Here is a 285,571-nt window from a genome sequence, read left to right as displayed (position 1 = left end):
CTTGAGAAGAATCAAAATCTTATCTGTCCTCCTCTGCCTGAATCTTCAGTCATCTACAGGGTCAGGACCCATCCCCCTCCCACAGCTTACAGTCCCCTGAGTCCTAAGCCTGCATCATCCCCCACTGTGCCTCGTCTGGATCTCCACGTGCCCTTTCATGGAGCATCCAGTGCTGCCTCTTGCTTCCATGCCTTTGCTGGCATTGTGCCCTCCTTCAGGTCTTCCCTTCCTGGCTCATCCACACCGCTGAAGGCTCAGCTTTTCACACCGTCCTGCACTCCAGCACTAGCTGCGCTGGGACCTCCCTGGGCTACCTCCTCGCCACTCCGTGTTGACTTCATCAGCACCTCTACGTGATAACTTTTTTCAACTGCTAATCTTGCTTTTAACGTACAGGATCATTTCCAGCTTGTCAGGTCTGGTTATTCCTTAGTCACAACTGAACATGAATCGACTGGGCAGCTTTTCCTGACAGTCAGGGCAAGAGCAGGAGTCAGAGGAGCTGCTCTTCCTTTGGGTGAGCTTTCATGGGAATGAGTTGCTGTGTCCAGAGGATACGTACATGCCAGTAGAAAGGGGTTCGGGGCCCTCACCCCTTACAAATCCCAGCGCTTCATTCTCACCCGGGGCATTCCCATCTGGATCCTCCAGCTCTATTGGGATTCAGGGACTTCTTTGAGTTTTCTTGCTCCCACAGTGAGAACTGTGGGGAACTGAATCTTCATGTCTGGTTGAGGGTTCTCACTCCACTGGACAGGGGTCTGTCCTAGGTCAGCTCATGGCCCAGCCCAGCTGGCCTCTCAGACAACACAGTGTGGGCCAGCTCGTGCCGTTTTAGGGAGCTCAGTCTTAGGAAGCAAGAGCCCATCAGGGCCACAAAGAAATGCTTTTCCACTGCCTAGTGGGACCACGTGGCCACCAGCATCTCCAGCACCTTGGGGTTCAGGATCAACTCCAACTTTGTGCAAATGACCTTGGATGAACTGGTGATCTCTGATCCTGCGCTGTCCTGGACAGACAGACATGACCACATGGAGAACAGGCGCCTGACCAGCTGCTCACTCAGTATCACTGGCCCTTCTGCTTTGGTTACTGTGGTTCCGCTCAGGGACGGGGCTCCTGATATTCTGGGTGAAATGCAGTCCCCATAACTTTTACTTATTGAGACTCATACTTCGGCCCCCTGATGTGAAGAGCTGACTCATTGGAAAAGACCCTGATGCTGGGAAAAACTGAAGGCAAGAGGAGAAGGGGGTGACAGAGGATGAGGTGGTTGGGTGGCATCATCAACTCAATGCGCATGAGTCTGAGGAAACTCGGGGAGATAGTGATGGACAGGGAAGCCTGGGGTGCTGCAGTTCCTGGAGCCGCAATGGCTGAACAACAGCAAATGTGACAGGCGCTGTACTAAGAGCTTTACAAGTATTAAATGATTGAATCACCATAATAATCATACCAGGTGGGAAATTATTCTCCCCATGTTATAGATTTAAGAATTTGAGGCCAAGAGAGGATAAGTGATTTGCATGTAGCCACACAGCCAGTAAGTGGCGGGCCCCAGCAGGCTGACTCCAGAGCTGTACTCTGAGCTGTCTGGTTCAGATGCTTCGACCAATTGCCTGACGCCTATCTGTCAACTTGCCTGTCTCACTTAAAACTGAATCTCATTGCCCCTCATCTGCAATGCTAGCATGCAGTAGGTGTTCAACCAAGCCTTCCTGAGCAGGAGCCAATTGGTAACCTTCCTACTTTGGATAGGAGAGCCGGAGGGGAAGAAATGCTTTTCATTTTATGGCGTTTGGCAACCATCTATCTTCCATGATCACATTCATTTTTACAACACTGCTGGGTGTGGATTATTAGCCTCACCTGCCAAATGAGGAACGCTTGAGGCTCAGAGAGGCTACAGACTTTGTCTAAATCACGCAGCAAGGAGTTGGCAGGGCTGGACATAAACCCCAGTCTCCTGACCGAAAGCCTTTGCCCTCGTTCCATACCACACGTCAGAAATGGGGCCAGGGAAGACGTGGCTGAACCCAAACCCCATCCAAGGGGCATGGAGGCCCTGCTGAGTCAGGGGTCATTAATCACTCCCTCCCCTAGCATGGGGGGTGGTGGGGGGGGGGAAGGCTTTAGGGACAGAGGTCTGCTTCCGGTCCTCTCAGCCCTCAGGGTCTGCCGCTCTTTAGGGCAGGAAACTCTTCCTTGTCACAAAGCTCTAGCTTCCCCCTCTCCCTCCACCCCAGGCCACTCCCCTCCCTTGTCCCCCTCGAGGGTCCTGGTAAAAGCATCCGCTTGTCAGTGTAAATCTGCAGGGTTCAGACCAGCAGCTGGAGATGGATGGGCAGGAAGCAGTAACAATGGATGAAAGACCCTCTGTGCCCAGGTGGGTGGGGGAGGGAGAAGCAGGAAACAGAAGCCTCCCTCCTAGGAGGCCAGGAGCTGGCTGGCCGGAGGGCGGGAGGCCTGGGATGCCAGAACCTGCGGGGTTTATTTGGATTCCCCAAGGAGGCAAGCTGGGAGCCCTTCCCAAACATAGGCCCAGCTCATCTCCGTGGGGGTGCCAGGTCCCCGATGTGTGTGACAAGAATGTGGCTCTCAAGCATCACTGCTGGTCCCCTGGGCCTAGCACAGGGCCAGCCAGACTGTAGGGGCTTGTCAGTGGAATGAATTAATCTGGCACTACTATTAATAATAACTGAAGAGTTATACTTTTACCTTTCTTTTCTTTAAGAAAATGAAAAGGATATCCAATTATCGCTTTTCCCTCTTTGGAGATTTGGCACAAACTCTTCCTTCTGCCTGGTATGCTCTTCCCTCTGCTTTTTGCAAGGTCAGCGCCTTCTCCAAAAAGCTCTTCAATGAAGCCTCAGGACCAGTTTTGACCCCCCCCTCCCCGCAGCTAAGGTAACCCCCTTTAGCCCAGCACCCTGATAATTTCCTTCAGGGCACTTATTGTAATTAGAAATCTTCCCACTTAATACGTAGCCTTATTTTTTAATCCCCTGTCTCTCTCACCAGAACACAAGCTCCCAAAGGGCTTTTTATTCATGATTGTATCCCCAGGGCTGGGTACTTAGAAGATGCTCCATAAACAGTTGGTAAATAGATAAAGAGATGAACAACTGAATCCCTGCAATCATGTCATTCACACCCCATACTCTACAATCTGCTTCCTTGAAGAGAACAAAAGAGTCTTGCTCTTGCATAGAGGATTGTAAAGCCCCAAGCCACAGCGAGTGGCTAGTTCCCAGGTCCATCAGTTTAAGATCACTGGGCTTTGCTTCCCCCACAGCAGTTGTATCCGAGTGTGCACAGGGGTGGGGGAGAAAGGCTCTACATGGGGAATGCCCACTGTCGGCTGCTGTGGATACTGGGGTGGACAGGGCTGGTTCCAGCCAACCCACCCATTTCAAAGATGGGAACATCAAGGCCTGGAAATGCCAAGGGCACACATGCACACATCAATCCAGAACTTTGTGAGCAGAGAAAGCAATAGAGTTGTAGGTATGTTGAGTTCTGAGATGTGTTCATTCATTGAACAGATATTTATTGAGCTCCTTGAGTTCTTTGGACTGCAAGGAGATCCAACCAGTCCATTCTGAAGGAGATCAACCCTGGGATTTCTTTGGAAGGAGTGATGCTAAAGCTGAAACTCCAGTACTTTGGCCACCTCATGCGAAGAGTTGACTCATTGGAAAAGACTCTGATGCTGGGAGGGATTGTGGGCAGGAGGAGAAGGGGATGACAGAGGATGAGATGGCTGGATGGCATCACGGACTCAATGGACATGAGTTTGAGTGAACTCCAGGAGCTGGTGATGGACAGGGAGGCCTGGCGTGCTGCGATTCATGGGGTTGCAAAGAGTCGGACATGACTGAGCGACTGAACTGAACTGAACTGATTATGTATCTGACACCGTGCTAGGAACTGAGGAGTGGGCAACGACTAAAGACTGTAGGACTCGATTAAGTTAAAAGGCCCAGCCCACTCAACATGGAGCTACCTCAATGACCCCAAAGCAAGTCCTACTAGGCCAAGTGCAAGAGCTAGATGTAAAGGACTTCCCTGGAGGCCCAGTGGTTAAGACTCCGTGCTTCCAATGCCAGGAGAATGTGTTCAATCCCTGCTCAGGGAACTAAGATCCCACATGCCATGTGGTGCAGACAAAAAAATATAAAAATTAAATAAAATAAGGGAGAGAGAAAGAGCTGGGTGGGGGACAGGGAAGAACTCTAGAGTCTCAGGAGGCAGAGAGAAGGAGGGTTGATCTGGGGCTGAACAGGGAGAATCTGAAACAAAGGAAATGCTGACCGACTAAGGAGCCAGCTTGGCCAGGAGCTGACCCTCTCCGGCGTCTGCTGTCGCCAGCTGGGTTGGGATGATGCCCAGAAATGCAGTGCCTTCACATGAAGCAGTTTGTGCTCTCAACCGTGTGGGACCCAATCAGGAGGGAAGGCCAGTCGTTCACTCCGGAGACTCCTATCTTAACATAAGATTCACCAGACCCTGTCCTCAGCCTGGGAGTTACTGAGCTGAAGGAGACATAGGCCCATCCCTAGTGATAGGCCCTTCCAATCCCAAGGTCCTGGCCACCTCAAGGCAGCACAGGTCAGCACGTGTGTCCTCCCGACTTCCTCTTCTGCCTACGCCAGCAAAATTGGGGATGATTAAGAACTTTGGGGCTTCCCTGTGGCTCAGATGGTAAAGTGTCTGCCTACAATGTGGGAGACCCGGGTTCGATCCCTGGGTTGGGAAGATCCTCTGGAGAAAGAAATGGCAACCCACTCCAGTACTCTTGCCTGGAAAATCCCATGGACGGAGGAGCCTGGTAGGCTACAATCCATGGGGTCGCAAAGAGTCGGACACGACTGAGAGACTAAACTTTCAAACTTTCAAGAACTTTGGGAGACCTGGCAGACCTGGGACTAGACTCAGCTCCGCTTCTAGAACAAGCGACTTAAGGTCGCTGGACCTCAGTTTCCTCATCTGTAAAATGGGGATAACAGTACCAGCCTGTGCGGCACTGTAAAATTTTGATGAAATCAACTACAAAGCTCTTGGTTTACAAGTGCTTAAGAAATGGTAAGCCAAAAGCAGGCTCCTCTTTTCAGTAGAAATTCTGTGCACTCAGATAGCCTGTGGCCTGTCGTCGCAGTTAGCACTTTTCACCACCTAACAAGCTCTAGGCATGCACTGGGTCAGTCGGTTGTGCAACAAACATGTATGGAGGGCTGGCTCTGTGCCTGGCCCAGCACCTGGCCCCGAGGGAGCAAATGTGACTGAGAGTGAGCACCAGCCCTGACCCAGGAGCTGCCAGCTATCCAGGGAAGAGGATCACATACAGTAATCCACTCGTAACACAATATGGCCCTTGTTGTTATAGATTCCATCCAAGGCTCAGTAGACAATTTTCTCAGGCGGCCTCCTTTACACCTGACAGTGGTCCTTTACAAGGCACATGATGTTATGCCCATTTCACTGATGAGCAAACTGAGGCTTGGAGAGGCTGTTTCACCTGCTCAGGGTCACATAAACTTGGACTGTCAGTCTATCTGCAGAATTCTTGTTCTGTTTCCTCGCAAGCATCGGGCACACAGCAAATCCTGTGTCTGCAAAGTCCCATACAAATGCTGGCCCAGTCAGTCAGTGAACACGCACTGCGTCCTTGCCAGCTGCCGAGCCCTGTCCTAGGTACGCTGGGAGTTGAGAGGAACAGGACTGGGTCCCTGCCTCCACCTCCAGCAAGCAAAGAGGCTAATGTGGGGCGTGCTGGGGCTCTGGCCCCTTGTCTTCCTGGTGACACTGCTAGGGGGCTCTTTGGCACAGGTTCTGCTTCCCCCCCCAATTAATGTGCTCATAGCACTGCTGCGAAAGGCTGAGGGAGGGAGGCTGTGACAGCGTCAGGCCCCCAGGGCCACCATGTCCGCTCAGCCCGGCTCTGACTCACCACCCACACCTGCCACTGGCTTCAGGCAGCCGTGTGGCTGGAAATAGACCCGGGGAGAAGAGCAGGAGCTGGGGGGGAGGGGGGAGGGGGACGGGGGAGGGGGAGGGGGAAGGGAGGGGGAAGGGGAAGGGAGTGGGGAGGGGGAAGGGAGGGGGTGATGAGGCCAGGAGGGAAGGGAGCTGGGAGGTAGCACCTGCAGATGAGGCTGTCATTTCCACTCTCCCCGCCAGGAAGCAGAGAAATGTCATCGGATAGAGCCCACCCAAAAGAGCCAGACTTAAGTATGTTCCTGGGGGGTTGAAGACTCCCAGCCTACCTGGGAGGCTGCCCTGGGAACAGTGAGGATTCCACAATGTTCGGTGGTTATGGGCACTTGCTGTGTGCCAGGCATTGCCCTAAGTAACTCTTTGCATGTCTTAGTGATCTCTGAACTCTCACGGCTCCCCAGGAGGTTGTACTGTGATTAAGCCCATATTGCAGATGAGGAACTCGAGAATCAAGAAGAAAAGTAACTTGCCTAAAAACCACACAGCCCCTGGACTTGGCCACATGGACCCTCCTTAAGCTCCCCCCCATCAATCCCAGCTCAGATGGCTATTCTCGGTCACACGTGCCAGCTCTTTGGCCATCTGTCCTGCCTGTATCTCCTCCCTTCTTTGCCAAGGTAAGGTCTCCCTTCTTACTGCTCTGGTAGGCAGAAATTAAACCACTTTCCTGGTGGTCCAGTGGCTAAGACTTTGCGCTTCCCCTGCAGGGGGCACAGGTCCAATCCCTGGTCCAGGAAGTTTGGCATGCCTTGCAGTGCAAGCAAAACACAAAACCACCCCACAATCCTCCTGTCTTGCCTCCCTGTCTCAGTTCTGCTCAGCTTCCAGCGGGAGCTGATCACCTTGCCCTCCCAACCCCTCGGTCCCCTCCCCCATCCGGTCTAAAACCCGCCTTGGCTCCCGTGACCCTCCAGATAGAGTGTTTCAAGGACTTCTGGAAGCCGAGCCCTGCCCACGTCTCCAGCTTTATAGCTCATTGATCTTTGCTTGGGCAAGTCAGGGCACCTCGCGGGGCTCTCTCCTGGCAGGCTGATAACAGCTCTGTGCGGTGAGGAGTGAAGGAGATGATGCATAAAGAGTGCCTAGGAGGGCACTTGGTGCACGGTTGGTATTTAGTAAACTTCCCTGTCCCAGCACCAGCTCTTAGTCAGAGTCACTGGTGAGTGAAACCGTCTCCGCTTTCAGCCAGCCTGGGGTCAAGGGCTTTGTGGTGGGCCAGCCAAGGGCTATTAGCACCACTGGAGTCCACCAGTTTAAGAAATTCTGAAAGGCTTCAGGGCAGCAGTAGTTGGAATAAGGGTAGGGGCGGGAAGGTAAAGGAGCTGTTGATGAGAATGTAAAATGGTCCAACCACTGTGGAAAACAGTGTAGTGATTCGTCAAAAGATTAAAAATGGATTTGCCGTATGATCCAGCAATTCTGCTTCTGGCTATATACCCAAAAGAATTGGAAGCAGGATCTCCAAGAAATATTTGTGTACCCATGTTCATAGGAGCATTATTCATAATAACTAAACATGGAAGCAACTCAACTGTCCAGCTATGGGTGAATAGACAAACAAAATATGGTCTAAAGGAATACTATTTAGTCTCCAATAGAAAGGCATTTCCGACACAATGCTACAGCATGGAGGAACCCTGAGGGCATACGTGAAATAAACCAGTCACAGAAAGACAAATAACCATATGACCCACTTACACAAGGAACTTAGAGGAGCCAACCAAATTCATAGACTCGGAAAGTAGAATGGTGGTTGCCCAGGGCCTGGGATGAGGGGGAGTCATTGTTCAATGGGTCCAGAGTTTCAGTATTACAAGATGAAAAGAGTTCTGGAGACAGAAGGTGGTGAGCATAGCACACTGTGAATCTAGTTAATGCCATACTTAAAAATGGTTAAGATGGTAAATTGTGTGTTTTACTACGATAAAAAAAATTGCGGGGGGAAAGGGCAAAGGAAGCCAACTTTCATAATAGGATCTTTTTTATCTTCAGCACAACCTGGAAGTTAGATATGCACGCCCCAAGTTGCTGCAGTCGTGTCTGACTCTTTGCGACCCCATGGACTGGAACCCACAAGGCTCCTCTGTCCATGGGATTCTCTAGGCAAGAATACTGGAGTGGGTTGCCATGCCCTCCTCCAGGGGATCTTCCCGACCGGAGTCTCTGTGTCCCCTGCATTGGCAGGTGGGTTCTTCACCGCTAGCGCCACCTGGGAAGCCCAGATGTTAGATATCCCCACGCTATAGGAAGGAAAAGGGAGGTAAGGAAGGGGAAGGTTCACCAGGTGTCAGGGAGAGAGCTGGATCTTCAGGCCCTGACGCCCACACTCTTGCTTGTCTGCCCCCAGTGCCTGGGGGATGGACAGCACGGCAGGCCGTAGGAGATGAGGTCCTGGGGTGGGAGCTGGGGGGTGGGGAATAAAGCGCTTGGTGGAGGCCTAAGGCAGGACTGGTTCCAGCTCTCCCGGCCAGTGTGCTTGCAGTGAGTGGAGGTGAATAGCTGGGGTGAGATCATCTGTGACCAGCAGAGACACCTGGACTTGAGCCTTCTCCCTTCGCCCCATTTCCCAGATGAGAAAACTGAGGAGCTGTGCCTCGCCCAGGCCTCTGTGATGCAGTGGGCAGGTGGCCTGCGGGAGGGGAGGCGGAGGGAAGGAAGGAGATGCAGGTTAAGCAGCAGCTGCCTCCTCTGCCCGCTTGCCCGCCTGCCGCTGGCTCCTCCCAGGACAACGCCCCCACCCCGGGGTTTGGCCTGGTCCCCTGACTTACAGGTGGGAGTGACTCAGGCCCCGGGGCCCCGCTCTGGTGGCCCTGGCCCCTGGGCCACAGCGGAGCTCTGGGCCTCTCAGCTGTGATGTCAGGGCCCTTCCTTCCTCCCACATCTGCTTGAAAAGGTCACCTATTTTAAACTCTTTCTCACCCCACCCTGTCCCTCCCCGCGCCCCCCCACCAAACCCCCCAAAGAGGATGAATTTTTCTAACCTGTGTCAACAGTTCAGTTCAGTATCCTAACAGCTCTCTCTTCTGGTGCCCACCTTCAGGGCCTCCACCAGAAAACCCCAGCCCCGGCAGACTCCCCCAAGTTGCAGGAAGCCACCGTAGCTGCTTTTCACTTGATAAAGTATTCCCGAGCAGGCTTCTCTGGTGGCTTAGGAGTTGAGAATCCACCTGCCAATGCAGGAGACACGGGTTTGATCCCTGGTCCAGGAAGATCTCTCATGCAGCGAGGCAGCTGAGCCTCTCTGTCACCACTACTGAGCCCGTGCTCTTGAGCCTGGCAGCCTCAGCTACTGAAGCCTGCGTGTCGCAGAGCCCGTGCTCCGCAACAGAAGCCACTGCAGTGAGAAGTCAGTCCACCGCAACTAGAGAGTAGCCCCCTCCTGCTGAAACTGGAGAAAGCCGGTGCAGCCATGAAGAACCAGCACAGCCAAAAATAAATAAATAAAATTATTTTTAAAAAATCCCCGAGCCTCTGCTGCACGCCAAGCTCTGTCCTCGGGCCCCAAGAATAGATCCCTGCCTTCCTGGAGCTTACATTTTAATGGAGGCAGACAGACAACAAATGGATGAGTCAACAAATTTAGTAACAGGATAATTTCTAATGGTGACCGGTGCTCTAAAGAAAATAAAACAGGCTGAGAAGTTAGTGTCTTGAGCAGCTACTTCATACGGAGTAATCAAGGAAAGCTTCTCTGAGGAGGTGACAGATTTGGGAAAGAGCATGCCAACGAGAGAGAACAGCAAGTGCAAAGGCCTTCAGGGGGGACATGGAAAGGTATGTTAAAGCGGGGGTTCTCTACGTGGGTCCCCAACCAGCAGCATCATTGGGGAACCAGTTAGAAGTGTAGGTTCTCAGGACCCACCCCAGACCTACCAAAAAACCTATAAGGGCAGGCTGAGTTTTTAGCAAAGTCCTCCAGGTGATTTTTTTTTTTAAGAGAAAGTAAGTAAGTAAGTAAAGTCACTCAGTCGTGTCCGACTCTTTGTGACCCCGTGGACTGCAGCCCACCAGGCTCCTCAGTCCATGGGATTCTCCAGGCAAGAACACTGGAGTGGGTTGCCATTTCCTTCTCCAGGGGATCTTCCCGACCCAGGGATCGAACCTGGGTCTCCCGCATTGGAGGCAGACGCTTTAACCTCTGAGCTATGTATTTTTATTTAATTTTATTGTGTTTTTTTTTTGGCCACCCCGGCAGCACATGAGATCTCAGTTTCCCAAACCAAGGATTGAACCTGTGCCCTTCGCAGTAGAAGGGCTGAGTCTTAACCAGTGAACTGCCAGGGAGAACCCCCTCCAGGTGATTTCGATGCACCTTAAAGTTTGAAGTTCATCGCACTGATGCTCAGGAAGTAAGCCGTGTGGCTGAAGTGTGGTGATGGGGAGAGGGGTGCCCCTGATCCTCAGTTTAACCCAGCCCATCCATTCACTGCCCTGATTCCTCCTGGCCTCACCATCCTGGCCCACCAAGGCAAAGCTGAAAGTCCTTCCAAGGCTCTCTGTTACCCTCTGGATTAAATGGAAACCTCTCAGCCGGGCTTAGGAGGTTGCTTACTATCTGCCCTCAACCACCTCTCCAACCTCATCCATCAACCTTCTCCCTCTCAAATCTTAATGCTCTTAAATATAGATGTGCCTCCACTCCTCCAAACATACTGTTCCCTTTGTCTGGAATCCTGTTTCTCTACTTCTTCATCTGGCTAACTTTCATCCCTCCTTCAAGCCCCAACTCAGGATTCACCTCCTTCAGGAAGCCCTCCCTGATTGTCTAGTCAATGTTCGGAAACCCACCTCTCTGCTTCCACACCAACCAGCCCCCATGCTTCCCCATCATTGTGTTTATCACATAGGTTTGACATTATCTAGGGGAAGAAAGGTTGGTTTTTATTTTTATTTCCAGTTTTATTGAGATATAGTAGGCATATAACATTTTATTTGTTTCAGGTGTACAACCTAATGATTCGTATATGTATATACTGTGGAATGATTACCACAGTAAGTTCTTTTTTCCCTTTGGCCACGCTGAGAGGTATATGGGATCTTAGTTCCCCAACCAGGGATCCAACCCAAGCCCCTTGCATTGGAAGCTTGGAGTCTTAACCCCTGGACACCAGGGAAATACCCCTACAGTAAGTTTAGTCAACATGCATCACCTCATGTAGTTACAATTTTCTTTTTTTGTGTGTGATGGGAACTTTTAAGAACTGCTTACTCTCCAAACAACTTTCAAATATACAGTACAGTAAATTTCAGCCACCAATTGCACATAACATCCCAAGAATTTCTTGAAGTTTGTACCTTTTGACGCTCTTTATCCAATTTCCCCCATCTTCGCGCTGTTTTTTAAATGAATATTTTTCTATTTAATTACACAGATAATGTGCATCCCTGGTGGCTTAGACAGTAAAGAATCTGCCTCCAGTGCAGGAAACCTGTGTTCTGTCTCTGGGTGGGGAAGATCCCCTGGAGAGGGAATGGCTACCAGTTCTGGTATTCTTGCTTGGAGAATTCCATGGACAGAGGAGCCTGGTGGGCTACAGTCCATGGGGTCGCAAGGACGTGACTGAGCGACTAACACTCCCACTTTCGCACAGGTAACACGTGAACATGTACTTACTATGAAATTTTCAAACGTATAGATACAGTAAAAGACCTCCCATGGCTGCCCATTTGCTGTCTGCTCATTCAGACATTTTTGGGTGCATTACGAGCGTGCACATAGGTGTACAGAAGTTTCAGTTTCATTTGACTTTTTTTTTCGTTCATAAAGTGAAAGTGTTAGTCCCTCAGTTGTGTCTGAGTCATTTCGACCCCATGGACTGTGGCCCACCAGGCTCCTCTGTCCATGGGATTCTCTGAGCAAGAATACCGGAGTGGGTTGCCATTCCCTTCACCGGGGGATCTTCCCAACCCAGGGATCGAACCTGGGTCTCCTGCATTGCAGGCAGTTATAAACGGAATCATATGAGTACGAATTGTCCCATAACTTGTCTTCCTTACTTAACAATGTCTTGGAGGCCATCCATGTTAGAGCACAGAGACCTACCCTTACTGTTTTTAACTGCCGTATAATAACCCCAAATACTACCATACTGTGTATTTCAGCCATTCCCTAAACGTATTAATCATGTTTTAAATTTTCTGTATTTTGTGATGCTTTCACATCCTAGGGCCTTAATAGGTAGTAAACACAGTGAACAACTTGCCTAAGAACATACCTGTCACACAAAACCAACCCCTATTTAAAACCCATATCCCCAACCACCTCCTCTATCCAAGTCTCACACACCAAGTCAATATTTTCCCTGCCCTAACTCACCCCAGGGCCAGGTACTGGATACCCAGGAAACCACCCGTATAGCCTGCTGACAGTCAAACTAGCAACCCTAAGCTTGTTCGAACTTGCCCACCCTCCCTCGACCCATTCCTTCCAAGGCAAACCACAGCAAAGGCTCTGGGCCATGACCTCCCTTGCTTCTTCTGCCTTCTGCCTGACCCCGGTGCTTCCTCTTGTGCCTTTGTGTGGTGTAATTTGTCCCTTCCTCTTTGGAACTGTAAGTCGCAAAACTTCTTTCAGTGGCATTGGCTTCACTGTGTTGCCACACAGTCCCTTCTGTAAATTAACCCGATACAATCAACACACAGAATGATGGACATCTAGAGGTTTTCAATTTTCCACTGCTACAGAAAAAAACTGCAGTGATCATCTTGTATCTGTGTGTATTTCTCTAGGTGGTGGACCTGCCAGAGCTAATTACCTAATCACTCTATGGGTGATGCCCCCCAATCCGAGTCCCTGCCTGCTCCCCTGGCCTTGCAGGTCTCAGCTGCTGAATCACAGAATGAATGAGATGCCCTGGAATGGTTTGGTGAGTACCAAAGAAGCTCTGTGGCGTAAAACATATTTCTATCTGCTCTGTCCCCTGAATTCCCTCCCATGTGAGCCTACGAATTACCTGGTCAAGGGAAATTTCCCTGGAAAGAACACGGCTAGAGAGTCAGTGAGAACTCTGTCAGAATCATGCTACAAGGAAAGGACACAGGGAGCTTCCTGTTAGTGAACACTTGGAGATTTGTGGGGAGTGGCCCTCGGACAGGGCAGAGAAGCTCCATGCCCCTTCCCACATACCTTGCCCTACCCATGTCTTCCATCTGTTCCTGAGTTAGATCCTTTTATAATAAACTGGTAGTCTATGGATAATGTTGACCTTGTGCCCTTGAAAGCAATGGACTTCCTGGAGCTTCTCTGCTGGGTCTTCCTTCTTCAGCCTACCCTGGGCTATTGCATTCAAACATGCCGGGCTTCCAAGCTCTGATGACGCTAGTCCAGGCTGAGACTATGCTTTGCTTCCCTTTGTCTTTTAAGAGATTGAAATATCCTCCTATCTCCCATAAAACTAAAAAAAAAAAAAAAAGTGAAAGTGTTAGTCACTCAGTCACGTCCAACTCTTTTGACCCCCCCATGGACTAGCCCACTAGGCTCCTCTGTCCGTGGGATTTGCCAGGCAAGAGTACTGGAGTGGGTAGCCATTCCCTTCCCCAGGGGGTCTTCCCAACCCAGGGATCGAACTCCGGTCTCCTGCATGGCAGGCAGATTCTTTACCGTCTGAAGCACCAGGGAAGCCTAAAGACTTCATTAAAGCATCTTTTCAAGAAAGAAAGAAGAGAAGAAAGGAAGGAAGGAAGGAAGAAACTGGTTTTGCAGTCAGAAGACCTGGACAAGTCACTTCACCTCCTGAGTCTTGGTTTCTTCACCTCCCAGAGTAACTGTCAGGATACATGTAATACATACAATAACATAATGGCGAGTGTAAAGCCCTTGACTTATACACGTGCTACAAACAAAGCATGCTGTGTCTTCTCCATTGGCCCCCCTCCCCCACCCAGGTTGGCTTTCCCTTTCCCACCTGGAGAAGAATCTGGGCTCCTCTGCTCTCTGGCTTCCGCTTGGAATTGGCCAACTGAAGCAGGAGATTGCTGTCTAAAGGAAGAGAGGTCAGGTATTTTTGTCCTGCCTCCCTTTTCCCTGTTGGGATCCTCTGACTGTGTTGAGTTCATCTCCCTAAGGCCACAACTCCTTTCCTGCAGCCACAGTTTCCCCACTCATTCCCTTTACACTTTCAGGGCTGCTGGGGGTCCCTGAGCACCCCTCTATTCCCTAACCATGCCCACGCCTTCAGAGATTCAGTCAGTTCAGTTCAGTCACTCAGTTTTGTCTGACTCTTTGTGACCCCATGGACTGCAGCACACCAGGCCTCCCTGTCCATCACCAACTCCCAGAGTTTACTCAAAGTCATGTCCATTGAGTTGGTGATGCCATCCAACCATCTCATCCTCTGTCTCCCCCTTCTCCTCCTGCCTTCAATCTTTCCCAGCATCGGGGTCTTTTCAAATGAGTCAGTTCTTTGCATCAGGTGGCCAAAGTATTGTAGTTTCAACTTCAGCATCAGTCCTTCCAATTAATATTCAGGACTGATTTCCTTTAGGATGGACTGGTTGGATCTCCTTAAGTCCCTTTATTAAACTCTCTCCAGGAGCCTCTTCCAGTGGGCCATCTGCTTCCTGCTGGAACCTTGACAGATGTAAGGAGCCATTTTCCTTTTATATATATATTTATGTATGTATTTTATTTATTTATTTATTAGGCTGCACCAGGTCTTGGTTGCGTCACTCGGGATCTTTGATCTTCATTGTGGGCACACAAGATCTTAGTTGCAGCATGCGAATGCTTATTTGTGGCTTGTGGGATCTAGTTCCCTGACCAGGAATTGAGCCTTGGCCTCTTGGATTGGGAGCAATTAGCCTCTGGACCATGAGGGAAGTCCTTTTCCCTGTCTTTATCAAGATGTTCTCCCTGTCTTTATCAAGATGTTCTCCCTGCCTGGCCCACACTCCACTGCAGAAAGAAGGTCCCTGTATCCCAAAGGATAGCCCCTTCTTGGGGAAGTCTTCAGAGGTGTGGAGTCAGACCCCAGCTGGGAGAAGAGTCTCTGCAGAGCCGCCTGCCTAGCTGAGCCCCACAGATGGCGGCCCTAAATGAGGCCTTGGTGTCCCAATCCTCCTCTTGAATGTTTCAAGATCAAGGTCTTATCTATCCAAGCCCCTTCTACCAGCCCCAGGATCCAGGCTCTGGGACCCTGACTCACACTAGTAAATCCATCCAGGACCATCCAAAATACCCTGAATCAGCATCTTCACTGATCCTGAGAGAGATACAGGCTGAATAGCATGAATCTTGAGGTCAGCTGGCCAGAAAGTTCTCTTTGAGGAATCAGTAGTCATAATAACAGTGAGCAGGTACTCAGCACCTACTATGTGTCCAGGAAGCTTAGTTTCATTTGTTCATTCAGCAGATATTTATTAAGGCTCTCCTATATGCAGGATACCGTTGTAATCCATAGGGATACAGCCATCAATACAACGGATAAGAACACTGCACCTTTGGAGCCCTAGGAGACGGGCATCTGGGATCTTAGTCCTTCAGGAAAGGTATTGTGCCAAAGGCACTCAGCTGGTAAATGAGAGCTGAGATTTGAACCCAGGCTTCCCAGCAGGAACTATCCTCTTAGAAAACTACAGAAGGATTGAGGGCAGCTTGGGAAGAGCCAAACCCAACTCTCCCAAGACACGAGACCTGGGAGGAGGATGTCTTGCGCCTGGGGGAGGGGCTGCGAGACTCCCATCTGTATTCCAGATGCCTGCTGTGACTAAAATATAGGATCAGGGGCCCAGGGTGACACAGCCTGGGAAGGATGCTCTGTGAAATGATGCTCCTAGTTATTACTTCTTTGTAATTTCCTTCCTGACGTAAAATTTGTGAGTCACGGTCTCAGAACTTGTCTAGGTTTCACAATCCACACAGATGATTGCAGACACTATCGAGTCCCCTGCCAGCACTTTTTGCCCCTCCTCCCGCTGTGGGGAAACTTAGGGATTTATTTTGGAAGGTTGGTGGGAGCAAAGCAGGGAAAGGTAAGCATAGGACCTCACGGGTCACTCAAGGGGCAGCCGTGCCACAGGTCTGGTCGGAGTTCCCTCTCCTTAAACACAGACAGACATCCATTTCATTTGAGCACCTACCCTGGGGCAGACAGTGGGTTAGGCAAAGTTGAGCAATGGTTGAAACCAGACCCTGGATTGACTGGATACAAGTTCCAGCTCTACCACTTTCTGGCTGTGTGACTTTAAGCAAGTCAAATTACCTCCATGAGCCTCAGTTTCATTATGGGTAAAATGGTGGAAACAAAACTGCCCCCCCACCCCCCCGGCCCTGACAGGATTGCTGTGAGAATGAAGCAACATATCTAAATAGAGGACACAGCACTTTGTGAGTGTGCAAAAAGTGTCAACAGTTACCACCGTCATCAAACACGTGACATGTTTGCATCATATTTGCATATTTGTAATAATGATACAATTGTGATACAGATGGATACTCGTGGTAGTCAGTTTCATCCCTCACCTGTCCTCTTTGACACTGACACAGCACCCTCCCTTAGCATGAATTCACTAGGTCCTCTCCCTGTCAAGGTCTCAGTTCAAATAGCTACTCTTTAGAGGACTCTCTCCAACTGTCCAATCTAATCAGAGATTCACCCTGTCTCTACCCTGTCACCCCTTCTGTGTTCATTATAGAACTTAACATTCTCTGACCTGTTTCTATTGACATTTATTTATTTGTTTGTTTATGTTCAGCCTCTCTCATAAAAATGTAAGTTTCCATGATAGTGGGAGCCTGACATCCTGGTGCTACCTAGATTCCCAAAGCCAAGTACAATGCCTGGCACATGCTGTTGCTGCTGCTGCTGCTAAGTCGCTTCAGTCGTGTCCGACTCTGTGCAACCCCATAGACGGCAGCCCACCAGGCTCCTCTGTCCCTGGGATTCTCCAGGCAAGAACACTGGAGTGGATTGCCACTTCCTTCTCCAATGCATGAAAGTGAAAAGTGATAGTGAAGTAGCTCAGTCGTGTCCGACTCTTAGTGACCTCATGGACTGCAGCCCACCAGGCTCCTCCGTCCATGGGATTTTCCAGGCAAGAGTACTGGAGTGGGGTGCCATTGCCTGCTGGGCACTTAAAAAACATTTGTTCAGGGGCTTTCCTGGCTGTCCAGGGGTTAGGACTCGGTGCTTTTACTGCCATGAAAGAAAAGAAAGTGAAAGTGAAGTCGCCCAGTTGTGTCCAACTCTTTACTCAGTCAATGGAATTTTCCAGGCAAGAGTACTAGAGCGGGTTGCTATTTCCTTCTCCAGGGGATCTTCCCTACCCAAGGATCGAACCCAGGCCTCCTGCATTGCAGGCACACGCTTTACCATCTGACCCACCAGGGAACCCCATGACCCAGGTTCAATCTCTCGTCAGGGAACTAAGATTCCACAGACCATGGGAAAAAAAAAATTGTTCAAAGAACAGCTAATAAATCTGAGCTCCCCTCCACCCCTCTTTAAGCACCATGTCTCTCCTTTGTACGGAGGAAGGTAATGGAGGCTCAGGGAGGCAAGATGATTGCTCATTTAGCCTCAGCCTTGCCTGTCTTAGTCACTGAGTGGCCCCACTTTGCATCTGAGCTGTGTCCCAGAGAGTGACGGGACGAGCTGGTGACTGTCAGATGTGGCAACCAGAGCTGTCTGCCCTCCACCCCACGCCTGGTAGCACCAGGCTTGTGGCAGGAGGCCTGGTTCCCAGTTCCATCACTGACCCGTTGGGTGACCGTGGGTGGGCTGCTCTTCCTCCCTTGGCCTCAACCTCCCTTCTAGAGAATGAAAGCAGTAGAAGAGATCAGAGGGTTTTTCAAAAACTGAGCTATAACTCACATACCACAGAAGATCAAAGGCTTCTCAACTTTCTTTTCTCAAGAATCTTTTTTACCAAATTTAAATTTTACATAAAGTCCCAATATGTAAACCAGACAAAAGTGGGGCTGTTTGGAGGAGTGGCGGGGCAGCCTGAGAAGCTGGCCTGCTTCGTGTACCCCTTCTTTCCACCAAGCTCCGCCGCCCCACCCTCAGTGGTCCCTGAGGCCCTTCTGCAGAATCCCAGGGCTTGGAGGAACCCAGTTTGAAAACCGCTGGACAAGACTCACTCTGCAGGGTCCCTCCCAAGATGCAGGAGCCCTGGGGAGGAGGAGGAGCCCGCACTCTCCCAGCTTGCAGATGGGAGTTGTTTCTTGAACTGCCGTCCAGCTGCCTCCCCCGGGTCATGAGAAAGAAGCCAAGGGCAGGCTCGGGGCGCAGGAAGTGGAGCTGGCCAGCTGGGAGGCAGTGACAGGCGTGGGTACCAGGGCCTCCTGGATGGGCTGGTGACATCACAACCCCAGGAAGCAGCTGCCCGAGAGGCCCACGCTGTCCCTCAGCCCTCCTCTGGGAAAACCAGCCACCAGCTGTTGCAGTCCTCTTCTCACTCTCTTGCTGTTCTGGATTGTCCCCTCCTGAACCATCATCTTCAACGCAGCAGACACTTCCTCTTGCTGATGACCTACTGGGTTCCAGAACCGCACTTTGGAACCCTTCACAGAACAGCTGGTAATCCCATGCATCCCCTTATATCATTTGAGCTTCCCTGGTGGCTCAGGTGGTTAAGAATTCGCCTGCAATACAGGAGACCTGGGTTCGATCCTTGGGTCGGGAAGATCCCCTGGAGAAGGAAATGGCAACCCACTCCAACATCCTTGCCTGGTAAATTCCATGCACAGAGGAGCCTGGTCCATCGAGTCACAAAGAGTCAGACACAACTGAGTCATCACATCGACATCACGAAGTCGGTACCCTTCCCACTAAGTACTAAGCCCACTTTATAGATGGTGCAACTGAGGCTCAAATGGGCAAAATAGATAGCACAAGCCTACCCAGCTGGTAAACGCCAGAGCCAGGATTTGAACTGGGTTCTGCTTTGCTCCACCTGTGCTCTTCTCAATATCACATGTCATTATCATGTAGGTTCAGAGCCAAATAGTGCCAGGTGCAGAATGCTTCCGACATGGCAAGGTGAAATTATAAACTTCAAACCCAGTTTCTTTTACTAATGGTTGAGTGAAGTCAAAGTATTAGTCACTCAGTCGTGTCTGACTCTTTGTGACTCCCACGGACTGCAGCCCACCAGGCTGCTCTGTCCATGGAATTCTCCAGGTAAGAATACTGGAGTGGGTTGCCACGCCCTCCTTCAGGGGATCTTCCCAACCCAGGGATCAAACCTGCGTCTCCTGCAATGTAATACCCACTGCAGTGTTCTGGCCTGGAGAATTCCATGGACTCTATAGACCATGGGGTCGCAAAGAGTCGGGCATGACAGAGCGCCTTTCCCTTTCGCTCTCAATGCAAAGAGGAGATTATTTTGACATCCTTACCTTAATTACATCTGTAAACACTCCATTTCCGAATAAGTAACATTCACAGGCACAAGGGGTTAGAATTTGGACGTGTCTTTTTTATTTTTAATTATTTTTAAAAGCATCTGTTTATTTGGCCATGCTGGGTGTCAGTCGTGGCATTCTTCAGCCTCTGTCGCAACCCTGCAGGATCCTTAGTTATGGCTTGAAGGATCGAGTTCCTTAACCCTGGCCCCCTGCATTGTGTACATGGAGTCTTAGCCACTGGACCACCGGGGAAGTCCCTGGACATATCCTATTAAAGAGTATAATTCAACTCACCCTGTTGCCACCCCAGGTCAGTAAATCTTCACGGAGCACAAAGCATGTGCCAGCCAGGGCACCAGCAGGCATATTACATTAATTCTGCCACAGTCTAGTGGGAGGGGCAGACAGCCATAGATAACAGCAGAATGGTTTTTAAACTAAGTGTAGAAATAAAGCAGATGGACTCACAAAAGAGAACAAATAGTAGTGTCTGGGGTGGAATAAAGCAGGAAGCATGCCATGTGTCCTATTAGTCAGTAGCTATTGTTAAGCACTCACTATATGTGTAAGATATTTTAGGGGAAAAATATGTATGAAAAAGAAAACCAATGTGGAGTAGGAAAATGAGCCTGAAGTTTAGCTTTGGAGGCAGAAAGACCTCAAAGACAGGCTTTAACCCATCTGTGCCTCAATTTCCTCATTTCTAAAATGGGAATACACATAGCATTTGCCTCAAAGAGTTATTATTAGGTTTAAGTTAAGTACTCAGTCCACAAATATTTAACATTTTCTCCGTGAAAGTGAAAGTGTTAGTCTCTCAGTTGTGTCCGACTCTTTGCAATCCCATGGATTGTAACCTGCCAGGCTCCTCTGTCCATGGGATTCTCCAGGCAAGAAGACTGGAGTGGGTTGCCATTTCCTCCTCCAGGAGCTCTTCCCAACCCAGGGATCGAACCCATGTCTCCAGCATTGTGGGCAGATTCTTTACCAACTGAGCCACCAGGGAAGCCAGGCACAGAATGTGCAGGAAGGGGCTAGCCGGGCACCAAGAAAGCATTTAATAAATGTTAGTTCTTGTCCTCTTTCCCCTGATTCACAAGTTAGGGGAAGGTTCAGGACAGAAATACAAGAGAGGCCAAAGCAGGATAGGTTAAAAGCCAAGCAAAGAGCCAGAGATCTGTGTTTAGGAGTTGTGACACCATGGCCAGGTAGGTTCCTGGGCAAAGTGGGCTTTTGAATCAGACCCCAGAGATAAGAGGAGGAGGGAAGACACCACGAAGCAATGGTGTGTGAACAGATGATTGGGGTGAAGAAACTTACCGGGAGGAAAAGTAGGTCTGGCTCAGATCATGACCTTTTCTGCAGGATTTTAGGGAGCAGCTGAAGCATCATGAAGGGCAGAACTTTACTAAATTTAAAACACAGGAAAAATCAAGGTGAGCAGGTACTTAACCATATCACAAGCATTTGCATTTCTTTCAATTTTGCTCCAACTTTGGTATCAGTTTTTATGCAGGCCATTTCCTATAGGAAATAGTTCCCTGTGTTTCTACTACATTTGTCTCATCAGCTTTTCCTATTCACAAAGCTCCTTGAAGGCTGGGGCTGGTTCTTAGCTCCAATCCACTTCAGGGCTTGACATATAGTAAGTGCTCCATAAGAATTTCATTGAATGAATAAATGACTTTTATATTTCTGTTTTACATAAGAACATGGCATTTTGATTGGTGCACTATAATTGATGCTTTCTGGACAAGTATAATATTGATATCACAATACTATCAATATTATAGATATTGATACAAAGCCAGGTAGGATGATTTAGCTGGGGACAGCTTTTGGAATGATCAGCCTAGAATGCAATAGGACAGAGCCACAGAGAGACCCTGCTAAACTACTAAACTCCCAGGTTGTGCTGTAAACCCATTAGGCCGTGTTGCTTTAAACTCGGAGTCAGCCAACCAAAGGTGGATGCAAAAGACTTTAAACAAGCCTGCAGCTTGAGACCTGAAATAGAACAGAAAGGGAATTCACAGGACTCAACCTAGTCTTCTGGAGGGAACCTTGAGACCTGAGGATGCAGGCTGGGCTAACTCAATGTTGAGATAAGAAATGTCAGCTTCTTTAAGGTTTATTCTGTTTTTGGAGCCACCAGATCCAGTGGGTGGATCATGCCTTGAAATGGAAGCATCTCGAAAGGCCTGTGAATCACTTCTTAGCGCCAGCCTGAGAGGTTTCATATCCTGTTCTCGGAGTCACCTTGAGGGTGTGTGTGCGTGTGTGCGTGCATATGTGTCTGTGCATCTGTGTATTGTTTTCAAGGGGGTTTGTCAGGATTTGGTTTTGAAACTTTTACTTTCTTTTAATAGCTTCTTTTTTTTTTTTAAGCTGGAAGAATTTTTCAAATGGCTTTTGCAAGAAAGTTCAAACCCTGGAATGACTAAGTCTCTGGAAGAATTTGGACTTTGTAAGGGGAATTTGTTTGTATTTGGTATGAATCACCCAGTCACTGATTTCTGCAGCTAGAAGATCTTTTGGAAGGCTTTTAGGTCAACCCCCTCATTGTACACATGGGGAAACTGAGGCTGGGGGAGGGAAAAGGGTTCAGCTAAGGCCACACTCAGTGTCAGAGGAAGTGATGAGACCAGAACACAGGTCTGATTCCTGGAGTCAGCTTCAGCTTTGCAAGAAGCTCTCGAACACCAGTCTATACTTAAGTAGGCACATTTTCAACATAAGTAAAGGAACAGAAAGATAAAGAAGGTTCTGAGGAAGCAGAATTCACCCAGTAGAGGCATAGAAGGATGGGGAAAGGAATGTATAGAGGTATCTTGCAGGCATTACTGCATCTAACCCTTCCCAGATCCTATGAGAGCAATAGTTCTCAACCAGGGTTGACTGTGCCCCAAGGGGATATTTGGCAAGGTCGGGAGACTTTGTCATTAGGAAGGGAGATTGCTACTGGCATCTGATGGATAGAGGCCAGGGAAACAGCTTAACATCCTATGATAGACAAGACAAAGAATTGTCTGGATCAGTAGCATCAGAGCTGAGAAACTCTGTTGTTCGGAGGGCAATCTTCTAAACACACCCCAATTTAACAGTAAGATAGCCGAGGCTCAGAAGGCACAGTTGCTTACTTACTGTGGTCCTGGGCAAACTACTTAACCTCTCTGTGCCTCTGTTTCCTCATTTATGAAATAGAGATAACAGTACTTCTGCCAATGGTTGTTATAATGATTAAATACATTTTTATTAAGTGCTTAGAACAGTGCCTGGCTGTTAATACTTAATATACCAAGTATTATATGAGTATATGCTAAAAATAATAAAAAGTAAACTTCCCAGAATACACAGGCAAGTAGAGGAATTGTTCACTTCAGTTCAGTCGATCAGTCGTGTCCAATTCTTTGCAACCCCATGGACTGCAGCACACCAGGCCTCCCTGTCCATGACCAATTCCCAGAGCTTGCCCAAACTCATGTCCATCGAGTTGGTGATGCCATCCAACCATCTCATCCTCTGTCTCCCACTTCTCTTCCTGCCTTCGATCTTTCCCAGCATCAAGGTCTTTTCCAGTGAGTCAGCTCTTTGCATTAGGTGGCCAAAGTACTGGAGCTTCAGCTTCAGCACCAGTCCTTCCAATGAGGAATTGTGATGAAAGCCTAAAGACATTTAAGAGTACAGAGACTAGAAGGTGGGAACCCTTCTGAGGGTGTAGGGCCCTGAGAGCAAATAGGGCACACGGTCATCCATGTGGCACCCTACATCTCCCTGGCCGTGAGGTTTTCTTTCTCAGACGCTGCTACCTGAAATGCAACTTCACCTTTTTATGTTGAAGTGATATGCGCTGTTAAACATGAATGTCTTTGGCAAGTCTGACGCAGTAAGCCACTAGCAGTCATCAGTAATCGCTCAGGATAAATTAGTTTAGCTCCCTCCCAGCAAGGCAGCCTACCGCCTGCTCTCAGGACTCCTTAACCATCAGTCATCCTCACCTCAAGCAAGCCTCCAGCCTGGACCAACATGGTGTCCTGGCCCACCTTGCACCCCACTTCAGGGCCCACTCCTGCTCCTCCCACCTGCAGCTGTGATGGTCCTTTTACCCAGCCAGGGACCTAGTCCTTGTTTTTCTGCTTTGACCCCCCTAATCCTATCTTTGGTCAGGAATCAGATCCCTCCACTAGCTGCTGGCACCTGCTGACTCTTGGAGTGGTTTCCATGTTCTTCCTCCAAGGCCTAGGTACTCAGCCCCCTGTCAGTGAGCACTGGGCTCTGGGAAGCAAACCAGGCAGAGGAGCGTTAGCAGAGCAGATGGAGGAAAAGTCAAGGCAAGAATCAACATCTCTCATCGGCCTGGGCCCACCCTATAAGCTTTTTCCTTCGGACAATAGGTGCCATTTCTTGAGCATCTTTTTTTTTTAAGTGAAAGTCACTCAGTCGTGTCCGACTCTTTGCGACTCCACAGACAATACAGTCCATGGAATTCTCCAGCCCAGAATACTGGAGTGGGGAGCCTTTCCCTTTTCCAGGGGATCTTCCTGACCCAGGAATCAAACCCAGGTCTCCTGCGTTGTGGGCTGATTCTTAACCAGCTGAGCCACCAGAGAAGCCCAAGAACACTGGAGTGGGCCGCCTACCCCTTCTCTTATTTTTCAGGCTGTGCTGGATCTTAGCTGCAGCACACAGGCTTCTCTAGTTGCAACACGTGGGCTCTAGAGCATGCTGGCTCAGTAGTTGCAGTGAGCAGACTTAGACTTACTTGCCCCACAGCTTGTGGGATCATAGTTCCCCCACCAGGGATTGAATCCAAGTTCCCTGCATTGGATTCTTTGTTACTGGGGCCGCCAAGGAAGCCCCCATTTCTTGAGCATCTTAAGCTAGGTGTCTCCCACCTGCAATAGCCCTCACCAGCAGCGCCTCACTCTCCACCATCCCAAGACCTTAGAGACCCCATATAAACTGCAGTAGCTTTCTGTCATGGCTACACCAAATTACTGCAAACTTAGTGCCTTCAAATGACATGAAGGTGGTATCTTACAATTCTGTATAGTAGAAGCTCGACAAGGATCTCATTGGGATAAAATCAAGGTTTCTTTCTCAAGGCTCTAGAGGAGACTCCATTTCTTTGCTTTTCTGGCTTTCTGGCCCCTTCCTCCATTTTCAAAGTAAGCCATATGGCACCTCTCTGACCCTGCTTCCATCGCCACATCTCTGACTCGCCTCTTCTGTTGCCCTCTTCCACTTTTAAGGACCCTTGTGATTAGGTGGTTGTTGTGTTAGTCATTCAGTCATGTCCCACTCTTTGTGACCCTATGAACTGTAGCCTGCCAGGCTCCTCTGTCCATGGGATTCTCCAGGCAAGAATACTGGAATGGGTTGCCACTCCCTTCTCAAGAGGATCTTCCTGATTCAGGGACCAACCCTGGATCTCCTGCATTGCAGGTGGATTCTTTACTGCCTAAGCCACCAGGGAAGCCTCTGTAATTACACTGGACCCGACAGAAAATCCAGGACAACCTCCCGATTTTAAGATCAGTTGATTAACAACCTTAACTCCATCTGCAACCTTGATTCCCATTTGCCATGTAATGTAACATGTTCACATAACATATTCACATTCCAGGGATTAAGAGATGGATACCTTCTTCTTTTTTTTAATTCAAGTATAGTTGAGTTACAATGTTGTGTTAATTTCTGTTGTACAGCAAAGTGATTCAGTTATACATATCTATTCTTAATATGCTTTTCCACTATGGTTTATCATAGGGTACTGAATATAGACCTTGTTGTTTATCCGTTCCTCATATAAAAGCTTACATCTGCTAACCCCAACCTCCCACTCCATCCCTTCTCCCTTCCCCCTCCCCACTGGCAACCACAGGTTGGGTCTCTATGTCAGAGAATCTATTTCTGCTTTGTAGATAGGTTCATTCATGTTATATTTTAGATTTCACATATAAGTGATATCATATAGTATTTGTCTTTCTCTTTCTAACTTCACTTAGTGTGATCATCTCTAGCGGCATCCAGGTTGCTGCAGATGGCATTATTTCATTCTTTTTTATGGCTGAGTAATATTCTGTTGTGTACAGATACCGCATCTTCTTGATCCAGTCATCTGTCAGCGGACATTTAGGTTATTTCCATGTCTTGGCTAGCGTGAATAGTGTTGCTATGAACATAGCGGGGCATGTATCTTTTTGGATTAGAGTTTTGTCTGGATATATGCCCAGGAGTGGGGTTGCTAGATCATATGGTAACTCTATTTTTAGATTTTTAAGGAACCTCTGTACTGTTTTCCACAGTGACTGCACCAACTTACATTCCCACCAACAGTGTAGGAGGTTTCTAGGATGTGGATACCTTCAAAGTGACCACTAATCTGTCTACCCCATTAGCTGACAGGGAGTGGTGGGGACCGTGACAATCCAGAGAGAACAGATTCTAAATGAGAACATATTCTCAGTGTCCCCTTCTAAAGGGGGCATCTGCTACTCAGCCCCAGCTTTCTTCGGGTGAAATTTTCCAATTCTGAAATCACTGAACAGGCCAGGAAAAAAAAAAAAAATTCTCATGGGGTAGGTCTGGCCTGAGGCCAACCAGGTGTGACCTCCGAATTCATCTCCACCCCATCAGTGGTGAGATGGTGAGATGATGAGATGTCCTCTGGCATTTACAGGCTTTCCAGGCTCTGGGGGAGGAGGAACCAGCTGGGCCTGGACGTGGGGGGGAGCGTGGTCAGGAGCAGCACAGGTACTGCAGGGGGTGCCTCGGGGGAACGTTGAGAGGGAGGAGGGACCAGCCATCTCCCTGAGGGACGGGCCGTCACCTGCAGGAGCAGCGGTACCTCAGAGGGCACAGGAAGTCAGGCGGAGGCCGACCTGAAGAAAGCACCCAGGCTGAGGCAGGCTTCATGCCTCACGGCTTCAGAACAAATCAAGCAGACCCTTTCTAATTTCAAAACGTATCAGGTCTTCTCTTCCCCCTGAAAGCGCTAGCAACACTGGCTGACTGTGTGGAGACTGGCAGGCAGGAGGCTGGCAGGGGTTGGGGTAAGCAGGAGGCTTGTCACTCTCTGCCTTTTCATGCCTTCTGAATCTCGAACCAGGTGGAAGTGCTATCTGTTTAAAACATTACACTGAAATCCCTTTATTCATTTAAAAATATTTTTAAAACACAATAGTTTACGTTCAAGGTAAAAAACAAAACAAAACATGAGTGCAATGTGTGACCTCGTGGCAGGAAGGTTTAGAAACGGGGAAATGTGAATAAATATTAACCAAGTGGGCCAGTTACTTTGGATCCATCATCTTTGCTGCTTTTCCTTATCCTCACACACCAGGAATTTGATAAAACAAACCGGTGTCTTCAGTTCCACTCTATTCCCAGCTGAATGGCAAAAAGCTAAGACTTGAGAGTCAGTCAGCTTGGTGACCTTAAGCCAATGCGCTTAACCTCTTTGAGCCTCAGTTTTCCGGTCTGTAAAATAGAGGTAATAATGATACTAATCTTATGGACTGTTATGAAGATTAATGAGTTAAGGCAATTGGAACAACACAAAATCAGTGTCCAAAAATGAAGACTCTTATTATTATTTTTACCCTTCTCTTCTAAACTTGTTTCTTTTGAGTGGGAGAATTATTAAAACCATAACAACTTACGGCTCCCCTAGCGGTTCAAACAGTAGAGAATCTGCCTGCAATACAGGAGATCTGGGTTCAATCCACGGGTCAGAAAGATACCCCTGGATAAGGAAATGGAAACCCACTTCAGTATTCTTGCCTGGGAAATCCCATGGGCAGAGGAGCCTGGCGGGCTACGGCCAATGGGTTCACAAAGAGTCGGACATGACTGAGCGACTAACACAATAACAAGACATGCCATGAAGGTGATCAAAATGAAGTGAATTTAAGCTCTGGCCCCCCAAATCCTTACAACCATGCTCTGAAGGGAATATCCATGTCTTCATTTTATAGATAAGGAAACTGAGTCCTGGAGAAGGCAAGCAAGTTCCTCAAGGACACTGAGTTTGGACACAGAGAAGACAGAGGCTTGAACCAGGATTTCAAGATTCCAGATTCCATGACTTTCAATTAAAGTCTGTCTTCTGGTGTGATTATATAGCGTGATCATAAAATAACAGGACTGAGTGGGGCAGTTGGATTTCAGTTTGCTTGGTTTGGGGACAGCCCCTCCCCTGTCATAGTCCCAGATCCCGTAGACTCTAAGGTGGGGGTCAGGTCAGGTCTCCGGCTCACATTCTGGTCTCAGTTTTGGAGCCAAGTTCCTCTCTCCCCAGGGAGGGACACAGGATTGGGGAGGGGGTGTCAGTGCATGGGGGGGGGTTGCCATGGGTGACCCTGGCCCAGCTGCTGCCTGAGCTTTCTCACGAGGAGGTTCTCCCAGCGTCCCAGATCCACCCCAGGGCCTCTGCCTCCTCCCCCGACCCTCATCATCTAGCGAGCAGTTCTTGCAGCTTGCAAATGTGTCTGGCACCAAACTTGGGAGTTAGATGCTCCAGAAAGATGAAGGGCACTGCCCAAGCAAACCTCAGGAAGCGAGAGAGCCTAGTGATCAAGAGCACAGCCTTATAGGTTTCAAACCCGGCTTCTCTACTTCCTAGCTGAGTGGCAGTGGGCTTCACCTTTCTGAGGCTTCCACACCTGTGAAATGGGAAGGCCAGTGTATCTATCTCAGATCTTAAGATTCTTTTCTTTTTTTAAAAGTGCTTTATTAAGGTATAATTTACATGCCATAAAATTCACCTGTTTTAAGTACACAACTACGTGATTTTTACCCTATTTAAAGAATTGTATGAGCATCACCACAGCCATTTTAAAATATTTTTATTGGGGTTTCTCTGGTAGCTCTTACAGTAAAGAATCTGCCCACAGTGCAGAAGACCCAGGTTTGATCCCTGGGTTGGGAAGATCCCCTGGAGAAGGGAATGGCTACCCACTCCATGGACCAAGGAGCCTGGTGGGCTACAGTCCAAGGGGTCGCAAAGAGTCAGACGTGATCAGTCTCTCCAAAAAAAACTCTCTTGTGCTCATTAGCAGTAACTTCCCTTCTTCTTCTTCTTCTTAGCCTTAGGCAACCACTAATCTATATTTTATCTCTATAAATTTACCTTTCCTGGAAATTGAACATAAATGGAATTATACAATATGTTGTCCTTTGTGCTTCGTTCCGTCCACTTAGGCTAATATTTTCGAGGTCCATCTATAGATTGTATACATCAGTAGCTGCTCCTTTTTTTTTTTTTTTAGGTTACACTCCACATTTTGTGGGAATCTTAGTTCCTTGACCAGGGATTGAACCCAGGCCCAAGGCAATAAAAGCACCAAGTTCTAACCACTGGAACACCAGGGAATTCCCATGTTTGTTCCTTCTTATTGCTGGAGTAATATTCAATCATATATGACTGTACTACATTCTGTTTATGCGTTCATCATTTGATAGACTTTGGGGTTGTTTCCAGTGTGGGGTTATAGTGAGCAAGGCTGCTATGACTGTTCCCTGTACAAGGTTTTGAACAGACATATGCTTTCATTTCTCTTGGGTGAATACCTAGAAGAATGGCTAAAGTCATATGGTCAATTTATATTTAACTTTATAAGAAACTGCTAGTTTTTCAACGTCTTACATGCCCAGCAATAACGTATGAGGATTTGCTGAGAGAATTAAATGAGATAATTAACATAAAATACTTAGCACTGTGCCTGATCATAGTGAATCTTCTATAAATGGTAGCTAGTATTAGTAGAGGTCTTAACAGAATCTTAATAGAATAGTGCTAGAATCCAAGGTACTCCTGCCTCCTTTCCTGGAAAGAAAGTGAATCTCCAAAAGGCAGTCCCTCGACAGTATTAAAGCCCACGCCCCCTTTATCCTCCTAGCCTTGGCATTCAAGGCTCTCCACACACCCCGTCGCTCCATCTGCCAATCCAGTCTTGGCCAGCATTCACCCTGCCCTCTAGCTTCTGCCCAGCCAAGCTGATCAACACCTCTGCTCCCACCACTCTCTGCCGTCTCCCTCTTGCTTTCTCTTCAAGTATTAAAATCCTACTTGGCCTTCAAGACTCAGGTCTAGCTCAGGTGTCCTTTCCTCTCCAAGGTCTGTCTTGACCTTTTTTTTGGGGGGGGGTCATGCTGTGCAGCATGTGGGATCATAGTTCCCTGACCAGAGGGTGAACCCATGCTTCTTGCATTGGAAGCTTGACGTCTTCATCACTGGACCGCCAGGGAAGTTGCCTATACTGACTTTCTAACTAACTAGACTAGCGCTGTCTGAGTGCTGTTGAGCACCTGAAATGTGGCTAGTCTGAACTGAAATGTGCTGAATTATAACATATACATCAGATTTTGATGATTTAGCATGAAAAAGTAATATAACACCAAAGAATTGATGCTTTTGAACTGCGGTGTTGGAGAAGACTCTTGAGAGTCCCTTGGACTGCAAGGAGATCCAACCAGTCCATTCTGAAGGAGATCAGCCCTGGGTGTTCTTTGGAAGGAATGATGCTAAAGCTGAAGCTCCAGTACCTTGGCCACCTCATGCGAAGAGTTGACTCATTGAAAAAGACTCTGATGCTGGGAGGGATTGGGGGCAGGAGGAGAAGGGGACGACAGAGGATGAGATGGCTGGATGGCATCACGGACTCGATGGACATGAGTGTGAGTGATCTCCGGGAGATGGTGATGGACAGGGAGGCCTGGCGTGCTGTGATTCATGGGGTCGCAAAGAGTCGGACACGACTGAGCTACTGAACTGAACTGAACTTGGTATTAACTACAGGTTTAAATAGTATTGGGGCTATATTGGGTTAGGTAAAAATACATTATTGAAATTAATTTATTAAAAAGTTTAAAAATGAGCCTGCTAGAAAACCTTAAATTGCACATATGGCTCACATCTGTGCCTAAATGCTAGTTCTACTGGACAGCATTGGTAAAGAGCATCAGCAGCTTAACAGCTGCTGTTTATTGAGCACCTATTTTCTTACATTGTTGTATCTGTTATCTGATGTAATGCTCAGTGCAACCCTCTGGGGAGCTGTTACCAATATCTCCTTTTTACAGATAAGGAAACAGAGGGAGGGTGTGATCTCCCCAAGGTCACACAGCTGGACACTAGCAGGATTCAAACCCAAGTTGTCTGCCGCCAAAGCCCATAGTCTTCCATTTTGCTGCACATACCACTGAAGCATCAAGGGGGGTCTCCTGGGGTGCCTTTGGCTGGAATCGGAACAGCTCTTCATGGTAATGAATCATGCTAATCAGAAGCTCTGACTGAATGCTTGTCTTTCATAAACAGGAAAGGAGAAAGCAGATTAATTAATAGAAGCAGTGCATTTGGAATAAGTCAGATCGTGGCACCTCTGGGTGTAATAAGACTGAGAACCACGGATCTAAATATGTATCTCGTTTGACAGGTGGGGACACTGATGCCCAAAAGGGAGGTTTGTCCAGGGTTGTCAGCCAGTGGCAGAGCCACATGTGAAAGCAGGGTTTCTGGGCCCTCAGGCCGAGTTCCCCTGCATGGACCTCACCGTCTGTACATGGAAGGCCCCTGCCCCCAGCCACCTGGAAGCCTTTTGTCTTGAGCCAGCCCCCTTCCTCTTCCTAGCCTATGCTGAGGACTAGACAGAAGAACGGGGTGGGGGGAGTCAGGAGGCCCAACCCATTCCCCCCAGGGTCCCAAGGCCACCGTCCGGTCCTGGGCCAGGAATTCCTTTCAGGGACTGAATTAAACTGAGCCCGAAAATAATTCCGCACCCTTGAACGCCTCCAGGAGCTCCTTATTACTACTCTGCCCGGATCTAGCGGGCCAGGCCTCCCCAAGTCTCCTCTCGGCCATCTTCTAGGCTCCCCCAGACTTCCCCTGCCAGCTCCCGTCTCCACTCATACGTGTGTTAGGGAGAGGGGGTGTTTAAATGTGTAAAGACTGCCCACATCCCTGTGCCCTCTTCCCAGCCTCTCCAAACAGGCAGGAGAAAGGGCGAGAGAGACGTCCTAAACCCGGCATCATCATCGCTACGAGCCAACCCAGGAGGGCCCGAGCCAGAGGCACAGAGAAGAAACCCAGACGCAGACACAAAGGGGAACCAAGAGTGTGCCCCAGACAAGAACAAGGATGGACGCGTAGATCAAGATCAAGGCGCGGAGCGAGAGACGAAGAGAAGAGACGAAAGAGAGAGAAAGGAGGTGGAGATGGAAAGGGGATTCAGAACAAGGAAAACGAGAGGAAGGCAGAGCAGGAAGAAGAGAGAGAAACGAGAACGTGCGGGAGAGACCGCAAGAGCAAGAGAGGCGCTCTTGCGAGGAGGCGAGGGCGAGGAGGAAGGGGGCACCCCGAGGGCGCGAGGGGCGATGCGGGCGATCGGGGGGCGCTCGGGCCGCGGGGGTCGCGGCGGGCCTTCCTCTCGGCGCCTCTCCCCGCCGCGGCGGTCGGAGCAGCCGCATTCCTCCGGGTTTCCCACACACTCGCCATCAAAGAGTCCCCAAAGCCCCGACTTTTCCCGCGCCCCTCCCCCGCCAGGGCCGGAGAAGCTATTTTTCACCCCCTCCTGGTCTTTAATCTGTTGTGGGGGAAAGAAAGCGGCTTTTGTTGGGCGAGGGGCTGCGCGAGGGGGCGGGGCGGGGGAGCCGGCGATTGTGTGTCCCCGCAGCTGCGCGCCCCGGGCCGCCCGGGTGGGGCCGCCGGGGCGCGGGCGGGGAAGGCCCCCCCGAGGTCGGGCCGGGCCCGGGTGGGGCGCAGGGGCGCGGGTGCGGATGGCCGGGGCAGGTCGACCCGGCCCGGGATGGGGCCCGCGGGGGCGCGGGGTGCGGGCGGGAGGGTCGCAGGGGCCGAGGGAGTGGAGGAAAAGGGCCACCCGGGCGCGCAAGCCCATTGTTCTCTTGGCCCTGTTCTGCAGCTGGCCCCGAGATTGGGGGAAGATGGGCACACGCGGAAAGGGCACTTGGGGAGAAGGCTGCACACCCGCAGGAGGTCGTATACTCAGGCAGGGGGCCACGAGAACTCTGGAGACGCACCGCACTTTTAAGTAACACTCAGGGAGACACGTGCACACACACACACACACACACACTGTCTCACCAGGGACACAGACACACAAACTCTCAAGAAGGGTCCCACAGCCAGAGAGGGGCCAACACACACTCTGTGAGGAACACACTTATTCAAAAGAAGAACCCACTTACACACATCCACAGACACCCACACACTACCTGACACCTCAAAGGTCTGTTCAGCAACGTGAGTTTCCAATATGAATTTCCTTTTCCTTCCGGTTGGATTCCTGGGTGGGGAAGATCCCCCGGAGAAGGGATAGGCTACCCACTCCAGTGTTCTTGGGCTTCCCTGGTGGCTCAGCTGGTAAAGAATCTGCTTGCAATGCAGAAGACCTGGGTTCGATCCCTGGGTTGGGAAGATCCCCTGGAGAAGGGAAAGGCTACCCCCTCCAGTATTCTAGCCTGGAGAAGTCCATGGACTGTATCCTCCATGGGGTCACAAGGAGTCGGACACGACTGAGAGATTTTCACATCACTTCACTTCTCCTTCCAACCCCCATTCTTCCTTAAGACTGGCCCGCATTCTCCAGTATTAGCTTCCAGACCCTGCCTGCAGTTGGCAGCCTGGCTCATGCTTCAGAGCACAAGCTCTGGACTCAAGCAGCTGTGCTCTGCCTCCTAACAGCTGTGTGACCTTGGGTGAGTCGCCTCACCTCTCTGAGCTTCAATGGATATGTGGGTTGTACGAGACAATATATGAAAGATGCCTGACTCATCGTTGGCACTTGGTAAAATGAACCCCTTATAAGCCTGCTGATGCTGGGGCCACAGTAATGAAGACACTCAGGGGCAGCAGTGGCCGGCTTGTCTTCGGCCTTCCCACACCCCCTCACTTCTACTGCAATGCCCAGCTGGGCGTGGAATTGACCCCAGCAGGGTCAGCCCTGTCCCCAGGCTGGATCCGCCCCATCCCAACCTCAATACCTACCCTTTGAACCGCTGCTGGGACCTGGGCCAACACAAGACAATATCGGGGCAGGGTGAACATTGCTTTTCCATGATCCCTTTTTTTTTTTTTTTAACCTTCATCTCTTCTTGCCTTGGTTCCATCATCTTTCTAAAGCCCTTCCTGAACCCCAGTAGTGAGAGCCCTAATCCAAATGTCAGTATCTGTCTGTGGTAAAGAACATCCCCTAAGGGGTCTCCCACGAGTGATCACTGGGGTGGAGCTTAATTCAGTACATCCTTACTCATTGCCCATTCTCTGCCAGGCACTGTGAGGGATACTGAGACCAGGGAGACAATATGACATAATTACAAAGCAGGTGAGCTATAAACCCCACAGGATGGTTGGAAGAGTTCAGTGAAACTATAAAGGAAAGTGCTTTGGAAAGAGCAAAACCTCTGCAATAATTCCTTTTCCTTTTGCTACTTGTTAAACCAGATTCCCACATAACCTACTGATGTTCTCCAAAGACTAGAAGCTCCAAACCTTTCTTTCTTTTTTTCTCCAAACTTCTCTTAACAGGGGAAATGAGGTTATCCCTATCTGTCCTCATTAGCCTAGAAGTGCTGGAGTGAGGGAATTAGTCCTTGTGTGTCTGGACACTGTGTGCAGTTTGAATGTCTGTCTCCATCCTTTTATTCATCAATGTTTGAGCCACCAGACCTGAGAGTTCAGATTTTGATTGTTGGAATTTTTTTTCTTCTAGCTCTGTGGACAAGTCTCTTTGACCTTCAGTGCCTTTGTCATAATACCTACCCTCAAAAGAGAAGATTATACAAGACAGAATTTATAAAGCACTAGCACAAGATAGGCTCTCAGAAAATAAATTCCCTTCGTACTTCCCTGCGGTTGTCCACCCACCCACACACCTCCCAGATGCCAAGCCAGCCTCTGGACATGCCACGGTCACTGCCTACCTGCTTACATAAGGGCTCAGTTAACTTCAGGGTGGTATGACTGGACCACGCTAGGCTGGCTTTGGGTTGAAAGGAGAGAGGGAGGAAACTCAACTCCAAAGCTGACTCCTAAATACAGGAGTAGTCAGTTTGCCTTTGTTTAAGAATAAACATCCCTGAAAGCATGGACAGGAAGGTTTTTTTGGGGGGGGAAAAATCTACAGATTTCCAAGAAATTTCCAAAGCTCTCTGAGTCTCTCTCTACTTAGAAAACATTTTCTAATACCTTAGTGTCTGTCTTCCAACCTAATGATTGTCCCCCTTGCTTTTCTCTATCAGGTAGAATAAAACTGTCTCAGGAGCAGACTACTTTCCTAGGAGGTCCCTTGAAAGGGCAGAAGGAAAAACATAAACACAGAAGGATAAAAGCTTTAAAACAGGTACTTGGGTACAAAATTTGGATCTATAGCTTATTAGCCATGTAACCCTAGGCAAGTATATTAACTTCCCTGAGCCTTGGTCTGCTGGAACACAGAATGAATCAATGAGATAATGCATAAGGCAAGCAGCACTTGGCAAATAGTTAAGATTCAGTGAAGGATGACAACGATGATGATGATAATGATGAGACCGAGTACTTCTGAACTGTAGAGGAGCCCATCTTGGAGGCCCCTGATGTCCACATTCCTATAAGGACTCATGCCTAGATCCAGACGCTCCCCATAGTCCTCTTCTCAGCATTGCCCATGTTCCTAAGAACAGTCTCAGCAGGAGCCATTAAGCTCCTTGAAACCACCTATCTCACTCACCAGGGGCTATATCACATCACAGCACATGAAAATAACTAATTGATTCCTGTGGCACTTTCTATCCCTTGTCCCCTTGACCCTCCCAGCTGTTAAGTGGGTGGGTATTTCTCCCCATTTTTCAGAGGAGACAACTGAGGCAGAGGCAGGCTAGGTAGTCCATCCAAGGGTTTGAGCTTGGTTTTGAACCTGCATTCCCTGTGATCTTGTTTCACAAGAGTCTCAAGCTGTAGTTTGAGGTCTAGACTTGCTAGGGGGAGAGGGAGGGGTATGTTCTAAGTGTGTGGCTAGGAAATCCTCCTCACACTCTTACAGGTACTTTGTGAGCAGACAGGTGTGCATGTGTTAGTCACTTGGTTGTGTCCATTTCTCTGTGACTCCATAGACTGTAGCCTATCAGGCTCCTCTGTCCATGGAATTCTCCAGGCAAGAATACTGGAGTGGGTTGCCATTCCCTTCTCCAGGGGATCTTGGAGACCCAGGGACTGAATCACGGACTCCCGAACTGCAGGCAGATTCTTTACTGTCTGAGCCATCAGGGAAGTCAAACAGGTACATATTAGGAAATGCAGATCTGAGGATTACTGAGACCCCTAATGTATCCCTAATACAGCAGACTACCCTAATTCGAAAGAGATTTAGAGGGCAGAGTGGACAGGGAGCCACATGAAGGGTAGGTTTGGGTCCTGACTACAGGTCAGCAACTGATATCTGGAGTAACTTTGGGCAAGATTCAGAGGTTACCTTGATCCCCACTTTCGACATTAAAAGCAAAAAATAGAAAGGTAGATAGAAGCTCAGTTTAGGCAAAAAGACATCTGCAATTCTCATCATCATTACTTTGGCTTTGAAATCGACAGCTCAGAGACCCCCCACCACTTTTTAAAATTTTAAAGACAAAACAGTATAACTTAACAGTTCTGCCAACTCTTAAAAAAAAAAAATCAGAGAGCATAACACTGACTTTTTCTTTTTTTTTTTTTTTAATTTTGGCAAAGGAAGATTCAGTTCCTGGAAATGCTTGCAAAATGATTCCTGACACTGGGGGGAGATAGTTAAAAAAAGAAGACGAAAACTTATTAAACACATGCAGTAAAGGACGAAGGTGGGAAGAAAGCGAATCAACGAAAGAAAGAAAAGAAAGAACTAAAAGAGACAGAAGGAGGGGTGAAAGCCATTAAAGGGCCCCAATTCAAGGAACGTTATCAAATTCTCAGCATCTGCAATTCACAAGCCGCTTGTGAGTCGCGACGGCGCAGACTCCGCCCCTTTCTCGGGTGTCGGACGCTCATTGGTGGGGGCGGCAGTCGCCGGCCGGTGACTGCCCGAGGAAAGGTTGCCTGGGACACGCATCCCTGTGTGAACGCATGACGTCCCACCCTGGCGCCAGGCTGTCTGGGGCTGAGTCTTAGATCAACACAGCTGTGGGACCGGGACCCACAGCTGGGCAAAGGAGCGGATTCCTCAACAAAAAATAGGATTGTGAGAAAAGTTCTGAAACAAAAACAGCGCAGACAAAAGCCTTAATGACATCCTTTCATAAAAATAAAAAATGCAAGAGGGGGGAAAAAGCTGGTAAAAGGAGCAGAACTGGGAACAGAAAGTTCAGAGGCATTTGGAATAAGAGACTGAGGCCCCACCACCGCTAAACAAGTTGCAGAAGGCCTGAGCTAGCCCTTCAGTCCGCTGTTGGGAAAAAGAAGTCTTTTGGGTTCAAACTTTATCCAGTGTTCTCAACCGTAACCCATTTCTTTCAGAATTAGCATCTTACATTGGAGAGTACCCTTAGAGGTCATTTGCTGCCCCCTCCCACAATTTTACAAAAAAATGAAGCCCAGGAAGGAAGGAAATTTTTCCAAGGCCACATTGCAAGTTATTGACATGACCAGGAAAGAATTCTGCTTGCTAATCCCACTGCATCTCTTTCCTGCCTGTGTCGCCCAGCTTCTGGGCATTTTAGCCTGAAAGCATCTTTAGAGATAACGCGAAAGTGCTTTGCAAACTGCTGTACAAGCCTGAGACATCAGTGATAGTGGTAGTGATGGAGGAGTGAAAAAGAGAGGGGGTAATCTCTGTGGCTGCTGCTGAGTCGCTTCAGTCGTGTCTGACTCTGCGACCCCATAGACGGCAGCCCACCAGGCTCCCCTGTCCCTGAGATACTCCAGGCAAGAGTACTGGAGTGGGCTGCCATTGCCTTCTCCCGAATCTATGCGGACCTGTGGACTAAGCACGGACCACTCAACCAGACACATGCACTCAGCAGTCACTTGCCCTCACATCCACTCAACCAGTCCTCAGGCACCAAGGAGACTAATGTTTGTGATGCAGACAGTATGTTAAGCGCCTTGCAGAGAAGAGACATTTAATAATTATATGTGAAAGGAAGGAGGTAGATCTAATTAGCTCCATTTTATAAGTTGGAAAGTTGAGGCAGAGAGACGCGACTTACCCAAAACTCACAGGTTTACTAAAAAAGAATGGAAATTTGAACATAAATCTGCCTAGCCCCAAAGGCCATGATTTTTTCCAGAACCTGGGCTTGACTATTTTGCACAAACCATGGAGGTCTATGTGACAGAAAAGGAAAAGGTTTTCTTTTTGGTCATGCAGGGGTTCTCATAGTCACCATATTCCCTTCCTGAGACCAAATAGCTGACAAGTTCTCCAGTTGACTTCTGTAGCATACATAGACTGATTTGTCCATTCATGGGATATTTTCACCTTCTTATGCTAAAGAGACAACATCCATATTTCAGGAAGAAATCTTTTGAAGACCTTTTACCTGGGACACAGATTCCTGTGGTATGACAGCTAAAAAAAAAAAAAGCTTCAGGGATGGCTCTGCCATTACTTGTGGTGTGACCTTGGAAACATCTTATAACTCCTTTCTGGACCCTTTACCATCCCACACCTGCCTGTCCAAATTTCATAAAGCATCAGACTTCTAGAATTGGAATGGATTTTAAATAATCACTTGGCACCATTTCCCCATTTTAGTCACAAGGAACCAAGTCCAGGGTACCTGAGCTTGTCCACGATCACAGGACAGATTATTGGCAAGGCTGGAAAGTTGAATCCAGGACTCCTAACTCCCAGTCTAGTGTCCTGTTTTACTATGACTCTTTTGAGATTGTCCTAGCTCTGAGCTCCCATTGTCCCATTAATCAGTGCCACATAGTATAGAACTCTTAATTGTTTCCGGTGTTAATCTTGTCTCCCCCCATCCTGGGATCCTTGAGAGCAGAAGTCAGTTTTAAGGAAAGCAACTCCATAAATATTCATCAAGTGATCGATTAGAGAAGCAACCATTGAAGGATCCCACCTGGTCACTCCCCAGACGGAAACCAGCATTCAGAGGCTGCACTTTCCCCCAAACCCTTGGAAATGACAAGACAAGCAAATAATGCAATGTCCCATTGCAATACGGGGCTTACTCGCCGGTCCCTTTCTTGGGGGCTCTCAGATAGAGCTGGAGCCATTTCAGCAAGGCTAAGAATAATCAAGTCCAGGTGGCCTGCCCTTCCACAGCAGAAAGAGACAATAGAGTGATGAAATTACCAAACTATTGTTTTCTGCATAGAGGTGTGTGGAGAATGTGAGGTTGGAGGGAGGGAGAAGGGAGAGTTAAAAAAAAGATTAACTGACCCAAAGGGAGCTCCTAAAAAGGTTATCTAGAAATCAGCCCATCTGTATCCCATATTCAAAACCCTGTCCAAAATTCTAATCAAACTCACTTCCAAAACATAACTGGGCATATATTTGGCTCCTTATGGAATGCATGGGGCCAGAGGGTGGGAGCTTTTTCCCTTCCCCAAGCAAAAAGCACAATTCAAGCTTTTTTTTTCTTTCTTTCTCCTTGTTGCTCAGTGTTCTTTGCTCAAACCCCCTTGCCCTCCTCCTTCTGCAATCTCAGCGCCTAGCCCAAATCTGTTTTCTTCATTGTAACCTCAGCTTCACCGCAATTAATTTTTTCCCCCTCTGGTCACAAGATAATTCCTGACGCCAGTGAGTCTGGAGGTCAGACGAACAGCAAATTGGGGAACAAGGCGGCACTAATTCCTTACAAGTTTCCCTTGAAAAATCTTTTGCTTAAAAAAAAAAAGCTTTGCTGTTCAGGGATTTATGACCTTGGAGGACTACGGGTTCGAACCAGTATTGGGCTGTAGGTGGACTGGCAAGCGGGCAGGGGAGCTCAAAGATATAGGGCGCTGCCAGGAAAAGGCAAATTCTTAAAAGTTAATGGTTTTAAGTGATTTTTAAAAATCCTTGCTGGCAGAGGCCCGCCTCTCCCCAGTATCAGCGCTTCCTCATTCTTTGAATCCGCGGCTCCGCGGTATTCGGCGTCACACCGGCCAGAGGAAGCCTGTTTGCAATTTACCCGGGTTGTGAACGCCCAGGGTCGATGGAGGCGGGGCCAACGTGGGCTGTTTTGCATAAAGGGGCGTGCCCTCCAGGCCAACTCTATAAATGCAGACTTCGGCGAGCGTGCGCGCGTTGCAGGCTGCTCTAGAGGGTCTCTGGCTTTCTTCTTCCTTCCAGCACTTCCCAACCTCATTGCTCAGTATGAAGGCGCTCAGCCCGGTTCGCGGCTGCTACGAGGCGGTGTGCTGCCTGTCGGAACGCAGCCTGGCCATCGCGCGCGGCCGTGGCAAGAGCCCGGCCGCCGAGGAGCCGCTGAGCCTGCTTGACGACATGAACCACTGCTACTCGCGGCTGAGGGAACTGGTACCCGGAGTCCCGCGAGGCACTCAGCTTAGCCAGGTGGAAATCCTGCAGCGCGTCATCGACTACATCCTCGACCTGCAGGTGGTCCTGGCCGAGCCGGCCCCTGGGCCCCCAGACGGCCCTCATCTTCCCATCCAGGTGCGCGCGGGCGTGCTCGGGAGCCGGGGCGGGGCTGAGCTCCAGGGCTGGGATGCTACGGGGACCCCTGGACCTTCCAAACTCCGTGCGTAAACCCTTCCCCCGTTTTCCTTCTCTCAGACAGCCGAGCTCGCTCCGGAACTTGTCATCTCCAAGGACCAAAGGAGCTTCTGCCACTGACCTGGCCCGTCCTGGCGCCTCCAGGTGAGTATCCAAGCCTTCTCCCGGGGGCGGGGAAGGGGGACGGCTGGTGCTTAAACGGCAGATCTTGGAGTTGGTAGGCCTTTTAAAGGATTACCGTGGCCCCCTCGGTTTAGGGAAATTCAGGCCAGAGAGGCGCAAGTGACTTGCCCGTGGTCACAGCAAATGAATGACGGAACCAATTCCGATCCAGAGTTCGTTTCAACCTTAAGTGCACGTTGTTACCGTCTTCCCCCATTGGCCAAAGGTGCGAAACTATAGACGCAGGTCCGACTAAATAAAATAGTCAGTTTGTGGCTTGGAGTCGTAAAAGGAGCCGCGTTTTCCTCAGCCCCCCTCCCAACTAGTGTCACTTCCAAGAGGGAGGGGTGGTGCAAGCTCCGCCTGTGGTCCTTCGGCGCCAACTGGGTGGGGGCAGTGTGGGGCGAGGAGTTATCAGCTGGAGGTAGAGACCAAGTTTCCTCCCTGGCGCCGGCCAGTCTGCGGACGGCCCCGGCTTCGGCGCGCTCGGCGGAAACTGACGGCTCCCTCGTCTTCTTTCCTCCCCCGCCCAGAACGCAGGTGCTGGCGCCCGTCCGGGACCCTGGGACCCTCTTCGGCCGGAAGCCCGAGGGCATGGATGGGCCTCAACCTTGCCCTGCCCAGTTGACTTCCCCAAACCCCTGCCTCGAGGCTGGACCTGCGCCCAGGAGCGAAGGACTGTGAACATGGGTGGCCTAAAGAGCCAGCGCTAGCTCTGGGCACCAGCTGGGCAACCTCCCCTAGCCCTCACGCCACTTCCAAGTTTTAAAGACTGTCTTTCAGTGTGTGGAGGTGTACGGGGTTGGGGGTGGGGGCTGGCTGTTCTCCAAATTCTGCCTTGGCCAAGGCAGCGGTAGAGCTGGTCTTCTGGTCTCCTTGGAGAAAGACTCTGTTGCCCTGATTATGAACTCTATAATAGAGTATTTAGCTTTTGTACCTTTTGCAGGAAGGTGACTTTCTGTAACCATGCGATGTATATTAAACTTTTTATAAAAGTTAACATTTTGCATAATAAACGGTTTTTAAACACTTGTGTTTATAATTTGATTCCTTAAGTGCTAGCACTGTTTCTCACAAAGCTGGATTTAGGGAGAATAAATTCATGTCTTTCTTGGAGCTTAGGAAAAGTAAACTTGCTTGTTCCCTTAAAAGGGAGACGGGAGAATGCCTAGCTGAGACTGGGGAAGAGGGGGAAGTAGAAGAGGCTCATGGTGGAGCCCCACATGCATTGGGTGCAGAGAAGAGCCTTGTGCTGTCTCACTTTACAAGTGAGGGAGGACTGGATAGAGAAAGTGACTGGAGCAAGCTCACCCAGCAAGTTGGGGGCCTAGGATAGAAATCTGCTCTCCTGAGTCCCAGTTCTTAGGTAGTTTGAGAGCTATGTTGCTAACTAGCAGATGGCTGTCCTCTTTAATTCCATTAATGATGTTTCTCTAGCAGGGGATGTGAAACAGGACCCTCACCTGTTAGGCAGGGATGTTGCTGATAGACCCATTTCAGAGATGAATAAATGGATCACTGGGGTTGGTTTATTTCCTGCCTCAAGTTCTCTGGTTTATTTCCTCTTGGGCTTCCAAAGTTGGGGAAAATAGGACAAATCCCTCAAATCTGATCAACCACTCTAATCAGAAGGACTTTGGTGCTGGTTGGGAAATAGGGGAACGGATTATTCTACCACCAGTTAGTTGAAGACTGAGCCTAGATTGGGAGTTTGAGGAAGAGGGCACCACACCCCTCATTTCTGGTATATCCTTCCAATAACATCTCCAATGGAAGTCTCCTCTGTAAGTATCTTTAACCCTATTTCAGAAATGGAGAAATTGAGGCTCAGTGGATAATGAGTTGGAGCCAGGTTCACACAGTCCCTCTAGAGGCAGAAATGGGATTTTAAACTTAACTACAGTGACCGTGGACAGGGAAGCCTGGTGTTATAGTCCACGGGGTCACAAACAGTCAGACACAACTTGGTGACTGAACAACAGTCACCGTGACTAGTGGAAAGGAGCAGGATCTGAGCCTGGCTACTCCATGGGGCCAGGCTGAGAGTCAGGCAGAGGGCAAGACTCCCAAACCATGCCATCTTCCTCTGCTTCCCCTCCACCTCGATCTGGCAGTTCCCCAGGCAGGTTCCACCAGGCGCCTGGTCTTACTAGATTCCTGTTTATGATATGATCTCATTCATGTGTCGGCACCTGGCATTAGGTACTTCAGTATTTCATAACAAACAGGTCACATCATCACTCACCTTTCATGCCTTAACCCTGGTGAATTTGCCAGGGTGAACAGGGGCATGTAATGGGGACGCAAACTTTGTCTTTGTGAACCACCCTGATGGACCAGTGTTCTTAACCTGTTTCCTGTCTCTTCCAATGATCTGGTGGAAGGTATGAATACTCTTCAGAAAATCCACACGCACACACAATTTTACCAAAGCAATAGGGCTTCCCAGATGGCTCAGAGGTAAAGAATCTGCCTGCCAATACAGGAGACACAGATTCAATCCCTGTGTCAGGAAGATTCCCTCGAGAAAGAAATGGCAATCCACTCCAATATTCTTGCTTGGGGAATTCCATGGACAGAAGAGTCTGGCCGCCTACAGTCCATGGGGTCACAAAGAGATGGACACGACTGAGCGACTGAGGATGCATGCATGGCCAAGCAAACTTCCAATGCCCAGGGGGAGAATCCTCAGTCCCCATGGAAGGAAATTTTGCTTCAAACCCAGTAAGTACAAGACCCTGGCTGGGTCTACATTAGGTGTCCTGTGCTGGCTCTGAAGTAAGTCAGCCACACAAAGGTGCAAACAGCATACTAGCTGTTTGACTGCAAGCTAGGGGCTGCTGCTACTGAGCCTCAGTGTCCACACCTGTGTGAGACTGCTGATCTTGATACAGTTCTGAGGCACCTGGCCCCACATTAAACCATTAATTGCAGCAAAGCCAGGCACTGAACTCAATGCCCTGTGCCCTTTCTACCACAGCATGCCGCTTCCTGCTCGGAAGTTGCAGGACTGAAAGGCTAGGAAGTGCTGGATGGTTTATCTGCCATGTGACCTTGAGCCAGCCACCTCACCTCTCCAAGCCTCTCTCCTCCCTTGTGCAGCAGCTGGTGCTTCTGGCATTGCTGCCTCCCAGGACAGAAGATAATGGTGGGAAAGTTCTTTGAAATGCATCACACACCTACGAGGTATTATTAAGCTAATTCCAAGGAAATTGCCTGTAAGGTCCTCGGAGACTGAGCTGTTCAGGTGGCGGGGACAAAAGCTGAAACCAGCACACCAATTCATTAGTCATTAGAGAGTGAAAGCAATTTGGCCCTAGGTCAGAAAACTCTGAGAGAGGAGAGTCGTCTTGTGTCACAAACACCTATCAAATGCCTGCCAGGCGCCAGGCTCCATTTTATCTTAACATTTTTCTAATCCTCACCACCACCCAGCAACGCATCATTATTCCCATTTTACAGAAGACACAAATTCAGAGAGGCTGAATAACTTGACCCAGGTCACATAGCAAGGAAGAGCCACATAGCAAGGAAGGGCCACAGCAAAGCAGCATCCAGCACCACCCAGCTCCAAAGTCCACGTTCAATTTTTTCCCTCTCCATTCCCTTCCCCTGGCACATATTTGGTCCCCAGTAGGTGCTTGCTAAATGAAAGACCTAGGCCCACCCCAGGTCTCCCTCTCATTTGTGAAAAGAGGATGATGGTGCCTCCTTTGCAGGTCTGTGCTTCGGATTAAAGACGCATAAAGCATCTACCAGCCTCCCTGAAAATATAAGATTCACCATTAACTGAGTCTTAACAGTTCACTATTGCATCAGCTCTGAAAAACGGACTTTGGGAAGGGATTTTTACTTTGTTTTGTTTTTTTTTTTTTTAAAAAAAAAACAAGTTCAGAATAGACGAAGTAACTTGCCCGGGGCCACACAGCTCCTAAGTGACAAAGCAAGGATTCAAATTCATGCGTGTGACAAACCAGAGACGGTGCCCTGTCCGAGAAGGCCAGTGACAGCTCTCCTTAGCTGTGGATGTGCCGGACAACCGTCGGTGGCTGTCTTTCGACCTCATCATCTCTCACGGCTGGCTGGCACTCGTCTCCACTCCCGGGACTATATCCTAAATCCTCCCGTCGCTCTTGCAGAACTGCCTCTGGCGCTCCGCTTCCCGCCAAGGCTTCTGGAGGCCGGGGCAGGGGCGGGGCCTCGGCCCACGTGGCCCGGAGCCCGGCTGGGCGGGGCCAATATAACCCCGCCCCTGCCCCGCCCCCGGCCCGGCGACCCGCGCTCCCCACCCCGCGGGCCCTGGGGGCCGGTCGCAGGTGTTCACTGGCGCCCGGATGTCTGAGCTCTGGCTCCGCTCTGGCTCCGGCTCCCTCCGCAGCCTGCGGGCGGGGCTCCCAGCCCATCCGGAGCCTCGCGGCGCCCCTGCCGCTCTGCCAGCAGCGCGGCCTCCCGGTTCCCAGCCTCCTGGCTTTGAGGGGCGGGGGGCCCGGGCCACCCCCCCACCTCGGGGCCACCCCCACCCAGCCGAGCTGCTGACCCTACTGCTCTCTCGCTGCCCCCAGCTGCGCTCGGACCGCGGCGGCCTCGACGCGCCCCCACCCCGCTTCCTGCCTCGGCAGTTTTGCCCGGGCCGGGCGGCTGCCCCGGATCGCACCCCGTTCCTTCCTTCCTTCATTCTTTTCAGGCAACTTGCATTCCTCGAGCGCCTGCGCCGTGCCCCGCACGAGGCCTCTCCGACCTTGCGAGTGCAGGCTCCCGGCCCACCGGGGTCCTCCGGGAAGATTCCGCCCTCCGCCCGATCTGCCTCCCTACTCCGCCCGACTCTTCTCTCTCTGATGTCCGGCTTCACTCCGAGTTTAGCAGTTAACTGTTCTCTGGTTATTTCTCCTGTTAAGGGTCAGTCTGTGGCAGCGTCAGGGGATCACTTTGTGACCGAAATCAAGGGTCAGTCTGAAAGTGGAGTGAGGGGTCAGAGTGTGGCCAGAATTGGGGTTTTAGCCAGTCCGTGGCAAGGTTTGGAGATAGTGTGGGTGGAAGTTGCCAGTGGTCAGTCTACGGCCTGGCTTAATAGACAGTATAGTAGCATCAGTGGCCAAAGTCAGTGAGTCAATCTTGGGTAGGGTCAGTGAACAGTGTGGATCAGGGTACTAGGTCACCCAGAGACTAGAATTTGGTGGTTGCCTTTGACAAACCAGATAAGCGCAGTGGGGCAGGGTGGCGCTGTAGCTCTCTGGACTCAGATTCCTATCCCTCCACAGCTGGGGGCTGGTCATAGCCTCCCCCTGGCATTACTCAGACTGTGGAGCTGGCCTTCCATCTGGGACACTCCCTGCCCTCCACACCTCTCTGCTCCTACCTTGTGCCAGATGCTGGAGGCAAAAAACCCTGGCTGGGGCAGACCCCTGGTCAGACTGGCCATGGCACGGAGGCCTTAGGCTTCTGAGGGACCCCCCACACTTGTCACCCATGGGGAACAGGTACCTTGATATTCCCTGTACCTTCTGCCTTTTTTTCACAAACCTAAAAGCTGTTGGGGATGGAAGGGTTCTTAGAGGTCACACGTGTGGCCCAAGAAGGGAAGACGCTTGCTCAGGGACACCCAGCAAGTTCGTGGTCAAGACAGGGCTCAAGGGAACTGCCTAGTGGTTCTGTGGTTAGGACTCAGCACTTTCACTGCCCTGGCCTGGGTTCAATCCCTAGTGGGGGAACTAAGATCCCATGGCCAAAAAAAAGACAGAAACCCATGCCTTTTACTTTTCTAGCTAGGGCACTTTTTGTGATCCTCTGCCTACCCTGAGCAAGGATTGTTATTCCCACTTTAGAGATGGGGCAGCTGAGGCCCTGAGAGGCTTCTGGACTCACCCGGCTCTCACAGAGGGACTGCCAGGGGCGAGTGGACTGCACCCACCTGAGGATCTGGACCTGTGAAGTGGGGAGCCAGTGATTCCCTGAAGCATTGCGCCCTTGTCATTGCCACCCAGCCCCGTCCCTGGCGCCCTCATTAGGAGTGAATGAAACAAGGGTGGCCGGATGAAGCTGGGGAGAGGAGAGAACACTTTTTAAAAACTGCTGGGGAAAAGCTTAGCTGGGTTCTTATGGAAACATATGGAACTCATTACCCTAAGTCGAAGTGGTCGCTGGCCAGCTGGCAGTTGGTCGGTTTGGGGCTAAAAGTGTGTGTTGTGTGGTAGTGAAGGGTTCCTAAGGCAGACTCACCAGAATAACCTGCCCACTCACTGATCCAGGTTCTTCCTGAACCAGGTATTGTTTCCATTTTTAACATTAAAAAAAAAAAAAAAGTGATTTCTAGATACTGGGTACTAGGCCACTCTAGGTTTTGTGGGTAGAATCAGAGATTTAGGGACCATCAAGACAGCCCCCCCAGAACCACCACACACGTCTTTTCACCACCAGGGCCCCTGCAGTGGGTCCAGGTGTATGAAGGGATGGTCTCAGCTTCCATCCAGGATTCATGGGAGGGGGCGGGGCCTTGAGGAGCCTAAATGTTGGTCCCACTTCCCGTCAATCACATTTCCCTGGGCAGGTTGGACTCCATATTCAAAGACAGCAGCAAGAAAATGTTCAAAGAGGCCATTTCCTGGTACACAGGATTTTAGTCTGTGTGGTTGTAGGATCCTAGGAGGCTGCCTCCATTTCACCCCTGTGAGGCTCAGAGATATTAAGGGACCTGCCAAAGATCACCTTGAAGTAAGCATCAGAGCCCAAGTCTCCAACACAGCTTCCACATCCTGTCTTGTTGCCCCCCAGGCTCCTCTGGTCTATAGAATATCCCAAGCAAGAATACTGGAGTGGGTTACCGTTTCCTTCTCCAGGGGATCTTCCCGACCAAGGGATCGAACCCATGTCTCCTGCTTTGCCAGGTGGATTCTTTACCATTTAGCCAATGCAGCTCTTCTAAAACTTCCTGCTAACCAGTGGTCATACAGAATTGGCCTCACTCAACCCCCACAGCCCTCCTATACTTGCTGTGAGTTTGGGAATCAGATGCTGGTGGAAACCCTAGCTTTGTCATGTATCAGCTATGCCATCAGAAAAGTGAAAAGTGAAAGTTGCTCAGCTGTGTCCTACTCTTTGCAACCCCATGGACTATACAGAACATGGAATTCTCCAAGCCAGAATACTGGAGTAGGTAGCTGTTCCCTTCTCCAGGGGGGGTCTTCCCAACCTCGGGATCGAACCCAGGTCTCCCGCATTGCAGGCGGATTCTTTACCAGCTGAGCCACAAGGAGAGCCCAGAATACTGGAGTGGGTAGCCTATCTCTTCTCCAGCCATTAGAGGTAGGTTATTTACCCTCTCAGAGCCTCACGTGTTTGCTGTGACGATTAAAGCAGATGACATGTAAGGCGCCTGGCACTTGGTGGGCCCGGGGTGACCCCAGCCACAGAGCTTGTTGGGCATGATTGTCAGACTGCTCACATAATTCCTCCCTCATCTTTCCAGGTGGCAGTGTTGTTGGCATAACCCATCCACGGCATCTCAGTACTGCCTGTCCAGCAGGCGTGCTCTTCAGAGGCCTTTCACACACACACGCAGGAGTATGTGATCAACAGGACGCTTGGTGCCTTGAGGAATAGTGCAAGGACTTAAAACAGCAGGGCTGCAATTCAGCCTCGCCACTCCCAGGCTGTGCCATCATGGACAAGCTCCTTAACCTCTCTGAACCTCAGAAAACCAGCCTGGAGCCACCGCAGAGTCCTGCTGAGGATTTAGTGAGGACCTAAAGATAGAGCAATGGCATCCCACTCCAGCACCCTTGCCTGGAAAATCCCATGGATGGGGGAGCCTGATAGGCTGCAGTCCATGGGGTCGCTAAGAGTCGGACACGACTGAGCGACTTCACTTTCGCTTTTCACTTTCATGCACTGGAGAAGGCAATGGCAACCCACTCCAGTGTTCTTGCCTGGAGAATCCCAGGGACGGGGGAGCCTGGTGGGCTGCCGTCTATGGGGTCGCACAGAGTTGGACACGACTGAAGCGACTTAGCAGCAGCAAAGATAGAGCACCGAGAGGCCCGCTCCCACATGGAGGCACTCAGGAAGTTACAGTTGGAGTTAGAAATAATCCTATTTCACAGATGGAGAGGCTGAGTCCCAGAGGGCATAAGTGATGCACCCAGTGTCATGTGAAAAGACTCCCTCACAGACCCAGGGATTAAAAACCAGATCTTCATGCTCTCACCCTTTGCCCAGCTGCTGCTGCTGCTGCTAAGTCGCTTCAGTCGTGTCTGACTCTGTGCAGCCCCATGGACTGCAGCCTACCAGGCTCCTCCATCATGGGATTTTCCATTCAAGAATACAGGAGTGGGTTGTCATTGCCTTCTCCCTTTGCCCAGCTACTACTCTCTCATTACGGGGATTTGTAATCATTTCATGACAAAGGTGTTTTCAACTGTGGAAAGTCAGAACTTTGAACCCAGGCTCTGCCTGATACAGAACCAGCTCACTGGTGAGCGCATCCCTCTGTAGAAGAGAACAGGGGTCGGGGTTGGGGTAGGATGGACGTGACTCAGAGGCCAGAGAACCTGGAGGCCAAACATAGTGAAATCAGGAGAGCAGGAGCTTTGTGATCAGACAGGCCTGTCTCTGCCACTTCTTAGCTGTGTGATCAGCTAAAGGACACCACCTCTCTCAGCCTCAGTTTTTCTTCTAAAGCTCCCAGTAGTACCTCTTTCGTAGAGCTGTTTCAGGAACTAAGTAAGACAACAGAGTACCCGGCACAGATGAACTGCTTGAAGTTGGCAGTCCCTATCATTTTATCAGGATGAAGTGGAGCGGGAGCTACCTGCGTCTTTGTCATCACCTTCATTGTGAATCTTTCTGTAAACTTCCAATTGAACAAACAGTATTTGGCTTCTCATATGCTGTGTGTGTCCACCGTCCCCCAGTTACGGTGTGATCTTGGACAAACAACTTAAGTTCTTGCATCTTCAGTGTCTGCACCTATAAAATGGGGATAATGAAAGTCCCTACTACAGACAGTTGGGAAATTTTTTTTTTAACTTTTCTTTTTTGGACACACCATGAAGCCTGTGGAATCTTAGTTCCCCAGCCTGGGGTCGAACCCAGGCCCCCAGCAGTGAAATCACTGAGTCCTAATCCCTGAACTGCCAGGGAATTCCCAGGTGGGAGGATTAAATCAGTTGCCACATCGTCCACTCGGTCTAATGCTTGGCGCATAATAGGAGCCCCCAAATGCTACCTGCCATTCATTATCTCAGCACACTCTGTGGAGCTTGTGTTCTCATACATTCTATAGCCATCTGTTTTTATGCAAAATCTTAATATCTCAATTTTTAAACGATTGGCATTTCAAGAAGATGTACAGATTTTTATCATATGGTTTTGTGAGATCTAGTGCCTAACAAACTTCACACATAGCCACACTTGTGCGTGTGCACACACGTGTGCATGAACACACACACACTCATGATGAGCTGAAGCAAGCCCTCTTGCATTGAAGAGCGGCCCGCATGCTCCCTCCTACTCGCTGTCCTCTGTGAAGGGAGATTGGTGGCTCTGTGACCTCTCAGCAGGAGAATTCCTTTGCAAAACTAACCTGGCCCTGGAGAAGGGCATGGCAACCCACTCCAGTATTCTTGCTTGGAGAATCCCATGGACAGAGGAACCTGGTGAGCTGCAGTGCCCGGGGTCACAGAGTTGGACATGACGGAAGTGGCTTAGCACGCCTGCATGATAAACCATAGTAGAAAACAATATAAAAAAGAACGCATATATATGTATAACTGAACCACTTTGCTGTAGAGCAGTAAGGAACGAAACATCGTAAGTCAACTACAAGTCAACAAAAATTAAAAACAATAAAAAGCCAAGAAGTCAGGTGGGGCCAGACCACCTAGGATATGACAGCCTTAGCTGGCAGCAGATCAATTCAGTGCTGTCTTTCTGGGGAGCACCAGGCTTTTTCCACCCTAAGCCCAAGTCTTGACTCTTCCTGTCAGTCAGGACAAAAGCTGCTATAAGGCTCAGGAAGCTCAGCTCGGGGCTCTGTGATGACCTAGGTGGGCGGGATGGAGGTGGGGTGGGAGGGAAGCTTAAGAAGGAGGGGATATATGTATGCACATGACTGATTCACTTTGTTGTACAGCAGGAATTAACACAACATTGTAAAGCTTATATTCCAATAAATAAATAAAAGTAATTAACACAAAAATAAAAAAAACTGACCTGGGAGGAAGCCCTGGCTCCAGCTCTTAACCTGAGTATCAGAGCCCAGGTCTCAGTCCTGGTTCTCTCCCCTCCTTGCTGTGCAACCCTGGGCACCTCACTCCACCTCTCTGAGCTTTGACTTCCCATCTGTGAAAGGGGGCGGACCTTTCAAGGTTGTGAGGATTAGAGAAGTGAACAAAAAGTGCCTGGCACATTGTCATTGCTCCCTATATGAGAGCTCTTCAAAGCATGTTGTTTTTTTAACTCAGTAAGAGCTATCTTTTTATATTCTTTAATAAAACAGGGTTATGATCTGGGTGCCTTATGTAATTAATACCCTTTATTGATTTTTAAATACATCTGTTAATCCAATAAAGGTGGTTTTCCTCCTAAAATTATTTTCTTTCCTAATTTATTCATATTTTACAATGTCTGGGCAAGTCATTGGACCTCACTGAGCCTCAGTTTCCGTATTTCTAACATGGGAGAAATGCCTTCCTCATGAGGCTGTTTGGAGAATTCAGTTGAGATGGCGTATGTAAAAGTGCTTTGTACACTGTCAAGTCCAATAACTGTAAGAGATTATTTTTTGCACCCTCCTTCCCTTTCAGTAGGCTGAATTCCTCAAAGACAGGAGGGAGTTTTATTTACCTTTGTATCTCCTGTGTTGAATGTGTAGTAATAAATTTAATAGTAGCATTTATGGTGATAAGAACTTTCATTTCCTGGACACTTGTATTGTGCAAGACTCTGGACTGAGTGCATCTTAATGGAAGGATGAGTGATAGACGCTTAAAAGTTTTGATTCCCTCTGCTGGGAATTGTTTTAGTTTTCTCTTGAGCAAGTTCTGCCTTCCATCCTGCAGACAAATTATTTTTATTCTTGGGCCTCATATGTTGTTTGGCCAATCTAGTCGAACAGCACTGTTTAGTTTCCTTATCTATAAAATGGGGCTAACGATCAACTTAACCTCATATAAAAGTGTCCCATAAATGACAGTAACTTTCCCTTACCCCTTCCTTTCCTCCCCCCTAGACACACCCTTTCCTTGGAGAGGAAGGTGATGACAGAACAAGATGATGAAACTGGGGGGCAGAGAGCTGAGTCCCTTCATTTCTCTGTGCTTTTTTGTTTTGTTTTGTTTTGTTTTGCCCATGCCCCTTGGCTTGTGGAGGGGGGGTCCTTAATTTTCTCACCAGGGATTGAACCCTCACCCTTGGCAGTGAATGTACAGAGTCTTAACCACTGGGCCACTAGGGAATTCCCTCTCTGTGCTTTTGTTTCTTTTTTTGATCAGGGTGGCAGGTCTTCTTGGAATAATTGCCTGATTCTGAGACCCTCCATGTCCAGCCTCCTAAATAACCTCCCCTTTCTGCCATAGCACCAAAGATTTAACTCATCTGGATGTCACGTGCCGGCTGTGATCATGTGTTGTATATTCCAAGTGCCTTTAAGTCCTGGAAGGCAGAGTGGTGTGTTAGGGTTTGACTTCTATTTTTCTAAGCATTTTCTTATCATCTCATCTCATCCTTTATAAACCTTTCAAAGTCCCCAAGCCACACATGGGGCAGCTGAGGCCCTGAGAGGGGAAGGGCCTTGGCTAAGGCCACAGACTGAGTGACAGCCAGTCCTGCGAGCTGAGGCATGCTCCGAGTCCCTCGGAGCTTAGGGACTCCCTGAGCCCCTTGATACCAGGCTTTGTGCTTGACGCTGCCTCACAGAAATATTATGAAGTCGCTGCTCCCCGCCACTTTCCCGATGAGCAAACTGAGACCCAGGCAGGTAAAAAGTTATTTCTCGAGTTGGAATCATGATGTAATCAGGGCCAATTCTAAACTGTGTGCTTTTTGCCCAGTACCCCGAGACCTCTGCAGCTGTTGTTTCAGGGCCCCGAAGATGGCTGCTCCCAAGGCTCTAGCAGTGTGTTGGACCCTAAAGCAGGGAGTGATTGCCAAGGCTGACCCCTATGCCCTGCTCTCTCAGCCCCAGCAGCCCCGGGGTCAAGGGATTCACAGAGCAGGGCCCAGGAGGACCCTCCTGCAGCAGTGATCTGCATGGAGTGTCCACACGCACCGCCCCCCCCCCGCCCCGCCCCAATCCCTAAAGCCCATTGTCTCCCCAGGAGACAATACAGATAAAGGACCCAGCCTAGTGGGCTGCCTGCATCAATCTGTAACCATGGAAACCTGTAGGGAGACAATTCCAAAGCCCCTCCTGTCGCCCTCCACCCTGCAGCTGTGGCTCCAGGAGCCCAGCCTCCAGCAGAACAGGCATTGCTAGTAATCGCTGCCCCCCACCACGGCCACCCCCAAATGGGACACAGCTAGGCTCCCCCCAGCATACATCCTCCCAGAACTGGTGTTGGCAAAGGGTCTTTGGATATGTTTAAGGTCTATACCTCATTTAATCTGCAGGAAAGTTAGTTCCATCAGGTTCTGCATCGGCAAGATGTCACTGATCGCAGGGTCGGGGCCCAGGGCAAAGGTCTCTATAGAATTCTTAACCATCCAGCAGTCAACCAGGACCCAGGAAGGTATTAGGTCTTCAGCGCATGACTTCCCCCTGGTGGCCAATTGCTGCAATTGTCAGTTTCGACTTGAGTAGCCAAACTTGTTACCTCTTTTTCCTTGGTATCTAGTGTGTTCCAGATGCCCACGTACATTTGATCTAATTCTCACAACCACTCTGTGATGTGGGTGTTCTTACCCTCCTTACACATGCTGAAGCCAAGGCTTTCAGATGGCATGCAGAAGGAAGCAAAGATAGCAGAGGGGTTGAGAGGGTGAATCCAGACCGCCCTGGCTCAAAACCAGGCATCACCAGCCTGATGATCTTGAGAAAAGTACCCGAGCTCTGAGTCCGATTCATATTTGTAAAGCAGGAGTGATAACAATACATACTTCATAGCGATGTTACTAGGATTATATAAAACAAGATTTATAAGCCTTCAGAACAGTGATTGGCGCATAATAAGTAAAACCCTGTGCCTTGACACGTCTTAAGCTGTGTGCCTTCAGGAGTATCGTTGAGCTTCTGGCCTCAGTTCTTTCACCTGGGCGTGTATGTGAGCTCAGTCACTGCAGTCCTGTCCGACTCTTTGTGACCCCAAAAGTCTCCTTTGCCCATGGGATTCTCCAGGCAAGAATAACGGAGTGGATTGCTATGCCTCCTCCAGGGGATCTTCCCAATCCAAGGATTGGCCCGCACCTCCTGCGCCTCCTCCATTAGCAGGCAGATTCTTTTACCCACTGAGCCACCCGGGAAGCCCCTCTTTCACCTGTACAGTGGGGCTAATCGTGGCTTCCTCTGAGGACTATCGTGGTAACTAAAGTGGATTTGAGGTATGAATGTACTTGCTTTGCTACTATTAGCATCATTTTTTTTTTTAATCTGCCTTTTTGGGGAGGGCTGATCATGGGGGCAGAGGCATGGGCGGAGAGATGCTACTCTGTCAACAAGCCAGGAGGAGATACTTGAGAATTCTGGTCCCTGCAGTCTCTCTGGTTTGCAGAGTCACAGGGCCTCTGACAGTGGCCAAGGACCTTTCTGGGAAGAGACTGGGAGTGGCCTCTCAACTATTCCAAGAATCTTCCACTGAGTTCATTTCAATCAGCGGTTCTCGGGCTTCTACTCTGCAAGGAACACTGGGCTGAATATGGGGGTGCGACAATAAAGAAGACAAGGAGTGACTTAAATCTGGGGGGAGGGACAGAACAGAATTACAGTGTGAGATGATGACAGGCTGAGATCCCCTACAGGAAGTGTGGAGCAGGGGTCAGAGTCAGCATCTGAGAAACGGGTGCTCTAAGCTATCACCGCTCACACTCACAGTGCGGCCAATACCACTCAGACTCCATAGACTGAATGCCTTGTTTATTTCAAAATAGTTCTGAGTCTTATTTTTTATGTTAGTAGTTGATCTGGATTTTTGATATTGCTGTCCCAGGTTTCAATTCTATTCAGCTGAAGGGTTAAAACACACTCAATTTTTTTAAAATTAGTTTTATACTGGAGGATAGTTGATTAACAATGTTGTGTTAGTTTCGGATGTATAACAAAGTGATTCACGTATACATACACGTGTAGCCATTCTTTTTCAAATTATTTTCCCATTTAGGTTATTACAGAATATTGAGGAGTGATCCTTGTGCTATACAGTAGGTCCTTGTGGGTTATTTATTTTTATCTTTTTTTAAATTTTATTTTTTGGCTTCCCTGCAGAGCATGTGGGATCTTGGTTCCCAGGCCAGGGATCAAACCCATGCTCTCTGCAGTGGAATCACAGAGCCTCTGGACTGCCAGAGATCTAGGCAAGTCCCTGGCTATCTGTTTTAAGTGTTATATACCAGTGTGGACATGTCAGTCCCAAGCTCCCAATCTCTCCCTCCCCCAGTTAGCCCGCTTCCCCGACTATAACCATACATCCATTCTCGAAGTCGATGAGTCTGTGTCTGTTTTGTAAATAGTTCATCTGTATCTATTTTTTTTTAGATTCTGCATAAGTGAAGTCATATTTGTCTTTCTCTGTCTGACTTACTTCACTTAGTAGGATAATCTCAAAAAGTCCAGCCAGGTTGCTGCAAGTGGCATTATTTCATTCTTTTTAAAGACTGAGGAATATTCCATCGTTTACAGGCACCACATCCCCTTTAACCACCCATCTGTAGATGGAAAATACACCCATTTTATTGAGTGTAGTTTGAGATCACCTGTGCATGGGGGGTATATACAGCATTCTCTATGGCTTGTGTATCTGAGAAACTTGTGTCTGAGAGCAGACCTTTTTTTTTTTTCCTGGAGTGAGAGGTGGGGAGAAGCCCAAGCAGAGAGAATAATGTGGGCTAACAGGGAGAGCAGGGAGGTCAGAGGGAGTGTCAAGAGAAGAGTGTTTTATCAAAGCCTAAGGTTGTTGTATGAAGGAGGCTGAAGATCTGAGGGACTTGCAGGGGGTGGGCTGGCCAGGCCATGCCGGGGAGCTATTTGCAAGATCATAAGCTAGAGAGTGACAAGACCAGGTGTGTGTTTTAAAGAGTTCCTTTGGGAAAAGGAGGGAATAAACTGAGAATCACAAGACTCGTAGGTTGTGTTTCCCCAAATTCCTCTGGGCACCTCTGCTGGGACCTGAATCCGATTGCCCTCCTCCAATGAGACCGAACATCTGTGAAAAACATCTTCAGGGCCTGGAAACATCTGGAAAGAATTTGGCCAGTCTGGTAGCCCTGGGCTTCCCAGTGGGCCGCATCTTTCGCATTCTTTTTCTCCTCCCCAAGTCTGTAGGGGGTTGGTTCATTGATTAATAGGTATTATATAGCTTTGCAGGCTTCTGGTAGGTACAAGAGTTCACCTCTAGGTGGCAGCCTTACCCCTTTAACCCCACCAGCTTCCACCTGGAAAGGCCAGAGAGAAGGGACATGATCTAATTTGAAGGTGGGCAACCACCCTCTCAGGTGCCCATCATTACTTCCATTTTTTAGTTGAGAAAACTAACGGCTCTGAGAGGTGAAGGCACCAGTCCAAAGTCACCAGATAGGTGGGCATAGCGGAACTCAGTTTCTCTGAGCCTCAGTTTCCTCATCTGTAAGATGAAACCAATCCACCCCCGGCAACACTGATCGACTTTCTGTCCCTGTGAAAAAGGTGAAAGTGTTAGTCGCTCAGTTATGTCTGACTGTTTGCGACCTCCTGGACTGTCCGTGGAATTCTGCAGGCAAGAATACTGGAAAGGGTTGCTGTTCCCTTCTCTAGGGGATCTTCCCAACCCAGGGATCAAACCTGGGTCTCCTGCATAGCAGGCAGATTCTTTTTACCGTCCGAGCCACCTGGGAAGCCCTACCCATGTGTGGGGGTCACGAACAGCATCCTCTTATGGCCTGTCTCCACTGGAGAAGCGTGGCACTAACATCCTTATGTCGGAATGGTTTCTGTCCCTATAGATTTGCCTATTCTAGACATTTTACCTAAATATAATAATGTAGTATGGAACCTTTTGTGTCTGGTTTCTTTCACTTAGCATAATGTTTTCAAGACTCATGCAGGTGGTAGCAGATATCAGTAGTTCATTTCTTTTTGGCTGAATGATATTCCTTTGGATGGATATACATTTGTGTATCCATTCATCAGCTGATGGACATCTGGGTTGTCTCCATGTTTTGCTCATTGTAAACACTGATGCTGTGAACACCCAGGTATATGTTTTCGTATGAACATGGGTGTATATCTAGGAGTGGAACCCTTGGGTCATATCATAACTCTATCCTGAATATACATTGGAAGGACTGATGCTGAAGCTGAAGCTCCAACACTTTGGCTACCTGATGGGAAGAGCCAACTCATTGGAAAAGACCCTGATGCTGAGAAAGATTGAAGACGAAAGCAAGGGGTGGTAGAGGACGAGATGGTTGGATGGCATCACTGACTCAATGGATATGAATGTGAGAAAACTCCGGGAGATATCGAAGGACCGGGAAGCCTGGCGTGCTGCAGTCCATGGGATCACAGAGTCAGACCCAGCTTAGCAAGTGAACAGCAATAATGGTAGCTGTGTATAACTTTTGGAGGAACTGCCAAACTGTTTTCCAACATGGCTACACCAATTTACATTCCCACCAGCAATATATGAGGGTTTTAATTTCTTCATATCCTGGCCAAAACTTGTTACTAACATTCTTCTTGATTGTAACCATTCTAGAGGGTATGAGTCTTGTGATTTGGATTTTAACTTACTTAATGATTAATGATACTGGGCACCATTTCATATGCTTACTGGCCTCTATGTCTTTTCTGGAGAACTGTTCATTCAAATCTTTTATCTTCTCAATTCACTTTGGTAATATTATGCCCAACACACACAACACATTCATGTACCAACCTGGATTTTCTTCAGCTATCATAGTAACTAGATGAGGAATCCATGATTTGTCCCATTTCTCAGGTGAAGAAACTGAGGCCCAGAGTAGTGGCATGATATGCCCAAGAGGCCACAGCTTACAGAATGTCAGGGCCCAGAGTTTTATTTACTTGACAAATACTCATATAGCATTTACTATGTGCCAGTCCAGAGAACCCCTGAACCTCACATTTCAACAATTTCCCAGTGAAACTATCGTTATCAATAGAACTTCTCTGCTTCCCTGAAGCAGCAACTTATTGCTTTTCTTTAAAAAAAATGACTCATTTTTTAGTTGTTAAGTCACGTCCAACTCTTTTGCAACCCCATGGACTGTAGCTCACCAGACTCCTCCTTCCTTGGAATTTCTCAGGCAAGAATGCTGGAGTGGTTGCCATTTCTTTCTCCAGGGGATTTTCTCCACCCAGGGGATCGAACCCATGTCTCCTTGGCAGGCAGATTCTTTACCTCGGAATCACCAGGAGTGCCCCCCCCCAACTCCTTTTTTAAAATAACGTTTTTTCTCCAGTTACCAAAGTGTGAAAGTGTGAGTTGCTCAGTCGTGTCCAACTCTTTGTAACCCCAGGTACTATACAGTCCATGGCATTCTCCAGGCCAGAATACTGTAGTGGGTAGCTGTTCCCTTCTCCAGGGGATCTTCCCAACCCAGGGATCACACAGGGGTCTCCTGCATCGCAGGCGGATTCTTTATTGGCTGAGGAATACGCACTTATTTTAGAATAGTTGAAAAAGACTGCACAGAAAAGTACAAATACGGCAGAGCAGAGGTCCCCCTCCCTTTGCACAGCTCCAACGTGCCTTCTGTCTGATTCTGGATTTTTGTGAACAGATAACACACTGGCTTATAGCTCAACATTCAGAAAACTAAGATCATGGCATCCGGTCCCATCACTTCACGGCAGATAGATGGGGAAACAGTGGACACAGTAGCTGTCTTTATTTTTCTGGGCTCCAAAATCACTGCAGATGATGACTGCAGCCATGAAATTAAAAGACGCTTGCTCCTCGGAAGGAAACTTATGACCTACCTGGACAGCATATTAAAAAAGCAGAGACATTACTTTGCCAACAAAGGTCTATCTAGTCAAGACTATGGTTTTTCTAGTGGTCATGTATGGATGTGACTGTTGGACTATAAAGAAGGCTGAGAGCCAAAGAATTGATGCTTTTGAACTGTAGTGTTGGAGAAGACTCTTGAGAGTCTCTTGGACTGCAAGGAGATCCAACCAGTCCATCCTAAAGGAGATCAGTCCTTGTTGTTCATTGGAGGGACTGATGTTGAAGCTGAAACTCCAATACTTTGGCTACCTGATGAGAAGAGCTGACTCATTTGAAAAGACCCTGATGCTGGGAAAGATTGAGGGCAGGAGGAGAAGGGGACGACAGAGGATGAGATGGTTGGATGGCATCACCGACTCGATGGACATGGGTTTGGGTGGACTCTGGGAGTTGGTAATGGACAGGGAGGCCTGGTGTGCTGCGGTTCATGGGGTCACAAAGAGTTGGACACGACTGAGCGACTGAACTGAACTGAACTGAACACACTGGGAGCCCCAGAACGGGAGGTCTGTGCCTTTGGGAAGTTTCTACCAAGCATATTATATTTTGATAAGTAGGGCTTTGCGAAGAGGGAATCAGAGGCATTTTTCATAAGAAAATTCACCAGGGATGAGGTACAATAGCTAAAATGAAAATTTGCTTGGTTTTGGGGACTTTTCCAGGGCTTTTGGTTCTTGCTAGAACAGGGCTGCCTCCCTTACCAGCTGTGTAGCCTCTCTTAACATACCCTGTGACTCAGCTTCCTCATGTGGAAAATGGGGCTAAACATCCATAATTATAAAGCAATTGATAGTTGTGGGCACACTCTTCCCACCCACAGCAATGTGTGCAGCAGTGGAACCTTGGGTTCAGTGGCAGAACATACCCTGCTTCAATGGGGTTGGTTCTAGCATTGAGTTCTTCATTCAAAATAATAGCTCAGTGTCTTGGGAGACAGAGATCTGAGTTCAGATCCTGGTTTCCCCTTTAGCCACTGAGCTTCCTTTGTGGCTCAGATAGTAAAGAATCTGCCTGCAATGCCGGAGACCTGGGTTCAATCCCTCTGTTAGGAAGATCCTCTGGAGAAGGGAATGGCAACCTACTCCAGTATTCTTGCCTAGAGAATTCCCTGCCCAGAGGAGCCTGGTGGGCTATAGTCCATGGGATCACAGAGTTGGACATGACTGAGCAACTAACCGGAGAAGGCAATGGCACCCCACTCCAGTCCTCTTGCCTGGAAAATCCCATGGACGGAGGAGTCTGGTAGGCTGCAGTCCACGGGGTCGCAAAGAGTTGGACATGACTGAGCGACTTCACTTTCACCTTTCATTTTCATGCATTGGAGAAGGAAATGGCAACCCACTCCAGTGTTCTTGCCTGGAGAATCCCAGGAACGGGGGAGCCTCGTGGGCTGCCGTCTATGGGGTCGCACAGAGTCGGATACGACTGAAGCGACTTAGCAGCAGCAGAGCAACTAACGCTTTCACTCTCCTCTTTAACCAGCCCTAGCTCAAATTCCTCACAGATCTGAGCCTCTGTCAGTCCCTGGGTCAGGAAGATCCCCTGGAGGAGGGCATGGCAACCCACTCTAGTATTCTTGCCTGGAGAATCCATGGACAAAAGAGCCTGGCAGAGTACAGTCCATAGGATTGCAGAGTCAGACGTGACCAAAGCGACTTAGTAGGCATGCACACATGCCCTCATTGTACAATGTTATAGGGTAGTTGGGAAGTTTCAATATAATAATGCACGTAGGACTTCCCTGGTGGTTCAGTGGCTAAGAATCCACCTGCGAATGCAGGAGACACACACGAAGATCCCACAGGCTGCAGGGCAACTACGCCCGTGTACCGCAACTACTGAGCCCGCCCTCTAGAGGCCAGGAGCTGCAACTACTGAAGCCTGAGTGTCGAGCCGGTGCTCCTCTACAAGAGAAACCACTATGAGAAGACCAACCATCGCACCTAAAATACCCCCTGCTCCTGGCAACTAGAGAAAGCCCGCACATAGCAGTGAAGACCCAGCACAGTTCAGTTCAGTTCAGTCGCTCAGTCGTGTCCGACTCTTTGTGACCCCATGGACTGCAGCACGCCAAGCCTCCTTGTCTATCACCAACTCCCAACACAGGCAAAACTAAATAAATATTAAAAAATAAGAATGCATATAAAGCGCCTGGTTGGTGCTTTACACTGACGAAGTGTTCAGGAGACGTGAACTCTTAACACCGTCATCACTTACTGCTGGCCTACTATGTGCCCAGCACGCTCAGGGAGAGGGCATGATGATGAAGACACAGCATGGGTCGGTGGAAGTTTTATTCTGACTCTGTTCCTGCCACTCCACCGTTTGAACTGGCCTTGAAGGATGGGTCAGATCTGTCACGTGGGGCTGGCAGGCAGGAGGGGCCTTGTGGATACCGAGGCATGGAAGTCAAGGCTGGGAGACAGGAGCGTATAGGGCGTGAATGGAAAACTGCAAGTATTTTAGTTTAGTTCCTTGTGAAGGTCTCTCTGGTTCACTCACACAAAGCTCAGTGAAAATATATTAAATACCTGCTGTGCACCCCTTATATCCAACACCTCATTGAATCTTGAATGGAAAGGTCACTTTTGCCATACCCATTTCAAGGATGGATAAATTGAGGCTCAGAGAGATCCAGCAGCCTGACTAAGAGCCCTACACTAGGAGTAGAAGGGGCAGGAATTCAAGTTCAGGGCGACAGACTGCAGATTGGCATCCCACACCTCTGGCAGGAATTAGTTCCCAGGCAGTGAAACTCTAAAGGCAGCCCCAGCTGCCCGAAACTCAGCCGCAGAGAGCTGGCTCCTGGCCCCCTTGTTGGCTCCCTTCTTTCATCTCAGCCCCACCCTACCACCCCCATTTCCCTTCCTGGCCCTGGGGCCCTGTTCCTTCCCCAAACCTGCTCTTCCACAATTCCTTCCAGGTTCTCTCATCTGTAAAATGGGGATAATAACAGTGCCTGTCTCAGAGGGGTGTCACGAGGATCAGAAGAGAAGCCCAAGTGCTTGGAGCCCAGCACACAGTAGGTTCCATAAATATTAGCAATCATCAACACCATCATTAGCCAATAATATCCCTGGAGTCTAGTGACAGCGGCCAACTGGAAGCATTATCAGTATTTGATGGTTGAGGAAACTGTCGTGGAGAGGTGGAGCCGAAGCCTCTCTGAGGGTTCTCAGCTGGGAGGTTGGAGAGTGGGGCTTGAATCTGGGCTTGCCGAGCCTCTGATTTCACATCTCATTAACTTCTGCCAGTCTTTGCTGGGAAGATGAGTGAATCATTTAATCAATATTTATTATCCATCTTCTGCATGCCAAGCCAGGCTCTAGATGCTGAGGGACATTCAGAGAGGGATACCACCTGGTCCCTTGAGGATGCTTAGAACCTAACAGATAAACAAAGCATGGAAACAAAGCCTTGTTTGTGGAGGCAGAACACACAAAGGGTCCAGAAAAGGGTGAGAAGCACTCTGACTAGGAGAGGGGAGGCAGGCAGGGAAGACTTCTTGGAGGAGGTGATATTTAAACTAGGGCATGAAACTTTTCCCCATGTGGTTGCTGGGGAAAGAAGTCACTAAGGGCACCATCAGCTGTGTGGATAGGGCAGCAGCACCTGGAGGCCAGTTACCAGACTCTTCAAGATGAAACAGAGCCTATGAGTTGAAGGTGAGTGAAGGTTGTCATGATAAATGTTTTCCAAAAACTTGTGGTAGAGGATGGCTGTGAAAAAATCACAAAGAACATAGATGCATGTATTAATAATAAGCATATAAGTACTTGCAGATGAATGTTCAAGCCCTTAGCTTTGGTGTTTAAAAAATTCTTCATTGCCTGAAAGGTGTGTCATACAATATATGAGGAGGAAAAAAAAAAAGAATTGGTCAAGAGGACATGAATTGAAGCAAATGATGAAAATTAATATTTTAGTGAACACTGATCACCTCACAATACGTTATATAGAAAAATACACGTTCAAATGGTTTTAATCCCTGGGCAGTAAAGTCTATTTTCATTCGAATAACATAACACAATAATAATACAACTTTTAAAGATAAACTGAGCCATGAAAGACCAGTGAAATGTGCAGACTGGAGTGAAGGGATCTGTGCGCTGGAGATAAGGTCAGAGATGTAACCACAGCTGCCATTTCTTGGGGTTCCTTATAAACCATGCTCTGTGCTGAGAGCTTTACATGCATTATTTCATGAGATTTCCCCACAGTCTTACGAAGTGAGTGTTAAGAGACAAGAAAACCCAAGTTCAGAGAGTTTACAAAACTTGCCTGGGCTCACACAGCTAGTAAAGTTTGAAAGCAGGGCTATCTGCTTCAAACTCTGGGTTCTTCATTCCCATGCATTATTACCATCTCTTCTTCGAGACCTGAGGATCAAGTATGAAGATCTGGGAACTGACTCTGAAGAAGTGCTTTAAATGCCAGGTTCAGACTTGCATAAAAATCACACAGAAGCAGGCAGGAATCAGCAGACCTGGAATCTAGCAGCACCTTTTAGTGGCTCTGCCACTCACTAGCCAAGGTTACTTCTCTGAGCCTTGGCCTCTCTAGACTGGAGAGATGAAGAATGTAAATGGATTATTGGCCATGAAGGAAGGAAGACCTGTGACGAAAGGGTTGTTGAGGAGAAACCTGGAGATGTTCAAATATTTACTGAGTGCTGGGCTCTGGGAATACAACTGTGGACAAGTCAGAGCTCTGCACTCTGGACTTCCACCCAAGCCTGCAAGGGCCTGGGCTCAGCTTGGGAGAGTGTGGGAGGATCCTTTCATTGGAACAAACAAGGGCTCAGGAGCTGGCCTGTCCCAGACTGAACTGTCAGATCACAAATCAGCCAGTCTCTCTGTGTGACCTTGAGCAAGTGACCTAGCCTCTCAGACGGTCCATCTTTGCCAGGAAGATCATCACTCCTCTTTTGGCAATTATTGGATTCAGTTAAATAAAATAAGACAAAGCAATCATCTAGCAGGGTGCTAGGCATGCTGTGGCCGGGCATAGATGTTCAGTTCAGTTCAGTCGCTCAGTCGTGTCCGACTCTTTGCGACTCCATGGACTGCAGCACACCAGGCCTCCCTGTCCATCACCAACTCCTGGAGCCTACTCAAACTCATGCCCATTGAGTCGGTGATGCCATCCATCTCATCCGATAGATGTTAGGATCCCCCTATGAAGAGGTATAAACCTTAGTCTCCGTCCCTCGCCCTTCCCCCACCGCCACCCCGCCCCGTGCCAAGAAAGAGTGGACTTTTCTGGCTTTCATTTCAGCGGGGAAAAGGATATAAATACCTCTACATTAGCGTTAGCTGAGCTATAATGCAAACTAACAAAAGGCCTGCAGCTCGAGCAATGTACCACTGGGTTTGGGTTCAGGCCAAAGACTCCACGCCAAAAGATCCCCTCCACCCCCTGGGTATTCGGACCCAGTCCTCAGGGCGTGGTTGCCTCTGCTGTCTGGGAACCACCCTCCGGGTCTGTTTCTCGGGCTGCCAGAGCGGGAGGGCACCGGACGACAGCAGGTACGGCGGCCCCTTTAAGCATCAAGCTAGTGTTGCAATCACCACCTCGAGGGACTGGTCCTTCCGGGGGGTGGAGCCTGTGCCTGTAGCAGCGACCAATTGGAGCCCGGCATTTTCCGCGGGAGATCCGAATTTCGCGGCACGCAGTTTCGCGCTAAAAAAAAAAAAGGGGAAAAAAAAAAAAGCAGCGGAGAAAGACTCAGGGACTTCAGATCGAGGCGAGAGGGAGTCGGTGCGATCGGTCCCCCTCCCCCATCTGAGTGCATCGCTGTTTCTGCCGAGCCCGTGGGCATCCCAGAGACCCCCTCCCCGGAGCGCGCCGGACCCCAGGGGCTGAAGCCTTCGGGGGCGCGGGGCCCTCGCAGGTCGCTGGCGCCCCAGGGGCGTGGCAGCCCCTGGCCCTGCCGCAGCCGCCGCCGCCGGCGGCGCCGGGCGATCTCCAAGCGGCGATCTCCAAGCGCTGCCCGGCTCGGCTGCGGGCCAGGAGAGGAGGGTCCGGCCCTGCCTGGCCCGCGCGCCATGCCGCGGGCGGTGTGAGCCGCCGCGGGCTCCGAAGCCCGCAGGTGCCGGCGGGCGCGCCAGGCCTGGCTGGGAAGGGGGGCGCTGCGCTCGCCATGCTGCGGGGGCCTCGGGCCCTGGCTCCGGCAGCCGGGCCACCCCCAAAGGGGCTGCCCGCGATGAGCCCCACGGAGCTGTGGTCGCCGGGCCTCAGCAGCCCCCAGCTCTGCCCGACCACCACCACCTACTACACCCAGATGTACCCGCAGACTGTGCCTCCCGCTGCGGCGCCCGGCACCTGCCTCGACGCCACCCCCCACGGACCGGAGGGTCAAGCTGTGCGATGCGTGCCGGCTGGCCGGCTGCCGGTAATGCTGGGGACCCCCACCCACCCACACCCAACGCTTCCCTCTCTGCTTTTACGGGTGTGGGGAAGGCGGGAGGGGCGCCTGGGACCTAGGCTAAGTGAGGCAGATCGAGTCTGGGGAGGCAGAAGGGTTGCTTTCAGCTTCCAGAACAACTCATTGCCCCAATATCTAAGGAGAAGAGCCTTTCCTTTTCAGACTTGGGATGAAATGAGCTCATCCACTGGAGTGGATTAGAAAGAATACTGGATCAGGAGTGTGGAGACCCAATCCACGACCCCCGGGGCACCTGTGACCTTGGGGAAATCTATGGAATCAGTTTCATTCATTCGTTCATTCATTGTTTGGTTCAGAAACCAGTACTTGGTATCTGCTATTGTCCAAGCACGGAGCTGAGCCTGGGGATACCGTGGGGGCTTTAAAACAGGAGGAGGTCTCAGATCCAGCTGGGCTGAGACTCAATTTACCATCCAGCCAACTCTTTCCCAATTATCTGCACTAGGTGCCACCCCCACCCCCACCCCCACCCCCAGGCCCAGTCTTCTGTCCCAGCCAGCCAGTAGCAGGTGCAAGGTTGGGGCAGCCCTCTGAGGTTCCTTTGCAGATGGAGTGTTCCTTTCTCAAACCCCCAGGCCTGTTGCCAGGGAGGGCCCAAAGTGTGGTGGCACCAGGCACAGGGTGTGTTTTGTGGGAGTGGAATTCCTGGAGCCCAAGCAAAATGAAACAACTGTAGGGTGGGGATGGAGTGAGAAGAGCCCTGGGGAGTGGGGGTGGTAGTTGGGGAGCCTGGTTTCTCATCCTGATTGCCACTAATTCACCGTGTGTCCTCGAACAAGTCTTAGCCCGAGTCTAGGCTTCATTTTCCTTGTCTTGAAAATCTGTGTGTGTGTGTGGCAGGGGGGTAGCTGTGGGAACTAATTCACCTCAGTTCTCTCCTAGCTCAAGGTCCAGGGTTTTGGAAGCAGGATCCGGGAGGGAAGATGGTGGTGTTGTAGGTTGCTTTCTTGTGAGAGGTAAATCAAGTTCAAGTACAGAAACTGATAACCCCCTCTGCCCCAGTGCCTCTGATCTAGAGGCACTGATCAGACCTGTGTCAGTCAGCAGGCTTAGGCTCCCAGGCTGCAGGCAGAGCCCCCACTTCCTGCTTCTGGAATCCTGCTTTGCTCATGATCAAGGCTTTCAACTTTCAGAGCCCCTTCTTGTACATTCTTTCCAATTAGGAGGAAGGAGGCAGGAGTGCTTTTCCTATTTTTACAGGTCAAGCACCCAAAGATAACCAGGAGTTTTGCATCTATCTCTTGATCAGTATTTTACAATCTAAAACAGTTTTGTACCCTAGCAGCTCCATGTTGCAGGGGGAAACTGAGGCTTGGAAAGGGAATGTAATCTGTCTGAAGTTATATAGGGAGATACAGTCTCTTCTCTGCTTGACTTTCTCCAGTACCACCTGATTTAGGAGCTGGGTGCCCCCAGGGAGGGGGCTCAGTGGTGGGCCCAGTCTCTCCTCTGGCCAGCTGCTTTCAGGCGACCCAGCAGAGTTTTAGTAACAGCTGTGGTTTTGAACCGCTTGCCTCCCAGAGGAGCCGAGTGCATCTGTCTGTACCTCCCTCCCGGAGGGGCTCAGTGAGCACAGCAAGAATGGCTCTTTTACTGAATGCCTCTCATGTGCCAGGCACTGCTTGGCACTCTTCACATTCGTTATCTTGGTCAAGATGCCTGGGATGAGGCATCTCACAGATGAGGAAACTAAGCTGAGTTGTGAAGTCACTTGTCCAGGTCCTAAGCCAAGACGTGGGAGCATCTCTTTGCCTCAGGTCACCCTAAAGGCCTCCGAGCCCCCTCTCCGTTCATTCCCCGGCTGCCCGGTGTCCCAAAGCCTTGTGGGCAGGCGGTGGACCCCTGTTACTCATTTTCACAGGGTGTGACCAGGAGCAGCTCCAACCCCAACCCTGGGTGTGGCCACTTGCTATGTGGCCAGGCTGCAAAGTGCAGGGTGAGGCAGGATTTGTTGGGGAGCTGCTGTTTAAAGGGACCTTAGGCACTGCTCAGGGATGGCAAAACAAGATCAGTGGCAGACAGAAGGCGGGCACCTGGGTCTCCTCGCTCCCTGGCTAGAGCTCTTTCCACCACCTGTGGGGTGATCTGGCTCCAGCCAGACCCATGGCCTCACTTGGGGTCACGCTGCCAGAGCCTGGGGAAAGGGTGGGATCCTGCAGACTTCTCCTTTGCTTTTCATTTGTCTGTATTTTCCAAATTTCCTCTGAGAATCAGGAAGGAAAATGAGCATTTTAATGAGCACCCCTACAAGGTGGGTCAGATGAGGAAATGTAGGCATAGGGAGGCTGGGGGGGATCTGGAAGCGAAGTTCTCAGCTTCTTAACACCAGCTCCTATCCGCACCGTCTGACTTAGGACTTGGGACTCAGGAGAGATGAGGCTCCACGCCCCGTGTGATTTTGGGCAAGTCACCTCCCCTCCTCTGAGCCTGGGTTACCTCACCTGCTGGGGGTGATGTCTGGCATCACTGGCCCTCTCACCTCTAGGGCTGCCTGAGCAAGGAACTTCATTCTTCTCCTGTGGGGTTGCCAGTGTGGACTGGAATCTTAACCAGGCCTTTAGGTTAAGTCAGAGGGGCAGCCTAAGAGGGTCAGGTTGGAGCCCAGCTGGCCTTTGCTCTGAGGCACATCCGCGATGCTTTTGAGCTCGCCTCTGAGCCCTCCCCTCGCTGTTGCCCCTGGTTAGCGATCACAGCTCCACGGCTTGTGCAAGCCCTTTGCTGCCCTCTCACGGGATCCTCGATGACAGGGGATGAGCAGCCATCCCCATTCTGCCGGTGGAGCTCAGGAGGTCTGCCCGGATGGGGACCCAGGTGGCTCTGGCTCCAAGGCCTGCACTCAGCCTCTCCTCGGTCCTCATCCTCCTGGGCTTGTCCTCTGCCACTTCTGTTCTCCGGGCTCAGGCGCATCCGTGCTGACTTTTCTATGGGCAGTGCTCAAAGGTGTCAGCGAGACAGACTCACAGTTTGCTGCTTAGGGACCCTGAGAGTGCAGGATAAGGGTGAAGGGGAGGAAGAAAAGGGAAGGGACCGGTGTGTGTGTGCGTGAAATAGTGATGGGGGCAGGTGAACACAACCAGGTGAAGGGGGGAAGAAAAGGGAGGGGACCGGTGTGTGTGTGTGAAGTAGTGATGGGGGCAGATGAACACAGCCAGGTCTTGACTTGAATTTCAGCAGGTTCTTGGGCAATGTGTTTGGTTTGGAACTGAGCAGTCTGGTCTATGGCTTTGGAGTCAGACAGACCTGGGCTCAAACTCTGGCTGTCCTCTCTGTGTGGCCTTGGGCACATGGCTTATCCTCTCTGAGTCTCCACTTCTCCTTCTGGAAGAGAGATTGCCATAATGAGTTAGGGCTGGTGAGCATGCGCTAGGCCCCGCTCGGGTACTCCGTTCAAGGCCCTCCCCTCCTTGCTCTGCAGGTCGTGTGGTTCTTCCTGGTGTGTTCTGTGAACTCAGCAGAGGCTGGTTTTCTTTGGGTGGGGGAGGCGAGTGGGGGTGGGGAGACTCTGGGCGCCATCTCTGTCTCAGGTAGAACTCAGCGTGACTCCCCTTCTTCTCCTTGCCCTGGACTCACCAGGTCTCACTTTCTTCAGCTGTAAAATGGGGATTTGCGATATGGAAAGATTCAGCGAGATGATGAATGTTGGGACTTGGTCTAAGGCAGGTAGAAGGTCTCAGTGAATGATTAGGACTTTTTCTATAGACAAGATGGGACTAGAGCAGGTTACCGTCCCTAGAATCTAGCATCTCCCCAGCTGGGAGGTTAGAAAAGGAATATTTCAGAGAGACTTCAACAAGAGATTCAAATAAGCAGAGAGGTGTGGTGTTTGGATCATGTCCAGGTCTGGATGGGGGTGGAGGAGAGGAGAATCATATCCAGGCTCCTCAAACCAAGGAATGGGGCTCCTCAGATCAGTCCAGGAAGATTTCCTGGAGGAGGCATGAGAAGGAGGAAGGGAGCTGACAGCAGCAAGAGCCATCATCACCCCCAACACCTGTCAGCCCAGCTGTGCTCAGCAGCGGTTAGAAGTCTCAGCCCTGTTGAGCATGACCTCACCACCAAAGGTTAAAATAGGCCTCTCTGTCTTAGCTAGGGTAGGGGTGTCTAGGTGACTGGGGGAAAGGGAGAGGAAGGAAATGGGTTCAGCGACCCCCAGAATAGTTTGTCAAAGAAGAAGCTGAGATTAGCCTGAACCCCTACTGAGTGCTGAGCGCTTTACAAAGTTTATCTGTGTCCTTGAAGCTCTAGGACAGCCCCCGGTGGTAGGTCTCGTCTACCTCATTTTAGGAGGAGGAAACAGGGGCTCCTAAATGTGGAATGTTTCCCAAGTCACACAGCGAGCCTGTGAAGGAGTGGGGAGACCCAAGCCCATATCTCTGACCTGTGCCCCAGTGCCCCAACCCTGCCTCTGCCCAGCCCTCGCGAAGAGAGAGGCCCCTTCCGGGCCAGCACTGCTTCTGGGCGTAATTGAGGCCGGGCGGCAGTGGGGTGGAGAGGAGCAGATGGGTCTGTGGTTTGATTTCCCCAGCAGGTGTTTCCCAAGCTTGGCGGGAACAGGGAGGGGGGAGCAGGGGGGACCTCAGCTGCTTGTCCTTAAGACACAGGGGAAGGATTCATTGTCTGCCCCGCTCAGCAAAGAAAGAATGGCAAATAGAGTCTATTCAGGAGGCTCCCGGGGCCCTTGAGCTGGAGCCCAAACATGGGGGTGGGGGGATGTTTGCACTTCTTCCCCATGTGGGCACCTCCCTGGGGTGTGGCACTGAGCCAGGAAGTCCCCTGAGCCTGGGCGGATGCCCAGCCCCACCCTGATAAAGGGCCAGCTGTGAGGCTGTGATGGGCACTCGGTCTGGCTGGGCCAGCTGCTTCTGCAAGGGGGGAGGGGGGCTCTCCCCAGCCTGATGTGGGGTAGGCCCCACCCATTCCTTCCTCCCTGTATCATACCGGGAGTGGGTGGAGAGACGGATGCAGAAGTGACCTTGGGGCTTCTTATTAAGGAACCCTGCATTAAAACCCACACTGGCTTTGGTAGCCTTGAGGGCCTGGGCCTCAGAAGATGGGAGTGTGGTAGGCCCCTCAGCAATAGGACTTCCTTCCCCTGAAAGCTTCCTTTTCAAGTCACTGATATTTCCTTACCAGGTACAGTGATTTTTTTCCCCCCAGGATTGGTGGTAAACTGAGGCGGAGGCCTTAGGCTTCTGGCGGCCTTAGGGCTTTGGCCCCAGGTTGGGGAAAGGCTAAAGCAGGAATGCTTCTCAAACTCTGCCTCTCTCTCCTCTCTCTCCCCAAGGCCAAAAGGAAGCTGGACCTGGAGGGGATCGGGAGGCCCACGGTCCCTGAATTCCGGACTCCCAAGGGGAAGTGCATTAGAGTGGATGGCCTCCCCAGCCCCAAAAGTAAGATACCCACGCCGATGGGGTATTATCTAAGGGCAGGCTCGGAGACAAGGTGGAGAGGGGAGGGCCAGAGGGCAGCAGCCCAGGCCAAGTTACTAGGAGTGATATTTGTAGCGCACTTTCTGGTTTACAAAGCAGTGTCCTGTACCTTCTTACTGGATCCTGCCAGGCAGGTTGATTATCCCCCTTTTACTGATGAGGCAGCTGGAGACCCAGAGCTTCAGGGACTTAACCCAGGGTCAAACTGCTAGTCAGTAGAGTCAGGGCCAGAAGCCAGTTTCTGCCTCTTGATATTTTCAGTCAGTATTCTGGCTTGAGGGGTTTCCAGGGGTGTCTCAGCAGGAAAGAATCCACCTGGGACACAGAAGACGTGGGTTCAGTCCCTGGGTCAGGAAGAGCTCCTGGAGGAGGGCATGGGAACCTACTCCAGTATTCTTGCCTGGAGAATCCCATGGACTGAGGAGCCTGGCGGCTACAGTCCTCAGGGTTGCAAAGAGTCAGACACGACTGAGTGACTGAGCACCATCCTGGTTTGAGAGGGAGTTTAAGCAATTGTATTAACGCTAATTTGGGGGAACTGAGACCTAATAAAAAAAGGTATGTGACTGGGTTGGAAGATGGAGGGTCTGGAACTTCCAGGTCTGGGCAGGGCACATGAGTGGTCACTCCTTAGCCATATCATCTGTCAAACAAGGTGCAGCTAGATCAGGAATAGCAAGAAAGTTTCCTCTCAGTTGACTAGTAGAGGCTTCCCAGAGCTCTTCATTGAAGGATCCCAATCAATTAGTAATGTCTGTCTTGGATGCAAAAATTGACAAAGCTGTCTGTGTGCCAAATACTTGCTATCTATATATTCAGTTCAGTTCAGTCGCTCAGTCGTGTCCGACTCTTTGTGACCTCATGAATCATAGCACACCAGGCCTCCCTGTCCATCACCAACTCCCAGAGTTCACTCAGACTCATGTCCATCGAGTCAGTGATGCCATCCAGCCATCTCATCCTCTATTGTCCCCTTCTCCTCCTGCCCCCAGTCCCTCCCAGCATCAGGGTCTTTTCCAATGAGTCAACTCTTTGCATGAGGTGGCCAAAGTACTGGAGCTTCAGCTTCAGCATCAGTCCTTCCAATGAACACCCAGGGCTGATCTCCTTTAGGATGGACTGGTTGGATCTATATATTAAGGGGTTCTAAAGTCCCCTTCTAGAGGAATCTGAGACTCTCTAAAACTCACTTCCCAGAACTAGTTTAGCCACTAACTTGCTATATGACTTGCAAGTCACTAGATTGCAAAAGTCTTCTTGTGGTTTAAGATGCTGCAGCTGAGGTATGGTCTTGTGACATCGACCTCATTAAGAAAGGGACCTTTTTCGTGAACCAGCTGCATGTGACGTAACAAGACTGATTCCTCTCAGATAATCACTGGATGACACATAGAAAGAAAAGGCAAGTCTACACTTATGCAGTGTTGGATGTCAATTATATCTCAGTAAAATAAAGAAAAAAGCAAGTCTATAAACATGTCCTTGTTATTTCCTTCCTACCCTAATTCCAAATTTCTGACATAACTGGTAGGATTGGGTAGTGGTTAGGAAAGGAGACTTCTGGAGCCAGGCTGCCTGGATTTAAGTGCCAACTCGGCCACTTGCTAGTTGAGGGAGTTGAGCAAATTACTTAGTCTGTCTGTGCCTCAGTGTTCTCATCTGTGAAATGGGGATGCTTCCATACCAAACCTATAGGGTGTGGTAAGGATTAAATATGTTGTATATGGGAAGTGCCTAGAACAGTGACCTACACGCAGTAAGCATTTGTTGTTGGTGTTGGTGGTGGTATGGCTGCTCTGAGCTTTGGTGGAGAGGTGTGAACCAAGAGTTAGAATAATTGGTTTCCAGCCCTGATAACGCCTCCATGATTGTGAAACCTGAAGCAAGTTACTTTGCCTCTCCAGTTTATCAGATTCCCTATTTGAACAGTGGTGGTGAATGGCCACCCTCCCACCCTCCCAGTACTCTGTAAACTGGGAAGTGGGTGCTCATGTGAAGGGTGGGACTTAGTGGCTTCAGGTCAATGGAGGAAGGTCCCCAGGGCCCCTCTCTGAGCAGTGACTGAGCCCCTTTCCTCCTCAGCCCCCAAGTCCCCTGGGGAAAAGACTCGCTACGACACATCGCTGGGGCTGCTCACCAAGAAATTCATTTACCTCCTGAGTGAGTCTGAGGATGGGGTTCTGGACCTGAACTGGGCTGCTGAGGTGCTGGACGTGCAGAAGCGACGCATCTACGACATCACCAACGTGCTGGAGGGCATCCAGCTCATCCGCAAGAAGGCCAAGAACAACATCCAGTGGGTGTGAGTGCCTGGGCCTGGGGCAGGCGGCACCAGTGGGTGCAGGTGCAGTGGGCGGGGCCAGGGGCAATAGCCGCAGGTTGCAATGTGGGAGGCGGGCCTGAGAGCAGCATCCAATGGGCACACGCGCTGGCTGGGGAATTCCAGGGCAACATCCAATGAGCTTACATGCTGGGGGTGGAGCCAGTGTATTTAAGAAGGGGATGGAAGAGCAGGTGTATATGCTAGAATAAAATGAGGAGAGCATGCGGGGGCAGAGAGTGATATCCAGGGCGTGTAGAGGCTAAGCGCACCCTAGATCTTTTTGAGCCAGGGGTCCCAATACTTCTAATTTAGGACAGTCCTGTGGGATACTGAGCAGTAGTAACCTAGACTCCTTTCAGCTGAGATAAGGACTCCATCCCTCACTTCTACAAGGTCTTATAGAACAGATCTGTAACCCCTGGCATGAGCTCTTAAGAGAACGCAGGCAGAGGAGTCAGGAGTGAGGTCACTGCAGCTCCCTGCCATTTGGAGCAGCCTGCGGCATGGGGTGGGTAACATTGAAAGCCTCCGCCCCTCAAAAGTGGAGTCAGGCCCTGACTTGTTTCTTTTCCCTAGCCCAATCCCCAAAACTCAAGTTTCAATCCCTGGCAGTTCCCTGGGAGCTAGGCAGGACCACTAATCTTTACAAGCCAGGGGGCACCTTCATAGACCCTGTGAATGGCCCCTTCCTGGAGTTTCGCCTGCACCGCCTGTGCGGCTTTGCACAGCAGCCCTGGGACGGGGGTCCCTGGGTGGAGACTGAGACTGACACTGTTGGGTGGGGTGGCTGTTCTGTCCCCAGAGGCAGGGGACTGTTGGAAGACCCCACACGGCCTGGGAAGCAGCAGCAGCTGGGGCAGGAGCTGAAGGAGCTGATGAGCATGGAGCAGGCCCTGGACCAGCTCATCCACAGCTGCTCTCTGAGCTTCAAGCACCTGACGGAGGACAAGGCCAACAAGAGATATCCTCCTTGGTTGGGAAGAAGGGGTCTGGGGGCAGGGGGCCTGTGGCATGCTCATAACCACCCAGAGCTGATGCAGAACCTCTCTGCAGGAGCTGATGTATCCCAGGGGTCTGGCGTATCACTGAAGAAAGACTTCTTGGTGGTTTTTCCTCTTGGGTCTATTAAAGTTACTTTCTTAAGATTAAAAAAAAAAAGACAAGTACATTTCCGTAAATCTGGAAAATTGAGAAAACATAATATATGGAGAAAAATAAATACAGTGTGTGCCTACTGTACACAGTATTTTAATATATCCTACTTTTCTCCACTTGGCTTCCCTGGTGGCTCAGACGGTAAAGCGTCGGTCTGCAGTGCAGCAGACCCAGGTTCGATCCCTGGGTCAGGAAGATTCCCGGGAGAAGGAAATGGCAACCCACTCCAGTACTCTTGCCTAGAAAACCCCATGGACGAAGGATCTAAGTAGGCTACAGCCCACGGGGTCACAAAGAGTTGGACATGACTAAGCGACTTCACTTTCACTTTTTTTTCTCCACGTAGTATATTACCATAGGTGGTTTTTATGTTGTTATTCGTCCTTTCTAATTATTTTGGTTGATTCACTTGAAATTGGTATTGGACCATTTTTTTAAGCTATAAAAAACAGCAGTTTCATATGGTTTAACCTTGCATTTTAAATGGCTTGAGAATGTCCTACTCAGCCCACTGTGGTTTGTTGACAAAGCCTAGAACGGCATTGAGATCAGTTCTAGATCTCTGCATCTGTAAAGAAACATTGTTATGAATATCTTTATAGATAGAACCTTTTCCTGAGTTTTCTTTTTAAACTTATTTCCTTGGGTTAGATTCCTAGGATTGAATCAATGAGGTCAAAGAGCATAAATTTTGCAATGGCTTTACATACACTTTCCCCAAATGGTTTGCCCATCTAATTGGCATTTGGATCTGACTTTATATTTTTGGAAGGATGGGAGGCATTATGAGAAATATAAAGAAATAAGACAGAGCTTATAATCTACCTTAACAGTTGAAGCCTTTATGTAAAAAGCTGATATAAGGCATCATTTATTTTTTTTGGTCATGCCACGTGACAAGTGGGCAAGTTCCCTGACCAGGGATTGAACCCACACCCTCTGCATTTGAAGTGCAGTCTTAACCAATGGACTGCCAGGGAAACCCCTAAGGCAGATTTTTTAAAAATGATTTATACCCCTATATCTCAAGGGATTCAATGTAGCTTATGATATTAAAATAACAGGTTATAGTTTGGAGATGGTTAGAGGTTTTGAGAGGTGGGTTTAGATCCCTTCTGGGCAAGCTGGGAATTTGAATTTCGAGCCAACAGTCACTTCTCTTGACTCCCCTGTCCCTACACTGGCCTACGTGACGTACCAGGACATCCGTGCTGTGGGCAACTTTAAGGAGCAGACGGTGATTGCGGTCAAGGCCCCTCCGCAGACGAGACTGGAGGTGCCTGACAGGAGTGAGGTGAGAGGGGAAGCGTTGGGTGGAGGGCAGGGCCAGGGACATTCCAGGCAGCCCTGCGGGTTCTGTCCCCAGAACTGCCCAGGCCCAAGCTTCCCAGGGCCGTGCTGGTGGCCCTGGGAAGACTGATGGTCTCCGAGCTGGGGCAGAAGAGGCAGAAGCTGGCAAGGGCATCAGGTACCGGCCTGAGAAATCTCTCTGTTCCCGGTTTCTCTCCGCCTCCCACCAGCCCTGCCCACACACAGCGCTGTCGGTACTCACAATAGTCCTTCCATGTTAACCGTGCTCTCCTAGGTTAAAGGCCAGCATTCTTTACACACCTTATGGGACCGTCTGAGCTCTGACCCCTCCAGCCTCCTCTCTGTGCTGCTCCTGACCTGTCTTTACTTCGGCCACACTGACCTGCCTGCGGTTCCTACACCACGCTAAGCTCAACCCCAGTACGAGGCCTTCTGGCATGCTGTTCCCTCTCTTGGCCTCATTATTTCTATTTGGGTTTTAGCTGCAGCACACGGGTTCTCTAGTTGTGGCGCCGACCCCAGAGCGTGTGGGCTTGGTAGTTGCAGCTAGTGAGCTCTAGGGCACGTGGGCTTAGTTGCCCTGCAGCATGTGGACTCTTAGTTCCCCAACCAGGTTCCTTGAACCCTCGTTCCCTGCACTGGAAAGCAGATTCTTAACCACTGGACCACCAGGGAAGTCCCTCTCTGCCTGCTTTACTGCTGTTCATCCTGCAGGTCGAAACATGAACGTCACCTCCTCAGGAAGCCTTCCTTGATTACTCCCCAGCTTCATAACCACCTGCCCTTCTCCATCACATTTAACCTCCGTTGGCCAGGATGTATCGGTGATTACATAATTATGTGCTGCTTCCTCTATTAGAGGGTAACCTCCACAAAACCATGTTCCACCCGTGTTGTACTCCCAACCCAGAGTCTAATAAGTGCTCAGGACATAATCTGTTTAGCAGAAAAGCATTCAGATAAATAAGGGCCCTGCCCTCACTTTGAAAAATCTCAGGACTTAGTGGGGAAAAGAGCCAGCCAAGCAAGCAGTGATGCTGTCATTTGCTTTGAGGGCCTGGAGGAAGGAGAGTTGGAAGAAGGGCCCGCAGGTGATGACAGGAAAATTGAGTCCTAAAGAATGAATAGGGTCTTTGCCAGGAGAAGTGGGGGCAGGCAGAGGGGCTGCCTGGGCGCAGGCGTGGACACCTGGATGCTGTCAGGAGCAGCAGTTGTGTTAGCAGCTGTGGCTTACGTTGGTTGAGGCAGCCAGGAAGCAAGGGCGGGAAGGCCTAGTATCAGTCTCTCGGTTACAAATAACAGAAAACCTCGTCCAACCTGCTTCAGTGAGGGGCACCCCGGGGGACCCAAGTGACGGGTCCAGGGGAAGATTTGGGGATTGCAGGCAAGGCTAGATTCAGGTGCTCAAACTGGGACTTCAAGTTGGCCTCACGCACTCCGTCTCTCACTCTGCCATACTCCGGGCCAGCTCTCCACTTGCAGTGGCAAAGACAGCTTTTATGATACCAGCTCAGGCCTGAGAGTAGGGAAGGAGTGGTTTCTCTAAGGAAAATCAAAGCTTTCTCCCTAAAAGAAGGAGTCAGGGAGGTCTTGGGCCCAGACAGTTGTCTGCCACAGGCCACATGGGGCAGGCCCAGCACCCAGCTCAGGGGCTGCGAGCTCGCATGGACATTGAGAGCCTCATGTGTCCGTCCACACATGCGGAGCCATGAGTAAGTGCCCTGGTGCTCAGACCCATGACCTGGGTTCTCTCCCTTCTGCAGGAAAACCTGCAGATACATCTGAAGAGCACACAGGGGCCCATCGAGGTTTACCTGTGCCCAGAAGAGGTGCAGGAGCCCCACAGTCCTGCCAGGGAGCCCCTTCCCTCCACTTCCGCCCTCAGCCCCAGCCCTGACTCCACCCAGCCCAGCAGCAACAGCGACCCTGGGATCACGGAACCCATGGCATCCTCAGGTGAGACAAGGGGCGGGAGATGGGGAGGGCACCGGCCTTCGAGTCTTCCTTTTCCGTAGCAGCAATTGTGGGATACCTACCTTCTACCCACCATCAGGGGAGAGAATCCTTCTCCCCCACGTGTGTGCATTGCACGTTATACTTTATAAAGCACACGCATGTTCCTTGTCTCAATGGGAAGACTGACGTGGCTCTGGGCAGAGGAGGGCCTGTGTTCGAATCCTAGCTCTTCCACTTACCAGCCGTATGATCTTGGACAGGTCACTTAACCTTTCTTTGTCTTAATCTCCTCATCTGTAACTTGGGCATAGTAATTAATAGGATCTACTTCACAGGTTGTGAAAATTGAATGAGTTAATAAATATAAGTAAGGTGGGGACTTTCCTGGTGGTCCAATGGTTAAGACATCAAGCTTCCAATTCAGGGGACACAGGTTTGAATCTTGGTTGGGGGACTCGAGATCCTGCATACTGCAAGGTGCAGCCAAAAAATATGTATATAGGTAAAGCATTTAGAACAATGCCTGGTGATAACTGGCAATATTGTTATTAATAGCAATAATAATTACCTGTTATTATCATTATGGTGGTCTCTGCCATTAGTCCTGCTACTTCAGTAACAACCAATAGAAATGCTCCTTGACACTCAATCAGCCCTTAGTGAATGGAAACTGTAGGTTTTCCAAGGAAGGCTCAACAATGGACTCAGTTGCTGTGGTGCACAGGATTAGTTGCTCTGTGGCAGGTAGGATCTTCCCAGACCAGGGACTGAACTCTCCTGCATTGGCAGGTGGATTCTTAGCCACTGGACCGGCAGGGAAGTTCTTAACACTTTCTTAGGAGATAATAACGAAGGTTTTTTGAACCACAACCATGTATCAAGGACATCCATTATCACAAAACTCCTCACATCAGTTCTTGAGGTGGTTTTTATTGTTCCCAGATTAGAGATAAATAAACTGAAACAGAGCTGATGTGACCTGCCCAAGGCCTCCCAGCTGGAAGGCAGTGGAGCTGTATCTTGAACCTTGGCCTCCACACTCATAGCCCAGGAATCTCTCCACCAGGCACAGAACAAATCAAGGACAGTGGCTGGGAGGTGGGTGGTACAGCTAAAAGCTGTCTACGCCTGGCCGGAGGTAGAATGAGGCTGTTGCCAAGAAGTAAGGAAGTGGGAGAGTCCCTGAGGGCTTCCTGGGGAGACTGGGAGTCGGGTAGGAGTAGAAATGGGAGCCTCTGCAAGGCTCGTGTTTTCTTAGCAGCAGAATTCCCCTAAATAGAACCCTGGTGTTTAAACAAATGCAAAGCTAGAACTGGTCTGGTGGAAAAGGCTTTTTTGTGTGTGTGCGGCCGTGTGGCTTGTGAGATCTTAGTTCCCCAACCAGGGATTGAACCCAGGCCATGACAGTGAAAGTACTGAGTCCTCACCTCTTAACTGCCAGGGAATCCCCTGGAAGAGGCTTTTTTGTGTGTGTGGCAGATGGGAGCAGGTATCTACAGAACGCAGATTGGATTCCATTTCTTTAACTCAAGCGTTAACAAAACTATTGCCTGCAAAGCAAATCTGACCTGTTTTTATATGACCCATAAGCTGAGAATGGTTTTCATAGTTTTACAGAGTTGAGGGTTCAGGGTAGGGCAAGTGATGTGTGTGTGGCAGAGTCCATACACGTCCTGCAAAGCCTAAAATACTATCTGGCCCCTTTACAGAAGTTTGTTGACCCCTGTTTTAACTCAGCACTTCATCTTATACACAAATAAACTGAAGCCCAGAGAGGGCAAGTGACCTTCCTGCAGTCACACAGCAAGATAGCAGCAGGGCCTAGACAAGAGCCCAGACTTCCAGTTCTTCTCTAGTGATCTCTGCTGTGTCCTGGCCTGGTCCGGGGACCAAGGCTCTCCCTGCGTCAGCCATCTGTCCCTCTGGGCACCTCCCAGTGCCTATCTGCCAGTCCAGACCGGGGCCCCGCCCTGTTCCCTCCTCCTCCGCTGCTCTTTCACCCCCCTGTCAACATGTGCGTGGCTCTCCAGAGTTAGAACCTTCAGTTTTCATCTGAGACCTTGGGCAGAGGTGGTGGACCTGAATGCAGAAACCAGGGTGAGGTTTTCACCTCACTTGTACAAGTCAAGAGCCTGAGGCCCCAAAGGACGAGAGGTTTACAGGAGAGCCGGTGGAGGGGCCAGCTCTGTACCAGGGCCTGTGCCCTTGCTGCCCCCCTCCACCCTTGTCACATGGCCTCTTAGTGATGTCCCTGCTGAGAAGAGAAGTCTTCCAGAAGGTATATACACACACACGCACATGCTCCATGTTCTGGCTTGAAGCAGGGTCATCCTGTGGTCCAAGGGCCAGGTCCAAAGAGGAAGTCACTGCAGTCTTGGGACCCAGGTTCCCATCCTGGGAAGGGATGGTTTCCCAGTTCTGGAACCACCAGGGAAATCACTAACACTTTGGGAACTTTTTTCCTTCATCTGTAACGGGAGGGTTAGAACCTGGGTCATTGAACATCCCTCCAGGCTGTGACATTCTGACTTAAACCTACATGTGGCTGAGGGTGCCCGAGCTGAAGTTGGGAGGCTTGGGTTTCAGTCTGCGCTTCCCCTTCTATGATGGGGTGACTGTGGGAGAGCTGTTTTAACTCCTCCGAGCCTCTGTTTCCACGTTTCTAAAACAGAGACACTAAATCTCCCTCGTGATGTTTGGGTGCGTTTCAGGCAAGGATACAGCGTGAATGTGACTTTTTAAAAATTTATGTGAACTAAACACCTACTGTGTATGGGTTTGGAGATATTTAAGTGGATACGAGCCATTCAGGGTGCAGTGGAGGCGCAGATGTTATAAGGAGCAGTTCTCTTCCGGATGTAATAAACAGCGAGAGAGAAAGAGGGAGCGAGAGAGAGGAAACGGATGGGTGGGTGGGTCGGTGGGTGGATGGATGAGAGGAGTCTGACCTGGGGTTGAACCTCTCACATGTGACAGCTCGGTTACTGCTTCCACAGCTCAGGGAGGTGGCTCCTTATTTTTCTGGGTGGGAAAACCGAGGTGCCGAGTCCTGTAGCCGGTGAGAGGGGCTAGAGTCTGAGCCTCCAGTCTTTTCCTCTTAACACCTGCAGGCCTCTGCAGTGTGCTAAACAAACTCTTTTTTTTCATGCAAATACTACATTTGATTGGCTTCTTTGAGCTTCAGTTTCCTCATCTATAAATAGACATCATAACAGTACCTCCCTTGGGGCTGCTTGAGTGTCTGAGGAGGTGAACAGGCCTCTCCTTGAGAGGAGAGCTGGGTCTGGCGAGCCCTCGGTGGTGGTTCTTTAGTCATGTGCAACTCTTTGGGACCCCGTGGACTGTAGCCCGCCAGGCTCCTCTGTCCATGGAATTCTCTAGGCAAGAATACGGGAGTGGACTGCCGTTTCCTCCCCCTGGGGATCTTCCTGACCCGGGGATTCAACCTGCATCTCCTTCATTGACAGGTGGATTCTTTACCACTGAGCCACTGGGAAGCAAGCCCTCGGTAATCGGGATCTATTTTTATTTTTCAGAAGGGCAGCCTGCAGACCAGCTCTTTTTAGCCTCACTTAGCATTTAAGCCTCTCAACAACCAGAGGCAGGTATTGTCATTCCCGTTTTAGGGATGAGGAAACTGAGGCCTGTGAGTGCTGTCATTTGCCCACACAATTACACAGCTAGCTTGAGGTTTGTGTGTGTGTGCTGTTCGTTTTTTGTAATTCTAGGGATTTTTCATGAATTTTATTTTATTTTCCTTCCACCCATTTAAAAAAGTATTTATTTGGCTGCATCAGGCCTTAGTTTAGACATGCAGGATCTTCGTTGCATCATATGAGAGATCTTTCATTGCAGCACGCAGGCTCAGTAGTTGCTATGTGCGGGCTTAATTGCCCCACGGCATGTGGGATCTTTGTTCCCCAACCAGGGATCAAACCTGCATCCCCTGCCTTGCAAGGCAGATTCTTAACCTCTGGGCCACCCAGGAAGTCACCTAGCTCAGAGGTTGATCAGGCAGTCTGGCACACCAGCATGGTTGTATTTTCAAAACAATGCTTGGTTGGTAAGGACCGATTCGGGTGGTGAGATTCTGGGTGTCAGGGTATATTTGGCAGGGGATTTCCACTGCCCTGCTCCACATGCCTGTGTAGGGAATCACCTCCTTACATCTAAGTGGAAATGAGCTGGGTATGCTGAAGAGGAGGTGATGGCCGGTGTGTCTGGAGAGGTGGGCGTGAGCTGTGGGAGGTAGTGCGGAGAGAGAACAGAAAGGGAGGCAGGGACGAGATTGTACAGAGCCTATTCAGTTCTGGTGGGAACTTGGATTTTATTCTGTCTTTAAAAAAAAAAAAAAACTTTTTGGTGGTACCACACAGCGTATGGGATTTTAGTTCCCTGACCAGGGACTGAATCCAGACTCCTTGCTCTGGAAGCGTGGATTCTTAACCACTGGACCACGAGGGAAGTCCCTCTAAGCCATTTTTAAGTCAGAGCATAGACTGAGGGCCAAGAGTAGAAGCAAGAAGACGGGTGAGGCGGCTCTGGCAGGGGCCTGAGTGAGAGACAAGGGGGTGAGCCCCAGACCGCAGCAGCAGGGCTGAAGAGCCAGTGGGCAGCTTGGAGGGCTGACTTGGTTGTGGAGATGACCAGACTTGCTGCTGGGTTAGATTCGGGGGAAATGGCAGGATTTCAGATGATTCTTGGGCCTCTTGGCCTAAGCCCAACTAAGTAGCTGAAAGTAAAAGTCACTCAGTCATGTCTGACCCTTTGCGACCCCATGGACTATACAGTCCACGGAATTCTCCAGGCCAGAATACCAGAATGGGTAGCCTTTTCCCTTCTCCAGGGGATCTTCCCAACCAAGGGATCAAACCCATGTCTCCCGCATTGCAGGTGGATTCCTTACCAACTGAGCTATCAGGGAAGCCCAACTAAGTGGGTGTGGGTTCACTGAATATGATGGGGGAAGACGGAGATTTGGGGAGTTGGACTATAAGGAAAGCTGAGAGCCAAAGAATTTATGCCTTTGAACTGTGGTGTTGAAGACTCATGAGAGTCCCTTGACTACAAGGAGATCCAACCAATCTATCTTAAAGTAAATCAGTCCTGAATATTCATTGGAATGACTGAAAATGAAGGTGAAACTCCAATACATTGGCCACCTGATGTGAAGAACTGACTCACTGGAAAAGACCCTGATGCTGGGAAAGATTGAAAGCTGGAGGAGAAGGGGACGACAGAGGATGAGATGGTTGGATGGCATCACCAACTCAAAGGACATGAGTTTCAATAAACTCCGGGAGTTGGTGATGGACAGGGAGGCCTGGCGTGCTGCAGTCCACGGGGTCGCAAAGAGTCAGACATGACTAAGCAACTGAACTGAACTAAACCGGGAGTGTGGTTTTGACATGCTGAGCTCTGATGTCATGTAAACACCAAGTAGAGATGAAGCAGGAACCCAGAGCCTGGAAGTGGCGGCCAGGCTGGAGGCATCCACTTGGGAGCAGCAGGTCTGGAGACAAGTATAAAGCCATGGGCTGGCTGAGATTTACCTGGGTTTGAGTGAAACCAAAGGAGAGAAGAATCGGAGGATGGAGCCTGTGGGCTTCAGGGTTTAGAAGTTGGGAAGAGGAAAGGAGATCAAGGAGAAGAAGCCAAAGCAGTAGAAAGAAAAGCAGGAGAATCTAGTACCTCTGAAGCCAAGGGAAGAACATGTTTCCAGAAGGTTGTGAATGACTGCGTGCGATTCTGCTGGAAGGTCAAACAGGATGAGGTCAGAGAACCAACCACTGGATTTAGCAACACAGAGGGCCCTGGCTCAGTGGCGTGGTGGGGACAGACCCCAGGTTGGAGTGGGCTGAAGCATGAACAGTGGTGGGGAAGTAGGGAGTGAACACGGGAAACTCTTTTTTTTTGGCCGCACCAGGTATGAGTTACGGCATGCGAGATCTTTAGTTGCAACATGTAAACTCTTGGTTGCGGCATGTAAGATCTAGTTCCCTGACCGGGGATTGAACCCCAGCATCCCGCATCGGGAGCACAATGTCTTAGCCACTGGACCACCAGGAAAGTCCCATGGGTAACTCTTGGGAAACTTCACTGCGAAAGGGAGCAGTATAATGGGCTGGTAATTGGAGAGAGTCATGAGGTCAGAGGAGGAATGCTCTTTAAAGATAAGAGTTATTAAAGGATGTCTGTGCGTCGACAGGAAAGACCTAGGAGAGTGAGAGGGGTGGATGCAGAAAGAAAGAGAACAGTGGATGACTTCAGGGGAGCGGGCCTTGATGGTGACAGTGGGGAGGGTTGGAGCAGAAGCTGGGGGTGTGTGCAGAGACAGGAGAGGGGAGGGGAGAGAGTGCGGGTGAAGGGGGTTGCTGCTGGAACTGGGGTGGGAAAGGGAGGTGTCCTGTGCCTTCGGGCGAGGGCCAGGATAGAAGAGACGTGCAGGGTGCATAGCCGCCCAGGGAACTGGAGGCAGTTCTTGTTCCCAGAGGTCTGACCGGCGGCTCTGGGGGGACCGGGCGTAACCCTGTCTGTCTGTCTGTCTGCAGAGCCAGCACTGATGTCCCCGCAGGTCCTGCCACCGCCCCCGCCGCCCCTTGTCCCCCTGGAGGCCACGGAGAACATGCTGGAGCTGCCGCACCCACTGCTGCAGCAGACTGAGGACCAGTTCCTGTCCCCGACGCTGCCCGGCAGCTCCCCTCTGATCAGCTTCTCCCCGCCCTTAGACCAGGATGACTACCTGTGGGGCCTGGACGGCGGGGAGGGCATCAGCGACCTCTTCGACACCTACGATCTCGGGGACCTGCTGATTAACTGAATTGGTGCTGCCTGCACCCTCCACCCCACCCGGGGCAGCCCGGCCCGTTTCTACCTCCTCACAGGATGTGAGACAAGAGGTGTTGCCCTCAGGATGGAAGGGTTCCCTCCTCCCCTTTCCTTTCCTACCCACCTGCCAGTCGATGCTGTCCTGGGGGAGGTGAGGGATACCGGGTAGGAGCCCAGCAGGGGTGGGGCCCTGTCCTTCCTCGTGGAAGCCGGGCCTGGGAAGGCCTAGTGAGCCTCCTGATCTCTGACCTCTCGCCTGAAGGGCTCTAGAGGAGGGGACTGGGTCTAAGGAGAGGCCTGGCGACTGCCTTTTTGAGGGGCCACTAGAACCCTCAGTTTATCGAGAAGCACTTAATGCCTTTGTATTTATTGCAGGTTGAGTTTTGTTTGTCTGTCCTCCCTGAGTTTTAGCAGGGAGGTGTTTCTAGTTTCTAGTAAGACTGCTCCTCAGACAGGCCCAGCGCCGTCTGCTGTCCAAGGGCAGGCTGGGGCTTCCAGGGGCCCAGGCCAAATCCCCAGCTGCCCCCAACACGGCGGGCTGGGCCCGAGGGCCCGTCCAGTCTTCTGGAACGCCAATTGCACTTCGGCCTCCTCATTCCAGCGAGAGGGAGCCGCTGGATTCCTGTTCTGTGTCCCAGAGCTGGGGTTCCCAGGGGCTTAAGCCCAGAAGAGCTCCTGGGGAAACAGGGGCAGGAACGTGGAAGCGAGGGATGTTGCTATAGGCTCCTTTGCTCTGTGGTTGCCTCTCTCTGGGACAGGGGGCTGTTTAACACTGAAGACCTGGGAGGCAGAGGCAGCCTCACTGTAGACAAGGGTGAGATTAAAGGAAGAAACTGCCAGAAAGTACCTCTTGCTGTAGCTGCTGGTATGGCAGCTGCTGGTATGGGCCTCCCCATCCCAGGAAGCTTTTTTTTTTTTTTTTTTTTTGGCGCATTTGTGGAAGGGGGTGATTCTTTAAGGACCTCCCCTTGCCCCCAGCTCTCACACAGACCCACCTAGGGACAGAAGTGACCATGGCTTGGTGGCACGTTGGCTCCTTTTGTCACAGGATGTTGAAAAGGTGACAGGGAAGGGTCTTCATTGCAGACCAGACACTGGCAGCTAACCAATGGGGAGATGTGCTCAGGTTACCTCTTCAGGCTTGGGGTCCTATTAATAAGCTGGTCTTTTGACCTCTTCCCCATCCCCCAGAGGCTGGACCATCCCACGTTGTCCATATAGCCCAGCTGGGTAGCAAGGAATCAGCTCTCCTCCCCACCCAACTCGGGGTGGGGGTGCTCTGGGCCGAAGCCAGGCTGTGCCTTCTGGAGAGAGGCAGCCCGGGGTGGTGGTGGTCTGAGACCCACCACCCACCCTTGGGCAGCTAGGTTTCCTCAGGGACTCAGCAGGGCAGCACTTTTTTGTTTTTTAAGTTTGTAGCATTAAGTTGGTTTCAAATATGAAGTCGGCTCCGTGGGGTTGCTCCTGAGCTGACCTACTGGCATCTGAAGTTTGGGAGGTGGGCTTCTTTGGGGGTGGGGTCCGATGTGAGCTAATGCCCAGCTGGGGACAGTCAGGCCTTGTCATCGGCTCAGCTTCCTGGTCCTCAAATCAGTACCCTCTCAGGAATGGTCCCAGCTGCCCCAGTCTATAACAGGACTTATTGTTTGCCTTTTACAGAGGTGCATTTCGTCTCCTCTCTCCTGATACTCACAAGGGTCTCCGCAAAAGGCAGTTTGGAAGCCCATCATGCCCAGGGCCAAGAGACTGCCCCTGGGCCCTTGGGTGGAGGGAAGGACCTGGTTTGGAGCGCGTGGGGCTGGAGACGTCATGGCTCTTGTGAGGTGGTTTAGCCATGTGCCATCTCTGAGGATGGAGACCTTTGCCTTCCACGCCTGGGGCGCTGGCTGGAGCTTTCTCCTAGAATTAAATCAGAAAAAAGGAGAGGCTGGCAGGACCCACCGGGAATGAATCTTACGGCAAAGTCCAGCCAGAATTGAAGCTCATTCCCCAAAAGCCTAGCCACAGGGCCAGACAGAGGGGCTGCCCCTGGGCCCATGGCCTGTATCTAGAGCAGCTGCCTCTGCCCCCTCCCATCCCAACCCCTCCACACCCGGCCTGGCTCAGGGCCTGGACCACCCGGGCCAAGCCTCGGGTTCCATGCAGGAAACAAGTTCGTGCCTCTTTCTTGCCAGTGACGCCTGAAACCTCCCAAGTTCCATCAAGTGCATTAAAAAGCATTTTGAGTGGAATTCCCTTTAGGGGCCCAATAAACTTTAAAACCAGGGTAGAAGAAAAGCCAGTTTCTTTCTGAGGTACTTTATTTCTGCCAGGAAATCTCCCAGTCCCTCTGGCAGCCTCCCCCCGCCATGCCCCCGTCACTTGTGCCCCCAGGGGCATCTAAGGCGCAGGGGCTGCTGGGAACCCAGTAGCATTAAGTTGTCTGATAGAGTTTGGAGATTTGAGGACATTTCTTAAAACCAGCATAGCCTCCCTTCTCCACAGCCACACTGTGGTCTGAGCAATGCGGCCACAGGGAAGAAGAGGAAGGTACAGCGCATTAAAACTGGCTGTTGTGTGGGTTTGACTTCATTTCTCCTTTCCAGGTGTTCAGTCTCAGTTCTGTGCTGTGTTTAGTTTTTAGTGAAAGAGTTTGGGTGTTCCTGTGTCTGAGCATGGTGTGGCTTAAAGCATTTGAAATGAAAGCCTTTTGGGGTTGTTTGCAAGCAGATTTCTGGTTCTCGTCACTGTGTCCTGAAGTCCCCGCCTCATCCTTGGGGCCCTCGATGAGCAGAAACCCGGCCAGCCTGCTGGCTCCTGGGTGGAGCCTTGGACACCAGTGTCTAGAGGGAACCTGGTCCCTGTGCTGGGATTCCATGCGGGTCACTTACCTCCAGCCTGGTTTCTGGTCCTGCCTTGACGAGCACCATGTAAAACCTCCTCATATTGTGATGGTTGGGCATTAAATGACAAACCTTGGCCCCTTGTCTCTTGTGCTTTCTGCAGGTCGTTACCAAGGGTGGGTCTGGTTGGGAGTGGGGACTTTCTGACCAACTGGCTGATCCAGCCCCGCAAAACAGCCTCCCTTTTCTCCACTGGCTTAGTACCATGCCTGAAATGTCCCCACTAAGACACTAAAGTTTGCAGCACCCAGATCTAAAATGTGAACCCCTGCCCTATGTTGCCTCCACCACCTCTCACCTGAGCTATTTCAGCAGCTTCCTTAATCCTCTCACTGCTACCCGTTCTCCATCCCATCCTCTGTATCAGTGGTTCTCAAAGTGTGGCCCCCAAACCAGCATTCCCTGGGAACTTGTAAGAAATGTATATTCTCAGGCCCCACCTTAGACCTTCTGAATAAGAAGAAACGCAAGAGAGTGGGACTTTGAGTCTGTCTTAATGAGCCCTCTAGGTGATTCTAATGCAGGCAAAGTTTGACAAACTATGCCCCTCCACTAATCCAGAGAAGTCCTAGTTTTTTTTATTTTTATCCAATTTTTGGCTGCCCCATGCAGCATGCTGCTGCTGCTACTGCTGAATCGTTCAGTCGTGTCCAACTCTGCGACCCCAGAGACGGCAGCCCACCAGGCTTCCCTGTCCCTGGGATTCTCCAGGCAAGAACACGAGTGGGTTGCCATTTCCTTCTCCAATGCATGAAAGTGAAAAGTGAAAGTGAAGTTGCTCGTGTCTGACTCTTCGCAACCCCATGGACTGCAGCCTACCAGGCTCCTCCATCCATGGGATTTTCCAGGCAAGAGTACTGGAGTGGGGTGCCATTGCCTTCTCCGGCCCCAGGCAGCATATGGGATCTTAATTCCCCGATCAGAGACTGAACTCTTGCCCGCTTCATTGAAAGGCAGAGTGTTAACCACTGGACCACCAGGGGAAACCCCAGAGAGATCTGCCTAAAACACAGCTCTCGTCATGTCACTCCCTGCTTAATGGGTGGCTCCTCTGCCCTCAGGATAAAATGCCCCTTTACTTGGTGTGAACGTCCATTTCCAAACTTCCAACTGGCTTACTCTACCTTTCCAGCCTTAGTGCCCACTCCTCCCCACAACCTGTAGCCACACTGGACTTTTTTGTCAATCCCTGTAAACAGCAAGTTATCCCCCTTCTGTGCATTTCGCTTGGGCAGGCTCTAATTCAAGGCCCAGTTCAGTTTTTTGTAGAGGTTTTCCTTGACACTGGTACATAGTCACTAATACTTTGTACAATTGATATGGTCTTTTATGAGTTATTGAAGACCTATTAGGCACTGGGGAGCTAGAAATGAATGAGGATAGTCCCCATCTTCAGGATGCTCACAAGACTGCTGCTGCTGCTGCTAAGTCACTTCAGTCGTGTCCGACTCTGTGCGACCCCATAGATGGCAGCCCACCAGGCTCCCCTGTCCCTGAGATTCTCCAGGCAAGAACACTGGACTGGGTTGCCATTTCCTTCTCCAATGCATGAAAGTGAAAGTGAAGTCGCTCAGTTGTGTCTGACTCTTAGCGACCCCATGGACTGTAGCCCACCAAGCTCCTCCATCCATGGGGTTTTCCAGGCAAGAGGACTGGAGTGCGTTGCCATTGCCTCCAAGCCCATAGCAATGGAGTATTATTTAGCAAATAAAAAGACAGAAATTACTGGTTTATACTGCAGCATAGGTGAGCCTTGAAAGCCTGCTAAATGAAAGAAGCCAGACATAAATGGTGACAGGATGCTATTTCATTTATATGGAATGTCTGGAATAGGCCTATCTAGGGACTGGAAGCAGATTAGTAGCTTCTTAAGGCTTTGAAGGAAGGGAGGAGTGACTACTAATGGGAACAGGGCTTTATTGAGAGGGGGCCATGGAAATATTCTAAAATTGGTGTGGTAATGGTTGTACAGCTCCATGAATATCCTAAAGCCCATTGAATTGTATGCTTCAAGTAGTTGAATTGTGTGGTATATGAATTATATCTCAACAAAGCTGTTGCTTTACAAATGGAAATAGGGTGGATGCAGATTTATGGTAATAGTTACAGTTACTTGATACAATTTCTAGAAATCAAGGCACTGTACACCTGAAATAGGTGAAATTTAGATTATGTAAAAGATGCTTCAATAAAGTTGTAAATTTTAAAAAGTTCCCAGGTAATGCAGCCAATGAGAGGCAAAGCTGAAAATGTATATTAAAGGAACACATTTCTAGAAAATAATCTATTTACCCAAGTTGGCTCAAGAAGAAATACAAATCGTTAACTAGCTTGAATTGGCATTCAGGAGTTTCTGACTCCAAATGATGCCAGAGCCAGAAGGAGTTTACAAGTTTTATTAAATCTTAATCTTGAACTTACATATTTTTCAGAGAATGAGAGACAAAATCATCCAATGTGTTTTATGAGGCTAGGATAACCTTGATCCCTAAACCATACAAGGACAATGCAAGAAAAGAAAATTCCAGAAGAATTCTCTCAAATGTAGAGACACAAATCCTAAATGTATATTGCTGCTGCTGCTGCTAAGTCGCTTCAGTCGTGTCCGACTCTGTGCGACCCTATGGACAGCAGCCCACCAGGCTCCTCCGTCCACAGGACTCTCCAGGCAAGAATACTGAAGTGGGTTGCCATTTCCTTTTCCACCTAAACATGCAGTAGCCAATTAAATATACCCTTGCAAAATAAAAATAAATCACAGCCAGCTTGGATTGATCCAGGCATACAAACACGTTATCAGCACATTTGCTACAAAACTCCAAGCTTTTCTTTTGTGCACAATGTGAGCTAGAAATGCAACTTTTGAGGAAGTTTTCCTATGAATCTGTTCCTCATTTATTTATTCAGCAGATATATTTAGGTGCCTGTGAATTGTTGGGTGCCGTTCGCACACCACACATGATACAAACTCCTGTCATCAAAATTGGAAAGAAAGCAATTTATGCAACCCCCACATTAACAAATTAAAGGAAAACCCACGTGATCATCTCCATAGATACAGGAAAAGTGCAGGAAAAAATCAACTCTCATTTATGATTGTTAGAAACCTGATAGGTAAATCAGAATATACAGGAATTACTATTCTACAGCAAATATGTGTGCATGCCTGCTAAGTCGCTTTAGTCGTGTCCAACTCTTTGCAACCTTATGGACTGTACCCCCCTAGGCTCCTCTGTCCAAGAGATTGTCCAGGCAAGAATACTGGAGTGGGTTGCCATGCCCTCCTCTAGGGGATCTTCCGGACCCAGGGAGGGAACCATGTCTCTTTCGTCTCCTGCATTAGCAAGCAGGTTCTTTACCACTAGCGCCACCTGAAGCTCACAGCATATATCATAAAACAATGAAACCTCAGAAACAAGACAAAGACACCTGCTATTACTCCTACAACTCAACATCATCCTGGCAATCCTGAACAAAGCAATAGGGCAAGAAGGAGAAAAAAAGAAAAACAATTTGATGGCTCAAAAATCCATGCAAGTAACTCTGCTCTCCAGGGGGTTGTTTACTTTTCAGACATTTATTGACCATCCACCTTGTGCCAGGATGGGGTCATAACTACTGCTCCTTCCTTGTTATGAGTGTTGACCTGTTTTAAGAGCAGGCTTCCTCATTCCATGGATGGACAAGGCCTCGCAGATGTGTCTGCGGCAGAACTCTTAAGCTTCCTGAAGTTCTAGCTTAGAGCAGGGGTAGAAGTCCAGACGTCTCCAGGGAATTTCTGATGACAATACTATTCGATTATGTATATTCACATATTTCATTTGCCTCTTGATCCTTCCATCCATCCCGGGAGAGAGGACAGATAAAACTGAAATTTAGAAGGTTTAAAATAATTAAAACACAGAAGAAGAACTGGAAAGGATTTTCACTGATGTATTTTACAAACATTTTTGAGCACCTACTATGTGCCTGCATCTGCTAGGTGCTAGGGAAAACATGGCCCCTGCTGCTTTCACAGAGCTTGCAGCCTATTCTAATTCAAACAGCCAGTTTTATAGGTTGGTACATCCACTTAATGGGTTTCCCAGGTGGCGCTAGTGGTAAAGAACCTGCCTGCCAATGCAAGAGATGTAAGTGACTGGGTTCGAATCCTTGGTTGGGCAGATCCTCTGGATGAGGGCACGGCAACCCACTCTAGTATTCTTTCCTGGAGAATCCCATATCAGAGGAGCCTGGCTGGCTACAGCCTCTGGAGTCGCAAGAGTCAGATACGACTTAGAGACTATACCACCACCACATCCACTTTAATAAATAGTCCTGAGCCTCTGTGCTCTAGGCCAGTAGGTTACAAACTGTACGTGGAATAAAATCACCTGGAGGACTGACTAAAGCACAAATTACTGGGCCCCATCTCCAGAGTTTCTGATTCAGTAGGTCAGAGGCAAGGCCTAAAAATGGGCATTTCTGACAAGCGCTAAGGTTATGCCAAGGCTGCTGGTTGGGGGGAACCTACTTTGAAAACCACTGTACTGGCAACATGCCCACACTGGGATTCAAGTGTTACACAACGTAAAAAAGAAAGAAAATTTTCCTACTCCCGAGGAGCTTATAGCTCCGTCGGCTTGTTTGTTTAATCCTAATTTATCCTTCCCCACCTCCCTTTCCCCTTTGGTAACTGTAAGTTTGTTTTCTATATCTGTGACTTTATTTCTGTTTTGTGTATAGATTAATTTGTACTATCTTTTAGATTTCATGTATAAGTTACATCATATAATATTTGTCTTTCGCTGTCTGACCTCACCAAGTGTAATATTCTCTGGGTTCATCCACGTTGCTGCAGTGGCGCTAGGGCTGAGTAATATTCCACTGTGTGCATATACCACATCTTCTTAAATCAATCATCTGTTGTTGGGCACTTGGGTTGTTTCCATGTCTTTTTTGTTTGTTTGTTTGTTTCCATGTCTTAACTATTGTATGCTGCTGCTGCTGCTGCTAAGTCGCTTCAGTCGTGTCTGACTCTGTGCGACCCCATAGACGGCAGCCCACCAGGCTCCCCTGTCCCTGGGATTCTCCAGGCAAGAACACTGGACTGGGTTGCCATTTCCTTCTCCAATGCATGAAAGTGAAAAGTCAAAGTTTAGTCGCTCAGTCGTGTCTGACTCTTCGCGACCCCATGGACTGCAGCCTACCAGGCTCCTCCGTCCATGGGGTTTTCCAGGCAAGAGTACTGGAGTAGGGTGCCATTGCCTTCTCCATAACTATTGTATAGAGTGCTGCTAATAAACATTGGGGTGAATGTATCTCTTTGAATCAGGGTTTTCATCTTTTCCAGATATATACTCAGGAGTAGGGTTACTGGATCATATAGTAGCTCTAATTTTAGTTTTTTAAAGAACCTCCCCACTGTTCTCCATATCGGCTGCACCATTACATTCTCACCAACAGTGTAGGAGGGTTCTTTTTCCTCCACACTCTCTCCAGCATTTTCTATTTGCAGGCTTTTTGATGATGGCCATTCTGACCAGGATGAGGTGGTTTTGATTTGCATTTTTCTGATAACTAGTGATACTGAGCATCTTTGCACGTGCCTGTCGGCCATCTCTATGTCTCCTTTGGAGAAATGTCTCTTTCGGGCTTCTGCTCATTTTGTAAAGTTGGGTTGTTTGCTTTCTTGATACTGAGTTGCATGAACTGTGGATGTATTTTTTGATATTAACCCTTTGTTGATCATATCTTTTGCAAATATTTTTAAGATATTTATTCATTTATTTGGGGCCGTGCTGGATCTTTGTTGCTGTGCCTGTGCCTAGAAAGAGAATTCTGTTCCAGTGGCTTCTCTTGTTGCGGAGCGCGGGTTCTACCACGCCTAGACTTCAGCAGTTGTAGCACGCGGTCTCAGGAGTTGCAGCTCACAGGCTCCAGAGCTCAGGCTTGGTTGTGGTGCATGGGCTTAGCTGTCCCATCTTCCACAACCAGGTATCAAACTGGTGTCCCCTGCATTGCAAAGTGGATGCTTAACCACTGGATCACCAGAGAAGCCCTCCTTTGCAAATATTTTCTCCCATTTCATAGGTTGTCTTTTTGATAGTTTCCTTTCCTTGCAAAAGTTTTTAAGTTTACTTAGGTCCCATTTGGGAGAAGGCAGTGGCACCCCCACTCCAGTACTCTTGCCTGGAAAATCCCATGGACGGAGGAGCCTGGTGGGCTGCAGTCCATGGGGTCACTGAGGGTCAGACACGACTGAGCGACTTCACTTTCACTTTTCACTTTCATGCGTTGGAGAAGGAAATGGCAACCCACTCCAGTGTTCTTGCCTGGACAATCCCAGGGACAGGGGAGCCTGGTGGGCTGCCATCTATGGGGTCGCACAGAGTCGGACACGACTGAAGCAACTTAGCAGCGGTAGCAGTAGCAGCAGGTCCCATCTGGGGCTTCCCCGGGTAGCTCAACTGGTAAGAATCCGCCTGCAATGCAGGAGATGCGGGTTCGATTGCTAGGTCAGGAAGATGCTCTGGAGAAGGAAATGTCAACCCACCCACTCCAGTATTCTTACCTGGAAAATTCCATGGAAGCGGAGTCTGGTGGAGTATGGTACATCCTTAGAGCTGGCCATAATAGCACGCTGTTTTGATTACACACTGTTTTGATGTAGCTTTGTAGTATAGTTTGAAGTCTGGAAAGATTATGCCTCCAGCTTTGTTCTCTTTCCTCAGATTGTTTTGACAATTCTGGGTCTTTTGTGGTTCCATATAAATTTTAGGAAAATTTTTCTGTGAAAAATGTCATGAATATATTGATAGAGATTGCGTTAAATCTGTAGATTGCTCTGAATAATCTGACCATTTTATCAATATTAATTCTTCTAACCCAAGAGCATAAGATATCTTTCCATTTCTTTGAATCATTTTCCTTTATCATGTTTTATAATTTTCACAACTCCAAGGGTTTTAATAGGCACTCACTCACTTGGTCATTCATTTGGTCATCAAACCAGGGCTTTGCATTCTTAATGCTGTGTAGTTTTCAGGACAACCCTATGTGCTGAGTACTGTTATTAGTCCCACTTTTACATGTGAGGAAAGTGAAACTCAGAAAGGTTAGATAGTGTGCACACAGTTACACAGTAGGTGACAGAGCCCAGGCTGCAAACCTCCAAGCCTCCTTACTGTTAACATCTAGTCAAACTGCACATAGGTAATTTAATGATGCGTTTAAATGCTACCATCAAGGAGACTACAGTGTTTGGGGAGCCTAGATGAATCCCTTCTGTGGAGGAAAGAACGCAGAGAGGTGGGGATGAGCCTGAAGAGGACGTTTGCCAAAGCACAGCCAGCAGAAGGAACCACTTCAGAAAAGGCCGGTGGTTCCATGGTTAGGGTAGAAAGAGTAGAAGGTCCCAGCAAATGCCTGTTCACTGGTCTCAGGCTCATGCCAGTCCTCGAGTGACCGCAGGGGAGAGCGACCAGCAGGGTGCCCGTTTGTCGGCCAGTGGCTGTGTTGACCAATCAAGGCCACATATTCTTCTGGTGCACGTGTGTGCAGGGGTGTGTGTTTCTTCAAAGGGCTCACAGATCACCAGGCAGGCTGTTTTCCCATCATGGGGACCACCGCCCTCTGGTGGCCAGTCTGCCAAAAGCCGAAATTGGGGAAAGAACTCTCCCTAATGAGACCATTCAGGACAGGTTTAATCTCCCCAAAGTGAAGTCGCTCAGTCGTGTCCAACTCTTTGCGACCCCATGGACACTAGGCTCCTCCGTCCATGGGATTTTCTAGGCAAGAGTACTGGAGTGGGTTGCCGTTTCCTTCTCCAGGGAACTTCCCGACCCAGGGATTGAACCCAGGTCTCCCACATTGTAGACAGATGCTTTCCATCTGAGCCACCACTAGATCTTAGCCAGAAGGCCGAACCCTTATAGAATAGGTATTATTATGCCTAATGAGGCTCAGAGAGGCGAAGTGACTTGTTTGAGGTCACACAGCTCGACATGGTAGACAGGGTGGGGACTAGAGCGAGGTAGGAGAGACAAAGGATGGGACTGGAATCCAGCCAACCAAACTCCAAAGCTTACGGTCGTAGCCACCATGTGCCCAGCCTCCTGACTGGCATGCGGGGGTTCCATTCTCACCTCGGACATTTCCTTTGTGCATACAATGCCAGATGATGAGCAAACAAAGACACAACCTTTCTCCCATGAAGAGTAAGGCTTGTATCTGACAAATGTAAATTGGGAGAAGATGCCTTGCTCCAGGAGAAGCATGAGGGGCATAATGTGTGTGTGTGTGTGTGTGTGTGTGTGTGTGTGTGTGTGTGTGTGTGTTTGGCATCCTAAGGGACTAGGTCCTCAGGGAAGCCTGAAGGCAGTGTCCTAGTCACAAGGAGTCTTCTTCACGGAGTACATGCCCTGAGCCAAGTCAGAGGGCACCCACAGGCCCCTTGAAGGTGCTCAGGAAGTGTTTGTTGGATAACAACCATGAACTTAGAACACAGTTGACCTGCAGTCCACTGTGACACTACACAGGATTGTTATTGTCCTGTGTGGTCATCAGGCATGGAAAGAAAACCCTCACCAGCATGAAAATGCTCACCAGCGTGAAGGTACTTAGCATTCCTTTGACCCAGACATATGCAACTTGGCTATCTTAGCTCTTCTCATTTTGCTGGCGTTTTTCATTAGGGTCCAAGTCAGTAGTTTTCCCTAAAACCAATTCACAAATTTTTATTGAACTCCCACTAGGAACTCAAAACACACGGAAAAGGGAAATTACAGAGGTAGCATTCTAAGCCATCTATTCAGTACCATTAAGGTGCATCGCATTGTCCTAAGCCTGTGACTCCTTACATCGATCCAATGGAGGGGGACGAGAATTCTTTTAGAGATGAGAAAGGAGCTCAGAGAGGGCAAGGGATGTATCCAAAGTCATGCGGTGAGAGGAAGAGTTGAGAGCCGAGCCCAAGTCTAGGTTTGTGCTATCACCTCAGCTTCTGAGCCTAGGATACTTGAAGTGTACTCCCCATACCAGCAGCGTCAGGGTCACCTGGACACCTGTTAGAAATGCAGACTACCAGGTCCCACTGCAGATCTACTGAATCCAAAATTCTGGGTATTGGACCCCGCAGCCTGTATTGATATTCTAACAAGCCCCCCACCCAGCTGATTCTGATGTACACTCAAATGTGAAATCCCCAGACTTTGGCTACAGCAGTCTGTGTGCTTCAGCTGCCCACAGTAAGATGGGGCAAACCCAAACCTGGACATATACAAAAACTCCAGTCCAGACATTCTGTAATTGTGTTCGAGGAGGAAGAGTCATTCTGAGGGTTCTGAAGAAGTTTCATGGAAAAGATGACATTTGAACTTGGCGATGAGAAATGGAAGGACTTTAATGATCATACATGGAAGAAAAGGCCTCTCAGGTGGAGCATAGGTAAGGAGAAAGGGAGAGAGCCTCTTCATAAATGGGATGGAGGCCAGCTGATGAAAGGCCCTGCCCGGCTGAGAGGCCTGGCCCCTTTCCTGCAGGCAGAGGGAGCCATGTAGGTTTCTGAGTGCAGCTGTACTCATGGCTCAAAGTCCCAGTATGTCACTGCCCAACAACATTCTCTTTCTTAACTCTGGTAGGCACAGTAATGGGCTTCCAAAGATGTCCATGTCTTATTCCTCAGAGCCTATGAATATGTTACGTTACATAGCAAGTGGAAATTAAACTTGCAGATGGAATTAAGGTTGCTAATCAGCTGACCTTGGGATGGAGAGAGCATCCTGGATTATCTAGGTGGCCCCAATGGAATCACAAACATCCTTACAAGTGAAAGAGGAAGAAGAGTCAGTGCCAGAATCAATGAGAGATTTCAAGGTGCTAAGGTGCTGGCTCTGATGACAGAGGAAGGGGCCAAGGCCTCTGAAAACTGGGAAGGAAGTGGGATTCTCTCCTAGAGCCTCCGAAAGGAACACAGTCCAGTCAACATCTTGATTTTAGCCCAGTAAGACACATTTCAAACTTCCGACATCTAGAGCTAAGAGACAGACCTCCAAAAAACTGCAAGGAGTTTTCTGTTCTTCAACCAAAGGTGAATAACAAGATCGATCACCATTTCCTGAGTGTTTACAGTGTTGTGTACTTTTTGAGGGCTTCTCAGGTAGCACTACTGGTAAAGAACCCACCTGCCAATGCAGGAGATGCAAGAGACATGGGTTCAATCCCTGGGTCGGGAAGATCCCCTGGAATAGGAAATGGCAACCAGCTTCAGGATTCTTGCCTGGAAAGTTCTGTAGACAGAGGAGCCTGGCAGGCTACAGTCCATGGTGTTGCACAGAGTTGGACACAGCTGAGCACAGACACACACCCTTGAGAGCATTCTATGACTTATTGTATGTAATAGGCTTAGAAAAGTACCTACACTGAGTAAATTGGATAGCTGACACTATTTTCATTTTTATTTCATATCCTTAAATATTGGAGAAGGAAATGGCAACCCACTCCAGTATTCTTGCCTGGAGAATCCCATGCATGGAGGAGCCTGGTGGGCTGCAGTCCATGGGGGTCACATGACTAAAACAATACCCAAAGCCAAAACAATTGTGGATGTGACTGGTGATAGAAGCAAGGTCTGATGCTGTAAAGAGCAATATTGCATAGGAACCTGGAATGTCAGGTCCATGAATCAAGGCAAATTGGAAGTGGTCAAACAGGAGGTGGCAAGAGTGAATGTCGACATTCTAGGAATCAGCAAATTAAAATGGACTGGAATGGGTGAATTTAACTCACCCATTTAATTAATTTAATTTAATTTAATTTCCACTTGCTATGTAACGTAACATATTCATAGGCTCTGAGGAATAAGACATGGACATCTTTGGAAGCCCATTACTGTGCCTACCAGAGTTAAGAAAGAGAATGTTGTTGGGCAGTGACATACTGGGACTTTGAGCCATGAGTACAGCTGCACTCAGAAACCTACATGGCTCCCTCTGCCTGCAGGAAAGGGGCCAGGCCTCTCAGCCGGGCAGGGCCTTTCATCAGCTGGCCTCCATCCCATTTATGAAGAGGCCCTCTCCCGTCTCCTTACCTGTGCTCCACCTGAGAGGCCTTTTCTTCCGTGTATGATCATTAAAGTCCTTCCATTTCTCATCACCAAGTTCAAATGTCATCTTTTCCATTATATCTACTACTGTGGGCAGGAATCCCTTAGAAGAAATGGAGTAGCCATTATGGTCAACAAAACAGTCCGAAATGCAGTACTTGGATGCAATCTCAAAAACGACAGAATGATCTCTGTTCCAAGAGTTCATTTGTTTCCAAGGCAAACCATTCACTATCACAGTAATCCAAGCCTATGCCCCAACCAGTAACGCTGAAGAAGCTGAACAGTTCTATGAAGACCTACAAGACCTTTTAGAACAAGCACCCAAAAGAGATGTCCTTTTCATTATAAGGGACTGGAATGCAAAAGTAGGAAGTCAAGAAACACCTGGAGTAACAGGCAAATTTGGCCTTGGAATGAAGCAGGGCAAAGACTAATAGAGTTTTGCCAAGAGAACGCACTGGTCGTAGCAAACACCCTCTTCCAACAACACAAGAGAACACTCTACACATGGACATCACCAGATGGTCAACACCAAAATCAGGCTGATTCTATTCTTTGTAGCCAAAGATGGAGAAGCCCTATACAGTCAGCAAAAACAAGACCGGGAGCTGACTGTGGCTCAGATCATGAACTTATTGCCAAATTCAGACTTAAATTGAAGACAGTGGGGAAAACCACTAGACCATTCAGGTATGACCTAAATCAAATCCCTTATGATTATACAGTAGAAGTGAGAAATGGATTTAAAGGACTAGATCTGATAGATAGAGTGCCTGATGAACGGTGGACGGAGGTTCATGACATTGTACAGGAGACAGGGATCAAGACCATCCCCATGGAAAAGAAATGCAAACAAGCAAAATGGCTGTTTGAGGAGGCCTTACAAATAGCTGTGAAAAGAAGAGAAGTGAAAAGCAAAGGAGAAAAAGAAAAATATACCCATTTGAATGCAGAGTTCCAAAGAATAGCAAGGAGAGATAAGAAAGCCTTCCTCAGTGATCAGTGCAAAGAAATAGAGGAAAACAACAGAATGGGAAAGACTAGAGATCTCTTCAAGAAAATTAGAGATACCAAGGGAACATTTCATGCAAAGATGGGCTCGATAAAGGACAGAGATGGTATGGACCTAACAGTAGCAGAAGATATTAAGAAGACGTGGCAAGAATACACAGAAGAACTGTACAAAAAAGATCTTCACGACCCAGATAATCACGATGGTGTGATCACTCACCTAGAGCCAGACATCCTGGAATGTGAAGTCAAGTGGGCCTTAGAAAGCATCACTATGAACAAAGCTAGTGGAGGTGATGGAATTACAGTGGAGCTATTTCAAATCCTGAAAGATGATGCTGTGCAAGTGCTGCACTCAATATGCCAGCAAATTTGGAAAACTCAGCAGTGGCCACAGGACTGGAAAAGGTCCGTTTTCATTCCAATCCCAAAGATAGGCAATGACAAATAATGCTCAAACTACTGCACAATTGCACTCATCTCACATGCTAGTAAAGTAATGCTCAAAATTCTCCAAGCCAGGCTTCAGCAGTACATGAACTGTGAAATTTCAGATGTTCAAGCTGGTTTTAGAAAAGGCAGAGGAACCAGAGATCAAATTGCCAACATCTGCTGGATCATGGAAAAAGCAAGAGAGTTCCAGAAAAACATCAATTTCTGCTTTATTGACTATTCCAAAGCCTTTGACTGTGTGGATCACAATAAACTGTGGAAAATTCTGAAAGAGATGGGAATACCAGACCACCTGACCTACCTCTAGAGAAACCTGTATGCAGGTCAGGAAGCAACAGTTAGAACTGGACATGGAACAACAGACTGGTTCCAAATAGGAAAAGGAGTACGTCAAGACTGTATATTGTCACCGTGCTTATTTAACGTCTATGCAGAGTACATCATGAGAAACGCTGGGCTGGATGAAGCACAAGCTGGAATCAAGATTGCCAGGGGAAATATCAGTAACCTCAGATATGCAGATGACACCACCCTTATGGCAGAAAGTGAAGAGGAACTAAAAAGCCTTGTGATGAAAGTGAAAGAGGAGAGCGAAAATGTTGGCTTAAAGCTCAACATTCAGAAAACTAAGATCATGGCATCTGGTCCCATCACTTCATGGGAAATAGATGAGAAACAGTGGAAACAGTGTCAGACTTTATTTTTTTGGGCTCCAAAATCACTGCAGATGGTGATTGCAGCCATGAAATTAAAAGACGCTTACTCCTTGAAAGGAAAGTTATGACCAACTTAGATAGCATATTCAAAAGCAGAGACATTACTTTGCCAACAAAGATCTGTCTAGTCAACACTATGGTTTTTCCAGTGGTCATGTATGGATGTGAGAGTTGGACTGTGAAGAAAGCTGAGTGCCGAAGAATTGATGCTTTTGAACTGTGGTGTTGGAGAAGACTCTTGAGAGTCCCTTGGACTGCAACGAGATCCAACCAGTCCATTCTGAAGGAGATCAGCCCTGGGTGTTCTTTGGAAGGAATGATGCTAAAGCTGAAACTCCAGTACTTTGGCCACCTCATGCGAAGAGTTGACTCATTGGAAAAGACTGATGCTGGGAGGGATTGAGGGCAGGAGGAGAAGGCGACGACCCAGGATGAGATGGCTGGATGGCATCACCGACTCAATGGACATGAGTTTGAGTGAACTCTGGGAGTTGGTGATGGACAGGGAGGCCTGGCGTGCTGTGATTCATGGGGTGGCAAAGAGTGGGACACAACTCAGCGACTGAAGCTGAACTGAACTGATGTCCAGTGGAAAAGCATTCTAGGCAGGAAGAGCAGCCAGTGCAAAGGTCTGGAGGTAGGACTGTGCCTAGTGCATTGAAGGAACAAGGAAGTCCCTAGAGAAAACCATAATTTAAAAAGAGACACGCAGCCCAGTGTTCACTGCTGCACTATTTACAGTAACCAGGACATGGAAGCAACGTAAATGGCCATCAACAGAGGAATGGATAAAGAAGATGTAGCCCATATACACAGGGGAATGTCACTCAGCCATAGAAAGGAATGAAGCTGTGCCATCTGCAGAGACATGGATGGCCCTGAGACTGTCTACTTACTACTGTCTGTTCACTACAGAGTGAAGTAAGTCAGAAAAAGAAGAATAAATATCATATATTAACGCAAACATGTGGAATCTAGAAAAATGGTATAGATTAACCTATTTGCAAAGCGGAAACAGACACAAATGTAGAGGCACGTATGGACACCAGGGGGATGAAAAGGGTGTGGGATGAATTGGGAGACTGGGATTGTCATATACACACTGCTGCTGCTGCTGCTAAGTCACTTCAGTCATGTCCGACTCTGTGCGACCTCATAGACGGCAGCCCACCAGGCTCCCCTGTCCCTGGAATTCTCCAGGCAAGAACACTGGACTGGGTTGCCATTTCCTTCTCCAATGCATGAAAGTGAAAAGTGAAAGTGAAGTCGCTCAGTTGTGTCCGACTCCTAGCGACCCCATGGACTGCAGCTCACCAGGCTCCTCCCCTCATGGGATTTTCCAGGCAAGAGGACTGGAGTGGGGTGTCATTGCCTTCTCCACATACACACTACTAGGTATAAAATAGGTAACTAATGAGAACCTACTGTAAAGCACAGGAAACTCCGCTCATTGCTCTGTGGTGACCAAATGGGAAGGAAATCCCCCCAAAAAAGAGTGTCTGTATACATATTGCTGATCCACTTTGCAGTATGGTAGAAACTTCCACAACATTGTAAAGGAACTATACTCCAATCAAAGTTTAAAATAAGGAACAAGGCAGTCAATGTGGCTGGAGCAGAGGTGGGAACATGGGGAAGAGTGGATGAGCTCAGAGAGAGAGATTATACAGAATTGCAAGCCATGCAAGGACTTGGCGTCTAGTCTGGGTGAAATGAGACGCCATTAGAGGGTTTTGAGGTGTGAAACTACATAATCTGACACGATGTTTTAAAGGCTCACTTGCTGCTCCGTTGAGAACAACCTGTAGAGGAGCCAGGGTGGAAGCAGAGAGACCAATCCAAAGCCTCCCAAAGGAATGTGGGCAAGAGATGATGGTGGCTGGGATCAGGCTGGTAGCAGTGAAGAGGTGAGGGGTGGTGGAGGAAGAGCCAATGGGTCTTCTGATGTGGGGGGAAAGGTTTGGGAAGGGAAATCCGGAGTTCACCTTCGGACACATTAAGCTCAAGATGCCCTAATAGATTTTCAGGTGGGAGTGTCAAGGAGGTGGTTGGAGACAGGTGCCTGGAGTTCAGGGGAGAGGCCCAGGCTGGAGTTGTAAGCTTGAGGGTCATTGGAGAACAGTTTCAGGGGTTAGTGAGAACAAAAACCTGGTCAGAGGGAGCAGAATAGTAGCGCTCAGGAGTGGCCTCCTTCCTGAAGTCCTCCTGTGCCCAGTGAGCTGGCTTCTCACCCTCCCCACTGCTCAGTCCCAGCAACATGCTGGAGTCTCCTCTTGACAGATGGCAACTTGCCCATGACCCAAAACCAAGCAGAGCAATCCAATGAGGCTGATGCTCAATTACTCCTGATTCTATACTACTGGTGGTATAGATAAAGAGAAGCTATCTTAAGAAGTTCTGTTTAAAAAGTTGTGAATCTAAAAGAGAGTTTTGCATTAGGTATATCAAATGCTGGAATTCTTACATTTTTCTCCTCTATATAAATTCAATTTAAATATAATCTTGGGCATGATATGATTGTTGTTTTTCAGTCGCTCAGTCGTGTCTGACTCTTGTGACCCCGTGGACTGCAGCATGCCAGACTTCCCTGGCCTTCACTATCTCCCAGAGTTTTCACAGATTCATGCCCATTGAGTCGATGATGCCATCCAACCATTTCACCCTCTGCTGCCCCCTGCTCCTCTTGCCCTCAGTCTTTCCCAATGTCAGAGTCTTTTCCAGTGAGTTGGCTCTTTGAAACGGGTGGCCGAAGTATTGACTGACAGCTTTCGCATCAGTCCTTCCAATGAATATTCAGGGTTGATTTCCTTTAGGATTGACTAGTTTGATCTCCTTGCTGTCCAAGGGACTCTCAAGAGTCTCTTCCAACACCACAGTTCGAAAGCATTATATGATAGCAAACATCTAAAGATTACCCCAAACCTAGAAACTTAGGGAAAATTCCAATGTAACTGAATTGCTCACATAATATTTAAATAAAAACAAAGCATTATTTTATTGAAAAGAAAAATATCAGAAGAAAGGAATTGGATACTTAACTGTGAATATAGTGGTGAGTTTTCAGTGACTTCAGTTGCAAAGAGGAGCAGAGAAACGGGGCAGCGGCTAGAGGAGAAGTTAGAATCCAAGAGGAGTTGCTTTCTTATGGGAGGTATTGCAGCCCGTGTCCACGCTGATGGGAACGGACTTTTCTGTACTTTCTTCCCTGTCTTTGCTCATTCTGTCCCAACTCCTTCAAATCCTTCAGGGCTCAGATCAGGTCCCCTTCTTCTCTGAAGCCTCCCCAGCTTCCCTGAGCCAGACATCAAAGGACTCTTTGCCCTTCCCCATTCCTAATTCCCATAACATCTATTCAAGGGCATTTTTAAGTACAAGTTCTCTGAGAATCGCTCCCTATCTTGCCCATCTTTGTATCCAGAGCCTTCTCACTCCTCATTTTTCACTCAAGAGTACACCTAGAACTGCTTGATAAATGTTTATTGAGTGAACAAGTGAATTCCAGGGAGCTGAATTTACACAGGTTGGTCCAGGGACCTAGAAACAGTGATTTTATAAGTAGTGTATCTCAAACTCTTCTCTTGAAATAGACTTAGTAAAGTGAATGTTTATGTAGGGCGGTCTGGAGAAACAACTAGAAGCAACTGGAAATTTCCAGCAACTGGAAATGTTTCCTCTAAAACTTCCTGAAACGTTCCCTGGCGGTCCAGTTGTTAGGGCTCAGTGCTTGCACTGCTGGGGCCCACATTCAATCCCTGGTCAGGGAACTAAGATCCCACATGCAGTGCAGTGTGGCCTCAACAAAATAAAATTTTTAACCTACCCTGATATTGCTCTGGGTTTATCTTATTTCCAAATAATACTGTAATTTATTTATTATTTATTATTCATTTTCTCCCAAAAGTCTTGAAATAGAACTTGTACTTCAGAAAGTGACCCACCCTCAGAGTATGTGTCTCTTGGTTTGAGTATCTAGTAGGGGATTTGACACTGAAGAGGTTGCTTTACAAAATAGTGAGGAATTTGTTAGCTTGCAAGGTATTATTGGAGAAGGCGTTGGCAACCCACTCCAGTACTCTTGCCTGGAAAATCCCATGGATGGAGGAGCCTGGTGGGCTGCAGTCCATGGGGTCGTGAAGAGTCGGACATGACTGAAGCGACTTAGCAGTTTCAGCGGCAAGGTATTATGATCGTATTCTGCCTCTGTGGGATGTCACGTTTTAATTATAGGAGAGAATATATGGAACATGTATATCTACTTAATTTATAAGAGGCAATATTTTCTAGTTAGGTAGCATAGTTTGGTGATTAATAATAAAACTAAAGCAAAAGCTCTGGAGTCATGCAGACCTGGGTTGTAGTCTTGGTTACATTATTCATTCATTCTGAGAGTGAAGTTGCTCAGTGGTGATCACCTTTTTGCAATCCCATGGGCTGTAGCCTACCAGGCTCCTCCATCTATGGAATTTTCCAGGCAAGAGTACTGGAGTGGGTAGCTATTCCCTTCTCCAGGGGATCTTCCCAACCCAGGGATCGAACCCAGGTCTCCCACATTGCAAGCAGACACTTTACCCTCTGAGCCACCAGGGAAGCCAAAATAAGTGGGTCATTCATTCTGACTTTACACAAATTAACAACCCCTCTAAGCTTTGGTTTTTTCCATCTCTAACACAGAGACAGGAAGAATAATGTTCCCCACCTCCTTGGGTTGTTGTAGGTATTGAGTGAGGTATTGCTTGTATAGCCCTTGGCTCTGTCACTAGTACATAGTAGAAAGAAAGCAGAAAGTGAAGTCGCTCAGTCATCTCTGACTCTTTGCGGCCCCATGGACTGTAGCTTGCCAGGCTCCTCCATCCATGGGATCTTCCAGTGGGTTGCCATTTCCTTCTCCAGGGAATCTTCCTGACCCAGGGATGCAGCCTGGGTCTCCCAAACTGCTGGCAGACTCTTTACCATCTGAGCCACCAGGGAAACCAGAGCACATAGTAAGTGCTCAATAAATAAGTGGGCCGGAAACCCAGACCAGCAAATAGATGATTACAGCGGGTTGCCATTTCCTTCTCCAGGGGATCTTCCTGACTCAGGAATCAAACCTGGGTCTCCTACATTACAGGCAGATTCTTTACTGACTGAGCTACGAGGGAAGCCCCAGTACATAGTAAGTGTTCAATAAATAAATGGGCCAGAGACCCAGACCAGCAAACAGGTGACTACAGCCTTCAGTGAGAAGTGCTGGGGCAAAGGGTACTGAGTCCAGTGGGAGTCCCAGGAAAAACATTAAGAAAGGCTTCCTGGAGGAACTGACATCTTATCTGAGCAGCTGAAAGGAGGCTGGGATATGTTATGGGACGAATAATGAGATAGCTGTGTTTCCCTGGTGGCTCAGATGGTCAACTGTCTGCCGGCAGTGTGGGAGACCCTGGTTCAATCCCTGGGTCAGGAAGATACCCTGGAGAAGGAAATGGCAACTCAGTATTCTTGCCTGGAAAATCCCATGGATGCAGAAGCCTGGCAGGCTACAGTCCATGGGGTCGCAAAGAGTCAGACACGACTGAGAGACTTCAATTTCTACTGTCTTTTCTTTTCCGTTCATGGCAGGTGAGGAGAGATGAGAGGTAAGGCTGTAAATGGCAGGAGCAAGAGATCATATAGGACCAGATAGCCATGAAGAAGTTTGCCTTTCACTCAGAGAGCAATGGGGGTCATTGGAGAATTCTAAGGAGGGGAGCAGCCGACCAGATATGCAAGACTAGGGGGAGAGAGACTGGTGAGGAGATGAGAGGTGGTGCGATCTGAACTAGTGTTGGCCAGGAAATGGAGAAGGTGACCATGTTTGTGAGACATTTAGGAAGTAGTGATAATGACTGAGTGAAGGCTGGTGGAAGGAGATGGGGAGTATGATTTCCAGGGGGCACAGTGGTGCCTTCCACCAAGACAGAGAGAGAAGGAGTGAGGTACAAGATGGCCAGTTCAGTTTTGGACACGCAGACTGTGAGGTAGTCACATAAAACCATCCCGTAAATGGTTATATACATAGATCTGAAGCCAGAGAAGGTTCCAGGCTGGAGAAAGAGTCTTGCAAGATAGGCTCAGTAACAGCCCTCAAAGATACCCAGGTCCTAATACTTAGAACCTGTCATTTTCTATGGCAAAAGGAATTTTGCAGATGTGATTAATTTAAGGATCTTGAGGAGGGGAGGTTATCCCAGATCCTCTGGATGGGCCAAAAATGTAACCATAAACATGCTTATAAGATGGAGATCAAGGGAAATTTGACCACAGAAAAGAAGGTAATATGACACAGAAGCAAGATGGCCTTTAAGATGCGAACTTTGCCCCAGGCCAAAGAATGCAAGGAATGTAGTTCTAGAAGCAGGAGCAGGTGAGGAAACAAATTCTTCTCTAGAGCCTTTGGAGGGAGTGTGGCCCCCGCTGATACCTCGATTTCCGTCCAGTAAACTTCAGACTTCTGACCTTTAGGACTATAAGAGAATAAACAGATGTTGTTTTAAGCCACCAAATTTGGGGTAATTTGTTACAGAGGAAATGACCAGAGAAGACATCAACATAAATGGTGTAAGGAGAGCTGTTGGGGTTGCATGAAGGTTTCCAGGAAGCCTGGGTGGAGTGAGAAGAGCAAGGGGTCCAGCCTTTAAGATACACCCAGAGGAATTTCCCTGGTGGCTCAGTGGATGGGGATCTGCCTGCCAATGCAGGGGACATAGGTTTGATCCCTGATCCGAAAGGATTCCAGGCAGCATGGAGCAACAAAGTTCATGCATCACAGCTACTGAGCCCATGTGCTGCAACTACTGGCTAGCTAGATAATCTCCATAAGGTAGTGGGGTGAAATACCATGAGATCATTTCAAAAGGGGGGAGATTCAAGCTTACAGAAGCAAGCAATTCACTCAGCTGTGTACAGCTTGGTCCACAGCAGTGCCAGGATGGGAACTGAGATCTGACTCCAAAGCCAATGTTCTTCAGCGCAGTGCTTCCTGATATTTTCTAGAGGACCTCATGCTCCAGAACTAAACCTAAGTGGATTTTTATCCTGAACACCATCCCTCATCTACCCAAATACACACGTCCTTTCCCAAGAGGCAGAGTTTAGTGGGTGCGAAGGAGTGGTAGTCTTGAGCCTGGTCGGGATGGTGAGTCGGTGAAAGGCAGGAGACTGAGCCCAGAAAGAATGAAGGTGTGGTTGAGAGGGCTGGGTAAGGGGTAGTGGGGAACCAGTTCCTGGGCGCCTGTTGGGTACACGCACGTGTGAGGCTCCCTCCTGCCCAAATCACAACCAAGTGGCATTAGACTTCCCATTCTGCAGAGAACGAAACTGAGGTTCCAAGAAGGGACGTACTTTCCCTTAAATCACAGCTAGCTAGGTCACCAAGACACACAGACCCCGGAGGCACGGTCCACGGTTAGGACCGAGCCAGGGGCGGGTGTGGGCGGTCCTGGCCGAGCAGAGGCACAGAAACTGGTGTGCGGGGCAAGGGAGGGGTGGGGCGATCCGGGGCGCAGGCAGGGCACCGAGAGCCCTCCGATCGCGGGCTCGAGAGAGCGATGACGGACCGGGTGGGGATAATGCTGAAGGGTGAGATCGTGAGGGCTGCGAACCAACAGACAGGAGAGAAGACGCAGGGTGCATTCAGGAGGGGTGCGGAGATGGGGTCCCGGGCTTTGGGAGGGAGGGTAAGTTCAGAGGCCCCGGAGCCCGACAAAGGGGCGGAGCCCTGGACGCGCCGAGAGCGAGGCCGGGCGGAGGAGCTTTAAGGGAGGCCGAAGGACCCGGCAGAGACGCACGGAGAGGGGACTCGGAGCCCTCTGAGGGGCTGAGGGCGGTGACGCGAGCCGGGGGCGGGGCCGATGGGCCTGGGGCGGGGCTCTTAGGAGCCGGGAGGCCAGGGGGCGGGGCCGATGGGCCGGGGGCGGGGCAGTGAGCCAGGGGCGGGGTTCTCAGGAGCCGGGAGGCCAGGGGGCGGGGTCGATGGACCGGCGACCGGGTACTGAGCCAGGGGCGGGGCTCTTAGGAGCCGGGAGGCCAGGGGCGGGGCCGATGGGCCGGGGGCGGGGCAGCAAGCCAGGGGCGGGGTTCTCAGGGGCCGGGAGGCCAGGGGCGGTCGGTCCCGGCTAAGGTGCAGAGAGAGGCTGGAAGGCTGTGGGCCGGGCTGAGAAGCGGGCGGGGTGGGAAAGGTCGGGGCTCCCGGGACGCTTAGGGGAACGCGGCAGTGCCAGGCGAAGGGGGCGGGGCGGCACGGAGGGGGCGGGGCGCGCCGAGTCCTGGACTGCGCTCGCGGCTGGCGGAGAGGCCGGCCCCGCTCAGTGCAGCAAGCGCCCCCCGGGCCCCATTCCGGCAGCCCCGGCGCCCACACCTCGCGCCCGCCATGCCCGAGCAGCTCAGCGTCGCCGAGTTCCTGGCCGTCACGGCAGAGGACCTCAGCTCCCCGGCCGGGGCTGCTGCCTTCGCCGCCAAGATGCCCCGGTGCCGTGGGGCAGCCCTGGCGCGGGAGGAGGTGAGAGGAGGGCCGCGGTGGGAGGGGTCTGGGGTCCCGGCAGGGCCTTTCCTTGACCTTCACAGGCGTGACCCGAGCAGTGACGGTCCTTACCTCGCCCCAGAAACCTGCCCCTTCTCTAAATCTTTGAGAACCGAGCGCATCTCTAACATCTGGGTCCTCCCCGTCGAGTGCCTGGGGCGGAGGGCGAGGAACCATCTGGGGGGCCTCGCAGTCACCTCGATGACAGACTTCCCAGGTCGAGGGACATACCCACAATGTTCTTGATGACCTGCAGCCGGGTCGCTTGTGGGTTTGCTCAGCGCCTCACAGCATCTGTTTGGGTTTTCATCTTTGGAGCCCCACAAGTTCGTCCCCTAAGTCACTCCCTTTCTGGGAAGACTACCTTCCCGCCACAGTCCTGAACGAAACTTCTCCTGGGAATAGGGAGGCCCCCTCTCCCCCAGACTGCTGGTTCTGAGATTTGGCTGGTGTTGTGGAATGAATGCGGAGGAGAAGGCGCCAGGAGCCGGGGTTCACCTTGGCCAGGCTGTTCAGGAGTTTACAGTCTCCTCTCCCCTCCCCTCTCCTCTTTGTCTTTTCCAGCACTGCCGTCCCAGGCCTTTCCTTTGGCCTTTGCAGGCTGCCCCACCCCATTCCCCTGCTCAGAGGAGTTCTTTCCTTCTCTCCAGACCCACCGCACTTTCCTGGGCCTCCTCTGCCGGAATATTCTAGGGCAGACACCCTGAGGCTTTGGGCCAAAGGAGAATAATGTGTTTTTGCAGCTCCCTTTCAGAAGATGCCCTGAATTTAGGTGGCGTTTTGGACCTCAAGTGGCTCTCACCTTCCATCCTTCACCCTGAGAATATTGAGCACCTACTGTGTAGCAGATAGAAAGATTAGTAGTTCCTCATACTCTGGGCCAATGTCTTGGGGAATCCCTCCTCCTTCTCCTCTCCCCTGCTGTCTGAACCCCCATCCTAGAGTAGTGATGATAGAGGACTGTGGAAAGATCATCCTCTTTGGGGAAGGCAGTGGACCTGTGTTCAAATTCTGGGTCCGCAGTTTGCCAGCTGTGTGAGCTTGGGCATGTGACCTGATCTGTTTGTGTCTCCACTTTTGGCATCTGTAAAATGGGGATAATAATGTTTGCCTCATGGGACTATGGTATTAAATGAGGCCACGTAGGTAACGCATGCATTTTGATTAATGGAATGATTATAGGGTTAATTGACAGACCTCTTTAGACAGGGCTGGGTCTCTTTTTGTCCTCATGTCTTTCACAGTTCAGTCAGTTCAGTCTCTCACTCATGTCTGACTCTTCACGACCCCTTGGACTGCAGCACACCAGGCTTCCCTGTCTATCACCAACTACCAGAGCTTACTCAAACTCATGTCCATTGAGTTGGTGATGCCATCCAACCATCTCATCCTCTGTTGTCCCCAGCCTAGCCTAATGCCTTGCATATAGTGGGGGAGGGGCAGTACTTGTTTGAAGCAGCGATGACCTTTGGCTTCTTTCCTTGAGCAGAACCAGTAGCTTGGAACCTACCGCCTGTGAATGTAGGATGTATTTTACTGGAGGCTTACAGGGAAACTGCCCAGAACCTCCTCTTGAGGAGAGAGAGCCTCCAGAGGATTGTCTTCATTTTGTGACCTGGAAGAGGTCAGTGGGATCAGCATCCTTAGGGCTCTCACAGTTCATACTCCTGTTGGGGTTGTTCATTAATATGTTAAATCAGAGCAGGATCTGGAGAAAGGGCTGTACTATGAACCTTTCTCCAGGGACAGAAATGCCCATTTATGCCCATGCATCTGGTCTTGCCCGGCTCCGTGTGGGTAAGCACTGTGTGCGCCTGGGGGAGGGAGTCCTCAGAATGGATCTGGAGGCCGCTGCAGGCTCCTGTCAGGACTCTGCCTTGGCTCCAGTGTAGGCCTGACAAAATCCAAATCTTTGCCTTTGAGACTTTAGTTTGGTGCATGCATGTGTTCATTTTTGCACCAGAAAGGTTTCTGACACCCAAATTCAGCTTTTCTCTTCAGCATGTCAGTGCCTCAAAAGTTAGACTCTGACCTTTGGGCTTTGCTGAGGTTTCCTGTTTGGCTTTGCGTTTGTGTTTATATTTACATGCAGTTTGATGCTGGCATTCCCCCAGTCTCAGTTCTGGGCATGACTGACCTCCATTCTTGAAGCTCCATTTGGCTGAATCAAAATTTGACTGATTCTCAAAGCAAGTCCTCCATCTGGTTTCCTGGGAGTAACTAAGGGCTCTGCCCTGGGACTTGCAGTCTTTTTTTTGCTGTCCTGCTAAGGAGGGTCCTGGGTAGGTTACAGGAAACTAGAATATCAATGCTGAGAAGCGCTTGAAGGTCAAGATCACCTAGGAACTCCCATTTAAGATGGGGAGGGGACACATGTATACCTATGGCTGATTCTTGTCAGTGTTTGACAGAAAACAACAAAATTCTGTAAAACAATTATCCTTCAATTAAAAAATAAATAAATTAAGATTAAAAAAATAAATCTGAAAAAAAAAAAAAGATTGGGAAACTGATATCCAGAGAGTATTATAGACTTGTCTAAGCACCCACAGCTGGGGAATGGAAAAATCAGCGTTTCCACCCAAATGTTCTAACCCTTGGTCCTATTCGCTTTCCTTCTAAAGTCCCTATGTAATTTCTCTGAACCTCAGTTATTTACCTTTAAGATAGGTCTAATAATCCTTCCTTGCTTACCTCTCTGGGTTGGTAAAGGTTTTTGTTTTTAATTTAAAACTGTTCAAATATAAGGGAGTATTAAAACAGATAATCATTCTATCAACCACCTTCTTCCTGTCCTGGGCCACTGTTACATTGATATTCACAGTAATACAGGTGAAAATGGACCCAGGGAGATTAAGGTAGTTGCCTTGTGTCACACTGTGGATCTGTCTGACTTTAAGGCTGCTCTGTGTCAGTTCTCTATGCTATTTCTCTGCTAGACACCAAGAACATAAACATGCTGCTCAGGTTTGCTGTCTGGTAAGTGGAGCCCCAGGAGTCTATCCAGAGTACACAGAGAAAGATATGGTTAGTGCCATATGAGACCAGTGGAGCAAGGCAGGGAGCGAGACTGATGTAGTCAGGGACAGCTTCCTGGAGGAGCTGACACTTCCCAGATGAGTTTTGAAGGATGGAAGAACTCCACTAAGTGGAGAGGACAAGTGAATGAATATGGAAACAGATGGGAAGAAAGCATATTCAGGAACCAAGTAAGCCACTATGACTTGTAGTGAGCCACTAAGTCTCACTATGACAATGCTGAGACTTTACGCTATGTCATGTATCTTAAACTACCAATGAACGTACAGTGGGTCTTGGATGAATTAGTCTACCACAAATAGGCTTGTGTTTTGTATATGTTTTTGGAAATTTAATGAAGTTTTCATTGAACAAAAGACATACTGATTTTTACTTAAAAAATTTAAAGGCAACAGAAAAGCTGCAGTCACCTCTGACCATGTCTCATGATTCCTGTCCTCCCCCCAGAGGTAACTGCTATGTAAATGTGCATGCTTCCCAGTATCTGTCCTCAGAGAAAATATGTTCTCAGTAAGGGGTGGTGGTGAAGAGGGATGTTTACCTAAATCAGTATCGTGTCTTATAATGCATAATTTTAAGTTTCCTTGGAGTCAAATTAATCTTTTCCTTTGTAACTTAAGCGTTTTTGAATCTAATTTTAGAAAGGATTTCATTCTTAATTCTCAGTATTCTTGTGAATTCTATGTTCTGCTTTGTCATGTGTCAATACTCGTTTTACCCAAATAATAACATTTTTGTTTTTAAAAAAATGGTAGAAATTATGTAATCTTAGAGATTTTTTTTGTTTGCAAGAAACAGAAAGCCTCTCAAGTCTATGTTGAAGGGAAACTTGTTTTAAGGAATTAGAGATGCCTTGTGGTACTGGGGAGCAGTAGACCTCACCCAGGCCTCATCAAGGCCCCACTTGAGGCTGCAAAGTCGTCAGGAGCAAAAGCAGCTGCTTCATCCTTCCCACTGCCTCCGGCCTCTGTTTCTTTCTGCACCCCTGAGCAGTGCTTTTGCTCACTCATCATCACCCAGGCCCCCAAGGGCATCACACAGTCTTCCGGGAGGCCGGGCATCGTTAGCCCCCACCTTCACGTGAACTCACTGGTCCAGCTTCTAAAGGCAACCAAGCCAGTCTTGTGTCCCACTTCCAAGTTCCTGGTAGGTTGGTGGCCCAGCCCACCAGCCTTCTGGACTGGTTCCAGAATCTGGGTCTCCGCCCCTGGTTTCATCAGCAGAGTCATGAAGGGATAGACCCAGGCAGGGAAACACAGCCACGGAGACCTACACTGTGGGAGGAGACATTTCTCAGAGAAGAGGAGCAGGACCTGGAAAGTCCCCACCCTCACCCCTACTTGTCCATGGCAATCTGTTTGGCACAGTGTAGGCTCCAGGGAGAGGCGCTGTGTTCATCCTGTTTTCTGCCTCTGGTTATCCAGGTGAAGAGGAACCCCAGTTTGGAAAACTCAGCCGTAGCGCAATTAAAAAGATGGCGAGCTGAGGTGTGCAGCATGACTTGGAGGGTCTTGAGTGTCATTTAGGCATTTGGGCTTTTTGCTGGACAGCAGAGACAAGTCGACCAGTCATGTTGTCTAAGGATTGGATGAGGTTGTCGCTGCTGAGGGACAGTGGCCAACATCGTGCAGGGAAACTGCTCCATGCCAGGCCTTACATTAGGCCCTGGGTAGACACATTACTCATTAAGAGAGACACAGTCTCTGCTCTACTGAGCTTATAGTCTCCTGGGGAAGACAGACAGTAAGTAGGTCAGTAATTGCACCTGTCATAAATGTCATGGAGGCTCCTCCTCCCTGCCTGGGCCTGCCCTGAGGCTTGGTTCTGGGTCCTCATCTCTGCAGGCAGTCTCATCCATACACATGGGTTCAGTGTTCTGGCTTCAGCTGGCTCACATATGTGTACCTTTAGCCCAGACCCCGGAGAAGGCCATGGCACCCCACTCCAGTACTCTTGCCTGGAAAATTCCATGGACAGAGGAGCCTGGTAGGCTGCAGTCCATGGGGTCGCTACTAGTCAGACACGACTGAGCGACTTCACTTTGACTTTTCACTTTCATGCATTGGAGAAGGAAATGGCAACCCACTCCAGTGTTCTTGCCTGGAGAATCCCAGGGACGGGGGAGCCTGGTGGGCTGCCGTCTATGGGGTCGCACAGAGTTGGACACGACTGAAGCGACTTAGCAGCAGCCTCAGCAGCCCAGACCCTCATGTCCAGCTGCTCACATGGCTGTTTCACTTTCACTTGGTCAGTGTGTCCAAAGCCACGTCACAACTTCTGCCCCAGGCTAGCCCTTCCAGTTTTCCCTTTTCAGAGAACGGTCCTTCCCTCTCTTCAGTTACACAAGCCAGAAGCTCCATGTCCTTCACCACTAAAGGTAATTAGTGTTCACTTCTAAGCATCTCTGTCTGCTTCTCTACATCGCGACCCTGGTCCCCGTCACTGTCACCTCTCCCCTGGAATGCTGCACTGGCCTCCTAACTTGTCTTTCCACTTTCGCTCTGGCTCTGTTCTCCCTAACAGCCCTGTGTCGCTGTCTTTGGCAGCATACATCCTAGATACATTTTACATTTACTTGCGTAATTACTTTATTAAAATCTGATTTTTCACTAGATTTCGACTTCCATGAAACAAGAACCTCTCTCACCACTGGATCCCTAGTGTTGACCATAGCACCATAGTAGGAGCTCAGAAAATATCAGTGGAATAACAATGAAAAGAAGAAACCTGAAAAGGAGCATTAATAGAGAATAATGGGGTGAGGGTGCTCTAGTTGGCGGGAACACCTTAGGGAACATCTGAGTCAGTAAAGAACCTAAAGTGTTTATGATACTGAAAGAAGGCCAGAGGAACAGAAGCATAGCCTGGCAAATGGAAGAGCCCCCCGAGATGAGTTTGGGAAGCAAGGGCCAGATGATCTTCAAGTCTGTAGGCCCTGGGGGCAAGTCTGGATTTTATTTATTTTGCAGGCAAGCAACATGACCCAATTTATATTTTTTATTTATTTCTTTTTAATATTTGCTTCCTTTGATATTTATTTATTTATCTGGCTGCCCTGGGTCTTAGTTGCAGCATGCGAACTCTTAGTTGCTCCATGTGGGATCTAGTTCCCCGACCAGGGATTGAACCAGGGCCCTCCTGCATTGGGAGCAAGGAGTCTTAGCCACTGAACCAGCAGGGAAGTCCCCCTCAACTTATATTTTAGAAAGATCGTTATCAGCTGCTGCATGGAGACGAGATGGGAGGAGTCGGGAGAAGACCCAGGGAGGCTGTTGGCAGTTGTTCATGGAAGAGACGATGGTGGTTGTGGGGAGAAGTGGTTGGGGCTGTGGTTGGTGGAGAAGTGGGCAGATTCTAGAAGGATTTTATATGTAGTGACAGCAGGATTTGTTGATGGAGTGCATGTGGAGAGTGGTCAAGAATGGTTCCCAAATTCCTAACAGAAGAATGCCATTGCCCCTTCCTAGGAAGAGAAATCTGAGACAGGAACAGGTTTGGAGGGTAGTCAAGAATTCTGTTTTTACATCTTATAGGTTTTTGAAGCATTCAAGTAGAGAAGTCAAGAAGACATTTAGATATATTCATTTGAAGGTCAAAGGACTAGGCAGGAGATACACATCTGAGAAGTAGCTCAGATGGTAAAGCATCTGCCTGCAATGCAGGAGACCTGGGTTCGATCCCTGAGTGGGGAAGATCCCCTGGAGAAGGAAATGGCAACCCACTCCAATATCCTTGCCTGAAAAATTCCATGGACAAAGGAGTCTGGTGGGCTATCGTCCATGGGATCGCAAAGAATTGGACACGACTGAGTGACTAGCATACACACACAGCATTGAGATAATGGGTTTCAGACTTGGATCTGTGTAAGCATCACCTGGCATCATTCCCAGAGTCCTATTGAATAGCTGTTTCTTACTTAGCCTTCTTATTACAAGTAACAGAAACCAACCTGAGCTGATTTAAACAGAAAAGTTCACTGAAAGGGAATATTCAGTAGTTCACAGGATTTCTGGGAAGCTGGAGAACTGGGGCAAGGCAGCAGACGGGATCTCAGCCAAGCCACTCTCCTGAGCCAGTTTGGCGAGGACACTGCTGACATGCATTAAATGCCGCAGCTTGTACCGCCGCTGTCCCCTGGGGACTGGGTACCTTCACCGCTGGTGTTGTTATTCAGTCGCTCAGTCGTGTCAGACTCTGCGACGCTATAGACTGCAGTATGTGATGCTTCCCTGTCCTTCACTATCTCCTGGAGTTTGCTCAAACTCATGGCCGTTGAGTCAGTGATGCCATCCAGCCATCTCGTCCTCTGTCGCCCCCTTCTCCTCCTGCCCTCAATCTTTCCCAGCATCAGGGTCTTTTCCAATGAGTTGGCTCTTTGCATCAGTTGGCCAAAGTATTGGAGCTTCAGCATCAGTCCTTCCAATGATATTCAGGGTTGACTTCCTTTCGGACTGACTGGCTTGATCTCCTTGCTGTCCAATTTTGCCATTAGTATCAGAATGATCTTCCACTCTCTCTGCTCCTGATTCAAAGTCTGCGTTGAGTGCCTCTGATTGGCCAAGCCTAGCTCCTGCATTCCTGTTCCCTAGCTTCAAGGGAGTCTGGAAATCATTAATTTGGTCTCGGCAGCTTTTGTAGAAGGCAAGCTCTGCTGAGGCTTGCGTAGCAAGTAATTTCCCAGGTGTAGGAAAGAGGTTTAGATACCAGTCTGGCAGAAATGAGAAATGTCCTTGGCTGGTTCACCAGCCTGCAGGAGAATGCCTGGGAATCTGCATCTTAATCATCAGCCCAAGGAGATGCTCATGTAGGTGGTCTATGAACTACACAATGCATTTATTGCATTTAATGCATTTATTGCATTTAGTGCTTAAAGAAGTGGGAGTAGATAAGATCACCCAGGGAGAGGAATGAAGACAGTCTGGGCTCGACAGGTTAGGATGGGAAGAGTAGTTAATAAGGGAGATAGAGGAGCTGCCAGGGAGGACGGAAGGAAATCAAGAGAGTACAGTGCCTCAGAAGCCAGGGGAGGAATGTTTCGCTGAAGGAGCAATGCTCAGCTCTGTCAGATGTCCAGAGGTCAAATAAGAAAATGACAGAGCCATGACTCCTAACGTTGGCAACTTGGAGGTCATTGGTGACCGTAAGTGCTATTTTAAGGTCACCTTAAGTGACCTTAGTGCTGTTTTCCCCTCCACACCGGCTTGGACTAATTTGAGGGGGAGACAGATGAGAAATTTTCCTGAGAAGGGAAGTAGAGACATGGGATGCTAACCAGGGACCTGGGCCAAGAGGGTTTTCCAAGCCAGATTTAGAACCCGGCTCTGTCTGAGCCCAGCCTCTTCCCACTCCAGGCTGCCTCTGCACGAGGACACAGGGTCCTCCTGGAGTGTGAGCCTCAAGCCCAGTCTTGCAAAGTCTCCTTGTCTCCCCAAATTTCAGTCTTTGGGCCCAACTTCCTTGCTTGGTATTCAGCTGTTTCTGGCCACCAAGGTGACACAGGCAGTTCTGGGGACAGAAACTGGAGTTTTAGGTCAGAATAGAAGGGAAATGCTTTCTGCAAAGTCAATTTGGTAGTATAGTCCTCAGATATCTTTGCCAGAAGAGTCCTTTGATAGGCTCAGAGTATATGCAGCAGTGAAGCCCACAGGGGCACAGTGAGTTCCCCAGACTCTGGGGCAGGGCTTTGGGCCCCCTTTGTCCTGGGAACTTTGGGAGTGGGCCTCACTGTGAAGGTACAGGAGGCTAAGCTGGGAACAGCTGCTAAAGGTTTTCTTTTTTAAAAATTATTTTATTTTTTTTGGCTGCACTGCATGGCATGTGAGATCTTAATTCACCAAGCAGGGATCAAACCAGCACCCCTTGGTTTGGAAGCACAGTGTGTTAACCCCTGGACTGCCAGAGAAGTCCCTGCTAAAGGTTTTCTAACTGGGCTTGGTTTTGACTTTGAGCTTTCAAGAACTTCAGATGTTGTTGGCTCCACCCAGACCTACAAATCAGAATCTCCCAGTGGTGAGACTTGGGCAAGGGAACAGTCAGAAGTTCCCCAGGCAACTCTGATGAGCAGTCAGAGTGAAAACTATTATGGTGAGCTGTGCGTGCTCACTTAAGGTTTGTTACTTGTTAAACACTATTTATTGAACATCTGCTGTGTTAAAATGGTAGTCTCTGAAGGCATAGACGTGACAAGGTACCCACCTGGGAGGGAGAAGAACTCATGCCCATGGAAAGATGACTGACAGCCCACAGCATAAAGCGGTGTGGCTGAGATCGAAGGAGAGAGTCCTGTAACTGAAGTCAAGCAGACTTGGGTTTGAATTCTTATGGGTTATGTGACCTCAGGCACATGACTGGAATGGTCTGAACCTCAGTTTCCCCATCTGCAAATCAGGATGATGATAACTGTCTTGTGGGGTTTTTTTGAGGGGATTACATATAAAGCCTCTAGCACCTACCTGGCACATAACAGATACTTAATTTTTAAAAATTCTCTTTTACTGAAAACACAAGTATCCCTGCTAATAGAATAGTTAAGTAGATTAGTAACCACAGAGAAAAGGGGAAGGTCATTGCAATAGGGATGAGGTAATTACTGTGAGTAACACTAAAATTGTGTAGTTCTGGCACTGGAGCAAAATGAGAAATCTTGTGTACCTTGCAAGTGTCCGGGAATGAGTAGCTGAGCCTGATTCTGGACGAGACGGGGTGTCCCCTCAGCTCTGCCCTTTGCTCTCTCCCATCCATTTCTTTCCACATCAAGCATTTGTTGAGAGCCGTCTCCATTCTCAGTCCTGGCTGCACATCACAATCCCCTGGGTTGCTTTTAGATAGATAGTTTTTTTTTTAATAGAGATAAAGTTCCTATGATACAAAATACACCATTTTAATCATTCTAAAATGTACTGTTCAGCAGTCTTTATTCACAGGGTTGTGCAATAATTGCCACTGTCGAATTCTAGAACATTTCCATCAGGCCAAAAAAGAAATACTGTGCTCGCTAGAAGTCACTCCCCACTATGACTCTCTCCAGCCTCTGGCAACTGTCAGTCTCCATGGATCTACCTATTCCAAACATTTCACTTCAGTGGAATCCTACAGTATATGGACTTTTGTATCTGGCTTCTTTCAGTTAGCTTAATGTTTCAGGGTTCTTCCATACCCTCCTGGCAACGTTATAAGCATTTCTCATGTACATATTAACTCTTGTAATCCCCATCAGAGGCACAGAGAGATGAAATAGCCCAGGAAGCAGAATTGCCAAAGCACGTATACAGGATGTGCATGCAATATTTGCAGCTTACTTACACTAAGAATTATTCACTGATTATATGAAATTCTAATGTAACTGCGTGTCCTGTATTTATTTTTGATACATTGGGCAACTCTGCTAGCAGTAAGTGGCCAAGCCAGTTATTTGGACATGAGCACATGGGAGTGCCTCACCTCTCACTCCCCCGGGGACTCTGACTTAACAGGATGTTAAATATGAAGTGAGGCTCCTGCTGCCTTATTTTTTTAAGCACTCCAGGTCTTTCCCCTGATCAACTGGGGTTGTGTCTCAGGCCCTGGGCATGCGGAGATGTCTGCTATCTTCTTCCAGGCTGTCATACAGCCCTCCCTGTGTGCCTGACACTGGGCTAGGTGCTTAAATGCCTGTTGGCATTCAGTCTTATGGGATAAGTGCTATTTTTATGCCTTTGAACAGATAAGGACATGGAGGCTCAGAGAAACTGAGTCACTTGCCCCAGGTCACACAGCTAAGAGAATTAGAACTAGAATTTGGCCCTCAGAACAGTGTGATGTCCTGAGTTCTTAACCCCTGTTGCCTTTTCTGTGTTTCCATAGGGCCCTGCTACTATTCATTTACTCATTCATTCATTCCACGAAGGTTTACTGCTGCTCACGTGCCAGGCCCTGTGCTGGGTGCTGTGGATATGAAAGCAAATGAGCCCACCCTTGCCCTCCTCTTGTAATTAATTGATTTTTAAAAAATTCTGGCAGCCCTGGGTCTTCATCGCAGCGCTGCAGGCTTCTCATCAGAGAGCAGTCTCTAGAGCGCCCGTTCGGGAGTTGCAGCAAATACGCACTCTAGTTGTGGCATCCTTGGTAGCTCCAGGCATGTGGGATCTTAGTTCCCCGACACCAGGATCAAACCCCGGTGCTCCCCCCACCCCAACCACCCCCACCCCCTGCTGGCAAATTCTTATCCTTGCCCTTTTAGTGTTTTCAGTGCCTGTAGAGAGTCAGAAGTGGTAAATAAGGGCCAAGATTGCTCTGATAGAAGCCTGTGGTGGGCCTGGGGTGGCATAAAGTCAGTTCTGTTTTGGTGGGGGGCAATGACCTGTAAGCTGAATGGGAAAGGATGGAGTGTTTGCTAGGCAGCATGGCGAAAGGTCTAGCAGCTGGAAACAGCCAGACACACTGAGGAGACTGCAGAGCTGGGGAGGACCGGGGTTCAAGGGGTTCGTGGTGACCGTCAGGTGGGGGCAGGGAAGGATTCACCCAGGCCCACCCAGAGACCCCAGAGGACGGGAGGCATGGGGCCCTGCTGCCCTATCCCGGGGACAGGCTGCATTCTCCTCAGGGTTGGGTGGAATTCAGGGCTCGGAGCCAGAGGTCAGATGGGAATCTACAGCAATCCTCGGGCAGAGTTCTTGCTGTCTTAGCTCATCTCTGCCGAGCAGTCTCCCGAGGAAAATTCCAGCCAGGAAACTTGGGGTTTGTGGAGGCCTCGGTGCACACAAAGGGTGCGGCTCCCTTCCTGCAACCCCTCTTCCCCCCCAACCCCAACCCCGCTTCCCATCCCACCACCCTGCAAGGGGCAGCTCATGAGGCTGAGTTGGCAGGGCTGGCTGGGTGCCCGGGATGGGGAGACGGCTTCAGGAGCCCGACCGTGGGGGCACACGGCCAGCCACAGTCTCCAGCAGCGCAGGAAGGAAAACAGCGAGAGACTGAGGGACCCTGAAATAATAAATGTCGGAGCTGGCAGGAGCCTTCCATGTCACCGCCCAGCCCCTCGTTCCAGACAAGGAGTCAGCCTAGGGAGGGAAGGAGACTGACTGCTCGAGGTCACAGCGGAGGCCAGGGCAGACCTGGGACTGGCAGTGGAGCCCCTCCTCCGGACCATCCCAGCCTGGATGCTCAGGTGCTGGGGATGGGGGCTTATCCAGATGAAAACCATTTGGAGACATTTGCTCCTGCTGGTGGGGCTTCCCAGGTGGCGCTAGTGGTAAAAAAAAAAAAAAAAAACTCATCTGCCAATGAAGGAGATGTAAGAGACACAGGTTCGATCCCTGGGCTGGGAAGATCCCCTGGAGGAGGGCATGGCAACCCACTCCAGTATTCTTGCCTGGAGAATCCCGTGGACAGAGGAGCCTGGCGAGATACAGTCCATGAGGTTGCAAGGAGTCAGACAAGACCAAAGCCGACTTAGCACGCATGCACGCTCGTGCTGGTGGCCAAGCTTGGGGAAGCCTTACTGAAGATGCTTAACTCAGCTCTGAGTCCTGGAGCTTTGACCAGGAAGGGTCATGTCTGCAGGTGGGGAAACTGAGGCACAGATGGAGAAAGGAATTTGTTCAGAGGGATACAGAGGGGCTGATGACAGAATTGAGCCTAAAATTCAGTGCCCCCACTCCTTTCCCTAAAAATGTTTCTGCATTGCTTCCAAAGATGCCTGACATCCACCGTTAGAAAAACCATGACCTAATTTATTAATAATCTTCACAGCCATCCTTACAGAGCTGAGTGGGACTCAGAGAGGGGTACAAGTGAGAGAAGGCTCTGGAGCAGAGGGCGCTACTTACAGGACTCTGAGCCAATTGCCTCACTTCCCCCAGCCTCGGTTTCCTCATCTGTAAAATGGGGAGGATATTAACTACCTCACAGGAATAAACAAGGAAACAGAAATAAACCAGCATTCCGTAAGTGGGGGTGGTGGCTGGATTCATGTAAGTAGATCCTCCTGGGAGCTTGGAACCCAAGTGTTTCCTGTTGGTGATCTGCTTTGGGCCAGGCTGGGCTGTGCTGTCCCATCACCTAGTCAAGCCTGAGGTTCAAGGTTGCACCCCTTTTCTCCCACTTGGGCCTGGGTGTGCAGATGCGTCCCTGAGTCAATCTTTCTACCACAATAATTTTTTTTTTTTTTGGCTGAGTCGTGTGGCTTGCAAGATCTTAGTTCCCTGACCAGGGGTTGAACCCATGCCCTCTGCAATGGTAGCATGGAGTCCTAACCACTGAACCACAAGGAAGTCCCATCTACCATGAGAATTTATCGGGTCACTCTTCTCTTGTTCAGAACTCTGCAGGACCTCCCCATCACTTGTGGGCTAAAACCTAGAGGTTTGGGTTAAATGCATGGATTCTGAAGCCCGATAGCCTGGGCCTGAGTCCAGTCACACCACTTACCCGCTATGCGAGCTGGACAAATGCCATAGCTTCCTCGGGCCTCAGGTTCCTCATCTGTAAAACTTTCTGGGGATGTTGACAGGATTGCTTGAAATAATGCAGAATCTGTCACGTTCTTAGAAGAAGCCTGGCACGTGGCTGTAATGTAAAACCATCCCCTGGCTTCTTACTAGGAACATGGGCTCCCAGTGGGTCATGCAGGGTCCCACTTAGCCTGAAGCCTCACTACTTGCCACTTCCCCACCCAGCCTGGTAAGTGCCTGCCACATAAGTTCCAGGCCGTTCCCCAAATGTGCTGACGCCTCAACCCAGGGACTTTGCCAAGGCGCCTCTCCCCTCCTTTTTTTTTTTTTAATGAATTAATTGGGCTGTGCCGGTTCTTCCATGAGGCGCAGGGGACCTTCGATCTTCATTGCAGCATGTGGGATCTTTAGTTGTAGCCTGTGGGATCTAGTTCCCTGACCAGGGATCAAACCCAGGCCCCCTGCACTCGGAGCACAGAGTCTTAGCCACTGGACCACCAGGAAGTACCCTCTCCCCTCTTAGAGTTGTCTTCCCGTCCTGCTTTTCTCCACCAATGTCTCCTCATCTTTTCAAGGCTCTGGTGAAGCACTGCTTCATCCCAGGGTAGAGTGGGCGCTCCTGTGCCCTCCTCCGCCCAACAGGCATCTCTTCTGCTCCAGCCTCATCCAGGCCGCCTCAGCCCTTGGCTGGGCACATCGTTGTCTACGTTTGGCCTGACCTCCTCTCCCCAGCACTTGCACAGTCAGGCAGAGCACAGCTGGACACTCAGTATGTGTGGACAAGCCCCTACTGTGTACTGGCAACTCTGTTGGAGACCTTACCCCAGCCCTTGCCTCGGCCCCACTGGGGAGAGAGGGGCAGCCTTCAGATTTGGGGTCCCAGAGTAGATGCTGTTCGGGGAGTAGAACTGAGCTGGGATTGCCTGGAGGTGGGATGCTAGCAAATACTTCCCAGTCCCACCCTTGCCCCTCCTTGCTGGCTTGCCCCTCCTTGCTGGCCACCCATGAAGGGCCCTGTGGGGCTCCCTGCCTTTCTCTGGATCTGCTGGTTGGGCAGGTGGGTGAGCAAAAGCAAACTTAGAGCATGATCCGAACAGGACAGCTCACATTTGCAAGGGCTGCAAACTTAGCCAGTCCTTATGATCCAAATCCCAATGGAAAGTGGCTGAAGCAGGAGTGACTATCATTCCCATAAAAAAAAATTATTAATTTACTTAATTGACTGCGTCAGGTCACGCAGGATCTTTCATTGCTTGGACTCTAGTTACGGCACACAGGCTCCAGTTTGGGTCCCAGGTCGGTCTCTGCCACTTTCTGGCTGTGTGAGCTCAAGCAACTTTCTTCACCTCTCTGAGCCTCACTGACATCAGCCAGATGGGAATAAAAGCAATACCTGCCTTATCGGGATGTTGTGAGTCTTAAAGGCTGGATGTCAAATTGCTTTGCAAACTGTAAAGCCCTGTGCAAGTTTTGGATTTATTTCCTTAGTTTGTCTGCATTTCCAGTGAGAGCTGGGGCCAGAAACTCACCTGAGCTTTTGTTTTGCAGCCTGTAAAATGAGGAGATAATGTTAGATTATCTCCCATATTCTGTGATTTAGTCTCTCAAGGGACGACATCATGGTCCAAGGCAAAGGTAGAAAATGGTTTTCATCTCCTGTGCCAATTATAGTTTGACAGGTAGAGGCTACCTGAAGAACTGCCTTAACAGAATGATGAAACAAAGCCAGTCAGTGGGGAAGATACTGTGGTGGATTAATCATGGCCCCAGCAGTCATGAAATCCCACAGAAGACATGCCTATGCCCTGTATTATAATAGTCCAAAGGAATGAATGTCCAATGGTGAAATTTAATCTGCAGCTCCCAAGGCCTTAGCTTTACCAGCTCTGCCCCCTGGATTGGGTCGCCATGGTTACCTCAGCTGGTTCTGAGAAACCACAGGCCCAAAGAATGGCTCCTATTGATGAATCCTGACCCAGGAAGGGGACATGCAGAAGGCCCTTCCAAGCAGGGAAGCTGGGCACAGCCCTAGTGCTGCTGCAGTGAGGGAGAGCACGGGGTGTGTGTGTGTGTGTGTGTGTGTGTGTGTGTGTGTGTGTGGTGTGTGTGTGTGTGTGTGGTGGGTGTGGGGGGGGGGGGGGGGGGGGGGGGGGGGGGGGGGGGGGGGGGGGGGGGGGGGGGGGGGGGGGGGGGGGGGTGTGGTGTGTGGTGTGTGGTGGGGGTGGTGTGTGGGGGGGGGTGTGGTGTGGTGTGTGTGGGGTGGGGTGGGGGGCAACATGGAGCTGTATCACCAACTGGAATTCAGACTTTGTCCAAGCCCAGCCAGGCAAGGCTGCCTGAAGGACTCCAGTTGATTTTCTAAGTTCAGACATGTCCCCAGAACTCTGAGTTTCGCCTCCCTTTGCCCAGTGCCTGCCCAGACTCTTGCGTGAACTCTTAGCTTTGAGAGAAATCTAAATGGCCATCCCTGTTGATTCAAAATCTGAACCACACTCTACCCCCCGAAGTCCCTGAATACTTCAAGCTCACGCCTTCCAGGGCAGCTTATTCTTCCTTAGGAACTTCTTCCTCTGTTTGAGCTGATGCCTGTTTCTGTCTCTCTAACTTCTACCTGTCAGTCCAGGGAATCCTGTTCAGGGCCAACTTCAACCAATCTGTTTTCTGTCTAGTAGGACAGCCCTCAGAGAAGGCAATGGCACCCCACTCCAGTACTCTTGCCTGGAAAATCCCATGGACAGAGGAGTCTGGTAGGCTGCAGTCCATGGGGTCTCGAAGAGTCGGACACGACTGAGCAACTTCGCTTTCACTTTTCACTTTCATGCATTGGAGAAGGAAACGGCAACCCACTCCAGTGTTCTTGCCTGGAGAATCCCAGGGACGGGGGTGCCTGGTGGGCCGTCGTCTATGGGGTCGCACAGAGTCGGACACGACTGACGGGACTTAGCAGCAGCAGCAGCAGCACGACAGCCCTGGGTATTTGCAGTGGGGGCCCAGCCACTACTGTCAACTTCCTTTTCTTTGGACAGGTCTCCCTCTGTCGCTCCCTCCTCCCTTCCTGTGTTGAGGGGATGTTGAGGGGATGTGATAAAGATGCTTGAGCTGAGATTCAGGCTCAAAGGCAGATCCAGCCCCAGAATCAAAGGAGCCGTGTCTCAGTGGGGCTGCTTGCTCGTAATGAAAGAACATTGGCGCCTGACTTGGCCAGACCTGGGTTTAAATTATGACTCTGCTGCTCTGCAGTGTTATGTGACCTGGACAAACCTGGACATGCTCCTTCCCCTGGCATTTTCATCTACAAAATGCAGATGGTGATGCCTACCTCAGAGGGTGGCTGGAGGAGTGACAAGTAAGAGCCGGGCCCAGAACGCTTCCTCAGGCACTCAGGATGTGTAACACCTTGGACTCTCTGGCTGCCCAGTGGCAGAGATTGCACTGTGGTCCCTCGGCATCGTGGTTCCCACATCTTGCTGAGCAGACTCATGGGTTGGGGGAGGTATCTTCAATTAGCTCAAGGAAAGTTGAGAAATCCTCAATCAAATTCAGTTTCATTTTGAAATGGATAATATTATTATCAATCAAATAATAGTATTCTAAGCATTTTACCTATGTGGGTTCATTTCATTTCCCCAATAACCCTATGTAGTAAAAACTATTATCATCCTTATTTCATAAATAGGGAAATTGAGGCACAGAGAGGTCACATAGCAAATATCTAAATGGAGCTAGAATTCAAGACCGGGTAGTTTGGGGCCAGCCTCATAATTTTAGCCATGATGATTTACTGCATCTCTGAAGGGTAGAATTAAACCAGTGATCCCCAAACTTTAGCATGTGTCTGAATCACCTGGAGGGCTTGTTGAAACACACATTGCTGGACTCCACCTCCAGAGTTTCTGATTCAGCTGAAGAATTTGCATTTCTAACAAGTTCTCAGCTGATGTGATGCTGCTGACCCCACTTGGAGAATCACTGACTTGGGGATTAAATAGACCCCCTTGAGTCCAGAGGCTAATTTTTGTCTTTTCCTAACCTATCCAGTCACAGGAATGAGGAAGGAGGGCTGATCTCATACAGAGGCAGAAAACAAACCACAGTAAAAATCATGCTCATATTTTCCAAATGCCTCAAGCCTTGGCACATGCTGTTGTGTCTGCAGTCTCATCTGAGCCTCACAGTGACTCTGTGAGCTAAGTGGAGAGTGGATTTTTTTCCCCATGTGATATTATCTTTCTCCTATTTTAAAGAAAGGGGGATGTGGCTGGGCTAGTGTCAGCCAGGGAGATAGTCTCCAGGAGACTGGGGCTAGGATCTCAGCTTGTGACTCATACCATGGTAGCCTCGTTACCGGAGTTCCAGAAACCTCTGTGCCTTTCTCCAAATCCCATCCCATTCCCAGGCTATGAGCAGAATTTCCTCCTTAAAAATGGGCTTCCCAGCTGGTAAAGAATCCACCTGCCAATGTAGCAGATGCAAGAGACGTGGGTTCGATCCCTGGGTCGGAAAGATCCCCTGGAATAAGAAATGGCAACCTACGCCAGTATTCTTGCCTGGGAAATCCCATGGGCAGAGGAGGCTGGTGGGCTACACTCCAAGGGGTCACAAAGAGACATAACTGATCATACACACGCATGACAGAGGTCACCCCTTCCTTTCTTTTTTTTCTTTAATTAATTCTTTTTTTCTGTATTTCTTAGAGCAGTTTTAGCCTCACAGCAGAACTGAGTGGAAAGTATAGAGAGTTCCCATATACCCCTGGCCCTACACATGCACGGCCTCCCCCGCTACCATCACCATCCCACGCTAGCACGGAACATTGGTTATCGTCGGTGGCCCTGCACTTACATACCATTATTACCCAAAGTCCACAGTTTGCATTAAGGTTCTCTCTTGGTGGGGAACATTCTGTGAGTTTTGACAGCTGTGTAGTGAGATGTGCCCACTAGCGTAGCATCATGCAGGATAGTTTCACTGCGTAAAACTCCTTTGTGCTCTACCCACTCTCTCTCCCTCCCTCCAACCCCTGGCAACCACTGACTTTTTACAGTTTCCATAGTTTTGCGTTTTCCAGAAAGTTATATACTTGGAATCATATAGTATAGAGCCTTTTTAGATGGGGTTCTTTCCTTTTAAGTTTCCTTCATGTCTTTTGTGGCTTGACAGCTAATTTTTTTTTAATGTTTTCTTGACTTCTTATTGTCCTATTTTCAATTTCCTTGACTCATGTGAAAATGTTAGTATTTCTATTTTTTCTTTAAAAAAAATTATTTTAATTGGAGGATAATTACTTTACAATATTGTGATGGTTTTTGCCATGCACCAACATGAAAAAATATGGAACACCTCACAAATTTGCATGTCATCCTTGCGCAGGGGCCTAATCTTCTCTGTATCGTTCCAATTTTAGTGCATATGCTGCCGAAGTGAGCACGATAGCTCGTTTCTTTTCAGCGCTAAATAATAGACCACTGTCTTCCAAGTTTTGACAGTGATGAATAAAGTTGCTATAAACATCCATGTGCAAGTCTTTAAGTGGAAATAAGTTTCGACTCATTTGAGTAAATACCAAGGAGAGCAGTTGCTGGATTATATGGTAAATGTCTGTCTGGTTTTGTAGGAAACTGTGAAACTGTCTTCCAAAGTGGCTGTGCCGTTTTGCATGCCTACAAGCAATGTGTGAGAGTTCCTGTGGCTCCACTTCCTCACCAGCATTTGGTGGTGTCAGTGTTGGGTTCTGGTCATTCTAATAGGTGTGTGGTTCCTCCCTTGCTTTTAAAAAATACTTGCTGAAAACTAACATGAAATATCTGTTACATACCATTGGTCAGAACTCTGTCATGTGACCACATTTAGTGGCAAGGTAACCTGGGAAGTGTAGTCTTTATTGTGACTGGCCAAGTGGCCATTTGAAAAATCAGGGTTCTAATTACTAAAGGAAGAAAAGAGAATGGGTTGAGAGCCAACCAGTAGCATCTGGTCTACTGCAGGGAAGACAGACCCTCTTAAACTAGTTTGAGCTGTCAAGGGAATTTGTTGGGTAGATTTGGGGGTATTTCATGGAGGCTCAAGGACAGGAAGTACGGAAGGGCCTCTGAGAGTGAACGACCTGGAAAGTTGTCGGAAACCAGGGCAGCTCTTTTCTTGTGCCTCTCTATGGCAGGGTGGGTCTTGTTTCCTTCTTTCTACGCATCTACTTTGTTCTTTTCCCTTTGCCCATGGTAGGGAAGGTGTCCCAGCTTAACACTTCCAGTCAATTAGCTAGCTTTCCAGAAAGTGAAAAAGTGAAAGTGAAGTTGCTCAGTCGTGTCCAATTCTTTGTGACCCCATGGACTGTAGCCTACCGGGCTCCTCCGTCTGTGGGATTTTCCAGGCAAGAATACTGGAGTGGGGTGCCATTTCCTTCTCCAGGAGATCTTCCTGACCCAGGGATTGAACCCGGGTCTCCTGCATTGTAGGCAGATGCTTTACCATCTGAGCCACCAGGGAAGTTCAAGCTTTCCAGAGCTGATTCCAAATTTCTTGGAAAGAGAATCTGATTGGCCTGGCTTGGGCCAGGTGTCCACCTTGGTCCCGTCGGCTATGACAAGAACAAACAAGGCAGCAAGGGCCCACCTGTAGAGAGCTTGTCAGAGAATATGTGTCAGGGGATAGGAAGACTCCCCAGAGTAGCTACAGCATGGACGTAGACCGCTCAGGTCTGTGTCCCAGGGCTTTGCAAACCATCACTCATTTAGATAAACAGTTACTGAGCACCTTCTGTGTGCTTGGCACACGATCTGCCTTCTAGGGAGTTTTCTAAATCTCTTTGGAATCTGTGTATATCTTTGCTGTTGTTCAGTCAGTAAGTGGCATCTGACTCTTTGCCACCCTATGGACTGTTAGCATGCCATGCTTCCCTGTCCTTCACTGTCTCCCAGAGTTTGCTGAAATTCATGTCCATTGAGTTGATGATGCTATCTAACCATCTCATCCTCTGCCTCCCCCTTCTCCTTTTGCCTTTAGTCTTTCCCAGCATCAGGGTCTTTTCCAGTGAGTCAGGTCTTTGCATCAGGTGCCCTAAGTATTGGAGCTTCAGCTTCAGCATCAGTCCTTCCAATAAGTATTCAGGGTCAATTTCCTTTAGGATTGACTGGTTTGCTCTCCTTGCTGTCCAAGAGACTCTCAAGAGTCTTCTCCAGCACTACAGTTTGAAAACATCAATTTATTGGTGCTCAGCCTTCTCTAGGGGCTTCCCTATGGCTCAAATAGTAAAGAGTCTGCCTGCAATGCAGGAGACCCAGGTTCGATCCCTGGGTCGGGAAGATCCCCTGGAGAAAGGAATAGCAACCCATTCCGGTATTCCTATCTGGAGATTCCGTTGGACAAAGGAGCCTGGTGGGCTTACAGTCCTTGGGGTTGCAGAGAGTTGGACATGACTGAGCAACTGATTCACTATTTTCAGCATTCTTTATGGTCCAGCTGTCACACCCATACATGACTACTGGAAAAACCACAGCTTTGACTGTCGGCAAAGTGATGTCTGTGTTTTTTAACATGCTGTCTAGGTTTGTCATAGCTTTCCTTCCAAGGAACAAGCGTCTTTTAATTTCATGGCTGCAGTCACCATCCTCAGTGATTTTGGAGCCCAGGAAAAGAAAATCTGTCACTGTTTTCACTTTTTCCCCTTCTATTTGCCATATCTTTAACCTGCACTGTCTTTTGGAGTGAAGTCCCAGTTCCTTACATTAGTCAACTCTTATCTTTCCCTTTTCGGGGAATCAAGGACTTTGGCTAACACGTGTTTCCCAGCCTACGTCTTCAGGAACTACAGACCTGTCTGCGTTCTCTCCTCTTGTCTTTGTCTCTCAACTAGAAGTGTTTTAGTTCTTTAGCTGAATCAGTTATGGCCTCCTCTCCAGTCTCCCTTATTCCTCAGCTTTCTTTCTTTCTTCAGCCCTAGGTGGGCCTCTATTGGTCCCAGACATGAAAGTTATCTCAAGGCCATACTTGGGAAAGAGACTATTAGGTTTATATTACCTGGAGGAAAAGTACCTAGAATTTGATGGGTACTTTCTAGCATCAGAGCAACTGCTGACTGTTCATTGAGGACACACTCTGTGCTTCGCACCAAAGTGAAAGTCACTCAGTTGTGTCTGACTCTTTGTGACTCCATGGACTGAATAGTCCATGGAATTCTCCAGGCCAGAATACTGAAGTGGGTAGGCTTTCTCTTCTCCAAGGGATCTCCCCAACCTAGGGATCGAACCCAGGTCTCCCGCATTGCAGGTGGATTCTTTACTAGCTGAGCCACAAGGGAAGCCCAAGAATACTGGAGTGGATAGCCTATCCTTTCTCCAGGGGATCTTCCCAACCAGGGTCTCCTACATTGCAGGCAGATTCTTAACCAACTAAACTATCAGGGAAACCCAAACTAAACCCTTTATGTGCATCATCTCATACGTACAATCCTCATAATGGTCCTGAGAGGTAGGCATTTCCTGCATTTTACAGACAGCTGATCAGAGAGCTTGGAAAGAATAGGAGCTTGCCCAAAGTCACACAGCATCTGTGCAGTGGAACTGCACTTCAAGACCAGACCCCTCTCCCTCCAGAGGCTTCCCACATCCCCAAGGCTTCCAGAACACTCCATTGCCTCCAAGATCTGTCCCCTGCATGTCCTATGAATTTCGTTTAAAATCTTTGCAGATACCATTCCAAATATGTTTGCTAACCCTTGTCACATTGAAGTAACTCTTTGGAGATCACATTTTGATTCCATTATAGTCATTGGGAGAAACGTATGGGGCCTGGGATCAAGATGGGACCGTCATGTGTGGATGGAGCACTGTCCCAGGGCACCCCCAGAAAGCCCAGCTCAGCCGTTGCCCCACTCTGGGCAAGACTCCCTCCCTCTCTTGGCCTTGTTTTCCTCACCTATGGATCTGTGGGCCCTTTGCAGCCCTAATTTTGTCATTTCCCACTTGACTCTGCATTTCATGAGGATTTCATGAGACTGGCAGTTTCTCTACCCCACTAAAACAGGAGTGTGTCTGGGAGGTTTCCATCTGGGTTGAACCCCCAGGAAAATGTGACTCCTGTTTTCTTCCCATCACATCTTCTGGCTTCTCTACAGTCTGATGGTTTGTTCTGCAACCCCTGGACTTTGGGGTTGGGTTGCCTGCCATCATCCCACCAGTTCTGTCCATAGGGGGCTCAGTGTCCCCTCAACCCTCCTCATATCCTCCCCCTCCACTGGTATCCTGGCCTCTTCCTCCTCATCCTCACATGACTGCTTATTGAGCCTAGGGTATGGGGAACAAGTGTTCCCCAGCTGAATCTTTCAAGAATATAGAGATGTCGGGACTTCCCTTGGTAATTGAGTGGTTCAGAATCTGCCTTCCAATGCTGGGGATGTGGGTTCAGTCCCAGGTCGGGGAACTAAGATCCCACATGCCGTGGGACAACTAAATCCATGTACCACCAACTAGAGAAGCCAGCTCACCACAACTAGAGAGAAGCTGGCACACTGCAATGAAAGATCCCATGTGATACAACAAAATTACCCACATGGCACCACTAAGACTTAACCCAGCCAAATAAAATAATAAATAAGACTATAGAGATGTCCACATTCTTTCCTCTGGTATTTTGCTAAGTCTTATGTATATATTCATCAAACCATTCATTCTCTCAGCAACTCTGTAGTGTCATCCTCATTTTGCAGACCAGGCATCCGAGGCTCAGAGAATAGTGTGTCTAGGTTGACACACTAGTTAGTGTCAGAGTTGACATTCAAACCCAGCCTGGCATACCCCACGACGCCACGTGCCTTGGGATCACTGCCTTTACTTGTCCCGCAAGTCTTCCTGGAGGGGTGTGACTGGCCAGTGGCTTCCTGTGTGGTCTGGGTGAGGGAGGGTGGTCTGCTTATGTTTGGTGAGGGTGCAGGGGGCCCCTAGGGAGGAAATTCTGTGTGTGTTTGGAGGGCGGGATCACAGAATTGGGCAGCCCTCCCAGTCGAGTGTCCCTGAACCTCTGTCCACATTTGCTTCCAGATGCTGGAAGGAGACCAGGCCATCTTGCAGAGAATCAAGAAGGCCGTGCGTGCGATCCAAAGCTCCGGCCTGGGTGAGTGAGCCTACCAGTAGCAGCCTGGCCAAGGCAGCCCCATCCCCGGCCCCAGCCCGGACCTAACTCTGCGCCTCCACAGGCCACGTCGAGAACGAGGAGCAGTACCGAGAGGCCGTGGAGTCCTTGGGCAACAGCCACCTGTCCCAGAACAGTCATGAGCTGTCCACCGGCTTCCTGAACTTGGCCGTGTTCACCCGCGAGGTAGCCGCACTCTTCAAGAACCTGGTGAGGCCCTGCACCTCCCCGTCGGCCTCAGCCCAGGCTCAGGGCAAATCTAATCTGTGGCTTAAAACTCTGACTGGGAAAGGGCTGGTGTCCATCCTTCTTTCAGCTTGCCCTTGACCTCTAGTCCCCCTTGACCTCTGACCCATGACCTGAGGTCCCTTTCCACTTCTGACCTCCCGTTTGCTTTCTTCATCCTCTCTGACTTCTTGTTGATATCTCCCCTCCCCTTTCTCCCTCCCTGCCTTCCTCCTCCTCCTCTGTGGTGAGCATGTAGGAGCAGAGAGGTCTCACAGTGGGGAAGAGCCCACGTGAGGGAGGGCTCCCTGGAGGAGGCTTGAGAGAGGGGAAGGCCAGCTCTGCTTCCTGTCTTTGCACCACTGCCTCTCCTTCACCTGCTTTGTACTCTGCTTTCCCCAGCACACCTACTTTGCCCTCAAAGCCTAGAACGCGCCTCCTCTCAGTAAACCTCTCACTCCTGCATGTGGTCCAGTGGCCTCTGGTTTCTTCCTGAGATGGCTTTGTTCCCTCAGTCCACACCTCGAGGCCACCCCAAGACCCCAGCTCTCCCCGGGCATAAGTACGGCTCTCAGTACTTCACGTGTGTCCTCATCCACCCTGGCGCACAGCTCTGTGGGCTTGGTTTTACCATTGCCCCCTCTGCACAGGCTGGGAGACTAGGATGTGAGGTTAAGTACCTCACCTGAGGTCACGCAGGTGGATTTGAACCTAGCATCCAGTGTAATTACCCTGCTGGTACTGCCTACCAGGAAAGCCCCTCTCCCCGCCCCAGGCTCCATAGCTTTAGGAGCTCCAGCTTTAGGCTGGCTTTCATGGCTGAAGTCCCACCAGGGCCCTCCCTGGCAGGCAAGGACCACATCATCTCTGTAAGGCAAGTTGCTTAGTGATCAGGCTTAGACTCGGGCCATGAGTCCCTGCTTTGCTGCTCACAAGATGCATGACTCTGGGCAAGTCACTCAGTCTGCTTGAGCCTCATCTGCAACAGGGGAATGAAAGGGACCTCCATGGTGGTCCAGTGGATAAGACTCCGTGCTCCCATTGCAGAGAGCCAACTTTTTATCCCTGGTCAGGAAGCTAGATCCCACATGCTGCAACCAAGACCCAGCAAGCCAAATAATAAATAAATATTTTTTAAAATTAAAATAAAATGGGGATAACAATGGCCCCCACATCACAGAGCAGTGATGAGGATTTCTCAAGTGCCTGCTCCAGGGAAAGCACTCAGTAAACGTTAGCTAATGCCATCTGTCATCATTTTATCTCTGGGTAGCACTGCCTTGCACCCTGTCCTGCAAGCAGAGGCCTTTAACAGTGGATTCAACTGAATCAGTGAACAGGGGCTCCTTTGTCTTTACTCCTCTTCCCCTTATTTTGGTCAGACTAATGTTTGTTGAGGGTCTACTTGGTGGTGGGCGCTGTTCACAGGGAAGAGTCAAGCTCTGTCTTGGAGAGCCATATAGTTCAAGAGATGGCAACTGAGGTGTGAGATGACACCAAGCAAGATCAGCAGTGTGGCACAAACTCAAGGACCCAGCAGTTTGGGTCAGAGCCCTAGAACTGCCATGGCTCAGAAACGAGGAGATCAGCATAGGTCATGGGAAGAAGTAGTCAGGAAGGCTTCCTGGAGGAGGAGAGACTTGAGCTGTATCTTGAAAGATGGGCTGAAATATCAGATAGGCTGTTTTGAGTTGCCAAATGACAGAAATTCAACTCAAACTAGGTTCTTTTTTTTTTTTAATAGTCTTTTTCTCTCTTCCAATCTTTTTTACTTCTTTTGGTCATGCCACACGACTTGTGGGATCTTAGTTCCCTGACCAGGGATTGAACCTGGGCCCACCTGGCCCTGGCAGTGAAAGCACTGAGTCCTAACCATTGGACCACCAGGGAATTCCTCAGGTTAATTTTTTGTTTTATTTTATCATTATTTTATTTTTGGCTGTGCTGGCTTTTCTCTAGTTGCAGTGCTTGGGTGTCTTATTGCAGTAGCTACTTTTGCTGCAGAGCACTTGAGCTTCAGTGCCTGCAGCACCTGGGCTCAGGAGTTGCGGCTCCCAGGCTCTGGAGCACAGGTTCAATAGTTGTGGTGCACAGGTTAGTTGCTCCGGGGAATGCCTGGTCTTCCTGGATCAGGGGTCTAACTCGTGTTTCCTGCATCGGCAGGCGGATTCTTTACCACTGAGCCACAAGGGAAGCCCCTCGAGGTTGATTTTCAAAAAGAGAATTCACTGACCCCTGTAATGGGAAGACCAGGCGTGCAGCTGGTTTCAGGCTCCTTCTCTTTCTCTTAGGGTTTCTCTCTGTCTCTGCTCCAGGGGCAGGATGGCGCAGCAGGCCCAGCTTCACACCTTGCAGAAGAAAGACAGTCTTTCTCTCGTAACTTTGTTACAAAAGTCCCAGAAAGTATCCTGATTGGCTGGCTTGAGTCACGTGCCTGTTCCTGAGCCAATCACAGTGGCCCCCCGACGGAGCACTCTGGTCAGCTCTGACTCCATGTTCACTCCACGTGACCATAGGGAAAGGGTTCTCGCATTAAAAGGGAGTGGAGAAACAACAGGTGGGCCACACAGGTGGACCTCGGAGAGTCAGAAAGGAGACGTGAGGGTGTCCCTCTGGCCAAGGAGCAGAGAAGGGCTGGCCGTGGATGCAGTGGAGAGGGCAGTGGAGGCACGAGGCCCGTCAGTCGGGGGAGGGCAAGAGCTTTCCCGAGAGGCCGACCCGCCACCCCCGTGTACCCTTCCACCTTCTTGTCTTTCTCTCCCCTGCTTCCTTCACCCCAGTGCTGTCCTGGTGATGCTTCACTGTATCCTGAGCCCTGTGGGGCTGGACAGACGTTCGCTCAAGGTGGGGTATGGGGGTCTCTGCTTCTTCCAGGTTCAGAACCTGAACAACATTGTCTCTTTCCCCCTGGACACTCTGTTGAAGGGGCAGCTGAGAGACGGGCGACAGGTGAGTTTCCATGTGGGGAGGGGTGCCTAGAGATGGTGAGATGGAGCGAGAAGGGGAGCAGGCAGGAGGCCATAGCGGGGGACAGGGCTGGGCTGAGGACGGAGGCCAAGTGAAGCTGTCACGGTGGGTGTGCTGCTGCTGCTGCTACTGCTGCTGCTAAGTCGCTTCAGTCGTGTCCGCTGAAGAGACATGTGTCCTGTGAGACCCCATGGATAGCAGCCCACCAGGCTTCTCTGTCCAGGGAATTCTGTATGCAAGAGTACTGGAGTGGGGTGCCAGTTCCTTCTGCGTCACAGTGGGTGTGCTGTCCCTGTATTATTGACCCCCCGGGAAGACAACAGGGCCCAGGTCTAGGGTGAGCCTAGGTGAGCCAGGGCCCTTTTGGAAATAGCTCATGGAATTTTACAACAGCCCCCTGAGGTGTGTTCTGTAGGTGCTGTCGTGCCCATTTTGCGGTTGAGGAAACTGAGGCTCAGGGGTTTGATAACCTGCTTACAGTCTACCCAGCTGGTCAGTGGAGGAGCCAGTGTAAGGTCAGGGCTCCTGACACCCCCCCCCCCCCCCGCCCACCGGTGCTCTCTGCACCAGGCAGCCCCTGGCTGGAGGCAAACCGGAGCTCAAAGAAAGTGACAGGATAATCTCCCTGGGAAGTCTGCTCCAGAAGGCCCAGGGGAGGAGCCATGCCCGCCTGGCTAAGCACCAGCCTAGGAACCACCCAGACCAGACCAGCAGCTTTTTCACCTGGCGGACTGAGACACCTTGAATGTCGGAGCTGAATGTTCTGAAGGGTGTGAGCAGCCCGCTGGATGGGGCCCAGGCACAAGAGGCCAGGGATCAGCCAGGTCTCTCTGGCTTGCTGTGTGGCCTTGGGTAGACTTCTTATCGCCTCTGTGCATATGTCTGTCAACCCGTACCTTCCTGTTGAAAGGATGAGCTAGAACCAGGCAGGAGAAAACAGTGGGACAAAGTTAGGGGAAGGATTCTGATCTTTATCCTGCCTCTTCTTCCTCATGGTGATCTCCATCTTCTAAGGGAGGGACTCAGGGAAGACCCCCCCCAACCCCGGCAAACAGCCCCAATATCCTAGGCCTGAGCCTACCAGTTCAGACTGATTACTTTCAACTGTGGGAAGAGGTCAGTTGGCAGGAGGGCCTCTGCTCTGAGAAGTGGGGTCAGTGGGGTTTATTTTGCAGATGAGGTTTGCAGTCAGGGCTAATGTGAACATGGGCTGGTTGGAGGGTGGCTCTTGGCCTGCAAACACAGGGTCCCCCTAATTGTAGCAAAGTGTCCTGTTGATTCCAGACCCCAACACCTTCTTTAGGCAAATTGTTTTTTTTTTTTTTCCTGAACTACAGGATTCCAAAAAGCAGCTGGAGAAGGCATGGAAGGACTACGAAGCTAAAATGTAAGTGACTGTGGCCAGGGTGGTTTGTCTGGGAGAGTGATGCTTCTGTTGCAGCAGGAGGCTGGATGTGGGGAGGAGCCCAGGTGCCACCAGGGTGTGTCGCCCGGAAGTGCATGGCATCTCGCTCTCCAGAAATGCTTACGGGAGGGGGCTGGTTTATGCCCAGACCTTGAAAGGAGTCTGGGGGCTTGACCACGAGACAACCAAGGAGGAGCTATTGTGAAAGGACCCCAAGATGCTCCTCTCAGAGACCCTTCTGCTTGGTGGTGCCAACGTGGGTAGAGAGACAGAAAGGAACATCCATTTACTGAACACCTCCAAGTGCCAGACATCTATCCTCACATTCACCCAGCCCTCTGAGGGTGATATTGGTATCCCAGTTATCAAAGGAGGAATTAGAGGTTCAGAGAGGTTAAGTTACTTGCCCAAGGCCACATAGTTCGGCAGAGGCAGACCTGGGACTCATGTTCGGTGATCCTGTTTCTGTAACCCCAGGGAGTATCTGTAAGCATTTAGTTGGACACAGAGGAGGAAAGGCCATACCCAGGCCTCTTGTGTGCACCAACCAGGTTTCTCACTAGCTACTGGGACATTATGGCTACAGAAGTGGTCCCAGGTGCCCAGTGACCAGCTCTCCCTGCGTGGGGACTCCTCGGGCTCTGCCTTCTAAACTCTGTCCAAGTCCCGGCCCCAGCCCTCTTCCCCGGCCCAGCCGGGCCCACTGAACCTCGGGGCACTGTTTACTCTTCTTTGTGAAACTTTGGCTTCTCTTGCATTTTTGGAAAGCAGTATGTGTTCATTATGCGTAACTTTGGAAAATATGGGGAAGTAGAAGAGGAAAAAATTTAAGTTATCCTTTGGAGAAGATTAGGGACCTGCAGGGGGATATCTAGTACTTCTCTATTGTTAGAATTTTTTTTCCACAGTGTGGGTAGTACTGTCATTTCATCATTTTTAAAAAGTGGAGGAGGGGGAGTTCCTGGGTTAGTCCAGTGGTTAGGACTCGTGCTTTCACTGCCATGACCCAGGTTCAATCCCTGGTTGGGGAACTAAGATCCCACAAGGAAATACGATCCCACAAGCTGTGTGGCATGGCCAAAACAAACAAAAAATGTGGGGGGGGGGGGAAACTACCAAAAACCCGGAAGAAGAGCCTTCATTTCTTTTCTTTCTTTTTTGGACATTCATTTTTATTTATTTGTTTATTTAACTGTGCCAGGTTAAAGAGTTTGCAGCATACAAACTCTTAGTTGTGGCATATAGGATCTAGTTCCTTGACCAGGGATCAAATGCAGGCCCTCGAATTGGCAGTGTGGAGTCTTAGCCACTGGACCACCAGGGAAGTTTTGACCCTTCATTTCTAAGCCTAAAGTATTAACATCTATCTAGTCATTTTTCTGTGTATAAAGAACTATTTTTACAGAACCAATATCATAATTATACTGGGGGGCGGTTTGCTTAAAAATACATCATGACCATCTTTCTACATCATTACATATTTTTATACACAATGTTACATTATTGTTATTTATTTATTATTTTTGGCCACACTGCGTCTTCATCGCTGCCCTTGGGCTTCCTTCAGTCGTGGCAGGCGGAAGCTCCTCTCTCATTGCGGTAGCTTCTCTTCTTGTGGAGCACAGACTTTAGGGTGTGCTGGCTTCGGTAGCTGTGGCACACAGACTTAGTCGCCCTGTGGCACGTGGAATCTTCCTGGACCAGGGATCGAACCTGTGTCTTCGGCATTGGCAGGTGAATTCTTCACCACTAGACCACCAGGGAAGTCCGATAATGTTGCTTAAATGGGTGCACTGTGCGCTGTGTCTCAACATAGGCACCCCCCACCGTGTATTTAATCTGCCCTTGTTCTGGAGGCATCCTTGGAACTACATCCTTGCTCCCACCCATGATCATTTCTGTAGAATCTTTCCAAGAAGTAGTTCCTGGAGCTTTATTGTTCCTCAGGCTCCTGGCGCCATGGGGACCTCCCTGAGTCTGACGGAAGCCTGAAACGGCTCCTCCACCGGGGTCTCCATGTGCGCCCCGCTGTGGGTGTAGAGCTGGTGCTGGAGGGTGTGGGGCTGTGATGGGCGTGGCCACCCGTTCTCATCAGCGGCCAGGGAGGGGTGGGGACACACAGGTGGAAGACCTTCTCTTTCTGATGATGTGGGATCACATAGCCTTCGTCTTCCCGAGTTACCTTGACTGAGCCCCCAGCCTTTCAGGAAATCATCTACTACAAGGGTTCCCGACCCCCTGGGCCACAGACCAGTCCTATTAGGAACTGGGCTGCACAGCTGGAGATGAGTGGTAGGCAAGAGAGTGAAACTTCACCTCTATTTACAGCTGTTTCCCATCGTTCATTTTGCCACCCGAGCTCTGCCTCCTATCAGATCAGCGGCGGCATTAGGTTCTCATGGGAGGGCAAACCCTGACCCTAAAGTCAAGGCAGAACATCCTGAGATTGCCACAGAACAGAAATAGAGTGCACAATAAAGGTAATGCACTTGAACCATCCCCAAACCATCCCCACCCCTGGTCCGTAGAAAAATTGTCTCCCCCAAAACCTGTCCCTGGTGCCAAAAACACTGGGGACCACCCATCTACTAAATAGAATAAGCCCTACGCAGTGCTGACCTCCCCAAGCAGCTGGGCCTTTACCAGACTGATATATTGATCTTGCCTGTGAGGTTCCATTTAAAGAAAAGCCTGTGGAACGATGGGGAAAGTGGTTTGGCTGAGGTTATGCAGTGAGTTATCAACAGGGCCTAGGCTAGACCCCGGGATTTCTGAGTCTGGTGCTCTTCCTGCTACCCCACGTAGCCTCCTGTCTCCTTCTCGTGTTACGGAGGTTGAGCCATTATGTCCTGGCACAGGTGACTGTGTGCATTCCTTCTATGCGCGCTCCAGGTGTAGCTAGATATTAGCAAGCCAAAAGTTGCTGTGTAATTGCACTTCATTCTTACCAAACCAGTCTGGGCAGCAGCAGCAAGGACCCAGGGCCCTGATAACATCTGCTGATCACCACCAGGTTCCCACACACTGGTTGTTCCTGTAGGAGGGTCCCCTCCCCACCTGGGGCTGCTAAGAAAGGCATCCCAGGCCCTGGGCAGCGGACACAGTTACCTAGGCTATTCCATTTTCAGGGCTGTTTCCTCATCTGAAAAATGGAGCCACCATTGCTTTCCAGGGTTGATGTGGAGAGGAAACAGACGCAGTACACAGACAGCCCGTGGCACTGCAGTTCAACACGTACTTATTTGCCCTCTTGCTGAGCCAGAACGGGGGCCAGAATAACACCACGGGGCAGAGAGGCAGGAGCCCAGACCTCTGCTGCTAGCATTTCCCCCACCAGCCTGGGATCTTGAGCCATTACCTCCCTTCTCTGGGTCTTAGCCTCACCTTCTGTAAAATAGTTTCTGACCGTGATCTATCAGAAGAGACAGTGTGACTGTCGCCAGCTGGGGGAGACCAGCCAGGGAAGGAGGGATGGGATGAATCTGAGCCACAGTGTTGGCTGCCAGGACCCTCCCTAAGGCTCTAACATCGGGCAGACTTGGGTTCAAATCTAGTTCTTAGTGGCTGTGTGGCCTGGACAAGTCACTTATCATTTCAGCCTCAGGCTCCTTGTCTATAAAATAAAAGTCATGAGTCCTGCCTCACGGGGTTGTCGCTTTAGTGTGTGATGGGCCTAGCAGAGCACACAGCACAAAATTATCGCTTAAAAATAATTATTAAGGGACTTCCCTGGGGGCCCAGTGGCTAAGACTCCATGCTTCCAGTGCATGGGGCTTGGGTTCCATCCCTGGTCAGGGAACTAGACCTCACATTCCACAGCTAGAGATTCCACATGCCTCAACTGAGACCCAGTGCAGCCAAATAAATCTTTTTCAATATAAACATTAATAACAGCAGCTAATAATACTTCCTTAAGAGCTTCCTTTGTGCTAACTGCTGTGATAAGCTCTTTACATCAGTTATCAGTTTTGATTGTTCTTGGAAGGGAAAGGGGCTGTGATCCCCAATTTCTAGGTTGAGCAGTGAGTGGAAAAAAATACCACCACAATCCCTGCTTTAGTGGATCCCACTGGTTTGTTAGGAAGAAGAAAGACCCAAAAGAATGAAAATACAAAGCAAAAGTGCTCTAGTGATGATATCAGCACAGAGGCGGCAGAAGAGGCAAGTGGTTTTGTTTAGGGGGAGAGAAGGGTGATTGGAAAAGGCATCGCCGGAGAGGTGGTTCAGGGGGCCAGGTTGGCAGGTGCATAGTTCCTTTTAGACAGTGGCTGGGCTCCCCTTCTCCAGTTGTCTCTGTCTTCTTATTAATTAGCATTTCAGCACTTTTCACTATTTTATTTGACTCCTGCTGCAACTCCATTCAAAGGAAATAAAAAATATTCTTAAGGTTTGAAATGTTTAAGAAACACTGGTGATCCTTTGAGGACAGGGAGGGAATGGAATTTGTTATTTTCTGGGTGGAGATGTGTGTGTTGCAATAAAAGCTCTCCCAGCTATTAGTGTGAGGTGATTCGGGTCATTTTGGGTGACTGTATCAGACTTTATAGGGAAATCGCTATAATTACCATAGCTGAGGCTGAAGGACAAAGCTATGATTAATCACAAGGCTCTGTATCATACTTAACCGCTTATCTTCATTCTAAACTAAATAGCTTCTATCCTTTAATCTCCATTAGACCCGGCATTAAAAAAAAAAAAAAAAAAAAACTTATTGGAAGTGAAAGTCACTCAGTTGTGTCCGATTCTTTGCGACCCTATGGACTATACAGTCCATGGAATTCTCCAGGTCAGAATACTGGAGTGGGTAGCCTTTCCCTTCGTCCGGGGATCTTCCCAACCCAGAAATAGAACCCCAGGTCTCCCACGCTGCAGGCAGGTTCTTTATGAGCTGAGCCACAAGGGAAGCCCAAGAATACTGGAGTAGGTAGCCTATCCCTTCTCCAGCAGATCTTCCCGACTCAGAATTTGAACTGTGATCTCCTGTGTTGTAGGCAGATTCTTTACCAACTGAGCTATCAGGGAAGCTCTAAATAGGAAGTGAGTGAAGTGAGCGAATGAAAGTTGCTCAGTCGTGTCTGACTGTTTGTGACCCCATAGACTGTACAGTTCATGGAATTCTCCAGGCCAGAATACTGGAGTGGGTAGCCTTTCCCTTCTCCAGGGGATCTTCCCAACCCAGGGATTAAACCCAGGTCTCTCGCACTGCAGGTCCCTCGCAACCCAGGGATTGAACCCAGGTCTCTCGCACTACAGTCTGCAGCTCTCTCCAGCCGAGCTATCAGGGAAGCCCACCCTACACTAAAAAAAAGTATCTAAAGGAATCACCAGGTTATTACTTTAATCGTCAATGTCAATAGCAGCATCATAGTCCTGCCATTTATTGGGGGCCTTACCACACACCAGGGACTGTACTAAATGTTTCCAATGCGTTAGATCATTGGAGACCTAGGCAGTATTCGTCTTATTTTTGGAGATGGGGAAGGTGAGGTTTAGAAAGATGCCAAAAGGTTAAATAAGCAAGGGAGCTGCCATAAATCCAAAATCCACATTTCTAGCCACTGTACTGGGCTTCCCTCGTGGCTCAGCTGGTAAAGAATCCGCCTGCAATGCGGGAGACCTGGGTTCGACCCCCGGGTTGGGAAGATCCCCTGGAGAAGGGAAAGGCTCCCCATTGCAGTGTTCTGGCCTGGAGAATTCCAGGGACTGTAGAGTCCATGGGGTCGCAAAGAGTCGGACACGGCGCTTTACTGCAGTGTGGCTTCCTTTTTGTCCGTTTACTCTGGAGCAGGCTTTCCATGTCAGTGTATTCCCCATCTTTTTTTAACAGCTGCATAATATCCCTATATGTGGCCATAGCATAATTTATTTGCCCACTTCCTGTTGATAGACATGTAGCTTATTTTTTCATTTTCCCTGTTTACAGACATGGTAACAGTGAAGGCAGGAGCCCCCCTTGCCCTCTCCCAGTTGTTCTGCCCCCACAGTCCCCTGTCCTGCTTCATGAGCCGCCAGGCTCATTATTGCTCAGGCCTGGCCATTGCCTCTCTCTCTGCCACTCAACTTCAGATCCCAAAAAAAGCATCCGCCCTGACCCCCAAGCCTGTTCACAGGGTCAGTCCCCACCTAACTGCACTCTTCTGCCATAGACTCCCTCCCGGGGTATTATAAAGCTTTAGCGAAATGAAGAATCACCACTTCAAAGAAAATTAAAAACAAAACCACCAAAAACCCTGCAAAAGTCTGCTCTTAGAGCAGTGGCTTTCACCCAGGGGTGATTTTGCACCCCCACCCTATCCCCCAGGAGACATTTCTGGTTGTCACAACAAGGGAGATGCTGGTGGCATCTAGTGGGCAGGGGTCCAGGACACTGCTAAACAGCCTGTTTGCACAGAATGGCCCCCACATCAAAGAAGTATCCGGTTAAAATGTCTGTAGTTCAAAGGTTGAGAAACTGCTCTTCAGGTCTCCAGAGACAGATTGTGCAAATAAGCACCATTCCAGAGGTCTGAGGTCAGTAAAGCCTAGAACTAAAGACTGAGAACTCAGTCTAGGCCTCTGCTTCCTCCCCTTATAGATGGAAGAACTGCAGCCTAAAGAGGCCTATACCAGCTGCCGTGTCTTCTCTGCGTTGTCTTTTGCATCCTTTATCTCATCTGGGTACAGATAAACAGCCCCATTTTCCAGATGTGGAGACTGAGGCTTAGAGAGGGGAAGTAATGCAGATGTAAGGTTGTCCCATGTCTGTCTTCTTTGACACCCCCTTGGAAGCAAAAGTGTTATGCAGGTTGTCTCCTTCACACAGGCTCATGGGTCCAGCCCCAAGTGTGGAAATACTCTCCTGGTTGGGAGTGGGTCGTCTAATGGGTGTGGCATTTCCAGGAAACTATTTGCCCACAGTTCCACCCAACCCCAAACAGGGGAAACCACCAACCCTGAGGACAGTAGGGGAAGGCCCAGCTTACTCTCAGATACAGGGTGGGAAGTGCTTTCTTTCTTGACCTACAAAAGAAAAGAATCAAGGTTTTCTACGCTCTAAATGGAAGCCCTTGGCTCAGAAGAATGAAGGCACCTTGTGGTGCCTTCTAACCCCCCTGGTCCTAAATCCCTTCCAGCAAACTCTAATCCCAATCCCACCTGGTCCATGGGAACCCATCCCCTCCCTGCATCAGAAACCTTTAACTCCTTCCTATTGCTCTTGGGACAAAGACCAAGAACCTCAGCATGGTCTGAATCTGGCCCTGCGGTCTGGCACCTGGAAGCACCTCCCTCCTTCCCTGCTGTGACCCCGTCTCTCCTGCCTCCAGGCTGTCACATGGTCTGATCCTCCCACCCAGCCCTGGCTACCTTAGACTTCAGATCTCAGCTCTAGGATCGCTTCCTGAGCAGCCAGATGAGGTCGATACCCATTTTACTCTCCCCTCACTCACTGCAAGGCTGTGATTTGATTCATGTCTTTCCCCGCTACCAGCCTGTAGACTCTCTGATCCCACCTTGTTGACCATTGTACCCCAACAGCTGGCACAAAGGAGGGTTCCCCTCATCCTCATGTGCCCGTGCAGAGAGCAGCATGTAGGGATGGTGGGACATGCAGGGGCTTAGGGAGAGTTGTTCAGGCCTCTCTTTCCTTGGGGTCTAGGGCCAGGCTGGAGAAGGAGAGGGACCGGGCCAGGGTGATAGGAGGGAGTACCGGGGAGGTGGCCCAGGACACGCAGAGAGAGCGACGTGTCTTCCAGTTGCACATGTGTGAGGTAAGGGGGCCCCAGGGTGAGGCGGGCCCCAGGGTGAGGGTGGGGTAGGATGTGTTTTCCAGTCTACATCCCTGAACCCTTGGGGCCAGTCACAGTCTTAGCCCAGGTCCTTGCCAGATGGCCCTTGAGATGTCACCCAGGTTCAGTCTTGGCCAGAAAGATTAGCCCGGGATGAAGACAGCAGCCTCTTGTCTCCAGGATTCCGTCTTGCTCACGTCACACACTTTGCCCTGCCCTCTCCCCAGTATCTGCTGAAAGCCGGGGAGAGCCAGATGAAGCAAGGTCCTGATTTCCTGCAGAGCCTCATCAAATTCTTCCACGCTCAGCACAAGTAGGTTCCCCCTATGTCCCACCCATAGCCCCACAGTCTCTTGCCCCTTAACCCTTCAGGCAACCCAGAACAGGGTCATCCCCAGTGTCTGGCAGACCTTCGAAGTTTCTATGTGTAAATATATATCATTGGTAACGCTTTTCGCAGCTGCTCTTAATTGAATGTTCACCAAGTATCAGCCACTAAGTACTTGCCAACCCCCTGTGAGCAGCTACTGATATTATTCCCATTTTACAGATGTGAAAACTGAGGCTCAGATTTACTAAGATCACATAGCTAGAAAACAGGATCTGGACCATCACACGGTACTACCCACCAGGTGCCCTGGGATCTTTAGAGCACCTTTTCTCATACTTAATCTCTCATTTTCATCTCTCTCTCTGGTCCCATGCTTGGCCTCAAACTCAGCTTTTTCCAAGATGGCTTGAAGGCAGCTCAGAGCCTGTCTCCCTTCATCGAGAAGCTGGCAGTCTCGGTACACACAGTAAGTCGGGCTTCACCCCCAAGCGTGTGGTCAAGCCCCCTGTCCTCCTGGGAAAATCTGTGGCTGTGGAAGAGCTGGCTCCTGCCAAGAGAGTGAGGCCGCTGCCCTGCTGCTCTGGGCATGAGCTCCGTGCCTGGCACAATTGCCAGCTGATAACCGGGTCCTGCCCTTCATCCCATAGCTGCGTCAAGCCCAGGAGGAGGAGCTACAGAAGCTGACCCAGCTCCGGGACTCCCTCCGAGGGACGCTGCAGCTCGAGAGCAGAGAGGTCAGCCCCCAAATCATCCCCGAACAAGTGCCCACCCCCTCCCAGGGCCACCCTGGAGGGAGGGAGAGAAAGGAAGACCCCACAGGGTCCCCTTGAAAAGGTCTCCCTGAGTGAGAACCCTGCAGAACGGGGCTCTTTGCCCCACATGCCCTGAGGTCTCTTTTACGTGTCCAAGCAACAGGAGAGTCTGAGCCGGAAGAACTCGGGAGGTGGCTACAGCATCCACCAGCACCAAGGCAACAAGCAGTTTGGGACAGAGAAGGTTGGCTTTTTGTACAAGAAAAGTGATGGGTAAGTGACTCAGAGAGCTCAAGTAGCTTGCCCGAAGCCACACAGACAGTAAATGATAGGGTTGAGGGAGGTGCCGGAAGGGCTTGTTCCTATTATTTGTTGAGGGTTCCAGGGCTCTCCATGCTGCAGTGCAAAATCATCAGAATCCTGGCCTCATGAACTTCTGCTGAACGTTGCAGTTCTTAATGTAAAGAAGAATAGCAGCGCCAAACACTTTTTGGGCGGTCTCCATGGCCTCACTCTTAACCGTTGTAATATACTGAATATGCCTGGACATGAAAATGTGGGCTGTGCCTTGTTCCCTTGTGTGAAAAACAAAAATCAGGCTGTAAATGCAAAAGCCTTTATGGGATCCATTCATTAATTTTTTTTTTTTTTTACTAACTAATCAGTTTTTATCAGAGAAAAATAACTTGGTTAAACCAGTTAATATTTACCCCTTATAGGAAAAGTGTTAAGTAGCTTTGACTATGGATTTGCTCATTTTATTTCGCATGCTGAGTTGCTTCAGTTGTGTCCAACTCTTTGCAATCCTGTGGACTGTAGCCCGCCTGGCTCCTCTGTCCATGGACTTCTCCAGGCCAGAATACAGGAGTGGGTAGCCATGCTCCCTTGCAGGGGATCTTCCCAACCCAGGGATTGAACCCGCGTCTCTTACATCTCCTGTATTGGCAGGCGGGTTCTTTAACATTAGTGCCACCTGGAAAGTCCATCTTATTTTGGGAGTCTCAGTGTTTATCTTGCTTTGTCTTTAATCATAATTCATCTCTTGTGGTCAAGAGCCTATTCCTTCTCTCAGACTAGGAGCTCCCTAAGGTTGCAAGCTGTGTCTCTTCCATCAGACTGGAAGCTCTCAGAGGACCAAGATCGCATGGTCCCCTTTAGAATAAAGATTCTCAGAGAGTGGGGCTGTTTCCCCTCTCTGACTGGGAGCTTTCTAAGGGCAGGGCTGTGCCTCCTTCATCAGAAGGGAGCCAGGGAGTGAGGAGTATAGGGGTCGGAGTCAGGGGACAGAAAAGGTAAAGAAGTGGGACTGGAGGTCATACAGGTGGGGTCGGAGACCTGGTCCAGGACCCTGTTCACTGACATGTTCACACCTAATGTGAGCCCTGGGTGATGGTCTCTTTCCCTCTGGGCCCTAGAATTCGAAGAGTCTGGCAGAAAAGGAAGTGTGGAGTCAAGTATGGCTGCCTGACCATCTCACACAGCACGGTGAGGCCTGGAGGATGGGGGTCTCAGGGCATGATGGGTCCTCTCCTCCTGGTGTTCAGAACAGACAGGTGGCAAGTCCTCCCTCTAAGATGCAAACCTGGATCCAGGGAGCTGGAGACCCCCTGCAGGAGGAAGGATGGGCTCCAAAGCCCCCAAGCTGGTCTTGTTCCATCCTCCACATCCTTGAGGTGCTGGGAGAGGGGAGACATTAACTGGAACACGATTATTATGTCCATTTAACAGATTGGGAAACTGAGGCCTAAGAGTTTGGGAGGCCCAGACGGTAACTGTACATCCTCCATCCGCAACTTCCCACAGATAAACCGGCCCCCAGTGAAGCTGACCCTGCTAACATGCCAAGTAAGGCCAAACCCCGAGGAGAAAAAGTGCTTCGACCTGGTGACCCGTGAGTAGTCCCTGCCCCCTACACCTCAACTGGCCAAGGCTTCTCTAAGAGACCAGTCAGTCCTGGGAGGCTCCAATTAGGGGTCTGTGTCCAATTCCGCAAGTGAAAGTGAAAGTTGCTCAGTTGTGTCTGACTCTTTGTGACCCTAGAATTCTCCAGACCAGAATACTAGAGTGGTTACTCTTGCCCTTCTCTAGGGGATCTTACCAACCCAGGGATCGAACCCAGGTCTCCCGCATTGCAGACGGATTCTTTACGCCACCAGGGAAGTCCAAGAATACTGGAGTGGGGCTAGCCTATCCCTTTTCCAGGGGATCTTCCGGACCCAGGAATCGAACCAGGGTCTCCTGCACTGCAGGTGGATTCTTTACCGCTGAGCTTCCGGGGAAGCCCCAAGTGTTTATCAAATAGCCTACTACAGGCATACAACTCTTCAAGCCCTGGACAGGCTATTTAAAGGTTTCACCCTACGTCACATTAAAGATTAAAATGCACCCACATGCATGCATGCGTGCTTAGGCACTAAATTGTTTTCTGACCGCATGGACTGTAGCCCACCAGGCTCCTCTGTCCGTGGGATTTCCTAGACAAGAATACTGGAGTGGGTTGTCATTTCCTTCTCCAGGGAATCTTCCCCACCCAGGGATCGAACCCTCATCTCCTGCATTGGCAGGCAGTTCTTTACCACTGAGCCATCAGCGAAGCCCAGAATATATCCATACACCACTCTGAATATGATTATTTCTGTAAAACATATTTAAATGGATTTGGGTAATTTGGCTTTCAAAATTAATATTACTTAAAAATGTTCCATTTTCATCGTTAGGAGTCTTTGGTGACAGGCATCTCACAGGGGCTTGCACAGGCTGAGAAAGCCCTAGATCTGGTCCTTGGGGAGCTCTACCTGGCCGGGTGTAATGTAGAGACCCAGGACTGCAAGGGGATGGGGAGTGTCCAGAAGAGAGGTGCAGATAGGGCCCCCTCAGAGATTAGAGGACAGAAGTCCTGCCCTGCCTGGGGGGATCAGGAAAGGCTGCTGGGAGAAGAGAGCGCTAGAGTCTGACCTTGAAGAACCCAGAATGTCAAGTCTAGGGAAGGACATTTCAGGAAACAGGACCAGGTGTGGTGAAAGGCATGGAAACAGGAGGGTGGACCCACCAGTTTAGCCAGAGTGCAGGGTTCACACAGGAGCAGTGGGAGATGAAGCCTGGGAGTTTCTCTTTTTTAATTTATTTATTGTATTTATTTGGCTGTGCCAGGTCTTAGTTGCGGCATATGGGATCTAGTTCCCTGACCAGGGCTCGAATCTGGGCTTCCTGCTTTGGGAGCATGGATTCTTAGCCATTGGGGTCACCAGGGAAGTCCCTGGGAATACCTCTTAAAGATTTGGACCTTCTTTCCTGGAAGGAGGGAGCCATAGGAGGCCTCGGAGCAGTGAAATAGCATGATTAGGGCAGAACCTGGGGCCCAGCCATCTGGCAGCTCGTGCAGGCTAGGGGGTGGGGTGGGGGACAGGCCAGGAAGACCAGAAGGGAGGCTGTGGACCTGGGGCTGAGTGGGAAGGTGGTTGTAGGTTCAGAGGATACTCTGCTTGTGGGCCGAGGGGGGATCTTGTGCCCTGGGAAACGGCGCCTGCCCCTGGAAGCGGGTTCACACAGAGGGGCCTTCTTGGAATTGGACTTTGAAGGGGACTGCTGAGAAACTGCCCCCTCTGCTGGCCACTGTCATCACCCTCCCCTGGTAGCCTAACCCAGCCTGGCCCCACGGGGACAAGAGCTCCCTCTGGACCCAGCACTTGGGATGAGACCCTCCTGGGCCCAGGGAGGTAAGTAAGGCCAGCAGGATCCCTGTGGCCCAGACAACCTCTCCTCTCCCCGCAGACAACAGGACGTACCACTTCCAGGCGGAGGACGAACATGAGTGTGAGGCGTGAGTGCCCCTCCACGGCCAGCCTCGGGGTGGGGGTGAGGGAGGCAGCCTCCAGCCCTGATGCAGAAGCCCCCCATCACCGGCGGCGTCATCCCCATGCTGTGGCCCGCCCGGCTCTGCAGGTGGGTGTCTGTGCTGCAGAACAGCAAGGACGAAGCCTTGAGCAGTGCCTTCCTCGGGGAGCCTGGCAGCGGCTCGGGGCCCTGGGGGGCCGCCGGGCTGGACGGGGAGCCCCAGGACCTGACGAAACTGCTCATCGCCGAGGTCAAGAGCAGGCCCGGGAATGGCCAGTGCTGCGACTGCGGGGCTGCAGGTGCGGCTGGGCGAGGAGAAGCGGGTGGAAGCAGAGGGGCGGGGCCCACGCCTCTAAGGCACGAGTGGCTCTATTTTGCAGACCCCACCTGGCTCAGCACCAACCTGGGCGTGCTCACCTGCATCCAGTGCTCGGGCGTCCACCGTGAGCTGGGCGTGCGCTTCTCACGCATGCAGTCCCTTACCTTGGACCTGCTGGGCCCCTCGGAGTTGTTGGTGAGGGCGGGGTGGGGCCAGATGGGGCTTGGGGCGTGGCCTGGTTAGGGGGCGGGGCTTGGGCCGGTTGGCTCAGCTCCGCTGGAGCTTGTGGGGTTGGATGAGGCCCGCCGATTTGGGGCCAGGACCCAGACAAGCCCGAAAGAGGATGGTCAGGAGCGGAGCCTGGACCAGGAGGGAGGCTGAGGGGCAGGACCTCTGGAGGCTCAGTCCTCCAGGGGTGGGTGCTGTCCTAAGCTCCAGGTCTCAACTCCATCACTTTCCCCACGAACCCAGCTGGCCCTGAACATCGGAAACACTCGCTTCAATGAGGTCATGGAGGCCCAGCTGCCCTCGCACGCAGCCCTAAACCCTCAGCGGAGAGTGACATGTAAGGAGATTCTCAGATGGGGGCGGATGCCGGCCAGGGAAATTCTGCTTCCCCAGAGCCCAGGGAGAAGCCTGGGGAAAGAGAGGAGCCTCCAGTCTGGAAGGGTCCAGGGCATGCGGGATGGTCTCAAGGGTCAGCTGGGTGGAAACAGTCCTTGCTCTGACATCCTGCGGTTATTTTTGGCAGGAGCACCCGCAGGGACTATATTGTGGCCAAGTATGTGGAACACAGGTTTGCCCGGAGGTCAACCCCCGAGCCTCAGAGACTCTGGACAGCCATTTGCAACCGGGATCTCTTGTCTGTGCTGGAGGCCTTTGCTAATGGGCAGGACTTTGGACAGCCACTGCCAGGGCCCGAGGGGCAGGTGAGAACCTTCTCTAAGGACCACTTTAGCACACCCTGTCCTCCTCCAGGACTGGCTATTACTCCCCGCTGCCCCCACGTATGTCTGTGTATGTGTGTGTATGTATGTGTTAATCACTCAGTCGTGTCCAACTCTGCAACCCCATAGACTCAAGCCCACCAGGCTTCTCTGTCCATGGAATTGTCTAGGCCAGAATACTGGAGTGGGCTGCCATTCCCTTCTCCAGGGGATCTTTCCAACCCAGGGATCAAACCCAGCTCTCTTGCTTTGGCAGGTGGGTTCTTTACCATCTGAGCCACCAGAGAAGCCCGTGCCCCACCTCTGACATCTGCTCAAACCCTGCCCATCAGAGGGGTAAATGGGAGAGAGCACAGCTTCAGTCAGGCAACCTTGAGGCCAGATCCTGGCTCTGTCTTTTCCTAGCTGTGTGCTCCTGAGCAGGTTACTTAACTTCTCTTAAGTCTCTTTTTCCCCTCATCTGTAAAAAGGTTAATGATAGCACCCACAGGGTTGAGGTGAGAATTAAGTCATGTATGAAAGGGCCTGGTGCATAATATATGTGCAATAAATGACAGAATCTTTTCTTTTCTTTTTTTTTTTTTTTTGAAAAGCCTTAGAAATGGGTAGGGGTGGTGAGATCAGAGCAGGGGAAGGCCGTCGCATTGGTGACTCCAGTAACAAATATCACATGAGCTGGGAAGGAAAGGATAACACAGACTTTTGAAAGATTAAATGGACACTGATTGGGCATCAGAAATTGGGTGCCTTGTCTTTGAGCCTTCTGCCTGATATCTTGGTGGAGCTGTCCAGGGGCCAGGGTGGGTGCAGCACTTTCTTAGGGTAAAAATTTGAAACAACTTCCGTGCAAATGATAGCTGAAAGGTCAAGGTTATTTGCCGTCTTGGGGGTCATGAGAGGGACGAGCAGAGAAAGGAGTGCAGGGCCAAGAACCAAGTTTGGGAAACACCTTCTCCTGGGGGAGGAGGAGGTAGAACCGCTGAAGGAAGGAGTGAAGGAATGGCCTTGCACCCCGCTCTGGAACCTGAGGTTTCCCCGTTCAGTCTCCTCTCACTGGGGTTCTGGCACTCTCATATCTGGAGGTGTCAGGGGGCAGCAAGCGTTCAAGAGGGTAATGTTGCGGGGGCAGGTGAACCGGGGGAAACTCAGAGGTGTGGACGTGTATTCAGGCACCTGGAGAGCTCGCCCTGCACCTGGCTGTCAGAGTCGCCAACCAGGCCTCCCTGCCCCTGGTGGATTTCATCATCCAAAATGGGTGAGAACCTTCCTGCTCGCCTGCCCACCTCCTCACGCTCCCCTTTCCTTCCTCTTTTCCCCATCTCCTCCCTCCCTTGCTCTCCCTCTTTTGCCTCTGACGCTGACCCCCTCACCTATCTGTTCCCTTCCTACCTCCCTGCCTCCCTGACCCCCCGACACCCGCAGTGGTCACCTGGATGCCAAGGCTGCTGATGGGAACAGCGCCCTCCACTGCGCTGCTCTCTACAACCAGCTCGACTGCCTCAAGCTGCTGCTGAAAGGGAGAGCCTCAGTGGCCACAGGTGGGGCTCCGACAACTCCTCCATCAACCCCCGCTTCCTGACTGCCCCTCATGGGGGACTTCCTGCCTTATTCCCAGACACAGAGCACGTATAGAGTCCAAGCACTGCCAATGGACTTTGCAGACAGACTTGGGTTCTAATCCTGGCTTGCTTCTGACCACCTTTGTGATGTTGGAGTTTGTCTGTTCATCTCTTGAACCTTAGCTTCTTCATCTGTAAAATGGGAATGAAATCACTGACTTAGTAGACGTGCTAAAAGGATAAAATAAAATGTTTCTGAAAGTACCTAGTCAAGTAAACATTAACTAAATCTGAATAATAGTGCTTGTAATAGCTACTGTTTAATGTGTTTACTGTTTAATGTGTACCTGATAATGTGCCAGGGTTTTTCTATGTCCATCAACTAATTTAATCCTTACAACAACCTCATCAGTAGTTGGTGTCATACTCATTTTATAGATGAGACAGTTAAGGCCCAGAGAGGTTGAGTCACTTCTCCAAGGTCACACAGCCATGAGGTAGCAGAGCCAGGATTAAAACCTAGACAATTTTGATTCTAAGACTCATCTTAACGTCTGTGCTATAATGCCTCTTTGACCCTAACCATGACCGCTGCCTTTATCCCTCCCAGTGAATGACGCAGGAGAGACGGCTCTGGACATAGCCAGGAAGAAGCAGCACAAGGAGTGTGAGAACCTGGTGAGATCTAGGGAAGGAGAGGGAGCCCCTGAGCCCCCCTCTCTCTCCACCGAGCCCATGGCCTTCTGAACTACAAAGGCTTTGTGTTTGGCAGCTGGAGCAGGCCCAGGCTGGGACCCTCACCTTCCCCTTGCACTTGGACTACCCCTGGGGAATTTCCACAGAGCCTGGCTCTGACAGTGAGGAGGATGAGGAAGAGAAGGTGCGTCCCAGCCTCTCGGGTCTCCAGACAGCCCAAGGGAAGAGTCAGATGGGCCCTGATTGAGGAGGGGCAGGGCTGAGCGTGGGGAACCAAGGCCATCTTCCCTATCACAATTTTTCCCCAGCAGCGCTGTGCACTGAAGCCCCCAGCCCAGGCCCGCTGGACCAGTGGGAGGCTGGACATCAGCAATAAGACCTATGAGACCATCACCAGCCTGGTACCAGCTGCCTCTAAGAGCCAGAGTGAGGATCGCCCCCCGCCTTTGCCGGTCAAAAACCCTTCTCGGCCCATGGCCCACGGGCGTGTGGGACATGCCAGTGGAGGTACGGTCGGTTGCCCAGAAAAATGCTCTCATGCCGTTCATTGAGGGCCTGCTAGGTACTGGGGGACTGAGCTAAGAGTGCTATGTTAGTCCGTGTTATCCTCACCATCACCTGGCAGGTAGGGGTTATCATCTCCTCCTTACAGGTAAAGGCAGGGAGATGTTAAGTAACATGCCCAATATCCCACAGCTAAGCGGGGGATGTGGGCTTCAAACCCAGGTATGTCTTATTCCAGATTCTTCAGTGCTTCACTTAAAAGAGAGGGAAGAATGTTTTGAGCATCCACTGTATCTCAAGTCCCTTGGGGTCTACTGAGACACAGTCTAGAGAGGGAGATAAAAACTGGAAGCTAGCTCATTACAATCTTAAGGCATAGTGTGACATAGAACATAAATCCCGAAAGGAAAGAAGCAAACTTTTGCTGACTATTTCTCCAGCACCTAGCACAGTGCCTGGCTGTTGTCAAGAACTGTTGGTTGAATGAATGAATAAGCTTGTTTTGGGAACTCAGGAGAGGAAGGGAGCCGATCCTGTTGGGATTGGTGCGAGGGTTAGGAAGGCTTCCTGGAAGGGGAAGCATCAGAGCTGAGCCTGAAGGATGAGCAGGAGAGTCCAGATTGAGGAGAGGGTGTGAGCAGAAGCAAAACTGAACAGCGTGAGCCATGAGACTGAAGCATGATGGGGAAGAGTTAAGTGCTGGAGAGGTGGGGGGGGGGGGCGGGGGGGGTTGGGAATTGGGAGAGAACCGTGATAGATCCCCAAGGTCAAAATTTCCTTTGCATAAGTGATGAAGACAGGCTTTATCACTTCTGATTTCAGATCGTTCTGAAATTCCCAGCCTGAGCTCAGAGTCCCTTGGGGCCTCTGAGAACCTGAGCAGCCCAGCCTCCTCCTCCTCCAGCCTCACAAGCCCCGTGGAACCTGGGGGTCCCAACGAAACCCTACCCAGCTCTGAAGAGGGCCCCTGCGAGCCCGCAGGCCCTTCCCGCCCCAGCCTGACATCTGGAACCTCTCCTGCAGAGATGTATCCCCCGGTCAGGTTCAGGTTGGTGAAAGCCCGGCTATGCAATGTAGCCAAGTCTCCAGACCTCTCTGAGCCTTCATTTACTTCCCCACCTGTAAAGGGTGCCTGCCTGAAGCCTGAGATGCCTCCCAGCTCTGAGGCCCATGAACAATGTGGAAATGCTAGACCTTAAGTGGAGGGTGACTGGACCTCTTCCCCCTTCACGCATCTGCTCCCGAGTCTGGGGCTCAGGCTGGAAGAGCGAAGGCCTCGTCCTTCCTGTGTACTTGTTCTGGGGGCTCACAGTGGGGTCTTCACTCTGTCCCCACCTCCAACCCAGGATCCAGTCTTCCCTTCCTTGCAGACCCTTCAGTTTGGAGTTTGGGGAATAGACATGGGGAAATTTCCAGTGTGGAGGTCAGTTCCAGGCCTCTGAGGCCTGTGATGGACTTGGCCTGGGGCCTCATGGACCATCTACCCAGCCATCCCAAGCCCCCAGCCTCGCTCTCTCCCTGAGCCTTTCCCCCCAACTCCAAGGGGCTCTCTGGGCACCGGGGTCACATTAGCCTTTCCCTGTCTTCCAGCTCCGAGAGCACGCGCTCCTATCGGCGGGGGGGCGGAGCCTGGAAGAGTGTCCCTCAGCCCAGCAGCCTGTACCCGGAAGGAACGTGAGGGTAGGACATGTGATTTGCAGGATGGTGACAGGGTGCCTGGGCTTCCCAAGTGACGAAGTGCCAAAGAATTCACCTGCCAAAGCAGGAGACGTGGGTTCTATCCCTGGGTTGGGTAGATTCCCTGGAGTAGGAAATGGCAACCCACTCCAGTATTCTTGCCTGGAGAATCCCATGGACAGAGGAGCCCGGTGGGCTTACAGTCCATGGGATTGCAGAGAGTTGGACACGACTGAGCAGGCACGCGTGCACAACAGGGTGCCTAGGAGGCAGAGTTGGCCAAGGGTGAGTGTATTCGGGGGGGAGATCTCTCTCCAGCACCGGGGGCAGCCTTTGTTTGGCCAGTCCCTGTCCTCGTGCTCCTGCTCCCCTGCTGCAGCCCTTGATGGGTGCAGCTGGGGAGAGCGGAGGCCTTGAGAGACGGCAGAGGTGGCGAAGCCCAAGTTCTAGCTGCTCCCCAGGGGAGGATAAGCAAAGCAGTGTCAGCCAGCCTGATCGCTGAGAAGAGGTACTGCTTCCCTGCAGATGAGGTAGGATTAGGGTGGCAGATTAGGATTAGGGTAGGATTAGGGTACCAGCCCTTGGTTTGCCAGACTCTCCCCTTGTACAGGAGTCTCCTGGAATCTGCTGAAATTTATAGGCATTCAAGGATGTGCTATCATCCTCTTGCAAGCTGTCATCCCTAATCCAGCTTCTCCCTGCTGAATCACAGAGTCTCGAACAATCACACATCTTTAGATGAGGAGCCTGGGGGTGGGCAGAGGACAGAGGCAAGCATGCCAAGAAGGAAGCCATCTCTGTTCCTAGTTCCCCTGGGGATTCACCAGGGATGGCATCAGTTGTATGTTTTGAGAGTAATGGATGGGAGGAACTGGGGGTCTCTGAGGAATCGTCATCCTCAGTCCACCAAAGGCAGGCACCAGTCACGAATGTGTGTCTACGGCCACCATCGTCCATTACCCGCTTGATGCCCGTTGTTGAGATGTGAGAATAAGGACCTGGGCTTTGGTGTGTGGAGGCCTTGGAGAAGTGGTGTTTCACTTCTTCAAGCCTCAGTTTTGTTCTCTAAAATCAGATATTTCATTCACGATAATTTCATTTACCTACAACAGAACTGTTTGAAACTGAGTGAGATAAACAGCTGGGATATAATAAGTGCTTGTGTGCGTGCCAAGTCACTTCAGTCGTGTCTGACTCTTTGTCACCCTATGGACAGCAGCCTGCCAGGCTCCTCTGTCTGTGGGATTCTCCAGGCAAGAATACTGGACTGGGTTGCCCTTCCCAGTGCTTCAGTTCAGTTGCTCAGTCGTGTCCGACTCTTTGCGACCCTATGAATCACAGCACGCCAGGCCTCCCTGTCCATCACCAACTCCTGGAGTTCACTCAGACTCATGTCCATCGAGTCCGTGATGCCATCCAGCCATCTCATCCTCTGTTGCCCCCTTCTCCTCCTCCTCCCAATCCCTCCCAGCATCAGAGTCTTTTCCAGTGAGTCAACTCTTCGCATGAGGTGGCCAAAGTACTGGAGTTTCAGCTTTAGCATCATTCCTTCCAAAGAAATCCCAGGGCTGATCTCCTTCAGAATGGGCTGGTTGGATCTCCTTGCAGTCCAAGGGACTCTCAAGAGTCTTCTCCAACACCACAGTTCATAAGCACCAATTCTTCGGTGCTCAGCCTTCTTTACAGTCCAACTCTCACATCCATACATGACCACAGGAAAAACCATAGCCTTGACTAGACGGACCTTAGTCGGCAAAGTAATGTCTCTGCTTTTGAATATACTATCTAGGTTGGTCATAACTTTTCTTCCAAGGAGTAAGCATCTTTTAATTTCATGGCTGCAATCACCATCTGCAGTGCTAAGAAGATACCAATTTTCATCCTTTTCTCCCCAGGTCGGCTTCCCTGAAGGAGATGGCTCGAGGACTGGGGTTCTCCTACCAAGTTCTGTGCAGCTTTTGCAGGACTAGCTCCTTGCTGGCCCTTGCATGCCTGAACCACCCTTGTGCTGAACCCCAGCATTCAGAGCTAGGACTTCAGCCCATAAGACTGAGGAGCTGAGGTGTTCATGCCCTGGGGTCTTGTTCTTTCTGTCCCTTGTGCCTCTGTGGCTGGCCTTCCTCCCTGCCATGAGCCCATGCCCCTGCCAGGAACACTGGGCCCTCTGTGTTAGAGCTGACAGTGGTTTGTTTTCCTCTATCTCATACCTGCCAGGGACAAGGGAACCCTATGTCTGGAACCCTAGTGCTCCTGACTTAGCTCCAGCTGCAGAACCCTAAATCTTTCATCAGAGCAGTGTTTCTTCCATCAGTCTGGGGGACTTTGGCCCACCTTCATCATTCTGTAGGCCGGGGATTCTGCCAGACTAGGGACTGTCTTCTCAGCCATTCATTAGCCTAGTATTCTTTGACTGAGTTCTGGCTCTTTGTCCATTCCTGGGCCAGGCACTGCAGAGGCCACAGGAATAAGATACAGGTCCTGCAGCTGAGGTCCCTTTCCCAGCAGCTGGTCCCAAGAGTTAGGCTTGGGAATGGGCAGGACTATTCCAGAGGATGGTTCTGGGCTCAGGGGCAGACTAACAAATCAGCTGGCTCAGCCTGCATCCATCCGGTTGGTCAATGCCCATGCTATACTGGCTGTTAAATAAATATTCTAAATATCACTCCTTCTGAGGGACAGCACAGCCTTCCTGTGGACCTCTGCTAGATCCCCAGCCAGGAGGTAGGGTAGGGCTCACCCCCAGTTTGCCTGCTCTCCTTGATTTAGCCAGAAGGACAGGCATGGTCTAGGATGATTATCGTCACTTCCCTCCTGTTTCTCTCAGTCAGCTCAGGAGCCTTCCAGTCTCAGGGGAAGCAAAGGGCCAAGAAAGAAGAGAGTGATAGAAATGGAGGGTGGAGACTTAGAGGTTCTACTTCCTAGCATCAGAAATCCCACCATCACTTTCAGGCCCATAGTGGAAAACAGATACACGTACGCCATCATCAGTCTCTAATACATCAGTTCTGTGGGCGCTGGGCACTGAGTCCTGGCAGGGACGGACGGGATGAGCGAGGGAGGCTGGAAGATGCCAGTGGCCAACGTGGCAGCCTGGCCAGGGAGGCTGGGCTGTTTACCCTGGAGACCTGGCCAGTCTGTGATCCCACAGGAGCGGGGTTGTCTTCAGAGCCCCCAGTGACTGGTTTTATTCATCTCAGATCTGTTATTATTTCATTCATCTCTAATAAAGGATTTTTTGGAGTAAATTTCAGTGGTATCATTTATGTGCTCTGAAGAGCCATAGAGAAGGGGAGAGATTCTTAGGGCTTGGAATTCTTGCTCTTGACTTGGAAAGGGACAGCCCGGTGCAGAGCAGTAGATGGCAACCAGAGTGATTCTCCCCACAAGGCCATATGGCAAGGCAAAGAAATCTTTTACTGTTCCCAACTGGAAGGTGATACTGGCATCTAGTGGCTAGCGTTCAGGGCTGCTGCTCAGCATCCTTCAGTTCACAGGCCAGCCCATCAAAACAATGAATTTCCACAATGTTAATAGTGCCGAGGCTGGGAAACCACGGTGTAAGGGAGAGCACTGGACTGGGAGTCTGGAGACCTGCAGTGTAGCTCTGCTGCAGTCCCTGCTTCAACTTCATCTCCCCTGAGACAAGGATTGGAGAGGGTAGTTTATCTGTGAGATGGTCCCAGGAAGCACAATGAGGGAGCAGGGATGTGAAGCAGAAGGTCGAAAAACAGCACAGGAGGGACTTCCCTGATGGGCCGGTGGTCAAGAATCTACCATCCAAGGCAGGGGGTGCGGATTCCACCCCTGGTTGGGGAACTAAGGTCCCACGTGCTGCAGAGCAGCTAAGCATGCGCACTACAACCGGTGAGCCCCTGCGCAACTAGAGAGAAGTGACTACAGAGAAGCCCGCATGCCCCAACGAAGATCCCACATGCCGCAACTAAGACCCAAGGCAGCCAAATAAATAAATATATTTTAAAATATTTATTTCTTTAGCTGCACTGAGTCTTAGTTGAGGCATGTGGGATCTAGTTCCCTAACCAGGGATCGAACCCTGGCCCCCTGCATTGGGAACACAGAGTTTTAGCCACTGGACCACCAGGGAAGTCCCCTAAATAAACGCATATTTTTAAAAAGAAGGAAAAAAAAGCAGTAAAGGGTGTGTTAATGAGTTACCACCGTGAGAAAAGAAGGGAACTTCTGACAGATTGTATTAATTAGAACATGCCTTCAAGTCATCCCATGGAGACTGAAGAACTGGTGTATTTACCCCCAACTCTAGTCTCTTGCTGGTTCAGGGGTCCTTTCTAGGAGTGCCAGTTCTTAATTCTCAACTTCCAGGCTGCTCTGAAGCCTTCAGTCAGATGCAGGAAGCTGTCAGAGATGTGTTTAGGAACCTGATCCAAAGAACTGGCTCATTTGAAAAGACTCTGATGCTGGGAAAGATTGAAGGCGGGAGGAGAAGGGGACGACAGAGGATGCGATGGTTGGATGGCATCACTGACTCAATGGACATGAGTTTGAGTAAACTGGGAGTTGGTGATGGACAGGGAGGCCTTGAGGTCAGTCCATGGGGTCACAAAGAGTCAGACACAACTGAGTGACTGAACTGACCTGACCTCCAAGGTGGATGGGTAGGCAGAGGGGAGGTAGTGGGTACCGCCTAATAACGGTTACACAGTGCAATCCTAGGCCTCACTGGCTCTCAGTCTTCCCATCTGTACAAAGAAAGAATAGGACTTGATGTTTTCTTAGCGTCCGTTCAAGCCCTGATGGAAGTCTTGGCTTCTTTTGATGTCACTTAATTCACAGTGGGAGTTGTATGCTTTTTTGAAAAGACCAGTCCTAAGTAATTGCAGACAGCTGTCTCTTCAACCCAGAGGGTCTTGCTTGGGTTGATAAACCCTAAAAGTGGCTCATAGTGCTTTTTATGATCAGGCCGCTCCCCCTCTGCACCCTCCTGTCACCTCTGTGCTGTGGCCATGCCAGTTTCTCAGTTTCTTTAACCCTGACAGGCCAAACACTCTCCCTTCCATAAGTTTTGCACATTTGGAATTCCAGCAGAATTGATTTGTACTTCTCAGGATGTTCAAGGCTAAAAGTGCATGGCACCTAGTAGGCGCTCAATAAAAACATGTATGAATGAATGTTTCTTGTTCTCTCTCATTTTTCTTCAATATTTATCTATTTGGCTGTGCTGGGTCCAGTATTCTTGCCTGGAGAATTCCATGGACAGAGGAGCCTGGTGGGCTACAGTCCATGGAATCACAAAGAGTTGGGTCTTAGTGGTGGCCCTCAGGATCTTTGATCTTCATTTCACCATGGGGGATTTTTTTACTTGTGGCATGTGCGATCTAGCTCCTTGACCAGAGATCGAACCTGGCCCCTGCACTGGAAGCACAGAGTCTTAGCCACTGGACCACCAGGGAAGTCCCTCTTCTCTATTCCAACACTCTCCTCCGACCCTCCACCTCCCACTGAGCACATCTGCCCAAAGTTTGAACGTCATTTCTTCAGAGAACATGACATGCCAAATGGTATAAAACCCCTTAGATATGTCTATAAAGTATCCTGTACTTCCTCCTGACCCTCACCCTAGTTGTGATAACACAGAATTGACGGTGTCCATATTTGTAGGTTTTTCTTACCCAGAGACTGCCTCAAGCTTGCTGGGAAGTTTTAGCCCAATTTTAGAAATGGAGACTTGATTGGGAAAAAAGTTTGTTTATTTGGGTTTTATTAGCTCTGTAGTCCTGGAGAAGTGCATGAATTGTGTTCTGCAGGACTTCAAAATGGGGCGGGCGTATAAAGGAGAAAATGGCAAAGTTATAGTCAGTTACATGAGCTGTTTATCAGGAATTACAATTGCAGCTAGCCAGAAGTAAAGGTGCTTATGAAGTAAAGATTGGTTGCGGTCCAAAATGGTTGCATAATTATAAGGCGAGACCTTGAGACAAAAAGGTTTGCAGCTGGCAGGTATTGTTCTGAGCACTCTGGTGATGTTCTTGGAGCTGGTACAGCTCAAAGAGAGCTTAAGGGTTTTGTTTCATCTTTTTTTTTTTTTTTTCTATTTGGCTGCACAGTACATGGTGTATGAGATTTTAGTTCCCCAACCAAGGATCGAACCCATGCCCCTACAGTGAAAGCAGAGTCTGAACTACTGGACTGCCAGGGAAGTCCTGAAAGTTCAAGTGTTGAACGGCGCAGAGATGTGTCTGATACCAGATCCTCAGTGGCTACCCAACTCCACATTTGTATGCCCGAACTATGATCACGTATTTTAATTTCAGTTTGTCATCAGAAGCCAGATGAGTCCCTCTGTCATCCATTCTCTAAGGTTCTCTCAGGAAAGTCTGGATATTTCCCTTGAACACCTCCAGCTACAACTCCCCACACCCCACACACTGTGAACCATTTTCCCTGACTCCCCTCCAGGCCCATAAACACTCTCACACACACACTGCACACACGCATAGATCATTTTCTATCAATTAAACTCACTCCTTTAGGGAGGGATGTGGGTCTGCTGGGGGCACTGGAAGGGTCCTTCCACAGGAACAGAGACGTGTGCACAGCTGTGGGGGCACAAATTTGTTTCCAGACCCAATCTCCTTGCGGAGGCAGCGTGCAGACCCTGAATAAATAAAGGGCACTCACGCATCTGGATCCAAAGTTCTCCAAGTCGGGCGCACTTAGGGATCTCCCAAGCCCTCACCAGGACCAGAAACGCAAAACCTCGCTTCAACAAACAAAACTGAAGGCCACGGTGGCCCTGGATACACACACATGTGCGCAGGCCGTGTGCACCAATGAGTGAGCACGGAGATGGGCCAGAACTGGATTTCACGATCATGTAAAAATAAGGGGATTCGAGTATACAAAATTGCCTCCACCTGGGCATCGGCGCCAACTAGGTGCTCCGGGTTTGAGCTGCAGAGGTTGCAGAGAGGAACCCTCCTCGCCTCGACGGCCGCCCCCACTCTCCGGAGCGCCCTCCTTCCCAAATCTTCCTTCCGCTCCAGGACCCCCACCCCGCCCCTCCAGGACCGGCCGGGCTCTCGCAGCCTTGTCCCTCTCCCAGGGAGGCCGGGCTGGCTGGCGCGGGCAATCTTTGCCCGGGCGAGTCCTTGAAGTCTATATTTAGTGCACGCCGCCCCTCCCCCACGTCGGGAGGCCCGCGGCAGAGGGGTGGGGGGTGTGGGGGGAGCCCCGCCCCCGCCGGGCGTGTGTGTCGTGTGTGTTTGGGGCCCGCGCGGCTGGCGCGCCCTCTGCCTTTTTACGCCTCCGGCACCCCCCGCGGCCCGGCTGTGGCCCCTGCGCCCCTAGCCCCGCCGGGCGTCGCGGGCCAACATGGGCCAGGAAGAGGAGCTGCTAAAGATCGCCAAGAAGCTGGAGAAGATGGTGGCCAGGAAGAAGACGGTGAGGCTGCAGAGTTCGGGCTGCAACCCCCGCCCCCCGCCCCGGGACAGGAGCGGCGCGTGAGAGCCCGAGGAGTCCCGGGGGCGCGTGCTGGCCAGGCGCCCGGGAGGCGCGCGCGAGGGACTCGGGGACCCGAGGGAGGCGCGGCTGGGCCGCGCTCCGCGCCCCGGGGGGGGAAGATTGGCATCTCAGGGTGGGCGTGTGCGTGGCGCCGGGGGTGAGGTGTGGGAGGCGTCGGGTGGGGGAGCACCGAGCCAGCCCCTGAAGACCCGAAGGCTTCTTGTGCACGTCCGTCTGGACCTGCAGGGTTGGGGGCCCCCGGGTAGGTTGTGCGTAGGTCGTGGGGGGCCCGGGAAAGAATGGGAGACAGGAGCTGGAAAAGGACTTTCGGAGCCTCTGGACTCTGCGTGTGCAAAAGCCCGTGGGGAGCATTGGCGACCGCGGGAATGGGGACCCGGGGATAGGGGTGGGAAGGACTCCTGGGTGACCCGAGAAGTGGGAAGAAACTTGAGCTGATGAGGGGTGCTGAGCCGTGTGTACCCCGCACCCCGGGAGTGGAGCTGGCCCAGAAAGAGCCAAGGGCCTGGGTTCCCGCAGCCGCACGGCTAGAGGCTCCAGGAGCTGTTGGCCACTCTCGCTTTCCTTGGCCGCGGGGTGGGGCCCGGGCCCCGGGCGGGGGCCTAACAGGTGTCGGGCGCAGCCGCTGCGCCCACGGGGCCCGCCGGGCGGGGGAAACGGGGACCGGCTGGCGGCCAGGGCTGGGGGCGGGGGCGGCGGCGGCGGGGACAGCGGAGCCGGGAGGTTGAGAAGAATCAGGGATGGCAGCCCTACCTGCGGATCCCTGAGCGCTCAGTGCCCGGCTTGAAGTTAATATTTGATCCTTCCCGTGATCTTTGCCTCAAGTTGGCTGCCGCTCGATTCCTAGCCGAGCAAACTTGGCCTTGGGACAGGGAGGGCTGGGACTCACCCAGAGTCGGGTGAGAGGGGAGGGTAGCCTGGGAGGGTAGCCTGGCAGGCGGTCCCCCCTCCCCTTAGACACTGTCCCAGAACCCTCCTCCTTCTGCCATCCAGGGGCACCTGCGGAAGCAGGACTTGAATATCCAACACACTCTGTAATCTTAGAAGCTCAGGAAAGGGCCGGACCCTAAGGGTGCCTTTAGAGCAGGGACAAGGGAGGGGTTGCTGGGTCCATGGGGTGACAGGGAGCCCTCGTGTAAGACATGGACAGTATTGAGTTGGTGTCCATCTGAAGACCAGAGCCTCAATTTCTTCATCTGTGAGATGAGATGACCTACCTCCTGGGAAGGATTGTCAATGGGTTTTTTTTGTCTGTGCTGGTGATGGCGAGGGTGGAAGACGGTGAAACCCTTAGGATGATCTGGGCTGGCGCTTGGGAAGGCTCAGAGAGTGACACGTGCTTTTGCTCAGCCAGAAGAAATGCAGAAACCTGCAGGTTTTAAGGAGTCTCCATTCCAGGATGCTCCAAAGTCAGTGAAACTGAGCCTCAAGTCATCAGACTCAGCTGGGCATGGCAAACCCCAGCCTGGGTCTCCTGAACCAGATGCCACCTCAATCAGACAAGTTGTCCCTGCCCTGCCGGTTGCTGACCCCCAACTTGGGCCAGGAGATTCTAGGCCTCTTGGTGAGAGGGCAAGAGTGGGAAGCTTAGGAGACCTGAGACGAGGCAGAGTGGCTGAGGAGGAAGGGACCTGCCCTGGCCTCCCCTCACTCCTTTTATGGCTCTAGACCCACCACTCTGCTTTCTCTCTCTAGCCCTGGATTTCTTCTTCTGTGAAATGGGAAGAAGTAGTGTCCTTTGGCAAGGAATCCTGTGGAAGTACTCAGAGCTCTCTCCAGGAAAGATGCAAGTCTGGCCACAGGGTCCCTGGAGCACAGAGCCAGTCTGCAGCCACGTCTGCGCCTGGGTTCTTGGCAGCATCTGGGTGGGCACAGAGCTCTGGGCATGTAACCTAGAAAGGTGGGGCCTGTTCTGGGAGCCAAAGTGGGCCCGCCCAGTGGTGGTTAGGGGGAGGACACACTTCCTGTAAGAAGACGGATCTTCCACGTTGCAGCTCAGACCCGGGATTTACTGCCAATTACTGAAGTCCCAGCAACTTAGGGCTTTTGTCAGATGCTGTAAGCGCATACCTTCTGTAGCAGCCTCAATCAAACAGCAAAATGCCACACAATCACACACATAGACATAGCTACATGCAGCCACACACCGTGTGGTTAAACGAGCAACTGTGAACATAAATAACGCATGACAGATGTGGTTACTGACCCTGACATGACTGACACACTGACCATTATATTTTCAGAAAAAGACACAAAGACAACTGTATACATGTGTAAACGTGTGCGCGTGCACCATAAGCTGTGCCCTGACGTGCAAAGCTATAAATGTAGCAAACAGCTGCACTTACGTGTCCAGGCGGGTTGTGACACAGACGTCATCCCACAAAGACAAATAGACACATTATATTGGGTTGGCCAAAAAGTTCGTTCGGGCTTCCATGCCAGCGTTTTTGGAAAAACCTGAACGGACTTTTCCATCAGCCCAGTCCTCTGAGCTGCATACACACAGCAGCTCCCCACCTGAACTGGAGATACTGCTGGCTGCATGTCCCATACGTGCATGCCAGAAGACGTGCCTGGCAACATTTGCCCATGGCGTTGTGAGTTCAGCTACAACTGGCACGCACGGCTGTTCTCCAACATGACCCAGTTATATATACAGTGTGACATACACAGGCACACACCCAGTGGTGAGCTGGAACTGGCTTAATGTTGATTGTTGAACTTTCAGGGATTTTGCAAGCCAGTTGTTAAGTACAGCAATTGTTTTTAACATTAAACTATATGCTTACAATTATGTTAAAAACAAATGTCATAAGTACTCCAGAGTCATCACTTCCTTATTATTTTATTACTTTTTTCTGTCATCTATGGTCTGGAGGCTATTTATTATACTGTATTGTATCAATATGGGGCTTCCCTGGTAGCTCAGCTAGTAAAGAATCCACCTGCAATGCAGGAGACCCCAGTTCAATTCCTGGGTCGGGAAGATCCCCTGGAGAAGGTATAGGGTACACACTCCAGTATTTGTGGGCTTCCCTGGTGGCTCAGACGGTAAAGAATCCACCTGCAGTGCAGAAGACCTGGGTTTGATCCCTGGGTTGGGAAGATCCCTTAAAGGAGGGCATGGCAATCCACTCCAGTGTTCTTGCCCAGAGAATCCCCATGGACAGAGGAGGCTGGTGGGCTACAGTCCATGGGGTCACAAAGAGTCAGACACGACTGAGAGACCAAGGACAGCACAGCATATCAATATGGTCTGTATCACTCATTTCTCCCCAATGTCTCCTTCATTCAGTGACAGCTTACTCTAGCTTGACATTGCTGTAGGGAGAATATTGACGCCACGGAAACTGACAAACGCTACAAATCGATTTTTTCCTTTGAGAACCTGCTGTTAAACATTTACCAACATACCACTGCACTTACCCATGTTGATATTTCATGACTGCAGATGTCTCGCCAGACCCATGTCCGTACCTACTTGCACAGTTGTATAGTGGGTCAAACCCAAAAGGTTTGAATCCTAGCTCAGTTCCTTATAACATTGAGCAAAAATTCACTTCTGTTTCTTGGATTTCTCTTCTGTGAAAATGGGATCTTGATTCTTTAAAAATGAGAATAGTAATAGGACCTATCTCATAGACTCATTTCGAGAGTCAGAGGAGATCATGCATGTAAAAGATTTAGAACCGTGCCCAGCAGATAATAAGCCTTTAATTGGTAGTACATGCAGAGTTATATGCCCACAAGTTCCCATGCACACGCATCCGCAAGTCATTCCTCTGAAACATACTATGAACCCAAGTTCTAAGAGAGGCTGAGGACTGACAGAGGGCAGTTGGGGGACGTGACCCAGGGAGCCTGGTAGGGTAGGGGTTGGCAGCTGGTACTGCACAGTGGGGCCAGGGTACAAGGCATACAGGTCACGGTCAGCTGGTGCTTCCCAGGGGCTTGACCTCAGGACAGGAGGCTGGGGCTGGCTTCTAGGAAGTGGGTGGGAAGACAGAGAAGACCGAAAGAGGACGGGGTGGTTCAGGGCCTGGCAACCAGCAGGTTCCACACCTGCGTCTCTTGTCTTCTCCTCCCTCTTCCCCTTCCCGCTTCTGCTTTCCGCTTTATTCATTCACTCAGGGAGCACTGGGCTGTGTGCTGAACCCAGAGGTCTCAGAGATTACACAGTCCTCTCTACCCAAGAGAAAAGAAAAGTACGTATCTTCACAAAAACTCGAATGTTCCCAGCTGCTTCATTTGCAGCAGCCCCAAATCGGAAACTGCCGCACAGTGCCATTCACAGGTGAATGGACCAACAAACTGTGGCCTCTGCCCACAGCGGCAAACAACCCAGTAACAGAAAGGAGCTGTGGCTCTGCGCAGCCGTGGGCACGGAACCTCAGCATGGCAACACCGAGCGAAGAAGCCAGCCAAAAAGGTCCTTTACAGTCACATTCCGTGAGATCCTTAAAAATGCAAGAAAGTAGAATAGTGGTGCCTGGGGTTGGGGCTGCAGAGAGGGGTAGATTACCAAGGGGCGCAAGGAAAATGTCGGGGATGCTATGTTTGTTTGGGGCTGCGCTATTCAGCTTGCAGGATCTTATTTCCCCAAGCAGGAGTTGAACCTATGTCCCCTGCAGTAGAAGCAGAGTCCTAACCCCTGGACCACCAGGGAACTCCCTGACTATGTTCTTATCTTGATTGTGGCGATAGCTTCATGGATGTACATATTATGTCAAAACTCACCAAATTGTAGCTTATAATATGCGTGGTTTATTGTATGTCAGTTATACCCCAATAAAGCTGTTTTTAAAAAATAAAAGCTGGGGTCCTCAACCTACAGAAGGTCACGGTTGGGAAGTGAAGGTAAACCATGAGGTAATTACCTTTAGAGGAAGAGATGGGGAAGGAGAGAGCGTTCCCAGTAGAAGAACAGCAGGGTCAGGGGGTCAGGGTGAGTGGGTAAGGCTGGACCCTGCTCAGATGGGCTGGCACCCGGATGGGTGGCGGGAGGTGAAGTCAGAGAGCTGGTTTGGGGCGGAAGCTGGTGCTTCTATCCTCCTCTTCCTCGCCTCTCCTTTGACTGCTTGTCTGCCTGGATCTGTCACTGGAATAGCCGCCTTCCTTACCTCTTGCCGCCCTCCCTCCCACCAAGACTACGCGATGGTCAGAGAGGGGCCTGGCAGACCCCACAGGCTTCAGCCCTCCCCTTGTGGCCTCCCACAGGAAGGGGCCCTGGACCTCCTGAAGAAGCTCGACAGCTGGCAGATGTCCATCCAGCTGCTCCAGGTGGGTGGCGATGGGCAGCCCCCGGGGCAGTGCCGGCGGCAGGAGGGCGACCTTGTGCAGGAAGGAAAGACCCTCATGGGGAACCCTCCCAGGAGGGGGTCTGGGAGGGACTTCTGAAGGGAAGGCAGCAGGGGGCATCTTGAGGTACTCCAGGTGTGGGAACAGAAGCCTGCAGATGGCAACGGAAGCTTTCTGAGCTCTTGGGGCCCTCTGGGTCTGGGGACAAGACTGACCCACTCTCTTTGAATCCCTAAGTTCCCAAGACCTGAGGCCTCCGGGATCCAGGAGGCCAGCGTCTCAGGGAGAGGTGAAAGCCCCCTCGTTTTTGCATTTTCCATGTGTTACCCATGTGGCCTCCAAAACTCTACCAGAAGCTCTTGGCCCTGAAAAGTTAGCACATACCCAAGCTGTAAAGTAGCCAGAGTTGTGTCTTAGGCTGAAATTTGAACTCCAGGACACCAGAGGGCAGAGAACAGGGAGGAGTCGTGGGCACCAGCCAGGCCTGTGGCTGCCACCACCGCCACCCCAGCTTTACTTCAAAGCTGCAGTTACCCCTGCAGGTGGGGGGCCGGGCCTTGGGCACTGACCTCTCTCAGGGCAGCAGGTCTGTTATAAAGTCAGGGTGATAACCTCAGCCACAGTTCCAGGCTGAAGCCCTGGGGAGCCTGGGCCAGGGCAAGGGGATGGGTGCCCTGGAGCAGGTCTTGCCTTCCCAGGCTGGCTCCTGACCTTCTCCCTTTGCAGACCACCAGGATTGGAGTCGCCGTGAACGGGGTCCGCAAGCACTGCTCCAACAAGGAGGTGGTGGCCTTGGCCAAAGTCCTCATCAGGAACTGGAAGCAGCTGCTGGGTGAGGGGGCAGGGTCCCCGGGGCCGAGTGTTTCTCCCCGCACCTGGGTGCTGGCTTATAGCAGGTGCCCAGAGTGTGGCTGTTGATGACTCAGCTACGACCCCCAGTAGCAGTGCCAGGGTTTGTCTACTCCGCAAATGTGGGGTTTGTAGACGGGCGAGCTTTCGTGTCTGTGTCCCTGTGTGTGTATTTCTCTGTGCTTCATGTGTGTGTACACATCTGTGTGTACACATTGGTGTGCAGAGATATCTTTCTGTCCCCTTGGTGAGCTTGAGCTTGCACCCACATGTGCACATTGTATGTGCATTTGTGTGTAAATGTGCATTTGTTGGGAGAGGGGTGAGGCTGCCCCAGTCCCTGCCCTTTGCTCCTTTCTCCCCCAGAGTCTAGGGTTTGGCTGAGACAGAGTGAGTTGAGGAACAATGTCATGATTCTGTTTTTAGACTCCCCAGCAACCCCCAAAGGAGAAAAAAGAGAGGAAAGAGTAAAAGCCAAGAAGAAGGAAAAAGGGCTTGACTGTTCGGTTTGGAAGCCAGAGACAAGTCTTTCTCCACCAAGGAAAAAACGGGTGGAAGAGCCCAAAGACAGGTACTTGTTCTGGGATGGCGAGAGGGGGCTGACGCTCAACATGTCCTCTGACAGCACTTCTGTTTATAGACCATCTTTCCGTCTTCACACACCAGGAGGTGGGTGTTGTTATTTCCCTCTACAGTGCCCGCTCTGGGGGCCTTCTTGGCCCTGCCAGACTGACTCACGAGACTCAAACAGGCCGTCCCTGGTGGGGCTTCACCTCGAAGGATGCAGGGACAGGAGAGGCAGTGTGCCAGCAGGGCAGCTTCTCATCACCAAGGTGTTTCTCATCACCAAGACTTCTCAGAGGGCAGTGGTCCCCAACCTTTGTTGGCACCAGGGGCCGGTGTCATGGAAGACAATTTTTCCGTGGGTGGTGGGGTGGCAGGAGGGGTGAGGAGGATGGTTTCCGGATGATGCAAGCACATTACGTTTACTGTGCACTTTAATTTCCATTATTGTTACATCAGCTCTACCTCAGGTCAGCAGTCCTTAGATCCTGGAGGTTGGGGACCCTTGTCATAGGGACCAGGCTGTGTCCAGAGCTATTCTCCTGCCCACCCGGATGACATTCCCAGGTACAAAGAATGAGACCTCCGAGGGCAGGAACTCATATCACATCCTCCAATTGTAAGTCCCATAAACCAGGTCTCCAGGATTCCAGCAAGGGCAATGACCAGTTACAAGATTCACAGCACTCGGGGTAGCCTCAAGCTGCGGTTTTTCCATAAATCATTGATAGTTCTTTCATAGTCCATTCCCGTCTAGACAGAGGTTACCAGTCAGGGCTCATTTGCTCTAGACGCAGTGTCACCTAGGAATACAGCTTGATGGTCCACCTTCGTCAGGGTTCCAGGTGAATGGGGCTGGGAACTTACTTGTGCACAGAGAAGGCATATTTTGCTGGCTTTTTAGTCAAAATGGCCTTCAGTGATAAGGAAGCTGAAGATTGGGGAGCAGGGCCTTTCCCAGGGTCACACAACCATTATGTAACAGAGTGGGAGCCCCATCTTTGTCCGACCCCCACACCTCTGCTGAGGTCTCAGCTCTTTGTCTGTTCCCCCTTGCCCACCCACCAGGGTCTCCAAAAATGCATGACTTTTAAAAAATATTTATTTATCTAGCTGTGCCGGGTCTTCATGGCAGCATATGGGATCTAGTTCCCTGGTTAGGATTTGAACCCAAGGCCCCTGCATTGGGAGCATGGAGTCTTAGCCACTGGACCACCAGAGACTTCCCAGTGCATGACTTGCTGATCGGCCCAAACGGCCTTGTCCATGACGGTAGATAAAAGCCTTCATGGCCGCATTAGTAGGTCCTACCTGTTCCCTACATGACTAGTCAGATCACTTAATCCTTCGGGAGGAGGTCATCTAATAGATAAGGGAATGAGACTAGATGACCCTGAATAGTGTCCGATGGTACTAGGTCGTTACAGACAATAGGGCTTGCGATATACCAACATTTTAAACCTTTAAAAATTGTATTTATTTAATTAATTTTTTTTTTGGCTACACTGGGTCTGTTGCTGTGCGTGGGCTTTCTCTACTTGCAGCACGTGGGGGCAACGCTGTGGCTATGGCGCGCGGGCTTCTCTCCGCGGTGATTTCTCTTGTTATGGAGCACGGGCTCTCGGCATACGCTTCAGTAGCTGCGGCGCTCAGCCTCTAGGGCGCAGACTCAGTAGCTGTGGCACACGGGGCTTCGTTGTTCTGGTCCCAATCTTCCGCGGCCAGGGATCGAACCCATGTCCCCCGCATCGGCAGGTAGAGTCTTAACCAGTGGACTACCAGGGAAGCCCTATAACATATTTTTATCACCCTTAATTAATTTTTGAAAGTACTGTAATTCTGGGACTTCCCTGGAGGGAGGTCCAGGGGTTGAGAATCTGCCTTGCAATGCAGAGGACTTGAGTTCGATCCCTGGTCTGGGTACTAAGATTCCGCATGCCTCAGGGCAACTAAGCCTGTGCACCACAAGGACTGAGTTTGAGCTCTAGAACCCACAACCCGCAACCACTGAGCACATGTGCTACAACTGCTGAGCACATGTGTTGCAAATACTGAAGCCCTTGTGCCTGGAGCTTATGCTCGGCAACGAGAGAAGCCGCCACAATGAGAAGACTGCACACTGCGACTGGAGAGGAGCCCCCGCCCACCTCGCCTAGAGAAAGCCGGTACCCAGCAGCAAAGACCCTGTGTAGCCAAAAATAAACAAATCTGTTATAGAAATAACGGAAGATATTTTAAAAGTATGAAAAAATCACGTTCCCACCACCCAAAAAGAATCACTGCTAATATTTTGGTATCTGTTTTTCTCTGTTTTCTATAGTTACCATCAGTTCTGTAGTCTGCTTTTTAAGATGCAGTACTGGTCAGCTTGGAATCTTCTGAATGTTCTATTCCTTTCATTCGGCCACTTTTGCAGTCATATCCCAATTGGAGAAATGGTCCTTGGCATTTAATGTTTCACATGGTGTGTTTGGTTTTCCCAAAGGGATTAAAAGGTTGGCCTCCAGGGATCCTGTGATCCCCCGTGCCTAGCATGGAGTGAGCATTTACTGAGCATTGCCAGGCCCAGCTGTACCAGTGCAATCCCCTTTGGAAAATTCATGCTCTAGCTGGTCTAGCCATGTCTGGAGCACCTGTTTGGTTCTGAAAGTAAAAGTGTCAGTTTCTCAGTTGTGTCCAATTCTTTGTGACCCTATGGACTGTAGCCCACCGGGCTCCTCTGTCCATGGAATTCTCCAGGTAAGAATACTGGAGTGGGTCATCATTCCCTTCTCCAGGGGAATCTTCCCCACCCAGGGATTGAATTTGGGTCTCCTTCATTGCAGGCAGATTCTTCACCATCTGAGCTACCAGGGAAGTTTGGTGCTGAGTACCTTGGCAAATAAATGAAGGACTAGGATCTTGTGACATACAGTTGAAAGACAAGTGTTGGGCGAGGAGAGCAAATGGGATATGGGGCTAGTCTGTGGAATAGGGAGTATAGACACCTGGGTACAGACGGCAGCTTGGGCACAGATGTTTCCTTTAGTTCTGTCCCCAAATCCCGCCGAATGATCAGCAAAGGGATCTCCTTTAAAGGCCTACCGAGACGACAGGTGTGGGCGAGGAGACCGTTGGAAAGCAGAAAGAAATTTCTAGGCTGAACTTGATCACTTACATCCTTAGACTCTGAGATTCACTGTTGTGACCTGAAAAATGAATGTCATTATCTCATGATATATAAGGTTTATATGCGGAGCTCAGTCCCTCAGTCGTGTCCCCTCTTCATGACCCCCATGGACTGTAGCCCACCAGTCTTCTCAGTCCATGGAATTCTCCAGGCAGGAATACTGGATGGGTTGCCATTTCCTTCAGGGGATCTTCCCAACCCAGGGATCAAACCCGTTGGCAGGCAGATTCTTTATCACTGAGCCACCTGGGAAGCCCTAAAATTTATATAACTATAAATAAGTGATAAGTGAAGTCACTCAGTCGTGTCCGACTCTTTGCGACCCCATGGACTGCAGCCTCCCAGGCTCCTCTGTTCATGGGATTTTCCAGGCAAGAGTACTGGAGTGGGTTGCCTTTCCCTATATGTGTATATATGTATATAGCCTTCTAGGATTTTTCCTGTGCACCTACCCATGAAATACTTATTGTATTAATAAAATGGAATTAAACTCCATATACTATTTTGTAGCCTTGTCACATCATATATTTATTCCAATAGTGAGTCACATTTAGAGTAAAAAGTTTAGAAAGTCAAATACAAGAAGGAAATAACAGAAATGATCACTGTTAACATCTTGATGTATATCTTTCTCATCTTTTTAAGAATATGTGTGTGTGTGTATATATATATATATATATAGAGAGAGAGAGAGAGTTATATTTTCTTAGAAAATTAGAATCACACTATAATACTGTTTTATAACCAGCATTTTACATTTAACAGCATCCTGGGGTGTTAAATTGTTGATGCCAGCTCACTTTTCACAGCTGGAGCTATGAGATGAAGTTGTCTCCATGGCTGAGCAGAGAGTGGGGTGGTTGTCCCCCTAGCTTGCTGGGAGAATCCAGTGGACAGGGGTCCTATTTCAGTTCCATTGGTGAAATTCCTTTCTTTTTAATTTTCTTAATTGACTATTATCATATATAAATACTATTACTGCATTATTATATAAACACTGTAACCACATTACTAAAATTTAAAATAAGAATTAAAAATATTTCTCCACAATGTGCTGCTTCTGAAAAAAGAAACAGCTTGTATTTTCTTCCTCTTCCCTTCTAGTCCTGATCTACTTACATAATTTTACCATTCCTGTAGACACAAGGGACAATTACATCCCTGTTTATTTATCTTTCTAATGTATTCTAGGCATTTTTTTCATGTTCCTGAATAGTTTTCATAATGATCCTTCGCAAAAATGGCAGAATTTTTCTGGTTTGTTCTAAAAAGCAATGAGGAAAGGCCAGAAAATGGGGAGTCCCAGGGAGCGGAGAGACTCATGTCTCCCCTCCTTTCTCCCACTGCAAGAATCTCTGCTCCCAGCTCTGCCTGCACCTGTCCATCCCCGTGGGGCAGTCGGGGGGGGGACCCCACAGAGGAGCTCCCAGGGCCCAGTGTGGGGCTGGAGGGGACATGCAAAGGGAGGTCTCTGCCCCTCTCCCTCTCTGCTGCCTCCCCCTGTGTTTAAGCTGGGGCAGAGGTCCACAGGATCGTTAAGAGCTGGCACCTGAAACTTTCTCACCTGGTGTCCCCCAGGCCACGTGGAGGATGAGATGGGAGCTGGAAATCCATGCAGGAGCCTTATTATTACCTGGAAAAGAAGAAATCAGCTACCTAGGATTAGGGAGCACTGAGGAGTTCTTCGTGGTGGGAACTGCAGTAGGGATGTTAATGATCTGGTCTTCCTTCTAGCCAGCCCACAAACACAGGTCCTTTTCCCAGCATTTGACAGATGAAGGAGCTGATGCTCAAAGAAGATGGCCTGCCCAGGGGCAGGGCTGGGATTTCAGCTCATGTCCCTGGCCTGTGCTTGTGCACTGCTCCACCGCTCGGCTGTGTCCGAGTCTTTGCAGTCCCTTGGACTGTAGCCCGCCAGACTCTTCTGTCCAGGCAAGAATACAAGAGTGGGTTGTCATTTCCTTCTCCAGGGGATCTGCCTGACCCAGGGCTTGAAACCATGTCTCTTGCATTGGCAAGTGGATTCTTTACCACTACACCACCTGGGAAGCATGTCACACACCGCCTCCCTTTTTAGAGTGGTAAATGTCATGTATGTTTGCATGCATGGAGCAAAAGGCGAGGGAAGGATCTTAAACGTAAATGATCTTACCTCTGGGGAAGTGTCTTTTTCCACATTTTCTAAAAATAATTTCTTTACTGTTTGACTTCACAGCCTTTAGCAACAAATATTCATAGAGCACCTACTCTGTGGCAGGCACTGTTCTGTTCACTTAGGCGAAGTCAGTTGAGTTGAGTATATTAGATTGGGCTTCCCAGAAGCAAGCCCTGAGACATGGATTTAAGTGCAGGAGGTTTATTTGGGAAGTGATTTCAGGAAATGCAGACAGAGGAGAGAGGAAGTGAGACAGGTAAGGGAGGGGAACTGGCACAGGGTGTGATCCTGAGCAGGTTACTGCCCTGAGTGGTGGTGGTTGAATCACTAAGTCGTGACTCTTGCGACCCCATGGACTGTCGTCTGCCAGGTACCTCTGTCCATGGGATTCTCCAGGCAAGCATACTGGAGTGGGTGGCCATTTCCTTCTCCAGGGGATCTTCCCAATCCAAGAATCGAACCCAGGTCTCCTGCATTGTAGGCAGATTCTTTACCAACTGAGCTACAAGGGAAGCCAGGGCTAAAATCCTGCTGGAGATGGTGGAGGACACACCTCAGTTGATCCACTAGAGGGCCGAGGAAGCTGGAGTACTTGCCCATCTATTCCCACGTGTGTGGTTGAGGGCTGCTCCTGGCGTTGTTAACTCCCCTGTAATTTCTGCCCATCGGCCTGCTGGCGCTGGCTGGCACAGGGAGAGCCCCAGGGGATCTTGGAGAAGGAAGTCCTTGGGTCCCAGTGCATTCGGGAGGAGTGCCCAAGGGATGATGGGGACTCGGCATAGACAGCGTCCACCACAGGGAACCAAGCCCAGCATATTCTGCTCTTGTGAAATTTACATGGTAGGTTGCTTGGACAAAGCATAAAATAAGTAAGCAAATTATGTGGTCTGTTAGACGGTGACACCTACGCTGGAATTAAAAAGGAGAACTGGGGACTTCCCTGGTGGCCCACTGGTTGAGAGTCTGCCTGCCAGTGCAGGGGGCATGGGTGTGATCCCTGGCCCAGGCAGATCCCACATGCCCATCCACGCGCCGCAGCTACAGAGCCCGCAGCCCTGGAGCCTGTGCTCGCTGATAAGAGAAGCCACTGCCGGGAGAAGCCCGCGCACCGCAACTCCAGAGCAGCCCCTGCTCACTGCGTCTAGAGAAAGCCCGAGTGCAGCAGCGAAGACCCAGGGCAGCCGAAAATAAATGAATAAATGACCTAAAGGGGAAAAAGAGAGAGCTGGGTAAGTGACACGGGAATAGGAGTTACAGTTTACAAGCAGATTAATGTGACAAAAACGATGAAAGGGGGAAACACATCCTATACAGTAAAAAGGATGTGCAGGTGTGCTCAGTCGTGTCTGACCCTTTTTGAGGCCATGGACTGTAGCCCACCCAGGCTTCTCTGCCCGTGGAATTTTCCAGGCAAGAATACTGCAGTGGGTTGCTGTGTCCTACTCCAGGGAGTCTTCCCGACCCAGGGTTCTTACCCGAGGCTCTTGCATCACCTGCATTGGCAGGTGGATTCTTTATCGCTCTGCCGCCATGGGAAGCCCTAAAAAGATTGTAGCTACATGTATTTCGTAGAATGGGGCGGTGGGGGCCGGGGGGTGGTGGATTTTTCACTTTTAATCCCATCACCCTGATATAACTACGGCTAGCACTTGGTTGCCCACTCCAGTGTTCTTGCCTGGAGAATCCCAGGGACGGGGGAGCCTGGTGGGCTGCCGTCTGTGGGGTCGCACATAGTCAGACACAACTGAAGCGACTTAGCAGCAGCAGCATTTGGTTATGGCCTTCCTTCCCTGGTGGCTCAGACAGTAAAGCGTCTGCCTGCAATGCAGGAGACCTGAGTTCGATTCCTGGGTGAGGAAGATCCCCTGGAGAAGGAAATGGCAATCCACTCCAGCACTCTTGCCTGGAAAATCCCATGGACGGAGGAGCCTGATAGGCTACAGTCCATGGGGTCACAAAGAGTCGGACACGACTGAGCGACCTCACTTTCATAGCTCAGTTGGTAAAGAATCTGCCTGTAGTGCGGGAGACCAGGGTTTGATCCCTGGGTTGGGAAGATCCCCTGCAGAAGGGAAGGGCTACCCACTCCAGTATTCGGGCCTGGAGAATTCCATGGACTGTGTAGTCCATGGGGTCACAAAGAGTCGGACATGACTGAGCAACTTTCAAAAATAGAGAAGGAAATGGCAACCCACTCCAGTATTCTTGCCTGGAGAATCCCATGGACAGAGCAGCCTGATAGGCTACATCCATGGGGTTGCAAAGAGTCGGATACGACCGAGCGACTTCAGTCACTCAGCATTTGGATGTATTTCCTTTTCATCTTTTCTTCTCCTAGGCATTAGTCCTCTTGCCTGGCCTCAGACACAGTATGCATCTAAGTTTGCACCCTCCTTTCTCATTTGCCATTTTAAACCCCATTCTTGCAGCTCTGAGGCCCACCTCCTCCTCCCCTCCTCTTAAGGTGCCCACAGGGGAGGCTGAGGCTGATTTACTCCGACTCCTCATGAGAAGTGATCATCCGAGGAGTTCAGTCCATCGGTTCCAGCTAGCCAAGGCCTGCCAGACAGCAAGGAGGAAGGGCCTGCTGATAATTAGTTATTAGTAATTAGTAATACATGGACCACATCTGACACGTGTTTGGTGCTTGGCAGATCTTGGTCTCCTTCCCTCCTATTACCTCATTTGATGGTGGGCAAGTGAAGAGGACCAGCCAGCACCTCCTGGGGCTCCCCCTGCCAGGCAGCTGGGGTCCAGGTGGACTTCGTCATCCCCAACCCAGCAGGCCTGGCTCCGGGATGCTTCCTCCCCGGACTCTGATCTCTCTAGGCCAGCACTGATGCTCATCGACCAAAGCATCTCATCTCCACTTCCTCTTCCTTTCAGGAGAGACTCTGTGGACTCCAAGTCTTCAGCCACCTCCTCTCCAAGACCATCGATGGAAAGGTAAAGGAAGCTGTGGACCTCTGCACCCCAGAAGTCCTGTTCACCGTGTGTGTGTGTCGCTCTGTCTCACTGGAGGAATCCCGAGGCCGGGCAGAGGAGGAAGCTTCCTATGTTGCATTGACTCCAATTCCTAGGACCCACGCAATAAGGGTGGCGGGGGAGGCCTCTGAATCCGAGGTATGGTTCCTTCACTGGGGTGCCTGACCAATCGCTGTTATCCCATTGCTGTCTGGGGAACATTCTCAAAGTCAAGTTGAACCCGGTGAAACAGGTCTTGAGAGCCTGTACCTGGACTGGGATCTCTGGGTTTGGGGCAGAACTGGTATCAAGCCTGAATTATGTCACTCATTCATCAAATATTTATTGAGGGCCTACTGTGTACCAAGAAGTATTCTAGGTGCCGAGGATATAGCAGGGAACAAAAGAGACAAAATCCTCTAGGGCATGAGGCCTCTATTCTAATGGGTGAAAGTGAAAGTCACTCAGTCGTGTCCAACTCTTTGTGACCGCATGGACTATACAGTCCGTGGAATTCTCCAGGCCAGAATACTGGAGTGGGTAGCCTTTCCCTTCTCCAGGGGATCTTCCCAACCCAGTAATCGAATCAGGGTCTCCTGCATTGCAGGCAGATTCTTTACCAACTGAGCTATCAGGGAAGCCCCATATTCTAATGGGGGAAACTGGTAATACCTATGAAAAGTAAATATTGTTGTTTAATCGCTTAGTCGTATCCAACTCTTTGCGACCCCATGGACTGTAGCCCTCCAGGCTCCTCTGTCCATGGAATTCTCCAGGCAAGAATACTGGGGTGGGTTGCCATGCCTTTCTCCAGGGGATCTTCCCGACCTGGAGATCGAACCCACCTCTCTTCCATCTGCCTGCACTAGCAGGTTGGAAAGGGTGGTCACTGCAGTGGTCAGGAGAGCCCTCATTGAAGAGATGACCTGCAAGCAAAAACATGAAAGAAATGAGGAGTTAGCCGGACAGATATTGGGGTCATTCCAGACAGAAGGCCTGCAAGTGGGAGTGTGCCTGGCAGGGTCAGGGAGCAGTGAGGTGGCCAGTGGGTCTGGAGTGAATAAGTGAAGGTGGGAGTTGGAAGATGGTGTGAAACAGGAACCCCTGGAGAGTACTGAGCGTGGGAATTCTGTGAGTGAATTGATCAGAATCCCTCTTGCTGCTGTGTTCGGTTGTCAGGGCCACAGACAGAAGCAGAGAGACCAGCCAGGAGGCTGTTTCGATAATTCAGGGAAGATGTGAGGGTGGCTTGGATCAGAGTGACAGCATGGAGGTGGGGAGAAGTGGGAGACCCTGGGTATATGTTTTAGGGGGGCCACACCCTGCATCATGTGGGATCTTAGTTCCCCAACCAGGGATCAAACCCACGCCCCCTGCAGTGGAAGCTGGAGTCTTAACCACCGGACCACCAGGGAAGTCCTGACCCTGGATATATTTTGAAAGGAGAGCTATCAGGATGTCCTAACAGATTGGATGTGGAATACAAGAGAAGAGTAAGTGTCAGGATGCCTCCAGGACTTTTCATGTGAGTGTCTGTGAGGATGGAGATACCGTGAACCAGTATGGGGAAGACTCTGTGTCGGTCGGGCTTGAGGTGGGAGACCAAGGGGTCAGGTCTGGATATGTTGGATTTAGGGGTGTACAAACCACTCGGGTGAAGAAATTGAATATGCAGTAGGTTATGCCAGTCTGGAATTCAGGAAGGAGGCCTGGGCTGGAAACACAGATTTTAGTTGTTACTGTGTAGGTCGCATTTGAAGCCACTAACCTGGGTGAGATCACCAAGGAGAGACTGTGGGTAGAGGAGTGCGCATTGTGGCCCAGGAGGGAGGTCAGAGGTCAGAGCAGAAGAACCAGAGCAAAGAGAGAGCAGGCCAGGCCAGGAGGTGGCTTAGAGGTGGATCAAGGCAAATGGTTAGGATCCATGGGCCGCGTTGGATGCTCGGGGGACTGGAAGGAGCGGTAAGGGGGTTGACTTCTAGGGGAGTATGTTTGGAAGCTGCCCAGCTCTTTTGGGCTTTTTTGTCATTTAGTTGCTCAGTCATGTCCGACTCTTTCCAGCCCCAGGGTCTGCAGCACGCCAGGCCTCCCTGTCCCTCACCAGCTCCCGGAGTTTGCTCAGTCTCGTGTCCATTGAGTCGGTGATGCCATCCAACCATCTCATCCTCTGTCGCCCCCCTTTCCTCCTGCTCTCAATCTTTTAGGCCTAATGTACCAGTAAGACTAGGTCAGATTTGGAGAAGGAAATGGCAACCCACTCCAGTATTCTTCCCATGAACAGAGGAGCCTGGCAGGCCACGGTCCATGGGGTCGCAGAGAGTCAGACACCACTGAAGCAACTAAGCACGCATGCACCAGTCAGACTGACACTGGAAAGAAAAAAAGGGGCACAAATTAGGTCATTTAAGGTTTTATGAAGATTAAACAGGCCTGGGATGTTGATGGGGCAGCTGTGCTGAGCATCCCCACATGGCAGCTGAGTGCCAGCCCCAGCCGATGAGTAGAGGCTCTCTGCTTGGAGCACGAATCTGAGGCTGCCTCCTACCAAGGAAGAAGAGAGTTCTGTGGCCGATTGGCATTGTCTGCCACAGGCGATGCCTCGGAATTGAGGCTCCAGCACAGTTCTTGGTTCTAAACTAATCAGTCCTGAATATTCATTGGAAGGATTGATGCTGAAGCTGAAGCTCCAATACTTTGGCCACCTGATGGCAAGAGCTGACTCACTGGAAAAGACCCTGATGTTGGGAAAGATTGAAGGCAGGAGGAGAAGGGGACAACAGAGGATGAGGTGGCTGGATGGCATCACCGACGCGATGGACTTGAATTTGAGCAAACTCCAGAAGTTGATGGACAGGAAAGCCTGGCGTGCTGCAGTCCATGGGGTCACAGAGAGTTGGACACGACTGAGCGACTGAACTGAACTGACCTTCCTGGTTTTCAGACAGCCCCCTTCTCACTGTGTCTACACATGACTGAGAGAGACAGAGAAAGAGGGAGATTTCACGCTATGGTCTCTCTTCCTTTTTTTTTTCTTTTTTTTTCGGCTGTACCATGCGGCATGTGGGATCTCAGTTCTACCTACCAGGGATAAACCTGTGCCTCCTACAGTAGAAGCCTGGAGTCCTAATCACCAGGGAATTCCCTGTGGTCTCTCTTATTCTTCTAAGGACATTAATCCCATCATGGAACTTCCACCCTCTCGACCTCATCTAAACCTAATAATCTCTCAAAGGCCCCGCCTCCAAATACTATCACACTGGGAGTTAAGGCTTTAGCATATGGGTTTTTGCCCAAGGGACACAGTCTATACTGCACTGTAAAAATGGGAGGCTAGGGAGGGGCACTATTGGCATTTAGTAGGCAGCAGCCAGGGATGCTAGGTGTCCCGGAATGTGAGGGACAGCCCTGCGTCAAGAAGGACTGTCTTATCCAAAAGTGAAACGCTGGCCAGTAAGCTGTTTCTGGGTCTAATGCTGTAATAAGCACATTGGACATTTGTGTCAGGGTTTATACCTTCAGGCTCCTCTCCTTCCTTTGCCCTGTGGCCTGGAAGCCTCTTGGCCCCCTCCCGTAATGCCTTCTTTCTCTGAGGGTTGGTCAGGCAGAGTATGTTTTCCTTCCAACAGCTGTGCCATTTCCTGCTGGTTCAGTATTGGGGGCGGGCACCCCAGAGGGAGAGAAGCAAGTCTTGTAAGCTCACTTTATCCACCACTCAGACTGTTCCCTGCCCTCTTCACCTCCGTCTCATCTTTGTCTTCCATTCATTCACTCATCTGCTCATCATGCATTCATTCATTAAGCCAGCGCATTTGGTTTTGTTTGTTAAATATTTTATTTTTAGCTGCAGTGGGTCTTAGTTGTGGCATGCAGGGTCTTTGATCTTCGTTGCAGCATGCAGGACCTTTAGTTTCGGCATGTGAGATCTAGTTCCCTGACCTGGGATTGAACCTGGGCCCCCTTGCATGGGGAGCGAGGCGTCTCAGCCACTGGAACACCAGGGAAGTTTCCCAGCAAGCACATTTGTTAAGCACCCCCTTACAAACTCAATGTCTTCCAGGGGTCAAGGGCATGTGGACACACTGGGTGACTAGTGGAGAATACCTGCCCATCTGAAGGGGGCACCCACTACCCAGCCCCAGCTGGTGTTTGCTTTATGGATATGACACCCAGCATGCCATCCCTTCCAATTTTTTAAGGAAAGCTGGCCAACTAGTTTTTCCTAAGAAATGCCCAGTTTTATGTATTAGCAACATATTCCTATTTTCCTAAGACTCAGTACCTCAGACAAAACTCATGTGTAGCCCATCAGTTTGTGACCTCCAAAGTGAAGCAAGGAGACACCAAAATGCTTGTTTTTTGAAGCTCTTAACGCATAATGAGAACACAGTGTCTCAACATGACTGGAGAAGTCAAAGGAGCCTTTAAGGAAGAGAGAGTATTTGTGCTGAGAACTGAAAGATGGATTGCCTGGTAGAGGGCATCCTAGGCGGAGGGAATGGCACGTGCAGAGTGTGGCGGTATGAGTGAGCATGGGGCTCGAGGAACTGTAGCAAGACTACCAGGAGACAGACCGCGAAGGGCACCCCTGTGACAGAGAGGGTTGCCCTTGGCCAGCTTTCACCCGAGCAGTTTCGGCAGGCTTGGTGGTGCAAGTAACCGAAATGCCCTCGAGGTGGCGCAGGGGAGCAGCAAGACCGGCCTCCAGGTGCCTCTGCTCAGACCTGGCTGGTGAGGATTTTTTCAGAGCTTGGTGATGTCAGACCACAGGCTGGTGCTGGCCCTGGTGCATCCGGGGAGCAGAAGGAAGCAGTTGACAAATCCAACCCCCCCACCCCCGCCCACAATGCCCTCTCTGCAGTTTGGCATGGTTCCCACTCACGTGCACTGAAAACAAAATGAGCCTGGCTGCCTGATTCGCCACCCAGACACGAATCCCAGCCAGCCACCCAGCGCCTCTCCAAGAGGAGGGACCACAGCTGGGAGTGCCCGCCAGGGAGGTGAGGGGGAAATACAACAGGCAGCACAGCCTGGCCCAGGAAAGGGGACTCTGGAAAGCTCTCCGCCTTTTAGAGGAACAGTGAAATGTGTTGAAAAGAATTTGGAAGGCAGACAGACCTAGATGTGTGGTCTGTCTCTGCCATTTGCAAGTTGGATAACCTTGAGTACGTAAATTCAGCTCTCTGAGCCTGTCTCTTGAACTGTAAGATGGGGATAACTGTGACCCCCACAAGGTCACTGTGAGACTCAAATGAGGTAATTCAGTGCTTAGCACCATCCCTAAACCAAATGGGTGCTCAGTGGATGCACAGTGCTTAGTAAGAATGCTCACACTTAATGTGGCCATCCGTGTAAATTATCATCTAATAGTCTGCTGCTGGAACTCTCTTAGATGCTTTGATCTTCTAAGCAACTCTCTAAGGTGAGCACTGTTGTTCTATTTACATATGAGGAAACTGAGGCACCTAGAAGTTAAGGAACTCATCCTAGGTCAAATAGCTACAAAGTGGTGGTATCAGATGTTGAATCTGTGAGTCTGGCCCTGGAGCCTGTTGTTGTTGTTCAGCCACTAAGTCGTGTCTGACTCTGCAAGAACGTGGACGGCAGCATGCCAGGCTCCCCTGTCCTTCACTCTCTCCTGGGGTTTGGTCAGACTCATGTCCATTGAGTCTGTCTAACCATATCATCCAGTAGAGGTGATGCTGTGTGACTGTGTCATCCTCTGTTGCCCCCTTCTCCTCTGGAGCCTGGCCTCTTCATGAATATACTACCCTCAAAATTGACAACTTTTGTTAACGTTATTATTATGCCTCCTTCCAAGCAGTATGCTGTTGACTCCTCTCTTCCTGGCTCCCCACCGGTAAGTCTTAGACACTTAGGATGTGGTGATGCGCACACAGGCCCGTGAGGGGCAACACCAGGAAGAATCTGGGCTCCGTCCCAGCTGTAGGAGATGGGTTGGTCCAGGCTGTGGGAGTTGACTGATGCTGGCTCAAAGAGCCCTCTGTTAATCCCAGAGCAGTTGGGCAGCTGGTTTTCCAAAGAGGACCTATCCCCTGCCCAAGTCAGCGCTGTTAGACCCCTGGATGTGCCTTTCATTTCTGTGGCCCACTCCCTCAATTCATCATCTGTTCATTCATTTGACAAAGATTCATCAGGTGTCAACCTAGGGGCTTGTCACACATGCTGGAAGACCGTGGTGAACCTGCAGATGGGGTCCTGGTACTCTGGAACCTGTAACCTGGAGATGGAGGCAGACAGTATTTATAAACACAAACAAGTTAATTACAGATTGGATAAGTGCTGTGGATGAAAGAAATTGGGTCATGTGCTGGACAGTTCCAGGGCAGGAGAGTTGGCTTGGCTGGGATGGTCCAGGAAGGCATCCCTGAGGATGTGACATTGGAGCTGAGACCTGACTGGCAGGAAAGGACCCATCATAAGAAAATCTGCAGGAGGAAGGGCCTTCCAGGACGAGGGGGGCCAGCCCTGTGGTGGGAGTGATGGGTGTGCTTAAGAAACAGAAAGCAGCAGTGCAGGGGGGTTGGGCTTCAGTGACCTGTGAGGGGAGTGAGGTGTGACATTAAGTCAGTAGGGGAGGCCTCGGCCAGATGTTGGGGGGACGATAGGAGGCCATGGTGAGGAGTTTGACTTTATGCTGGAAATGATTAGAAGCTGTTAGAGAATCAGAAGCAGGGGAGTGATAGCATCAGTTGTGGGTTTTTGTAGATTGTCCGGGGGACAGGGAGAGCAGCTTGGGGTCTACTGTGGTCATGCAGGTGAGAGCCCAGTGGCCAGGACTGGGTGTGGGAAGATTTGTTTTGGTTTGCAGGCAGCCCCTTAGACTCGAGTTTACCCCCTTCCCAGCCTCCCCTCACCCACACCTTTACTCCTGCTGGAATCTGACTCCAGGACAGGCCCGCTTGGATCTCAGCTTCTCTGTCCCTGTGCTCTCCTCCCAGGGCACCAGTTGTGAGGCAGAGCTGGGCAAAATCCAGGGTGAATTAATCTAGAATGGTGAAGTTCAAATTGAATTAAAAAAAAAAATAAAACTAGGGAATCCATTTGGACAAAATTTGGGGGAATTCAAAATGTACACCTTGGGAGTTACCTGGCCATCCAGTGGTTAGGACTCAGGACTTCCAGTGCCGTGAGTCTGAGTTCAATCCCTGGTTGGGGAACTAAGATCCTGCAAACTCTGCAGCAAGGCAAAAAATAAATAAATAAAATAAACCTTAAGAGGGCAGAGTCTTCCCTCCTCAGATCACCCCACTCTGTTTCAGCACTGAGACACCTTTAGGAACCTTAAGGCTCCAGAGAACACAAAACTCCCAGTGGCCCAAGGGTATCCATGGTGACAAGAGTCCCCTGTGTCCAAAACAGCAGGAGTTGGGGGACAAGGAGGTGGATGGCAGAATTCACACTGAACAATGGGATTATCTTGTCACCCCAGGTTTTAAAATTTTATTTGTATATTTTGGGGTGTGCTGGGTCTTCGTTGCTGCGTGCTGGCTTTCTCTAGTTATGGAGTGCTAGTTACGGTGCATGGGCTTCTTATTGCAATGGCTTCTCTTGTTGCCCAGCACAGGCTCTGGGGCTTCAGTAGTTGTAGCTCACAGGCTTAGTTGTCCCTCGGTCTGTAGAATCTTCCTGGAGCAGGGATCGAATCTGTGTCTCCTGTCTTAGCAGGCTGATTCTTAACCACTAAACCACCAGGGAAGTCCCACCCCAGGTTTTTTAACACTGGGAAGCTTGGGCTACTCAGCCAGCCTCACTCCCAAACAGAATTTCTTGGGCTTGACCTTTGAGAAGTCCAGCACCATTTTCCTGAAAGAAAGAAGTGCATCCATATCTCCAGAGCTGCCTAGGACAGCTGCCCAGGTTGTGCACTGTAAAACTTTAAGAGATACCCAGGTGACAATGAGGATGGTGCCCCTTGGAGTTTTGAGAAACAGCAGTCCTTTGGGCCCTTCCACAAGGGGTCAGTGTGGTGGAGTAGAAGTGACTCACTTCTTCAACTCTGATGAGTCAGTTTTTCCTTGGAAGCATGAGGGCTGACTGGCAGATCCTGATGGGTTACTGCAAGAGGAGAGTGGGAAGAGCCCAGAGAAGAAGGCAGAGAGGTCTTGACTGGCACCCGCCCCAAGAGTAGTGTGGAAACAGCTCTGAAAGGGAGAGTGCGGTACAGTTATCTCTCCATCCTCTGATATGTAAAATAGGGCCGGTTACTTATGACTCTCAGGGTTATGGAGTGGAATAAATAGCAAACAGGCAGTAAATGATGGCTTTTGTTATTAGCATCTTTAACACACCCCAGAGTCTGGCCAGAAATCCTTTTTCCCCATCTCCCTCATTCTCCTCCTTCAGCTGCCGCGAGCCCCTCAGTCCTGCCCGTACAAACCATGGACTTCCACGCGTCCACAAATTTCTCCCAAGAATTTGTTTTCCCATCCACTCCTCTGGTGGCTAACTCCCGGCCCCATCCCTTGCTGAATTTCTTGGGCCAAATTACACTGTAGTATGACCTGTTTGACCTTTCTTATGCCGCTCAGGAAGGCCTGACATGCTAATGCCGATTGGCCTGGGGCACCACCAGGAAGCTAGGTGATGCTCCCATCGCATCCCCCAGCACCTGTTCCCAGGAACCGAAAGGGACCAACAAGCGGTTGGAGTCTGAGCCTCGGCCTGGTTTCTTTCGTTACATGCATCAGCACCTCACTCTTTTTTTTATATAGTGGTAAAGTAGTAATCTGGAGAAGGGAGAGGCTACCCACTCCACTATTCTGGCCTGGAGAATTCCATGGACTATATAGTCCACGGGGTCGCAAAGAGACACGACTGAGCGACTTTCACTTCAAAGTAGTATATATAACAAAGTTTACCATTTCAAACCCACCGCCCTTTTTTTGGGCCATCACGAAGCCTGTGGGATTTCAGTTCCTAGACCAGGGATTGAATCCGCACCCTCAGCAGTAAAAGTGCAAAGTCCTTAAGTCTGGACCACCAAAGAATTCCCCACTTTAACCTTTTTTTTTTTTTTTTTTTTTGTCTGCAGCGTGAGACCAAAAAAAAAAAAAAAGAGATATTTCATCATTTCAAATGAATTAAGATTTAACAAATGGGACTTCTCTGTCAGTCTAGTAGTTAAGACTTTGCCTTCCAAATGCAGGGCATACAGGTTCTATCCCTGGTTGGGGAGCTAAGATCCTACATGCCTTGTGGCCCAAAAGCCAAAAGATAAAACAGAAGCAATGTTGTAACAAATTCAATAAAGACTTTTAAAAAATGGTCCACATCAAAAAAAGAAGATTTGCCAAATATGGGGTTGGCCAAAAAGTTCGTTCGGATTTCTCAGCTCTATCTTATAGAAAAACCTGATGAATTTATTGGCCAACCCAGTCTGGCCAAAATAGATTCGTTGCCAGCACTTATTTCAGGGTTTCTGGTTGCTCTTATTCATTGAACTTACTATACAGATTTTTTGATTGTGGTAAAATATGTATAAGATAAAATTTACCCATTTTAATCATTTTTAAGTGTACAAATCACTAGTATTAAGTATGCTGACATTGTTATATATCCATCACCACCTTCCAGAACTTTTTCCATCATTCGAAACTAAAACTCTATCAGTTCAGTTCAGTTCAGTCGCTCAGTCGTGTCCGACTCTTTGGGACCCCATGAACCGCAGCACGCCAGGCCTCCCTGTCCATCACCAACTCCTGGAGTCCACCCAAACCCATGTCATCATTGAGTCGATGATGCCATCCAGCCATCCCATCCTCTGTCGTCCCCTTCTCCTCCTGCCCTCAATCTTTCCCAGCGTCAGGGTATTTTCCAGTGAGTCAGCTCTTCGCATCCGGTGGCCAAAGTATTGGAGTTTCAGCTTCAACATCAGTCCCTCCAATGAACACCTAGGACTTATCTCCTTTAGGATGGACTGGTTGATCTCCCTGCAGTCCAAAGGACTCTCAAGAGTCTTCTCCAACACCACAGTTCAAAACCATCAATTCTTCGGCTCTCAGCATTCTTTACAGTCCAACTCTCACATCCATACATGACCACTGGAAAAACCATAGCCTTGACTAGACGGACCTTTGTTGGCAAAGTAATGTCTCTGCTTTTTTTTTTTTTTTTAATTTTTATTTATTTTATGTCTCTGCTTTTTAATATGCTTTCTAGGTTGGTCATAACTTTCCTTCCGATTGAACAATAACTCTCCATTCTCCCTTCCCCCCAACACCTTTCTGCATTCTGCCTGTATGAATTTGACTGCCCTAGGGACTTCGTATGACTTCATATGAGTGGAAGCTTGCAGTATTTGTCCTTTTGTATTTGGCTTATTTCACTCATCATAATGTCTTCAAAGTTGTAGCATGTTTCAGGATTCTGTTCCTTTTATAGCTGAATGATCTTCTGTTGTATTACATACCACAGTTGGCTTGTACGCTCATCTATTGATGGACAGACACTCAGGTTGTGTGTGAGCACTGTCACTCAGTCCTGTCCAACTCTCTGTGACCCCATGGACTGTAGCCCGCCAGGCTCCTCTGTCCGTGGGATTCTCCAGGCAAGAATATCGGAGTGGGTTGCCATTTCCTTCTCCAGGGGATCATCCCGACTCAGGGATTGAACCTACATTGGCGGGTGGCTTTCCCATCATGCCACCTGGGAAGCCCTGGACACTCAGGTTGCCTCCGATTTTACTGGAGAACAGGAAGACAGGAAATTTCCTGTCTGAGCCATCAGGACAGAGGGACCACTCATGATTGTCAAATATTACAAACCAAAAAAAAAGGTGTCTCTCATGACAAAAGTAGATATGTTCTTTAAGCAGACTTAGAAAATGCATATGTGAAAGAAGAAAATGAAAATCTCCTGTAATCCCATCTAAAAGAGATAATTGCTATTAACCTGGTGATAAGACTTCCTTGGCAATCTGTGGTTAAGACTCTGAGCTTCCACTGCGGGGGGGTGCAGATTCAGTCCCTGGTTGGGGAACTAAGATCCTGCATGCCATGCTGTGCAGCCAAAAAAAAAAAATGTTTTTGAAATGGTGTTACTGTTTGAATGTCTGTGATTCCCCAGAATTCATATGTTAAAATCCCAACCCCCCAACGTGACTGTATTTGGACATAGGGCCTTTAGAGAGGTAATTAAGGTTAAATAAGGTCATAAGGATGGAGCCCTGATCCAGTAGGATTAGTGTCTTAAAGGAGATCAGTCCTGGGTGTTCATTGGAGGGACTGATGTTGAAGCTGAAACTCCAATACTTTGGCCACCTGACGTGAAGAGCTGACTCATTGGAAAAGACCCTGATTCTGGGCAAGACTGAGGGCAGGAGGAGAAGGGGACGACAGAGGATGAGATGGTTGGATGGCATCACCGACACAATGGACATGGGTTTGGGTGGACTCCAGGAGTTGGTGATGGACAGGGAGGCCTGGCATGCTGCAGTTCATGGGGTCGCAAAGAATCGGACACAACTGAGCAACTGAACTGAAGTGAAAAGACACCTCAGAACTCACTTGCTCTTTTTCCACCATGTGAGGGCTTAGCAAGAAGGTGGCTATATAAAGCCCAGAAGAGAGTTCTGGCCAGAAACCAGATTAACAGACATCTTGATCTTGGACTTTCCAGTCTCCAGGACTGTGAGAAATGAATTGCTGCTAAGTCATGTAGTCTATAGTATTTTATTATGGCAGCCTGAGCTGACTAGGAAACACGGTTATCCCTCCAGTGCATGTATGTTTGTGGCCCTTTAAGCCAAAACCAAAACAGGATGATTCTTAGGTGGTGTATCATAGGAGTTAAGAGCACAGGCATTGGAATCAGATTGATCTGGGTTCAAATCTTAGCGACGTAACTTCAGGCAGATCTCTCTCTTGTTTCTTCATCTGCAAATGGTGGTGATTACAGTATCTACCTCCAAGGACTGCTCTGAGGACCAAATTAGAAAATGCTCCTAAAGGGCCTCGCACAGTTCCTGGCACATGGTGAAAGCTGATTCAGTGGTGGTAAATTCATTTTCACTGGACTATAGCTCCTTGAGAGAGGGAACTTTTCTGACTTGTCTGCTTTATCCTTTGTTCTCAGCACAGTACCTGGAGAATAGATGCCTAATATTTATCAAATGAGTAAACAGATGGTTCTATGAGAGCAGATAAGAGAGAGCAGCTAGCATGGTGGATGATAGCGTTATTGGCATCGTAAGGTGCTCTCCAACCTCTCAGCACAGCACAGTGGTTGCCTGAGTGCCTGGGTACCAGTGTTCACCCACCTGGGTTTCAATTCTGGTTCTACTGGTTTCCTGATGTGCATCTCTCTCTCTCTCTCTCTCTCTCTCTCTCTCTCTCTAAAACACACTTTAAAATACAACTCTAAAGTGGGGATAAATATAGTACCAACCTCGGAGGATTAAATGAGATGATCCATGTCAAGTGCCTAAAACAGCACCTTCCTCATAGAGTTTTTATGAGGATTAAAGGAGATCATCCATGAAAACACTGGTGCTCAACAAAATGCTTTATTCCCTTATTGTCAACATGTCTGTTACTGGTTGTCATCCTTAGATCAAACAGCAGCAAATCAAAAGCGGAGACCCCCAGAACACCCAGCAGCCCCTCAAGCCCCACGTTTACCCCCTCTGTCTGCCTCCTGGCGCCCTGCTATCTCACGGGGGACTCCGTCCGGGACAAGTGCGTGGAGATGCTCTCTGCGGCTCTGAAGGCAGATGGTGAGAGAGCCTGAACCAGTGACCGGGGTGGGAGATCCCAGTGATCTGGGAGAGGTGGTTTTTCTCCACACCACGAAAGTGGTACAAGATGCTAGAGTCCCCTATTCAAACAGGCTTCACTGCCAAGGTCATCTTCAACTGATGCCTGTGTTTCCCGAATCTCTTTTAGATGATTACAAGGACTATGGAGTCAACTGTGACAAGATGGCATCAGAAATTGAAGATCATATCCTTGAGCTGTGCCAGGGCTGTGGTGCCTAAACTGTCCAGCAGCAGGTGTCCCAAATGCAAGGGATCCGGGACAGGGAGTGGACTAGGCTGTTTAGAAGCAGTACTTAATTTCATGTGGAGAGCAATCTCACAGGGAAGGTTCCCTCATTTTACAGATGAGGCTAAAGCTAAGTCCTTGCCAAGACTCATCAGCTAATAGTACTGGCAGAATTGAGATTTGAACCCAGGATGTGTGACTCTAGAACCTGAGGGTCGGGACTTCCCTAAACATCCAGTGGTTAGGACTCCACGCTTTCACTGCCGGGGGCCTGGGTTCAATCCCTTATCAGGGAACTAAGATCCCTCAAGCTGTAACAGCCAAAAAAACAGGCAAAAATAAAAAGAACCCGAGGGCTCAGAGAGGCTGTGTCTTGACAGGTCTGGGTTGTGACATCATCGAGGAGGTGAGACAGAAAGAGAGGACAGCATTCCTCATTTTCAGCCTTCCCTCTTCCTCCTCTGAAGATAACAACTCCTGTCTTTGACCCCCCAAGTATGTACCAGGCTCTGTATCTTGGTCAGTCGACACTTTCTACCTCTGTAGATTGCCGGGAGAAATATCAATAACCTCAGATATGCAGATGACACCACCCTAATGGCAGAAAGCGAGGAGGAACTAAACAGTCTCTTGATGAAGGTGAAAGAGGAGAGTGAGAAAGCTGACTTAAATCTCAACATTCAAAAAATGAAGATCATGGCATCAGGTAAAAAAGTGAAAACAGTGGCAGACTTTATTTTCTTGAGCTCCAGAATCACTGAGGATGGTGACTGCAGCCATGAAATTAAAAGACGCTTGCTTCCTGGAAGAAAAGCTATGACAAACCTAGGCAGCATATTAAAAAGCAGAGACATCACTTTGCCAACAAAGGTCCTTATAGTCAAAGCTATGGTTTTTCCAGTAGTCATGTATGGATGTGAGAGTTGGACCATAAAGAAGGCTGAGCATCAAATAATTGATGTTTTTGAATTATGGTGCTGGAGAAGACTCTTGAGAGTTCCTTGGACAGCAAGGAGATCAAAGCAGTCAATCCTAAAGAAAATCAGTCCTGAATATTCATTGGAAAGACTGATGCTGAAGCTGAAGCTCCAGTACTTTGGCCACCTGATGTGAAGAGCTGACTTGCTGGAAAAGACCCTGATGCTGGGAAAGATTGAGGGCAGGAGGAGAAGGGGATGATGGAGGATGAGATGATTGGTTGGCATCACTGACTCAGTGGACCTGAGTTTGAGCAAACTCCAGGGGATAGTGAAGGATAGCGAAGCCTGGCGAGCTTCATGGGGTCACCAAGAGTCAAACAAGACTTAGTAGCTGAACAACAACAACTTCTGTTAACACTTACAACAATCTTTGTGAGGCAGGGGCTGTTGTTCCCAGTTGACAGAGGAGGCAACTGAGGCTCAGGAACTACTGAGTGTCAAAGCTGAACTGAAAACCTTAGTCTTTGGATTCCATGTCCTGAGTTCTTCCCCTATACTCCAGCAGCCTTGTGTAGACAGAGAGATGACTGCTGTGTGGTCCGGTCAATTGAACTGAAAGGTGTTTGTTGCTTTTTCTGTTGTCTTGCCCGGAAAGTCCCACGGCAGAGGAGCCTGGAAGGCTACGGTCCATGGGGTCGTCGCAGAGCTGGACGAGACTGAGTGACCAGGGGTTGCTTACTAACACTTACTTGCTGTTTTGTTTTAGCAATGCCTTGAGCTTGCTGGATCTTAGTTCCCCAATCAGGGATAGAACCCAGGACCCCTGCACTGGAAACATGGTGTTCTAACCTCTGAACCACCAGGGAAGTCCCAAGATTTCTGTCTTGAGGAAAAAACGCCTCCACACCGTGCCCCACTGAGTGAATGCATAGAATTCCTTTTACTGGAGACAAATCTTTGCATATCAAAGAAATGTGGAGGGTGGGGACGGACTCCCCAGGGAACAGGGGTGTGAGTGTCCCACTGAGGCCCTTTCCTGGCCTCTGGGCTCTACCTAGGGGCTCAGCAGGTCAGGGAAGGTACAGGGGCCAGTCTCAGAAAACAGATTTGCTTCCCTCGATCTCTTGCCTAAGAACCACCCTACTAGCCTCCAACACATCTCCTAGGGAGTTCCCCTCCACCATCATTTAGTTATTAACCAGCACTTCTTGAACTAATCTCATACCTGTCCAAGTTCCCTTTCAAAATTTCTAATTAATTCAGGAACGCAGAACTCGAGGCATCAGAACTATCATGAGCTTCATCTTTGTTTTTCCCGAACAGTTGTCCCTCTGAGAAGGTCCCTCCACCTTCAAGCCCGGTTAGAGACAAAAGGTGGATGACCCAGTGCATGGCCTCCGCTGCTGGCCTTCCGTCCTCTGAATGACCCTCTTCTGAAGGAAAGGCCATCAGAGCTGCACCAACAACCCTTCAGCACTTTGTTCATAGGTGATGGGAGGTCAGAGGGAGGAGGAGTTTGGGGGCTTGAATTTCCATTTCTTAACAACCAGTGACCCTGGACGAACATGGCAGCCGTGGGGCTCACAGGTGCTCATGTCGGGGTGGGGAGGAGGTCAGTGGGGGCAGGAGGTCAGTGATGCCCGGGTCTGCTCCACCTCATCCTCCTCTGCGACCTTGATGAAAGGAGGCAGACTCAGGAAGAGGCGGACGAAAGGATCCTCAGCCCTGCTGTCCCCGCTCATCAAGCACATCTCCACTTCCAAGGATCCCAAACGCAGAAGATTTTTAAACAAATACTGGGGCTTTTGAGTGCATGAGAGTATATTCTTCCTTCTCACATTTTATTGTACTATACAAACAAGAAGACAGAAAAAATAAATACCACCACCTTCCCTCCCACCACTTGGAGCTAGCCAGCTGTGTCCGTTTCTCCACATTCCCCACAGCTGCTTTCTCGTATATATAGGAGTTTTCCCAGAAAAGCCTTCATTTTCCTGATTCTTCTTGGCTTCGCGGAGGCCAAGAAAATGCGGCTGTGTTCCCTGAGCTCCTCCGGAGGAGGGAGGAGGGGGAGGGAGGAGGCCCGTCTGGGATGCAGCTTCTGGACAGAGAACTCCCTGTGGTCGGTGGCCAGGGGTGACTTCCTGCCGGGTGAGTGGAGAGGAGAGTGTTACCGTCAGGAGAGAGTCTGGCTTCCAGCCCTGCCTCTGCCGGGAATGTGCCCTGTGACCTTGAGCAAGGGCCTGTACCCTTTCTGAGCCTCAGCTTCCTCATCTGTTAATGAGCAAAGTAACTGACCAGCAATTCCCAAAGTGCGTTCCGTGATAGGTATTCCTAGAGAAAAAGAGGGGAAGGGGAGGTTGGTCTGTGTTTTAATATGCTGGGAACACCAGATGAAACAAAAGCCAGTGCGTTCTTTATTGTAATACTTCCTAGAGCCTTAGACACGTGGCACCCAATCTGATGTTTTCCTCTGACAGCTGGACTTAAAAGTGCCCAGGAGCTCTTCCAAACTAGGGGGTCATCGTCATCACTATCATCTTAGCCCCTAAAGGTTGAGCATTTGAAACGCCCCAAACACCACGCTACTGCAGCGTGCAGCTTAGCTCAGGGAATCCTCATGACAACCTGTATTTTACGGAGAGGGAAGCAGAGGCACAAAGAGGTCATGGGCTCACCTGCAGTCACACAGGAGGCTCAGACAAACCCAGACTGCCCATTCCTGGGGTCCCTGGCCCCGCAGTGCTTGTGATGACCCGATCTCACCTTGAAGGCTGTTTCCTGTCCCCGATATGTGGCTGATCCCAGATGCCCGCGTGAGGACCCTGACTTGGGCAGTCAGAGGCCGTGAAGGGGCCTGACTGCTGTCCCAGTTGGGGGTACTCACTCGGGCACGTGGGGCGAGCCATGTCCAGGGAAAGGGAGAGGTGGCCTTGGGGCTCCTCAGGCTTCAGGGACGGGCTCCCCGTCCCCCGGGCCCCTCTCTGAGTGTCTGGCTGGCCCTTGACTGCATCACATATCTACCAGGAGCTCAAGAGCACAGACATGAAGTACCGGAACCGCGTGCGCAGCCGCATCAGCAACCTCAAGGACCCCAGGAACCCCGGCCTGCGGCGGAACGTGCTCAGCGGTGCCATCTCCGCGGGGCTCATTGCCAAGATGACAGCGGAGGTGAGGGCGGGGCCGGGGCCCCTCCAGTCTTGCCTGAGGCTGAGAGGCAGAGGCTTGTGACACAGCGATGAGCCAGGGGCTACCTTAGCTAGGGACCATCTCGGATGCCCCATCCCTCAGGGCCTCTGGACTGTCAGAACAGTGAACACAGCTACCAGGTATTCAGAATTGCACTCATCGCTTCAGGCACATGGGCCAGTTTAGCTTCACACCGACAGAGGTAGAAATGTTTACCATCTCCAGTCTTACCGGTGGGGACACTGAAGTTCAGAGGATTTCACTGATTTGCCTGTGCACACAGCCAGAAAAGGGTGATGCCAGGAGCCAAACTGTTCAGCTCAGAGCATGTGCTCCTCCCTACTTTATTTTGTTTGTTTCTGTTTTGGCTGCGCCAGGTCTTCATTGCAGTGCAAAGGCGGCGCACGGGCTGTTGCTCCGTGGCACGTGGGGTCTTAGTTCCCCTTCACCTGCACCCGCCGCATGTTGGTCTTGTTCAGTTGCTCAGCTGTGTCTGACTCTTTGCGACCTCATGGATGGCAGCACACCAGGCTTCCCTATCCTTCACTGTCTCCCATAGCTCGCTCAAACCAATGTCCATTGAGTCGGTAACACTATCCAACCATCTCCTCTTCTCTTTCCCCCTTCTCCTCCTGCCCTCAATCTTTCCCAGCATCAGGGTCTTTTCCAATGAGTGGGCTCATTGCATCAGCTTGCCAAAGTATTGGAGCTTCAGCTTTAGTATCTCCTTTAGGATGGACTGGTTGCATGTCCTTGTAGTCCAAGGGACTCTTAAGAATCTTCTCCAACACCACAGTTCAAAAGCATCAATTCTTCGGTGCTCAGCTTTCTTTATAGTCCAACTCTCACATCCATACATAACCACTGGAAAAACCATAGCTTTGACCAGATGGACCTTTGTTGGTAAAGTAATGTCTCTGCTTTTTAATATGCTGTCTAGGTTGGTCATAGCTTTTCTTCCAAGGAGCAAGCATCCCCCATGTAGGAAGGCAGCTTCTTAACGACTGGGCCTCCAGGGAAGTCCCTCCTCCCTGCTTTGTGATCTGCCTCCCTCTTCTGCCTCGTTCAATCCTACATCTCATTCCCCAGCTCTGGGCCCAAGACTGAATTGGAGCCCCTGACTCTATGGAGCACAGCAGACATGTATACAAATATGTTTCATTCAGAGGTGGTGGCTGCCATGATAGAGCCACTGTGGGAACTTAATAGGAGGGAAGGATTGACCCAGAGGGAAGGGGTCAGTAAGGGAAGGAAAAGGGAACAAGCCTGTTTGAAGGAATATGTGCAGTGGTTAGAAGCTCGGGGCCTGCACCAAACTGCCCTGGTTTGACTTCTGCCTCTGCCACTGAGCTATGTGATCTTAGACCAGCCACCTAACCGCTCTATGCCTCAGTTTTCTCATCTGTAAATTGGGAATAACAGCTATCTCATGAAGGACAGAATGAGTTAACATATGTAAAGTGTTTAAAGGGGCTTCCCTGGTGGCTCAGAGGTTAAAGCGTCTGCCTGCAATGTGGGAGACCTGAGTTTGATCCCTGGGTTGGGAAGATCACCTGGAGAAGGAAATGGCAACCCACTCCAGTATTCTTGCCTGGAGAATTCCATGGATGGAGGAGCCTGGTGGGATACAGTCCACAGGGTTGCAAAGAGTCAGACATGACTGAGCAACTTCACTTAAAGTGTTTAAAAGGTTAAGACAAGTAAAGCCCTCCCCAGAATTAGTATATGCCAGGCCCATTTGATGGACAGGAGTTTGAGCAAGCTCCAGAAGCTGGTGATAGATGGGGAAGCCTGGCTTGCTACAGTCCATGGGGTCGCAGAGTTGGATATGACTGAGCAGCCGAACTGAACTGAACTGAGGCCCGTTCACCAGCCAATTCATGTAACCCTCATCACAGTGAAATATTATCCCCACTTTATGGCTGAGAAAACTGAGGCCACACTCAACTCATAAGTGAGATGAAGATTTGATCCCAGATCTGTTTATTTCAGAGTCTGTCTCGGAAAGACCTTTGCACACCCTCAGGTATGAGTAGCTCGTTGCTGCCAGCACTCAGGGGATTCCCTGAAAGCACACAGCGACGGGATAGCTAAAGTGCCACTAAATCCAAGAGCCCCAGAGAAGGGGCAGGGACGTGTCTTGGAGTCTGGATGTGCCTCTGTGTGTTTGGTGTTGGAGGTGTAGTGAGTGTGTGTGGGGTGGGTGTGTGGCATGTGTGAGGTGGTATGGATGTGTGGAGTGTGTAGTTGATGTAGTGTGCGTAGGTATGTGGTGTATGTGCTATATAACGTGTGCTGTGCTTGCTCAGTCGCTCAGTCGTGCCTTCCTCTGCAACCCAATGGACTGTAGCCCGCCAGGCTCCTCTGTCCATGGAATTTTCCAGACAAGAATTTTGGAATGGTTTTCCATACATTTCTGCAGGGGATCTTCCTGACCCAGGGATCCAACCCATCTCCTGCATTGCAGGCAGATTCTTTACCAGCTGAGCCACAAGGGAAGTCCCCCCACCCCAGCTTTAGGATAAAAATGGGAAACCTGGCACAGGTGAACAAGCATTGACTTTTTGCTTAGTTTAAAATATCTTTTTCGGCCACTAACAACATATACCGAGGGTTACACATGCAACTTGGCTTAACAGTATCCTCTTTCCTTGTGAGGTGGCGCTGCAACTTAAATGGGAACCCAGCCTGCATTTCCGTCTGTCTCTCACTCTGTGGCTCTGGGGTCCCTTTGCCTCTGTGTGTGAGTGTGTCATAAGAATGCTATCATCAGAGTGTCTTACAGGCGGTTGCAGAGACATTGGGAAACCAGGCCCTGGAAAACCAACAGCAAGGTGTAGACGTGAGTGTGAGCCAAGCCTGGCAAGTTCCCAGAAGCCGGAGGCTGGGACAGAGCTGGGTACCTGAACTAGGACAAAGGCTCCAGAAGTCTCAGCAAAGTAACCAGCCAACTCTGGCCCCATCCAAGGACTATTCGCTAGAACAGGGCAAGAGAATCAGGTGATCAACAGGCCGAAGAAGAGGCTGACCAGGCCAAGGACAGCAAGCCAGGACCACACCAGGCCTCCCCAGGGACTGCCAGTGCCAGCCACCGAAGGGCCCCTGCCAGCAACCCAGGGAACAGAGGTCCAGGGGGCCTTCTTCTTGGGGTCAGCTTCTACTCTAGGCAGGAAATTTCTATAAGAAATAGAGGATCGGGGCTTCCCTGGTGGCTCAGTGGTAAAGAATCCACCTGCAATGCAGAAGCCATGGGTTTGATCCCTAATCCGGGAAGCTCCCTCATGCTGAGGAGCAGCTAAGCCTGTGGGCCACAACTATTGAGCCTGTGCCCTAGGGCCCAGGAACCGCAACTACTGAAGCCTGTGTGCGCCCTAGAGCCCATGGCCTGCAGCAAGAGAAGCCACTGCAATGAGAAGCCCAGGCACCACAATGGGAGAGTAGCCCTCACTCACCACAACTGGGGAAAAGCCTTCGTGACAACCAAGACCTAGCACAGCCAAAATAAAATAATGAAATACAGGATCATTTTGGCTCCAATAAGAAAAATAACAGCTTGGACTGCAAAGAAAGCTGAGTGCTGAGGAATTGATACTTTTGAACTGTGGTGTTGGAGAAGACTCTTGAGAGTCTCTTGGACTGCAAGGAGATCCAACCAGTTCATTCTGAAGATCAGTCCTTGGAGGGACTGATATTGAAGCTGAAACTCCATTACTTTGGCCATCTGATGCAAAGAACTGACTCACTGGAAAAGACCCTCATGCTGGGAAAGATTGAGGACAGGAGAAGGGGATGACAGAGGATGATATGGTTGGATGGCATCACCGACTTGATGGACATGAGGTTGAGTACACTCTGGGAGTTTGTGATGGATAGGGAGGCCTGGCGTGCTGCAGTCCATGGGGTTGCAAAGAGTTGGACACGACTGAGCAACTGAAATGAACTGAACTGAACAGGACCACTGTTGCTCCAGTAAGAAAAATAACAGCTTGGGGTTGGGCTGCCTACTATGCTGTGGCTCAGAAGACAGGGGCTCCCATCAGAGAGAGCCTGGTGAAGCAGATCCCCACATGTGACTGGCTATCCCTCTCTGCCTCCTGGGTCTCCCTAACTCCCTTTCTATATCTCTTTCCTGGTCCACCTGATGCCCTCATGCTTCCTTCGTCTGGCTTTTCCTCTCACATCCAGGTGATTCAGAGAACGGGGTGGATTCTGAGATACCCGTTAGAACTGTTGAGTGGATACATTGACAGCCTGCAGGGAGAGGGGTTTTGTCTGCTCCCAGCATCAAGGCCAGTGCCTGCTGTGTCTTAAGTGCTCAACAAATATGTTTCAAATTCACCTTGTAGGTGACATGAAGATCCAGTGTCATTGCTTACTTCCCTCATTTTCAACCTTATTTTTCATATTACTGTACTGACTCCCAAGACGGGCGGGTCATGGTGGAGAGGTCTGACAGAATGTGGTCCACTGGAGAAGGGAATGGCAAACCACTTCAGTATTCTTGCCTTGAGAACCCCATGAACAGTATGAAAAGGCAAAATGATAGGATGCTGAAAGAGGAACTCCCCAGGTCGGTAGGTGCCTAACACGCTACTGGAGATCAGTGGAGAAATAACTCCAGAAAGAATGAAGGGATAGAGCCAAAGCAAAAACAATACCCAGCTGTGGATGTGACTGGTGATAAAAGCAAGGTCCGATGCTGTAAAGAGCAATATTACATAGGAACCTGGAATGTCAGGTCCATGAATCAAGGCAAGTTGGAAGTGGTCAAACAAGCGATGGCAAGAGTGAACATCGACATTCTAGGAATCAGCGAACTAAAATGGACTGGAATGGGTGAATTTAACTCAGATGACCATTATATCTACTATGCGGGCAGGAAACCCTCAGAAGAAATGGAGTAGCCATCATGGTCAACAAAAGAGTCCAAAATGCAGTACTTGGATGCAATCTCAAAAATGACAGAATGATCTCTGTTCATCTCCAAGGCAAACCATTCAGTATCACAGTAATCCAAGTCTATGCCCCAACTAGTAACGCTGAAGAAGCTGAAGTTGAATGGTTCTATGAAGACCAACAAGACCTTTTAGAACTAAGACCCCAAAAAGATGTCCTTTTCATTATAGGGGACTGGAATGCAAAAGTAGGAAGTCAAGAAACATCTGGAGTAACAGGCAAATTTGGCCTTGGAATGCGGAATGAAGCAGGGCAAAGACTAATAGAGTTTTGCCAAGAAAATGCACTGGTCATAGCAAACACCCTCTTCCAACAACACAAGAGAAGACTCTACACATGGACATCACCAGATGGTCAATATAATCAGATTGATTATATTCTTTGCAGCCAAAGATGGAGAAGCTCTATACAGTCAGCAAAAACAAGACCAGGAGCTGACTGTGGCTCAGATCATGAACTCCTTATTACCAAATTCAGACTCAAATTGAAGAAAGTAGGGAAAACCACTAGACCATTCAGGTATGACCTAAATCAAATCCCTTATGATTATACAGTGGAAGTGAGAATTAGATTTAAGGGACTAGATCTGATAGATAGACTGCCTGATGAACTATGGACGGAGGTTCATGACATTGTACAGGAGACAGGGATCAAGACCATCCCCATGGAAAAGAAATGCAAAAAAGCAAAATGGCTGTCTGGGGAGGCCTTACAAATAGCTGTGAAAAGAAGAGAGGCAAAAGGCAAAGGAGAAAAGGAAAGATATAAGCATCTGAATGCAGAGTTCCAAAGAATAGCAAGAAGAGATGAGAAAGTCTTCTTCAGAGATCAATGCAAAGAAATCGAGGAAAACAACAGAATGGGAAAGACTAGAGATCTCTTCAAGAAAATTAGAGATACCAAGGGAACATTTCACGCAAAGATGGGCTCAAAGGACAGAAATGGTCTGGACCTAACAGAAGCAGAAGATATTAAGAAGAGGTGGCAAGAATACACAGAAGAACTGTACAAAAAAGATCTTCACGACCCAGATAATCACGATGGTGTGATCACTCATCTAGAGCCAGACATCCTGGAATGTGAAGTCAAGTGGGCCTTAGAAAGCATCACTATGAACAAAGCTAGTGGGGGTGATGGAATTCCAGTGGAGCTATTTCAAATCCTAAAAGACGATGCTGTGAAAGTGCTGCACTCAATATGCCAGCAAATTTGGAAAACTCAGCAGTGGCCACAGGACTGGAAAAGGTCAGTTTTCATTCCAAGCCCAAAGAAAGGCAATGCCAAAGAATGCTCAAACTACCGCACAATTGCACTCATCTCACACGCTAGTAAAGTAATGCTCAAAATTCTCCAAGCCAGGCTTCAGCAGTACATGAACTGTGAACTTCCTGATGTTCAAGCTGGTTTTAGAAAAGGCAGAGGAACCAGAGATCAAATTGCCAACATCCGCTGAATCATGGAAAAAGCAAGAGAGTTGCAGAAAAACATCTATTTCTGCTTTATTGACTATGCCAAAGCCTTTGACTGTGTGGATCACAATAAACTGTGGAAAATTTCAAGAAATGGGCATACCAGACCACCTGACCTGCCTCTTGAGAAACCTGTATGCAGGTCTGGAAGCAACAGTTAGAACTGGACATGGAACAACAGACTGGTTCCAAATAGGAAAAGTAGTACGTCAAGGCTGTATATTGTCACTCTGCTTATTTAACTTCTATACAGAGTACATCATGAGAAACGCTGGACTGGAAGAAACACAAGGTGGAACCAAGATTTCCGGGAGAAATATCAATAACCTCAGACATGCAGATGACACCACCCTTATGGCAGAAAGTGAAGAGAAGCTAAAAAGCCTCTTGATGAAAGTGAAAGAGGAGAGCAAAAATGTTGGCTTAAAGCTCAACATTCAGAAAACGAAGATCATAGCATCCGGTCTCATCACTTCATGGGAAATAGATGGGGAAACAGTGGAAACAGTGTCAGACTTTATTTTTTTGGGCTCCAAAATCACTGCAGATGGTGATTGCAGCCATGAAATTAAAAGACGCCTACTCCTTGGAAGAAAAGTTATGACCAACCTAGATAGCATCTTGAAAAGCAGAGACATTACTTTGCCGGCTAAGGTCAGTCTAGTCAAGGCTATGGTTTTTCCTCTGGTCATGTATGGATGTGAGAGTTGGACTATGAAGAAGGCTGAGTGCCGAAGAATTGATGCTTTTGAACTGTGGTGCTGGAGAAGACTCTTGGGAGTCCCTTGGACTGCAAGGAGATCCAATCAGTCCATTCTGAAGGGGATCAACCCTGGGATTTCTTTGGAAGGAATGATGCTAAAGCTGAAACTCCAGTACTTTGGCCACCTCATGTGAAGAGCTGACTCGGAAAAAACCCTGATGCTGGGAGGGATTGAGGGCAGGAGGAGAAGGGGACGACAGAGGATGAGATGGCTGGATGGCATCACTGACTCGATGGATGTGAGTCTGAGTGAAGTCCGGGAGTTGGTGATGGACAGGGAGGCCTGGTGTGCTGCGATTCATGGGCTCGCAAAGAGTTGGACACGACTGAGCGACTGAACTGAACTGAACTGTACTGACTCCATGTGTCTTTGATGTGCTTCCTAAATAAGGCAGGCAAAGATAGGTAAATGGATTGGTGAGTGGGTAGATTTTTTTTTCCTGTTCTCTCTCTCTCTTTTAATTGAAGTTTTGTTGATTTCCTGGTCTGTTTCTTAGCTGGAACAGTCTGACCCTGGCCTGGTCTCCCACATTCCTCACCTTGAACCCACCCGAAATACCCTTCCCCAAACATGTTAGTCTTGTCCTCTGATCTCCCACATCTATTATTTTCTTCCTCTGGAATGTGCCATGCCCCTTGGGAAGTTGTGCTTATCTTTCAAGTCTGGTGAAGGTGTCAATTTATTTGATGAGCCTCCCTGCCCCCAGGCAGTTAGCCACTAGTCAGGCTTTTCCTGCACTTTGCAGGCCTTTGCTTTAGTTCCAAAGACCCTGATGCTGGGAAAGATTGAGGGCAGGAGGAGAAGGGGGTGACAAAGGATGACATGGTTGGATGGCATCACCGACTCAATGGACGAGTCTGAGCCAACTCTAGAAGTAGTGAAGGACAGGGAAGCCTGGTTTGCTGCAGTCCATGGGGTCGCAGAGTCAGACACCACTGAGCAACTGAACAACAACACTATCTTGCAATCTTAGGTGAATGCTTGGCTCTTTGACTAGATATCATTACCTGGAGACAGGAACCAAATCTTATCTTAGTCCACAGGGCTTAGGGGCGGTGGTGGACTGTCCGTGCCTCCCAGCTCCAGAGAGACGATTGTGTGTAGCTATTCCCAACTCTGCATTCAGTTCCTCACATTAGTAGCTTGAGAGGCTGTGGTGGGATTGTTTACACCACGGAAATTGGTAGATGCTACAAATCAGCCACCCGCTGTGGCCAAAGCCAGTTTGCCAGCATGTCAGTGCTATGAAAGGCATTCAAGGGATTCATATCCAATACCCTTTGAAAGAACAAATATATTATGCTCTGGAAAGTCCCCCAACATTAAAGTCAGCTGCTTTTTGCTGATACAGCCTGAGGTTGACTTGTGGGCTTTCCTAGTGGCTCAGCAGGAAAGAATCCACCTGCAGGCAGGAGCTGCGGAAACTGTGGGTTCGATCCCTGGGTCAGAAAGAGCCTCTGGAGAAGGAAATGGCAACCCATTCCAGTTTTCTTACCTGGGAAATCCTATGGACAGAAGAGCCTGGCAGGCTACGGTCTGCGGGGTTGCAAAGAGTCGGATACAACTGAGCATGATGACTTGTTTTGTATATACCCCTGCCATTGGTTAGGACCTAATCCTTGCATTCGACACAGTAGGAGTTAAGCATTCATGTACACAGGATAACTTGGGGGCACTAGTAAAAATGCATATTCCTGGGCCTGCCCTAGAGTTTTGGATTCATAGGAATCTGCATTTTATCAGGAAACACAATTGGTTATAATGCAGAAATCAGCACACAAAAATTGTTTGACCTTTGTACCAACTCTGTTCTCCACGGTTTAAGGGGTCAGGCTAAATGGTAGTAATTAAAATGTTTAGCCAGTGCCAAATCCTCCTTTTTTTTTTAAATTTGGTAACTGCCACAAGGTGTGTAGGATCTCAGCTTCCCGAGGAATGAACCTTGTCCACAGCAGTGAAAGCACCAAGTCCTAACCAGTGGACCACCAAGGAACTCCCTAGATTCTCTTTTAACATTAGGTTCCGGGAATTCCCTGGCAGTCCAGTGGTTAGCACTCCACACTTCCACTTCAGGGAGCATGGATTCCATCCCTGGGCAGGGAACTAAGATTCTACATGCTATGTGCTGAAGCCAAAAACAAAAAATTAGCTTCAGCCATCTTCCTCCCCCTAAACCGAGGCTAACTAGAGCTCTCTCCAGCTTGAGTGTCTCCCTCTCTTCTGGAAGAAGGTCAAGGCAAGTCAGATGTCTAGGGAGATAAACAAAACAAAAGGGGAGGACCTGAATAATGCAGAGACTGGGTGTCTACAGGGAGCTGACAAGAGATGGGAGGCTCTATTCTATAGGAACGTTATAGAAAAAGATGTTCCATGATGCAATCACAGTTGAGCAGTCAGTGGTGTGAACCTCAGGAGCCTCAGGTCCTGCTTGGGTGGGGTAGCCGCAGTAAGTTATAGAGAGTTGAGGCCAAGGTTCCCACCAGGCAGATTGGCCTGGCTGAACAATGATCACAGCTCAGACAGGCTTTCAGTCAAGTCCAGCCTGGAAGGACAAGGGGAACATCACAGATCACAGGGTCAGTGGTCAAATAAGCTTAAGCAGGAAGGTTCAGGCAGGTTCCTGAGGTCCTTGGCTGGCGCTGTGAGCGCCAGAGCTGAGGAAATGTACGAGACTGTTGACTCTGGGCGGATGCTGTCTGTCTCGTATTCTCCTGTACTTGCCCTACTGTACTTGGCCTGGTCAGAGCCTGGGGTTTGACCTGCCACCCAGAGGCAGAACGGGGACTCCTCTGGTAAAGCCTTGCCCCAGCCAGGACAGGGCCAGGCTTCCCTCCAGTCCAGAATGTCCCCCTCCCTCTGTTCAAGCTCCCTGAAACCCAGGTGTGGGGTAGGGCTCCTGGGGGCTCCCTAGCCCTGAAGGGCACACTCCTTTTTCTCCAGGAAATGGCCAGTGATGAGCTGAGGGAACTGAGGAATGCCATGACCCAAGAGGCCATCCGTGAGCACCAGATGGCCAAGACAGGCGGCACCACCACCGACCTCTTCCAGTGCAGCAAATGCAAGAAGAAGAACTGCACCTATAACCAGGTATGGCGTGGGGTCGGGGGACCAGAAAGAGCTGAGGGGCAAGCCAGCAGGGAGAAGGGGCTGTAACGCTAGGCTGCGGAGAGGGGCACGTCTTGGTTCACCAGCATGATACATCTGTGGCTTCTAGAAAAGATGCAGAGAGAAGCACCCAGAGAGAAGCACCCAGATCTATGTGAGGTGCGACCAGATCTGTCCTGCAGCCAGCATAAGAAGGACCAGACCTACAGGGGGCACAGAACTTCTGCAGAGTTACAGATGGTTGGAAGAGAACTTGGCAATAAAAACTCTGCTTCCTCAATTCACACACAGGGAGACTGAGGTCCAGAGGGGACAGGCTTTGTCTAAAGCAGCAAAGAGGGTTAGTGGCAGAGAGAATAATAAGCCCAGATCCAGACCTTTCTGCCTCCAGTCCAGCCAACTTGGTGGTAAACCCTATGGGCCTGAGCCCTGAGCCTTGAGGGTGAAGACCACTGCCCTGGCCTGGCCTCCTGTTTCTGGGTTACACATGCCCTTGAGGCACCAATATTCTTGGATTTGGATTAGTGCTCTGTTATTCTAGAACTCCATTCATTCCCCCATCTGCTTGTCAAGCAAGCACCTTGCCCCTGGGGACATGTGGCTGCAGCAGAAATATAGCAGTCAGCCCTGCCTTCCAGGAGTCCTTGGAGAATTCCCATGCCAGAATCCAAAGATGTGGTGCAGGTTCCTGCTCTCTGCAGAATTCTCTCTCCTGGGGTGTCACTGCTCTGCAGTGACAAGGCCGTGTTGTGCTGTGTCCTCCTGGCCCGCAGCTGGGCATGCTCATTAGCCAGGGACTCCCTCCCACCCCACAGATACCAGCTGACACCATTCACAGCTAAGAGTCTGCAAAGCCACAACTTGCTACATGTCATAGCCGTCCAGGGTGGGCTGCAGAAAATCAGAACAGCAGTTGTTAAATCCAGAAATGCCCGGGATTTGCTGGGGCAGACCTGGTTTCTGCACCTGAAGGGTCTAGTTAAACGGATAAGAGACCAGAAAACAACACTGAATATCCCCCATGACCTTCAAATCCTCTTTCCTCTCCGGGCTTCCGCTCTTCCACCTGTAAAATGAAGAAGAAATAGAATGATCCCTAAGCGTGCTTCCAGCTCACTCAGTTCTGATCCGAGAGGTACATCCAATAGGATGTGTTCATTTTTCCTGTAGGAGATGAGTCTTGAAGCAAGAGAAGAGAGATCAGTCAGTTCAGAATGATCAACAAGAAGAGTGCAGAGGTCAGGCTGAGCCAGTGAGATCCTGGAAGGGAGCCGATAGGCCTGCGAGGAGAGAGGAAAACATATGCACACCCAGTGGAGAGCTCAGTGATGAGGGCACTGCCAAAGTGGCGTGGGAATAACGGCGCCCACCTCTGTGATTTGACCTACTTCTATAGTGGGAGCCATGGCAGGTCCAAGAGCAGGGGGGTGATGTCACGAGTGGGCCCGCTCTCTTTTCTCTCAGGTGCAGACACGCAGCGCTGATGAGCCCATGACGACCTTTGTCTTATGCAACGAGTGTGGCAATCGCTGGAAGGTCTGTATGTCTGTATCTTTCTTCCTCCCCTGTCATCCTCAGGAGCTGCCCCACTTAAGAAGTAGTAGGCCCACAGCCCCAAATGGGGGCTGGCGGGGGGCGGTTTTGCCAGCCTGCACAGAGCAGGTCTGCAGAGCTGGAGATAGTGGTGCATTGTTGGGAAGGCAAGGCCAGAGGACACGTGTGTGTGCGTGTTTTCGTTTTGGAAAGCACCCAGCCAGGGTGGGGACAGTAGCCGGCATTTTATCACAGGATGGGCAAGTCTGTCATTTGAACACAGATGGAATCAGCCTCCTGAGATCCCAGGGGTTGCGGGGAGCGGGGGGGTGGGAAGGAAAAACAATAGCCCTCTGCACTTGGACCACACCTCTCTGCAAAGTGCTTCCACAGATGCTATTTCCTTTGAGCCCAGTCACAGCCAGGGAGGTGGGGACGACTGAGCCCTGTCAAATGGGCACTGCTCTCAAATGCACCCAGGTCGTCCTCCCCTCCTAAGGCAGCTCTGGAAAAGCCTTACATTATCCCAGGCTGTAACCCAGGCAGCCCCAGCACCCACAAAAGCGGCAGTTTTGTTTTCAGGCGTGGGAGCCAAGCAAAGGCTGCTCCTGGTGTGCTCCTTCCCACCTCATCTTCTGAACCACCCGAGTGTGGTCACATGATTAACGTCCCCTTCCAGTGCCATCTGATTTGCATGCGTGCTGTGTGAGGTCTGGGTCACCGGGTAGCCGGCAGGTTGTAAGGTACTTAGCAAGGACTGAGCGTGAGGCTGGGAGTCAGGAGCCCTGGTTTCCGTCTCCACTCTGCCCTACTCGCTGTGTGACCCTGAGCATGTCACCCACCTCCTAGAGCTAAAGGGTGATGCTAACACCTTTCTCCCGGGCTGATTATGAAGACTATCACATACACACACATGCTTTGCAGCAACTACGAGAAATGTTCCTTCATAATATTACTCTTACTTTGAGATGAGGAAATTAGCTACTGAAATGGTTAACGAGCATAAAGTCTCAGGGTCTGGAGCACAGAAAGACAGTGCTCCAAATTCCTGATCGATTGACCTTTCTATGACTTTATGAAGGGCCTTGATGGCCCTGGGGCCTCATAAGAACTGCCATGTTTTTTTAGGGTAAAAGTCAGATGATTATGTATTTTCTTCTTTCATTCACCTGTTGAGCACTTAGAGGTGAAGCCAGGATAATGGCCTACTGGTTTCAAGCACGGGCTTGGGTATCAGGCTCAAATCCTAGCTTTATCACTCACAAAGTGACTTTGCCAAGTGCCCTGAACTCTCTAGGCCTGGATTTCCTCATCTATAAAATAAGGGTAGGAATATAGCCCACAGAGCTTTTTGAGGATTAGAGTAGGTAATATACGTAAAAAATTAACAGGGCCTCTGACAGCTTAAATGGTATCTTTGTCAAATTAGGGAAAGGTGTTCTTCCTCCAGATAGATGTAGCCTTGCACTTGGGTCCAGAACTTGGGAAACAGCAGGGATGGAGTTTCAGCCCAAACCTGCTCCTGTGGGGAGGCTCTCTTGTGAACAACCTGTACAACCACACAAAAAAGTCCTGAGCATATATGTGCCTGCTACACAGAAACCACCATTCTTATTATTCAGTTGTTACCTGTTAGTATTATGGGAACTTGCAAGTCATTTAACCTGTCTGAACTGCTTCTTTCCCTGTGAAAATGCAAGTATTATAATGGTGCTTATCTCACAGGGTAACTATGAGGAGAAAATGAGTTGATATATGTTAATACTGGTTAGCCCAGAGTAACTGCTCAATAAATAGGAGCTTTTGTGAGTGTTACTGTTGGGCAAAAGACATTATACATGCTCCAAACCCAGCTCCTCCTCCCTGATTCCCAGAGAGAAACTGGAATTTGGAAGTTGGAGAGGCAGGTCCCACTAGAGGTGGCAGCTACGTGGCTTCAGACAAAACATCCAAGTAGTGTCCGCTGCCATGTGAGATGCCTGCTGTCTAACCAAGCTATGAGTAATAATCATGGTGATGTTTCTGACCATAAATTGAGAGCCCACCACATGTCCGGCATCAAATTTCCATTCATTGCTTATCTTTTTCTTCACGGATTGGCATTATGGTCCCATTTTACAGATGAGTGATCTGTTCAGGGTTGCACCACTAATAGTGACAGGGCGGGGATCTGGACTGGTCTGTGTGGCTCCAGGCTTCCCAGGTGGCTCAGAGGTAAAGAATCTGCCTGCCAACGCAGGAGACGCAGGTTCGATCCCTGGGCTGGGAAGATCCCCTGGAGGAGGAAATGGCAACCCACTCCAGTGTTGCCTGAAAAATCCCATGGACTGAGGAGCCTGGCGGGCTACAGTCTACGGGGTCGCAGAGTCAGACATTGAGTGAATGAACACAATCCTGCGTGGCTCCAGACCCCACCTCCCCTTTCACATCCCCTCCACGTGCCTTTACCCTCTTTGAGTGGTGCAAAGAAAGTTCTAAAACGCTGTTGCCTTCTTGGTTTTGTAGTTCTGCTGACAGAACCACCAATCGGGATTTCAGTGAACAAGGTGAGGAAGAACAGAGAGAAACCACCAAGCCCTTCGTAAACTGGAGAAAAATAAAAATTAAAATGAAGAGAAATGCTGAACTCTGAATGGGGCATTAGGGACCAGAGGGAGAATTCTTTTGCAAATTAATAATCATTTATCAATAGGGATAGGCTTCCCAGGTGACTCAGTAGGTAAAGAATCCCCCTTTTGATTCAGTAGTTGCAGGAGACGCGGGTTCGATCCCTGGGTCGGGAAGATCTACTGGAGGAGGAAACGGCAACCCACTCCAGTATTGTTGCCTGGAAAATTCCGCAGACAGAGGAGCCTGGTGGGCTTCAGTCAATGGGGTCACAAAGGGTTGGACACAGCTGAGCAGAGTACAGCAGGAGCACATTGATGGGCACCGGCTAATGGGGGAGGCTAACTGGGGTGTGATTCTAAGCCCATGTGGACAGACCTCTTGCGGAAACTCAAGACTTCAGAGCCCCAGAGCTAAGGTGCAGTACATTTGACAGTAGCTGGCAGACCTTTGCTTTGAGTCCCTTCCCTCACATCTGAACCTCTCAGCCTTTTCTGAGTTGAAAAATACCAGACTGACTCAGATCTTACCCACTCCACTGTGAGTCACACGTGCGGAACAGTTGGCACACGGCATCACATTTGGCTAAGGCAGACATGACTTCCATACCGTGTAGGAAGATCTCTTCCCCGCCCCTCATCTCTTCTCAAACGCTCTGGTCTTCCCTGTTCCTGGCTGATCTGGGGGCAGGGCTCTGAGGACTCCAGACCTGGTCCCTCTAGGCAGGCCATACATCATCTTGAGCTCAGGGTTTCTGAGTGAAGAAGCAGTGCCTGAGTTTGGCGGCCCCTGGGAGATCCTGAGCCCTGGAACACATCCAGGCCCAGGCAATGCGTTCCTCACCGCTCTGTTGTGGCCTGAGCTACAGAGGAAGTCTGCAGGGCACAAGGCCCCTGTTGTGCTTCTCCCACGATGAAGCTGGCTTGCTTTTTAAGCCAATAGGAAACTTGAGGCAAAGCTGGAAGCTTCTGAAAAAGCCCTGGGAGCAGGTCTGTGCATCTGTCCTGAGTCTCAGTCTCTCACTGTCCCTGGCCTTCCAGCGGCCCTGGGCTGAGCCTCCTGGACACTTGTTTCCTGAAATAGCTAACTCGTAAGAGCTTGTGAAGCAAAAAGAGGCTTCCTGGGTGGCTCAGTGGTAAAGAATCCACCTGCCAATGCAGGATACACGGCTTCGATCCCTGGGTCAGGAAGATCCCCTGGAGAAGGAAACGGCAGTCCACTCCAGTATTCTTGCCTGGGAAATCCCACTGTCAGAGGAGCTTGGCAGGCTATAGTCCCTGGGGTCGCAAAAAGTAGGACACCACTTAACGACTGAGCTTGCAGAAGCTTGGGAACTCCTGGGAGCTTGGGCAAGTCCCTTAACCTCTGAGTCATTTGCTTACTCGTTAAAAATGGGAGTGGGCCTAGTGCCTGCTTCATAGCATTTCCGTCTGCCTTGGGGCTCACTCTTAGGGCAGCTTTTTTGCGGTAACTTCAGCTCACGTTTCTTATGTGCCCTGGCATCATCCACTCTGGAATTTATTATCACTTTCCTCTTTCTATCCAACCGCCTCTTCCTATAGATGAAGCCTGTAAATAAACTGTGTACAGCCACCATCTCCAGCTTTTTAGCAGTCAGATGTGGGATGGGTCCTTTGGGAAGATGGAAAATTCACTCACAGAAGATACAATACCCAAAGCTCATAAGTATCAGATCCAAGACTGAAACTCTGGTCTTCTGCTTCCTGTCATTGTGCTCGAGGCTATGAGAGATGCAGGGCCAACCACAGTGCTCTGCCCCTACCTTCCAGGAACCCTCAGCCTGGCAGGCAAAGAAACCCACAGACACAGACTCCACACCAGATGGGATGATGGCATGTGATACATGCCTGAGGTGTGGATATTACCTGCAGGAAGGCAGAGCGACGTTGCTTAAGATACCCAGGTACTTCTTCAACTGTAATAAGGGTGGGAATCCCCTGAGGATCATGTTAAAATACAGATAGGATTCAGTGGGTCTGGGGTGGATCCTGAGATTTTTTTCATTTCCAATAAGCTCCCAGGTGATTCCACCGACCACACTTTGAGTAGTCATGGTTGAGATATCTAGACTTTTCTCTGCAATATCTTAAGCCTCCCTCCAAATGTCTAGAAATCAAAAGCAGAGGGCTTCCCTCGTGGCTCAGTGGTAAAGAACCTCCCCACCAATGCAGGAGACATGGGTTCGATCCCTTAGGTTTGATCCCTGATTTGGGAAGATTCCACATGCCATGGGGCAACTAAGCCTGTGCGCCACAACTATGGAGCCCACGTGCCCAGCTACTGAAGCCCAGGAGCCCTAGAGCTGGGGCCCTGCACCAAGAGAAGCCACCAGAAGGAGACCCCGCACACTGCAACTGGAGAGGAGCCCCGCTCTCCAAAAGTAAAGCCCGAGCAGCAAGGAAGACCCAGCACAGCCAAAATAAATAAATAAAAGCCCACGCACCACAACAAAGAGTAGCCCCCACTCACCACAACTAGAGAAAGACTGAGCACAGTAACAAAGACTCAGTGCAGCCAAAAGTAAAAACACATAAATTGTTTTAATATATAATTTTTAAAAAATAGCAGGCAAGGGAATACTCAGTGGATGATGGAAGTATGTCAAAAGGACACAGAAATCACCTGGTCAAAGCTCCCATTGGGAAAATAAGGACTCAGTAGATCACCCCTCCCCAAAATGGATTAAACAACAACAAAAAATGCAGACCAAAATATCAACCATTATTGACATAATAATGTCAATAAATGTTACTTTGGGGCTATTTAAAGATGGCAGCCTGGGCGATCTTCAGCACTCACTTCTCCATCTGAATATCCATTGTGCTTCTGGTATCACAGGGATTTACAGCAAAGGAAAAAACACAAAACTGAATCTCCACCCTGAATAACCTTACTGTTTACAAAGGAGATGAGTCAGAGTAAACAACAGAACAACAAGTCTCCAGTTCCCACATCTATGCAGTTCACATCCACGTTCACAGGAGGACACAGGAAAGCATGAATAGGCCTCAGAGACTGTCGGTCAGCAGGCATCAGGACCTTCCCAACCAGTCTTCCTGTGTCCACTCGGGACCCCCTCCAATTCATGCTCTCCACTGCACTGACCAGAATAGGCTTTTTGAAACTGCAAGTCTGATCACGTTGCAGACCCCCTCTCCATCACCCCCCTTTACAGCCCTCCACGTTTTCCCACTGCTTGTGGCAGAGCCTACAAGGTCCTGCAGTGCTGGCCTCGGCCTCTCCTTGACCCTCTGTGCCCCAGCCACACTGGTCAAGCTGTGCTCTTTATCACGTGGGCTTTGCATTCACTGTTGTCGGGAACACGTGGTTTAACCCCAGTTCAGTTCAGTCGCTCAGTCGTGTCCGACTCTTTGCGACCCCATGAATCGCAGCACGCCAGGCCTCCCTGTTCATCACCATCTCCCGGAGTTCACTCAGACTCACGTCCATCAAGTCCGTGATGCCATCCAGCCATCTCATCCTCGATCGTCCCCGTCTCCTCCTGCCCCAAATCCCTCCCAGCATCAGAGTCTTTTCCAATGAGTCAACTCTTCGCATGAGGTGGCCAAAGTACTAGAGTTGCAGCTTCAGCATCAGTCCCTTAAAAGAACACCCAGGGCTGATCTCCTTCAGAATGGACTGGTTGGATCTCCTTGCAGTCCAAGGGACTGTCAAGAGTCTTCTCCAACACCACAGTTCAAACCCATCAATTCTTCGGGGCTCAGCCTTCTTCACAGTCCAACTCTCACATCCATACATGACCACGGGAAAAATGATAGCCTTGACTAGACAGACCTTAGTGGGCAAAGTAATGTCCCTGCTTTTGAATATGCTATCTAGGTTGGTCATAACTTTTCTTCCAAGGAGTAAGCGTCTTTTAATTTCATGACTGCATGGTTTAACCCCATGCCCTCCCTAATTTCGAAGATGAAGAGAGTGTGAGCTGCAAGGGAGTTAGTATTAACTCTACCTCCCCCGAAGGCTTCCTAGGGGCAGAGAATGCTACCTTTGGGTGGGGGGGAGGGGAAGGATGACCTTAAGGGAAACAGAAGCAACAGACAGGCTCACCAGGAATGCTAGGGCCAAAAGACCTTGAAAAACACAGTCAAGATCCTACAATCAGTTTAGATGATTTCAAGTGTTACAGAAACCTGAAATACTATAGAAAAGTCTTAGTAGTCTCATCCAGACTGCCAAATTCGGTCTTAGATCTGGGGGTCCCTTTTTTTCTTTTTTTTTTTGAGCTTGAGACTTAAGTCTCCAAGTGCCTATCTGGTTATCTCCTCCAAGTACCCCACTGGCCCTCTCAGTCCAGTCCATCACAAACTGAGTTCACATCTTCTCTTTGTTAAATCCCGTCTTCTCTTTTCTGTTTGTCAACTGTTTCCTTACTTAGAACCATCTTTGATCCTCTCCCCTTGTCTTCTTCAGTTATCAGTTCTAGAGTCTCCCTTGCCCAATCCTTCTCTCCACTGCCACCATCAACATTTTCTCTCAGGTGGTTTTTTTTTTTTTTTTTTTTTTGATTGATGCAAAGGCCTCATACTCAACTCAAAACACTCCCAACTCAAAACACTCCCTACCCAGACTTCCCTGGCAGTCCAGAGGTTAAGACTCCGAGCTTCCAATCCAGGGGGCACAGGTTCAATCCCTGGAGAGGGAACTAAGATCCCACAGGCTGTGCAGTATGGCCATAAAAATAAAAATACACCCCCTACCTTACCTGCATGAGCCATGCATGCCTCTAAGCATCATTCCCTCAGTCATTTTCAGTGGATTTTCACCAGCTGTCCTTGGTCTGACTTTAAAAGTTCCTCTCTGCCTGCCTGTCTTTAGTGGTTTATCTTCCACCCTTGCTGCCTCTTATGCTACAGCCAGCCTAAGGGAGGTATTTGTCCTGTTCTTGCAAACCTGACGGACCTTCCCAACTGTGGCTGCCTATTTTGACCCCACCCCCATCCCAGTCTAAATCTTACGCTTTCTTCGAGGCTCATGTCTTCTACGAAGTCTTCTCTGATCCCCTGGCTGAAATATTATGGTTCCTCAGAATTTCTACAGTACTATGAAATGCTAATAATTTTTACACTGCATTCTACCATGACAAAGATAATTTCTTTGTATGACACTGTCAATATAATCTATTAATTATTGAGCATTTACTAGCTGAGTATCTTGGGCACATTATGTAAATGCCATGCCTTCATCCTTCATTTGTAAAATGATGGAAATAGTAACAGTAAGCTCATAGGGTTGTTGTGAGCATTCATTAGAATTACACCTGACACAAAGCACCCAGTTAGTGAATATTAGCTATTGGTATGAATACGGGGCGGGGGGTGGGAGTGCGGTACTTTATATTGTCTCAACTAACCCTCAGACCCCACTAAACTAGGTTACTATTATTATACTTTTTTTTTTTTAAACTTGTGGGTTGAGAACTGGTGGATTTTAAATGAAGTTGTGTGCAAAAACAAAAAATTGTGGGGAAATGCACATAACAAAAAATTAGCCATCTTAATCATTTTTAAGTGTACATACAGTCCAGTAATGTCAAGAATATTCACACTATTGTGCAGCCAATCTCCAAAACTTTTCATTTCGCAAAACTAAACTTCTATACCTATTAAACAACTCCCCATTTCCTCCTTCCCTAGTCCCTAGCAAGCCCTATTCTACTTTATGTCTCTATGTATTGTATTATTGTACTGGTTTTACAGACCAAGAAAACCAAGGTTCAGAGAGTAATCTGCTTCTAGGAGACAGAATCTGGACTTGCACTCGGGGCCCCATGCATACTCTGAGTCATTCTGAAGTACGGTTTCACCTCAGACAGTATCTGTGATGCGTTTACTTCCCCCATAACCATCGTGGCCACTGTGTGCCAGGGCCCTCCTCTGGGCCCCTGCGTTTTGCAGCCGTTCTCACGTGTAATCCTCACGGAAGCCTTGCAGTCACTGAGGGGTAGTGTCCTATCTCCCAGCGCGAAGCTGCTATAAGACAGATACACTGTATATGTGGAATCAGCCCTGATGCCTATCAATAGAGTAAACAATACTAAATAAGCCTGTGGCACATTTTTAATGCAATTGTTTACATTTTTTCAAAGTGTTGACAGTCTCAGGAGAAAACCAGCTGAAATGCATGAGGTCAGAAAGAGCTTCCCAGTCCCCATCACCCTCCTCGCCTCCTGCAGAGTCAATCTGCTGTGCTCACCCCAGTCCACCCCCCATCCCATCTGCACCTCCTCACCAGCATTGCTGAGCCACAGTCAGAGCCAGAGGCAGGCAGGCGGGCAGGCAAAGGGACATAAGAGACCGTGCCTGCTCTGCTTCCTCCCCCTGCCACTCCACCCCCACGTTCTTCCCTCCAACCATACCCAATCCTGACCATTCTGAAACACGCTCTGTCTTTTCACGCCTCCGTGACTGCGCACATGCTGTTCTGGAAGACTGGAATGCTTTCTCTCCCCTCGTTCTCCACCTCCAAGACTCCTACGGTTTCTGGTTTCTGCGAGCCAGCTCCTTTGCCTCCTCTGTGAAGACTCCTCCCCCACCCACCTCCCCAAGCTCTGAGTCCGCCTCTCTTTGGAGCAGACTAGTTAGCTCATCCGGGTGCTCTCGCATCTGGACTGAAGTGACCGTCTGTAACTCAGTGTGTCCCCCACGCTCCCAGCTCCTTGTGCTAAGATGAGGCTTCATCTCTGCTCTGAGCAGGGATAAAGAGTATTTCGGATCACTGATTCTTATTTTTTTAATGTTCCTGGTATATTTCAAAATGAGATAACAAGATCACAAATATTGAGGCATCTTTTTCAATGTCTAGCAGATGAATACTTCCAAATATAAAAAATTATAATTGTGCTGCTCACAAGATAATTATGATTTATTAAAATATATTAATAAATATGATTTATTAAACATAAGAAATAGACTATTTTATATTATATATTCATATAAATCATACATTATATTTATATATTATACATACAAGACTTATTAAGATATAACAATTTATGGTGCTCAGTAGGCACAGTGGTCTGTTAATAAGAAACAAGCTTCAGGATATGTAAGGAGGCTTTTTGATCAGATTGATCAGTGGATGTGACATAATGTAAAACCCCATTTGGAGACATTGTCAAAAGCCTAAATTGGAGACCCTGATGAAACTGCTCACCTGGCCCCCTTCTCCAGTGGCAGGCTGTGCTGCTGCCTCTGCACACAGTAGGCGCTGATTGTATGCTGAAAAATGGGAACGAACACAGCTTTCCAAGTTAGTTACCGAAAACCCACCCACAGTAGTATTCATGAAAACAATGAAGTCCTGAACAATGGGGCAGGAAGCCATCTCCTTCTCCAGTGACCCCAACCCTCAGAGTCCAGCTGAAGGCTGCAACCGGAAACCCCTCACCCAGAGTCTTTCCTTCCCGCCTTTCCCACTGCCCACCCCCCAGGGGGACCAAACGCACTCACTCTCAGCCCCCCTTCTTCTCAACCCTCTGGAGGGTCCCAGGTGAAAAAAGAAAAGCACTTACTCATAGGAGGAGGCAAGCAGCCAAGCTGGGCTTGGAGAGTCGTCCTGCCCCCAGGCAGGCCTAAGGAATAAAAGAAACGAGGACAAAGAAGGACTTAAAGCTCTGGAACAAGGGGAAAGAAAAGGCCTAAGAAAGTTTACAAAGCAATCTGTCAGAGAAGGGATGAAAAGGGAGCCCCAACTGAGCCGAGGGGCTCGGGCACTCACCTCACCTTCAGCCCAGTTAGAAACCTGCAAACTCTGAGCTGACCTCTCTCTTCCTTGTCCCAGAGCTTTCCCTGGGAGCATGATGCCTCACCTTGCCGGGTTTTTGGTAGCCCCAAATACTTCTGCTCTACTTGGCTCAATATGCCAGTTCTCTTGAACTCAACAAACTGACTCAACTGCCAGCTCCCTCTGGATTTTCACTGAAACACTCTGGATAATAAGGTCACCAGCAGATCTCCAAAGCTATCTAGCCACTCTGACTTCCCAGATGTTCTGAGCCAGTGAAAATATCCACAGGCTTTCTGAAAGTCTCTCCTGCCACCAAAGGCAGGATTAATAGTAATATCAATGATCATCTGAGTGCTCTCTCTCTATGGAGTGCTTTAAATCATCTTACTGCTCACCACCACCTTAGGTACAGATTACCCAATTTCACCAGAAAGGGAAGTGGGCCTGGAGTGATTAAATGACTTTCCAAAGGATACGCAGCCTGGATTCCAACCTAGGTCTGTCTGACCTTGATGCCCACACACTTCCCACTCAGGACACCACCTCTTGGGAATCCTCTACGATTCTATTTTTTTGTGTGTGTGGTTCCCATATTAATTTTAGATGGGGGAGGGATGGTACAATTCTGTGGTATCTAAAAAATTTCTTACCTCACAGTTGGCAGTGTAGAGTGGGGAGTGGGAGAGTCTGCCTCCTGGCTGGGTAGGGTCCTGAGTTCTTTTTAAACACTTGATTAATTAGCCATAAATAACTGGGCACTGGGAACAGGACACTCACTAATAAAAGCGTAGCCTAGAGTCACGTTTGATGAAAAAAATTCAAGTCACTTGGTGGGTGGACATATCTGCAAAACAAAAGCAAAGCCCCTTTCCCAGCCCAGGCAGAGAAGTCTCCTGTACAGTTAGAGACAACAGGCTTCTGGGCACGTGGCCAAGGTTCTGAGGATATTTATAACTTGAAGAGGGTGGGAGTCCCTAATAAGCTGCTATATTCTTTTTCCATCACTTCCCTCTCCAAGGCTACAGCGAGCTCGGAGCTCTCCTTCGCCCAGAATGCCTGCTCTCCCTAGTGCTCCGCTTCCATTGTCTCATTTTCTCATCCTGGCTGGGGAAAGGGAAGGCTACAAGTCCTTCCGTTCGGAAGAGCTCCAGTTGAATGCAGCTTAGCTGCTGGTGGTATTTCTTGGCTAGCTGCTGTGGTCTCGGAGATCTGCCTAGGAGCCTGTGGTTTCCCTGAGCTGCCTCAGTCTGATGTTTCGGGAATTCTGTGTCTTTGGGAACCGCCTACCATCTCTGGCTTTGCCTGCATGTCTACGGATCGAGATCTACCTGCAGATCTAAGATATCCAGGATCTGCCGGTGATTCCTATAATCTTTCCAAACGTGTGCAGTCTCAAGAGAACTCTTGTCTGCGGATTTGAAATCTGTTTTGAGGCCTCTTGGATCTTTTGAAGCCGGAGACCTAACACATCTTTCGCGGGCCAGGAGGTGAGTCTGTTGGTTCCCAATTCGGGTTTTCGGCTTCCTGACTTCAGTCGGTCAGGGGCTGCTAACATCCTGAGAGCCCGTTGGGCTTAGGCCGTTAGAGGCCCACGATTCCATCGACGCGGGAGGCCTTCAGGAACTCTTTTATCAGGCAAGCCCTCGGGGATAATAAGGACAGACTTTCCGAACCCCGGGGCGCGGCTCGCTCCACCTTACGCACCCTATGCCCCACCCTCTCTTCTGACCCCGCTTCGGCTTTTGCCTCCCCTCCGCTAGGCGCAACTCAGCCGGCCCCTCAAGGTGAGCCCGTTTTAGAAGGACGCGGTCGGACACCCCTACAGGGTTAACAGCGATGGAGCCGAGACCCAGCCGGGCCCTGCCGCGGACCTCACTCTCCCGCGGACGGGCTGCGCGGTGCCTCCTGGGAGTTGTAGTCTGCACAGCAGTGTGAGAATGCCGCGGTGGCTGCTGGGAGATGTAGTGCGTGGGTGGAGCTCAAAGTTCCAGCGCGGCCGCTGAGTCTCTCCCCTGGGGAGTGGGCGGCTGCTGCTTTCCTCTCAGGCTGGGGTCGTCAGATGAGAGCTAATCCCAGAGGAACCCAACACAGGCCACCACCTGTATAAGGCTCGATGTCGCAGTTAAGCTTAACTTAAGCTCGACTCAAGATAAACTTCTAGGGGTCTGAGGAGAAGCAGGGCAACCTCTCTGGCTTAATCCGACCGCGCTCTCCAAGAGAAGAAAGTGAAAGACACTCCGCCCTGGCTAGGAGGACGCGCTTTTTTTCTTCACCCTTTTGTTCTTTCCCTCCGTGGCTTTTGGCCTCTTGACTGGCCTTTGTACGACAGAGTGGAACTCCAACTCCCGACAGGCCACTGGGACGGGCGCAGGCGCGCTAAAGGGGCTCTGCCGGGCTAGGAGAGGCGGGCCTAATACTCGGCATCTAATTGGCAGAGCGCTTTGGGAGCTTCGCTCGCTGATTGGCCGAGGCAGCTGCCGGAAAGGGCCCAGCCTCGACATGGAGGAGCAGAGGCGTTCTGTGGGCTGGGCTGAGCCTCCTCCCTGAGAGAGCGTCGGCTTGACCCCCGGGTCCGGGAGGGACCGAGCCAGGGGGTTGTCTTATTAAATTCTGGCAGCTTCCACCCCTTGGTGGCGGAGACACAGAGGGCGGGTCGAGTTTGAGGGTCAGGGAGGAGAGTGACCCGGCCCGGGTTCAGGGCCCTCCCCACCCGCCTGGGCGGCCAGAACTCCAGCCCTGGGGAGTGGGCAGGGCCTGTTTCTGTGCCTCACGCCCTGCTTTTCGCCTCCTTTAGCGCTGTCTGCTAGCTGCTTTTCCTGCTCTCTCTCCTGGGAGGCGAATCCTTGAGCCCGAGATGGCAGCCACCCTGCTCATGGCTGGGTCCCAGGTAAGCCGGGGGTGGCTTCTTGGACCCTGCCTATGCTTAACCACCTCGTCCCCGCGTTTCTTTGCTCTGCAAATCCCTGTGGGAAATTCCCTGGGATTAGTAATTCGCTTGCTTTGCCATTCTGCCTCCAGAGATCCAGTATCAGGGCAGTATAGCCACAAACAAGCATTTATTGAACACCTGCTGTTTGCCTTTCAATACTAGGGAGACAAAGATGGATGGAATGTGCCCTCCCTGTTTGGTCACAGTCTGTAGGAAGACAGATGCATCCGGTTAGCCATGAGACTAGCGTGATAAAAGCACTATTTTCTGTAGGAGCAAGGTGCTGTGGGAACCAATAAGTGGGAGTATTCTCTCTGAGGTGAGGGAGGGAGGAGTGGAGCAGAGCAGCGGAATGGGCGGCGGGGGGTGGGGAAGGCGGGCACTGACGAACAGCTGGTGCTTGAACAGGGTTTTAAGGAATAGTAGGATTTCACTAGTCCGAGGAAGATACTCCAAGAAAAGAGGAACGTTGTAGGTAAAGGTATGGAATGATGTAGATGCTCCATGTGTCCGGCCATGGGACCAAAGCAATCTGCCCATAAATTGCTCTCTCCTGAACCACATCTCTTTGTTGCTTATTTCTCCTTTGGACTCTACATATCAGACCTAACGCCTTTTGCCTTCTCAACAATTCCAGCCATGTCTCTCATTTCAAGAAGAAAAATTGGTACTAACTTCCTAGATACCAAGTATTGAGGAAGCAATGTGTGATTTCAGGCACCTGTGACATTTGAAGATATGGCCATGTACCTCACCCGCGAAGAATGGAGACCTCTGGACCCTACACAAAGGGACATTTACAGGGACGTTATGCAGGAGAATTATGGAAATGTTGTCTCATTAGGTAAGAATTCTCTGTCTTTCTCCACCCCACGTTTTTTGAGACTATCAAAAATGCCTTAGCTCTTTCAACACAAACTAGTTACTTGATTTTTAAAGCACCTAATTGGATTTTGGCTTGGGCTGAGCCCTCAGGCAGATCTTTGAGTGAGGGAATATCAAGGTCATACCGTCTAGGATAAAACATTGTTTCTGCACATTTTAGAAACACTCAAGATTTCTTGCGCCCTGAATCATTTGCCATTCTCCAGCCTGTTTGTACAGATCACTGACCAAACAGGTCTGACATAATGGTACTTGCCAGGTTATAAATGCCCCTGTAAATGGTGCTTTTACTAGAAGATGAAGGGGTGCTGACCGAGGTTGACAGGAGGGCAAAAGCCACCTTTTTGTGTTTGTTTTGGCTTCAGAGCCCGAGCTTTGCCTCAGGTCCTTTATTTATCCAGAGTAGGTAGTTGTCTAGAGATGTTTCAGAGTTGATCATAGATTTTGAGTGTTTCAGATGCTCTTCCAGGAGAATCCTGAACTAAATGAGATCACAAATTCTATTAAAGAGGGAAGCTAATTTTCTTTAATGGCCTGCAAACCTGTCGTTTCTCTGAGATACCCTTTTGTCTGGGTGCATCTAGAATAAACTGTTCTTGAGCCGAACAGTCTTTTGACTCACTTTGTCTCCTGTTAGGACTTGACAGAAGTTAGCAACCGTGTATGGTTCACTAGGTTATCTGCCATTCATTAGGATTATTTCTTTTTCTGAAAGCTTTATCCCCATAGCTTTTAACAAACAAATGGCAACTCTGAAGGGTTTCCTATTTAACCTGGACTCACTCTGATGTCTCAGCTTTCATGGATCCTTCCTTTAGAAATGCAGCTAGAAATGACGCTATCTACCCAGATCTGTTGTAGTCAGGAACCCAAATATTCCACTTAATCCAACAAAAACAAGAAATGAGAATCTTAAAGACATGTGAATGTATATGTCAGTTGTCCACCCCAAGGAATGCTTGTTGGAAAGATGGAAACATGGAAGCACCAAAAAAAAAAAAAGCAAGTTTCTTGCCCAAATAAGTTTGGGAATAGGTTAAATAATGTTTACAAGACTTCTTTACCTTCAGACTCCTCAGAACCTATAATCTGGTATCAGGGCGTTTTGAATTTCTGAGAAGAGGATGTTGTATGTACCATTTACCAAACTAATTTATCCATGGACCTTTTTCCCCCAGAATACCTAGTAACCTCTTTCTAAAAAGTGTACCAAGAGACACAACTTGGAAACATAGTGACTAGTAGAAAGTTTCTTATACATAGTGACTTTGTGTATTCTGATTTTCTTTTAAAGTCTTTACCTAGTCAATGCCAAGAGTATTCTGAGCCAGGCATCTTTTTTGCCTTCTCCAACTGTCTCACTTCTGTTTACATTAAAAGGCCAGTGAGGGGGACTTCCCTGGCAGTCCAGTGCTTAAGACTGTGTTCTTCCAATGCAGAGGGTGTGGGTTCAATTCCTGATTGGGGAACTAAGATCCCAAAAGCTGCATGGTGAGGCAGGAGAAAAAAAAGTACCCAAAAAAGCCACTGAAAAGTAGCAAGTAACATTTGGCAGTCATTTTTCTTGTCAAGTGAGACTTGATATAGATTGATAAAAATCTGTTTTTCTCCATGCTAACCCAGTAAGTCCATTTTTTCCCCTAGTAGGTGCTTAGTATATACTAAATAATGCTAATAATGAAGACAAGTTAAGAACATATAATATATACACACATGCATTCACATGCAAAATATCTAGGCTCTTGGCTCTTAGAAGTTCTAATTTAGAGTCTTTTATATTTTCTTTTATATATATATATATTTATTTGTTTATTTGGCTGTGCTGGGTCTTAGTTGTGGCACACGGTTTTAGTGACAGCATGTGGGATCTAGTTCCCTAACCAGGGATCGAACCCTGGCCCCCTGCATTAGGAGCTTGAAGTCTTAGCCACTGGACCACCAGGGAAGTCCCTAGAATCTTTTATATTTTCTATTTCTGGTTTTCTTCTTTTGAAATACCAGGAACGTATATAATTTGAATAAAGAACCATTAACTGTAGTGATACAAAGCATTAACTTTTATCAGACACCTGGATTTGTATCTTAGCTTCACCATTTACTACCTTGTAACCGTTTGTGAACCACTTCTGTGGACCTTGGATTTCTCATTCATAAAGTAGAAATCATCATGATGCCCGGAGGAGGCAATGGCACCCCATTCCAGTACTCTTGCCTGGAAAATCCCATGGACGGAGGAGCCTGGTGGGCTGCAGTGTATGGGGTCGCTAAGAGTCAGACATGACTGAGCAACTTCACTTTCACTTTTCACTTTCACGCATTGGAGAAGGAAATGACAACCCATTCCAGTGTTCTTGCCTGGAGAATCCCAGGGATGGGGGAGCCTGGTGGGCTGCCATCTCTGGGGTCGCACAGAGTTGGACACAACTGAAGTGACTTAGCAGCAGCAGCAGCATTATGATGTCTGGTGCTCAAGCTGGTTGAGGTAATTCACATAAAGAACTTAGCACAATGCCCAGCACACAGTAGATCATTTTTTGTGTGTGTTTACCAATAATATTCTTTACCCTTTATTACAGATTTTGAAATCAGGAGTGAAAACGAGGTGAATCCAAAGCAAGAGATTAGTGAAGATGTAGAATTTGAGGCGGCATCTGAAAGACCTGTTGGTAATACTGAGGAAAATCCTGAAAGTGAAGAGGCCTTTGACAACAGGGATAGATCAGAAAGACAATGGGGAGATTTAACGGCAGAAGAGTGGGTAAGCTATCCTCTCCAACAAGTTACAGATCTGCTTGTCCACAAAGAAGTCCACACAAGCATCCGATATCATATATGTTCTCATTGTGGAAAGGCCTTTAGTCAGATCTCAGACCTTAATCGGCATCAGAAAACCCACACGGGTGACAGACCCTATAAGTGTTATGAATGTGGGAAGGGCTTCAGTAGAAGTTCCCACCTTATTCAACATCAAAGAACACACACTGGGGAGAGGCCCTATGACTGTAATGAATGTGGGAAAAGTTTTGGAAGAAGCTCTCACCTCATTCAGCATCAGACAATACACACTGGAGAAAAGCCTCACAAATGTAATGAGTGTGGGAAGAGTTTCTGCCGGCTGTCTCACCTCATCCAGCACCAAAGGACCCACAGTGGGGAAAAACCCTACGAGTGTGAGGAGTGTGGGAAAAGCTTCAGCCGGAGCTCTCACCTAGCTCAGCACCAGAGGACCCACACAGGTGAGAAGCCTTATGAATGTAATGAATGCGGGCGAGGCTTCAGTGAGAGATCTGATCTCATCAAACACTATCGTGTCCACACGGGGGAGAGACCCTACAAGTGTGATGAGTGTGGGAAGAATTTCAGTCAGAACTCTGACCTCGTGCGCCATCGCAGAGCTCACACAGGGGAAAAACCATACCACTGTAATGAATGTGGGGAGAATTTCAGCCGCATCTCACACTTGGTTCAGCACCAGAGAACCCACACTGGGGAAAAGCCATATGAATGTAATGCCTGTGGGAAAAGCTTCAGCCGGAGCTCTCACCTCATCACACACCAGAAAATTCACACTGGAGAGAAGCCCTACGAGTGCAACGAGTGTTGGCGAAGCTTTGGTGAAAGGTCGGACCTGATTAAACACCAGAGAACCCACACAGGAGAGAAACCCTATGAGTGTGTGCAGTGTGGAAAAGGATTCACCCAGAGCTCCAACCTCATCACACATCAAAGAGTTCATACGGGAGAAAAGCCTTATGAATGTACAGAATGTGAGAAAAGTTTCAGCCGGAGCTCAGCTCTTATTAAACATAAGAGAGTGCACACTGACTAAGTCCTGTAATTATGACTGGGAAATGATTCATTTGAAGGTACAATCGCATTTGATATCAAAGAGCTCTCTCAAGACTGAAGCTTCTCTTACTATACTGACTTTCTTTGCTGTGGGTTGCCATTTAAAACATCACAGAAGACAAGCCACTTGAAATTCTGACCCATGGCTTTGGGAATATTATTCCCTCTTCCAAAATAGTGATTTGTATTCACCCAATACTAACGAATTATTTCATCAAAATCACAAATAACTGGAAATCTGAAGACCAGGTGATAAATGCTGGTAAATGCTCAGGCCTGGAAATGGAGTAAATCTTTCAAAGTAATTTCTCCCATCCTTGACCCAAAGAGCTATACTAGGAGAAATGTTGAACTGTGATAGGGTGGTCACAGCTGCTTTGGAACAAAACAACCAGAGACTACCTGAATTGCCACACCTATTCACTCACCATCATAGTAGCTGGGCACACACATCTTCCCTTCAAAGGGCTTTCTCCTTGAGTTGCTCATGCATTTGTATCTTTCTATCTTCCTGAGAGCAGGATTCTGCACGGTGAAGGCAATGATCATTACTTTTCTCCTCATTGTTTCTAATTAACTTTTTTTAAAGCTTTCCTCTTTGTGAAAGCTAACTGAAGATTCAGATTGAAAGGAAAAATGAGACACAGATTTGGGGACCAAGGACTCATCAACAGTGGTGATTTTAGCAAGAGATGCCCACTGTTGTTATTGCCATTGATCAGAATTTATGAATTTTCTTTGGGGATCACTGTAGGCAATATTGTAGGGAAAATCTTCAAGGAAAGGTAGGACCATAAGTGATGGTGGAGTGTAAGGAGCAAGTGGAATTGACTGGGGAAGGAAGCATAGAGTTCCTTCCCAAGGAATCAGGTTATTTCTGTGTTCTTTCCCCTCTACCCTTTAAGATCAATTCTCCCTATACTGCTAACTCTAGGATTTGATAAGGGCCACATCCCAGTGTTTATCTTAGCTTGCATAAGGGCATGTGTATGTACAGTGAAACGTGTATTCTTTTGTTTTTTCCAATAGCAGAAACTTAATTCACACTGAATTAGCATGCTCTTGGGTGATATTGATCATGTGACAGAAAAACTGACATAACTCCAATGTGAGAAATGTCCTTTTGTTCATTCTTTATGAAAAAAATTTAAACACTAGTGCTCTTGTGTGCACTCTCCTGAAAGATCTCTATAGAACCAAGCACTTGTTTATATGTATTAGTCTGTTGGAGATAATTACCAAATAGGTTGATTGTCCTAGTCTCAGACTGAATGATCTCTTTGCCCTAGTCACAAGGAATTAATAAACCTAGATAGGAATGTATTTCCATTCTCTCAGCTTACAAATTTAAGTGGTTTATGTCAGTGTTGACCCAATTTAAGCCAGTAATGTCAGTTCTCCTTACCTCAGCTCAAATAGGAATTAAGAAATATCCTGAATGTTGATGCTTATCCAAGTATTTGGGGGTGGGAGTGGGAGGGAATCGATGTCCAGGAATGGGGGCTAGAGTAAGGAATATTTTGTTTTGAGTCTGCCCCAAATACTGTGCTTTATTGTGAGTGTTGTAACATTTGAAAAACTTTTGCCATAACTCTTTGGGACTTGGTGTTAAAAGAGCCAGTGGTCTTTCCTGGGTCGTGTACTATAGTGATTTCCTGTGACCCACTGCCCTGCGGGTCTGCATCCTTTGCAATAACACAACCTCAGACGTAACAATGAAATAATCCACAAAGTAGATGTCTTTCTGTTGGCACTCCTATTTAAATACAGAATTGGGCAGGGAGCATGTTCTTTGTTCTATACAAAATCTAGCTGTGGATATTCATGTTTTAATTGTTGAATGACTTACATGTTCTTGATGACTAAACTCAAACGTGTCTTTTCCCCATATCAGTGTTGCTGATGGTTTTAATGAATATCAAACTTCTGTTGTTTCTGTGAGCCGCTAGGGGCATTAGCTTCAGAGTGGCCAGAGAAGACATCATCTCCATGACCTAACTGTATTTTACCCGCTTTTCCTTCCCTATTCTCCTGCCTTACCCCTAGCCTGTTCCTTCTGCTGCTTTTGGTTTCTAAGTGCCCCAGCCTTCTCTCCAGACATGTACACTCCAGTTGGGAAGTTAAAAGGGCAGAGGGCCAGACCAGCTCTATCTCCTCTCTTGCTGCCAGTTGTTGCCCATTTGCTGCGTTGAACTCTGTGTGAAGTTATGCATCAGTCTCTCTTTGCTAAAGCTTTCTGCATGCCTTCTGCTCCCAAGTCTCTGGCTGCTTCTGCACATACCCTGAACACATCGTGCCTGTTTTCTATGATTGTGGAGAGTGAGTGAACAAGTTAAGTATGTAGCACAGTTTTCCTTCTGGTATTGGTCACAGTTATACTAGTGTCTATCTACATCTGTATTATTCTAACAATATTCTGTAATTAAAAGTAAAATTTTTAAAATCAAAAAGCGAAGAATTATTTTAGTAATTCAGCACCAATTCACAAAATAGCTTTTCATCGGATTCATTAAAATTGGGCACAATTGGTTTTTTATATTGATGCCTTTGTACAGATGTTCTTGTGGGACTCTGGGAAGTGTCTTCACATATTGGTCAGCCTTTTGGATATTGCCATATTTGGGGGAGATGCAAAAACCTTGGCATTTCCTATGAAGATTAGGCTGATGGCAAACAACCTGGAAATATTTGGTATGGGTAACTCATTAACTTTGGGGAAGGAAAACAAAAGCAAAAAAAAACAAAAAGGAAAAAATGAGGGGAGGCCATATTGCTTTAAGGAGATATTTTTGGGTATCTGTTAGTACTAAAACAGTTTCTACTAAATTAGTATTAGGATCCCAGAACAGAGAGATGTCTTAAAAATGGTCAGAGGCTCTCAATTCATGACAAAATTTCACAGTCTGCCTAAGGCAGTGATTATTTTCTAGTAGGTTGTGGCCACAATCTTCAAATTTCTTACAAGTAATTTTATCTTGGGGAGCCTTTTTTCTTTTTTTAATGGAAGACCAATTTAGACAGAGGTAGGGAGAGAAGTGCTTTAAACTGGGGGAAAATACAAATGTGAAAGAAAAATTTTAATTTACCCTATAACCAAGACTTGAAAGAGATTTTATAAATTATCAGACTTTTTTTGGGGGGGGAGGTGGTGGTAAGGGGCTGTGCCACATGGCTTGTGGGATCTTACTTCCCCAACCAGGGATGAAACCTGTGCCCTTGGCAGTGAAAGCTCAGAATCTAACCACTGGATCTCCAGGCAGTTGGCATAAACATTTCTTAAAACTTTTTTTCTCCTTCCTACATGTTCAGCATTTTTTATTTCCGGAAAGGAAAGTTCAAGGAAAATGGTGGAGAAATTGACCTGGCACTTCTCCTTCAGGGTATTTAATATGTTATATTTCACCATTATTCTAATAAGGGCAGATTTCCTTCTCTGAATTTTCTCTAGGTGGCTAGCCCTTGGTTAGGGCTGTGCTTCCAGGCCATTAGGACTCCACTGAGTCCATTGAAATGATAATTTGTTCAATGGTTCCATAGTGTTTCAAAGGTTAGTGTTCCTGCTGAAAAAGGAGTTCCTGTGCCTCAGGAGAAACTTACTCTTTGAAGCATTGGTTAGATACCCATCTCTGTACAGTAGAGGAGCAGCCGACTGGGACCTCCTTATCTCTAGGAGACTTTAAGATAAAAAGGTTGTTAGTGAAAAACAACAGAGGAGTAAAATCGCTTGAAGAAAATGACCCTGTAATGACCTAAAATGGTTTCAAGGTGAATCTCATTGTATTTATCTGTTTTCCTAAATAGTTCATATGCAAAGTCTGTATCATTTTTACCTTCTTCAAAGCTGCTTTTGTTTTTCCCTTTGGGAGAGACTGAGGCTGGTGATATCAGGATCTCACTTTGAATTTCATAGCATCCCCTGTGGCTGCCTTGTAGGCATCACTTGGAAATTAGCCAGGTAGACCTGAAACTGAATCTACCACTTTGTTCTATTACCACCATCACCTTTCACTTGCTTCTTCTGTACTTCCAGACTCAGTCATGGTCTAGTCATCCATGCTAGAAACTTATATTTCATATTTGAAAACTACTCCTTAAGCTACTATTCCAAAAGCAATCATAAAAATCAGTTGCATAATTAGTCTTCCAGTCATTATCTTAGTCATAGTCATAAGTTGCTCAGTCGTGTCCAACTCTTTGCGACCCTATGGACTGTAAACTACCAGGCTCCTCCGTCCATGGGATTTTCCAGGCAAGAATACTGGAGTGGGTTGCCCTTTCCTTCTTCAGGAGATCTTCCCAACCCAGGGATTGAACCCAGGTCTCCCACATTGTAGGCAGACGCTTTACCGTCTGAGCCACCAGGGAAGTCCTGTCATTACCTTGCCACCTCCTAAATATTTCTCAAATCTATCTACCTGCTTTCTCTGTTGCCCTCACTTATCATGTAACCTTGGGCAAGTTACTTAGCTTTTCTGTTCCTTGGATTTCCCATCTGTAAAGTGGTGGGTAATTATACCTACCTCACAGAATGGGTCCGGAAGATCCGCTGGAGAAGGAAATGGCAATCCACTCCAGTACTATTGCCTGGAAAATCCCATGAACAGAGGAGCCTGATAGGTTACAGTCCATGGGGTCGCAAAGAGTCGGACACGACTGAGAGACTTCAGTCACAGAATTGCAAAGATTAAATGAAATAATAGAGCTCAAAATATTAGTTGCAATTATTTAGACCATCCCCAAGCCACATCCTGCTTACTGAAACAACCTCTTAATGAGTCTCCTCTATTTTCAACCTCCTTCCAACTATTCTCCCTAGCTGCAGCTAGAATGATCTTTCTGAAGGGCAAACCCATTCTTGCCATTCTGCGCAAAACTTTCTCATGCTTTCCATTGCCAGTGGCACCATGTGTAATGTTTGAGGAAGTGAACAAGACCTGGCCTCTGCTGCCTTCCCGAGCTGTGGTTCTCTGCCCTTTCCCTGCACTTGCAGCACTCTCCAAGCTGCCTCTCCTCTCCACTCTTCTGGTCAGCTTCTCCTCCTCCTGCAGGTCTCCATGCCTGGCTTGTTCCAGGGAACCTTTCCTGATCCCACAAGACTGGAGCAGGTGTTCCTGTTCAGTGTTCCCTGGGTTTATCCCAGTCAAAGCACTTTATTCCTGTTTTGTAAATGCCTGTTTACTTCTTTGTCTCCTCCACTAGATTCTGATATCCTCCAAGAAATCATTGTGTGTTGCTCACCATTGTATCTTCAGTCCCTAGCAAATGTTTGACTGAGAATAGGGAGGCAACAAACATGTGTTGGATAAATGAAAGGAGTTGATGTATCAATTTCATTCCCTTCAGTGGGACTGGTGACTTCATTTCTGATTTTTCACTACACAGTTCAGTTCAGTTCAGTTGCTCAGTCGTGTCCAACTCTTTGCAACCCCATGAATCGCAGCACGCCAGGCCTCCCTGTCCATCACCATCTCCCAGAGTTCACTCAGACTCACATCCATCGAGTCCGTGATGCCATCCAGCCATCTCATCCTCCGTTGTCCCCTTCTCCTCCTGCCCCCAATCCCTCCCAGCATCAGAGTCTTTTCCAATGAGTCAACTCTTCGCATGAAGTGGCCAAAGTACTGGAGTTTCAGCTTCAGCATCATTCCTTCCAAAGAAATCCCAGGGTTGATCTTCAAAATGGGCTGGTTGGATCTCCTTGCAGTCCAAGGGACTCTCAAGAGTCTTCTCCAACACCACAGTTCAAAAGCATCAATTCTTCGGCACTCAGCCTTCTTCATAGTCCAACTCTCACATCCATACATGACCACAGGAAAAACCATAGCCTTGACTAGACGGACCTCAGTCGGCAGAGTAATGTCTCTGCTTTTGAATATGCTATCTAAGTTGGTCATAACTTTTCTTCCAAAGAGTAAGCGTCTTTTAATTTCATGGCTGCAATCACCATCTGCAGTGATTTTGGAGCCCCCCAAAATAAAGTCTGACACTGTTTCTACTGTTTCCCCATCTATTTCCCATGAAGTGATGGGACCGGATGCCATGATCTTCGTTTTCTGAATGTTGAGCTTTAAGCCAACTTTTTCACTCTCCTCTTTCACTTTCATCGAGAGGCTTTTTAGCGCCTCTTCACTTTCTGCCATAAGAGTGGTGTCATCTGCATATCTGAGGTTATTGATATTTCTCCCGGCAATCTTGATTCCAGCTTGTGTTTCTTCCAGTCCAGCGTTTCTCATGATGTACTCTGCATAAAAGTTAAATAAGCAGAGTGACAATATACATCCTTGACGTACTCCTTTTCCTATTTGGAACCAGTCTGTTCCAGAAAAACGTCTATTTCTGCTTTATTGACTATGCCAAAGCCTTTGACTGTGTGGATCACAATAAACTGTGGAAAATTCTGAAAGAGATGGGAATACCAGACCACCTAACCTGCCTCTTGAGAAACCTGTATGCAGGTCAGGAAGCAACAGTTAGAACTGGACATGGAACAACAGACTGGTTCCAAATATGAAAAGGAGTACGTCAAGGCTGTATATTGTCACCCTGCTTATTCACTACACAAGCCACTCATAAAAGAAAGTCTGTAGAAACGGGAGATATTCTGTCATTGCATGTCTGGTGGGGCCTCATGCAAGAGGAAAAAAGGCTCCCAGAGGCTATGTGGTCCTCCCAAGGTAAAATGAGGATAAAATCACCTACTCTTGAAGCGTCAGTATTTGATGAATCATTGTCGTCTTTGGAGGGTTATCTAGGATTAGACATTATGGCAACTTTGGTAAAATGTTGCAAGGCAAGCTCTCAATACAGGGAGCTTGGGCAGGATTCTAAACTCCCAACTGTAGATTTGGCTATTGGTCAACCTCTGAATTCTCCAAGCTGATAATTCTCCAAATTGAGCATTATAAACCAATAGTTGTTGATATTTTGAGAAGGATCCAGAGTCCTTTAAGAATCTAGTGAAAGTTTTGACTCTTTTTTTTTTTTTTTTTTTGAGAGTTCTTTATATATTTTGGATACAGGACTTCCCTGGTGGCTCAGGCAGTAAAGCGTCTGTCTACAATACGGGAGACCTAGGTTTGATCCCTGGGTCGGGAAGATCCCCTGGAGAAGGAAATGGAAATCCACTCCAGTACTATTACCTGCAAAATTCCATGGACAGAGGAGCTTGGTGGGCTACAGTCCATGGGGTCGCAAAGAGTCGGACACGACTGAGCGACTTCACTTTCCTTTATCAGATACATGATTTGCAAATATTTTTCCTAGTCTTTGACTTTTCATTACCTTAACAACGTCTTTCAAAGAACCAACGTTTCACATTTTGATGAAGTCCTGTGTTCTAATAGGATTTTTACCCACGATTTCCTTTTCTAAGTCTCTGTATTGATAGTTCTCAAGTTACAAGACTCAATCTTTGTTTTTTAGATGAGGGAGGAAAGAAGCATGCTTTCTAGATTTCACCTTCATTTGGTTATATCCACTCTATTGGAATTTGGGTTTTAGCCCAGGAGAAGGCAATGGCAACCCACTCCAGTACTCTTGCCTGGAAAATCCCATGGACGGAGGAGCCTGGTAGGCTGCAGTCCATGGGGTTTCGAAGAGTAGGACATGACTGAGCGACTTCACTTTCACTTTTCACTTTCATGGAGAAGGAAATGGCAACCCACTCCAGTGTTCTTGCCTGGAGAATCCCAGGGATGGGGGAGCCTGGTCGGCTGCCGTCTATGGAGTCGCACAGAGTCAGACGACTGAGGTGATTTAGCAGCAGCAGCAATACTGCCATTATACCAGAGCAACAGGGCCATCTTTCTGAGCCCTGTATGTTAAGGGGTCCTCCAGTTGTACCTTTCCCCGTGGGAGCAGAGGAACATGCCATCTAGAGCTTATACTCCTGCCTCCCCTTCTAAATCACCAACTTCAGTTATCTAGGACCTGGACTCCTTTGCCCTGACAGCTCACTTCAAGCCTCTTCCCTAGTCCTAGTCCCAACCCAACCTCCAGGCACACAATGAATCGTTTTCACCAGTGACTTATTAGGAGTCAGAACCTATGATATCCAGATTTCTGAGGTGAGTAATTTGTTGGATGGATGAGTATGCTGTGAGTGGAACCCAGGCACACAAAGAGGAGAAATCTGATCAGGGTACAAAGGATAGAAGTTAATTCATTTAATAAAAACTTGTTGAGCACCAACAGTATACTTGGTATAGGACTGAATGAGATAAAGGCTCCGCCCTTATTGAATTTGTATTCTGTAGGGGAGACGGACAAAGGCATACATAACATCAGGTGATAACAAATGCAGTAAATAAAAATAAGGGAAGTGGTGTGAAGAGGGACTGCTATTTTAGAGAAGATAGTCAAGACTATCTAAAGTGACATTAGAGCAGAGTTCCGAAGGTGTCAGGATATCTGGAGGAAAGTGTTCTAAGTTCTTAATTTACTAAAGAGCAAATGTGAGGGGCTGAGGCAGCGGTTGGCATGCTGGAGGAATAACACCAGGTTGGGGTGGGTGGAGCTCAATGAGGAAGGGGGCAAATGATGGGAGATAAAAACCATTTTTAGAGACTAGTTGTGGAGTTCAAAGAACCTCTTAACATCCAAACACACTCACATGCCCAGCAGGTAGTTGAGAATATGAGTTCAGAGCTTAGGACCCAAAAGGGGCAGGCAGGTAAGTAGGAATAGTGATGGGGTTTCCCTGGTGGTCCAGTGGTCAAGAATCCACCTTGCAACGCAGGGGACACTGGTTCAATCTCTGGTCTGGGAAGATCCCACATTCCGTGGGGCAACTGAACCTGTGTACCACAACTACTGAGCTCCTGCTCTAGAGCCCATACTCCACAACAAGAGAAGCCACCGCAATTAGAAACCCATGTACCAAAACTAGAGAGTAGCCCAAGCTCGTCACAGCTAGAGAAAGTCTGAGCGCAGCAACAAAGACTCAGCACAGCCAAAAATAAATAAATTTTTTAAAATAAAAAAAAATGAGAATAGTGAGTATGGAAATGAATAGCGAAAACCATGCACGTGACTGGGGTGGCCCTGATAAGAGTGTGAGAACAGCATCAAAGATGGAATCCTGGGAGCACCCAAATGTAATGATGGGCAGAGGAGGGGACTATTACAGAACCCACAGAGAATCAGGAGAGGAGCGACCCAGGGCAAAGGCCATACATTTCAAGATGTTCAAATGTAGTAGATATCTAGAGAGATACTCTATTTGAAACTCTTTGTAAATGGAAAAACTTTATGCAAACATACCATGTCATATTATTGTTAGTATTAATGATAATTTCGGAGCACTTTCCCCCTTATTGTAATGGATATTTTTTCCTATTTTTCTTTTTAAATTTTTTGGCTGTGCCATGTGGCCTGTAGGATCTTAGTTCCCCCAGCAGGGACTGAACTCAAGCCCCCCTCCACTGGGAGCTTGGAGGCTTAACCACTGGACCTCCAGAGAAGTCCCTCTAATGGATATTTTAACTTAAGGGTAATGAAACTTGAGCCATACACATATTGTCTATTTATAATCAATTCTTACTATTTTATTACACTCTTAAAAGTTATACCTAGGGAGCAGGACTCATAATCCCTGTTGAATTTGATTTGTGTAACAGTATATTTAACTTACTTATTGGAATATGGGTAATAATACTTGGGATTCTACTGGATTTCAGTTAAAAGCTTATAGTAACACTTCCTAGAAGATTTGCCACATATAACTCTTCTGTCTGCTCATAGGGAAGCCTTAAAATAATCAGAAGTCAATGGACCAAATGTTACATTCAACAGTCTCCTAGAATTTGATTTCTTGAATTTAGGTGGAAGCTGCTACCACCGCCAGTGCCAGTCTCTTTACCAGTTGCAGAGTTCAGAGTCAGCGCAAAGATGCACCAAGCTCCTGGTGGTGACTCTCCAGGGAATTCTGCTGTGGCCAAGCAGAACAAATACGTTAAGTTCCTCCAAAGACTAAGTGTTCATCACTCTTAAATTGGACCCAGCAATCCTAATTGGCCTTGAAATTGGATTCTTGCTATCTTGAGTTTGATTGAGGGAATGTAAGGCTGGAAAGGAGAGCTCATTTTGCTATTTTTCCTTTTCACTTTTTCTATGTTCCCTCAACAAAACTCCAGGAAAGCAGATAAATCATGAGGAAAAAAAAGTACAAAAAAGAATTTAAAAATCAGAGACTACCAGGAATTCCCGGTGGTCCAATAGTATGGATTCCATGCTTTCACTGCCTCCGTGTTCAATCCTTGGTCTGGGAACTAAGATCCCACAAGCCATGAAATATTACCAAAAGAAAAAAAAAAAATCACAGACTACCAACAACAAGTTTGGAAATATGAAGTCTTAGAAAGGTGAAGGTTTAACTTTATTGGTTGTGATTCAATGAATCAGACCAATTATGCTCTAGCTGTGTAGCATGATTATAAGACTGTAATTTGGACTTACATCATAGTTTGAGCCTCAGCTCTCACCTGGGAATTAGTTTCTTCATTTGCAAAAGGGAAATGATACCTTTTGCTATTTGCCTCATATATTGTTGTGAGCGTTAACTAGTGTTGTGAAGTCTATATAGGTATAACCTCTATGGGAAATTTTCTAACAAAGCTACTCAAATGACTGTTGCTCTTCAATCTTGACATTTTGTGAGGCCACAATTTTGTTCTTTAATACTGTTGCTTCTCAGAACATGTTCATATTGCATTGAGAAGCCAATCTGCAAAGGACATAGGAAAATGTTCTCATTATCTTATATCACAGTTTGCTTTGGGCTCTAAATAGTATTTTCTAACTTATTCATCATATTGGAGCTTCCCTGATGACTCCCAGTGGTAAAGAATCTATCTACAATGCAAGAGATGTGGGTTCAACCCCTGGGTTGGGAAGATCACTTAGAGAAGGAAATGGCAACCTAACATTCTTGCCTGAGAAGTCCTATGGACAGAGGATCCTGTCAGGCTACAGTCCATGGGGTCACAAAAGAGTCGGATACGACTTAGCTGCTAAATAACAACAACAAATTCATCATGTTGACAATGATGGTTCTTTTGTTTTGGTTGTGTGAGTGAGAACCAGGAGTGGGCTTTCTCTGGTTGCAGCGAGCAGGGGTTGCTTAGTTGCAGTGCTCAGGCTTCACATTGCAGTGGCTTCTCCTGTTGCAGAGCACAGGCTCTAGAGCATGGGCTAAGTAGTTGTGGTACATGGGCGTTAGCCACTCTGTGGCATGTGGAATCTTCCCAGGCCAGGTATTGAACCTGTGTCCCTTGCAGTGACAGGTGGATTCTTAACTGCTGAACCACCAAGGAAGCCAAATGATGGTGTGTGTGTATGTTTGACTGGTAAAAGATCCATCTCTACAAATGACGAGTCTGCCAACACTAGGACTTCAACCAAAAAGGAGCTCGATGAAGTAGCTCACACCTGTGTTTGAGTCTTAGTTCACCTGTGTGGCTTTGAGCAAATGTTTTAACCTCTCTGAGCTTTGTTTCCTCAATAAAATGGAATGTTACCAGTCTTTAAGTTTTCATGTGAGGATCAGCCACAGCATATATAAAGCACTCAACACACAGTAGTCATTCAGTCGTGTCTGACTCTTCAATCCCGTGGGCTGTAGCCTGCCAGGCTTCTCTGTCCATGGAGTTCTCCAGGCAACCATACTGGAGTGGGTAGCCATTTCCTTCTCCAGGGGACCTTCCTGACTCAGGGATTGAACCAGTTCTCCTCAATTGCAGGCAGATTCTTTACTGTCTCAGCCACCGGGGAAGCCCCAATACATAGTAACAGCTCCATAAATGGTAGTGATTGCTGTTTAAAACACTGTTGTCACTAAGATGGAGAAACACTCTTCCTGTTTTAAAACAGTTGGATGAATTTGAGAATTGAAGGAAAGTAGATGGACCAGCTAGGATAATCTTCAAGAGAACAATGTTGCAAAAATGATACAGCAGGCATGCAGTAAGATCTTGGAGTAAGTTGATTATAAGCTATTGCATGTCAGCCAGATGGCACTTTATTTTTTTAAAGAAGGGTAATTCTAGGAGGTATAAATGAGACACAGTCTTTAGCTCTGGTCAGTCTTGATTGGAGCACTACCATTTTGGAAAGTGGCTTAAAATGATAATTATTAAAGTCTGATGGAGGAAATAAACAGTTCTATTTGACAGTGGGAGAATTCCAAGTAGAACTGAAGTTTTCTAACTAGTATTTTCTAACTTATTCATCATATTGGGGCTTCCCTGAGTAGACACCTCTTGGCACCTAAATGTTAACAAGGGTTGGTTGTTGATATCCTTTCCACTAACATGCTATACATGGTATTTCTTCATTTTCCATTTTTCTCTCCTCATTCTTCTTTCTATATTATTTCTTTTTCCTTTCCCCTAGGTGTGACCTTGAACTGTGCCTGAGTTGGCTTCTCATTAGTAGCAAGTGAAGGCATTTTTGAAGAGGCTGAACTGATGTAATCTTGTTTGGAGTCTGAGGAATAGCCTGTTTCCTTTAGAATCATGAAAGGGACAAGTAAGACAAAGATTAATCTAAGGATCCAATAAAAAGGTTTGATAATTTTAAACATTCTTTGTTACTTCAGGTTGTAAATAGTAAAAGTCAAAGCTTCAATTTGAGTATTCTGGTGCTCTGTAATTGTTTAAAGAAGCAAAAGCATGTTGTTCATTGACATACCAGTTAGACCACAGATTTGTTCTGTGACAGGGAAGAGCTGTGGACTGGTCTAGCTGTGCTGTGTTACCCATCTTAAAAAGGTTAGATATATAGCTGGAGCGCTCCCTAGCAATTCATTTTATTATATTTATTTGTATACTTGTCTTGCCTTGTAAACTGGAATGTAAGCACTTAGAGGACAGCGATTATGGTTATATTTTGTACTTTTACACAGTGATTTATATGTAGAGGGCATATAAAAAATATTTGTGTAATATCATATTCATGAATACACACACACATACAATTTTCTTTTGAAATGCAAAGCTCAGGTGCCCATATTTTCCAAATTAAAAAAAAACAGATACATGGTCTGAAAAGGTGGAGTATACTTAGGACCATACAGGTGAGTATTTGACCTCAGAAAATATTGGATGATAGAATCACTTTACTTACAGTATCCAGTCCAGGAGTTTTCATTCTATATTAAATGGAGAAGGGTCTCTGACTGGAATTCACTGGTCCTTCAACTTGAAAGAAAAAAAAATAACTATTTTTGTTAATATACTGCTGAAATTAAGCATTTTCCCCCACTGTGAATACAGGAAACAAACCACAGTTAGCGGTAACTTTCACTCTGTCACCGATAGGAATAACAGATATTTTAATATCGCATTCCAGCTGTGGGATTTCTTGAAATACCTTTTTGCTTTAAAATTTCAGTAGTTTATCTTGCTGCAAGATCTTGATGTTTAAAGAAAAAGATTCAGTTCAGTTCAGTTGCTCAGTCATGTCTGACTCTTTGCGACCCTATGCATTGCAGCACACCAGGCCTCCCTGTCCATCACCAACTCCCAGAGTTTACCCAAACTCATGTCCATCGAGTCAGTGATGCCATCCAGCCATCTCATCCTCTGTCGTCCCCTTCTCCTCCTGACCCCAATCCCTCCCAGCATCAGGGTCTCTTCCAATGAGTCAACTCTTCGCATCAGGTGACCAAAGTATTGGAGTTTCAGCTTCAGCATCAGTCCTTCCAATGAACACTCAGGACTGATCTCCTTTAGGATGGACTGGTTGGATCTCCTTGCAGTCCAAGGGACTCTCAAGAGTCTTCTCCAACACCACAGTTCAAAAGCATCAATTCTTCAGCACTCAGCTTTCTTCACAGTCCAACTCTCACATCCATACATGACCACTGGAAAAACCATAGTGTTGACTAGATGGACTTTGTTGGCAAAGTAACGTCTCTGCTTTTTAATATGGTATCTAGGTTGGTCATAACTTTCCTTCCGAGGAGTAAGCTTCTTTTAATTTCATGGCTGCAATCACCATCTACAGTGATTTTGGAGCCCCCCAAAATAAAGTCTGACACTGTTTCCACTGTTTCCCCATCTATTTGCCATGAAGAGATGGGACCAGATGCCATTGTCGTAGTTTTCTGAATGTTGAGCTTTAAGCCAACTTTTTAACTCTCCTCTTTCACTTTCATCAAGAGGCTTTTTACTATATCATAAATGTCTTAAATATGTATTTCCTGATTGTATTTCAACATAAAATTTCTTTTATAATGTGATCTATTTTACTTTGCTCTTTTAAAAACACAAAAGATCCATAGTTTTACCAGACTCTCAAATGGCACAAAATAGGTTAAGAACCCTCGAGCTAGACGCAGATTTATGTGAAGCTAATAAAGTTTAAACTTCAAAGTCCCTTAACCATGCCCTTCTAGACTCTGTTCCTAAATTTGTATTCATCATTTTATATTATTTTTCTTAAGGATCCTAGCATATACATTTTAATTTGCATTATAAAATTATTTATAACTTATATATATATCATAAAATTACATAATTACAAGATTATATTAATCATTTCAAATTATAAAATTAGCATTTTAACTTGCATTATCATTTGCATGAAATGGGCTTCCCTGGTAGCTTAGCTGGTTAAAGAGTCTGCCTGCAATGCAGGAGACCCTGGTTTGATTCCTGGGTTGGGAAGATCCCCTGGAGGAGGGCATGGAAATCCACTCCAGTATTCTTGCCTGGAGAATCCCCATGGACTGTAGCCCGCCAGGCTCCTCTGTCCATGGGGTTGCGAAGAGTCGGACACAACTGAGCAGCTAAGCACAAAAGATGCTTGCTCTTTAGAAGCAAAGCTATGACAAACCTAGACAGTGTATTATAAAGCCGAGACATCACTTTGCTGACAAAGATGTCTACAGTCAAAGCTATGGTTTTTCCAGTAGTCAGGTAGGGATGTGAGAGTTGAACCATAAAGAAGGCTGAGCACTGAAGAACTCACACTTTTGAAACGTGGTGCTGGAGAAGACTCTTCAGAGTCCCTTGGACAGCAAGAGCAACCAGTCAATCCTAAAGGAAATCAACCCTGAATATTCATCGGAAGGACTGATGCTGAAGCTCCAACGCTTTGGCCACCTGATGCAAAGAACCCATTCTTTGGAAAAGACCCTGATATTGAGTAACAGTGAAGGCAGGAGAAGGGAGCAACAGAGGATCAGATGGTTGGGTGGCCCCACGGACTCAATGTATACGAGTCTGAGCAAACTCGGGGAGATGGTGGAGAGGGAAGCCTGGCTGTGTTGTAGTCCACGGGGTACACAAACAGTTGGACATGGCTTAGCTACTAAACAATAAAATAATTTGCATAAATTTCACACCCCACGCTGCAAAAGTTGGGTTGTCCATGACGTTCAGCCCAGTACCGAATGCATAGGTTTTCAACAGCTACTTTTTGGCTGATAGTTTCCAGGAAATTTAAATTATCCTTGAAGTGTATCTGGAAATCTTTCAGGCCACTGCTTGGCTTCCTTCTCGCCTGGAGAGGGACAGGGCATTGGAGATGGGGAAAGAAGGGCCGCGGGATGAGTGAGGTTCGGACTAAAGCGAGGAACAGGGGACAAACCAGTAGGGGTGGAGGGTGAGAAATGCTTAAGAAAAAAGGGATTTAGCCTCCTTTGGGAATTAGCTCTTTTCCTTGCACGGTTCCTTTGGCTTCGTAGATGCATACACCTGCCCAATGTTCTTTTGTGAATATGAATTAGCTCCAAACCCCACGCAGAAAGGTCTCAGCTCTGTCATTTGTAGCTAACATGACTCTTGAGTAAATGCCCACTTGAGCGATTTCCCTCACATCCCGAGCTGCTCCCAACCATGTGTGGAAGGGAGCCAAGGAGGGAGTTTTCTGAGTGCTCCAAGGGATGATTTTTCTCCGCGAAGAAATTCTCCAACAAAACAGACGAGCCAAACCCCTACAGCGTGCTCTAACTGGAGCCCAGAAAACGACCTAGAAGAGGCCCGGCCGCGTGGCGGTGGGCGTGTCCGGGGTGAACGCGGCGGCGGCGGCTGCCCCTGGGAGGCGGGTTACCGGCGTTAACACGCCGGTGAAGGGGCGGGAAGGCCCGGAGGGCCCGCGGCCGATGGAGCCGATGCGAGCCGTAGGGGGCGGGGTTCCGGGGGCGGCCTCGCGCGGGCGGCAGACGAGAAGGGACGGGAGAGGGGGCGGGTCTCGGCCACTCTGGGCCTACGGCCCCACAGCCTCGCCTACCACTCGCGGCTTCGCCACAGACCCCTTTGTGTTCCTGCCCCCGCCCCGGAGGCGCCCCAGCCGGCGGCGCTGAGTTCCCTCATTGGCTCAGCCGACGGCTTCCGCGATTGGCTTCTGAGCCGTCAGGCGTGGGGCGCCTCTTCTCTCTGCTATTGGTTGTCTGGGCTGTTCGTCAGGCCGCCGCGCGAGGTGATTGCCCGGCCGCTCAGAGTCCCTGGAAGCAGTTCCGGGAAACCCCGCGTGCTGCCGGGATCGCGTCTCGGTCCGTGACGGGGGGGGGAGGGGGTGGTGCGCGCGCCATTTCTAGTCGTTTTCAAAGCGCCTCGCGCTGGTTCTCACGGGCCCGGCCACCGGCCCCAGCTCTGCCCTGGTGAGTCTCGCGCCGGCCCGCGGGGGGAGGGGCCGGGAGCCCCGATCCGACCCTACCGGGCCAGGCCGGGGCTCGGCGCCTGCTCCCCAGTTTCGTTTTCGCTCCGAGGCCCCCAGGGTGGGGGTGGGGATGGGCTGGGGGCGGCTTCGGCCTCGTCCGGCGGCTCAGCGGAGGGCCTAGCCGCCGCCGAGGCGCTTCCTCGCCCTCGCTCATCCTCCCCGCTCCCCCCGCCACCCGCCGCCTCCCCTCCAAGCCCAGGCCCGCGGTCCGGCCCGCCGGGCGCCCTCCGCGCGGCCTGCCGGGTCCGCCGCGCTTTTCCCGCCTCCGCCCGCCGCTCCACGCGGCCGAGTCGGCCGCTTTCAGTCCCCGCTTTAGATAGACCCCGTCGCCTCTCCCTGCCGGAGCCCCGCCTTGCTCCCCGTCTCAGCCGGCCTAGCCGCCCGTGGGGTTTGTTGATGGTCAGGACCGGCATGGGCCGGGGTGGGCCGAGGGCGGGATGCCAACCCGGGTGAGCCGAGCCGGGAGAAAACTTTTGTGTGAAGCAGAGACCGAGAGGCCAGTGTGTGTAGGAAAAGGCCTCCGTTTCCCCTCCCCAGCCGCCCCCCTCCCCCAGTTCTGCATGCTGCAAGTCGAGATTTGAAGGAAAAAATGACTACTAGAGGCCATGAAACTTAGGCTTCGAGCGGCGCCTGAGATACCGAAGTCTAAATGCTATAGGCGCACTCTTGGAAAGGCGATTCTCTTTTTCTTCTGCGATAGAAACCGTATTGCCAAAATTTTAAGACTCGAAGAAGCCACGGGGATCTTGAAGGGTTCAGCCCCTTCCACACTACCTGTTTCAGATTTTTTGCTGTCCTCCGGAGTCTAAATTTATGTCTCATGAGTCAGTCGTAGGATAAGGGCTTGACACTCCTAAGCCATGAGAGAACCGTTAGTTTTCATTTCATTGGATCCTTAAAAGCCGGTCTCTTAAAATGAGAATAATTTTCACGAGATGTTCAGAAAAAAAGAAAAGGAAGGGGCTAGTGCCAGATTTCCCAAATTTCCCAGCAACCTTGATTTTAAATTTCTCCTTTTTGCAAAAAAAAGTTTAGATCAAATAACATCAATCACATTAATATATTTGCTGCATCCAGAAATATGGTTTGGCTGTGTGGCATTGAATTGACACAAGAGTTTTAAATGGTCGTATGACATGAAAGTCTTTTTTTAATATGAGCACATTCTATTTGGTTTGAAGAGAGGTTTTTCCTTTCTGGAAGGTTTTATTTTCTGGACTCTCTTAATAGTTGTACTTTTTTGTTAAAGTTTACAGACATTTTTTGAAAATTGCAACCAATTTCAAAATCAACTTGTAGAGAGCCTTTGCAATGAATGGTAGTCATAAATATTTCTGTCTTGTGCTTAATACACAACTTGTCTTTTTGCTTTACACATACTTTAAAAATACCACCTTAACAGATTTTCATTGAACTTTTCTGTTAAAAATTTGCTTTCTTTCCGTGATTGATAGTATTCCCAGGTGCAATACCGCAAGGGTCTTGTGATACTGAGAACTTTTGAGTTCTAATGATCTATCTTATGGTCGTATTTGAGGGTGGGTGAGCATGGAAAACAACTATACGTTCCCAAAAATATTTTGGACTTGAAGGCTTCTTTATAGAAGTAGGTTGTACTAATCAGTAAACTATTCATCTTACACTATAAGTAGTTTCTTTATCAAAAGTGCCAGTTTTGAATGTTTTTGTTTTTGCCAGTTCATCAGAATTTGAGTTTTGCCTTGAGAAACATTTATCCACCCAGAGATTAACCACGGAGTCTGCCTCTATATAGACATTAGTGGGTTACTAAGTCTTAATGTTTTGTAATCATAAGAAGTTATAATACTGTTTATCTCATTTTCAGAGTAACAGTTTGTGCATTTTCCTCTCTTCCTGCTTTCTGTTACCTCCTTCTCAGTCTTCCTTTTTCATTAACTTCAACTAAATATCAGTGGACTTTGAAGTTGTTTTAAGTCAGAAAAACTGCACCTGGTGCATTTGCACAGGGTTTTGATAAGCAGTCTGGAAGTGTGGTTATCTTATGTATGGATTTTAGTGCTTTTTAGGAAACTTGTATTTTCTTTATAGCTGTCTAGGTATCTTCAGTTTCATCAGGAAAAGTAGGCTTTTCCTTGAAATCCACCTTCATGTCTTTTATTTCAGTATTTGTTGCAATGTCTTTATTCTGCTGCTTATTATCTTCATCACATTATAATTTCACCACAGACAAATGCACTTTAATTCCCTATCTTTTGTGGAGCTAGTATAGAGACTGGCCTTGTATGGTTTTATTATTTAATCTCTCTTCAGGGAGTTGATCCATTTCAGCATTACATAAAAGTTGAACACCCAAAATGATTTGGGTAGGTAAATCTGAGACATCTGACCTAAGTTTAAAAAGAAGCAACCTTAACTACAGCTCACTTTTTATTTTATGTGGACTTAAAACAATCATTTAGCTTTTAAACCTGGTCATTTTTTCTTTTAAATCTGTGAATGGGAATAGCAAATTAATTTTAGAACAAAAATTAATGTCAAGCTGTGTTTTTTAAGTTAGGTGGAGAAAACCCAAACCAGCAGCATGTTGAACTAGAGACAACAGGGCATTTATTTCACACCTATGTTGTTTTGAAGCAGAGCTAGTAAAGTTTGAAAGTCCTTGAACCTTAAGTTGTCTGTGGGTGTTCATTCTGTTTTTAAACCAGACTTTTTAAAACTGTTTAAGAATTGAGAGCTGAGGGGCTTTTTAGGATTTTGTGATGATCTGTTGATAAGCTCATCAGGACACAACTGCTGCTTTTGTTAATTAGTGATTCTGCCTTAAATAAATTCAAGCTTTTATCTAACCTGGTGTACATGAAGTTCCTTAAAAATTCAACACTTCCATGTACATTTCCCATGGTTTTACAGAATTATCGCAAATTTAGGTCAGATACATCAGAAAAGCCATCAGAAATAATATTTCGATAGAGGTTATTAGCAGCATGTATACAAATTAGATAAATCATGCATTGTCCTACAAACTAGTTATTTCTGGCTTAATGTAATATAGCTCCTGAATTTTTTCCAGCAGCATAATAAAATGGCTAATCAGGTGAATGGTAATGCGGTACAGTTAAAAGAAGAGGAAGAACCAATGGATACTTCCAGTGTAAATCACACAGAACACTACAAGACACTGATAGAGGCAGGCCTCCCTCAGAAGGTGGCAGAAAGACTTGATGAAATATTTCAGACAGGTATAATATACATTTCTTGTTTCTGACTGGTTATGAAAGTGAGGGCAAACCACTTTGAATTTTATAGATTTTTAAAGGTTAAATATTACTTATTGTTTCTGATCTATGTAGAGCTGAATGTTACTTTCCCTTCATTGAGGGCATATTGGGTTTGACTTTGATATTCTTATTTCATTATTTTGAAGCCTTAGTGTTGAATATGCAGTCTGAGTTGTTTCAGAACAGTACATCAATTTGTCTTAGATTTACCATCAATTAAAATGTGTTTCAGCATATCAAATTTTACATTTTTTTCTTAATCTAAATCAGTTGTCATTTTGCTTTTACTTTTCTACCTTTAGCTTCTTAAAGTGATTGTTAAAATAGCTTAGGTCTTATTAGGTGGCATAATAAGAGGACTAGTTAGATGGTATTGTCTGAAATGATAATAAAATGTCAGACTCCTTGAGAGTTGGTGGCCTGTCCAGTTTGTGACAGACAGAAGTCTACAACTCTCAGTAATTTGGAAGTGTTTGGTTTGTAACAGCTGTGTTTTTTTTTAAATCTAGAATCCCATGGTTAAGTGCTTAAGCAAATTTGAACGTTTTAATATGGTGGTTGTAAGTGGTTTGAAGTTCTAAAGAGGGAGAGAAATATATATACCATTAGAGAGCATTGTTCATAAATAAATATGTCCTCCCCCTTTGGGGCCATTAGATGGAAACGTTCTTCCTCTGTGTTTTGTGTGCCTGTCCAGATTCTGGGAGAGAAAATGGAATTGTCTCACAGACTGTGTCTTAAGTACTGTAGTAACAAATAACTGTGTTTTTTTGTCCTTATTTATTTATTTATTTTTAAATCCGAGAAGCTCAAGCTAAAGCTCATTGAGACACTAAAATGACTTCTCAGACTGACTCCTGGGTGATGGTCCCTTTGAAAATCAGTGCTCAGAAGCTTTCTTTGATGTTCTGCCATAGAGAATTGGCAGTGATCTGCTTTGAGATGCTCTCTTGTAGAGTGTTTTGTTATTGATAAGAGGTTGATGGCTTGGGTGTAGGGTTGGATTGACAGAATGTGATTGATGGGTATCCTGAGTTGTGACTTTGGGTGGTGATATGGAATAGTCAAGTAAGGAAATGCCAGTTATTTTGGCATGCTCATTTTGAGCTCTTACATCATGGCATCTTTTTTTTTTTTTTTTAAGTAACTTTGCAAGTGATATTATGGAATAAAGTTCTTTTTGGCTTTACCAAAATGGAGTCACTTTTGATGTTAGTTCATATGGACTTGGGGCTTTTAATCTGCCAAATATTTCCATTTTACTTTGGATCAATTCTGAAATATATTCAGAAATATAAAATTTAACAGACTTAAATTATATTTAAACATAGTAGATGTTCTTTGTGCAGTTAAATATACTATATGTATATATAGAATGCAGTGCATATATTTTTTATATACTTTGCTTTAAGTCCATAGTAAAGTCCTTTTAATGCCATTTGAAAAAAAATTGTCATTGTTGACAGTGTTGCTAATGCTACAGCGTCTTTTAAAATCTCAGTGTGACACTTGTGAAGAACAAAAAATGCCTTAAAATATGACTTTTCAGAATTGATTAATCAAGCTGCACTTGCATTTATAGGAAAAATTTAATGTAAAATATGCCTTTCCACATTCTGACTGCAGCAAAGTAGATGCTCAAAACAAATGAAACTTCATTTTATCTTTGGTGCTAAGGAGGGAAAGCCTTTGACACTTGTTGGAGAGTGGGAAGAATTATTTAGCAAAAATAATTCATTTTTTCCCGCACTTCTTGGGTGGTTAGCAACAACTCCAGCAGTCCATATAATCTGAAGGTTGATTCTTGGGAAATACAGTGTTTTGTTTTTTTTTTAAACCACGCTAACGTAATCAGAACTTACTATTTTAATGCTTAATCTGTAGTACAGTGTGTATGTACATCAGATTTAACTTCCAAGATTTAAACATTTTGGAGAGTGGGAAATGGGATTAGAGTTTTTTTTGTGTGGGATATGGGGATTGAAATTTGTTTGTAGATATTAACATTGTGTCTTTTGTTTTCATATTTGTACTCTTGATCTTTCTATGTAGTATTTGTATAGCTGACCTATATGCGTATAGTTGAATGAAAATGTAGTTAGTGATAGTATTGAATATAGCAATTCTCGATGAACATTGATAGCTCAGTTTAGACTATCCTCTTTGTTGCAATAATGTTACCTGTTTTCAATTTAATTTTTAGGATTGGTAGCTTATGTCGATCTTGATGAAAGAGCAATTGATGCTCTCAGGGAATTTAATGAAGAAGGAGCTCTGTCTGTACTACAGCAGTTCAAGGAAAGTGACTTATCACATGTTCAGGTAAGGACATTATCCAGAAAAGTCTTTGAACAACTAATGATCTGAAATTATTTTACTATTACTCTTTTTTTGTGGATAAGTGGTATTTTTTATTTGTGACTACTTCTGCTTCTTTAAAAAAAATTAGCTTAAAAAAATCTACATGGCAAAAAGTTTTCAGAAACGCAAGTATAAAGTAAAAGTCTCCCACTTCTTGTGACATTTTTGGATTATGTGAAACTGTTTTGTTTTCTTGGCGGGAAATAGTGTAGACAGGAGGAATAGTTTAGGACATCTGGCAAAAATAGCCCAGATGCATTTAAATATCAGCAAATGGAAGACTATTTTGCCATCGCTGAGGGTAAGCTCCCCAGAGGCCTTATATGTCTTATGTGCTGTCAGTTCCAGTCTGGCACATAGCAACTACTCAGCAAGTATTTGTTGAGTTAAGAAATGAGTGAACATTTTGTTTAAATTTTGTTCTTCTGAAATTTAAATTTAATTGTATATTTGACTCTTCAACAATTCCTGGTAATTATTTTTCATTGAATTACTTGGCTGTTCTAGAACAAAAGTGCATTTTTATGTGGAGTTATGAAGACCTACAGGCAAAGGGAGAAACAGGGGAGCAAGGTGCAAGAGTCCACGAAGGGACCTGATGAAGCAAAGATCAAGGTAAAACTTGAGTTGGGTAGTTGTAATGAAATTTAATCATGATATCAAATGCTCTAGAAATATTTCTTTCTTTGGATGGGTCAGGTTTTGGTGGTGGCACGAGGGATCTTCCTTGCAGGATGTGGGGTCTTGTGTTGCGGTGCAAGGGCTTCTCGCAGTTGCAGTGCCCTGACATAGAGTACATAATGCCTGGACTGTGGGGAGATCAGTATAACTGTGAGCCATTATTGTTACTGTTGTTGTTATTTAGATAAACTGGAAGGAAAATACAGGGCTTTTAGTAAGACTAGTGAACCTCATACTTTAGTTAAATGGATATTGGTGTTTTGCTGTAGTGATAGACTTTTCCATTTGAAATAGTTAATGTTGAAGTTTGTACAGTTCCATCATGTTTTAGACAAGGAATACAACTTACAGTTTTTACTACTTTGTACCTTTTTTTCCTCATGTGGAAAATGGCACACTCCCATTCTTGTATATTAAATAATAGGAGAGAACTTTATTTGCATTAGTGGTTATTTTTTTAAACTTACTGCTGTTCATAGAATAGGTCTGTGTTATTTCCCTAAAACTGGCTATCTGCTCTTGAGAAGGTGCATATTGTATATGGGATATGTGTATACTGCATAGTGTACAAGTAATGGATAATATGCGTGTTTTGTGTCAATGGTAGAAGAATGGAGGATCTGAGATAACTGCTATCCCAGGGTTATCCAGAGATGGTTTTTTAAACTGTTTAATTTGATGTCTAAAATTTCTTGTTGCTCCAGCATTCTGTGATTTTTAAAAACCTGAAGTCTAAAATCCTCCCATTCCTAGATAGATTGCCTTTCTTTTTTTCCATTGTGTCTTTGTTCTGTAGGCCTTTCATATGAACACAAACCCTTAAGGGCAAGGACAGTATCTTCTTTTCTATGATTCCTCTTAACACCTCATACAATGTTGTGAGGAAGGTTGGAAATCAGGAAAGTTTATTTTTTGAAACCTGAGAGTATATTCATTTGGTAATTGCTAAGTATTTTGAGTCTGTGCTATATGAGAAATGGTCTGGTTCTTATGAAGCTTATGGTATAGGAGTACAAAACAACAGGGTCAAACAAAATAAAGTTTAAATTATTTGAGTACTATAGAAAGTCAGAGTAGGATGATGTGAGAAGCAGTAAATGAGAGTAGCTGCCTAAAAGAGCTAGGACGTCTGATTTCTTTTTGTTTTTAAGGATAGAGAACGTTTTATTTGAAAAGAGTCACTTGTGGATATAAGTATGGTATGTAAAGGGAACAAATAAGGAAAAAATCTGATGTAGAGGGGATATAAAAGGAGGCATACTATGGTATGTAAAGTATGAACAGATAGCTTGGGGTCAGCTTACGTCGAAGTGTTAGTAATCCTTTCCCCTTTTTTCTTTTCTCATTAAAAATAGATGACGTGTGCTCAGAGGCTTAATTTGCCCACAACTCTTTCCATTAAATGTCTGGAAAGGAGAAGTAAAAGTCTATGCATGTGAGAAGAACTAGTGTGAACTCTGTGATTTTTTTTTTTTTTCTTTTTTTCTCCCTCGACTAAAATACCTAGAATGTTAGGGTACCTTTTGGTAAAGATTTATATTTTTATTTGTGTGTGTATTTATATGATATTTAACATTCAGGTATTAACAGTTATGTTTGTTTATCTTTAGGCCTTGCTTGAAAGGACCGGTTATACCTTGGATGTAACCACAGGACAGAGGAAGTATGGCGGTCCTCCCCCAGACAGTGTGTACTCTGGTGTGCAGCCTGGAATTGGAACAGAAGTAAGTGTTCTTCAGCCATTTGCTGAAATCTTTCCCGTTTGTAAATACTTCTATCTATTGTATGATGGGAAAAATAACTTCCATTTTTTTCGAAGAGTAGCCATAGCTTTTGTTTTGCTATCCATCTGTATTTTGCTGCCATTGTAAGTAGGGATAATCCTGTGAATGGTAGATACCTGAACACTTTGTAAACACATGTATAGAGTTCTTGGAACTGGTACCTAGGACTATGCAGCTAGCAACACACCATTTTAGGTCCTTGGGATGAGGTTATTAAGGAGAAGCAATTGCTTTATTCTGTTTTTCTTTTATGTCAAAATGGTTCTTGTCATCTCTCCTTGACCCTCTCCTCCATCACATAGAAGATACTCAGTGTTTACAGAGAGATTTATTGAAGGGAATGGGTTGCACAAGGGAAGGATGTAGAATCAAATAAAAGGTTGAGCATGTTGGTCTATACTTGAAAGAAGAGAGAGTCCCTTCTCCATCTGTGTGTTGATGAGGGTTTCTTCATATGCCTTTATGTTAGACTGTTCTGATCCTTTAAATGGAGAACACTGAACGCCAAAAGATAAGTTCTGTCGCTGCAGGTCCCTTTTCTGATTTGATGTCTCCATTGTCTTTTTAGTGCCTAGCATGATGCCGGGAGTATCGTAGGACAGATAATTGGTGGTTATGGTTTTTTTTTTTCTTTGAATACTGTAATCATGACTTCATAACTTAAAATTAGATTAAATGATAATCTTACAGGATTTTCCTTAAAGTGAAAGGGGTAGATCCTTAAGTGATGGTGTCAGTTAAAATATTTAGGTGGTCGTCTTATGTATCTCCTACTTATTAGAATTTTAAGAAATTCTAAAACTTTACTCAAACATTATCAATGACACCCTTCTGAGTGCTGAAATTTAACTTTTGAGGTAGCCCAAAGCACAAATTTCTAATTTGTGAGTATGTAAATAAAGACATCACCATTTAATGTTACTTTTTAGATCTATATCAGAGCTAATTTTAATTTTGTTCTCTGTATGTAAATGTACATTTATTGGTGGTGGTTCCCTGAGCTGCTTTTATGCATTATTATAGTTAATTATTATAGTTATTTTGTTTCTTAATATTTAACATTATTAAAAGGACTCTAGGCCTTTTTATTTTTTGATACCTGAATCAGGTACATATGCTTGTTTTTGAATTTCAAGAAAACTACCATAAATTACTTACTGCTATATAATTATTGATGGAGTGGGGATTGGGACTCTAAGCCGCCTGCATTCCTTACAGGAGAAAATGTCATTGAAACATAACATACTCACTGTTGTCCTCTCATTAATTCCCTGACACCACACTTTAATGTTCTACTTATGTTGTAAACCCTTTCAAATCTACATTTATATTTCATTTTTAAAGAATATGGAGGGACTTCCCTGGTACTCCAGTGTAAGTTAAGGCTGTGCTCCCATTGCAGGGGGCACGGGTTCAATCCCTGGTTGGGGAACTGAGATCTTTATGCCACATGGTGTGGCCAGAAGAATAATAAACATGGAGATATAACTCAGCTTTCTTATAGGGACTCCTGGACTATATGTATTTGTTTTCTAATGGTTTTAAATTTGCACCTAAGCCCTCATGTAAAGTGAATGAAAAATGGAATTGTTCCTTTGCCTTTTTCTTGTTCCTGAGACAAGTTGAAACACCTCCAAGAGGGGAATACATTTTGAAAAAGTTATTGATAGTATACCATTCATCGTATGCTATCCTTATCAATTACTATTACAGTTTCTTAGTTTTGTTTGTTTGACTAATTATAAAATCCCTAGAAATAAAAGTTACGTCATACAGTTTTGTTCTTCACAGTGCCCAATATAGCCTGCTGTAAAATTGGTTGTATCTATTTTGTAATTAATCGAAAATTTTTTTTTAGCCCGTTAGGTAGGTTCATTAATGAGCTCTTTAATGGAGACTTGTTTTATCTTTGCTCTGTGTAGATAAGGGACTGGTGTGCTATAGTCCATGGGGTTGCAAAGAGTCAGACACTACTGAGTGACTGAACTGAACTGATGTAGATAGGGAGGGATTTGCTAGTACTTTAAGATTTCACTGGAAGTTCTTCATTTAATAAACTCTTTTGAGTACCCAGTTAAAAACAAATCCTATGTTAAATGCAAAATTCGTTTCAGTTCAATTCAGTTCAGTCACTCGGTCATATCCGACTCTTTGCAACCCCGTGGACTTGCCCGTCCATCACCAACTTCCAGGAGCTTGCTCAATCTCATGTTCATTGAGTCAGTGACGCCATCCAGCCATCTCATCATTTTATTATTTTGACAGTGTGTAAACTGAGTATGATGTTTCTAAGCATCACTTCAACCAAAATGTATTTGGCATACCTATATTCTGCCAGACCCTGCCTCAGTGCTGGGTATTTATTGCTAGATAATCAACAAAACATGGTCCTGCCTTTGAAGAGGAATCAGACACACACACTCAGTCAGTCAGTTCAGTCACTCAGTCGTGTCTGACTCTTCGCAACCCCATGAACTGCAGCACACCAGGTCTCTCTGTCCATCACCAACTCCTGGAGTTTTCCTCAAACTCATGTCCATTGAGTTGGTGATGCCATCCAACCATCTTATCTTTGGTCCTCCCCTTCTCTTCCTGCCTTCAGTCTTTCCCAGCATCAGGGTCTTTTCCAGTGAGTCAGTTCTTCACATCAGGTGGCCGAAGTATTGGAGTTTCAGCTTCAGCGTCCGTCCTTCCAGTGAATATTCAGGACTGATTTCCTTTAGGATTGACTGGTTTGATCTCCTTGCAGATTTTATATTGCACTCCCTCTGTAGGAGAAACATGTGTTTTTCTGTATGTTAGTTATCATTATGTGCAGCAGATATGGTTGCAGCAAAAATCCCTATATGAGATCACCAGCCTAAAGCACTCTGTCAAGCAATTTGTTGCAACAAAATTGCAGTGTAAAATTTTGGATTCCTCCCTTAGGTCCATATTTCATGAGATTTAGCCCATACTTATTGAAGATTAAAGTTTTGAAAATTAGGAGGCTTTTAATATATTGGGTTGATGATAGATTTAGTAAAGTATTTGGTTTTAATTGATATCACTTTTGATGCTCCAAGGTTTGGAGTTTTGTTCTTTTATGGCTCACTGCAGTTACTAAAAATTACTACTATCTCTTGATTGAGGAAGTTGAAATTAGGGTCAGTGCCTGATACTGATCGTATTGAAAGTAAGTTACCAGAAGACAGTGAAGTTTTATCTTTGGATAAAATCTACTGTGAATTAACCCTATGGTGAATACTCATTAATGGGCCTTGTTGCTTAGCCTTGACCTTGAGATGAGGAATAAACAAGAATGTTAATACCAGTTTTGAAATGTATTTTTTTTAGTGTGCCTTGGCTCTCAGACCTAGTATGGCTGTAGTATTTTTGTATCCTTTTTTTCCCTTTTTATTCCAGTTTTATTGAGAAATACTTGACATACAGCACTATATAAGTTTAAGGTGTACAGCGTAATGGTTTGACTTAAATACATCATGAAATGACGACCACACTAAGTTTAGTAGGCATCCATCACCTCATAAAATTAAAGAAATAGAAAAAAATAATGATTTTTCCTTGTGATGAGAACTCAGGATTTACTGTTAGCAACTTTCCTATATAACATACAGCAGTGTTAATTGTATTTATCATGTTGTACTTTACATCCCTAGTCATAACTGGAAGTTTGTACTCTTCTTTAACTACTTTCATCCAGATCCTCTCCTCCCAACCCCACCTCCGGTAAACACAAATTGATCTCTTTTTGTGTGAGTTTGTTTCTCTCTTTGTTTTTGTAGTTCAGTTGACCTTCAACACTGTGTTAGTTCCAGGTACACGGCATAGTGATTTAATACTTCTCTAGTTTCAAAGTGATCTCCATAAGTGTAGTTACTGTGTGTCACGGTACCTTTCTGTTCTTCAGCTGGTTTTGTAAAACTCTGTTTCATTGACATAAATGTAATCTCCATGCAGATCATCTCTATATATTGATAATAAACTCTGTATGGTGGACTTAACTCTTTGTTAGCTAGTTGAAGTGTTAAAAAGAAACGGTGTTTAACAGACCTATAAGTATATGACTTTGTAACATTTGATTTGCATTAAATATAAAGGAAAGCTGCTTTGTTTGCAAAAATGGCAAATAGAAGCTGGATATTGGAATGGCCGTTGTAGATAATCGGAAGACAGTGTTGATCTGCCTGGTTACTTCTGTCGATTCCTTCCAGAGTCTTTGGGGCTTCCTCTGTTACTGTTGAAGAAATCAGTGGGTAAACAGCAGCCAAAATCTTGTTCAAAACCTTAAAAAGTCTAATGAGTAGAGGAAGAACAGCTGTTAGGGTATTCACTGGATTCTGTTGGTTCTGGTGGGGAGGGTTAACCTGCTCATGACTGAGTGTTTACTCTGGACAGCTCATATGGAGCCAGAATGGCTCAGGGATCAACACGGTAGTGAAAGAAAAACATTCATAATACGTTTCAGTTCATTAAAAACTGAGCTTAAAAAACTTTAAAGGGGGATATTTAGTTAGTTTTTGAATACTATCTATTTCAGCCTTTTAAAGTTCTTTTAAAGTCCTAAGTTAAACTGATCTTGAAATGAGACCATCTTCTGTTTCTCAAGCAAATCAGTGTTTTTGGCCTGTTTCTTCATGGACCCCAGTGAATACAACATTGGGCATAGGTTTGTTGATGTTTCTTTTATTTTTGTTGATATGTTTATTTTTGGCCATGCCATGTGCGACATACGGGATCTTAGTTCCCTGATCAAGGAACAAACCCTTACCCCTTGCAGTGGAAGCTCAGAATGCTAACCACTGGACTGCCAGGAAATTCCTTGATATTAAATAGAACAGTATTCTTACGGAAAAGCTGTAATGTCAGGTGCACTTCTAACATTCATATGATCATGTAGAGTACAAGGAACTTACTGTTAGGAATTCTTTCTAATCAATCAATTGCTTTTCCTGAAAATACAAGATCTTGTCAGGTATGCTTAATGAAGTAAACCTGAATGGTTCTGAAAATATATACACGTGTTAAGAAAGTAGTATAATAATCTGACACTTAGATTCTTCATTTATCTGTGTTCAACTGTATATTTTTAAAAATATTTGTTTGTTTATTTTTGTCTGCACCGAGTCTTAGTTGCAGCACGCAGGATCTTCCTTGTAGTGTGTAGGCTTTTCTCCAGTTGTGCACAGGCTCCCTCCAGAGAGCTGACTCAGTAGTTGCTGCATGTGATCTTGGGGAGCTTAGTTCCCTGACCAGGGATCAAACCCATGTCCCCTGCATTGGAAGGCGGATTCTCAGCCACCAGCGAAGACCCTCGTGGGTGTTCCCACAGTGCCATTGTGTGTGCTGTCTTTGCTTTTGCATGCATTTGCAATGGGTAGGGAGAGAATACGGAAGCTGAATGGTGTAATTATGAATCATCACTGCATTACAATAGAAACAATATAAAGCAGAATTTACTTCCCAGGACAGTTTTAAAATATTCAAATAACAAATATTCTCAAATATAAAGATTTTCTAACCAGGCTAGACTTAGGTGTGGCCAGAGCCTAGCAACACTAAAAAATATATTTCAAAATTAATACCAATTACTCTCGTGTTCACAACAAACTGTTTAAAATTCTTAAAGAGGTGGGAATACCAGACCACCTGACCTGCCTCCTGAGAAATCTGTATGCATGTCAAGAAGCAACAGTTAGAACTGGACATCAAACAACAGACTGGTTCCAAATCGGGAAAGGAGTACATCAAGGCTGTATATTGTCACCCTGCTTATTTAACTTACATGCAGAGTACATCATGAGAAATGCTGGACTGGATGAAGCACAAGCTAGAATCAAGATTGCCAGGAGAAAATCAGTGACCTCAGATATGCGGATGACACCACCTCTATGGCAGAAAGAGAAGAAAAACTAAAGACCCTCTTGAGGAAAGTGAAAGAGGAGAGTGAAAAACTTGGCTTAAAACTCAACATTCAGAAAGCTAAGATCATGGCATCTGGTCCCATCACTTCATGGCAAATACATGGGGAAACAGTGGAAACAGTGAGAGACTTTATTTTGAGGGGCTCCAAAATCAGTGCAGATGGTGACTGCAGCCATGAAATTAAAAGACGCTTGCTCCTTGGAAGAAAAGCTCTGACCAACCTAGACAGCATGTTAAAAAGCAGAGACATTACTTTGCCAACAAAAGTCTGTCTAGTCAAAGCTTTGATTTTTCCAGTAGTCATGTGTGGATGTGAGAGTTGGACTATAAAGAAAGCTGAGGGTTGAAGAATTGATGCTTTTAAACTGTGGTGTTGGAGAAGACTCTTGCGAGGAGATCCAACCAGTCCATCCTCAAGGAAATCAGTTCTGAATATTCATTGGAAGGACAGATGCTAAAGCTCCAATAGTTTGGCCGCCTGACGTGAAAAACTGACTCCTTGGGAAAGACCCTGATGCTGGGAAAGATTGAAGGCAGGAAAAGAAGGGGACGACAGAGGATGAGATGGTTGTACAGTATCACCGACTCAATAGACATGAGTTTGAGCAAGCTCCAGGAGTTGGTGATGGACAGGGAGGCCTGGCATGCTGCAGTCCATGGGGTCTCAAAGAGTCGAACACAGCTGAGCGACTGAACTAAACTACTCCTGTGTGTTTTTTGTTTCAGGATGCCTTTTATCAGTAGTTTCTTTTTTTTTTTTTTTTTAAGTGCTGTGCCCTGTTAATCAGTGCTAATATATAGAGTTGGGAATGCTATAGGGTGATACAACTGAAACTAGTGAGAAGTGGTCAGATTCTGGATAATTTGAGTGTATATCTTAACAAGATTTATCGATGAGTTGGATATGGAGACATGAGAGAAAGGAGCAGAGGATGGCTTTAAGTCTTAGGACCTGAGCAGTTAGAAGGATGTAGTTGCCACTTACTAAAATGAGGAAGGCTGTAAAGAAGAGCGGATTAGCAGGATTGAAAGGTGGTAGTTCAGTTTTGGACATGTATGAGTTAGAGGTCTCTTAGTCATCCAAATGGAGCTGTTGAGTGAGCCGTTGTTTGTGTAAGCTTGGAGTTCTTAAGAGAATTTTGACTGGTGATCATAAATGTGGGAGGCATAAGTATCTAAGATGATGGTGTTTTAAAACCATGTTTGGATGTGGTCACCATGCAAGTGTATATAGCTAGAGAAAAATTTTAAGATCTGATTCCTTCAGCACCTCAACATTTAGAGAGATGGGGAGATGAGAAGGAACTAGCAAAGGAGACTAAGAAGAAGGAGCCAATGAAGGGGCTTCCCTGATGCTCCAGTGGTTAAGATGCTTCCAGTGCAGGGGATTGGGTGTGATGCCTAGTCTCAGAACTAAGATCCACACATGCTGAGGAGGGCTACTGAGTCTGTGCACTCTGGAGCCCGCGTGCCGAAACAAAGACTCAATGCAGCCAAATAAATAAATTTTTAAAAGAGAGCCAATGAGATAAGAAAAAACAGGAGTGTGGTGTCCCAGAGGTCAAGTGAAGTATTCACAGAAGGAAGGTCAGTTATATCAAACTTCCCAAGTAAGATGAGGACTAAGAATTGACATTTGATTGTGATAGCATAAATGTTGTTAGTGACTTTGACTGGAATGGTGACAAAAGCCAGATTGGAAAAGATTCAAGAGACTAAGGAGATGAGCAGATTTGAGGCATTAAGAATATTATAGCTCTTCTGAGCAATTTTGCTACAAAGGGTAGCAGAGAAATGGGACAATAGTTAGAAAGTTTATAGTCAAGATATATTTTTATTTTGATTGAAATTTTAAAGAAAAGGGACTTCCCAGGTGGTCCAGTGCCTAAGACTCTGCATTCCCAATGCTGGGGGCTTGGGTTCAGTCCCTGGTCAGGGAACTGTTAAATCCCACATGCTGCAACTGAGAGTCTGCCTGCTGTAACTAAGACCCTGCATAGCCAAATGAATAAATACTTAAAAAAAACAAAAATTAAGGGAGAGATTGTAATATATTTTGTGCTGATGGGAATGATCCATGTATAAAGAAGGAAATTGATGATAAAATTGTCAGACCAAGAGTCCTTGAGTAGGACAGGAGGGAGGGAATCTAGCGTATAAGTCAAAGTATGAGATAGATGTTCATACATGTATTTACTCAAAGATGAGGAGCTGTTATGAGCCTGGCACTGCGTTCAATACTGGGAATAAAATGAGGAACAAGATGTGGGCTCTCTGCTTACATGGAAGCTGAATGCTCTTGCTGATGTTACTCCCAGATGAGAATCTTGAGACTTGCTGATTTAGAAACTTGTTCACAGTAACTGGAATATAGATTTGAATCCAGCATAGCCTAAAACTCACTGTTCCTCACATTATCCCTGCCTTTAAGCTTTCACCCTGCTACACCAAGCCACCATCATCTCTTGCCCTGTTAACCTGACTGGTCAGCCTGTTTTTCCTTACGATCCACTTTTACCCTGCTGCTTCTACCCTGCTGCCAGTCTTATTTCTTTTAGGACATAAGTAATACTTGGTTATTTGTCTGCTCAAGAGTCCTCTTAACGTCTTCCTAACATGTTTGGAATAAAACTCTTAAACTGTGGTTTAACTTAATCTGGTCCTCATTTTCTCTTTCTCACTGTCTCCTGTGTGGGCCTTTTATTTAGTCACTGCCTGTTTGCTGTTCTTCAGGTATATCAGTTGTACTCGATATCTTTTTGTACTTGTTCTATCCCCGTGGAATGCCCTTTCCTCATACTTTTAGTATTTTCTCTCTCAGGTCTCAGTTCAAATTTGTCTTCCCAGGGAGGCCCTCCTACTTAAAATATAACCTCTTCTTCATTTATCCCTTTTCTTTGCTTTTATCTTTTGATTTCCTCCTGAAATTGTATTGTCTTTTAAATTGTCTGTCTCTCTCAGTAGAATGTAAGCTTCATGAACATCTAGACCTGTCTGTGGCGTTCACTCATCTCTAGAATGTAGAAAAAAATACATGGCATATGAGTCCACGCCTCATGGAAGGTTTGGACAAGTTCTATGAATAGGGAGGGAGCTAGTTACCTGCACTGGAGCAACTTCGAGCTGGCATTTTATTTCTTCATGGATTTATGGCTGTGCTGGGTCTTGGTTGCTGTGCGTGGACTTCCTCTAGTTGCAGAGAGTGGCAGCTGCTCTGGAGTTGCTGTGCTTGGGCCCCTCGTTGTCAGGGCTTCTTCCTAGGTGCACTGGCTTCGACCGTTGGAGCTCGTAGGCTCTGGACCGTTGGCTGCAGTAGTTGCTGTACATGGGCTTAAGTGCTCCGTGGCACGTGGGGTCCTCCTGGACCAGGGATAGAACCCGTTACCCCTGCACTGCAAAGCAGACTCGTGACCACTGGGCCATCAAGGAAGCCCTCAGCTGATATTTAAAAAATTAATTGGATATGGATGGGAATTGGAGGGATTAAAAATATCTGAAGTTTTTTGTTTATGAGAGTATTTTTCCTCAGTCATTTGCTGGGGGTGGGGCTAGGGTGGAGTGGGGTGGTGGTTAGCAGAAATTATGTTCTCCTAAGAGAAATGTGGGAAAAAATTAGAGGAACTGATTGACAAGGGTCAGTTTTAGTTATTTTGATTTTTGGACAAAGGAAACTTGGTTACATATACATTGTACCTTTATTTTAAATAAGGAATATAAAATTAGAATTTTTTCATGTATCGATAACCACGTTTAACATTCTGATACATAGTCATTCTTATCTGTACATATATTTATACTCAAAAAAATGAAAATTGGCATTGCTAAAGTTACTGATGATTTGAGGTAAAATCAGGACTACCAAGAGGAAGTGTTTAATAGGTAGTTGGAGATACAGAATTAGGTCTTGAGATATATAGGAGGTATTGGGAAATGACTGTAGCATTGTATGTAAATATGGATGTTAATATCCTTACAAGGGAAGGAAGTACAGTGAATTATGGGAAATAGGGCCATAACTTTGGGAAACATGCAGCTTATATTATTAAATGGATTGAAGAATCACCATGGAAAGGATAGAGGAGTAGTTAAAGGTAAGACTAGGTTAGTGGAGTATTCTGAGGTTTTTCCAGTAGTCATGTATGGATGTGAGAGTTGGACTATAAATAAAGCTGAGTGCCGAAGAATTGATGCTTTGAACTGTGGTGTTGGAGAAGACTCTTGAGAGTCCCTTGGACTGCAAGGAGATCCAACCAGTCCATCCTAAAGGAGATCAGTCCTGAGTGTTCATTGGAAGGACTGATGTTGAAGCTGAAATTCCAATACTTTGGCCACCTGATGCGAAGAACTGAGTCATTGGAAAAGACCCTGATGCTGGGAAAGATTGAAGGCAGGAGGAGAAGGGGATGACAGAGGATGAGATGATTGGATGGCATCATGGACATGAGTTTGGGTAAACTCCAGGAGTTGGTGATGAACAGGGAGGCCAGGCGTGCTGTGGTCCGTGGGGTTGCAAAGAGTCGGACACAACTGAGAGACTGAACTGAAAACTTATGGGAAGAGAATTTTCAGAAGGTAGCATCACTAGTGTTAATACTTGTTGAGAAGGCAAGGATGATGAGATTGAGGAAGGAAAGACTTAAATTTGGTCCTTAAAAGTCTATTAGTGACATTTAGGTGTACAATTTAGTGTTGGAAGAAGTCAGTTTTTGGAGAAGGCAATGGCACCCCGCTCCAGTACTCTTGCCTGGAAAATCCCATGGACGGAGGAGCCTGGTGGGCTGCAGTCCATGGCGTTGCTGAGAGTTGGACATGACTCAGTGACTTCACTTTCACTTTTCACTTTTATGCATTGGAGAAGGAAATGGCAACCCACTCCCAGTGTTCCTGCCTGGAGAATCCCAGGGACAGCGGAGCCTGGTGGGCTGCCGTCTATGGGGTCACACACAGTCGGACACGACTGAAGCGACTTAGCAGCAGCAGCAGCAGAAGCCAGTTTTTAGAGAGTTTAGAAGCATATGGGAGGGAAGCTCCAAGAGAGAGGGTGTATATGTGTACTTACAGCTGATTCACATTGTTCCATAGCAGAAATCAACACAACGTTGTAAAGCATTTATCCTCCAATTAAAAAAAAAATGGAAAGAAAATGATACCAAAAAAATGTAAGAAAGAAATAGAAATGGAACTTGATGATGAATACATGATAGAACAATTTAAAAAAGCATAGATGCAAGTGCTTTTCAGAGTGAGCTTTCGTTAGAAAGGTGGTTCTGTAGGGATGTCACTGAGATGATTGCCGATCTGTTTATGCTTTTCTTAGCTGCCCAGTATTAAGCATACAGTAGATGTGTTGAATAACTACATGAGTGAAAGCAAACAGGTAAGGGCCATGTGTGTAAAGCATTTAAAAATGAAAGGAACAATAACAGGCTAAAAAGGGGGTTTTTGTATTTTGTTATGGGAGATCTGGCATGTTTGAAGATGGAAGAACTGTGGGGAGGAAAGAATGTACTGAACAAGATAGGACAGTTGAAGAAATAAAGGTTTAAAATTATTTCCAGAAGAAGGTAGTAAGAAATGGGCTTATTTATTAGGGTTAAGGAGCTGCTGTTTTTGGAAAAGAGGTACATTTTTTTCTCTGAGGTATAAAGGAAGGAAGTGAAAAGAGATGTTGAGAAAAGTTTTTAAGGCCAAGAGGAAAGAATGTTAGGAAAACTAGTGACTTTTCAGGTGACCCTCTTAGAATGAGATTTCATGAACGAGCATTGGAGATTTTAAGGAAGTAACAAAATTAGAAGAGCTGTTGTGTAAGAATCTTGCTAGAGATTCAGAAGACCACCTCAGATTTTACCAGATAGCAGTGAAAGTGAACCTGAATATTTTGAAAAGGATTAAGATACCACAGCTCCTATAGAACTTAACACCAGAGCTTAATCTCCAACAATTTGGCATCTTTTGGATTGCTGGTATTACTTCATTAGTGTTAGTATTAGTCGCTCAGCCATATCCAGCTCTTTGTGATCCCGTGGTCTATAGCCTGACAGGCTCCTCTGTCCGTAGAATTCGCCAGGCAAGAATACTGGAGTGAGTAACCGTTCCCTTCTCCAGGGGATCTTCCCGACCCAGGGATAGAACCCAGGTCTCCTGCGTTGCAGGCAGATTCTTTACTGTCTGAGTTTCAAGGGAAGCCCACTGCTTCATTCATTTCAGTTCATTTCATTTCAGTTCAGTCACTCAGTTGTGTCTGACTCTTTGCGATCCCATGGCCTGCAGCACACCAGGCTTCCCTGTCCATCACCAGCTCCTGAAGCTTATTCAAACTCACGTCCATTGAGTTGGTGATGCCATCCAACCATCTCATCCTTTGTCGTCCCCTTCTCCTGCTTTCAATCTTTTCTAGCATCAGGGTCTTTTCCAGTGAGTCAGTTTTTCGCATCAGGTGGCCAGAGTATTGGAATGTCAGCTTCAGTATCAGTCCTTCCAATGAATATTCAGGACTGATTTCCTTGAGGATGGACTGGTTGGATCTCCTTGCAGTCCAAGGGACTCTCAAGAGTCTTCTCCAACACCACAGTTCAAAAGCATCGATTCTTTGGCCCTCAGCTTTCTCATAGTCCCAACTCTCACATCCAAACATGCCTACCGGAAAAACCATAGCTTTGACTAGATGGACCATTAAAAAGCAATGTCTCTGCTTTTTAATAAATGCTGTCTAGGTTGGTTATAGCTTTTCTTCCAAGGAGCAAGCATCTTTTAATTTCATGGCTGCAGTCACCATCTGCAGTGATTTTGGAGCCCCCAAAAATAGTCTGTCTGGAAAAAAAATGTTTCCTTTGTTCCCCATCTATTTGCCATGAGGTGATGGGACCGGATGCCACGATCTTAGTTTTCTGATTGTTGAGTTTTTACTTCATTACTTCATCAGTCGGATCAATTATCAGGATATGAAATGTTGATGTAGATGAGTTTCACTAGAAAATTCATCTCATGCAAGCAGTAATTTACTCTTTAAGACTTTGTGTGTGGATTGCGAGTGTTTTAACATAAAAGGTTATTTTCCGTATTGCTGACTTGGTAGAAATTTGAGTTGTCATCTGATATTAAATACTGAGAAGCTTTACGATTGTTTCATTCTAATTTAGCATTCCTGTATATTATGACTTAATCCTACTTACTATGTAATTTTAACTAAGAATACAAAATCTTCAAATTATGGTGAATTTTTTTCATATCTTAAAATGTAATATTCTGATAGAGAAAGGAATTCTGATGAAGAAAGATTAAAGCAGGGGAGTTTTAAGTAGTAAAGATTTTAGAGTTGAGAAATTTGAAAGAGACCTCATCGATCTTTTATTCAGTTTTTTTAATTTAACTTTTATTGTAACTTTATTGAATTGGCATGTTTATCCTATAGTGAAAGTGGAAGTGTTACTCGCTTAGTCATGTCCCACTCTTTGCGACCCCATAGGCTGTAGCCCACCAGACTTCTCTGTCCATGGAATTCCCCAGGCAAGAATACTGGAGTGGGTTGCCATTCCCTTCTCCATATTCAAGTATGGTTTTTCTAAAAAATGCAGATGTATTTCAGTGAAGATTTATATAGGCCTTTTCTTCTATTTTTTGTGAGAAAAGGACAAATTTAAAAAGTTTAAAATTTAGAGTTATTACTACAAATTGTGAGCACTTACTATTAATCAGTTTCCATTTTTCAGTATAGAATATTATTGTTCTGTGTTGATGCCCTGGAAGTCATTATATTGAAAAACTAGGGTTAACTTTGTAAGATTCAACTTGCCCCAATTTTTCCTTAATCATCTTTGTGTCCCCACCCCCTAAAAAAGGCACCTAGGTTTTGTGGCTCTAAAATCAAATGCTTGTTGCATTGGGATTCTAACATACAGGTTTTATTTCAGGTCTTTGTAGGTAAAATACCAAGAGATTTATACGAGGATGAATTGGTGCCCCTTTTTGAAAAGGCTGGTCCCATTTGGGATCTGCGTCTTATGATGGATCCACTGTCTGGTCAGAACAGAGGGTATGCATTTATCACCTTCTGTGGAAAGGAAGCTGCACAGGAAGCTGTTAAACTGGTATGTGATAAACAAAACAAATACCCATTGTCTAGCAGGTCATTTGAGAGAAATACTTGAATTAAAAACATTTGCAGTTAACGTTGTTTCATTTACTTTAGTTTTTTGTTAGTATGTGTCTGGTGGCTATTTTTTCATATTATGAAAGTAAAAAATAAATGAAAATACCACACAAGTAAGGTGATAGTCTCCCATAATTCTAAGAAGTTATTACAGCAGTTACTATCTAAAGTTTCATTTGAATATTTGGCTTTTGCAGTTCTCCCTTTTGATCTTAGACAGAAATGTCAATTCTTGCTGTTAAACTTTAGAGTAAGATTCTTATGGGTTCTGGGGAATATAACTAGGCTCCTTGACTTTTAGGACACAATTTGGGAAATGGTTGTGAATCTTTTGTTTTTATCATAACCTAATCATACAATTTATTTTCTAAGTATATTCTCGTTCTTTTCTTTTTGTTTCCAAACTCTCCAGTTCTCTTTGTTTTTAATCTTTCTCTTTTACTATTACTTGATAACCAGTCTTCTAGGAATCTCCTTTCTGTAGGGCCTGTTATCCTTTGTACTTATTTCAGAGTAGTACACAAATTAAGTATGGCTTCACTCCTACTGTGTTAAGATACAATCATCTCAGTAACTCAAAATAGCAGTATTGTTGGTTTTGGGGGATACTCTTGGCAGACAGCTGAAGGCCTCAGTCTAGTTTTAGTTCTTTTAGAATGGTAACCTTTCACCAAAGCTTTTCATTTCGTTAGTTGCTTCTAAATTTGTTCTACTTCTAACTTGACCCAGATTTTTGTTTTTATTATGGACCTTTTTCCTTCCAGTTTGTTTAGTTAGTACTGAGAAGTTTTTAAAGTTTTATTTCCTTGCTTCTGGCAACATATGGATGATTTTTTTTTTTAATTACATATTTGTTTTGTAAACTAATAGGTAAGTAATGTTAAGGCATAAAAAGCGCAAGTTTACCTAGGAAATCATCACCATAACCATTTAAATAAAACACTTTATTCCTATGATTTAATACAATTTTGAAAGTATTATGTTTAATATGAAGTTTAAATTTTTTAAATTCTGTTTTATGTAAAAGGTGAAATTTTTCTCCGTTTCTTTGCATTGATTAAACATAGTTGTTATTCTTTACATTTTGTTGTTTTCCTGAGACTTGTCTCTATCTCATTTCATCTCCAAGGGCTCTGAATTACCAGTTTCAGGTAGTTTTCCTAAAATTCTCTGGGAAGAAATCTTGAGATTGATAATATTGAAATAAATCAGATCTTTTCAAAGATAGAGTGAATAACTTTGATTCATTTAATATGATAGAGCAGTGAAGGTTAATGAAACCAAACTAAAACAGAGGCTGTAAAAGTTTAAAATACACATTTTATATTATGGCAAGCATGAGGGGACTTGGTGAATTCATGAAGCAGGGAGTGTTTGACCTTGAATTGTTCAGTTTTTTAGACTGAAATCAGTTGTTCTGAGTTTGGGGTGGTTGTGGGGTGTCTGGTTCTTTTCTTCCTTTCAGTGTGACAGCTATGAAATTCGCCCTGGTAAACACCTTGGAGTGTGCATTTCTGTGGCAAACAACAGGCTTTTTGTTGGATCAATTCCGAAGAATAAGACTAAAGAAAACATTCTGGAAGAATTCAGTAAAGTCACAGGTAAAACAAAAATGTATTTAGAAATTAGTTTTGGGAAATCTGTGGTATACTATAAGTGCAAAAAAAAGGTGTATCTTAATCTAAGAATTCACATATCTACTGAGTGTCTAAATTTCCTCCTGGTTTTTAGTGGTTTGGACTAAATAACTTCTCTTCTAGCCTCAAGTTCTTGAAGTGTCCTCTTTGCTTCTTTTCCTTAATTGAACCATAACTTTTGACACAACCTTTGCCCTGTAGCTCTCAAGTGAAGGCTTTCCCTGCCATCTGGTATTCAGTGTACTCTAAGGCCAAGGGGATGAGAGTGCTTCTCCTCCTCTTCCTTCTTCCTCTTACCTTGTCTGTTTCAGATTTTTCTGCATTTCCAATCCGTGGAATTGATTTGAGAAGAAAATTTTAGATCACAGATATATATATATACACACACACTTATATGTAACAAAATTTAGCAGAATCACATTTTCACTTAGCAAATATGATTTAATCATACATTTCCTATTCCATTTCATTTTTTAAAATGCTGAGGGAGATCCACTAATGGTAGCTGCATGTAAAAGACAACTTTTAGACCATTGCTTCTTCATCCCATATAAAAACCACTATTTCTTTACATTTTTGTTGTCCAAACATATTACAGATAAACAAACCTTTCCCCTTCCTTCAAGCTGTTATCTGTTACTCTTCTGGTTTCAGTCTTGTGTTAATTGAAGATTGCTTCTGGCTCATAGTCTTTCTCTTCTGTCCTGAATTAACTTACTGTTAGTCCTTTCAACATCTATGTGGATGAATCATTCAATACTGTAATCTCCTAGTTTTAATGACTGCCACATCTCTGATCCTTTACTTCCGCTCTACCACATCCAAATCACATTCTGGATATTGCTGCTAGAAGTACAATCTAACTACTCCTAAGGATTTGGATAATATGTGGAAAGGTGAGGGTACAGGACTAAGATCAGAAGTACATTTTAACCAGTTACTTATTTATTACTTGGTAAAAATAGCAACTTTTTAAAACTTAAGATTCAAGGATGATTTTTGGTTATGATTAGTTGTTGAGTGTTCTCTTGGATTTATATTTGGTTTTTAAGTTCTTTGGTAGTATTTTCATAAGTTTTAGTAAGGTCATGTTATGTCAAACACTCTTTAAAAACATTGTAAAATAGAATGTTATATGTCAGAATACAGTAGTTGGACTTACTATGACTGTACTTTCAGGGCCCCTAAAATCAAAAGGAACATAACATTATTGTCCATAGCTCCATATCTGATAATTCTGATTTAGTTGTCTAGCTAGATAATCAACAGATCATTATGAGGCTTCTTCAGTTACTTTTTGCTCTTCGGCAAGTGGGTTTAGGTCTGCCTAATCGCTCAATGTGTGGTGGATGCTTTTGGCTTATATATCTGGCTGTTGGTTTAACAGAGGGTTTGGTGGACGTTATTCTCTATCATCAACCCGATGACAAAAAGAAGAATCGGGGGTTCTGCTTCCTTGAGTATGAGGATCACAAGTCAGCAGCACAAGCCAGACGCCGGCTGATGAGTGGAAAAGTAAAAGTATGGGGAAATGTAGTTACAGTTGAATGGGCTGACCCTGTGGAGGAACCGGATCCAGAAGTCATGGCTAAGGTAAATGCAGTATCTTGTGTTGGGCAGTGCGGTTCTCATTTACTTTCTGTACTTAGAATATAAGCTTGAATATCTCAGATTTTACAGTAAATACAAATTGTAGCTCTTGATCTTAACGGTTTAAGCAAAAACCTGCTTTAGCACCAATTTAACAGCCTGTTTTGGTATCCAGGAATTTCCATTAATCATTTCTTTTTCTGCAGATAAATGTGTAAAAAGAACTGAAATTAAATCCCTTCAATTAGGTGTTTCTATGCCTACTGAGAGTTTGATTAGTGCTTGGCGCTATCAAAGATACAAAGATAGAAATGTTAAGAAAAGAAAAAAAGGTCTTACGGAATAAAGAGAAGTAATGTTTTGGAGATTATGAATTATAATTTTCACTGACCATACTATGACTTTTATTACATGGCCATGAATTATATTTTATTTAGATTTAGTTAGTGTCTTTTTCCTTTTTTAATGGATCAAGTTTCCTTATAGTATTATCTCCATGAAGAAAGGTGAAGGGTTATCATGTTTGCTCTTAGTGGCAAAATATGCATGGCAAGGCCCGTAGTGGACTTTCACTTTCTTCCTAAGCCCTATACTTTCATTGCCAGGATCTTGGCCTGGTAAAGGATGGTTCCGTGAGTCCTGGTTATTAGGCTTTCTTCTGGGTGACTCCTGGGGTTGAAGGGACATATCTGAGTTGTATTTCTGTTCGCTTTTAGTGAATTTTTGATTATTTTGGTGTATGTCTCTTGACCTCTTGGGGGCAGCAACTCTGTGGATAGCCATAAATGAATGGTTCGGTTATTCTGGGCTGAAAAGTCTTTTCTGCAAGCTTCTTCAGAATCTGAGGTGACAGTCCTCACTGTTGATTAATTTGGAGGAGGGACCTGGTTTATACTAACATGATAAAAGCTTTTGTAAGCAAAAACATTTTTGGATTATGCAAAGATCCACTGAGAATGAACCAGAGAGACTCAGATGTGCTGCATACTTTTTCTATGTTCCTGGAGTAGATAGGAGTCAAGGGAAGGGGCTGGAAATCTAAAGAGCCCTGATTATTTTTGTTTATTACTAGCTTGATTTTAATTCCACTTGTTTCTTCTAATACAGTTGTGACTTTGAGCAAACTACTGAATTTGGATGTTGTCTGTTTTATTGGAGTTGGATAAATCTCTTTACAAGATCTCTTACAGCTTTGAATCTATCTTGTAGAAAACTGACTATAACCTGTATTGCATTTTCTAAGATATTTTAAAAATAGTATTATAGATTGAGGGGGCATTTTTTATTTTATATTAGATTGTAGTTGAGTTACAATGTTGTGTTAGTTTCAGCTGTACATACAGTTGTCTTTCTTTTTCCTATTGAGTGCTTTAAACATTATTTCAACTAGTAATTTTTATATCGGATACTTTGGTTTCATCTCAGAAAAGAAAAAAGATCTATGTTGAGTTTCAAAAAAGAAGGTAAATAAAGTAATGGAGGCCTGTCTGATGTAGAATTAGACATCAGTATGACAACATTTAGAAAATTAAAGGGGTTAAAGATAGAGGTGGAAGATTTTCCCCCCCCTGGGATTTGTGTCTTCCCCAAATCCTCTTTACTTAGCCCTTTATCTTAGGCAACAATTTGTTTGATAGATATGTTAATTTTTTTGTCTAAATAAGTGATGTATTTCCTTAGTCCACAAGTCAAAATTATATAAAAAGTATAGCCAAGGAATTCCCATTCCTGCCTCTAGCTCCAACTACTGTTTCCTCCTTGTCTCTTGTAGAGATCCAGTGTTAGTGGTATCTGGTTTATCCTTGTAGTGCTTCGCAAGCAAATATAATTATATATTCTTTCCTTCCCTACTTCTTACACAAATGGTTACTGGGGCTATATTAATGAATTACGTTTGTTTTATTCACTGTCATATTTCATCTCATCTCGTATCTCAGCTCTAAGGGAGTATGCTATTATTTTATGTATCGCTAAGAAATGGTAAAACGCTGCCAATTACACTATGACAAGTGCTTGTCGGTCACATTGACTTACATTGAACCCCTGTCTTGGAGGTATACAGTGGGGGAAATCTTAACAGTATATCCTCACATTTTGTTTTTTTAATATCAGCTCTTAATTTTTTATGACTGTACTTTTTCATTCTGTAGGTGTACCATAGTACATTCAACTAGCTGGACATTGGGTGTTTCTAATCTTTTGTTGTTATAATACTGTAATGAGTAAGCTTATATCATTTCAGTTAATATAAGTACAGACATATCTGTAGGATAGATTTGTGGGTCAAAGGGTAAATGCATCTGTAATTATTAAGATACTGGCCATATTTTCTGTAGGAGGTGCACTTGTATCCTGCTCTCCACAGGCAGAATACAGCAGGACGTTCCTATCCTTGTTAAAAGAGGATAAGCTCAAACTTGGTTTTGCCAAATCTCGCAACAAGTGGTATCTCATAGCTGTTTTATGATTTGTTTCTCTTTACTGTACATGCTTGAATTTACATTTCTCATGCATTTAAGGACTATTTTATGTTTCTTTGTATGAACTGTATATTCATGAATTTTGCCTATCTTTCCATTCATTTGTTTTTCTGTTGATATTTTTCTTTTATTTTGTAGAGTTTTGATATAAAAAGACAGGCTACTATCTTTTTTGTGATGCTTTTTTTTAAAAAAAATTATGGTATTTTCTACCATATGGAAATCTTTTGTTTCAGTAGTTGAATTTTTCAGTCCTTCATGTAGATTTAAAATTAACAAAGGCTTCTCCAGTGCAGTGTTACATAATTATTATCTTATTTTCTTCTAATACTTTAAACATCCCCCTCTTAAATTTTCTGTCTATTTGGACTTTATCCTAGTATATAGTGTGGGGTATGAGTCCACTTTTCATCGTTATTCAGATCAGCACTGCACTGATTAAATGATTTAAGCAATGAATTGATAGAGTTTGTTTTATCTAGTAGGACTAGTCTCTAAATTTTGTACTTATTTTTTCCCTGGCTACTACTGCTTGTTTATTTTTTCATATGAACTTTAGAATCATGAGCTCATCCAGTTCTTGGGTGGGGAAGGAGGGACAGAAAAACTTGTTTTGGGGGGGATTTATGAACTGTGTGGACTTCCCTGTTGGCTCAGATGGTAAAGCAAGTGTCTGTCTACAATGTGAGAGACCTGGGTTCGATCCCTAGGTTGGGAAGATTCCCTGGAGAAGGAAGTGGCAACCCACTCCAGTACTCTTGCCTTGAAAATCCCATGGACTGAGGAACTTGGTACAGGCTACTATCCATGGGGTTGCAAAGAGGCGGGCACAACTGAGCGACTTCACTTCACTATGAACTATGTTGGGCTTGCCAGGTGGCTCAGAGGTAAAGAATCCACCTGCCAGTGCAGGAGACCTGGGTTCGATCCCTGGGTCAGGAGTATCCCTTGGAGAAGGAAATGGCAACCCACTCCAGTCTTCTTGCCTGGGAAATCCCATGGACAGGGGAACCTGGTGGGCTTCAGTCCACAGGATCACAAGAGTTGGACAAGACTTAACAGCTAAACAACAACAAAGGGACCCTATTAAATTAGTAAAGTAACTTAGTAATAATTTTATTTTGGTCCCTTGAAGGTCCTGTTCACAGTATTAAGCACTGTAGTGACATGGCAGGAAAAGAAACCGATAATTTATATAAATTGGTAACAATTATTTTCTCAGTTTTCATACCTTCTGTTATAGCACCTTTAGCACTTAATTGTTTTGGAGAAAAATGCCTATGCCATGAAAATAGGAAGAAATACTTTAATATAGGACTTCAGCTAAAATTAAGTAGCCAATGCCAGTTTTGTATGTTTGTTATATTAGGTGAAAGTTTTATTTGTGAGAAACTTGGCCACTACAGTGACAGAAGAAATATTGGAAAAGTCATTTTCTGAATTTGGAAAACTTGAAAGAGTGAAGAAGTTGAAAGATTATGCATTTGTTCATTTCGAAGACAGAGGAGCAGCTGTTAAGGTAGAAATTTTGATATTTTGTTTCTTGATATGTGAATTTTGTTGTTGAAACTTGCTAAAACACATAAAGTGACTTTATAAACAAATGAAATTGGTTTTCAGCTTTTACCGAACTCTGGAGCTTTCTTTTAATAATCTCTGTGAAGTGGTAGTAATGTAACAGGTAAGACTCTGTATTTCAAAGCCTGATTATTACTAACTGAGTTTGTGACCTCAGGCAAGTTACTTTTAATCTCTGTATTATTTTGTAAGCCTAAGCTTTGATAGCATGATACCTTGAAAATGTTACAAGGAATAGTAATTAGCTTCCATAAATACCAAAATGATAGTGAATACATTGTAACTACTTTAGTTCCTTGTTTAAGAACCTATGACTGGAGCTAAGTACGTACATGGCTCCATATCCAGTACAGTGTAATTCAGTAGGTGTGTTCTGAGGGAATGGTTAGTTAGTTTTCCATAGTCTTGCCTTTCTTTGGTCATTTTAGAATCCTCACAGTATTTTTTTTTTTTTTTTGCCAGTTTCAGTAGTTATTAGAAATATTTCTTGCATATAATAATTTGCTGCTGATGATAGTATTTGAAAAGTATGAAAAACAATATTTTCATATAGCGTCTAGAACGTATAACCTGAGTACTCTGCTGCTTTCTGTTGATCAATACCATTTTTCCGTTGATCAATACCATTTTTAATGCCTGAAATTTTCAGTGTCTTCCTCTTGTCCCTCTCCCTTCTGAAGAAAAGGTTGGGGGAGGGGCTGACAAAAGAAAAGACAGGGCAAAAATACAAGATTTTTTATATAATTGGGGAGATAGATCTAAAACCCTTGGTGACATCAGGCCTGTTTCTTTTTTTTGCGTGTTTTGTCAGAAAAGTGGCCCCACCCTCTAATTAGGGCAGTTTTTGTTTCCTGACCAGGGTACTGCTTTAAAATGTGCCTTATAGAATCTTTGACTAGTAGAATTTATTGGTTTGCTTTTTGATGGAAGCTAATTACTGAGACAGTATTGCTTATCAAATTCATAGCTTAGTACAGAACTTGTTTGGCTTCTGAATTGCGAGTGATAGGAAGGACAGATAACTAATAAATTTATACTTTTCTAAATATTTGTTTTGATTTACTTGGTATTAAATAAACTGATTGTTCATAATTGAAAATAATTTTCAGGGGTGGTTTGCCAAAGCGATTTCTGAAATTGTAAGATTTCAAGCTCAGAAGATGGCCAGAGGAAAGAGTATAGACAGATGCTCTGTTCTTTTGTTTATGCCAGGAAGCTTTTACAGATTCATTTAATTGCTTTAGTTGAAGCAGCCAAAAGCTTAGGTGGTAAAGGGGAAAAAAGTCGGTAAGAGGAAGATACGGATTTAATCTTTGGTCTGGATACTTGTAAATCACTAACATGTTCTTTACGGTTAGAGCATTTCATTAGGTATGTCCAGAGAGGGAAAGGTTGTATTGGGAAACAGAAAAACTGTTGAGGAGGTGATACTTGGTTACCGAGTTACCTGAACCTTGAAGTATGGCAGAAGTTATTAGGTGGAATGATATAAAAAACTAGAGCCCGGAATACTTTTGATTACTGCTTTCCAGATGAGTACTTGAGTTTTAATTAGTTCAAGCCTTTGCTGGGTTCTGTGCTTTTAACCATTCAGGTAAAGTATATACCAGGTTAAACATTGTTGGGGTGGGGAAGATGCTTTTTTCCTTTTTTTGGTGAGTATCTTGTTGAATGTCACTGATAGTCTCATTTATATTTCAAATTCTTGACATTTTTATGAAAGAACAGTTTAAGACCTACAGCCTGAACACCATGTTTGTTTAAAAACTTTAATCCTGAAAAGATTGTTAATACTGGCATGTCCTCCAAATGAGAATTTGCTGTTTGTTTTGGCCTTAGCTTGGAGGAATTAGTTACTTGCAATTAAGGAGCAGCAACAAGCAGCTCTCTGCTTTATCTTTTTAAATATAATAATAGGATATCAGTTTTATTCTCAGTGTAACTTGCACATAAAGTAAGGTTGAGGGGAATAAGTATTTTGTGTATTTTTGAAAATTTGGTGGCTATATTCTTCTTGGAAATTAAAACAGTTGTGAATTAAATTGTTTATCAGGTGTATTAAATGGTACAGATAATGTTATATTTAAGGTACTGTTACTTGTAAAATAAATTTGTTTCTAATTTTGCATAGGCCATGGATGAAATGAATGGCAAAGAAATAGAAGGAGAAGAAATTGAAATAGTCTTAGCCAAGCCACCAGACAAGAAAAGGAAAGAGCGCCAAGCAGCTAGACAGGCCTCCAGGAGTACTGCGTGAGTCTGCATTTAGTAAATATATCAGAGATCCGGTAGTTTAAAAAGTTAGGAAGAATCTTGAAGCAAACTAACTTGTTTTTTCTTTTCTCCCTTCCCTCCATTGCTAGGTATGAAGATTATTACTATCACCCTCCTCCGCGCATGCCACCTCCAATTAGAGGTCGGGGTCGTGGTGGGGGGAGAGGTGGATATGGCTACCCTCCAGATTACTATGGCTATGAAGATTACTATGATGATTACTATGGTTATGATTATCACGACTATCGTGGAGGCTATGAAGATCCCTACTACGGCTATGATGATGGCTATGCAGTAAGAGGAAGAGGAGGAGGAAGGGGAGGGCGAGGTGCTCCACCACCACCAAGGGGGCGGGGAGCACCACCTCCAAGAGGTAGAGCTGGCTACTCACAGAGGGGGGCACCTTTGGGACCACCAAGAGGCTCTAGGGGTGGCAGAGGGGGTCCTGCACAACAGCAGAGAGGCCGTGGTTCCCGTGGATCTCGGGGCAACCGTGGGGGCAATGTAGGAGGCAAGAGAAAGGCAGACGGGTACAACCAACCTGACTCCAAGCGCCGTCAGACCAACAACCAACAGAACTGGGGTTCCCAACCCATCGCTCAACAGCCGCTTCAGCAAGGTGGTGACTATTCTGGTAACTATGGTTACAATAATGACAACCAGGAATTTTATCAGGATACTTATGGGCAACAGTGGAAATAGACAAGTGAGGGCTTGAAAATGATATTGACAAGATACGATTGGCTCTAGATCTACATCCTTCAAAAAAATTGGCTTATCTGTTTCATCTTTAAGTAGCAATTTGCTGCCATTTGTATTTGGCTGAAGAAATCACTATTGTGTATATACTCAAGTCTTTTTATTTTTTCCTCTTTTCATAAATGCTCTTGGACATTATTGGGCTTGCAGAGTTCCCTTATTCTGGGAGTTACAATGCTTTTATCGTTTCAGGCTTCATTTTAGCTTCAAAACAAGCTGAGCACACTGTTAAAATCATGATTTTGCAGAACCTTTGGTTTTGGACAGTTTCATTTTTTGGATTTGGGACAGCTTACATAGGGGTATGGAGTATGCTGTAAATAAAAATACAAGCTAGTGCTTTGTCTTAGTAGTTTGAAGAAATTAAAAGCAAACAAATTTAAGTTTTCTTGTATTAAAAATAACCTATGATTGTATGTTTTGCATTCCTAGAAGTAGGTCAACTGTGTTTTTAAATTGTTATAACTTCACACCTTTTTGAAACCTGCCCTACAAAATTTGTTTGGCTTAAACGTCAAAGCCGTGACAATTTGTTCTTTGATGTGATTGTATTTCCAATTTCTTGTTCATGTAAGATTTCAATAAAACTCAAAAATCTATTCAAAACATTACCTATTTCAAATTCAATTGTGTCCTAAAACATTATTTTATTCGTAATCCTTGCAAGGAATATTGTTTTCAAACTATAACTGCCTATGTGAGTGATCAAATTCATGCAAAATTTCTTGTCTATTCTAATGTGTATCGTGGATACCAGACTGAGGATTAGTCTAAATTCTAATATTTATTCCAAATAGTACTTCATTGATTGATGTTCTTTCATAGTCATCTAATTTGGCAATTTTATCCTTTATTTTTATAAAAACAAGCTCAGGCTTTTGAACATTCTTGCAGGCATTGGATAATTTGCATTAAATAAAATGGGGTTGGGGAAGCAGACTGCAATTTATTTTGACCCACATTCTTTCTATAAAGGATAATTTGTTGTCTGAAGACCTTATTTGCTGGAGTGAATGTACATAGCAGAAAAAAATGTTAGTACTGTGGCGTCAATTGCTCTTCGGACTAAACTTCATGTAAACTTTAAGTATACATGATTGTGACTACCACTTCAGTTACTAATTAGGAATATAATTTCCTATTACTATGTAAATTTCCTTTGAGAAACACTCAGGCCTTGTAAGAGAGGCTTACAAATATCCAGTAGTCCTACTTCTGACTTCCTGTTAATACCTCTTATTTTTATTTATTTATTTATTTATTTTACTACTCAGATGGCTAAAAATTTTGTTGGCCAAATCATAACATCTATTTCCATTTCCTTTAGAAATTCTCCCTTTATTGTAAGAACGTTCTTTTTTTTTTTTTTTTTTTGCTTGAGAATAAGAGGAACAAAAGAATCTAAACAGCGCAGATAAGTCTGGATCACTTTCAAATAACCAATAAAAATTTTCCCTTCCATTTTATTCTTAGGCGGATCTAAAATGTTTTTAAATTATAAAAATAAGCCATTGGAAAAGAATTAAAATGGGCACACCTTTATTTTGTGTTTTGTTCCTGTTTGGTGTCTTTTAGGAGTGGTACTAGATTTCAAAATTATAAGCTATCTAATTCCTTGAGAGCTCAGTCAGCATATTTTGGTTTTCACGACTTCTCTTTTGACTTTGAGGAGAAAAATGAGTATTTGCTGATAAAAGTCAGTATATCATTTCTTTTAAAAAATACACTTATTACATAGTTCAGTAAGTTAACAGGCCTCATTAATATTCCTTTTATGTTTTTGGAAACCAATAGAGGAATTATATATAATTCCTGTATATAACAGATTGACGTTAACATGGGTATCTATTTGATAAAGCTTGGATCCACTTGTTTTTCTTATGCCCATGTATGCAGGTATAGACACCAAACATTCTTTAAATGCGGTCTTTTCAACTTTGAAAATACAATTTGAAGCTCTAACTATAAATTAAATTTAAGTAAAACCCATGATTTTTCTTGGAAAGAAGAGAGGCTGTAGAAATAAAATTTGAATTATTTGTATTTCTTAGATGTTACCAGCGAACAAGTTCTTATGAACAAAATTAGGACTGGGAATAGAAGTAATTCTGAAAAAGTAATTTATGAGCTTCCCCCACCCATCCTAAAATGTAAATCTGGCAAAAACATATGGATCAAACCTAGGTTCCATGTCAAAATCTTTTTAATTGCAAATTATATTTTACTCTCAACAATTAAAAATATACCTATAAAGGTATCCCTCTAATAGCACTTTATAGGTTTTTTTGTGGCTGTTTTACAGACAAACAAAACTTTATAAACATTCAGCCTACCCTGGAGCTTTTCCCCTAGTGATGTAAGCTATTGTAAGCTATTGCTGTAAGCGGCATTCCAAGAAAATAGATTCAGAGCTTAACTACTCACAGAAGTAAATCTAACAGTCTGATAAACAAACCTGAAAAATGTCACCTGAAGAGGCTTTTATTCTAGATTGGCATTAGGTTTTTCTTAACTAGGCGCATATTATGAGTTCTAGGAAATCTGATTTCCTACTCTCCTGCCATCTTTTTTGTTCTCCCACCTAATTCATTTGTTTTTATTTCTGAGCCTGCTACAGTAACATGCGTGCTGGGAAATACTTTTACTTTATATTGAGGATGACCTCTTCTTTGTAGATACTCTCCGGAGAATGATATAAATATGCCCCCTCCCCATAGTGAAATCCTAATTTTTATTTGATCACTCATTTATAGCAGTTGCTTAAATGTACGTATTTATATGACGGTGTTTTGATTTTTATAAGCAAAAAAGTTTTAATTAGCCAGATTTCTAATAATTTCAAGTTTATTTGATCAATTGATGTGGAAATTGAGTTACTATGGTTCTGTAGCTAATTTTTTTTAAAAGATTTCAGCATAATTGTTTTTCAGTTTTTCTAGTTACTGGGGTTATTCTGCATAAGAAAGCCCAATGCTTTCTGTTAGATCATTTTTCTCATTTGGCTTTGAAATCTGACTTAGGTGAACCCTCTTTTTAAAAAGGTCAGCATACATCAAAATGTATTTATTAAATCCCAAAAGAGAAGGGACATTAAATTCCATTCCTAGCATAAAGCCATATAATATTCTTGAAACTCATTGCATCATTTGCCTCCTGCCCATTTGGATAATCATACCTATGTTTTATTAATTGTGTATTATTTGTAAAACCAAACCCTTCCAGTAAATACTTGCTATAAGGCTATCAATTGTCAATTTAAAAGACTTCTAAATATGTTAGTTTACCATTTTGATTTTTCCAAAGAGATTTTATTATACTGAACTATCCAGTATTCTTAAAACCAACCGGAGTATGTAGAAGAATTGTTAATGTTAGTGTTGTCCTTTATTATGTGAAGCCTCTTAAGTGAGCGTCTAAGAAAAAGCCTTATAGAAAGAGTGCACTGGATTTATAAGTGTGTTTATGTTTTTCTAAGAATGGGAGCTTCTGTTAACTTAGTTGTTCTGAGTAAGACCATGGATTTGGGTGACTGACTAGAGAATCCAGAATGACAAGTTCATTGACCAGGCATTTTTACTTTTGCATTAGAAGTTTGTTGATTAGTTTTTATTTTTGAAATGCAAATACTGAGCTTTAAAAATATTGTTTATTTAATGTATTGGTCAGTAATTTAAATATTTAATTGGGAGTGACCATTATTAATCATTTTAGGAAAGTTTCTTTTTCTTTTACCTATATACACGCATATATATTTTTTAATTTAGAGGTTACCAGAAGCTCTGGGTTTTTTGTTTTGTTTTGTTTCTGTTTTTTAATCATTTTCAGATGTTATCCAGAAATCTGCAAGTGTACTTTTCCTGTTTTAACTCCTTCCTTTTATCACCTGACTATCAGGGAAGCGAGGTTGAGGCTGCCCTGACCTGACATGTCATGATGTCGACTTGCTAGGTGGGGTTCGCTGGGGACGATAACCAGTGGAATTGTTGGTAAGAACTTTTTTTTCCTATTTTTTTTTTTTTTAAATCAGTAGTGGGGCATTAAGTGTGGGAGAATGCCCATGTTCTATAAGTGGGCATTTATGTCAGCCTTGTAGAAGAATAAGACTTTAACACAAGATAATTCTGTTCATAGTAGGAACATATAAACATACAAAAAGTATTTCATACCCTTTATTCTCAAATTCTTAGATTAGCAGGAAAGGCCTGCAAGTTTGAAGTAAGTAATGAAATACTCAGGGTATATTATAAGTGGTCAAGATAGACTAAATCTCTTGGAGAAACAGTAAATTTGCTTTATTTTATGTGATTTTTAGTCCCTCTAATATCTTTAGTATATTTACATTTTATTGGATAGATTAGCATATAATACATCTTAAAAGTTTTAGCAGTTTGACAAATAAGAGTGGGCTCAGTTTACAGATACATTTGATAGGATGACTTTAGGTCAAGAGGAAATTATGTAGCTGAAATATTAGGACCTTTTTATATAGGAGAAACAGAAATCTAAGTCTGTCAACTTGTATTTTGTCTAAACCCCAGGAGAGCTGATGAGATAAGTAGATATTGATAGAATTAGTCAATTTTTAGGTCATTACTGAAGAGCAAAATCTCATACTCAGGGGATTCCATGATGGTACAGTATAAGTTGAGGGAATTAATAATTAGGCATTTCTGATTACCACATAAAAAATAATTGTAAGCACTGGTTAAAAGTAATTATGAATTTTTATATCTAGAACCTCCTCAGTATTCTTACGCCTTCTTTGTTGGTTGGGTATATCAGTCTAGAAAGACTCTCCTAGGTAATAAACATGGACTAGTCAGTGTCATGAATATTAACCTGTATCTGTGAGCTTGCTGTAGACCAGAGGTATATGACTACCATGAGATTATACTTTAAGAACTGCAGTGATTGCATCATTGTGTTAAATGTTTCTCTTCTGACACATTTTATGCATGTATCAGTGACAGAACAGATTGGAGTGTAGAACCTTTAGATTGTACTTAATAATGTATCATCCTAGGGAAGTTTTATAATTAGCAATAGGAACACTCTAGGAGTGCTGAAAGTTCATGTAAGTTAAGGAAAATGCAGTGCAAACTTGCTGGCTTTTATACACTAACAATAAAATACATTTGATGGGACTGAAAAGAAGGAGGCATTATGGGGGGAAACTTAAATTTCTCAAACATAAAAAAGGGCTTTCAGTTTCTGTAGTGACTTTGTCAGGATCCCATTGCTTATCTTGATGTCTCATTTTTGATGGCTGGACAAAGGCAACTTCTCTAGCCTGTTTAGTAACATAGATAGAAATGTACTTCAATGAGTTCTGTTATGATGTTTAGTATGTTATAAGGCTATTTCTATAATTGAGTTGAAAGCTCCTGCAAACATTGCATTGCTGATAGCATACAGTAATATGAGAATATTGAAATAGGTACATTTGCAAGACCATTTAATCAATAGTTTAATAAAAATCATGCTTTTGGTACAGTGTTCAGGTACTATAACTGTGTTGGAATATTTGTACAATGTTAAATATTTTTAATAAAATCTAACATGTTCAAAGTGTTGTGTTGGTGATTTTGGGTGGGGTGCGGTGGGTTCAATTGTGCAACAAAGATTCAGTAGTACTGTAATGGAGACTTTTGTAGTCAAATGGAGTTCTTTTCCTCACATTTAGTACTAGATATTGGGCACCTGTCCACGTGAAGGTAGTGAAGGATTGGGATAGTACAAATAAAAGTACTGAATTCCAGTGGCTTATTACAGTATCAGGAAGTAGCTTTACTTGGGTTAGAACTGGGTTTCCTGGTGTCAGATGGAATTGTTGTCTTTGGCATAACAGGCTACCTATAAAGCTTCTGTGATGAAATTCTGGCATATTCACATTGGAAATGATCCTGGAAAACGTACAGAGGTGAGCAAAGGGAAACACTTGTACAGTGCTCTGAGTAAGCATTTTATTCTCCAGTGTCCTTGACCCCTTGACATGGCATGTCTGCAAGTGAAGGGAAGGTGAGGGGATATTTGAGGAAGGCTATGTTGGAGGGTTTAGGTGCACCACTGGGGAATGTCTCTAGTGTATATGAAACATATCAAGAGCTCTATTTCTTAAACTTGATAAGGGTTTCTATTGTACTGATCCCATTCTCTTGAAGACAGTCGCAATCTAGTCATTTTTCTTGTGACTTGTCTTCCTTGAAGGCATACTTAATTCTTTACTAGTCAAAAAGGTAGAAGTTCCGCAAGTAAGAGTGGAAATTTGCTTGAAATAAAAGTTCGTTCCTCTGAATACTGTACTGTTAATACCAGGGTTTAGAAGGGAAGTGACCTGATTTGTAAACAAATCAAGTAAGAAACCATTCAGAGGAGTAGTCATACATTCTACCCTCTTTTAATGAAGATTGTTAAATAAACATGAGCTACGGGCAAGAAGAAATGTACCCTGTTTCAAGAAAGACAGTTCTTTGGTCAGTATTTTCCAGGAAGATTTTACTATCTTTGATTTCCCCCAAATCAAAAAATCACTGAGACAGTAAGGAATATTGTGGCAGCGAAAGTGTCTAAATTTGGGCACCTTTAAGTGTTGGCAGAGCTGGGGCTGGGGGGTGGCTTGGGGTGGGGGTGATGCAGCTCACTGGTTTGTGGTGTATTTTTTCCAGGAATAAAAAGGTGGTTTGACGATCATTTTAAGCTTAGACTCTATTGGTGTCTTTTTTCTCTATCTAAAGCCCTGAATTTACTAGTTTATTTTTAGAAATAAGATTTTTATTAAGTATTTTCTTGTGGAGTATATTTGATTCACATAGAGGAATATCTTCCTATTGATGTGAAAGAAATCCCAGTTCTTTTTTGACTTGGAAATTATGACTGAAATCCCAATCCTGCATTGCAGGCGTATTCTTTACCAGCTAAGCCACAAGGGAAGCCCCCCCAAACACTTTAAATATACTGCTGCATGGATGCTAAGCAGGTTCAGTCATGTCCAGTTCTTCGCAACCCTATGAACCGTAGCCCTCCAGGCTCCTCTGTCCACGGGGACTGTCCAGACTAGAATACTGGAGTGGGTTAGCCCTTCTCCAGGAGATCTTTCCGACCCAGGGATCCAGCCTGAGTCTCAGGGCTCCTGCGTTGGCAAGGAGATTCTTTACCACTGGAGTCTGCCTAGAAAACTCCCATATTTTACTCACATAAGGGAATATCTTCCTATTGATGTGAAAGAAATCACAGTGCTATTTATTTAGACTTGGAATTTATGACTGAAATCACAATCATTTATAGACATTTCCTCAAAAAACTTACAAGCAGGACTACTGTTCTGTTCCATTACTAAAATCCCCCAAGAGTAAATTTTAGGCCCAGCTGTCCATTTTTTAAGAGGACAAGAGGTTAAATTAGTCATAAAGTTGTACAACTTGGTTGTGCCTTTTAAAATAACGTGAGGTTTGATCACTTAAAAATCTTCTCTACAGGATTAAAGATGAGGATCAGTAGTTCAGTAACATTGGTAAAAGAGCTCTGCCTTAGTCAGACATGTAGAGAGAAAGATACTTCCTTCAGTAGGAAAATGCTGCATTATTAAAGGTCTCATATACTGAGCAACTTTTAGTTGAATTGGCAACAGATATTCCTGTGTGCATGTTCTTGGGATATTAATTTCGTGCTTTGGCCAGGAATTCTTTAAATCTGCAAATTTCCGTTACCTGGGTTTTTAAGTAGGTCAAGCAGAGGTTAATATATTTTAAAAGGCCATTACTGTTTACCGCCTAAATCACTATTTTGAAAATTTTGTGGGGGAAAAATTTGTGGGTGAAAAACATTGTCCAGACAAGTCTTGATAAGCGATGATAATCTCTTTATTATTTGAATGAATGATTCAAATAATGATTGATTGTAATGGTGTATGTTTGTATACCATCATTCAAGTACCTCAGTTCCACTGGTCATAATGACTTCGGCATACTTTTGGTTAGGTGGTACATGTTTCAGTTCAGTCGCTCAGTCGTGTCCAACTCTTTGCGACCCCATGAATTGCAGCACGCCAGGCCTCCCTGTCCATCACCAACTCCTGGAGTTCACCCAGACTCAGGTCCATCGAGTCAGTGATGCCATCCAGCCATCTCATCCTCTGTCGTCCCCTTCTCCTCCTGCCCCCCAATCCCTCCCAGCATCAGTCTTTTCCAGACTTCAGCATTTGCTTATAATATTGAAACTTCTTTCCATGCTTCCCATGAAGAAGTATAGCCTTAATAGATTAATAATACTTAAGTATAATCTCTGTGGAGTTGGTGTGGAAAATAGTTTGGTCTATTTGAATTTAAATACAACCAGCAATATTGATACTGAAATGTTTTTTTAAATCATGAAGATAAGTTTGCTTGTTAGTTGCAATATCATTTTTACTTGAGTTTTCAAATGTGGGGAAAATTATAAATGAGACCACTTGTTTCATTTATCAAAGTAATTTTGAAAGACCTTCTGGTGATGATTTTAACTTTTTAGTTAAACTGTTAAGGTCATAGTTTCACCATTCATCAGTGTTTCTCAAAATTTAATGTGGATAGGAATCCCTGGGGATTTTTAAAAAATACAGATTCTGACTCAGTAATTTGAGATGGAGCAAGAGACTTCTAACGTGCTTCTCGGTGACGCCAGTGTCCCTAAAGACACCCAAATACATAGCAAGGTCATAGGTCATTTTACATTTGGGTTGGGGGTGTTAGAGAGTAGACCTTAGTAGGAAAAGATAGCAACATAAGATGTTTATAATGACTTACAGACTAGTTGGTCTCAGTGGATCTAGTTGGAGATTAAAAACGTTTACCAGTCAGCCACAAATGTTAATAGTGTTCAGGATCCCAAGGAAAGGTTAGTAGCTTAGTTTGCAAGAAAATGAAATGAGTTTAGGAAATCAGGCATTAATAGTTTTAGGGAATTGATGGACGATAATAAGGAAAAAGCAAAAAAAGGCTAAGTCTCTGAGGAAGTGTCATGGCATGTTTATTTAGGAATTAGATCAGAAAACAGTTACAAGTCATAAAAGATAAAAACTTCTGAAAGCTCAGAAAGGAAAGGCTAACAGGTCACAAAGAACACCCATTTGGTGGTGGTATTTTTTTTTTAATTTCTGACTTTTAAAAGTTAGCATTCATTAATCAGATCAAAGTAAACTTTTGATGATAAAAATTAAAGCTGATTAAGGGAGAAAATCGTTACAGATGACTTGAAAAATAATTTATTTTTCAAATGGATTAAGATCAACAGATGGGAAATTCAAAGATAGAAATGACAGGTGTATCCTTTTTTAGATAGAGACTTGGAGGTAGTAGTCCTTGATAACTCATAACATACCTTTCTTTGAACTCCAGACCTTTGTTTTAAAAATGAAAAAAATATTATAGATGAAGTATGGAAAAGAATATTCTGTTTCTTTTTTGCCAAGCATGTCTTTATGGTAGGTTAATTATAAGCTACTAACATGGTATACCTTGTTACCAGGCATTGTGCTAATGAATCACTTTGTGTATCATGTAATCAACAGCCCTAAAAGGTAGGTGATATTGTCCCTACTTTACCTATGAGGAACTCCGAGACTAAGTATATTTTATGGATAGCTAGTGGTCACTACCTGTAAAGTGGCAAAGCCAGGATTTAAACCCTGTTCTGCCTGAAATCCGAGTGTGCACTAGGTTAGGAATAGACCTAATAATGTCAGGTTAGACTTAAATGTTTAGTTCTGTGTTTACTTTAAAGGTCTTTAACCTGTGCCTAAAATGAAACCAACCTAATTTGAATTCAAAGTAGCGTTGATACTTGAACAACACGGGTTAGGGCACCAACCCTCCTTGTAGTGGAAAATTCACTTATACACGGTTCCTCCATATATGCCCATTCCGTGTTCTCGGATTCAACCAACCACAGGTCATATAGTACTGTCTAGTATTTACTATTGAAAAAAAATTAACGTGTAAGTACACCAGTGCAGTTCAAATGTGTGTGGGTTCAATGGTCAACTGTAATTTTATTCTAGATTGAAATAGATTACCAATATTTTGTGTGTGAGTGATATTGGTAGTTCAGTTGCCATTTGTTTTGTTTTTCTTCATCATTTATACTCAGGCCAAAATATACTGAATTTTGGTCTCCAGAAAAGCCATTTTTTATTAAGCAGACTTAAAACAGTTGATATGAAAAGGAAATGCCACATTTGGATTGACTTCAGATTTTAAAATTTCACTTTTTTTATTCACAAAATTCAAATTAATCTTCATCACTGAGTTTGATCTATACTAGTATTTAAGTGTTTTTAAAGTGTTGTTAATATTAAGTCATCCCCATTTTTTAACATTTGATTTTTAGTCCTGTGTTTTTCAAGGACGTGGTGGAAAAGTTTGTTAAAGGCCTTCACTTTCCAAACCTCAGTGAGTGTTTATGTGTGAGTGCAGGGATGTGTGCAAAATACAGAATTAACACATAAAAGAAGCCAGTATGCTCAGCTCCAAGATTGGTCATATGAAGATCCTATTTTCCTTATGCACTCTTGGATAAAATGTTATCTTCCCTGAATAAAAAAGAAAAATGGTAGATTATTCAGGTTTTTCTACTATTGTGTTTCATGAAAATCTGAGCCATATTTAAAAAAAAGTATATAGGTAAACAGATACCAGTATTTGTGTTAAAATCCTATTAAGGACTGCAGTGTCTTGCTTCTAGAATTCTGTATATCCTGCTTCTAGAATTCTCTGTAATTTGGTGCATTGCTTAAAAATAATGTGGTGTTTCAGATTAGAATCAGGGATTCCCAGTACCTACCAGTCCTGAATTTAAGGTCACTGTGACAGTAACATGACGCTATTTAGGAGACTAGCTGAAGGCTTTATATTTATCATCCTTGAGCTTATAACTGATCAGGTGATCTGGCTCTAAGATAACTAGCTGTCTTTAGCTGAATTTCACATGATTAGTTTTGCTTGGTGTAGACTATTCCCCAGAAGATTATTAATGATTTGAAATATTACCTCATTTTATATCAGTTTTTGTGTTGCCTTACATTTAAATCTGCAAAGCAGGTCAAAGCAATGATAGGGCTTCTATCTGCCCTAGAGATTCTGTCTAGGGCAGCGTATTTCAGTCTATAAATGTATAGTGTAGAAGCCTTGAAGAAAGAAGTTTGATTAACTATTCCAGCAGCTGAATGCTTGCATCAGTTCTCAGTATGTAATTTATGTGATCTCATTTACCAATAGGTATTTGGAGGAAATGTTTAATAATAGCAAACCCAAATTGAAACTTCATCATGACGTGGTATTGAAAATTAACTTTAGTCTTATTTTTATTAAAGTTATATGATTTTTTTTGTCTTAAAAAAACTGCAGAATATACAATTGCTTTCTCTGTAGTATGGGCTTTCAGTATTACAGTAGGAATGACCAAAAATTCCCCATACTGGAATTTGTCTTTGGGAAGTATTTTAAAAGTAATTAACTTTTCTTTTTCTTTTCAGAAAGTACAGTAACATCTTGATCAACCTGTTAATAAGGAAGGGATATAATTAAGTAGATTCATCTCATACATTATCAACCAAATCTAGGTAATTAGCTAGAAGTCAACTGTTTATTGAAAAGATTAAGTCTAGTCTTGTCCCTGACGTTGATAATTGATGTGTTTTCCATTCATTTTACAACCACTGAATGTTTTATGTTTCAGAAGTTAGAAATACAAAATATTAAGTCATCATTATCCTCAGAGAATTTAGAGAGGATTCCAAGAGGCAATAATAGATTGATAAATGGTGATGGTGGTGTTCAGTCGCCAAGTCATGTCCGACTGTTTGCGACCCCATGGACTGCAGCACACCAGGCTCTTCTGTCCTCTGCTATCTCCTGGAGTTTGCTCAAATTCATGTCTGTTGAGTCAGTGATGCTGTCTAACTACCTCATCCTCT

The 285,571-nt window shown here is 47.3% G+C and overlaps 6 protein-coding genes across 16 annotated transcripts; all 6 read left to right on the top strand.

The window, feature by feature from the left end:
* Window positions 39,430-41,184, top strand: ID3 (inhibitor of DNA binding 3, HLH protein). The gene is made up of 3 exons (XM_018055625.1): window positions 39,430-39,933; window positions 40,054-40,137; window positions 40,689-41,184. The coding sequence occupies exons 1-2, from the start codon at window positions 39,538-39,540 to the stop codon at window positions 40,111-40,113; spliced, it is 456 nt and encodes a 151-aa protein (XP_017911114.1). The 5' UTR covers window positions 39,430-39,537; the 3' UTR covers window positions 40,114-40,137; window positions 40,689-41,184.
* On the top strand, window positions 64,453-86,718 carry E2F2 (E2F transcription factor 2). The gene is made up of 7 exons (XM_018055614.1): window positions 64,453-64,704; window positions 70,043-70,148; window positions 72,270-72,489; window positions 73,313-73,471; window positions 74,845-74,959; window positions 76,740-76,932; window positions 83,484-86,718. The coding sequence occupies exons 1-7, from the start codon at window positions 64,453-64,455 to the stop codon at window positions 83,750-83,752; spliced, it is 1,314 nt and encodes a 437-aa protein (XP_017911103.1). The 3' UTR covers window positions 83,753-86,718.
* Window positions 108,165-158,256, top strand: ASAP3 (ArfGAP with SH3 domain, ankyrin repeat and PH domain 3). Its single transcript, XM_018055606.1, is given in 27 exon segments — window positions 108,165-108,420; window positions 131,939-132,011; window positions 132,094-132,239; window positions 135,129-135,203; window positions 136,559-136,608; window positions 144,263-144,374; window positions 144,620-144,705; window positions 145,114-145,189; window positions 145,371-145,457; window positions 145,639-145,748; window positions 146,891-146,960; window positions 147,279-147,366; window positions 149,247-149,295; window positions 149,418-149,608; window positions 149,690-149,823; window positions 150,100-150,160; window positions 150,163-150,193; window positions 150,380-150,557; window positions 151,745-151,830; window positions 151,998-152,113; window positions 152,745-152,812; window positions 152,907-153,014; window positions 153,142-153,337; window positions 154,157-154,382; window positions 154,925-154,953; window positions 154,956-155,014; window positions 156,907-158,256. Coding segments are annotated over 27 exon segments (2,709 nt in total). The 5' UTR covers window positions 108,165-108,291; the 3' UTR covers window positions 156,982-158,256.
* TCEA3 (transcription elongation factor A3) lies at window positions 162,200-209,066 on the top strand. 2 transcript variants are annotated; one of them, XM_018055597.1, is made up of 11 exons: window positions 162,200-162,430; window positions 167,729-167,791; window positions 168,536-168,641; window positions 169,085-169,229; window positions 177,433-177,492; window positions 190,080-190,243; window positions 190,413-190,474; window positions 194,453-194,602; window positions 204,750-204,896; window positions 206,379-206,450; window positions 208,953-209,066. In XM_018055597.1, exons 1-11 carry the CDS (start codon window positions 162,362-162,364, stop codon window positions 208,959-208,961), a joined length of 1,047 nt encoding a protein of 348 aa, XP_017911086.1. In that variant the 5' UTR covers window positions 162,200-162,361; the 3' UTR covers window positions 208,962-209,066. The 2 variants fall into 2 exon arrangements, with proteins under 2 accessions (XP_017911086.1, XP_017911081.1); XM_018055592.1 differs by having other exon boundaries at window positions 162,201-162,430; window positions 190,413-190,469; window positions 194,448-194,602.
* Window positions 217,843-226,934, top strand: ZNF436 (zinc finger protein 436). Of its 5 annotated transcripts, XM_005676867.3 has the most exons (4): window positions 217,843-218,308; window positions 219,616-219,708; window positions 220,468-220,594; window positions 223,212-226,934. In XM_005676867.3, exons 2-4 carry the CDS (start codon window positions 219,676-219,678, stop codon window positions 224,462-224,464), a joined length of 1,413 nt encoding a protein of 470 aa, XP_005676924.1. In that variant the 5' UTR covers window positions 217,843-218,308; window positions 219,616-219,675; the 3' UTR covers window positions 224,465-226,934. The 5 variants fall into 5 exon arrangements, with proteins under 5 accessions (XP_005676924.1, XP_005676927.1, XP_017911047.1 ...); XM_005676870.3 differs by lacking the exon at window positions 219,616-219,708; XM_018055558.1 differs by lacking the exon at window positions 217,843-218,308 and having other exon boundaries at window positions 219,298-219,708.
* On the top strand, window positions 240,955-274,235 carry HNRNPR (heterogeneous nuclear ribonucleoprotein R). 6 transcript variants are annotated; one of them, XM_018055535.1, is made up of 11 exons: window positions 240,955-241,087; window positions 244,199-244,367; window positions 246,610-246,728; window positions 247,275-247,382; window positions 249,059-249,172; window positions 263,068-263,244; window positions 264,772-264,907; window positions 266,331-266,536; window positions 270,383-270,532; window positions 272,723-272,844; window positions 272,955-274,235. In XM_018055535.1, the coding sequence occupies exons 2-11, from the start codon at window positions 244,211-244,213 to the stop codon at window positions 273,565-273,567; spliced, it is 1,902 nt and encodes a 633-aa protein (XP_017911024.1). In that variant the 5' UTR covers window positions 240,955-241,087; window positions 244,199-244,210; the 3' UTR covers window positions 273,568-274,235. The 6 variants fall into 6 exon arrangements, with proteins under 6 accessions (XP_017911024.1, XP_017911014.1, XP_017911021.1 ...); XM_018055525.1 differs by having other exon boundaries at window positions 266,322-266,536; XM_018055532.1 differs by having other exon boundaries at window positions 240,957-241,087; window positions 244,202-244,367; window positions 266,322-266,536; window positions 272,955-273,567.

The sequence above is a fragment of the Capra hircus genome, chromosome 2 (assembly GCF_001704415.2).
Source record: "Capra hircus breed San Clemente chromosome 2, ASM170441v1, whole genome shotgun sequence".
Taxonomy (NCBI): domain Eukaryota; kingdom Metazoa; phylum Chordata; class Mammalia; order Artiodactyla; family Bovidae; genus Capra; species Capra hircus.
This window is presented reverse-complemented; position numbering and strand designations above follow the sequence as displayed.

Excerpts from the sequence above, each read along its gene's own strand:
- ZNF436 (XM_005676867.3), top strand. The coding sequence starts at position 219,676 with ATGGCAGCCACCCTGCTCATGGCTGGGTCCCAG. Across the intron at positions 219,709-220,467 it reads TGCTCATGGCTGGGTCCCAG|GCACCTGTGACATTTGAAGA; the intron begins GTAAGCCGGGGG and ends GTGTGATTTCAG. Across the intron at positions 220,595-223,211 it reads TGGAAATGTTGTCTCATTAG|ATTTTGAAATCAGGAGTGAA; the intron begins GTAAGAATTCTC and ends CCTTTATTACAG.
- ID3 (XM_018055625.1), top strand. The coding sequence starts at position 39,538 with ATGCAGACTTCGGCGAGCGTGCGCGCGTTGCAGGCTGCTCTAGAGGGT. Across the intron at positions 39,934-40,053 it reads GCCCTCATCTTCCCATCCAG|ACAGCCGAGCTCGCTCCGGA; the intron begins GTGCGCGCGGGC and ends TCCTTCTCTCAG.
- E2F2 (XM_018055614.1), top strand. The coding sequence starts at position 64,453 with ATGCTGCGGGGGCCTCGGGCCCTGGCTCCGGCAGCCGGGCCACCCCCA. Across the intron at positions 73,472-74,844 it reads GAGGACAAGGCCAACAAGAG|ACTGGCCTACGTGACGTACC; the intron begins ATATCCTCCTTG and ends CCCTGTCCCTAC. Across the intron at positions 74,960-76,739 it reads AGGTGCCTGACAGGAGTGAG|GAAAACCTGCAGATACATCT; the intron begins GTGAGAGGGGAA and ends TCCCTTCTGCAG.
- TCEA3 (XM_018055597.1), top strand. The coding sequence starts at position 162,362 with ATGGGCCAGGAAGAGGAGCTGCTAAAGATCGCCAAGAAGCTGGAGAAG. Across the intron at positions 168,642-169,084 it reads GAACTGGAAGCAGCTGCTGG|ACTCCCCAGCAACCCCCAAA; the intron begins GTGAGGGGGCAG and ends TTCTGTTTTTAG. Across the intron at positions 177,493-190,079 it reads CCAAGACCATCGATGGAAAG|ATCAAACAGCAGCAAATCAA; the intron begins GTAAAGGAAGCT and ends TGTCATCCTTAG.
- HNRNPR (XM_018055525.1), top strand. The coding sequence starts at position 244,211 with ATGGCTAATCAGGTGAATGGTAATGCGGTACAGTTAAAAGAAGAGGAA. Across the intron at positions 264,908-266,321 it reads AGAATTCAGTAAAGTCACAG|GTTTAACAGAGGGTTTGGTG; the intron begins GTAAAACAAAAA and ends ATCTGGCTGTTG. Across the intron at positions 272,845-272,954 it reads CAGGCCTCCAGGAGTACTGC|GTATGAAGATTATTACTATC; the intron begins GTGAGTCTGCAT and ends CTCCATTGCTAG.